We start from the raw sequence: 288358 nt of genomic DNA, 5'->3' as shown, positions 1-288358 counted from the left end.
TGTAGTTTTGTCTTCCAAATATGTGTCCTCCTGCCACAACCTTCTTTTTAAACCTTTATTTAACTAGGCAAGTCAGTTAAGAACAAATTCTTATTTTCAATGACAGCCTAGGAACAGTGGGTTAACTGCCTTGTTCAGGGGCAGAACAACAGATGTTTACCTTGTCAGCTTGGGGATTTGATCTTGCAAACTTCCAGTTACTAGTCCAACACTCTAACCACTAGGCTACCTGCAGCCCCAACATGATGGATAGCCAGAGAAAAGTGCAATGTAATGTCAATAATATTTCCCATTTAGTTTTGTTTTGGCTTTCGTATCATGTCATGTGACTTCTCAGTCAGGTTGTGACTGGTCTCCTACTATAGCTTTAATGTGTTATTATTCTAATGAATATTGTTGTTGTAGTTTCTGTTAATAGTAATCCAATTTCCACTACTACTATTATTATTGCTGTTGGTCCCACCATTTTTGTTATATATATACTTTGACAATGTAAGTAATTTAGTAAGTAGTATACTTGGGAGCGGTGGGCGATCCTGTTTTGGGTCAGCTTCTGGGATTAGATCAATTGTCCCGGGTGGTATCCAATAGTTCTTCCCGGCTGTATGTAATAAGACTTAAGATTTCCTGGGGTAACAATGTAAGAAATAATACATTAAAAATACAAAACACTGCACAGTTTCCTAAGGACTTGAAAGCGAGGTGACCATCTCTATCGGCCACTCGTGTATGTATAGTAGTGATAGATATAGATAGTGTGTATGTATAGGAGTGATAGATATAGATAGTGTGTATGTATAGGAGTGATAGATATAAATAGTGTGTATGTATAGGAGTGATAGATATAGATAGTGTGTATGTATAGGAGTGATAGATATAAATAGTGTGTATGTATAGGAGTGATATATAGTGTGTATGTATAGGAGTGAAAGATAGTGTGTATGTATAGGAGTGAAAGATAGTGTGTATGTATAGGAGTGATAGATAGTGTGTATGTATAGGAGTGATAGATAGTGTGTATGTATAGGAGTGATACATATACATAGTGTGTATGTATAGGAGTGATAGATAGTGTGTATGAATAGGAGTGATAGATATAGATAGTGTGTATGTATAGGAGTGAAAGATAGTGTGTATGTATAGGAGTGATACATATACATAGTGTGTATGTATAGGAGTGATAGATAGTGTGTATGAATAGGAGTGATAGATATAGATAGTGTCTATGTATAGGAGTGATAGATAGTGTGTATGTATAGGAGTGATTGAGAGTGTGAAGGAATAGGAGTGATAGATATAGATAGTGTGTATGTATAGGAGTGAAAGATAGTGTTATATATAGGAGTGATAGATATAGATAGTGTGTATGTATAGGAGCGATATATATCGATAGTGTGTATGTATATGAGTGATAGATATAAATAGTGTGCATGTATAGGAGTGATAGATAGTGTGTATGCATAGGAGTGATAGATAGTGTGTATGTATAGGAGTGATAGATAGTGTGTATGTATAGCGGTGATAGATAGTGTGTATGTATAGGGGTGATAGATAGTGTGTATGTATAGGAGTGATAGATAGTGTGTGTGTATAGGGGTGATAGATAGTGTGTATGCATAGGAGTGATAGATAGTGTGTATGTATAGGAGTGATAGATAGTGTGTATGCATAGGAGTGATAGATAGTGTGTATGTATAGGAGTGATAGATAGTGTGTATGTATAGCGGTGATAGATAGTGTGTATGTATAGGGGTGATAGATAGTGTGTATGTATAGGAGTGATAGATAGTGTGTATGTATAGGAGTGATAGATAGTGTGTATGTATAGGAGTGATAGATAGTGTGTATGCATAGGAGTGATAGATAGTGTGTATGTATAGGAGTGATAGATAGTGTGTATGTATAGGGGTGATAGATAGTGTGTATGTATAGGAGTGATAGATAGTGTGTATGTATAGGAGTGATAGATAGTGTGTATGTATAGGAGTGATAGATAGTGTGTATGCATAGGAGTGATAGATAGTGTGTATGCATAGGAGTGATAGATAGTGTGTATGCATAGGAGTGATAGATAGTGTGTATGCATAGGAGTGATAGATAGTGTGTATGTATAGGAGTGATAGATAGTGTGTATGTATAGGAGTGATAGATAGTGTGTATGTATAGGAGTGATAGATAGTGTGTATGTATAGGAGTGATAGATAGTGTGTATGCATAGGAGTGATAGATAGTGTGTATGCATAGGAGTGATAGATAGTGTGTATGCATAGGAGTGATAGATAGTGTGTATGCATAGGAGTGATAGATAGTGTGTATGTATAGGGGTGATAGATAGTGTGTGTGTATAGGAGTGATAGATAGTGTGTATGTATAGGAGTGATAGAGAGTGTGAAGGAATAGGAGTGATAGATATAGATAGTGTGTATGTATAGGAGTGATAGATAGTGTGTATGCATAGGAGTGATAGATAGTGTGTATGTATAGCGGTGATAGATAGTGTGTATGTATAGGGGTGATAGATAGTGTGTATGTATAGGAGTGATAGATAGTGTGTGTGTATAGGGGTGATAGATAGTGTGTATGCATAGGAGTGATAGATAGTGTGTATGTATAGGAGTGATAGATAGTGTGTATGCATAGGAGTGATAGATAGTGTGTATAGCGGTGATAGATAGTGTGTATGTATAGGAGTGATAGATAGTGTGTATGCATAGGAGTGATAGATAGTGTGTATGTATAGGAGTGAAAGATAGTGTTATATATAGGAGTGATAGATATAGATAGTGTGTATGTATAGGAGTGATATATATAGATAGTGTGTATGTATAGGAGCGATATATATCGATAGTGTGTATGTATATGAGTGATAGATATAAATAGTGTGCATGTATAGGAGTGATAGATAGTGTGTATGCATAGGAGTGATAGATAGTGTGTATGTATAGGAGTGATAGATAGTGTGTATGTATAGCGGTGATAGATAGTGTGTATGTATAGGGGTGATAGATAGTGTGTATGTATAGGAGTGATAGATAGTGTGTGTGTATAGGGGTGATAGATAGTGTGTATGCATAGGAGTGATAGATAGTGTGTATGTATAGGAGTGATAGATAGTGTGTATGCATAGGAGTGATAGATAGTGTGTATGCATAGGAGTGATAGATAGTGTGTATGCATAGGAGTGATAGATAGTGTGTATGCATAGGAGTGATAGATAGTGTGTATGTATAGGAGTGATAGATAGTGTGTATGTATAGGAGTGATAGATAGTGTGTATGCATAGGAGTGATAGATAGTGTGTATGCATAGGAGTGATAGATAGTGTGTATGCATAGGAGTGATAGATAGTGTGTGTGTATAGGAGTGATAGATAGTGTGTATGTATAGGAGTGATAGATAGTGTGTATGTATAGGAGTGATAGATAGTGTGTATGTATAGGAGTGATACATATACATAGTGTGTATGTATAGGAGTGATAGATAGTGTGTATATATAGGAGTGATAGATATAGATAGTGTCTATGTATAGGAGTGATAGATAGTGTGTATGTATAGGAGTGATTGAGCGTGTGAAGGAATAGGAGTGATAGATATAGATAGTGTGTATGTATAGGAGTGAAAGATAGTGTTATATATAGGAGTGATAGATATAGATAGTGTGTATGTATAGGAGTGATATATATAGATAGTGTGTATGTATAGGAGCGATATATATCGATAGTGTGTATGTATATGAGTGATAGATATAAATAGTGTGCATGTATAGGAGTGATAGATAGTGTGTATGCATAGGAGTGATAGATAGTGTGTATGTATAGCGGTGATAGATAGTGTGTATGTATAGGGGTGATAGATAGTGTGTATGTATAGGAGTGATAGATAGTGTGTATGCATAGGAGTGATAGATAGTGTGTATGCATAGGAGTGATAGATAGTGTGTATGTATAGGAGTGATAGATAGTGTGTATAGCGGTGATAGATAGTGTGTGTGCATAGGAGTGATAGATAGTGTGTATGTATAGGAGTGATAGATAGTGTGTATGTATAGGAGTGATAGATAGTGTGTATGCATAGGAGTGATAGATAGTGTGTATGCATAGGAGTGATAGATAGTGTGTATGCATAGGAGTGATAGATAGTGTGTATGTATAGGGGTGATAGATAGTGTGTGTGTATAGGAGTGATAGATAGTGTGTATGTATAGGAGTGATAGATAGTGTGTATGCATAGGAGTGATAGATAGTGTGTATGCATAGGAGTGATAGATAGTGTGTATGCATAGGAGTGATAGATAGTGTGTATGTATGGATAGGAGTGATAGGAGATAGTGTGTATGTATAGGAGTGAAAGATAGTGTGTATAGGAGTGATAGATAGTGTGTATGTATAGGAGTGATAGATAGTGTGTATGCATAGGAGTGATAGATAGTGTGTATGTATAGGATGATAGATAGTGTGTATGTATAGGAGTGATAGATAGTGTGTATGCATAGGAGTGATAGATAGTGTGTATGTATAGGTGTGTATGTGATAGATAGTGTGTATGTATAGGAGATGATACATAGGAGTGATAGATAGTGTGTATGCATAGGAGTGATAGATAGTGTGTATGTATAGGATAGATAGATAGTGTGATATGTATAGGAGTGATAGATAGTGTATGTATAGGAGTGATAGATAGTGTGTATGTATAGGAGTGATAGTAGTGTGTATGCATAGGAGTGATAGATAGTGTGTATGCATAGGAGTGATAGATATATGCATAGTGTGTATGTATAGGGGTGATAGATAGTGTTATATATAGGAGTGATAGATATATGCATAGGAGTAGTGTGTATGTATAGGAGTGATAGATAGTGTGTGTATGTATAGATGATAGATGTGTATGCGGTGATAGATAGATAGGATATGATAGATAGTGTGTATGTATAGGAGTGATAGATAGTGTGTATGTATAGGGTGATACATATACATAGTGTGTGTATAGGGTGATAGATAGTGTGTATATATAGGGTGATATAGATAGTGTGTATGCATAGGGAGTGATAGATAGTGTGTGTATGTATAGGAGTGATATATATAGATAGTGTGTATGTATAGGGTGATAGATAGTGTGTATGTATAGGGTGATAGATAGTGTGTATGTATAGGAGTGATAGATAGTGTGTATGCATAGGAGTGATAGTGTGTATGCATAGTGATAGATAGTGTGTATGCATAGGAGTGATAGATAGTGTGTATGTATAGGAGTGATAGATAGTGTGTATAGCGGTGATAGATAGTGTGTGTGCATAGGAGTGATAGATAGTGTGTATGTATAGGAGTGATAGATAGTGTGTATGTATAGGAGTGATAGATAGTGTGTATGCATAGGAGTGATAGATAGTGTGTATGCATAGGATAGATGATAGATAGATAGTGAGTCTGTATAGGAGTGATAGATAGTGTGTATGTATAGCGGTGATAGGTGTGTATGTATGATAGATAGTGTGTGTGTATAGGGTGATAGATAGTGTGTATGTATAGGAGTGATAGATAGTGTGTATGTATAGGAGTGATAGATATAGATTGTGTGTATGTATAGGAGTGATTGATGTGTGTATGTATAGGAGTGATTGATAGATGTGTATGCAGGAGTGATAGGATGTGATGATTGATATAGTGTGTATGCATAGGAGTGATAGATATAGATAGTGTGTATGTATAGGAGTGATAGATATGTGTGTATGTATAGGGTGATAGATAGTGTGTATGCATAGGAGTGATAGATAGTGTGTATGTATAGGAGTTGATAGATAGTGTGTATGTATAGGAGTGATAGATATAGATTGTGTGTATGTATTGGAGTGATTGATAGTGTGTATGTATAGGAGTGATTGATATAGATAGTGTGTATGTATAGGAGTGATAGATAGTGTGTATGTATAGGAGTGATTGATAGTGTGTATGTATAGGAGTGATTGATATAGATATTGTGTATGTATAGGAGTGATAGATATAGATTGTGTGTATGTATTGGAGTGATAGATATAGAGGTATAGGAATAGATATAGATTGTATGTATAGGAGTGTAATAATACTGAGCTCCACTGTAACTGGCATGTATAGGAGTGATTGAATACTGATGCTCTTTCTAGATATCCATCTAAGTTTAGACGTGTGTATGTAAAACTCTACACTGCAGCATCAGTCTGATATAGATATGTGTATGGATAGGAAAGATATAGATACTTCTGTGGAAAAGAAGGATGTATAGGAGTGATTATAAATAGTGTGTATGTAGAGTGATTGATATAGATATTGTGTATGTGGAGTGATAGATATAGATGCATGTATTGGGTGTGATAGTGTGTATGTGGTTGTGATTGATAGATGAATCTCCAGTGTATGTATATGATAGATAGATTGTGTGTATGTATTGGAGTGATTGATAGTGTGTATGTCTAGGAGTGATTGATATAGATAGTGTGTATGTATCAGTCAGATATGTTGTGTTTATGGTGATAGATATAGAAAGCCTCATGTAGGAGATAGGCTGCTGAGGAGTGATTGATATAGGTCATAGGAGTGACTAAATGGTGATAGATAGTGTGTATGCATAGGAGTGATAGATTTGTGTATGCATAGGAGTGATAGATAGTGTGTATGTATAGGAGTGACTAGTGTGTATAGCGGTGAGCCATGTGTGTGCATAGGAGTGATAGATAGTGTGTATGTATAGGAGTGATAGATAGTGTGTATGTATAGGAGTGATAGATAGTGTGTATGTATAGGAGTGATAGATAGTGTGTATGCATAGGAGTGATAGATAGTGTGTATGCATAGGAGTGATAGATAGTGTGTATGCATAGGAGTGATAGATAGTGTGTATGTATAGGAGTGATAGATAGTGTGTATAGCGGTGATAGATAGTGTGTGTGCATAGGAGTGATAGATAGTGTGTATGTATAGGAGTGATAGATAGTGTGTATGTATAGGAGTGATAGATAGTGTGTATGCATAGGAGTGATAGATAGTGTGTATGTATAGCGGTGATAGATAGTGTGTATGTATAGGGGTGATAGATAGTGAGTCTGTATAGGAGTGATAGATAGTGTGTATGTATAGCGGTGATAGATAGTGTGTATGTATGGGGTGATAGATAGTGTGTGTGTATAATAGATAGTGTGTATGTATAGGAGTGATAGATAGTGTGTTCCATGTATAGGAGTGATAGATATAGAGTGTGAATGTATAGGAGTGATTGATAGTGTGTATGTATAGGAGTGATTGATATAGATTGTATGGATAGATGATAGATATAGATGTGTATGTATTGGAGTGATTGATATAGATATTGTGTATGTATAGGGAGTGATAGATATAGATAGTGTGTATGTATAGGAGTGATTGATATAGATATTGTGTATGTATTCAGTGATAGATATGGATCCCCCATGTATTGGAGATAGATAGTGTGTATGTATAGGACTACATATATTGTTGTATAGGAATAATATGTGTATGTATATGATTTCACCTATGTATAGGAGTGATGATATAGATAGTGTGTATGTATAGGAGTGATAGATATAGATTCCGAGGAGTGATTGATAGTGTGTATGTATAGGAGTGATTGATATAGATATTGTGTATGTATAGGAGTGATAGATATAGATTCCATGTGTATGTATTGGAGTGATAGATATAGATATTGTGTATGTATAGGAAGATAACAAAACAAGATTGTGTGTATGTATAGGAGTGATTGATATAGATATTGTGTATGTATAGGAGTGATAGATATAGATTGTGTGTATGTATAGGAGTGATTGATATAGATATTGTGTATGTATAGGAGTGATAGATATAGATTGTGTGTATGTATAGGAGTGTAGATACCCACGTGTATGTATAGGAGTGATTGATAGTGTGTATGTATAGGGTGATTGATATAGACATGGATAGGAGTGATAGATATAGATTGTGTGTCTGTATTGAGAATATAGATATTGTGTATGTATAGGAGTGATAGATATAGATAGTGTGTATGTATAGGAAATTGATATAGAAATGTATAGGAGTGATAGAACAATGTATTGGGTGATAGATAGTGTGTAAGTGATTGATATACTAACTATGTATAGGAAACACAGAATGTATTGGAGTGATTGATAGTGTGTATGTATAGGAGTGATTGATATAGATACTGTGTATGTATAGGAGTGATAGATATAGATGTGTGTATGTATAGGAGTGATTGATAGTGTGTATGTATAGGAGTGATTGATATAGATATTGTGTATGTATAGGAGTGATAGATATAGATTGTGTGTATGTAGGGACGCGGTGTATGTATAGGAGTGATAGATACCCTGTATAGGAGTTTGATATAGATATTTTGTATAGCCATAGATATAGATTGTGTGTATGTATAGAGTGATTGATATAGATATTGTCACCATAGATATAGATTGTGTGTATGTATAGGAGTGATAGATATAGATTGTGTGTATGTATAGGAGTGATTGATAGTGTGTATGTATAGGACATTGATATAGATATTGTGTATGGATAGGACAGATAGATATAGATGTGTGTATGTATTGAGGATTGATAGGGGCTCTATGTATAGGAGGATAGATATAGATAGTGTGTATCTCTAGGAGTGATAGATAGTGTGTATAGCGGTGATAGATAGTGTGTGTGCATAGGGGTGTGTATGTATAGGAGTGATAGATAGGGTATAGGAGTGATAGATAGTGTGTATGCATAGGAGTGATAGATAGTGTGTATGCTAGCGAGTGATAGATAGTGTGTATGTATAGGGGTGATAGATAGTGAGTCTGGATAGGAGTGATAGATAGTGTGTATGTATAGCGGTGATAGATAGTGTGTATGTATGGGGTGATAGATAGTGTGTGTGTATAGGGGTGATAGATAGTGTGTATGTATAGGAGTGATAGATAGTGTGTATGTATAGGAGTGATAGATATAGATTGTGTGTATGTATAGGAGTGATTGATAGTGTGTATGTATAGGAGTGATTGATATAGATATTGTGTATGGATAGGAGTGATAGATATAGATTGTGTGTATGTATTGGAGTGATAGATAGTGTGTATGTATAGGAGTGATTGATATAGATATTGTGTATGTATAGGAGTGATAGATATAGATTGTGTGTATGTATTGGAGTGATTGATAGTGTGTATGTATAGGAGTGATTGATATAGATGTGTGTATGTATAGGAGCGGCGTCGATATAGACATGTATAGGGTGATTGATAGTGTGTATGTATAGGAGTGATTGATATAGATATTGTGTATGTATAGGAGGATAGATATAGATTGCTCCGTATGTATTGGCGTTTCATAGATATAGATAGTGTATGTATAGGAGTGATAGATAGATTGTGTGTATGTATAGGAGTGATTGATATAGATATTGTGTATGTATAGGACGATAGATATAGATTGTGTGTATGTATAGGAGTGATTGATATAGATATTGTGTATGTATAGGAGTGATAGATATAGGCTCCATGTATAGGAGTGATTGATAGTGCGCCGTATAGGAGTGATTGATATAGATATTGTGTATGCATAGGAGTGATAGATATAGATTGTGTGTATGTATTGGAGTGATAGATAGTGTGTATGTATAGCGGTGATAGATAGTGCTATGTATAGGAGTGATTGATATAGGTATAGGAGTGATAGATATAGATTGTGTATGTATTGGAGGACATAGTGCGTATGTATAGGAGTGATAGATATAGAGCGTGTGTATGTATTGGGGATAGATAGTGTGTATGTATAGGAGTGATAGATATAGATAGTGTGTATGTATAGGAGTGATAGATATAGACAGTGTATGTATAGGAGTGATTGATAGTGTGTATGTATAGGAGTGATTGATATAGATATTGTGTATGTATAGGAGTGATAGATATAGATAACAAAACTGTGTATGTATTGGAGTGATAGATATAGATATTGTGTATGTATAGGAGGATAGATATAGATTGTGTGTATGTATAGGAGTGATTGATATAGACAGTGTATGTATAGGAGTGATAGATATAGATTGTGTGTATGTATTGGAGTGATAGATAGTGTGTATGCATAGGAGTGATAGATAGTGTGTATGCATAGGAGTGATAGATAGTGTGTATGTATAGGAGTGATAGATAGTGTGTATAGCGGTGATAGATAGGTGTGTGCATAGGAGTGATAGATAGTGTGTATGTATAGGAGTGATAGATAGTGTGTATGTATAGGAGTGATAGATAGGTGTATGTATAGGGTGATAGATAGTGTGTATGCATAGGAGGAACTAGTGTGTATGCATAGGAGTGATAGGAGGTGTATGCATAGGAGTGATAGATTAGTGTGTATGTATAGGAGTGATAGTGTGTATAGCGGTGATAGATAGTGCAAATAGGAGCACTGTGTATGTATAGGAGTGATAGATAGTGTGTATGTATAGGAGTGATAGATAGTGTGTATGCATAGGAGTGATCCCCATGTATAGCGGTGATAGATAGTGTGTATGTATAGGGGTGATAGATAGTGAGTCTGTATAGGAGTGATAGATAGTGTGTATGTATAGCGGTGATATATAGTGTGTATGTATCCCCCGATAGTGCCCGTGTATAGGGGTGATAGATAGTGTGTATGTATAGGAGTGATAGATAGTGTGTATGTATAGGACCCTGATAGAGCCCCGGTATAGAGTGATTGACAGTGTGTATGTATAGGAGCAGGATATAGATATTGTGTATGGATAGGAGTGATAGATATAGATTGTGTGTATGTATTGGAGTGATAGATAGTGTGTATGTATAGGAGTGATTGATATAGCAGGCATGTATAGGAGTGATAGATATAGCTGTGTATGCCCACATTGATAGTGTGTATGTATAGGCACTATAGATAGTGTGTATGTATAGGAGTGATAGATATAGATTGTGTGTATGTATAGGAGTGATTGATAGTGTGTATGTATAGGAGTGATTGATATAGATATTGTGTATGTATAGGAGTGATAGATATAGATTGTGTGTATGTATTGGAGTGATAGATATAGATATTGTGTATGTATAGGAGTGATAGATATAGATTGTGTGTATGTATAGGAGTGATTGATATAGATATTGTGTATGTATAGGAGTGATAGATATAGATTGTGTGTATGTATAGGAGTGATTGATATAGATATTGTGTATGTATAGGAGTGATAGATATAGATTGTGTGTATGTATAGGAGTGATTGATAGTGTGTATGTATAGGAGTGATTGATATAGATATTGTGTATGTATAGGAGTGATAGATATAGATTGTGTGTATGTATTGGAGTGATAGATAGTGTGTATGTATAGCGGTGATAGATAGTGTGTATGTATAGGAGTGATTGATATAGATATTGTGTATGTATAGGAGTGATAGATATAGATTGTGTGTATGTATTGGAGTGATAGATAGTGTGTATGTATAGGAGTGATAGATATAGATTGTGTGTATGTATTGGAGTGATAGATAGTGTGTATGTATAGGAGTGATAGATATAGATAGTGTGTATGTATAGGAGTGATAGATATAGATTGTGTGTATGTATTGGAGTGATAGATAGTGTGTATGTATAGGAGTGATAGATATAGATAGTGTGTATGTATAGGAGTGATAGATATAGATTGTGTGTATATATAGGAGTGATAGATAGTGTGTATGTATAGGAGTGATAGATATAGATAGTGTGTATGTATAGGAGTGATAGATATAGATAGTGTGTATGTATAGGAGTGATAGATATAGATAGTGTGTATGTATAGGAGTGATAGATATAGATAGTGTGTATGTATAGGAGTGATAGATATAGATTGTGTGTATGTATTGGAGTGATAGATAGTGTGTATGCATAAGAGTGAACGCTGGGGAAATCAGTAGAGTGAAGGTAATACAGGTAATAATACTGAGCTCCACTGTAACTGGCAGCCTGTGAAATACTGATGCTCTTTCTGACATCCATCTAAGTTTAGACGAAAAACTCTCTACACTGCAGCATCACTCTGCCTGCCTGCACACACAAAACACACACATACTTCTGTGGAAAAGAAGGACGCCTTTTGGTCTTGAGAGAGTGTGTCATGTGGGAGTGAGTGTGTGTGGCCATGGTTGTGTGTGACAGTGAATCTCAGGGCAGGCAGACAGAAGGCTGTCAGTCTGTCTCCTCTCTCTCAGTCAGTGTTGTGTTTATGGTCAGCAGAAAGCCTCACAGAGGAGGCTGCTGAGGAGTGGACAGGTCATACTAAATGGTTGGAAATCATGTGTTTGATCTATTTGATACCATTCCACTCATTCCGCTCCAGCCATTACCACGAGCCTGTCCTCCCAACCTCCTGTGCTCACGGTATAGGGAAGACTGTCACAAGACATACAGTAGGCCTCACCCCACTAAGGGACCAGACAGTAGGCTACAGTACAGCATTAATTAATAAAGGTGAATTCTGCTCCAGTTCCTTGTCGCTAGATGAAATAGTAACAAAAACAAGAATGAAACCAAAAACAAACTTGTGTGGGTGTCAGGAGGCATGGACACTGAAGAGGAGAATGAAATTAATTGACACAACAGTATGACGTGAGTTAGGGATTACCCATATGCATTCTTCCAATCTTAGTGATACAGCTGGAGAGTGGGATTTACAGTACTTGATCTTCAGTTATAACATAAGCCCCCCATCAAGATGTACACTAACTACACTATTTTTTAAAAATATATTTATATTTCACCTTTATTTAACCAGGTAGGCCAGTTGAGAACAAGTTCTCATTTACAACTGCGACCTGGCCAAGATAAAGCAAAGCAGTGCGACATAAACAAAAACACAGAGTTACACATGGGATAAACAAACGTACAGTCAATAATGCAATAGAAAAATCTATATACAGTGTGTGCATTAAAATAAGGAGGTAAGGCAATAAATATGCCAATCATGGCGAAGTAATTACAATTTCGCAATTGACACGGGGATGGTATATGTGCAGATGAGGATGTGTAAGTAGGAATACTGGTGTGCAAAAAAGCAGAAAATCAAAAACAAATATGGGGACGAGGTAGGTAGTTGGTTGGTTGGTTGGATGGGCTATTTACAAATGGGCTGTGTACAGCTGCAGTGATCGGTAAGCTGCTCTGACAGCTGACACTTAAAGTTAGTAAGGGAGATATAAGTCTCCAACTTCAGTGATTTTTGCAATTCATTCCAGTCATTGGCAGCAGAGAACTGGAAGGAAAGGCGACCAAAGTAGGTGTTGGCTTTGGGGATAACCAGTGAAATATACCTGCTGGAGCGCTTGCTACGGGTGGGTGTTGCTATAGTGACCAGTGAGCTGAGATAAGGCGGAGCTTTACCTCCCATTGTAACAACCTCTGATACGAATCACACATTCAATGGCCATCTTACAGGATCATTCAGCGGTGACATTTCAGCCCAAATGTCACCCTACCCAGGGTCATCAGCGGTCTGTCTGTCTGTCCATCTGTCTGTCTTGTGCAGTGTTAAAGTCCAGATTCTTCTGCTATGTAATAATCACTGTAATTGGATGGCTGGGCACCCACATCCCAAAGGGCTCCTCTCTGTCTGTCTGTCTGTCTGTCTGTCTGTCTGTCTGTCTGTCTGTCTGTCTGTCTGTCTGTCTGTCTGTCTGTCTGTCTGTCTGTCTGTCTGTCTGCCTGCCTGCCTACCTGCCTGCCTGCGAGACTGATTCATTCACGGGGCATAGTCGAGGTCTGGCGCACAAGGGCCAATGGGGCCAAGGCAATACATCAGACCACCGGGCCCCAGCTCTGAGGGAGTGAATGTGGCAAGGGAGGCGGACGTGTGGGCGATTGACTGTCACTTGTGTGTGAATGACTGTTCTCACATTGGCCCTGCCACAGTCACACCCCTCAGTGCCTCCATCACATTACTTCTCAGATGGGCGTGGGCCCAAAATATTCCAGACCGTGCCCTATAGCCATCGCCAATTACAGCCTCATCGGTCAGACCTTTCACACAGACCACGGTCAACGTGTAAGTCACTGTCTGTGTCTCTGTATGTGTCTCTGTCTCTGTCTGTGTTTCTGTCTGTGTGTGTGTGTGTGCTCAGTAGCTCAACAACAGCTATTGAGAGAGCAGACAAGTACAGGTTCTGTCACAGAAGAGAGGAGTTTGACCAAGCTGAGGTGAATAATGGAGCCCATCACATTGGCCCTGTAAGAGCTGTAAGGGAAGCTATTTCGTCACTTGTGGGTGAGTGACTGTTCTCACATTGGCCCTGACACTGTCACGGCTCTCAGCGTCTCCATCACATGACTTCTCAGATGAGTCTCTCCCAGTCACTTCCAAGCCCTCCTGTTCCCTTTGTGAAGGAGTCCTCTGAGACCCTGGAGCACACTGACCGACTGCTCAGGGTCACTCATTAATTATTCTGCCCTGCCATTCATCTTCAGAGACAGTAGGAATAAAGAACAGAAAAGCCTTTTATACTCAGGCTGAAGGTGAAGAGAAGTGACAAGACTGGCAGTGAATGGAAACAGCTACCCATAGATAGAACAACAGGATCTGTATGACTATAGAGTACCCCAATATATTGATGTAAATGGAAAGGATTAGGTCATTATTATGTGCGTACATCCCTCTCATCTGAGAAATATCTCAGTTATCTAAGGAAAAAGCATTTTGGGTGCTCGGAACATAATAGGATTCACTGTTTGCACTCCAACTTCTAGCCATGCCAAAGCTGCTAGGCCAGTCCTCTCACTGATAAAGCCTGCCACCCTGGCAGTTAGGCCTGTCTGATAAAAAACAGACCCAGATAAGATTGGCTACAGACAGCAGACACCACTACATGTTCCTGCTGCACACCCACTGCTGGTTCTGGGAAATAATTCATCACTGTCTGACTGTGTCTGTTGTTCTCTCTGCCTGTCTGTCTGTCTGTCTGTCTGTCTGTCTGTCTGTCTGTCTGTCTGTCTGCCCACCCATCCATCAGTATGTCTCTGTCTGTCCACTCCTAATGAAGGGAACCACTTATTTGGCTTTGACTTCTGACTGACTGAAAGCTCTCCAAATGAAGTGCTGCTCTCTCTGTAGAAAATGTTTCACTGCCACCTGTTCACTTGAAAATAATCATCAAAAGTACTGATGACACTTACAACACAAAAGTCTATCACCCAGACTTAACATTATGTACTGTAGCTACAGAACATGGTTAATTCATGCTACCAGTTTACAACCAGAGAAAAGTGTCTGCAACTACTTTCATGAATGGAAATTTGTTTTACGAAAGTCTGGGTCCTATTCATTGGGAAAAACCATAGAAAAATGTTTTGCAACAGAACACAAGATTTTCTTCTTGGACAGGTTCAGATCGTGCCTCCCCGTTTCTACCCGTTTTCTTCCATTTTGTGCCTAATGAATATGACCCTGGTCAGGGATTTTTATGATCAATTAACCCAATGAGTCCCACCATTGCGCCAACATGATTTAGGACTTTTTAGGACCCTTTTAAACAGTGTGTGTTTGAGCTACAGGCTTCTGAGATGAACCATTGGATTTGTATTTTTTTCTGCATCCATTGGTCTTTGTGATTAACAGGGGCTGAGCTAGAGTGGTGTTTGTAAGACAAGGGCGGATCTAAAAGGGGCCCGGGGTGTCACGCCCTGACCTTAGAGAGACCTTTTATTTCTCTATTTGGTTAGGTCAGAGTGTGATGTGGGGTGGGCATTCTATGTTTTGTTTTCTTTATTTCTATGTTTTGGCCGGGTATGGTTCTCAAATCAGGGACAGCTGTCTATCATTGTCTCTGATTGGGAATCAAACTTAGGTAGCCCTTTTTCCCTCCTTTCAGTGTGGGTAGTTATCTTTGTTAGTGGCACTATAGCCCTGTACACTTCACGGTTGTTTTTCGTTTCTTGTTTTGTTGGCGACATTTGAATTAAAAAGATACATGTACGAAAACCACGCTGTACTTTGGTCTCCTCCCAACGACGGCCATGACACGGGGTCAGATATTTTTTACAAAAACTTTTGTAAATTCAGAATGTTTTTGTAAAAAGCTATTACAATGCCATCTATGAAAAGCTGACTCACGAACATGCACGTGTAACATGTTTTGCTCTATGACACTCAAGCTACACAAGGCTCGTTAGAAGGTAAGGTGTTCTTCATCTCAGAAAATCACAGGTTTTTGGTTTGGCAGATCTTTTTTTGTCAACAACTCCTAAATGCAACTATTTGTCAAATTGTTTTGTGTTCTACACTGGAAAAAAAATCATAAATGCAACATGTAAAGTGTTGATCCCATGTTTCATTAGCTGAAATAAAATATCCCATAAATTGTTCATACGCACAAAAAGCTTATTTCTCTCATTCTGTGCACAAATTTGTTTACATCCCTGTTAGTGAGCATTTCTCATTTGCCAAGATAATCCATCCACCTGACAGGTGTGGCAAATCAGCAAACTGATTAAACAGCATGATCATTGTGCTGGGGACAATAAAAGGCCACTATAAAATGTGCAGTTTTGTCACACAACACAATGCCACAGATCTCTCAAGTTTTGAGGGAGCGTGCAATTGGCATGCTGACTGCAGGAATGTCCACCAGAGCTGTTGCCAGATAATTTAATATTAATTTCTCTACCATAAGCCGCCTCCAACGTTGTTTTAGAGAATTTGGCTGTACTTCCAACTGACCTCACAACCGCAGGCCACATCTATGGCATTGTGTGGGCGAGCAGTTTGCTGATGTCAACGTTGTGAACAGAGTGCCCCATGGTGGCGGTGGGATAATGGGATGGGCAGGCATAAGCTACAGACAACGAACACAATTGCATTTTATCAATGGCAATTTGAATGCACAGAGATTTCGTGATGAGATCCTGAGGCCCATTGACGTGCCATTCATCTACCGTCATCTCCTTATGTTTCAGCATAGTAATGCACGGCCCCATGTCGCAAGGATCTGTGCACAATTCCTGGAAGCTAAAAATATCCAAGTTCTTCGAATGTCTGAATCCTTGTCTGCATATTCACCAGACATGTCACCCATTGAGCATGTTTGGGATGCTCTGGATGTACAACAGCCTGTTCCAGAAACTTCCCACAGCCATTGAAGAAGAGTGAGACAACATTCCACATGCCACAATCAACAGCCTGATCAACTCTCTGCGAAGGAGATGTGTCACGCTACATGAGGCAAATGGTGGTCCCACCATTTGAAAATCAGATACTGTCTGGTTTTCTGATCCATGCCCCTAAAAAAAATGTAAAACCTCTTAGGGCTCTGGACTTTTTTTTCAACATTTTGTTAAAAATCGTGCAAAATTTCAACGTCCTGCTACTCATGCCAGGAATATAGTACATGCATATGAATATGCATATAATTGACAGTTTAGGATAGAAAACACTCAAGTCTCCAAAACTGTAAAAATATTGTCTGAGTATAACAGAACTGATATCAGGAAAAAATACAATCAGGAAGGGACTCTTATTTAGAAAGCTCTGCATTCCTATGCGTCCCTATTGAGCAGTGAATGAGATATCAACCAGATTCCTTTTTCTATGACTTCCCTAATGTGTCTAGTGTCACAATGCATAGTTTCAGGCTTTTATTTTGAAAAATGAGCCTGAACGTCAACATTGCGTCAGTGTCAGGTCTCTCAGTGTCTTGTGCGTAAAAGACAAATGCGGCCATTGTTTCTCTCTTTCCTACTAAGAAGCCACCTGTCCCGATTGATATATTATCGAATAGATATTTGAAAAACACCTTGAGGATTGATCATATACAACGTTTGCCATGTTTCTGTCAATATTATGGAGCTAATTTGGAATATTTTTCGAAGTTGTCGTGACCGCAATTTCTGGTCGAATTCTCAGCCAAACGTGAAGAACTAACGGAGTGATTTCGGCTACAAAAATTATATTTTTGGAAAAAAGGAACATTTGCTATCTATCTAACTGGGAGTCTTGTGAGTGAAAACATCCGAAGCTCATCAAAGGTAAACGATTTAATTTGATTGCTTTTCTGATTTTCGTGACCAGGTTGCCTGCTGCTAGTTAGGCATAAGGCTATCGATAAACTTACACAAATGCTTGTCTTGCTTTGGCTGTAAAGCATATTTTCAAAATCTGAGATGACAGGGTGATTAACAAAAGGCTAAGCTGTGTTTCAATATATTTCACTTGTGATTTCATGAATATGAATATTTTCTAGTAATATTTATGTCCATTGCGTTATGCTAATTAGTGTCAGTTGATGGCAACGCTCCTGGATCCGGGATGTGTAGTTACAAGAGTTAAATAATGTCTAGATTTATAAATTACACCCACATTATATCTGTACCAGTTTTACCCATCTAGCCCAATCTTATTATGAATCTGTTCTTGATACAGTGCAAAACTCTCTCCATAGAGAATAGCCCAACTCACCTGAGAGTTTTTCTAGATAAAACGGTCATCTGTAAGAATGAAGGAGCAGCATGGTGCCAGGAGGGGGATTCCCATTAATCACATTGCAACACCATTGTTTACATTTGAGTCCGTAAGCAGACACTCTTATCCAGGGTAACTTACAGTAGTGAGTGCATATTTTTTATACTGGTCCACCATGAGAATCAAACCCACAACCCTGATATTGCAAGCACCATGCTCTACCAACTGAGCCACACAGGATCTGCCCTTCTTTCCACAACCATCATTTGTCCATATCTAGCCAAGACCTATCTCCAGACAAATTAACCAACCTCTCTACACTAACCTAGGCCTCCCTGGTCTCTCTCTTTCCAACTCTCTGCCTGGCTCTCCCCAGCTGTCACTCACCTTATTGATCACTGTGGTCCGACTGTGCACAGATGAGATACAACACTGTCTAATTATTCACCTCTCCCTTGGAGAGCTACCATACTCCCACTGACCTTTTCCTACTCTAAACCCCTCCATCCCTCCCGTCTCCCTCTTTTCCTCTCTCTGTTACCCCCAGGGCGTCCTTGAAACTCCAACCGCATATATTAGTTCACCCCAAAATGCCAGAAGATTGTGCAAGATCAACGCAAAGTGGGCACCGCAGGGAGCCTCTCGCTTTGGTTCTCTGGGAGTGAGGGAGAGGAGAAGTGGAGAAGTCGACATTTGGAGAAGTGCGGTATGATATGAATAAGAATGAGGAGTAACTCATTCTGATTCTGTGTATGGTACTGACTAGCATCTGCTCTACAGTGGCTAACATTTTTCATCAAAGGAAGGGTTACCTAGGACCAAGCAAATCTGATGTACAGAGTGCAAGCCAACAGTGTTTGGATAGACTAGAGAGCCATTAGAGTAATACAGTAGGGGTCTTTGAAACTCCAAGATAAAGTGTTTTTAACAGTGAGACCACCGATCCTTTGGCTTCTACCAGCAAGGTCAGTTGAGGATATGGTGTAGCTGGCTGCCCTCTAGAGAAATTACTCTCAAGGTTACTGGAACCCAACATAGACCCATTGTCTGTCTCTCTGGGTAACACAAGCACAGTGTTACACCATAATCTCACAATCCACCACTCCTCTCCTCGCCTCTGTGCCATCTACTCCTTCGGTTTCACTTGATTTGTAATTCGCCTAGTAAAAGCGGAAAGGGAAAAAATCTCTGCCCAGGCAAAAGTGATCCTTAATCTGATTAGTGGCCAACAATCTCGTTAGGCAGCGGTATTGATGTATGTCCAAGCTCCTCGTCACTTGCTGCTGTCATTTCCTCTAACCCATCATCAGCAATGGGCCACCCTCCTTCCCTCCACAACCGACTGATACTCTCCTCTCTCTCTATCTTCTCTTCCTGCTTATTTGTGTGCTGCTTCACCTTCTCCCCTGGCGTCTTATTAATGCTCCACAGAGTCCAGAAGAAAAGTCATGGATTTATAACAAAAATAAAAAAGATTGAATCAAGTATGGTGGCAACAGAAATAGAAGAAATTCCATGATGCAAGTAAATGGAGAGGGAAAATACTATTTAATCTCTAGGAAATAGAAGTCGGTAGGGTATATAACATGAAGCAAGTGTGGGAATACTAGTTAAAGGGTTAGTTTCACAGTATCGTCAGTTTCTTTGGGGTATACTGTATGTTTGAGGATGTTATTACTAAAGAATCAGACTGATATACACACAGTTGCATCAACAGCTACACATGACTCATAATACAGAAACAAATCACATCCACAGAGAGAGAGAGAGCCCTCCAGAGGCCTGCCATCTGTCGCCCCTACTCCCTAGCACCTGCTGATGAGGTGCTGCTCGCCCAACGCATCCCCATCCCTGCTGTTTGATGCCACACTACCAGAGCAAGCCGCATGCTGGCCTAGCCGACAGACCTGCTTAAGAAGTTTGTCTGCGCTCCATTGAATGTCAGCCACGTAAGAAGCACAACACACACATGGCTTCATCTCACACACACACACACACACACACACACACACACACACACACACACACACACACACACACACACACACACACACACACACACACACACACACACACACACACACACACACACACCTTCACACACACACACAAACACACACAATGTGCAGACGTGTTGCCAGGGCCTGGCTAATGCTGGATATCTGTGTAATGCTGCTACTGAGGAGCATTATTATGAGGGTACTTACCACAAACTTACCACGTGGACAACTACAAATACCTAGGTGTCTGGTTAGACTGTAAACTCTCCTTCCAGACTCACATTAAGCATCTCCCATCCAAAATGAAATCTAGAATTGGCTTCCTATATCGCAACAAAGCATCCTTCACTCATGCTGTCAAAAATACCCCCGTAAAACTGACCATCCTACCGTTCCTCGACTTCGGTGATGTCATCTATAAAATAGCCTCCAACACTCCACTCAACAAACTGGATGCAGTATATCACAGTGCCATCCGTTTTGTCACCAAAGCCCCATACACTACCCACCATTGCGACCTGTACTCTCTCGTTGGCCCTCGCTTCATACTCGTCGCCAAACCCACTGGCTACAGGTTATCTACAAGTCTCTGCGAGGTAAAGCCCCGCCTTATCTCAGCTCACTGGTTACCCTAGCAGCACCCACTCGTAGCACGCGCTCCAGCAGGTACAGTGGGGAGAACAAGTATTTGATACACTGCCGATTTTGCAGGCTTTCCTACTTAGAAAGCATGTAGAGGTCTGTAATTTTTTATCATAGGTACACTTCAACTGTGAGAGACGGAATCTAAAACCAAAATCCAGAAAATCACATTGTATGATTTTTAAGTAATTAATTAGCATTTTATTGCATGACATAAGTATTTGATCACCTACCAACCAGTAAGAATTCCGGCTCTCACAGACCGGTTAGTTTTTCTTTAAGAAGCCCTCCTGTTCTCCACTCGTTACCTGTATAAAAGACACCTGTCCACACACTCAATCAAACAGACTCCAACCTCTCCACAATGGCCAAGACCAGAGCGCTGTGTAAGTACATCAGGAATACAATTGTAGACCTGCACAAGGCTGGGATGGGCTACAGGACAATCGGCAAGCAGCTTGGTGAGAAGGCAACAATTTTTGGCGTAATTATTAGAAAATGGAAGAAGTTCAAGATGACGGTCAATCACCCTCGGTCTGGGGCTCCATGCAAGATCTCACCTCATGGGGCATCAATGATCATGAGGAAGGTGAGGGATCAGCCCAGAACTACATGGCAGAACCTGGTCAATGACCTGAAGAGAGCTGGGACCACAGTCTCAAAGAAAACCATTAGTAACACACCACGCCGTCATGGATTAAAAATCCTGCAGCGCACGCAAGGTCCCCCTGCTCAAGTTAGCGCATGTCTAGGCCTGTCTGAAGTTTGCCAATGACCATCTGGATGATCCAGAGGGGGATTGGGAGAAAGTCATGTGGTCTGATGAGCCAAAAATAGAGCTTTTGGTCTAAACTCCACTCGCCGTGTTTGGAGGAAGAAGAAGGATGAGTACAACCCCAAGAACACTATCCCAACTGTGAAGCATGGAGGTGGAAACATCATTCTTTGGGGATGCTTTTCTGCAAAGGGGACAGGACGACTGCACCGTATTGAGGGGAGGATGGATGGGGCCATGTATAGTGAAATCTTGGCCAACAACCTCCTTCCATCAGTAAGAGCATTGAAGATGAAACGTGGCTGGGTCTTCCAGCATAACAATGACCCAAAACACACAGCCAGGGCAACTAAGGAGTGGCTCCGTAAGAAGCATCTCAAGGTCCTGGAGTGGCCTAGCCAGTCTCTAGACCTGAACCCAATAGGAAATCTTTGGAGGGAGCTGAAAGTCCGTATTGCCCAGCGACAGCCCCGAAACCTGAAGGATCTGGAGAAGGTCTGTATGGAGGAATGGGCCAAAATCCCTGCTGCAGTGTGTGCAAACCTGGTCAAGAACAACAGGAAACGTATGATCTCTGTAATTGCAAACAAATGTTTCTGTACCAAATATTAAGTTATGCTTTTCTTATGTATCAAATACTTACGTCATGCAATAAAATGCATGATTTTGTTTTAGATTCTTTCTCTCACTGTTGAAGTGAACCTATGATACAAAATTACAGACCTCTAGATGCTTTGTTAGTAGGAAACCCTACCGATTTTTGCAGGTTATCAAATACTTGTTCTCCCCACTGTATATCTCATTGGTCACCCCCAAAGCCAATTCCTCCTTTGGTCGTCTTTCCTTCCAGTTCTCTGCTGCCAATGACTGGAACGAACTGCAAAAATCTCTGAAGCTGGAGACTCATATCTCCCTCACTAGCTTGAAGCACCAGCTGTCAGAGCAGCTCACAGATCACTGCACCTGTACATAGCCCATCTGTAAACAGCCCATCTATCTACCTACCTCATCCCCGTACAGTATTTATTTATTTATCTTGCTCCTTTGCACCCCAGTATCTCTACTTGCACATTCATCTTCTGCACATCTACCATTCCAGTGTTTAAATTGCTATATTGTAATTACTTCTCCACCATGGCCTATTTATTGCCTTAACTCCCTTATCTTACCTCATTTGCACTCACTGTACATAGACTTTTGTTTTCTTTTGTTCTGCTGTATTTTTTACTATGTTTTGTTTATTCCATGTGTAACTAACTCTCTGTTGTATGCGTCAAATTGCTATGCTTTATCTTGGCCAGGTCGCAGTTGCAAATGAGAACTTGTTCTCAACTAGCCTATCTGGTTAAATAAAGGTGAAATAAAAAATAAAGAAATCACAGTACATCATCAGAGCTGCACTCGGACAATGGATTTATCAATTCTGCCCTAATTGGCTAGCTCTGGTAGAACATTTGATGCACTCATGCTTAAAGCATGGGTCTTCAACCTTTTCTTGCTCAGGGACCCCCGCCCAGGCAAACTGGCACCCCGGCACCGCATCATACGTTAGCAAAAAAATATCGGTCACGTCTTGTCGGTCACGTCTTGTCAGTCCCACATAGCTCAGTTGGTAGAGCATGGTACCAAAGTTGTGGTTATGATTCCCACGGGGGACCAGTACAAAAAAAACTATGTAGTCACTGCAGTAAGTCGCTCTGGTTAAGAAATTCTGCTAAATTACTCAAAGGTAAAATGTCTTCTCAGGTGAGTATAATTTACCCAGTATTAGGAGTTAAGTTGACATATTAGAAATAAGTTACATTCCTCTTTTCTACCGTAGGCATGTAATAAAACATATATACAGTTAAAGTCGGAAGTTTACATACACTTATGTTTGAGTCAATAAAATGTTGGAGTTATTCAACCACGCCACAAATTTCTTGTTATCAAACTATAGTTTTGGCAAGTCAATTAGGACATCTACTTTGTGCATGACACAAGTCATTTTTCCAACAATTGTTTACAGACAGATTATTTCACTTAATTCACTGTATCACAATTCCAATGGGTCAGAAGTTTACATACACTAAGTTGACTGTGCCTTTAAACAGCTTGGAAAATTCCAGATATTATGTCATGGCTTTAGAAGCTTCTGAAAGGCTAATTGATGTAATTTGAGTCAATTGGAGGTGTACCTGTGGATGTATTTCAAGGCCTACTTTCAAACTCAGTGCCTCTTTGCTTGACATCATGGGAAAATCAAAAGAAATCTGCCAAGACCTCAGAAAAAAATGTAGACCTTCACAAGTCTGGTTCATCCTTGGGAGCCATTTCCAAACCCCTGAAGGTACAAACTGTACAAACAATAGTATGCAAGTATAAACACCATGACCACGCAGCCGTCATACCACTCAGGAAGGAGACATGTCTCCTAGAGAGTAACTTACATTACTCTGGTGCAAAAAATGCAAATCAATCCCAGAACAACAGCAAAGGACCTTGTGAAGATGCTAGAGGAAACAAGTACAAAAGTATCTATATCCACAGCTAAACGAGTCCTGTATCGACATAACCTGAAAGCCCGCTCTTCCAGGAAAAAGCCACTGCTCCAAAACAGCCATAAAAAAGCCAGACTACAGTTTGCAACTGCACATGGGGACAAATAGAACTGTTTGGAGGGAAAAGGGGGAGGTTTGCAAGCCGAAGAACACCATCCCAACCGTGAAGCACATGTTGTGGGGGTGATTTGCTGCAGGAGGGACTGGTGCACTATACAAAATAGATGGCATCATGAGGTTGGAAAATTATGTGGATGTATTAAAGCAACATCTCAAGACATCAGTTAAAGCTAGGTCACAAATGGGTCTTCCAAATGGACATTGACGCCAAGCATACTTCCAAAGTTGTGGCAACATGGCTTAAGGACAACACAATCAAGGTATTGGAGTGGCCATCACAAAGCCCTGACCTCAATCCTATAGAAAATTTGTGGGCAGAACTGAAAAAGTGTGTGTGTGTGAGCAAGGAGGCCTGAACCTGACTCAGTTACACCAGCTCTGCCAGGAGGAATGGGACAAAATTCACCCAACTTATTGTTGGAAGCTTGTAGAAGGCCACCAGAAACCTTTGACCCAAGTTAAGCTATTTAAAGGCAATGCTACCAAATACTAATTGAGTGTATGTAAACTTCTGACCTACTGGGAATGTGATGAAAGAAATAAAAGCTGAAATAAATCATTCTCTCTAATATTATTCTGACATTTCACATTCTTAAAATAAAGTGGTGATCCTAACTGACCTAAGACAGGGAATTTTTACTAGGATTCAGTAACTGTGAAAAACTCAGATTAAATGTAGGTGTATGTAAACTTACGACTTCAACTGTATATTCTGTTGTTTGCTAACGATATTCATGAAAACATTTAAATAAAACATATCCTATGGGGACAGCCAAATAACCCTTTTGGAACCTATTTTTCTGAGAGTGTACAATTACACAAGCACACATGCACACGCACACGCACACTGCTTGTTGGGAAAGACTACCTTTAGCTGAACATAGTTTGGGCAGAGATGGACTTTGATGCACTGTATTATAATGAGGCCATTGACTGCAACTTGTCCTATTGACTTCTCCATTTCATGTACTGCACCTAAAAGCTTTTCAATCCCAAATGTTGCATTCCATACACATTAAAATACACTGACTGCATTACACAATATCCAAGAAAGGATATTGCATCTACCTAATAATTGGCACATCAATTACAGTAAATCTGTGCGGTGATGTATTGGCTATTAGAGGACTATGGAGTATTGGCTATAAGAGGACTGCAGTGTCTTGGATATAAGAGGACTGCGGTGTCTTGGCTATTAGAGGACTGCGGTGTCTTGGCTATTAGAGGACTGCGGTATATTGGCTATAAGAGGACTGCAGTGTCTTGGATATAAGAGGACTGCAGTGTCTTGGCTATAAGAGGACTGCAGTGTCTTGGATATAAGAGGACTGCGGTGTCTTGGCTATTAGAGGACTGTGGTGTCTTGGCTATTAGAGGACTGCGGTGTCTTGGCTATTAGAGGACTGCAGTGTCTTGGATATAAGAGGACTGCGGTGTCTTGGCTATTAGAGGACTGCGGTGTCTTGGCTATTAGAGGACTGCGGTGTCTTGGCTATTAGAGGACTGCGGTGTCTTGGCTATTAGAGGACTGCGGTGTCTTGGCTATTAGAGGACTGTGTCTTGGCTATTAGAGGACTGCGGTGTCTTGGCTATTAGAGGACTGCGGTGTCTTGGCTATTAGAGGACTGCGTCTTGTGTCTGTCTTGGCTATTAGAGGACTGCGGTGTCTTGGCTATTAGAGGACTGCGGTGTCTTGGCTAGCGGTGTCTTGGCTATTAGGGACTGTCTTGGCTATTAGTGTCTTGGCTATTAGAGGACTGCGGTGTCTTGGCTATTAGAGGGACTGCGGTGTCTTGGCTATGCGGTGTCTTGGCTAGAGGACTGCGGTGTCTTGGCTGTTAGAGGACTGCAGTGTCTTGGCTATTAGAGGACTGCGGTGTCTTGGCTATTAGAGGACTGCGGTGTCTTGGCTATTAGAGGACTGCGGTGTCTTGGCTATTAGGGGACTGCGGTGTCTTGGCTATTATAGAGGACTGCGGTGTCTTGGCTATTAGAGGACTGCGGTGTCTTGGCTATTAGAGGACTGCGGTGTCTTGGCTATTAGAGGACTGCGGTGTCTTGGCTAGTAGAGGACTGCGGTGTCTTGGCTAGTAGAGGACTGCGGTGTCTTGGCTATTAGAGGACTACGGTGTCTTGGCTATTAGAGGACTACGGTGTCTTGGCTATTAGAGGACTGTGGTGTCTTGGCTATTAGAGGACTGTGGCTATTAGAGGACTGTGGTGTCTTGGCTATAAGAGGACTGTGGTGTCTTGGCTATTAGAGGACTGTGGTGTCTTGGCTATAAGAGGACTGTGGTGTCTTGGCTATTAGAGGACTGTGGTGTCTTGGCTATAAGAGGACTGTGGTGTCTTGGCTATTAGAGGACTGCGGTGTCTTGGCTGTCTTGGCTATTAGAGGACTGCTGTCTTGGCTGTCTGTCTTGGCTAGTAGAGGACTGCGGTGTCTTGGCTATTAGAGGACTGCGGTGTCTTGGCTATTAGAGGACTGCGGTGTCTTGGCTATTAGAGGACTGCGGTGTCTTGGCTATTAGAGGACTGTGGTGTCTTGGCTATTAGAGGACTGTGGTGTCTTGGCTATAAGAGGACTGTGGTGTCTTGGCTATTAGAGGACTGTGGTGTCTTGGCTATAAGAGGACTGTGGTGTCTTGGCTATTAGAGGACTGTGGTGTCTTGGCTATTAGAGGACTGTGGTGTCTTGGCTATTAGAGGACTGTGGTGTCTTGGCTATTAGAGGACTGTGGTGTCTTGGCTATTAGAGGACTGTGGTGTCTTGGCTATTAGAGGACTGTGGTGTCTTGGCTATTAGAGGACTGTGGTGTCTTGGCTATTAGAGGACTGTGGTGTCTTGGCTATTAGAGGACTGTGGTGTCTTGGCTATAAGAGGACTGTGGTGTCTTGGCTATTAGAGGACTGTGGTGTCTTGGCTATAAGAGGACTGTGGTGTCTTGGCTATTAGAGGACTGTGGTGTCTTGGCTATTAGAGGACTGTGGTGTCTTGGCTATAAGAGGACTGTGGTGTCTTGGCTATTAGAGGACTGTGGTGTCTTGGCTATTAGAGGACTGTGGTGTCTTGGCTATTAGAGGACTGTGGTGTCTTGGCTATTAGAGGACTGTGGTGTCTTGGCTATTAGAGGACTGCGGTGTCTTGGCTATTAGAGGACTGCGGTGTCTTGGCTATTAGAGGACTGCGGTGTCTTGGCTATTAGAGGACTGCGGTGTCTTGGCTATTAGAGGACTGCGGTGTCTTGGCTATTAGAGGACTGCGGTGTCTTGGCTATTAGAGGACTGCGGTGTCTTGGCTATTAGAGGACTGTGGTGTCTTGGCTATTAGAGGACTGTGGTGTCTTGGCTATAAGAGGACTGTGGTGTCTTGGCTATTAGAGGACTGTGGTGTCTTGGCTATAAGAGGACTGTGGTGTCTTGGCTGTTAGAGTATTGTTGTGTGTGGTGTGGCTCAGAGGCTGTGTCCTGTCTTTAAGATGATTGATTGAGTCCAGGATGCTTCTGCATGAATTTGACCACCAGGACATTTTCAACCAGAGAACGGGAGCCTCTACTGAGCACGTCCAGAGAGAAAGAGAGGGGGGTGGTGGGAGGGGAGAGAGAGGGAGAAAAAGAGAAACACAGAGAGAAATAGACAGCAGAGAGAGAGAAGAGAGAGCGCAAGCACTAAAGAGAGGGAACAGCATTTGTGCTCTCAGTATATAAATATTCCATCCATGATACAGAAATAAAGGTGCTATCTATAATCTTAAGGGGTTGTTCGGCTGTGCCGGTAGGAAAACCCTTTGAATAATCATTTTTGTTTCCATGTAGAACCTACTGGTTATCCTGGAACCAAAAAGGGTTCTCCTATGGGAATTGCTGAAGAACCCTTTTGGGACCCGTGTTGCCTAGTGAATCTTCCTCCATTGACATAAACGTGTGTAGTGTTCTCTCCAGCCCAAGGTAGCATGTCTCTATTGTGAGCTACCAGGACTCCATGTAAGACTGATCTTAGCACAGACTTAACATTTCTCCATGATTACAGAGGGAGCAGATGAGATGGTATGGCAACACGGTTGGGTGTGTGATTAAAATTGATGAAGTGTAGAAGAATTCATGAGGAGAAGAATAGACACAGCTCCCTGATTTATGAAAGGCTCAATCAGAAATTCCATAAAAGTCCAATAAAACGTAATGACCTGAAATCACAGAGCGGAATGATGATATCCAGCTCCGGAATCCAGACTGCCTGAGAAAATGCCAGGTGGACTAATAGGGAGAATATGGATCGAATCGGAACATAATGGGCAAATACAAGGCACCGTCTTGGAGCTAAGATCCAACAACCTCAACCCCCACACACCCTCACTGAACCTTCCTACATTCATCCTAACTCCCTTTTAACAATGGTACATTATTTCCAGGATCAGGGCAATGTTGTTAGAGTAAATCTCTCAAAGAAGATTGAGGAGGGAGGGTCACAGTAGCAGCAGCACCTCTGCCCCTGTGGCCAGCAGAAAGCCAGCTGTCAGCTTAACTCGGACCATTAGGGTGCCATCCCACATTACTGTCGACTGACTGACTGACTGACAGTGGCCTGTTTGTTGGTGCACTGTATTCTGGAGGATGACAGAGTAGAGGACAAGAAAGGGTAGAGGAGCTGCCACAGCCCACTCTGCATTGCAGTGATGATGGACAGAGCTGCGCCACTGTAGAGACAATGTGCAGTACCCTCTGGACATTACCCTCTTCATGCGTTTGGTACAGGGAGCCCTGCCACATCCTCCTGCTCAACTACACAGCAGTGCAGTGCCAGTGTCAGTGTTGACAGCAAGGTGTATATTGCCCCCCTCAGTGCCAATAGGTGTTACAGGGGGAGACCTGGTTGCCAGTGAGACAGATGTGCAGCCAGATGCTCTCAGCAGGAGTCAGAGGAAGCAGCTCTTTTAGCTCTGCTCAAACTCCCACACCACACAATCACCACTGGGCTCGGGCACTTAATACTGTTTCACAGGGAGAGCTGCGGCTGAGAGAGAGGGGGGAGGGGAGAGGGAGAGAATAGCCTGAGGAGAAAGAGGGGAAAAGAGAAGGGAGTGGAGGAGGAAGAGTAGGAGCATGCAAAGTCACTGGTGCAGCTGGCTTATTGTTTCACAAGACCACGAGGCAGCACAAGACTTTTCAGAGGTCGCCGCCCCCTGTCTGTCAGTGAGGTCAGGTGAGGTGAGGAGAGTCATGTAATTGGCTACTCTTTCTCAGCCCCTCTACCAGCTTACGACACACTACTATAGCCAAACAACAAGCTCACAGAGACACTGTCTGCCGGGTGGTTCAATTAGGGGGGAAAGGGGACCTTACGAGGGACCCTAGTCTGCTTGTTATTTTCATGACCTCTACAATGAACATGTGACTGGCACAGACATATTGGTTAAGCTACAGGAAACATATGCATAAGCATAGATTGTGTAAATATGCATACATTTTCCTTTGACAAGGACAAGTTTGACATGTATGAGCTTGTATGACATCGGTACAGGCCAGGGTACTTTTACTGTGGACACAATGGAAGGATTGCTGCTTGGGTGGAAGATGTTCAATTTAAGCATACTTCTTTGAGCTCTAAATGAGCGACATCTTAAGTATCTAGAGTAAGTGACATTTAGTCTTACCATCTGTGTCCGGGTGTGGTGGTAGGGGTGGATGATGGGCAGGCCCAGTGGCATCACTCACTCAGCAGCTTGAAAGTATGCTCAGTTTAAACGTAGATGCCATTTCTACTGTGATTATATCTATCCAGTACAAACAGATGGAGAGTTTGGTCGAAACAGGTGGAATGTTGTTGCTTGCAGATCGCAGAATACTACTTGTCTAGACATTGAAGAGCAACAGTGCTGGGCTGTGACACATATTCTCTCTCAGAATGGAAGCCCTATTAGGAAGTCCCAGAGGTCCTTATTCACAGCCTTAGTGTAGGAGACTAATATCAACCCAGCGAACAGGCAGCACCCAGGCCCAAAACTGTCCCATTCATCAGACTTTCTGCCTTCTGACCCATTTCTACCTCCCTATTCTTCCTCTCTACTCAACTCTCCTGCCTCTATCCCCTTTCTCTCTCTTCCTCTTCGCAGTCCCTCACCCAGGCATTCCCAGCCAGGAACAGAGAAGAGAGGATGGGAAAAGGAGGGGAAGTGAGAGGAATTGATTATGCACCTAACCACCGCTGCTCTCTCCTTGAGCCACTGCTGTGTAGACCCAGCAGGACCTGACCCATTAAGAGGTGAACCGGGGAGCAGGGGTGAGGCGAGACGTCGTGTCTGCCCTCACCCCCCGGGGAGCTCATAGAGACAGTGGTTGGTGGGTCCTTAAGATACCCTGATCATTCTTTTTCCTGTGGATTTAATGTATCAATTTGTATGCCCCACCCACCTGAGGATTTGTTTTATTTTCAGGCTTCTATTTCCTGTGTTTGAGGTGTGCAAAATCCACTTGTCACTTAAATCTCACGGGATTAAATGTTTTCATTTTACTCCTGCAACTCTCATACTCTTGCTTGTGCCTGTCGTTTTATTCCAGTGAACGTTACGGCCGCCGAAATGTATGTAATGATCTGTCAAACACACCCCGGTAATGGCTTAAATGGGCTCAATGAAATGCATTGTCTTTCCGCTGCATCTATAAAAATGCTACAGCTTCGTCGGGGATGAAACGTATCGTCTTGTCTCTTGCATCACAAGGAAGAGAGGATAGATAACTTTAATTTGGATGGGTGTTCATTTTTTGGGGAACTGAAAAGAGTAATCATTTAATACAGTTGGAATGTTTACAAGTTAGACAAACTGAAATGAAAGCACTTTCCAAAAATTAACACTTGGATGACAGTGATATTATGTTAAATTTAGAAACATTTTTTAAAGAATGTATAAATGTGTGTAATCTGGAGTCGCGATAACAGTAATTAATGAGGCAGTCTAGACAGCGCAGCTGAGTGCAGGTAGGCCTAGACAGAGTAGGTTTTTGATGGATGCAGCCCTGTCCCACCTCTTTATGTTAATTGTTGCATATATGCAACTTCACCCAGTGTTCTTATGCAAATAAGAACGTTCTTTATTTTAACACAACATATATAAAAATACCTGATACCATTAGAACATGTACAAACAGTGCCTTCAGAAAGTATTTATACCACTTGAATTTTTCCACATTTTGTTGTGTTGCTGCCTGAATTTAAAATGGATTAAATTGAGATTTTCTGTCACTGGTCTACGCACAATACCCCATTATGTCAAAGACATAAAACATTTTTACAAATGCATTACAAATTAAAAGCTGAAATGTCTTGTGTCAATAAGTATTCAACTTTGTTATGGCAAGCCTAAATAAATTCAGGACAGGGGCATAGGCATTGGTGGGCACAGGCCTACCCACTGGGGAGCAGGCCCTGCTAGGCCCACCCAATCAGACTGAAAAAAATGCAAAACATTTTATTTTTTTTACTTCTTAGTGATCCCTTCGCGCGCCAATCCTGTTAACGGGACAACACCCAGTGAAATAGCAGTGCGCCAAATTCAAAAACAGAAATACTCATGATAATCATATTATAAATCATACAAGTGTTATACACCGGTTTAAAGATTAACTTCTTGTTAATCCAACCACAGTGTCAGATTTCAAAAAGGCTTTATGGCGAAAGCAAACCATGCTAATATCTGAGGACAGCACACCATCAAACATACACATGAAAATCATAATTCAACCCGCCAGGAACAACACAAATGTCAGAGATAACATATAATGAATGCCTTACCTTTGAAGATCTTCTTCTGTTGGCACTCCAATATGTCCAATAAACATCACAAATAGTCCTTTTGTTCGATTAATTCTGTCGTTATATCCCCAAAATGTAAATTTATTTGACGCGTTTGATTCTGAAAATACGCCCGGTTCCAACTCGCGCAACATGACTACGAAGTATCTCATAAGTTCCCTGTAAACTTGATCCAGACATTTCAAACAACTTTCCTAATACAACTTTAGGTATTTTTTTACGTAAATAATTTAAATAATTTATAATTTGTTCAATAGCTGATAAAAACAAAGTGGAGCGAGCTTTCAGGTCATGCGCCTCTAACAAACAATACACTTCACTCGATCCTCGTTCTGAACTGCCCTACTTCTTAATTTCTCAAAGGAAAAAAAATCAACCAATTTCTAAAGACTTCCAGTGGAAGCGATAGGAACTGCAAGCGCCTTAGAAATCTAGATCCCCATAGAAAACCCATTGAAAGAGTGGCCTAAAAATCCTGAATGGTTTGTCCTCGGGGTTTTGCCTGACAAATAAGTTCTGTTATACTCACAGACATCATCCAAACAGTTTTAGAAACTTCAGAGTGTTTTCCATCCAAATATACTAATAATATGCATATCCTACCTTCTGAGTCTGAGTAGCAGGCAGTTTACTTTGGGCACACTTTTCATCCGGACATGAAAATAGTGCCCCCTAGCCTTTAGAAGTTTTAAATTCTCCTTAGTATTTAACATCCAGTTTCTACAAAGATACAGGCATCCTTCCTAACTCAATTGCCGGAGAGGAGGAAAACAGTTCAGGATTTGATGACCTTAGAACAGTTTAATGGCTGTGATAGGAGAGAAATGAGGATGGATCAACAAGATTGTAGTTACTCCACAATACTAACCTAAATGACAGAGTGAAAAGGAGGAAGCCTGTACAGAATAAAAATATTCCTAAACATGAGTACTATTTGCAATACGGCACTAAAGTAAAACTGCAAAAAATGTGGCAAAGAAATTAACTTCAGTTTATCATTATGGGGTATTGTGCACTGTAAATGGTACTGTCACGTTCTGACCTTAGTTCCTTTGTTTTGTCTTTGTTTTAGTATGGTCAGGGCGTGAGTTGGGGTGGGCAGTCTATGTTCCTTTTTCTATAATTTGGGATTTCTGTGTTTGGCCTGGTATGGTTCTCAATCGAGGCAGCTGTCAATCGTTGTCCCTGATTGAGAACCATACTTAGGTAGCCTGGTTTCACTTTTGAGTTGGTCTGATCCTTGCGACTCCTCCTCCTCTGAAGAGGAATTCCGTTACAGGTACTTTGAAGATAAAAAAAAAGGATTCTACTTAATCAGGTAAAAAACTACTGAATAAGCCCAAAAACATGCTATGATTTGTATTATATTAGTGAAATCGTGAAAATGAGTTTGTCCTGGCTAATATTAGTAATGTGTGTCAAGCTGTGCCTGGATCTCTCTGGTGCCAGTGAAGATCTCCTTCAGACAGCTGAATACCTGGTGGACCAGGTAATGAGAGGCGTCCCATACATACTCCTGCAATCAAACACACAAATCTCAATGACAGGACAATACATATATCCACATCGAGCACATTTATTTACTTATTTGCACATAATCAAAAAGAGTAAAGGCCCAAGCACATAACCCTGAGGACTTCCACAAGATAAAAAGTTTGATGTCCATAAAATAATTCCTGTGTTGGTGTTAAGGTTGGGCAGTATCCAGATGTTCATGCCTTCATATCATTCCTTTACCATACCAGGTTGTGCAATATTACCGGCAGTGCACACAAGGGCTGCTATTTCATTTAAAACATAAAAAACAATCAATTCACAAAACAAATGCAGACAGAGATCTTGATCCAGGAGGGGATGGATTGTCTCTGGTGTAACCAAGAAGTTTGATCGAGCAAGTTAGCCACGTAGCTAGAATGTTAGCAAACTAAATGCATGGCTGGAGCCCTGACCTGGAGATAACTTATTTGGCACACCTTACATTTGAGTCATTTAGCAGAAATTACGGTTATGTCACATTTGCAGATTTTTCACCGAGTCGGCTAGGGGATTATAACCGGAGACCTTTTGGTTACTGGCCCGGCGCTCTTATCCGCTAGCTAACTTATAGTTATAAGCATTGGCCTAGCACCCGCCCCCGAGCTGTGTACCCCCTGTGTACCCCCCCGCATCTCTGCGGAGAGGCTATCGGTTTGTAGGGCCACTAGCTCCCAGCTACTGCCTGTCTCTCCATACCCCTCCCCTGTCTTACTGTTGGAGGAGCACAGATGTTTTACTCCACTGTATCACAGCAGGGCCTCTTAGACAAGCTGGGAGGCCACGGCACTGCCATCAGCACTCTCATTACCCCTGATAACACTGATCCGAATGACATCCCAACCACCAGATCTACATACTCTACTGTGCTATACACACCCAGGGAGGACAATAAAGGAAGACTTTCTCTACTGTACTATACACACCCAGGGAGGACAATAGAGGAAGACTTTCTCTACTGTACTATACACACCCAGGGAGAACAATAGAGGAAGACTTTCTCTACTGTACTATACACACCCAGGGAGGACAATAGAGGAAGACTTTCTCTACTGTACTATACACACCCAGGGAGGACAATAGAGGAAGACTTTCTCTACTGTACTATACACACCCAGGGAGAACAATAGAGGAAGACTTTCTCTACTGTACTATACACACCCAGGGAGGACAATAGAGGAAGACTTTCTCTACTGTACTATACACACCCAGGGAGAACAATAGAGGAAGACTTTCTCTACTGTACTATACACACCCAGGGAGGACAATAGAGGAAGACTTTCTCTACTGTACTATACACACCCAGGGAGAACAATAAAGGAAGACTTTCTCTACTGTACTATACACACCCAGGGAGAACAATAGAGGAAGACTTTCTCTACTGTACTATACACACCCAGGGAGGACAATAGAGGAAAGCGTTTTCTACTGTACTATACACACCCAGGGAGGACAATAGAGGAAAGCGTTTTCTACTGTACTATACACACCCAGCGAGGACAATACAGGAAAGCTTTCTCGGTATAAACAGTAACATTTACAGTCTCACTGTCTGTCCATGTGTCACTGTCATCTGCATTTTTTTTCGCGATCTGTGTGCACCTACGATTTCAACTTTAATCCATAGGCGAGGTTGTAGCAACCTCATGATGGGTAAAGGGAGAATTTGAGTATAATTTATTAGCCTAAACCTATCAACGTTACATTGAACTGGGTGAATGGAATATGAATGACAGTCATCCAACATGCTGTAATAGAAATAATGCCAAGCTCATGAAAAAATAACATCATTAACATCACTGACCGCCACTGCCCTGTCTGTACTGTAGGTGTTTGTCCTCCCTAGGAATCAGAGCGGAGCTAATTTCATCAGCTGATTTCTAATCAGAGCTCCCCAGGGGTGGCTAGACAATGAGGAGGGAGGGAGCAGGAAGCAGAGAGCATGACACAGCATTATTCTGACGGGCATCCCAGCTCATTGAGAACTCCTCAATATATTCTGCGGCTCCAACTAAATGTGAGTTAATGTTTTTGGCACGGCCACTTCATGCTTTTTTCTTCACAGCATAAACACTCACTGCTCCCACCGTTGCTAAAAACAATAGACTCACTATTAGCCTTAAATAATTTCACCCACTAAAATATGCAGCTCGGTCAGATCAGAATCCTTTGGCTGTGCCTTCTGTGCTGCAGGGAGTGGGACTCAAAAAGAGCCCTAGAGAGAGAGGCAAAGCCTACTGGGACAAGTCTATCTATGGGAGCTGATGTAAGGTGGAGGAGTGCAGGTGCTGTTATTTTAGGCTGTGCTAAGTGCAAAGGAAAAAGTAGACTGTTGTTCCCTAAGAATCCAACCATCCAGGTTAATAAAGGAGCAAGCTCGATAATGGGAGAGACACTCTTCAAGAACATGATTTATTCATTGATAAAAACCAATGAATTTCAGCATACAGCTAAACCAGAGGTATTCAAGCACGGGTACTCTGCCCTAGAAGTACTGCAGGGTGATTTTTAAAAAACATTTGTATTATTTCAATGTTATTATGACTATAGCTAGAAGCAAAATAATAAGCACATTTTTTAATGACATACCTAAATAGGAAAAGAGGAGAATGTTATTTCTAATGATGCCAACTTATCAATTTCTCAAGTCCTAACATTGGATAAATTATACTCATCAGAGCTAATTACCTTCCTATCTAATAGGATATGTCAGAGTTTACACCACCTCTTGTGGGGAGGTCAGTGTAGTGATGCAAAACGTATTTCAAAATGCAAAGCGCATAGAATTAAAAAGGTATTGTCAGATATTATTCATCCTAAGCAGACATGTTTTTTTTACATGGACAAGACATTGGAGATAATATAAGACAAGTACTGCAAACAATGGAACACTATGAAAAATCTGGGAAACCAGGCCTGGTTGACTTTGAAAAGGCTTTTGATCAAGTACGACTGGAATTTATATATAAATGCCTGGAATATTTTAATTTTGGAGAATCTCTTATAAAATAGGTTAAGGCTATGTATAGTAAGTAACCTACTGTAGGTGTAAAATTGTCAAGAGGAGTAAAACATGTTGTCCACTATCGGCATATCTATTTATTATGGCCATTGAAAAGTTAGGTGTTAAAATCCGATCCAACAATATTATCAAGGGGCTAGAAATCCAGGGCTTAAAAACAACGGTGTTATTGTACGCTGATAATTCATGTTTTCTTAAAAATCCACAATTTGGATCCCTCCACAGCCTCATAGAGGATCTACATGCTTTTTGTAACATCTCGCAATAAGGCCAGAGGAGGTGTGTGATAATGCCAATATACCACAGCTTAGGGCTGACCATACAGTGGGGAGACCAAGTATTTGATACACTGCCGATTTTGCAGGTTTTGCTACTTACAAAGCATGTAGACGTCTGTAATTTTTATCATAGGTACACTTCAACTGTGAGAGACGGAATGTAAAACAAAAATCCAGAAAATCACATGTATGATTAAGCAATAATTTGCATTATTACACTTATTGCTATTATATACTGGCTACCAACATAATTCGAGCAGTAAAAATACATGTTTTGTCATACCTGTGGTATACGGTCTGACAATACCTGTCTATTGGTGGTAAAATCACCCTTATTAACTCTTTAGTCATATCCCAGTTTACCTACTTGCTTATGTACCTGCCTACACTTTTTTTTAAATAAAAGCAGAATATATTAAATTTTATTTGGAACGGCAAGCCAGACAAAATTAAACAGGACTATTTATATAATTAATATTATTTCGGAGGGCAGAAATTATTAAAGATTAAAGCATTAGACCTCTCACTAAAGGCTTCAGTCATACAAAAGTTATATTAAAATCCGAAACTGGTTCTCTATCAGATGAGTAAGAATGTCTCACCCCATGTTCAAGAATGGCCTTTTACCCTTTATTCAGATTACAACCTCTCACTTTCGGATATTTGAAAATGAAATAATCTCCAAAATATCCCTATTTTTAAAACAAGCCATATAAAATTGATTGCAATTTCAGTTTAATCCACCTGAAAAGACAGCACAAATAAATACAACAGATAGTGGTTAAACTCAAATATACTCATTTATTTAAAAAATCATTCAATTTTTTTAAAAGAAAGTGGAATTACCTTTGGAATTACCTGGATTTCCTCATAAATTGGTCATCACATTTGATCTGATCTTCATCTAAGTCACAACAATACACAAACAGTGTGCTTAAACTAATAACACACAAATTATTGTATTTATCTGGTCTATATTGAATACATCATTTAATTTAAACATTCAAAGTGTAGGTTGGAAAAAGTATGTGAACCCCTTGGCTAATGACTTCTCCAAAAGCTAATTTGAGTCAGGAGTCAGCTAACTTGGAGTCCAAACAATGACACAAGAGTGTACAAAGCTGTCATCAAGGCAAAGGGTGGCTACTTTGAAGGATCTCAAATATACAATTTATTTTGATTTGTTTAACCCTTTTTGGTTACTACTTGATTCCATATGTGTTAGTTTTAGTTTTGATATCTTTACTATTATTCTACAATGTAGAACATAATAAAAATAAAGAAAATCCCTTGAATGTGTAGGTGTGTCCAAACTTTTGACTGTGTATGGGGGATTGGAAATGCAGACAATTACAGACAATTACATTGATGGAAGCTACAATCTGCAATATAAACATTTTTTTTAAGTTAAAAAAAATTGGGGCTCACATACTGTATGATGGGGGGTCCCTGGGTGGCCGGTTTGTCTGGGCATGGATCACTGGGCAAGAAAGGGGCAAAGACCCCTAACTGTTTTGACCTGTGTTAATTTTACATTATTATTGGTAGGGGCAGGGTAATACGACCACCCTGGCATCAGCATCACTGTGCACTGGCGCCCAGGCTGACTGAACTGCTGTGCGACCCCGCTGTTGATATCCTGGGGCAAATCGCAGGCCAGTAGGCTCACACAGGTGGCACCGATCATGTCCCGACCCAGGGCTGCAAAGTGCTGGAGACCATTACAGGAACCACCCTGAAAGAGAAAGCAAGAGAAAGCAAGATTAAGGGAGGGAGGAGATTAATCTCTAGAGTGGATCACAGAACTGGTGGATGGAGACAAGTAGGCGGTGTGACATTGCTGGCATCTTTCGTTTCATTCCACAATGACATAGCCCACAGATTGTCAATTTCTGGAGGTTCTCAAGTATCACTTAATTTGCAGTTAAACATTGAGTAACAAACCATTAAGTACCACTCCAATTACTACGCTAATTCCAAACAACATCTGGACCTCGACTTGTCATCAGAAAGTGAAATAATAGTGAGTGAGTGAGTGGAAATAGAGAATGAAAAAGAGGGAGAAAGAGAACGTGACAGATTCAGTCCAGTCAATCAACCAGGCAGAGATTCCATGAAAAGCTCCTGAGAGGAGCATTGTGCAGCCTAACCACTCTGCGTGCTTTAAAATCAGTCTGCACCCCTGCTGGCCTACCCTCTACCTCCCTGAGCCAGCAAAGCAGAGCAAGGGGTGGCCAGAGACCAGCTTTGAAACCCACAGCGGACTCCACTGTCAAAGCACATCAAGTCCACCGGGTTGAGACGGCGGCAGGCGCTTCTTTTCCACCAGAAACAAGACTCGGGGGACAAAATAGAAAGTGTCTTAATTTCCTTGTCAGTTATTCCAGGGCAGCAAATCAGCCAGCCAATTAAGGGGACAGTAAAAAGCAGATTAGTTTGGAAGCCATTCGTCTTACTCAACTGCACCGCTGTCCACTCTTGCAGGAAAAGCTGTTTTATTATTCATATGCTTATGAGCCCAGATGGTGCAGGCAGAGAGGAATCAACCCTAAGCCTGGGAAATTGGGAGAAAATAACTGACATAAATCACTCCAACTGTAGTATACTATTGAGGCGGCAGGGTAGCCTAGTGGTTAGAGCGTTGGACTAGTAACCGGAAAGTTGCAAGTTCAAACACCTGAGCTGACAAAGTATAAATCTGTCTTTCTGCCCCTGAACAGGCAGTTAACCCACTGTTCCTAGGCCATCATTGAAAATAAGAATTTGTTCTTAACTGACTTGCCAACTTAAATAAAGAAAAAGTAAAGACATTTACCTGTTTGTTACTGCGGAAGGTGTGGTAGAGCATGGGGATGAACTGTTTGTCAGGGTTAAGGATGTCACTGTTCTACTTCATGTGCTTGACCATGACATCCAATGGGGACAGGCTCAGATCCCTTCTGGAACCCTTTTTCTAAGAGTGTAGAAGCTGAGTCTAATGGCCTTCAAAGTGCTGTTGGCCAGAATCATCATGCTCTTCCTCAGGGCCCCAATCAGGGTTTTGTCTCACACTAACCTCTGCTCCGACCAGTAGATCCCTCTGAAACAGTCACATACACCACCGGCAGAAAGTTCTCACTCTAAAACTGTATGGTACACTCTTAGAAAAAGATGCAATCTAGGACCTAAAACGGGTATTTGGCTGTCCCCGTCGGAGAACCCTTTGAAGATCCCTTTTCGGTTCCAGGTAAAACTATTTTGGTTCCAGGTAGAACCCTTTTGAGTTTAATGTAAGACCCTTTTGACATAGGGTTTTACATGGAACCCAATAGAGCTCTACCTGCAACCAAAAAGGGTTTTACCTGGACCCTAAGAGTGCCCTGTGTGTTTCTGGTGTATGAAAACATGATGAACTATGTTCCATAAGCAAGATATGCCTTGTAAATCTCAGGTACAGCTATGTCTCGCAGCTTGATCATCATGGTACTTTTTGGTAGTAATTTTACAGGCATGGATTATGGTAAGTATACTTGAAATTCATGGTAAGTGGTGAAATAAGTATAGCTAGATATAATTGTAATGGTTTAGCAGATAATAAGAAAATACGATCAATTATTAGCTGGCTAAAAGAGAAGGAAAATAATATCTATAACATAGTGCATTCTGAAAATATTATGACCCCTTGACTGTTTCCATATTTTGTTACATTACAACCTTATTTTAAAATGTTTTCTTTTCATCTCATTATTCTACACACAATACCCCATAATGACAAAGCAAAAACAGTTTTTAAAAAAAAGAAAAGAAAAAGACTGAAATATGACATAAGTATTCAGACCCTTTACTCAGTACTTTGTTGATATGACACTACAAGCTTGAAAATACCTGTATTTGGGGAGTTTCTCCTATGCAGATCCTCTCAAGCTCTGTTAGGTTGGATAGCTGCACAACAATTTTCAGGTCTCCCCAGAGATGTTCGATCGGGTTCAAGTCCGGGCTCTGGCTGGGCCACTCAAGACAAGTCCCAAACCCACTCCTGTGTTGTCTTGGCTGCGTGTTTAGGGTTATTGTCCTGTTGGAAGGTGAACCTTCGCCCCAGTCTGTCCTGAGTGCTCTGGAGCAGGTTTTCATCAAGGATCTCTCTGTACTTTGCTCTGTTAATCTTTCCCTCGATCCTGATTGGTCTCCCAGTCCCTGCTGCTGAGAATCATCCCCACAGCATGATGATGCCACAATCATGCTTCACTGTAAGGATGGTATTGGCCAGGGGATGAGCGATGCCTGGTTCCCTCCAGACGTGACGCTTGGCATTCAGGCCAAAGTGTTCAATTTTGGTTTCATCAGACCAGAGAATCTTGTTTCTCATGGTCTGAGAATACCATAATGGCCTGATTGGTGGAGTGCTGAAGAGATGGTTGTCCTTCTGGAAGGTATTCCCATCTCCACAGAGGGACTCTGGACCTCTGTCAGAGTGACCATCGGGTTCTTGGTCACCTCCCTGACCAAGGCCCTTCTCCTCTGAATGCTCAGTTTGGCCAGGCGGCCAGCTCTGTGAAGAGTCTTGTTTGTTCCAAACTTCTTCCATTTAAGAATGATGGGGTCCACTGTGTCCTTTGGTACCTTCAATGCTGCAGAAATGTTTTGTTACCCTTCCCCAGATCTGTTCCTCGACACAATCCTGTCTCGGGTCTCTGCGGACAATTCCTTCGACCTCATGGCTTGGTTTTTGCTCTGTCAACTGTGGGACCTTATATAGACAGGTGTGTGCCTTTCCAGATCCTACCCAATCAATTTAATTTACTACAGGTGGACTCCAATCAAGTTGTAGAAACATCTCAAGGATGATCCATTTAAACAGGATGCACCTGAGCTCAATTTTTGAGTCTCATAGCAAAGGGTCTGAATACTTAAGTAAAGTATCTGCTTTTTATTTGCAATACATTTGCAAAAAATGTCTAAACCTGGTTTTCGCTTTATCATTATGGGATATTGTCAGTTTCTCTCTAGGAGAGGTGGAGTGTGGAGTCAGGCGAAGGAGAGAGCGAATTGCAAGAAAGGGCGTTTCATTTACAAGTCCAAAGAACAGGAACAGGACCACAACAGTAGCCACAAAACAACAGGAACGTAAGTCCCCCAAAAAACACCTGTTCAACAGAACAAACCAAAACGCAACCCAAACAAATGACAACTGCACGAACAATCCCGCACAAAACCAAGAGGGTAGGGCAAGATTAAATACCCCCACTAATAATAATAATACACAGGTGCACAACAAGACAGACAAAACCAATCAAAAATAAAAGGGATCGGTGGCAGCTAGTAGACCAGCAACGACGACCGCTGAGCGTCACACGAACAGAGAGAGGAGCCACCTTCAGTGGACTTTGTGACAGATATTGTGTGTAGATTGATGAGGATTTTATTTCATCCCTTTTACAATCAGGAAACAGTAAGGACAATTTAGCAAAAAGTGGAATACTTTCCGAAATGCACTGTACAGGAAACTCACTCTACATCTATAGGTTACGTTTTGTGGAACAATCTACAGAGCTCACAAGCAACAAATTATCCTGTTATTATGGTGGGAGATTATAACATGTTTTTAATCACTTCAATGGACCGTAAACAAAATCACAAACAATCACCATAATACGCCTAAGGGGATAACAAATATCATGGCCTCCCGGGTGGCGCAGTGGTTAAGGGCTACTGCAGCGCCAGCTGTGCCATCAGAGACTCTGGGTTCGCGCCCAGGCTCTGTCGTAACCGGCCGCGACCGGGAGGTCCGTGGGGCGACGCACAATTGGCCTAGCGTTGTCCGGGTTAGGGAGGGCTTGGCCGGTAGGGATGTCCTTGTCTCATCACGCACCAGCGACTCCTGTGGCGGGCCGGGCGCAGTGCGTGCTATCCAAGGTTGCCAGGTGCTTAAGAAGCAGTGCGGTTGGGTTGTGTATTGGAGGACGCATGACTTTCAACCTTTGTTTCTCCCGAGCCCATACGGGAGTTGTAGATGAGACAAGATAGTAAGTAGCTACTAAAACAATGAACCATGAAAAAGGGGTAAAATATTTTTTTTAAACACACAAACATCTGACCTAGATTAGAGGAGGCTTAATCAAGCTAGCTGTCTTGACTATTTTCTTGTTTCATTCTCGCTGGCACCAAAAGTTTTAAAAAGTATTGATAGGAGATGATGCGATTGGACCACCATCTAATTGGCCGAGTATAGCCCACTATTTCAATGTGGGCAGGGATATTGGAAATAATTTATCACATAATTTGTCCGGCACAACATAGGTACACAGATCCCCTTATTTTATGGGACACTTTCAAATGTACCTTTACAGACCTACAATTCATTATTCAAAAACGAAAGTAGTTTCGGTCAAAAGAGATTAGACTAATAAAGAAAATAGAGGAAGTAACAGAAAAGGTACAGTAGATAGCAATTTTTACTATGAGGCACAGAATAAGGAAAAACAAAAAGAACTGGACGAACTTATTCATGAACAATCAAGTGTAATTGATTACTAAAATGAAGTGAACTGGATGAAAATGTTACAAAAATGACCGGGGTACCTGCTCCTGCTGACGTGATGGATGGTGTGGAATTCTGTCAAGGTTGTGCGCTACTGGTGGAGAAGTCAGGTGCAGGAGAGCAGAGTTGTGAACAGGCGCACACTTTATTTAGGCAGAGGCAATTAAACAGACAGACGCCACTGCGTCAAAACCTCCAGCCAAAGGTAAAAAGTGCAAGGCGCGAAACAGTCACAAAAATAAGCAAATGTATAACAATTAAACCTCCTTTGTGAAATACCACGGAATACAGGGGAAAACCAGCCTGGCATGTAACACGAAACAAAAACAATTCCACACTGTCACGGCTGATGAAGGAGGAGGACCAAGGTGCAGCGTGGTGAGCGTACATTTTCTTTATTTACGATGGCGCTGACAAAAACCATAAACATTACAAACAAACCGTGAAGCTAAAGGCTATGTGCCCTAAACAAAGTCAAGTTCCCACAATGAAAGAAGGAAAAGCGGGCTACCTAAGTATGATTCCCAATCAGAGACAACGACAGACAGCTGTCCCTGATTGAGAACCATACCCGGCCAAAACATAGAGATAGAAACATAACATAGAAATGCCCACCCCAACTCACGCGCTGACCAAACCAAAATAGAGACATAAAAAGGATCTCCAAGGTCAGGGCGTGACACACACAAGGTTATGGGGGGAACAGAGGAATAAATACATGTAGTGTGATTAGGGAACGCCGCGCCGCCCGAACAAGGAGAAGAGCCGACTTCGGCGGAAGTCGTGACAATGACGGAGTCATCAATGATTCACCAAATTATATTTTGAAAGAGGAAGCCTACACCAGACGACTCATTTCTTAAATCGTATGAGCAAAACAATTTTCACTTTATTTGGAACACTATTCCAGATACATTTAAATGTGCCTATTTTTATAATGATATGAGTTTGTGGGGCTGAAATTATTACATTTTAAAGCATTAAGGCTCTCACTAAAAGCTTCACTCATACATAAGTTATACTTAAACCCAAACTGGTTCTCCAGTATATTACTAAGAAAGGATCATCCTTTGTTCAGAAATGGCCTTTATACAGATTACAACCTCTCATTTTCGGTAAACGGAAAATGAAACCTTTTTCAAAGTATCGCCAGTTTCAGTATAATTTATGATGATATAAACTATGGTTGTATTTCAGTGCATCACAATCACTATAGTGTATTTCAGTGTGTCACTATTCCATTCTGAATGACTATATTATATTTCAGAGTCACTATTCCATGCTGATTGACTAAAGTATATTTCAGTTTGTCACTATTCCATACTGTATTAATATAGTATATTTCAGTGTGTCACTATTCAATAATGTATTATTATAGTATATTTCAGTGTGTCACTATTCCATACTGTATTAATATAGTATATTTGAGTGTCACTATTCAATGATGTATTATTATAGTATATTTCAATGTCATATTCTATACTGTATTGATATAGTATATTTCAGTGTGTCACTATTCCATACTGTATTATTATAGTATATTTCAGTGTGTCACTATTCAATAATGTATTATTATAGTATATTTCAGTGTGTCACTATTCCATACTGTATTATTATAGTATATTTCAGTGTGTCACTATTCCATTATCTATTATTATAGTATATTTCAGTGTGTCACTATTCCATACTGTATTATTATACTATATTTCAGTGTCATTATTCCATTATGTATTATTATAGTATATTTCAGTGTGTCTCTATTCCATACTGTTTACTATAATAGTATATTTTTGACCATGTGTGATGTGACAGGCTTCATCAAATCAAATCAAATCAAATTTATTTATATAGCCCTTCGTACATCAGCTGATATCTCAAAGTGCTGTACAGAAACCCAGCCTAAAACCCCAAACAGCAAACAATGCAGGTGTAAAAGCACGGTGGCTAGGAAAAACTCCCTAGAAAGGCCAAAACCTAGGAAGAAACCTAGAGAGGAACCGGGCTATGTGGGGTGGCCAGTCCTCTTCTGGCTGTGCCGGGTAGAGATTATAACAGAACATGACCAAGATGTTCAAATGTTCATAAATGACCAGCATGGTCGAATAATAATAAGGCAGAACAGTTGAAACTGGAGCAGCAGCATGGCCAGGTGGACTGGGGACAGCAAGGAGTCCTCATGTCAGGTAGTCCTGGGACATGGTCCTAGGGCCCAGGCCAGTTGAAACTGGAGCAGCAGCATGGCCAGGTGGACTGGGGACAGCAAGGAGTCATCATGTCAGGTAGTCCTGGGGCATGGTCCTAGGGCTCAGGTCCTCCGAGAGAGAGAAAGAAAGAGAGAAGGAGAGAATTAGAGAACGCACACTTAGATTCACACAGGACACCGAATAGGACAGGAGAAGTACTCCAGATATAACAAACTGACCCTAGCCCCCCGACACATAAACTACTGCAGCATAAATACTGGAGGCTGAGACAGGAGGGGTCAGGAGACACTGTGGCCCCATCCGAGGACACCCCCGGACAGGGCCAAACAGGAAGGATATAACCCCACCCACTTTGCCAAAGCACAGCCCCCACACCACTAGAGGGATATCTTCAACCACCAACTTACCATCCTGAGACAAGGCCGAGTATAGCCCACAAAGATCTCCGCCACAGCACAACCCAAGGGGAGGCGCCAACCCAGACAGGATGACCACAACAGTGAATCAACCCACCCAGGTGACGCACCCCCCCCAGGGACGGCACGAGAGAGCCCCAGCAAGCCAGTGACTCAGCCCCCGTAACAGGGTTAGAGGCAGAGAATCCCAGTGGAAAGAGGGGAACCGGCCAGGCAAAGACAGCAAGGGCGGTTCGTTGCTCCAGAGCCTTTCCGTTCACCTTCCCACTCCTGGGCCAGACTACACTCAATCATATGACCCACTGAAGAGATGAGTCTTCAGTAAAGACTTAAAGGTTGAGACCGAGTTTGCGTCTCTGACATGGGTAGGCAGACCGTTCCATAAAAATGGAGCTCTATAGGAGAAAGCCCTGCCTCCAGCTGTTTGCTTAGAAATTCTAGGGACAATTAGGAGGCCTGCGTCTTGTGACCGTAGCGTACGTGTAGGTATGTACGGCAGGACCAAATCAGAGAGGTAGGTAGGAGCAAGCCCATGTAATGCTTTGTAGGTTAGCAGTAAAACCTTGAAATCAGCCCTTGCTTTGACAGGAAGCCAGTGTAGAGAGCTAGCACTGGAGTAATATGATCAAATTTTTTGGTTCTAGTCAGGATTCTAGCAGCCGTATTTAGCACTAACTGAAGTTTATTTAGTGCTTTATCCGGGTAGCCGGAAAATAGAGCATTGCAGTAGTCTAACCTAGAAGTGACAAAAGCATGGATTAATTTTTCTGCATCATTTTTGGACAGAAAGTTTCTGATTTTTGCAATGTTACGTAGATGGAAAAAAGCTGTCCTCGAAATGGTCTTGATATGTTCTTCAAAAGAGAGATCAGGGTCCAGAGTAACGCCGAGGTCCTTCACAGTTTTATTTGAGACGACTGTACAACCATTAAGATGAATTGTCAGATTCAACAGAAGATCTCTTTGTTTCTTGGGACCTAGAACAAGCATCTCTGTTTTGTCCGAGTTTAATAGTAGAAAGTTTGCAGCCATCCACTTCCTTATGTCTGAAACACATGCTTCTAGCGAGGGCAATTTTGGGGCTTCACCATGTTTCATTGAAATGTACAGCTGTGTGTCATCCGCATAGCAGTGAAAGTTTACATTATGTTTTCGAATAACATCCCCAAGAGGTAAAATATATAGTGAAAACAATAGTGGTCCTAAAACAGAACCTTGAGGAACACCGAAATGTACAGTTGATTTGTCAGAGGACAAACCATTCACAGAGACAAACTGATATCTTTCCGACAGATAAGACCTAAACCAGGCCAGAACATGTCCGTGTAGACCAATTTGGGTTTCCAATCTCTCCAAAAGAATGTGGTGATCGATGGTATCAAAAGCAGCACTAAGGTCTAGGAGCACGAGGACAGATGCAGAGCCTCGGTCCGATGCCATTAAAATGTCATTTACCACCTTCACAAGTGCCGTCTCAGTGCTATGATGGGGTCTAAAACCAGACTGAAGCATTTCGTATACATTGTTTGTCTTCAGGAAGGCAGTGAGTTGCTGCGCAACAGCCTTCTCTAAAATCTTTGAGAGGAATGGAAGATTCGATATAGGCCGATAGTTTTTTATATTTTCTGGGTCAAGGTTTGGCTTTTTCAAGAGAGGCTTTATTACTGCCACTTTTAGTGAGTTTGGTACACATCCAGTGGATAGAGAGCCGTTTATTATGTTCAACATAGGAGGGCCAAGCACAGGAAGCAGCTCTTTCAGTAGTTTAGTTGGAATAGGGTCCAGTATACAGCTTGAAGGTTTAGAGGCCATGATTATTTTCATCATTGTGTCAAGAGATATAGTACTAAAACACTTGAGCGTCTCTCTTGATCCTAGGTCCTGGCAGAGTTGTGCAGACTCAGGACAACTGAGGTTTGGAGGAATACGCAGGTTTAAAGAGGAGTCCGTAATTTGCTTTCTAATAATCATAATCTTTTCCTCAAAGAAGTTCAATGAATTTATCACTGCTAAAGTGAAAGTCATCCTCTCTTGGGGAATGCTGCTTTTTAGTTAGCTTTGCCACAGTATCAAAAAGGAATTTCGGATTGTTCTTATTTTCCTCAATTAAGTTAGAAAAATAGGACGATCGAGCAGCAGTAAGGGCTCTTCGGTACTGTACGGTACCGTCCTTCCAAGCTAGTCGGAAGACTTCCAGTTTGGTGTGGCGCCATTTCCGTTCCAATCTTCTGGAAGCTTGCTTCAGAGCTCGGGTATTTTCTGTGTACCAGGGAGCTAGTTTCTTATGAGACATTTTTTTAGTTTTTAGGGGTGCAACTGCATCTAGGGTATTGCGCAAGGTTAAATTGAGATCCTCAGTTAGGTGGTTAACGGATTTTTGTCCTCTGGCGTCCTTGGGTAGGCAGAGGGAGTCTGGAAGGGCATCAAGGAATCTTTGTGTTGTCTGTGAATTTATAGCACGACTTTTGATGTTCCTTGGTTGGGGTCTGAGCAGATTATTTGTTGCAATTGCAAACGTAATAAAATGGTGGTCCGATAGTCCAGGATTATGAGGAAAAACATTAAGATCCACAACATTTATTCCATGGGACAAAACTAAGTCCAGCGTATGACTGTGACAGTGAGTGGGTCCAGAGACATGTTGGACAAAACCCACTGAGTCGATGATGGCTCCAAAAGCCTTTTGGAGTGAGTCTGTGGACTTTTCCATGTGAATATTAAAGTCACCAAAGATTAGAATATTATCTGCAATGACTACAAGGTCTGATAGGAATTCAGGGAACTCAGTGAGAAACGCTGTATATGGCCCAGGAGGCCTGTAAACAGTAGCTATAAAAAGTGATTGAGTAGGCTGCATAGATTTCATGACTAGAAGCTCAAAAGACGAAAACGTCATTTTTTTTTTTGTAAATTGAAATTTGCTATCGTAAATGTTAGCAACACCTCCGCCTTTGCGGGATGCACGGGGATATGGTCACTAGTGTAGCCAGGAGGTGAGGCCTCATTTAACACAGTAAATTCATCAGGCTTAAGCCATGTTTCAGTCAGGCCAATCACATCAAGATTATGATCAGTGATTAGTTCATTGACTATAATTGCCTTTGAAGTAAGGGATCTAACATTAAGTAGCCCTATTTTGAGATGTGAGGTATCATGATCTCTTTCAGTAATGACAGGAATGGAGGTGGTCTTTATCCTAGTGAGATTGCTAAGGCGAACACCGCCATGTTTAGTTTTGCCCAACCTAGGTCGAGGCACAGACACGGTCTCAATGGTGATAGCTGAGCTGACTACACTGACTATGCTAGTGGCAGACTCCACTATGCTGGCAGGCTGGCTAATAGCCTGCTGCCTGGCCTGCACCCTATTTCATTGTGGAGCTAGAGGAGTTAGAGCCCTGTCTATGTTGGCAGATAAGATGAGAGCACCCCTCCAGCTAGGATGGAGTCCGTCACTCCTCAGCAGGTCAGGCTTGGTCCTGTTTGTGGGTGAGTCCCAGAAAGAGGGCCAATTATCTACAAATTCTATCTTTTGGGAGGGGCAGAAAACAGTTTTCAACCAGCGATTGAGTTGTGAGACTCTGCTGTAGAGCTCATCACTCCCCTAACTGGGAGGGGGCCAGAGACAATTACTCGATGCCGACACATCTTTCTAGCTGATATGCACGCAGAAGCTATGTTGCGCTTGGTGATCTCTGACTGTTTCATCCTAACATCGTTGGTGCCGACGTGGATAACAATATCTCTATACTCTCTACACTCGCCAGTTTTAGCTTTAGCCAGCACCATCTTCAGATTAGTCTTAACGTCGGTAGCCCTGCCCCGGGTAAACAGTGTATGATCGCTGGATGATTCGCTTTAAGTCTAATACTGCGGGTAATGGAGTCGCCAATGACTAGAGTTTTCAATTTGTCAGAGCTAATGGTGGGAAGCTTCGGCGTCTCAGACCCCGTAACGGGAGGAGTAGAGACCAGAGAAGACTCGGCCTCTGACACCGACCCGCTGCTTAATGGGGAGAACCGGTTGAAAGTTTCTGTCTGCTGAATGAGCGACACCGGTTGAGCTTTCCTACAGCATTTCCTTCCAGAAACCGTGAGAAAGTTGTCCGGCTGCGGGGACTGTGCCAGGGGATTTATACTACTATCTGTACTTACTGGTGGCACAGACGCTGTTTCATCCTTTCCTACACTGAAATTACCCTTGCCTAACGATTGCGTCTGAAGCTGGGCTTGCAGTACAGCTATCCTCGCCGTAAGGCGAGCACAGCGGCTGCAATTAGAAGGCATCATGTTAATGTTACTACTTAGCTTCGGCTGTTGGAGGTCCTGACGAATTTTGTCCAGATAAAGCGTCCGGAGTGAAAAAGTTGAGGAAAAAATAAATAAATATATGAACGGTAATTAAAAAGTGAAACCCGTAAAGTTGTCAGGTAGCAAAATACGTTGGCAACAAAACGCACAGCAATTCGAAAACAAGCCTCATGGACTTCCAGAGTGAAAGTTGATCGTATTAGCCTGCTCCATGCTCAGCTGATGGCTGAATTTCTCTCGAAGCTCCTCCAGGCTGAAGGCCAGCTTGGGGTATTTAGCATCCGCCCTCTGAAACAAAAACACACAGATCAAAGGGTCTAGACGTGCCATTAACAGACTGGCGTCTCCAGGGACAGACTATTACCTTGCATACGGCATCACAGTAGAGACACACTGGAAAGAAGCATACACTAAACATAATGAATATTATTAGAGTCAATATTAGATACATTGTAGCTTTGATACATTTTGGGATGCGTGTGTGCAAATTCGAGCATGTGTGTCCAGGCCGTGTGTGTACAGTCCTGGTCAAAGACAGCAGGTGTTTGTGTGTGTGTTCTGAATAATATGAGTGGTGATGGGGAGGGATCTGTGAGGTCAGGGTGCTGAGCTGATCGAGGGAGAAGCAGACAGATCTTCGTCTGCTGTAAACACACAGAGCATTACCCAGCATTAATCACTCGATGCTCAACTCCACAAGACTGTAAAGCAAACAAAAAGCTCATTATGCTCGGCATAATAAGGTGTAGTTGCATCCTGTGTGCTCCATCAAATTGTATTACTGTGGGCTGGTACCTTGACCGATTGGCATTTAATTTCTGAAAATCGGATGATATGTCTTTACATAGGAGTATGGATACTCGTGTTTACATATATAATTGGATGGCAACACATTGAAGGTCAGTGTAGCACTCTCTCTCTGTGAGATTGTGTGTGTGTTTGCAGTGTTTGGAGTGAAGGCACTAAATGGATTAAGGCTGGCCCACGCCACCATTCCCCCTTTGCCTGCAGTCACCTGACTAAGAGAGAAATAAGGAGGACACGTGGGCACAAACTGAACTCACACAGTCTCAATTATCAGCCAGTAGATATGCAAATTAACTTCCCTCCCGTGGATAATTAAAAAAGAAATACGCTTACATCTTTACGTGCTGCTGCTTTAAGCTTTACCCGCACCTAAGGTCTGACTGGCACCCAATTAAAAAGCTTATAGAAAGTGGCGGCGCATAAACACTGAGTGTACAAAACATTAAGAACACCTGCTCTTTCCATGACATAGACTGACCAAGGGAACTTAGATGAAAGCTATGATGTCACTTGTTAAATCCACTTCAATCAGTGTAGATGAAGGGCAGGAGACAGGTTAAAGAAGGATATTGAGCCTTGAGACAATTGAGACAGATTGTGTATGTGTGCCATTCAGAGGGTGAATGGGCAAGACAAAATATTTAAGTGCCTTTGAATGGGGTATGGTAGTAGGTTCCAGGTGCACCGGTTTGAGTCAAGAACTGCAATGCTGCTGGGTTTTTCACGCTCAACAGTTACCCGTGTGTATCAAGAATGATCAACCATGCAAAGGACATTCAGTCAACTTGACACAACTGTGGGAAGCATTGGAGTCAACATTGAGGCTGTTCTGAGGGGAAAAGGTCAGGGGGTGCAACTCAATATTAAGTGTTTTGTACACTCAGTGTATACTTCTCAGTATATAATTACACAGCTGGCTAAGTGGTCCAGCAGGAAGGGTACTGATTAGGCCTACATACTGAGAGAGCCTGTGTGCCGTCATTTATTACTGAAAGAGGGCATCCGTGGCTTGTGCAAGGACATGTTGGTATTATCAGTAAACACATCACAGAGGGTTTGATGAACAGTGTGACACTTTATTAACCCAGGAGACACAGGAAGAGACACAGTAAATCTGTCCTGAAAGGAGAGGAGACTGCGTGGACGCTATTGGACAGCAGCCAAAACAAACCTAAAGGTTACACACTACAGCATGGCAGTGCAGGCACAATACTACCTCTGTGGAATAGATGGGCTCTTAGCAAGCTTTGCTGCTGAGGAACTACAGTGGAGCAACTACAGTATACTGATTTATTTGGAATCTGCGTGTAGGTCTCAGACATTCTCTTTCAGAGAGTCTATGACAGTTCATGCTGGTGCATGAGAGGGGACTACATAATAAGCATTTGTTCATGTGTATTGTTGTTTGCGTGTGGAGAAGTGTGTCAGATGCTTGTTGCTGCCCAGGGTGCTGTGAGATTGTCCAGAGAGGGAACGGTGCCATGCGATGGCCGGCTATCAGCATTGGCCGGAATGGGACAACGACCACACCTCTCACCCTTTCCTTCTGTTCTTCTCCTCTCCTCATCCTCACTATCTCTGTCTTATAGGGCCCCTGGCAAAGGCAGAACGGTCAGCTAAACTGTGGCCCAGGGCAGGACAGGGCACCAAAATGAATGACCACTCTAAGAGTAGTATGCTCATAAGAATATAAATTAAATATCACTCTGACAGGAGAACACAGTACATACTGTACATGGAAGTCCCATCTAATCAAATCGAAAGTAAAGCAAGAAAGAACAAATAACACAATCTCCAAATACTAGATCAAACTGCATTTCTTACAACTTCATCAAATTTACAAATAGTACATTCACAAACAATATTCTAATGAGCTTGTGCTGACAGTCAGTAATGGAGACTTCTCATGAGACAGTGTTATGAAACCCTGGCACTGCATAAACAGTTATGAAAGCAGATTGTAAATGTTGCAGATCTAGGGTATGTCTGCAATGGCACCCTAGCCTATTCTATACAGTGGGGCAAAAAAGTATTTAGTCAGCCACCAATTGTGCAAGTTCTCCCACTTAAAAAGATGAGAGAGGCCTGTAATTTTCATCATAGGTACACTTCAACTATGACAGACAAAATAAATAAAAAAATCCAGAAAATCACATTAGGATTTTTAATTCATTTATTTGCAAATTATGGTGGAAAATAAGTATTTGGTCAATAACAAAAGTTTATCTCAATACTTTGTTATATACCCTTTGTTGGCACTGACAGAGGTCAAACGTTTTCTGTAAGTCTTCACAAGGTTTTCACACACTGTTGCTGGTATTTTGGCCCATTCCTCCACGCAGATCTGCTATAGAGCACTGATGTTTTGGGGCTGTTGCTGGGCAACACGGACTTTCAACTCCCTCCAAAGATTTTCTATGGGGTTGAGATCTGGAGACTTGCTAGGCCACTCCAGGACCTTGAAATGCTTCTTACGAAGCCACTCCTTCGTTGCCTGGGCGGTGTGTTTGGGATCATTCTTCAATGCCCTTGCTGATGGAAGGAGGTTTTCACTCAAAATCTCACGATACATGGCCCCATTCATTCTTTCCTTTACAAGGATCAGTCGTCCTGGTCCCTTTGCAGAAAAACAGCCCCAAAGCATGATGTTTCCACCCCCATGCTTCACAGTAGGTATGGTGTTATTTGGATGCAACTCAGCATTCTTTGTCCTCCAAACATGCCGAGTTGAGTTTTTACCAAAAAGTTATATTTTGGTTTCATCTGACCATATGACATTCTCCCAATCTTCTTCTGGATCATCCAAATTCTCTCTAGAAAACTTCAGACGGGCCTGGACATGTACTGGCTTAAGCAGGGGGACACGTCTGGCACTGCAGGATTTGAGTCCCTGGCGGCGTTGTGTGTTACTGATGGTAGGCTTTGTTACTTTGGTCCCAGCTCTCTGCAGGTCATTCACTAGGTCCCCCCGTGTGGTTCTGGGGTTTTTGCTCACCGTTCTTGTGATCATTTTAACCCCACGGGGTGAGATCTTGCGTGGAGCCCCAGATCGAGGGAGATTATCAGTGGTCTTGTATGTCTTCCATTTCCTAATAATTGCTCCCACAGTTGATTTCTTTAAACTAAGCTGCTTACCTATTGCAGATTCAGTCTTCCCAGCCTGGTGCAGGTCTACAATTTTGTTTCTGGTGTCCTTTGACAGCTCTTTGGTCTTGGCCATAGTGGAGTTTGGAGTGTGACTGTTTGAGGTTGTGGACAGGTGTCTTTTATACTGATAACAAGTTCAAACAGGTGCCATTAATACAGGTAACGAGTGGAGGACAGAGGAGCCTCTTAAAGAAGAAGTTACAGGTCTGTGAGAGCCAGAAATCTTGCTTGTTTGTAGCTGACCAAATACTTGTTTTCCACCATAATTTGCAAATAAATTCATAAAAAATCCTACAATGTGAATTTCTGGATTTTTGTCCTCATTTTGTCTGTCATAGTTGAAGTGGTACCTATGATGAAAATTACAGGCCTCTCTCATCTTTTTAAGTGGGAGAACTTGCACAATTGGTGGCTGACTAAATACTGCCCCACTGTATATGGTGCACTACTTATAGGTTGCCATTTGGTATATATAGCATATCTCATTTGGCCTGTTTTGCATGTAGCACAGTGTTCTATTGAGCTTTCCAGGATGCTCTCCTGGGAAAGGGTATACCTAGTCCATTTACTGCATTCAACTGAAATATGCCTTCCACATTTAACCAAACTCCTCTGAATCAGAGAGGTGTGGGTCTACCTTAAGAAATATCATCAGCAGTTGTTGTTGGCGGTTAACTGCCTTGCTCAAGGGCAGAACGGCTCAAGGATTCGAACCAGCGACAATTTGGGTTACTGGCCCAACGCTCTTAACCACTAGGCTACCTTTTGCTCCTGGTACACCCACACAGCACAGTTAGTTACACGGGGAGAGAGCCAGACATATCATCAGTGACATTACACGCTGCAATATATCAGGCTGACAAAAAAGAGAATGAACGTGATGCTAGCACTGCTAAAAATACAACCCTGTGAGGCAAAAAGGCTGTAAATGAATCATGTGAGGAAGCAGAGCAGAGCAACACCTCCGGTTATAGAGCAGCGTTTTGCCATCACGTCTAAAAATGGATACCAGGATACCGGTCTGAAAGGAGGAGTGACAATATCATTCATAGTCATACTGCTAGTGCTGGTGCATTCTGGCTGGCACATTCCTCCTTCACAATGCTGCTTCTTACTTTATCACATTAACAACTCTACACAGTCAGCCAAACTAAGCATTTATTTAACACCCAGTTCATCATTAGTCCTAGAATCCAGCTTTGTCAGTTGTTGTTTTTCTAGGACAACGTCATCATTAATAAATTCATCAAGTTTTTGCTGTTCCCAAATGTTGTTTTTCTTTGCTCTGCCAACAGACTGTAGGACTCTGTATGTTAACAAAAAAACACCATGATTGAGCTTGTACTAAAAATACTTTAAAGTACTTAAGTAGTTTTGTGGGGTTTCTGTACTTTACTATTTATATTTTTGACAATTTTTACTTCACTACATTCCTAAAGAAAATCACATTTATTTTCCCTGACACCAAAGAGTACTCGTTACATTTTGAATGCTAAGCAGGACAGGAAAATGGTCAAATTCATGCACTTATCAAGAGAACACATGGTTATCCCTACTGCCGCTGATCTGTTGGACTTACTAAACACACATGCTTCATTTGTAAATTATGTCGAGTGTGCCCCTGGCTATGTGAACATTTTAAAAACAAAACAATTGTGCCTTCTGCTTTGCTCAATATAAGGAATTATAATTTGTTTTAAACTTTTGATACTTAAGTGTATTTTAGAAATGACATTTACTTTTGATACTTAAGTATATTTAGAACAAAATACTTTTAGACTTTTGCTCAAGTAATATTTTACTGGGTGACTTTCACTTTTACTTGAGTAACTTTCTATGGAATCTACTTTTACTCAAGTATGATAATTGGGGACTTTTTCCACCATGGTCTATAGGACACAGTCCAACCAATGCATTCAGAGAGACATCCAGGCCTGGCCTGAGAAGAAGCATGTTATGTGTCAGACAGCATGGCAAGTCCAAAGATACACATTTCTGTATCCAACAATGGAAGAAGAATTCTACTCTATTGTGTTTTATTCTAGTCCATTGTAGTTACTATAGATTTGAGAATGATTCTATTTTACTCTACTCAAGGGTTGAGGTTTCTACTCTACTCATTGATTGAGGTGTCTACTCTAATCTACTTTTTGAATGAGGTGTCTACTCTACTCATGTATTCAGGTGTTACTCTACTCTACTCATGGGTTGAGGTGTCTACTCTACTCATGGGTTGAGATATGTACTCTACTCATTAATTGAAATGGTTACTCTACTCATTGACTGAGGTGTTTACTCAGGGATTGATTACTTTACTCATGGGTTGAGGTGTCTACTCAACTCATTGGTTGAGGTTGTCTACTCTACTCATGGTTTGAAATGTCTACTCAACTCATCGGTTGAGGTATCTACTCTTTTCATTGGTTGAGGTGTCTACTTAACTCATGGGTTGAGGTGTCAATGCTAATCATGGGTTGAGGTCTCCACTCTACTCTACTCATGGGTGGAGGTAACTACTCTTTTCATTGGTTGAGGTGTCTACTCAACTCATGGGTTGAGGTGTCTGCTCAACTCATGGGTTGAGGTGTCTACTCTACCCATGGGTTGAGGTGTTAACGCTATTCATGGGTTGAGGTGTCTACTCTGCTCTACTCTACTCATGGGTTGAGGTAACTGCTATTTTCATTGGTTGAGGTGTCTACTCAACTCATGTGTTGAGGTGTCTGCTCTACTCATGGGTTTAGGTGTCTACTTTACTCATGGGATGAGGTGTCTACTCTACTCATTGGTTGAGGAGTCTACTCTACTCATGGGTTTAAGTGTCAATTCTACCCATGGCTTGAGGTGTCAATGCTACTTATTGGTTGAGGTCTCTACTCTACTTATTGGTTGAGGTATCTACTCCTTTCATTGGTTGAAGTGTCTACCCAACTCATGGTTTGAGGTGTCTACTCTACTCGTGGGTTGAGGTGTCTACTCTGCTCTACTCTACTCATGGGTTGAGGTAACTGCTCTTTTCATTGGTTGAGGTGTCTACCCAACTCATGGTTTGAGGTGTCTACTCTACCTATGGGTTGAGCGGTCAATGCTTCTCATGGGTTAAGGTGTCTACTCTACTCTACTCATTGGTTGAGGTGTCTACTTTACTCTACTCATTGGTTGAGGTGTCTACTCTACTCTACTCATTGGTTGAGGTGTCTACTCTACTCTACTCTACTCTACTCTACTCATTGGTTGAGGAGTCTACTCTACTCAAGGGTTGAGGTGTCTACTCTACTCAAGGGTTGAGGTGTCTACTCTGCTCTATTCTACTCATGGGTTGAGGTGTCTACACTACTTATGGGTTGAGGTATCTACTCTTTTCATTGGTTGAGGTGTTTACTCAACTCATGGGTTGAGGTGTCCACTCTGCTGTACTTTACTTGTGGGTTGAGTTATCTACTCTACTCTACCCATGGGTTGATGTCTTTTCTACTCTGAGGTGTCTACGTATGGGTTGAGGTGTCTACTCTACTAAGTGGTTGAAGTATCTACTCTACTGATGGGTTGATGTGTCCGCTCTACTTTACCCAGTGGTTGAGGTGTCTACTCTACTGGCACACACCCATACAGTCTCCATAGACAAACATTGGCAGCAGAATGTCCTTACCGTAGAGCTCAGTGAGTATCAACATAGCCCCGTCATAGGATGCCATCTTTCCAACAAGTCAGTTTGTCAAATTTCTGCCCTGCTAGAGGTGCCCTGGTCAACTGTAAGTTCTCTTACTGTGAAGTGGAAACATCTAGGAACAACAATGGCTCAGCCGCGGAGTTGTGGGGCACACCAGCTCACAGAACGGGACTGCTGAGTGTTAAAGCGCGTAGCGTGTAAAAATCATCTGTCCTCAGTTATAACACTCACTACCGAGTTCCAAACTGCCTCTCTGGATGCCACGTCAGCACAATAACTGTTCTGCGGGAGCTTCATGAAATGGGTTTCCATGGCCGAGCAGCTGCACACAGGCCTAAGATCACCATGCACAATGCCAAGCGTCGGCTGGAGTGGTGTAAAGCTTGCCGCCATTGGCCTCTGGAGCAGTGGAAACACCTTCTCTGAAGTGATGAATCACGATTCACCATCTGGCAAGCCGACGGACGAATCTGGGTTTGGCGGATGCCAGGAGAACGCTACCTGCCCCAATACATAGTGCCAACTGTAAAGTTTGGTGTAGGAGGAATAATGGTCTGGGGCTGTTTTTCATGGTTCGGGCTAGGCCCCTTAGTTCCAGTGAAGGGGAATCTTAACGCTACAACATACAACAACATTCTGCTGTGTGCTCTTTAATGGCTGTATGCCAGTAGAGTAGACACCTCAAATACTGAGTAGAGTAGAGCGGACGCCTCAACCCATCAGTAGAGAAGATACTTCAACCACTTAGATTCTGTGGCAACAGTTTGGGGAGGCTCTTTCCTGTTTCAGCATGACAATTCCCCTGTGCACAAAGCGAGGTCCATACAGAAATGGTTTGTTGAGATCAGCGTGGAAGAACTTGACTGGCCTGCACAGAGCCCTGATCTCAACCGCATCGAACACCTTTGGGATAAATTGGAATGTCGACTGCGAGCCAGGCCTAATTGCCCAACATCAGTACCCAACCTCACTAATGCTCTTGTGGCTAAATGGAAGCAAGTCCCTTTAGCAATGTTCCAACAGCTAGTGGAAAGCCTTCTCAGAAGAGTGGAGGCTGTCTGTTAATGCCCATGATTTTGGAATGAGATGTTCGACGAGCGGGTGTCCACATACTTTTGGTCAAGTAGTGTAACTACTCTACTCTACTCAGGTTGACGTGTGTCCTAACTCTGTCATATTTGACCAGTGCTGAGGTGCAGGTAAGCAGGACAGTGTTGGTGCTGGGCTGAAGGTCTGGTTCCATGGTGTGGATGGCCCTGAGCACCATGTCCTACTCATCCTGCCTGAACACACAGAGACTGAACAGCTCTTCCACAGGCAGGCCGTGCTCCTCCATCTGATACAGGACCCTAAGGAAAGAACAGGAAACACAAGGTCAGTGACAAGATAGAAAATATCTTAGTATTCCCTAAAAAGTAGAATTTTGCCAGATTTCTTTCAAATATCCATTGATATCCATTTGTAGGTAATATTATCTTATTTGCTTGAAGTAAAAACTTCGGAACTCATTTACATCAGTTTAAAAACATAGGAGTCAACCGTGAATAGGGTCAAGTGTCTGATATAGTTAATTGCGGCCCCATGTTGACTTAATTAAAGTAAAAGCACCTCCGATTTCATTATGCATGGCATTATTATGCCAATGCCAGCAGCCAATGCCAACAAACATAATATTTGCATTGATACTGTGCTTTCAGACTGATTGGAAAAATCAGGCAGTCCACAGACAGATGGTCACGGAGCACGTTGATGTTATGTTTATTCAAATGATATCATCCAGAGACTCCACACCTGACATTACTAGACTGCTCAATTCAGGAGACAGCAATGCGCACACAGCCAGTGGAATACAGATGGTAGTGTATGGAGCAACAACTGAAGCTAAAAAAGACAATTGCAAGGCACCCGACCACAAGGTTCTATAAAGGGTGGTGGGTACGACCCAGTAAATCACTGGGGCAGAGCTCCTTGCCATCCAGGAACTCTGTACCAAGCAGTGTTAAGAGGAAGGCAAAAAAAATGTCAAAGCCAAGCCATAGATGGTTCTCTCTGCTGCCGCATGGCAAGCGGTACCAGTGCACCAAGCCTGGAACCAACAAGACACTGAACAGCTTATAACCCAAGCCATAAGACTGCTAAACAAGACTGCTAAATAGCTAATACAATGGCTACCCTCTGCTGCTACTATCTGTTATCTATCCTGTTGCCTAATCAATTTAACCCTACCTATATGTACATAGCTGCCTCAATTACCTCGTACCCCTGCACAACAACTTGGTATTGGTACTCCCTGCATATAGCCATGCTATTTTTACTCATAATTGTTATTCGTTTTTCACTGTATATTTATTCCTCGTGTCACTTTTTTGTCTTTAACTCTGCATTGTTGGAAAAGGACCCGTAAGCATTTCACTGCTAGTCTACACCTGTTGTTTACGAAGCATGTGACAAATGCAATTTGATTTGGTTTGGAAGGGAGGAAACTAAGGCCTGGATATTACAAAGCAGACCCTTGGATAACCGATGGAGCCTTAGTGAACCAAACAAGAGACAAAGCTGAAGTGTACGACAAACCTTAGTCAAACTGTATGTCTGCTCTTAAACTGCTCCTATATGTAACTTTTCAGAGCACTGTATGAATGCTTCAGGGAGGTAGCGCAGGCTGTGGAATGTGATGTGTAACACTTCATCGTAACCCAGAGACCGAGAGCCCTGGTGGGATTATGTGTTAACACTCCCCTCTAGTGGAGTAAAACAGAATACTGTACCAAAGACAAAGGGATGGGAAGGGGTAAGATTTGTCATCAGTCTCAGACAATGAGGGAGCATTCCTTTACTCTCCACACCTTTCTGCATGACAGTGATTAAATACCTTCTGCTGAAAATCCTGCTTAAACACCAGGCAGTCCCTCATCAATTAGCAGCTGCCGACACTGCCACCACTCCAATTCTTTAGGCATTCACAGACCCAAACGGAATCCTCCTTTTTTACGTCACCCTGATTTCTTTGCATGTGTTGGGAATCGACGGGAACGACACATTGGATAGGATTTAAAGTCTTCTCCCTGTACTGTAATTTTCTCAGAGCAATGTGTCACTTGAACAAAGAGGGGATTAGGCCTGGGAAAGGGGAGGAAGAATAGAGTGTGAGAAAAATATGTACTGGCTGAAGAGTGAGCAAGAGAGCAACACCGCAGAACAACAATGTCATTGGTATCACCTTACACAGTGATCAACGCTCTGCAACCTGTCAGTGGCCACACTGCATAAGGTGACATCCTCAGGGGACAATATAGAGTAGGGAGGGAGAGCTGGAGACAAGAGGGTCAGGTCAGCCTGATAGTCTGGTTTTTCAGAACCTCCCCCCCCTCGTTTTGAATCAATTAGCCTGACGTTCTAGTCAGCGTAACATTCTATTCAGAATATTGACAAATTGAGTTTCACCAAGCTTCCAAACAATCTGTAAAATGTACTTGTCCAATGAGCACAATCAAATGACTAACAGCAGATTGTTAAGAAACAAAAAAACATGCAGTATCAATCACAATCCATTTGGGCTGACTGAAATACATTTGGCACGGTCTCTGTATAGTCAGTCAGCAGACTGGCCTGGCCTACATGAGAGACATTCATTATGATAGATTTAGTCCTAGGGGAGCTAGAGGTGAACAGTGTCGTGATGCTTAATGTGTGGATCCATGCTAAATGTCATGCAATTAATCTATGTCTGGAGGCAGCACGCAGTCTCTGGCTTAAATTAAATTAATATCACTCAATGGTGATTTCTCAACCAGGATGCCCTACTTATTTATTGATCACCATCCATTCTGCTGTGTGACTGTGTCCTTGAGGAGAAAATGTTGGAATGAGTCAGTAACTGTGTCCTTTATTGACACTAGTCAGTTTGCTATCCTGATACACATCAACTAGCTTCTCTATAGCTACTCTGCTACAGTGTTCACAACTTCCTAAGCTCCAGTTCGGTTGGCCGAGTCGACAATTAAAAACACAACATAGAAAGATATGTCAGGAGGATAAATGGACCATTTACAAAACAATGTGCAGATAACCAGTCCACTTGAAAACAGTTTCCTCCACTTGGTTTCTGTGGCGAGCACAATAGGTCCATAGACAGTGATGGAGGAAAGCAAGAAATGATGGGTCAGGTAGGAGGAACTATAACACTTGTCCTGCCACCTCACTTCCAGGAAAGACGCTTCACTGGCACTCATAACACCTCTCCACAGCCCTCAACAATAGCCCACATTGCCCCACTCCACAACATATATTGCTCTGAAAGTGGGCAAGGGCAAGCCATAGTATAAAATAAAGGGGGGATATTACTTATAAAGTTACTTGGAAAATAAACTGTCTTCTTTCAGAATCAGAGTATCATCAAATAGGCCTATCTACCAAAAGTGAAAACATCTGAGGAGATCTGTTTACAGTTTGGTCAAGGGTATGTAGTTGTTTACATGGGCTACATGCTTCAAGGCATCATACTATAAATAAATGCAGGCTTTTGAGAATTCCAGCAGCTTGTCTAGACCTACTCTAACACCGAATCCCAGAAGTGGCTGGAATAAATATACAGAGAAACAAGAACAGCAAAGCTACTAGGAGCCTGACATCTAGTGGCAAACTCAGGCTACACATGTAAAACTCATATACTGTTACCTAGCGTTACAGTATGATTTCCAAGCTGTAAATGGCTATGTCTGTGGGTTAGCTTACCTGCTGATGAGCTATAGAGAACAATTAGAGGTCCAGCCCATACACTCTAGAGCAGCACATTCGGAGCCAAAGTGAGGCCAATAAAGGTGACCTTTTGGCATGATGTAAAGTTGCTCTTTTCGTTTGTCAAGGTAAGACAGTGACGTGGGTCAGTGTCAGTGCTGTGCTCTCTGCCACACTCTCGCGAGAGGGGGCCCAGATGAACCAGTCATTGAGGTAAGGAAGGATCTTGATCCCCTGTAGGTGGAGGATGCTCAGGGCTGCACTCACGCATCTTGTGAAGACACGAGGAGCCAGGGAGAGGCCGAAGGGTAATACCACCAACTGGTATGCCTGGCCTTGGAAGGGGAACTGTAGAAAACGCCTGTGTTCCAGTAAGACAGGAACGTGAAGGACAATAACCACCCAAGTCACTACCTGTTCACCCCGCTACCATCCAGAAGGCGAGGTCCGTACAGGTGCATCAGAGCTGGGAAAGAGAGATTGAAAAACAGCTTCTATCTCAAGGCCATCAGATTGTTAAACAGCCACCACTAGCACAGAGAGGCAGCTGCCTACCTACAGCCTTGATATCACTGGCCACTTTAATAAATGGAACACTAGTCACTTTAATAGTGCCACTAAGAATATTTACATATCTCGCATTACTCATCTCATATGTATATTTAAACTGTATACTATATCCTTCACTATCTATTCTTTACTATCTATTGCATCTTAGCAGCTGCTTAGTGACTGCTCATCCATATATTTTATACTTACATCCCATTCTTTTACTAGATTGTCTGTATTTGGTTTTGTTGTGGAATTTGTTAGATATTAGGTTTATTAGATATTAGGTTTTGTTGTGCAATTATTAGATATTACTTGTTAGATACTGCTGCAGTGTCAGATATAGAAGCATAATAATTTCACTACACTCTCAGGGTAGCCTAGTGGTTAGAGTGTTGGACAAGTAACCAAAAGGTTGCAAGTTCAAATCACTGAGCTGACAAAGTACAAATCTGTCGTTCTGCCCCTGAACAGGCAGTTAAACCACTGTTCCTAGGGCGTCATTGAAAATAAGAATTTTTTCTTAACTGACTTGCCTAGTTAAATAAATGTACAAAAAATATTAAAAATAACACATGTTAACTGTGTGTATGTGACCAATAGCATTTTATTTTATTTTATTTGAAAGTAAGCGTCCTTTAAGTCTACCATTCCCCTGTGGTGACGATCTGGAGAACATTGAGCATCCGCAACATGTAAAAGGGGAGAACTTTTAGGAAAACATCTAACTGTTTTAAATCCTCTGTCTGTCTGTCACGCCCTGACCATTGTAAGCTGTTTTTTCTCTGTGTTGGTTGGGGCATGATAGTGACTAGGGTGGGTCATCTAGGGTTTTTGTATGTCTATGTTGGCTTGATATGGTTCCCAATCAGAGACAGCTGTTTATCGTTGTCTCTGATTGGGGATCATATTTAAGTAGCCATTACCCTTTTATGTTTGTGGGATTCAGTTTCCTGTCAACACTAGTTTGTATAGTGGCACGTTTTGGTTGTGCTTTATTGTTTTGGTGAGTTTTCAGTTTATTAAAAAAATATGTGGATCTCTACTCACGCTGCGCCTTGGTCTCACTCATATGACGAACGTGACACCGTCTTTCTTTGGGAAACAGTTTGAGTAAAAGTAATATTGCTGTTCTGATGCTTTTACTCTTGTGACTGCTCCTTTCTCCAGGAGAGATGTCATCTCCTGGCTAAGGGCGATAGCTTTCATGGGGTCTGTGACTGAGATCAATTCTGACCCTAGAGAATGGTGGGGGTTGGCGTCGGAACTGCAGCCTCCACCCTTGTGAGAGGGTCATCACCACCCAGGGGTCTGAGGAGGGAGATGCCCAATAAGTCAGGTGTTGCTAAGTAATTGGCGACCCCCACCATTCAGTTTCAGCTGAATTGTGGGGCTGACCACTCAGTGTATACACTCAGTGACATGTAAACTAAAAGACATGTAAAATGTATCAAATTGCAGGAAATTAGATTTAAAACAATTTTTGTTCCCTCTCTGCCAACAAGAGGGGTGTAACCATTTTTGGTTTGCACGGTGGGGGTTTGTTACTATGATAAATCACAATATCCATCGAGACCTTACCCCCTAGAAAGTTTGTGACCTGACCTTCTCAAATAGTATTTGAATACCCGGGACCTACTGTATTATGGTAATTGAAAACAGTAGAGAACCTTCCTGTATTGTTCTCGCTGGGTGTGTATAGTACAGTAGAGAAATCCGTCCTCTATTGTGCCATTTAAATGAGGGTAGACAATATTTTTCTTTATGAGCATGACCTTATTTCTATTGCAACATATTGGATGAATGTCATATTCCAATCACCCAGCTCAATGTAACAGCGATAGGTTCAGGTTATTACATGATACAAAAATGCTCCCTATACCCGTCATGAGGTTGCTACAACCTAGCCTATGAATTCAAGTTTACAACGTATGTGCACAGGTCGAGAGAAATTTGAGTAATTAAGGTGAAAGATATTGACGCGTTCAATACCACCTTGCACAATCTTGCCTGCATCTAGCTGGTCTAGGGTGTAATCATTAGACAAACAGTTTGTCACGAGAATTTTCAATCCCAATGATAATAACTGACAATCAATAGCTCTGACCAATCCCCGAGATCTCTAAGACCATGGGTTTAATAATAATTTGTCAAAGACTCCGTTTATGCAAAAAGATAGTACAGTTTATTCAGAGACTTTGTTCCAAAGTCCATTATAAAAAGACATCATTTTTTATAGCTGTGCACATACTTCCACACAAACAGTAGGTATCCTACGCACTCCTCTAAGAGGATCTTAGAACTACCCCTCCCGGATCCTGGAGAATTGTCATCAACTGACACTAATTAGCATAACGCAACGGACAAAAAATATTACTAGAAAATATTCATATTCATGAAATCACAAGTGAAATATATTGAAACACAGCTTAGCCTTTTGTTAATCACCCTGTCTTCTCAGATTTTGAAATTATGCTTTACAGCCAAAGCAAAACAAGCATTTGTGTAACTTTATCGATAGCCTAGCATAGCATTATGTCCAGCTAGCAGCAAGCAGCTTGGTCACGAAAATCAGGAAAGCAATCAAAATAAATCGTTTTTCTTTGATGAGCTTCGGATGTTTTCACTCACGAGACTCCCAGTTAGATTAATAATATTCTCACCCATCAGACTATTGTCAATTTAATCTGGTTGTTAGACTAACTCTATTATTATATGTGTGAAATGATCCTGAACAAAACTACGAACCTAACATGCACAACAATTTCAACATTTTTACTGAGTTACAGTTCATAGAAGGAAGTCAGTCAATTGAAATAAATTAATTAGGCCCTAATCTGTGGATTTCACATGACTGGGCAGGGGCACAGGCCCACCCACCCGTGGAGCCAGGCCCACCCACTGGGGAGCCGGGCCCAGCCAACCCCCTGTCCCCTCCTCAGACAATCCCACAGTTGAAGAAGCCAGATGTGAAGATCCTGGGCTGGCGTGATTACTCATGGTCTGCGGTTATAAGGCTAGTTAGATGTACTGCCACATTCTCTAAAACGACGTTGGAGGCGGATTATGGTTGATAAATTAACATTCAATTCTCTGGCATCAGCTCTGTTGGACATTCCTGTAGTCAGCATGCCAATTGCACGCTCCCTCAAAGGTATCTGTGGCATTGTGTTGTGTGGCAAAACTGCACATTTTAGTGGCCTTTTATTGTCCCCAGCACAATGTGCACATGTGTAATGATCATGCTGTTTAATCAGCTTCTTGATGAGCCATACTTGTCAGGTGGATGGATTATCAAGGCAAAGGATAAATGCTCACTAACAGGGATGTAAACAAATGTGTGCACAAAATTTGAGAGAAGTAAGCTTTTTGTTTGTACTGAAATATTTTTCTGGGATAATTCATTTCAGCTCATGAACACTTTACATGTTGCGTTTATCATTTTGTTCAGTATAGTTTCGATATAGTTTGGGTGAGGTTTAGATGGGCCATCATCAGCTGCGCAAGCGGCGGCATGGGGAAAAAATGACTACATTTACAAATGGCAGAGTGATTTAAAAAGTAAATTCATTTTGAGTCAATATGACTCTCTCGGCTCACCTAGTGTTATGGTTACATTTGTGGCCGCCTCGCCTACTATCTCCTGGTCGTTGAGCCAGTGATCTGAGAGGTTGACAAGCCTATTGTTTCAAATGTCAAGTTTTAATGTCACGTGCACATGTTTTTTACATTTTTTTTTTTATTTCACCTTTATTTAACCAGGTAGGCAAGTTGAGAACAAGTTCTCATTTATAATTGCGACCTGGCCAAGATAAAGCAAAGCAGTTCGACAGATACAACGACACAGAGTTACACATGGAGTAAAACAAACATACAGTCAATAATACAGTATAAACAAGTCTATATACAATGTGAGCAAATTAGGTGAGAAGGGAGGTAAAGGCAAAAAAGGCCATGGTGGCAAAGTAAATACAATATAGCAAGTAAAACACTGGAATGGTAGTTTTGCAATGGAAGAATGTGCAAAGTAGAAATAAAAATAATGGGGTGCAAAGGAGCAAAATAAATAAATACATTAAATACAGTTGGGAAAGAGGTAGTTGTTTGGGCTAAATTATAGGTGGGCTATGTACAGGTGCAGTAATCTGTAAGTTGCTCTGACAGTTGGTGCTTAAAGCTAGTGAGGGAGATAAGTGTTTCCAGTTTCAGAGATTTTTGTAGTTCGTTCCAGTCATTGGCAGCAGAGAACTGGAAGGAGAGGCGGCCAAAGAAAGAATTGGTTTTGGGGGTGACTAGAGAGATATACCTGCTGGAGCGTGTGCTACAGGTGGGAGATGCTATGGTGGCCAGCGAGCTGAGATAAGGGGGGACTTTACCTAGCAGGGTCTTGTAGATGACATGGAGCCAGTGGGTTTGGCGACAAGTATGAAGCGAGGGCCAGCCAACGAGAGCGTACAGGTCGCAATGGTGGGTAGTATATGGGGCTTTGGTGACAAAACGGATTGCACTGTGATAGACTGCATCCAATTTGTTGAGTAGGGTATTGGAGGCTATTTTGTAAATGACATCGCCAAAGTCGAGGATTGGTAGGATGGTCAGTTTTACAAGGGTATGTTTGGCAGCATGAGTGAAGGATGCTTTGTTGCGAAATAGGAAGCCAATTCTAGATTTAACTTTGGATTGGAGATGTTTGATATGGGTCTGGAAGGAGAGTTTACAGTCTAACCAGACACCTAAGTATTTGTAGTTGTCCACGTATTCTAAGTCAGAGCCGTCCAGAGTAGTGATGTTGGACAGGCGGGTAGGTGCAGGTAGCGATCGGTTGAAGAGCATGCATTTAGTTTTACTTGTATTTAAGAGCAATTGGAGGCCACGGAAGGAGAGTTGTATGGCATTGAAGCTTGCCTGGAGGGTTGTTAACACAGTGTCCAAAGAAGGGCCGGAAGTATACAGAATGGTGTCGTCTGCGTAGAGGTGGATCAGGGACTCACCAGCAGCAAGAGCGACCTCATTGATGTATACAGAGAAGAGAGTCGGTCCAAGAATTGAACCCTGTGGCACCCCCATAGAGACTGCCAGAGGTCCGGACAGCAGACCCTCCGATTTGACACACTGAACTCTATCAGAGAAGTAGTTGGTGAACCAAGGCTGTCGAGTCTGCCGATGAGGATGTGGTGGTTGACAGAGTTGAAAGCCTTGGCCAGATCAATGAATACGGCTGCACAGTAATGTTTCTTATCGATGGCGGTTAAGATATCGTTTAGGACCTTGAGCGTGGCTGAGGTGCACCCATGACCAGCTCTGAAACCAGATTGCATAGCAGAGAAGGTATGGTGAGATTCGAAATGGTCGGTAATCTGTTTGTTGACTTGGCTTTCGAAGACCTTAGAAAGGCATGGTAGGATAAATATAGGTCTGTAGCAGTTTGGGTCAAGAGTGTCCCCCCCTTTGAAGAGGGGGATGACCGAAGCTGCTTTCCAATCTTTGGGAATCTCAGACGACACGAAAGAGAGGTTGAACAGGCTAGTAAATAGGGGTGGCAACAATTTCGGCAGATAATTTTAGAAAGAAAGGGTCCAGATTGTCTAGCCCGGCTGATTTGTAGGGGTCCAGATTTTTCAGCTCTTTCAGAACATCAGCTGAATGGATTTGGGAGAAGGAGAAATGGGGAAGGCTTGGGCGAGTTGCTGTTGGGGGTGCAGTGCTGTTGACCGGGGTAGGAGTAGCCAGGTGGAAAGCATGGCCAGCCGTAGAAAAATGCTTATTGAAATTCTCAATTATGGTGGATTTGTCAGTGGTGACAGTGTTTCCTATCTTCAGTGCAGTGGGCAGCTGTGAGGAGGTGTTCTTATTCTCCATGGACTTTACAGTGTCCCAGAACTTTTTTGAGTTAGTGTTGCAGGAAGCAAATTTCTGCTTGAAAAAGCTAGCCTTGGCTTTTCTAACTGCCTGTGTATAACGGTTTCTAGCTTCCCTGAACAGCTGCATATCACGGGGGCTGTTCGATGCTAATGCAGAACGCCATAGGATGTTTTTGTGTTGGTTAAGGGCAGTCAGGTCTGGGGAGAACCAGGGGCTATATCTGTTCCTGGTTCTAAATTTCTTGAATGGGGCATGTTTATTTAAGATGGTTAGGAAGGCATTTAAAAAAAATATCCAGCATCCTCTACTGACGGGATGAGATCAATATCCTTCCAGGATACCCCGGCCAGGTCGATTAGAAAGGCCTGCTCGCTGAAGTGTTTCAGGGAGCGTTTAAAAAAATAAAAAATAAAAACAGTGATGAGTGGAGGTCGTTTGACCGCTGACCCATTACGGATGCAGGCAATGAGGCAGTGATCGCTGAGATCTTGGTTGAAGACAGCAGAGGTGTATTTAGAGGGGAAGATGGTTAGGATGATATCTATGAGGGTGCCCGTGTTTAAGGCTTTGGAGGGGTACCTGGTAGGTTGATTGATAATTTGAGTGAGATTGAGGGCATCAAGTTTAGATTGTAGGATGACTGGGGTGTTGTACAGTGAAATGCCTTTCTTCCAGCTCCAAACCCAACAATGCAGTAGTTAATATCAATGTAGCACTAAAAATAACATAAGATGGAACAAAAACACATGAAATAAAAATAAGAAATAAGAAGAACACGAGAAAGTAAGAAGCTATTGTATATACAGGGTCATTTACAATGTGCAGGGATACTGGAGTGATAGAGGTAGATATATATATAGGGGTAAGGTAAACAGGTGTCAGGACATGTGAGAAATAGAGTATCAACAGCGTAAATTATGACTGTATGTGAGTGTGTGTGCATGTGTGTAGAGTCAGTATAAATGTGTGTGCATGTTATCTGCTAATCTGAGCATACTCTGAGAACACACCCTGGAATACCGTCTGGCCCCGCGGTCTTGTGAGTGTTGATCTGAATAAAGATATTTTTCTCATCTTATGACTTCGAGTATGTGGACAACTACAAATACCTAGGTGTCTGGTTAGACTGTAAACTCTCCTTCCAGACTCACATTAAACATCTCCAATCCAAAATTAAATCTAGAATCGGCTTCCTACTTAGCATCAAAGCATCCTTCCCTCGTGCTGCCAAACATACCCTCGTAAAACTGACTATCCTACTGATCCTTGACTTCGGTGATGTAATTTACAAAATAGCCTCAAAGTCTACTCAGAAAATTGGATGTAGTCGATCACAGTGCCATCCGTTTTGTCACTAAAGCCCCATATACCACCCACCACTGTGACCTGTATGCCCTCGTTGGCTCGCCCTCGCTACATATTCGTTGCCAAACCCACTGGCTCCAGGTCATCAATAAGTCTTTGCTAGGTAAAGCCCTGCCTCATCTCAGCTCACTGGTCACCAAATCAGCACCCACCCGTAGCACGTGCTCCAGCAGGTATATTTCACTGGTCATCCCCAAAGCCAACTCCTCCTTTTTCCGCCTTTCCTTCTACTTCTCTGCTGCCAATGACTGGAATGAATTACAAAAATCACTGAAGCTGGAGTCTTATAAGCATCATCTGTCAGAGCAGCTTACCGATCATTATACCTGTACACAGCCCATCTGTAAATAGCCCACCCAACTACCTCATCCCAATATTGTTATTTATGTTTTGCTCCTTTGCACCCCAGTATCTCTGCTTGCACATTCAACTTCTGCACATCTACCACTCCGGTGGTAGACAATAACAATAACAAATTATGGCTGTAGAACAGTTTTAGCTTAAAAGTTGGACAGAGTTCCAACACTTCAGAGATGAAGGTTTCCTTCCATCTCTCCATGAAGATTACACTGATCTATTGCTAAATTGTAATTATTTCGCCACTATGGCCTATTTACTGCCTTATCTCCTGAATCTTACTACATTTGCACACACTGTATATAGATGTTTCTATTGTGTTATTGACTGTACGTTTGTTTATCCCATATATAACTCTGTGCTGTTTGTGTCGCACTGCTTTGCTTTATCTTGGCCAGGTCGCGGTTGTAAATGGGAACTTGTTCTCAACTGGCCTACCTAGTTAAACAAAGGTTAAATAAAATAAATGTTAAAAACGTCAGCTTCAGAGAGCCAGATCACCCAGTGCTCTGTGTCTGTGAGGGCCCTCACGCATGGTACGGTTATTGTCAAAGCGTTGAGTTTGTCTGGAGAGAGGCATCGTTGGGTCGATCACGGCTGGATCATCCTTTGTATTCAGTAATGGACAGTAGCCCCTGCCATATGCAGCAGGCAGTTGAGCCTGTATAAGCTATATGTAAGCGATATTGTCCTTTTGCTCATTTGATGACTGTGGAGATCGTACTCAGCTGTAGCCTGAGGGTTGTCTGCGACAGCCCTGTGTGTGGTAGTCCTTTAGCTGAGTGCCGCCGTCAACATTGTTAATCCAGGGCCTTTGATTGGAGAAGTTGCGAACCTTCACTATTGGGACAACGTTCCCGATGCATTTCCTTGTGAAGCCGGCGACAGAGGTGGTTAACTCGTTGATGTTATCGGCGGAGTCAGCGCTAGCAAAGCAGTCCGGTATTGTGATTAATACTTTCCTATCAGGGCATTATGTTCTAGTCTCATAGTATATTAATTAAGATACACTAAGTGTACAAAACATTAGGAACACCTGCTCTTTCCATGACATAGAATGACCAGGTGAATCCAGGTGAAAGCTATGATCCCTTATTGATGTCACCTGTTAAATCCACTTCAATCAGTATAGATGAAAAGGAAAAGACAGGTTAAAGAAGGATTTTTAAGCCTTGAGACAATTGAGACATAGATTGTTGATGTGTGCCATTAGGGTGAATGGGCAAGACAAAATATTTAAGTTCCTTTGAGGTGCCAGGCACACCGGTTTGAAAGTGTCAAGAACTGCAACGCTGCTGGGTTTTTCACAGTCAACAGTTTCCCCTCTCTGTCAAATGGTCCAACACTCAAAAGACATCCAGCCACAACCGTGAGAAACATGGGAGTCAACATGGGCCGTGTTTTGTACACGGTGTATATCGGCCTGTGGTTTATGTATAGGTCTATATGAGTCACATGTTAAATGCAATAGTAATGGATTAACGTAGGCTTACGACTATTTTGGTCTTTAATGCGAAATCACATGAGATGGTTTGTTGTGTTCAATCGATAACAGTATGGTTTAGGGTAGGTTATGTTCTTTTGATAATTTAATGATAATTTAAGTGTCTAAATTTTGTCCCCATAAATCTTTGCTGGCCATGCCATCAATGGATTTCTGCCTACACCACTTCTACATTAGCCAAACTAGCAGAAGAAGGCCACCTTTGGTCTGGCTGTGTTCTCCGTCTTCAGCTCCTCAATCTCTCTCACAGGCTGTGACTCTGGCTTTCAGGGCTGCATTATCTATCTCCAGCTCATCCACTTTGTTATTTTGGAACTGCAGTTCAATCTTAGTGATGCTCACCTCCTTTTTCTGCTCCATCTACTTCTCACTGGCTGTCACTTTGGTCCCCATGCCTGATAATTCAGCTCCTTTGGCTGTATTCTCGGTCTTCAACTCCTCCATCTCCTTCTTGGTCAGCCTAAGCTCAAACCGTTGCTCGTCTGCCTGGTCAAAAAGTTGCTCGTCACTGTCTTTCAGTCTGGCCTCCATGTTGGTCAGCTCTATTTTCTATTGGGATAAGTCATATCCCAATGATACCACCATGTCTCTATGTTCCTGATGCTGCAAAGAGCTGTGGGAGAACTCAACTTTTTATTTATTTGATGTTCTCTTTTTATCTCTATAAAGCCTCTACATGTTAGCCCTGGGCTTAGTGTCGTGTGAAAACAGCTTTTGTGGATCAGACAAATCAACATTTTCAAAATACTGTCTTGAGTGAGGTTTATAAATCGAACACTTTTATTCTTAGGTTTATAATCTCTCTAAACTGAAAAACTAGCTGTCATGAAAAATATATTGCTGAATGTAGAAATATACTTATACTGACAGTAGTGTCAACTGTCTCCCCAGCCTCCATACAGTGGAACCACAGCTGATTTAGTACTGCTACTAATATATTGGTCAAATCATTGTAATTCCCAACCATGCTCACTAGATGGCACCAAGAAAAATAAATCTAATCAATATCAAGTGCTTGCCATTTCAAAAGCAGGATGTGTTACCATTAAGCTGTGGGTAAAAAGTCCATAAACTTATCAATAATTCACCATACTATTAATTAACAGTAGGTACATTGTCTGTGAAATTTGGATCATGACAGACTGAGGGAATGCTTCACTCTTGAAATCATAAATCATATCCCAATGATTAAAATACAGTCAATTGTCATGGCTCCTGCAAAAGACAAATGAAGATTGTATAATGACAACAAGTCTATTATTTCAAGTGACTTATTTGACACTCAAGGAGAACTGTCACTATGAGGCTCGTACAGCATTATGTCACAGTATTTTATACGGGTGGGTCTAATCCTGAATACTGATTGGTTAAAAAGGCATTCCAGCCAGTGTCTATTCCACAAGTTACCACCGGCTAAATCTATGACATTAAAATTCATATTTACTCTGTTCCATCTTACTGTGCAATCCACTGTCTCATCAGCCCAGCCAGGCAATTTATGAACTTGATCTCCACTATAAAAAGCATCTAGACATTATCTAATTTCTTTTAGACTAAAATTTAGTTTTCAACACTGGAGATTTGTATAAATCTTGCGCTCTGTCTCTCTGACATTTGCTACATTGTTTCAATATTCAAATTCGATCTCCAGCTGTCCCGTAGTAATGAATGTGTCAGACAGCTTTTCTCAGCTAGTTGAAATCATGAATCAGCATAACTTTGAAGGATGTATACAAAACTATCGAGAGAAAACAAGTCAAACTAAACAAAGTGCAGCTAGATTGCTGTCTTTCCAGCTTCAGTTTGAAGTGATTGTGTTTGTTGTGTTGTTGGCTAGCTCCTCTGAACAACAGTGTCCTGACAAGAGAGAACATTTTCTATGCCAGGCAAAATTGTGCATCAAATCAAATTTGATTTGTCGAATACAACCGGTGTAGACCTTACAGTGAAATGCTTACAAGCCCTTAACCAACAGTGCAGTTTTAAGAAAAAACGTGTTAAGAAAGTAACTTAAGTAAAACATGTATAAAATAAAAAATTAATAAGAAAAATAGAAAATAATAAATAATTAATGAGCAACAATAAAATAACAGCAGCAAGGCAGCAAGGTAATTGAGGTAATATGTACATGTCATTAACTCATTGTTTTGGATGTATCCAAATAAATGTCACTAGAAAACAGAGTAAACAAAAGCAAATGCAGCTACTTTGCTATTATTCTGGCTGCACTTTTTGACGTAAGTTAGCCGTAGTAGGCTAGCTAGCAAGCTAGAGATAAAAACGGCAATGGAACATTTAGAACACACGACTGGGTAGCGTCCATAGATACAGAAGAAAAAAACTGAACAACTCGGTCGCGTCTCTGGCAACCAAACCGATAGAACGAATGACCAGCCAGCTTGGGTAGCAACCCTAGAATTGTGTCGGGACTATATCTTGTGGAAGGATTCAATTGTATGAATAAATTAATCAAAATAATGTTTTAATTAAAATATGTCAATCATTATTTGAGTATGTTGGTAACCCATTATATACAAGGGATAATGCCATCAAAGCCGGTGTTTGGAGGATATATTAGCACAGTTTGCCGGCCCTCGACTTTCTTCTCGGGCCTAACAACACCCGTGCCAATATATCCTCCAAACACCGGCTTCTCTGGCGGTATCACTTAAATATCCCAGAGAAACTGAGAGGAGCTTTGGGGACAGAGAACAGCCATTTTCTTCAGTTAGTTTCCAATTTGACACAAATACTGCGAGGTAGCTACCAACACTGACTATGACTGCTTAATGCTGTAGCCTCTTTGATATTAGTATTGTTAGTTGCCAACATTATAGCGAGGGGGTGAATTCCAAAGAGCATGGTTAGGCTATGTATGCATCCTCCATCTGTCTACTTGGGAGAATATCATGTTTGAATGACTTTATTTTCCTAATGGCACTTTAGGAAATTATGACTTGTGGGCAATACAAAGTAATTACATTTCTTGTGCCTCGGCCCAGATGAGATTCAGCATTAATAATGAATTGAGAGTTGGAGGCTCTCTCAGCAGATGTGGTTCCTTGGAACAGTAGCAGCAGATGTGCTTCCTTGGAACAGTAGTCATACAGGAAACAATAACTTGGTTTTATTGACAATTGCTGCCCAGGGCTAGATTGAAGAGATAAAAACGGCAATGGAACATTGCGTTGAAGATACACAACAAGAAGTAGGGGTATGTAGAATATTTGTCATCGATTCACAACAGAGCTTAGAATCTAATAATTGAGTGATATTTTTTACAACCAGGAAATTATTAAACTAAGATATAACCTAAAATGCATTTATTGCAATTGCACTAAACTAAATTGTTTGTTAATTAATAATAATTTTCCCGCAACTCAATTCAACCAAATAAGGATGCCACTATGTTGGGAAGAGCTGGATCAAGTTTTAATTTTCAATGTTTATTTGTTGTCACGTTCTGACCCCAGTTCCTTTATTTTGTCTTTGTGTTAGTATGGTCAGGGCGTGAGTTGGGGTGGGCAGTCTATGTTAGTTTTTCTAGGTTGTGTTTATGTGTTTGGCCTGGTATGGTTCTCAATCAGAGGCAGGTGTCGTTTGTTTTCTCTGATTGAGAATCATACTTAGGTAGCCTTTTCCCACCTGTGTTTTGTAGGTGAATGTTTCCTGTTTTGTTGTTTGTGTCACCATTCAGGACTGTTTCGGTTTTAATTTCCATTCTCTTTGTCATTTTTGTCTTCTGTTACCACCCTTACCTTGTCACAACACAACTGATTGGCTCAAACACATGTTGAAGGAAATAAATTCCACAAATTAATATTTAACAAGGCACACCTGTTAATTGAAATGCATTCCAGGTGACTACCTCATGAAGCTGGTTGAGAGAATGCCAAGAGTGTGCAAAGCTGTCATCAAGACAAAGGGTTGCTACTTTGAATAATCTCAAATAAAAAATCGATTTTGATTTGTTTAACACTTTTTTGGTTAAGCGGTAATGTAACAAAATGTGGAAAAATTCAAGGGGTCTGAATACTTTCTCTCTGTACTTTGCTCCATTCATTTTTGCCTCGATCCTGACTAGTCTCCCAGTCCCTACCGCTGAAAAACATCCACACAGCATGATGCTGCTATCACCCTGCTTCACCGTAGGGATGGTGCCAGGTTTCCTCCAGACGTGACACTTGGCATTCCGGCCAAACAGTTCAATCTTGATTTCATCAGACCAGAGAATCTTGCTTCTCATGGTCTGAGTTTCCTTCAGGTACCTTTTGGCAAACTCCAAGCGGGCTGTCGTGTGCCTCTTACTGAGGACTGGCTTCCATCTGGCCACTCGACCATAAAGGCCTGATTGGTGGAGTGCTGCAGAGATGGTTGTCTTTCTGGAACGTTCTGCCATCTTCACAGAGGAACTCTGGAGCTCTGTCACCTCCCTGACCAAGGCCCTTCTCTCCCAATTGCTCAGTTTGGCTGGGCGGCCAGCTCTAGGAAGATTCTTGGTGGTTCCAAACTTCTTCCATTTAAGAAGGATGGAGGCCACTGTGTTTTTGGGGATGGGAGACCACTTTGTTCTTGGGGACCTTCAATTTTGCAGACATTATATGGTACCCTTCCCCAGATCTGTTTCTTGACACAATCCTGTCTCGGAGCTCTACGGACAATTCCTTTGACCTCATGGCTTGGTTTTTGCTCTGACATGCACTGTCAACTGTGGGACCTTAAAATTACAGGTGTGCCTTCCAATCAATTGAATTTACCACAGGTGAAATCCAATCAAGTTGTTGAAATATGTCAAGGATGATCAATGGAAACATGATGCACCTGAGCTCAATTTCGAGTCTCATAGCAAAGTGTCTGAAATAATTAATTTGATGCATTTTGGAATAAAGCTGTAACGTAACAAAATGTGGAAAATGTCAAGGGGTCTGAATACTTTCCCGAATGCACTGTATGTGTGTATGTCCTCTATATATGTGTATTTACACTACTGTTCAAAAGTTTGGGGTCGCTTAGAAACGTTCTTGTTTTTGAAAGAAAAGCACATTTTTGTGTCCATTAAAACAACATCAAATTGATCAGAAATACAGTGTAGACATTGTTAATTTGGTAAATGAATATTGTAGCTGGAAACGGCTGATTTAATGGAATATCTACATAGGCATACAGAGGCCCATTATCAGCAACCATCACGCCTGTCTTCCAATGGCACATTGTGTTAGCTAATCCAAGTTTAAAAGACTAATTGAACATTAGAAAAGGCTATTCCATGTGAGAAATTGCAAAGAAACTGAAGATCTGGTAGAACACTGTGCACTACTCCCTTCACAGAACAGCGCAACCTGGCTCTAACCAGAATATAAAGAGGAGGGGGAAGCACCGGTGGCCAACTGAGCAAGAGGTCAAGTCCATTAGAGTGTCTAGTTTGAGAAACAGATGCCTCACAAGTCCTCAACTGGCAGCTTCATTAAATAGTACGCGCAAAACACCAGTCTCACCGTTAACAGTGAAGAGGCGACTCCGGGATGTTGGCCTTCTAGGCAGAGTTGCAAAGAAAAAGCCATATCTCAGACTGGTCAATAAAAAGAAGAGATGAATATCGGCAAAAGAACACAGACACTGGACAGAGGAACTACCTAGAAGGCCAGCATCCCGGAGTCGCCTCTTCCTTGTTGACAGAAGAGAAAGTTGGACCTGTAGCTAACTCTAGGGCTGGGTATGTTCCTAGCGGTTTGAACATTCTGCAAACACTAGGTGGATGATGGTGGACAAGAAAAAAAGAAGGAAAGTGGAAGAGAGTATGAGTAAATATGGAATGTGGGATTGCACAAGCCTTTTGGAAGATCTAATGAAGGAGAAGATGGCGGACAAGGTTAAAAAAATAAGTGCGTTTTGAGTGAATATGGAATGGAGGATGACACAGAATGTTTGGAAGAGCTAGAGAAGGAACTTAAACATGACGAGTATGAGGATGAATTAAATGCGGTGGCAGGTGCAGTGATGACCACCTAGAAGGAGCTAAGTATATAGGGAAGTGGTGTGGTGAGGAAGGTTTGTGTCAAGTACAAAAAGAGGGATACGTGCTCCAGTAGCTCAGAGATTGAACCTGACGAGTACCTGCGTTGAGGACGGCCGAATTCAAGCCTCATCCCAATGATAAGAAGGATTCTGGCACAGTGCGGGTGAGCTTTGGGGAGAGAATGGATCCTTGTATTCTGGCTGATTCATATGTGATGTCAGGTTGCGTGGAGAAGAGTTTGGGAACTTTTGAGTTGTTTTAAAGTAATGCGAAGTGGACTTTTGGTGATTTATTCTGTGTCTTCCATCCAGAGTGCTCCAAAACCACAGGACTAGGGACAAGAATTTACTTGCTTTGCTCACCAGAGAAGGGCACCTTTGACAGGAGTGATAACGGGAGTGGCATTAAATGTTGCGGAGGGTCAGCTGAAATGGAAGATTCCTGGTGTCTGTGATGCCCGCCGTTTGGTGGTGAAACGGAGAAGACATTGTCTGTCTTGCTTTGTTTTGATGCAAGTTTTGAGTCTTTGCCCGACAAGGTCAAGTTAGGGTTTTCCAGTTATGCCGTGAGAGCTTTTGTTCCAATCATACTACAGTATTTTAGATGCCAAGCTTATGGTCATGTTGCACCAGTGTGTAGGAGGTGGATTCGTAGATGTGAGAAGTGTACAGTAGGGAATGAAACAAAGGAATGTGTAGTATTGGTGGAGAAAGTTGTGTGTTAGATGTGGGAGTGCCCATGGGGCTGGAGATCGGAGGTGTCCTATGAGAGAAAGGCAGGTTGTGGCTACCAGGGTCAGAGTCGTACAGAAAGGGTTGTATGCTGAAGGAGTGAAGAGAGTGGTAGAGAAAGATGGGGTGAGGGATCCTGAGAGGATTCCTGTGAGTAGGCAGAGACCAATATAGAGGGATGGGAATAATATGTGCTTCAGCAAGGTGGGTGTCTTAGCATTCATAGTCATGTTTGTCAATTTAATGCAGAAATGGAACGTAAGTCACAGAAAACAGAGGTTGCAGTGGTAGCTGCAGAGAGTACTTGGGATTGCAAGGTTTTACTGCAGAACAGTTGCAGGGGGTGTTGAGGGGCAGTGTTCTGTCCTCCCAGACCATTGGCCTAGAGTAGGATTATACAGAGTTAAATAGTGGAGTGGGTGGTGGGTTTTTTAGTGAGGGCTATTAGTTGGAAGGTTAATTTTCCTTTACCATTTTTTCTATTTTCTATTACTGAAATTGAATGTAGGTAGGTCATGACTGGCCTCACACTCCAGCACAGTAGGTGACGGTGAATGCACCTAAAATTGGGATGCAATCCCCAAACCAGATCATAAAGAATGAGAAATAGATAATGTATGTGTCATTTTTTACATTTTACGAGTCAAGTCAGTTAAGAACAAATTCTTATTTTCAATGACAGCCTAGGAACAGTGAGTTAACTGCCTGTTCAGGGGCAGAACGACAGATTTTTACCTCGTCAGCTCGGGATTCAATCTTGCAACCTTTCGGTTGCTAGTCCAACATTATAACCACTAGGCTATTTGCCACCCCATGTGTGCCATTCAGAGGGTAACTGGGCAATACTACAATACTGCCTTTGAATGGGGTATGGTAGTACTGTAGGTGCCATGCACACACACTGGTTTGAGTGTGGGAACTGTGGAAAGCATTGAAGTCAACATGGGCCAGCATCCCTGTGGAAGGCTTTCATCACCTTATAGAGTCCATGCCCAACGAATTGAGGCTGTTCTGAGGGCAAAATGGGATGCAACTCCTAATGTTTTGTACACCTTTAATGCGCGTTTTGGATTAAGGCAAGTTCAAGGTATTTTCAGCAGAAGACCACAAGGGGGCTTATTGGTCCTATTTCATTGGCTATATTCGCCTTTCCTTCCCACCTTGAAAGCGGGTACCCTCGCTCTCCTCCGACGCGCTCGTGCATACTGCTGAACAGAGCGTCTCGGGGACTGGTAAAACTTGTTTTGTTACAACCTCTAGACTATTGCCTACCCACTTGTGTTACCGACGGACCGATGCCTGTGTAACAGACCTGTAACGGAGTTTGTACTGAATGGAATAATATCTCTGGCGTCCAAGTTCTGAATCTGATGCGGTTTTCACAAGTGTGGGATTTGTAACACTGCGCTGGTGTGACATCGTTCGCATGTAAACCGATTGAGCAGGATTGACTCTTGGAAGTGATCAAAAAATGGACTACTGTTAATTTTTTATTCACAATGGGATTAAAACTATTTATTTTCCTCGGTTTATTCTGCGTCACCTCAGGTAGGACACACATTTGCCATTGACCATAATGTATTGTAGATAAAAATGTAAATGACTTGAGACACCCATTTTACAACAAAGTATGGTATAGGCTTTCATAAAACGGTATTGTTATTGTCCTGTAGATTAGTGTTTATCCTATCAATTTTCACTTATTATTCCAAATTGCCGGTTTAAATATCAGCTGGAATTCTGTACACTTTGATGCGCATCTACCTAGCACCTTATAGCCGTTCAGAAACAGGTCACCGAATTGATGCTATGAATTGTGTCCATGCGTACTGTGTTTGTTTCTGTCACTTAAGTTTTAGGTTTCGGGGTTGATCCTGCTCTATGCATCAATGTTTTCGATGAATTGACGCTTGGAGAGGGGTTTGATGGAGTTACTCAAGTCCAGGGCTTCCACAGCGAGTCTCGGGCGTTCCACTTTCAAGGTAAGACGCTCCCATAAAGAAACCTAATAGGCTATGCTATGTGGTATGTTGAAGGCGAGAGGGCAAGAATGGTTAGTTGCAGTTTTTTCCTCATCAGAATGAGACAACAAAACAGCAGGCATTATGAGTTCAAAAACTCATGGCAAGGGAAAAAACGTGTTTCTTTCCATGTAATATTAGATTGACTGTCATGCATGGTGAATGGGTGTTGATGCTTTTGGAAGCTCTCACATAAAAGGAAAACATTCCATTTATACATATTGTCCACAATATAACCTGTTTGTTTGCACAACCATTTATTTTTACATACTTATCCCAGTGTTGTCATTTTCTCTCTGCCCTGGGATGCCACCTGCCCAAAGCAAAGAACAGTGTTCCCATAAGAGAGGGGAACACAGACATGCAAATAATTATGGAAAGATTGGGCATAATGAGAAGACAGCAAACAAAACCCCAGGCTCATGGCGATGTATGGAGTGTGGTTGATGTTGAATGAGCCACTCTACAGGCCCCAGCCAGACTGGACCTTTAATGACCCCCCTAGGTCTGAGGTCTATGGGTTGTCTAGCCTGAACCTGTTGTTGGCGATTCCAACAGAGGACCTGTATAAAAATGTATGCACTCACTACTGTAAATTGCTCTGGATGAGAAAGTCTAGTAAAATTTAATTCTATGCTCTAGTTGTACATCCTACTGCTCTGCCCTTGGACAAGCACCTCTCAGAATATCACTACATGATACATAGTGTTTCTCTGGAGAAGAATTTCAACCTGGACAAATTGCCAACTGAAGAAGTAAGCCTCCAGATCAATGTATACAAAATAATGAATTATGGCTTCAAAAGGAACATTTGCCATCGTATAGCACATCATCCTATATAAAAGTAAATAACATTGTTATAGGAATAACTAATTTCCAAATTCTTCTATGTGTACCTGGTATCTTCTCCTGCCTATCCTCACACATACTCCTCTGTAGCGACGCCAGCACAGTTACTGTATGTATAGTGCAGCTGGAGCCCCTCTTCCTCTTTGAAGATAGGGGGACATGATGTCCCGTCCTCTACTCCAACGCTTATGCATTCCACCTAGGTGGGGTTCCACCCGCCCTCTCTCCTTCAGTTTGCCATTAATGTCACACCATGGAAACATGAGTCAGACATCCCCATACATTCTTCAGCGTTACCCCTTATTTCATTTAGGATGTCTCTGTTAAGTAAGTCATGCTGGGTGGAGGCGAGGAGCGGAGCGGCAGTCAAACCTGCTGGCCTCTGTGTAGTGTAGTCACTGAGCAGGCTGTCTAGAGCGAGGGGAGCTGTCTGAGTCAGGAGAACATTCCCTAAATGTCAAACAGAAATTACCCAGAACGTGGTTGCCATGTTCTCAGAATATAAGATATTAATGTTCTAGACACATTTCATGGGAACATTGCAAGAACATTCCTGTGTTCAGTTTTCTGAGGGTTAGGAGAATATTCCATCAACATCCCACCAAACATACACAGACCACAGTTGCCATGTCCTCAAAACATAAGATATGAATGATCTAGACACATTTCAAGGGAATGTTGCAAAAACATTTCTGTGTATCAGTTGTCAGAACGTCACCTGATGGTTCCAAAGAAACATTCTCCCCAAAATGTTTTGTTTCATTACACATTGTTACTGTTGCCAAGCAAATCAAGGACCTGATTCATTTACCTCTGATCTATTCACAGCTCTTTGTCAGTTGGCAATGTTAGGGACAAACATGGTGCTTTTAACAGTGCGTTCTGTTGACGTACATAAGTACATTGCTCATGTTCATTTAAAGTAACTATTTTTCAGCATGTCCTCAATTGGGATTTGAACTCAGAATCTCTTGGTTCACAGCATTACAATCTTTCTGCTACGCCACCATGTCTGTCAGTTATCATTTAATCTGACTATTTTCTCATTGATTTTATTTTCTTATTTCAGCTATTTTAGTGTTGGTGGGGCATTTTACCCTGTTTTAATGTTACTCCTGATTCCCTATGAACAATGAAATAGTTGTTATTGTGTATACTTTTAAACAGAGCTGAGATTCACTTCAAAGTGTGTTTCAAGAAGATGACAGAGAGATGCTCAGCTATATATAATTAATAAATACTCGTAAATTATGAGAGGTAGTGGAAATGTAATTTGTGCTCAAGGGGTAATCTTACAGATTCACTTCTTTTAATGATAAACTGATTTTAATTATATCAGTTATGGGTGTTGTATATGTTACCAAATAATGACATTAACATACATTGCTTAGAAAGTGAGAGTAGTGTGACTCCCCATGTGGGTCTCCTACCCAGGCCACCAGCACCAATGAAGAACACCGTAGCCACTCTCCCAATAAGGGATGTCCCTAGAGTGTACAGTATGTGCTTATTGGGCCAAAATAGTTAGGTCCTGTCCTGAAGCCAACCCTAACTCCTTCTCCCTAGACACTTGTGTAGATATGAAACTGGGTAGATATAAGCAATAGGGCAAATTCATTTTGAAGTAAATCTCAGCTCTGTTAAAAGTACACAAGAAAACCGATTTTATTGATCATAGAGAGTCAGGAGTAATATTTAAACAGGGTTATGCCCCACTAACATTATACAACTCTACAAAAAGCCCTAAAATTGCTGAAATAAGTCAGTCAAATCAATGATGAGAAACTGTTCATTAACTGATACAGACATGTTGGGTTAGTAGGATGATCAAACTGCGGTGAACCTAAAGGTTGAGAGTTCAAATCCCAGGGCTGAATATTTTTAATAATTGTACTAATGAAGATGCACAATATAATAATTGATGTCAAATGTAAGTTGAAAACACTGTTACACTCAAACAATGCTTTTATCTAAACTTGCCAACAAATAAAGAGCGGTTGTTCACCAATCAGCCTTGATGGGCTTGGAAACAGTAACAGGGGGTGATGTGTAATGATGAAACAAACATCTTTGGCGACCATCAGGCAACATCCTGAACACTGATACACAGGAATGTTCTTGCAACATTCCCATGAAATGTGTCTAGAACATTAATATCTTATATTCTGGTCTCTTGGAAACGGTCCTTGCATGTCACTGGAACATTCTTATGAAAACATTAGGTAATGACCTAATGAGACTCTTAAGAGAACGTTCTCTAAAGTTGTTTAATTCTTAAAGTTGTGTGAACGTTTGTTGCTAGCTGGGTGCCTGATTGCCCATGGGGATGGATGGTATTTCTAGGAGGGGGGAGAAGAAGGATATGTTACTGTGCACTGGCTTGTATGAACTATGTGTGTGTGTGTTTGTGAGGGAGCTGGGAAAGTGGGGATTACATTTTAGAACTTCTCACCTGCTGCAGATTGCCTTTGAAATTACCTGCCAGCCGTACAGTGAGTGGCAGTACTGTAGATATACAGAGGTAGGCCTCGGACTGATATGATAAAGCTGGAGGAAGGAATGTCCCTGTGCTACATATGAAACAGACGGCCACAACCAGAGCACTGAACTAGGATCAGACTCTGTCCGAACTGATCCTGGAAGAGGAGCCTACCATGGTCACGACAGCAAGCAGCCAATGAGCAGTATCCTATCTACACAGCTGCATGCATGTGAGCCCAGAGACCCACGTGCTGATTTTATGTCATCACCAGTGTCAGAAAGGCATTCGCTCTTGTTGAGTGTTTGAGCACTGAGCAGCACTGCCGGTGAAGTGTTTCTGTGTATCTGGTGGTGGTTATGCTCCTAACTGCAACTGCCCTGGAGGGTAGAGGGATGGAAGTGACTCATTTGTTATACAGCAGCTCTCCCTGTGTGTGTGTCAACCAAATAGGAGGCAACTAATGGGCTAACCTCTGGGGCTACAGACACCAATGCCAGCTACCAAAGCTATTCTGGCAAAAACACTACATTTCTTTCTGACTGATTCTGTGGTAGGACTTGTAACAGTAACTTGAAATCCAGGTGTTAGCCCTCTTAGTCCAACCAAATCCTTTATTCCAGAATTGCTTATGGAGGTTTAGTGATATTTGTGTCATCTCCGGGCCACCATAAATAGTGTTTACACTTAACCTTTTATTTAACTAGGAAAGTCAGTTCGGAGCAAATTCTTATTTACAATGATTGCCGAGGAACAGTGGGTTAACTGCCTTGTTCAGAGGCAGAACAACAGATTTTTACCTTGTCAGCTCAGTGATTCAATCTAGCAACCTTTCGGTTACTAGCCCAACGCTCTAACCACCAGGCAACCTGCCGCCACCATAGATTTCGGACTAGTGGCTGACACCAGCTCAAAGACTGAATGTCAGACAGCCAGTGGCTGAGTCGATCAGAGAATTTGGGAGAGAGTGCTGCCCCAGCAGTCCTGGAGGTGCCCTTGGCTCGGTTTAGTATTTGTTCCAGTAGAGCGGACACACAGTGGAGGGAGAGACCATCCTCCGAATGCAGATTTCCTGAGCCAGCCGGAGCAAGAGCTGGAGCTGGTATTGGAATATTCAGGGTGTAGGCTAGCCGAAAGGGGGCTATGTGAGGGTTTCGAGTTGCTGTTGAGTTTATTATTAATGTAATCCCCCTAGAGAGAGGCTCTCAAGCCCAACCCTCCCACGCAGATGCCTCAGCCTCAGCACCGATGTTTAAAGCAGAGTGTTTTGAAAAAATGCTATGTCATTTTCTAACTGTGTTACGCAATGTTGAGTGAGTCATGAATATTTTTATTGTCTACCTGTGGTAGAGCTCTGCTAGCCGAGCCTGATGGGCCCCAACATTATACATTGGGTAGGGCCTGTTTTCTTCCATCAATAACTAGAATAAAGGTAGGGCTCGGGCATCATTAAATTGATCACTAACATTTTGAAGCTGAGCCAGTACAGTCATATCTTACTAAGATCAAAACATGCTGTCAGAAGTGCTTCAACCTCGTCAAATATAAGACAGGAGAGATTATTTCACAGAAAATAATAATGTTCCTTGAGTTTTGTCTGGGTTTAGAGTGACGAAAAGTAGTTAACAGCTCACTGCTCTGTCTCGTCATTGAGCAGAGAGGCCCAAGCGGAGCTGTTGCTATGGTTACTCACAGACTCAGAGCCGCCATGAGCAGAATGCATGCAGAGCGAGCCTCCTGTGCACAGGGAGCCAGTGACCAACAGAGAGGAGAGGCTAATAGATTTACGGTCATGGCGAGCAGAAATACAGCTTTTGTCAAATTACCTTCAGATTTGACTTTTCGTAGCAGGTTAGGAGAATTAACGTAGCAGGTTACGTTAATGTTATTGGCTAAACAAATGAACTTTTGACGATAATTTTACAAAAGCTGGATCCCTTCTAGCCACGATTTGTATTTAATAACTGAGGAAGTTATTTCTGATTTCAGGCAGGCCTGGACTTTAAATTTGGCAGAAGGAATCGGGCCTGGGTAGGGTAAGGCCTGAATGTCGCAGGCATGGGTAGGGGTCGGGCTAAAAGTTAATGCCCATGCAGAGCTCTAATCTGTGATATATTATTTGTTCTCTAATATGGCAGTTTAGGATTTTGTTTATGTTTGGACTGACTGGTCCGACTTGGTCATTCTGTGCCAAGAATATTTATGCAGCTCACAATAATAGCATTTCATAATAAACAAATACCCTTGGTTCTATTTCAATACCTCAGGTAAAATCACATTCTCCCTTCTATAGTATCAATTATCAACAGTAGAGTTCAATTCAGAAAATTATATTCAAATACAGATACAGTATTTCAGTCTTGCCACATAACATGGGGTGATCAGTTACTGTTCAATTGAATTTTAGAATGTGCTAAACGAGGAACTTAAGTGAATTTGACTGTGGTATGATCGTCGTGCCAGATCCGGTATCTCAGAAACAGCTGCCTTCCTGGGCTTTTCACACACACAACAGTGTCAAGGGTACAGAGAATTGGGCGACAAACAAAACAAAACATCCAGTCACCGGCAGTCCTGTGGGCGAAAACAGCTAGTTGATGAGAGAGGTTCGAATGAGACAAACACAGTAGAGCTGTGGAGAATAGTGTACTTCAAGAAAAGGTCCTCCTGAAAAGATTTATTCAGATGTCTTCTTTCTTTGCATGCAATGGAAGATGTCGTTCTCTCTGGGTAGGCTCGCCATACAAGAAGACTCAAACGCCATCAAAAACCTGACCTGCGTGTTGAATAAGCAGGCCAAAACTTCCACTCATGCATACTATGGATTAATAAACTATACTTGGCTCCAAAAGGGGGCTTCGCCCCATACCTCATTGGTAATAAAGCATAATTTGTTCGACCGTAACTTCTGGGGTAGATAGCTTTAGCTTGGTACCTAGCTAGCACCAATACAACCAGCCTGAAAACAATGACCAGTAGAAACTGCAGTCATTTTCATTATTCTTAGCAATGATTTAGGAATCCTTGTGAGTAAGTATTAGCTCGGTTGCCACTTGTTATTCGCCTATTGAAATTGAACTTCAGTTGATGAAAATAAATAGCTAGCCAGCTAATACCTTGACTTTGTTGTCCTTAAGCCATTTTGCCACAACTTTGGAAATATGCTTGGGTTCATTGTCCATTTGGAAGAACAATTTGTGACCAAGCTTTAACTTCCTGACTGATGTCTTGAGATGTTGCTCCAATATATCCACAATTTTCTTTCCTCATGATACCATCTATTTTGTGAAGTGCACCAGGCCCTCCTGCAGCAAAGCACCCCCACAACATGATGCTGCCACCCCCGTGCTTCACGATTGGGATGATGTTCGTTGGCTTGCAAGCCTCGCCCTTTCTCCTCCAAACATAAATGGTCAATATGGCCAAACAGTTCTACTTTTGTTTAATCAGACCAGAGGACATTTCTCCAAAAAGTACGATCTTTGTCCCCATGTGCAGTTGCAAACCGTAGTTAGTTTATTTATGGCAGTTTTGGAGCAGTGGCTTCTTCCTTGCTGAGCAGCCTTTCAGTTTTTTTTTACATTTTTTAATTTTACCTTTATTTAACCAGGAAAGTCAGTTAAGAACATATTCTTATTTTCAATGACGGCCTGGGAACAGTGGGTTAACTGCCTGTTCAGGGACAGAACGACAGATTTGTACCTTGTCAGCTAGGGGGTTTGAACTCGCAACCTTCCGGTTACTAGTCCAACGCTCTGACCACTAGGCTACGCTGCCGCCCCAATGTCGAATATAGGACTCGTTTTACTGTGGATATAGATACTTTTGTACCTGTTTCCTACAGCATCTTCATAAGGTCCTTTGCTGTTGTTCTGGGATTGATTTTCACTTTTCGCACCTAAGTACTTTCATTTCTAGGGGACAGAATGAGTCTCCTTCCTGAGCGGTATGACGGCTGCATGGTCCCATGGTGTTTATACTTGCGTACTATTGTTTGTACAGATGAACGTGGTACCTTCAGGCATTTGGAAATTGCTCCCAGGGATGACCCAGACGTGTGGAGGTCTACACCAATTTTTTTCTGAGGTCTTGGCTGATTTCTTTTGATTTTCCCATGATGTCAAGCAAAGATGTACTGAGTTTGAATGTAGGCATTTAGCCCATTCTAAAAGTCATACTTTTATTTTGAAGGCAAACCACAAATTCCACTATTGTGCCTAATCCTTATTGTGGGAAGCTTGTGGAAGGCTACCCAAAACGTTTGACCCAAGTTAAACAATTTAAAGGCAATGCTACCAAATACTAATTGAGTGTATGTAAACTTCTGAACCACTGGGAATGTGATGAAAGTAATAAAAACTGAAATAAATAATTCTCTCTACTATTATTCTGACATTTCAAATTCTTAAAATAAAGTGGTGATCCTAACTGACCTAAGGCAGGGAATGTTTACTAGGATTAAATGTCAGGAATTGTGAAAAACTGAGTTTTTATGTATTTGGCTAAGGTGTATGTAAACTTCCGACTTCAACTGTATATATGTATTCTATCCTACTGTATTTTAGTCAATGCTACTCCGACATTGTTCAACCTAATATTTATATATTTCTTAATTCCATTCTTTTACTTTTAGATTTGTGTATATTGTTTCGAATTGTTAGATACTACTGCTGGAGCTCGGGACGCAAGTATTTCGCTACACCCGCAATAACATCTGCTAAAAATGTGTATGTGAGCAATAAAATTAGATTTGATTTACTCTTCGAGTTCCTTCCCTGACTGCGATCAGAGACTGATCTACTTTGCAGCTGCTCGTATGCATTAAAGATGTTTTCTATTATCCAATTAAATAGTCTCTGCCTTAATCTTTGGATCTAGTTTTCCACAATAATAACAAAGATATCAAATAGAATAAACTGCTATTAAAATGTCTTCTCTATGGTTACACAACATGTGCGTCTCAAAAGTTACCGTGAAATGGCATCTGACTGCCTGCATTAGCTAGTGCTATGTACGTTTCAATGTGTCACTCAACTAACAAATAACTTTTAACAAAGTACCAATAAGTTGACTTTTCTACAATATATTACTGACACCAAATGCATCCGTTTGATATATTGTTCACTTGGGAATATTATTATTACTGCTACAAAGGTTTGCTTAGCAGTTAGCATAAGTTACACCATTTACATTCACTAACATATAGAAAAGTTAGCTTTGGCCCGCTAACGTGGCGCTAAATCAATAGCTTCATTAATGCAAATAAAACTCATCAAGTAAATGGTCCACAAATGCATTCAACCACTTCAAGATGTTGCAATGAATAGAGCATCAATTATCAGCATTTTTCTGAAAATATATCCACATTTTACTCATTTTACTGATTGGGTGATAATCTAATTGGGTTGTTTGTTCACATTTACATAAATATTTCACCCATTGTTTTGACCTGGGTTACACACAGTTGCATTTTGAGAGAGATTACTTGAAATGTTGAAGAGGAGTGTTATAAACCTGACCAGTGTTATTTCGATCAGAACACCGCTGTGATCTTTTACTTGCTGTTGTTGCTTTGTTATGGGTAAAGTCAGGCATCTTCATAATTTGAAACCAGGGCCAAAATGAATTTAAATGTTTCCCAGTGAATTCATATCGTCCTTGAGAGGCTGTTTACATCTCAATAAACTAAGTTCTTCCCTGTACAGTATACAGTAAAGAAGTCACTCTGAAAAGACAGGAAGATATGGGAGCAGAAAGGATTGTGATCGTTAATGTACTGTAGGGCAGCTTTTCAAAGGGAGCTTTTAAAGGCACCTGATCTAAATACTAAACATATGAACCATTGATTAGATTGGCAGTATTCATTTTGCAATGGCAGGGAAGCATTCACCGTTGTGCACGGACTTAGAGTTCAGACCGACAAAATAAGGTATTATTACTAAGTGACAGATTAGAGTCAATCCCTATGATGGAGACTAATCGCCTGGTATGAAACCATTTAAAGCTGTTTATACTGGATCCTGCAGATAAGATTAGTGTGCCGGCAAGGCTAACACAAGGCTGTGCTTCCCAGGAACACTCTCTGAGACTTTGGACTTCTCACTCTGTCAATGCATTTCTTGATTCCTGAAAATGTAAATGTTTTCTTATTTTTTCAGTAATTATCTGTGTGCATTAGTTTTAATGAAACATTGAAAGCGCTGCCGATGTGAGATAAGGTATGCCGATGTGAATTGATTTGGTGGGGTGGGGGGCCTCTTATAAGAGCAGAGTCTCATCCACTCCTTTTTCATGTGGAGGGTTTTTGGGAGGTTTACTGGTAGGGTACTACTGTCTGGTGGTAATCTTATGCCATGAGTGAGCAGCACTGATGCAGGGGTCCTATCTCTGTGCTTTAAATGCAGGCTTCTCCAAGGACAGCCGTGCTTATCAGTAAGTCCTAGAAAGGGGTCCGGTGAGACCCACCCTGCCCCTCCTCCCACTTGGGCGTCTCCCCATCCACCGTGGGGAGACAGGCTGTGTCCTGGAGAAGAGAAGCTACTAACAGATCAAAGGCTGATGACTTTCTGTGGAGCCCTGTGGTGGGGCTTAGTCCCAAGGTCCCTCGGCCCAAACTGCCCCCTAACCATTGTGTCTGGGATTGAGGTATCACTGTGGTCCTCCCCTTTCCTTGCCCAGTCACACTCGCCATGCTTAGGTCTGGCACATGACTGACCAGCGCTGCACTCTACCATCTTGCTTGAGTTTAGTTTTGTTTCAAGTCTGACAAATGGCTTATTGTATTTCTGTAGTAGAAAATTACACGGGATCTGACTGCAATTGTATAATTTTTCCAAAGGGAAAAAATGCACCAAACCCTTTATGGGTCAGTCTATTTGATCTGTAATTGTGATTTAATGAGGTGGTCTACTAAGACACTTCAAAGCATTAATCATTTCCACCAATGTCCTATATTTATTATGAAAAGTGGTCACTTATATTTAATTATTCATTCAGAGGCTTTCTGTTGCTACCATCGTAACTGCAAAAAGTGAATCTAGACAAGCCTAAATATATTTTGAGTGATAATTCACTTTTTAAAATAAATCCTCTCCAAACTAAAATTATCTAATCTCATTGGCAAAAATGGGGGTAAAATAAACACAAGTATCTACCAATGACGTTAGGTAATTTAGCATGGTAATAGACACTAAGTGAATTATCACAATATAAGATATTTAGGCTTGCTTATATTTCCCTTTTTGCAGTGCAGGTTATTGCTTTAGCAGACTACTCTGGTACATGTCATCACACCATCTGACCCACCTCAGCCAATAACACTTTAATGATAGTAGCTATGTTGAGGATGTACTCAAGCACTGTATCTGTCTAGTTGACCTAAAAACCAGACAACCTTTTTGTTCTGACAGAAATGACTCAAAACATGGCCTCCCCATGGAGTAGCCTAGCCAGGATCAGACGGATGCTAATGCTAGCAGCACACGCTACACTCCTTCTCTGAAGACTGTATAACGTGCTTCTCTCCAGTCACATGCATTGCACATGTCTCTACTCTGTGTGCTCACCCTGCACAGTGCCAGGCTTCATCATGGCCTTTTTAGCATTTTCATATCCACCAGCTGGAAGTAAAATGTTTATGCGCTGATGAAAAGAGAGGCAGCGATGCTAGCTTAGCTTCCTGTAGTTCTAAAGTGTGCCATGGCATCATGCATGCATCCCCTGGCTGGGAGTGAACCCTTTGATGTGATTTGCTTCTGAGAAACATCATCATTTATTGATGCTTCCATTAAAGTAGCATAGATGTCTGGGTGGAGTTAGGGGGAGAAGGTGGCACACTACTGGGACTGGAGGACAAAAGACTAGCTACAGAAGACTAGCTGCAGAACAGTAGCTACAGACTAGCCAGGCTACACAGAGATCTGAATTTCCACTGCACTTATTCCTTATTTTTTCTTCTTCTTCAATCTTTCTTCTTCTTATTATTTCTTCCTTCCATTTTCTTTCTTCTTCAAGCTGAGCTCAAAAGGTGCAGCTCTGAAGCTGCTTGTCGGAGATTGTTCAGCTTCATAGGAGCTGACGTCCTTTGTTTGTATTCTCTATAACAGCCAGATGTGTTCTGCTGTAATTTGGATATTTTCAAGCTGTGTTGAAATACTTATTTTAACTGTCTGTACCAACAACTGAGGCATTTGTGAATCACGCTAACGGGGGTTTGTTTCTCTGTTCTGGCTCTGTTTGGCTTCAGTTGAGACACATTTACATTTTAGTAATTTAGCAGACACTCTTATCCAGAGCCACGGTGTAACACTGATCTCCCTGTTATTAATCTAAACACATTATACTGGTTGAAATCATCCTTAATTTCTAATATGGCACTATGGTTGAACAATCATCAATATCCTTTGTATTTTGCAACAATGATAACCTGTAATGAATAAAAACACATGGAAATGAAATGCCTACGTAAATAATGCTAATGCTCAAGTGCTACTACAATATTGCCTTTTTAATGACCAAACTGCCAACCATCCTTTCCCCAGGTTCGTCCAGGGAGGTGAAGGCTCCTGAGGATGTGTCTGAGCGGATGCTCCAGAAGCTGAGGGGCCGGAGGGAGTTCACCATTGTGGTCACCCTGAAACAGGAGCACTTCAACTCTGGGGTCATCCTATCCATCCACCACTCTGAACAGAGGTATGGCCAGAGCCATTACAAATACGTACTGAATACAATGCTTTAGTCCTCACAATACCCACTGACCACAATGCCAGAGTCCACATAAAACACACTGGTCAGAGAATGAATGGCTCACCTTTGCAGTGAAGTCCGTTAAAAAAATATGGAATTGTCATCTGTGTGTAAAATGTGTTGAGGGTACATGCAGTATTTTTGTAAATATGTTAGTGCTGCAGGAATCAGATGACAAAACAGACTAAACAATGCTGTACAGAAAAAGCTAATTACACCAACACTTTATTCCTAGTACATCACCAAACTAAACATAAAACCGTGGTGATTGTGAACCGTTAGTTAGCTAGTATGCTGATCTGTTTTCCAGTCAGGATGCCACATAATGTGTTGATTGAACTGTGTATATTAAAGTCAGCGCAGAGTAAAGACCTCATAGCGACGTTAATGACTTTCCCCAGCTCTGATTAGCTGAGCCAGACTGTGTGCAGGATGTGTGTTCACGCTACAGAACCATTGTTTCATTTGGTTTAGAAATGGGTTGTTGGGGGATCTCGGCAGGCAGTGTTACTGGATTTGTGCAGCTGGTATATTGTGCATGGCTGGAGGACAATAACTCATTAGATTCGGTTTGTAGATAAATCCACTCCACCGCTACAGTTCTTCTAAATGGCTGTTTTTCTTTTGAATAATGCTTTGAAGTGAGTAGAAGTCTTTAAAGCCAGAGCTGATGAATCTGTATTGGCAACTCTGTCAGCTCTTTCCATTAGTGTCGCTACTTCACATGGGGAATCTCAACGGACTAGACAGAAGGAAGGCAGGGGTTTCCTGGAATACCAATGTACCAATGAGTTTACTCCTCTCACTCACATTACACATATGCATTAGTGTTGTCTCGCTGAAGCTGTCCTTGACAGCCGTTGTGTAGCATTAAGCTTGCACTTCAAGTGATTGGATCTTGAAAGGGTTTGCAGATCTACAGAGGAATGTGTCATGATTCTTTGAAACAGGGTGAAGCACTTATAATTTACCATGGGGTGAGTGAGGTGCACAATCCACTTTACTGGAAGGATTCTGATTCAGGGAATGAACAGGAAATGTTCAGCTATCTGTAGAGTTATGGGTGTGGTCTGTCCTCAGTTTTACTGCCTTTTTACCTTTGTTAGTGATGTTGTGGTTGAATTGGGTAGTGTGCACGTGCACTACATGGCCGAAAGTATGTGGACACCCCTTCAAATTGGTGGATTCGGCTACTTCAGCCACAGCCGTTACTGACAGTGACAGGTGTATAATATCGAGCACACAGCCATGCAATCGGTATAGACCAACATTGGCAGTAGAATGGCCTGTACTGAAGACCTCAGTGACTTTCAACTTGGCACCGTCATAGGATGCCACCTTTCCAACAAGTCAGTTCGTCAAATTTCTGTCCTGCTAGAGCTGCCCCGGTCAACTGTAAGTGCCTTTATTGTGAAGTGGAAATGTCTAGGAACAACAACTGCTCAGACACGAATAGGTAGGCCACACAAGCTCACAGAAGGGGACTGGCGAGTGCTGAAGCACGTAGTGCGTAAAAATGTTCTATCTAATGGAAAATCTTCCCAGAAGAGTGGAGGCTGTTATATCAGCAAAGGGGGGACCAACTCCATATTAAAGCCCATGATTTTGGAATGAGATGTTCGACGAACAGTTGTCCACATACTTTTGGCCATGTAGTGTATGTGTTTAGCATTTTCTCTTTCCATATTCCATCTGCTCATTATTTCAGGATCCACTTTAGACAAACTTGTGTCCATATCAATTCATCTCTCCAACCATATTCTGTCTGCTCGTCCCTTCAGGTTCCTGGAGTTGGAGAGCAGTGGGCAGCGCAATGAGGTGCGTCTCCACTACCGCACCAAGGGTCAGAAGGCCCACACCGAGGTGTTTCCCTACAGCCTGGCAGACGGACAGTGGCACAAGGTTTCTGTGGCTGTCAGTGCCTCCCACATCATACTGCACGTTGACTGCAACAGGTAGGCTAAATGTACTGAGATATAAACCTGTTTCATTTAATCCAGTATTTATCCCAGTATAGGAATAGGATGACTGAAGAGGGTGTATTTTAGTGTTAGAGGCATTATTACCAATCAATTGAATCAAATATGTGTTTTTTGTACATTGGATCAAACTAGAGACTCAGAGCTACAAAATGGTATATCATACACTGCATTCCTGAGTAACAATGGGAAAGTAATTATGCTTTGGAAGTTGATGAACTTTTAAACTCACTTTATTAGAATGTTTTGGTATCTAGTGAAGAGCTCTTCTTTGTCTACACCCATTCAGCATCGTTGACACACTCTTAAGCTTGAGCCCCACCCATCTCGTTTCGCTCTCGGAACATTCAAAGCGCACACTTGACGCTCTGGATGATTTGTTTACCTCTGGATAGAATGAAAACAGCCTAACCAGCTCTGCTGGCAACAATTTCATGACTCTTTTTTTGCCGACGTTTACTGACACCGGCCATATTCAATGGGGGTTTTACACTTTAGCTTAAGACATGTAGCTAGCTAGCTAGGTAAACAATGAACCTAGCTCGGTAAAGAACGTATAAGATCACACACGTCACGTAACGTTAGCTAACGTTCGCTAGTTAAACAACAATGAACATCGTGCCAAATCATGTCGCTAGTACCCTGCATGAATCTGCTGGGAGCTAACCAACCAGGTTCAATGTTAACTAGCTAACATTAGGCTCTAACTTGCAAAGCAAACGACTCGAATACGAATAATAACGTTATACACGTAACGTTAGCTAGGGAGCCAGCCAGCTAACGTTAGCTAGCTAGCTAACAGTACACTTTAGCTTGAAATGAAAACACTCTGACAAAATCAGGAACTTGTAATATCTGAAAATGTAGCTAGCTAGACTATCGTACCCGTATACATCATCATGCATGATGGATGGGTCTCCCTGTCACGGATGCCATGCCACGGTTGCCCTTAGTTTGAAGATGTAATCCGGTGTTTTCTCCATCTCTTCAGCTATCACACTCCAATTCCACTGATTTCAAAACTCGATCCTCCAGAAAGTGGTGAGCAACACTTACGCAGCTCCACTACACAATACATTTTTAAAAAAGCCTCGTTCAACAGGATTACCAACACAGACTGACCAACTCAAATAGACAGAAGCCCTCTATGGCAGACCAATCCGAACTCCTCTTTCGGCATGTCTAGCCCACTCATTATCTCAGCCAATCATGGCTCAATCATGGCTAGTGGAAAGGTTGCTGAATTTTTCTGTAGCTTAACCAACAAGGCTCATAACTGTAAAGTTTTATTCGTATTTACAGATGGCATATATGTTTCTTATTAAGGGACATGAAAGTTCACATGTTCCAGAAGGCATTTCTACCAAAAAACACATTTTGATAAAACATTTTTTTTTTTTTTAGGAATGGCTCTCCTGTGGAGTCATGACTTGCGACATATGCGTAGTTTCCTGAAACGGGTCACATATTATTACTGTTACAAGCTTTAGTGGTAGTAGTATTAGAAGGTGTGGTGTGGTTGGCAAATACAGTATGTTTTATGATGAGCAGTAATCATGTTTTGTGGACCCGTTCCTGTCTTTCTGTCTCTGTAGGATCTATGAGAGGGTGGTAGAGATCCCATTCATTGACATCCCTGAGGACACAACCTTCTGGTTAGGGCAGCGGAGCAGCGCCCATGGCTTTTTCAAGGTAAATATTACGTTTTGTAAAGCTGAAGACTCTTCATGGTGGCTTAGGTTTGACGGTGTGGCATAAACGGTGCCGATGCTGCTTAATAAATTATTCAAATAATTGAAGAGGAAATGAAGCGCGTTGGCTCATGGACGTTGTTTTCCCACATGCCACCCTGGTACGTACCCCGCACCCCCCTTCCCATCCTCGGTTGTTTAGCCCTGGACTTGTTTTATTTATTATGGCTGGGAATTTAATTGCTCGCATTTTCTCAAGACTGCCAATGTAATTTGTGCATTCTTTCTCGTTTCTCTCCCTCACTGCTAAGAATACATTTACAATTTTGTCCCATAAATTGTTTCCCCCCTAGTCTGCTGCTCTATGCATTGCTGCCGTAATTATCCCACTAACACTGATTTTGGAGAAATCATTAAACTCTCTGGACCATGCTCATTAAACATGGTCCATTGTTTATCAGACATGGAGACATGTATCACCCCTCAGAGGTTTAATCCACATGGGAACATCCTTCCCATATTGATGACTTAGAGTATAATGTCAGCTTTAATGTCAGATTTTACCTATTTTAACCACAATGGTACTACTTTTTGTTTGCTGTTGGGCAGAATGTGTCTGTGTGTTGAACTGCGTGTGTATAATTTTGTGTGACGCTCCTGGCTGTTGCATTTACTCTGCGTTAATTGGCAGATGAAAGAAGACTTGGAGGTCACCCACTAATCTTGACGTGTGCCCACCACACCTCCCCCTTTTGTGCCTCTGAAGCCCTGATTAGTGCTGGGAAAGGAAGCCACATCTCATCTAAAGGAAAACCCCTTCATTAACAATCAGACATTCTTTCTCTCGGGGGTTTAGAGGAAGCAAAAATTGCATCCCCAGCAGTATAGTGGCAAACACTTTTATCACAGAGATGGGATGATACCCATTCAGCAGTTCGATATTATAGCATCCTACATGTATAATATACCTTGATGTGTGTGAAGTAGAAGTCCATAAGATGATTTATTCACAATTGATTACCAATTTAGTTGCATTTAGATCTTCATCTTTCATTAAAAGACACTGTGTGTGGTTTACAGCTGTAGTCTACATCTGGAAAGTAGCTTGTTTCTAATCATACACTCAATAACCTTTCACACAAAATGCACACATTCATCAGTGATACATACATGCATTATCATCCCTAGTCCAATGGTTTTTCAGCCTTCCACTGAGTCTAAATTACCAGGAGATGGAAGCATGTTTAACAAAACATGACTCATGCCTGATTCCATCTCGCATGATGTTGCCGTGAGAAATCAGCTCATTGGTTTCTTTGGATTTGAATTCATGGCCAGTAAATTAAAGTGGCAAGACAATAAAAAATATCATAAGTTGCGTGGCTCCACTTCTGTAAGAGAAGTACATGCACTCAAGGAATGAGATGGGCCAGGTTTCCATGGTTACTGAGTGTCTGGATGTGTGCTTCGACCACACGATGATAGGCTATACAATGAAGATACCTATGAATCAAATTTAATGTGCATCTCATAGTTATGCTTATCAAAGGGAATCAGAAGAAAACAGAAATTGAGATTACATTCATTAGTGGTTCAATTTACATCCCATTTCAGTCCAATTAACTCAACGGACATCAGGCTGTACCAGTCCAGAGAACACATTAACTCAGAATAAACTTGTCAGACTCCCTCCCTTCTATCGAAACATACATTTCCAGTAACAGTTTTCACTAAATATTTAATAGTTGTTTACTTATAGCACAGTATTTATTGGGCTTTGTGTGTGTGTGTGTGTGCTAAAAATATTAGACCATCTCTCTGATCTATTTTCTACCTTTTGCACATGTAGTTGTCCTAGCTTCTCTTTATATAACGCCATCCACGGCATTGTGATGACGGCTATCCTCTCATTTAGGGGTGCTATCTGTGATCAAGTAGGACACTTTTAGTCAGACGAGACAGTACGCTCTGTGCTGGCTGTAACTAAGCCAGTGTTTTTTTTCTGTGTGTGTCTGCAGGGTGTAATGCAGGACGTTCAGATATTAGTCATGCCTCAGGGATTCATCTCCCAGTGCCCAGATCTCAACCGGAGTAAGTCCACACTGTAGGAGGATGCTGAGGAGAGAACAGCTCATAATAATTGCCAGAACGGAGCAAATGGAATGGTATCAAACACCTGGAAATCATTTGTTTGATCTATTTGATACCATTCCACTACTTATTGGTGCAGTCATATAAAAATGTTATTCATCTGTAACAAAGTTATGTGTAAACATGTTGTCTCTGTGGTCTGTTCTTTTCTAGCTTGCCCAACCTGCAATGACTTCCACGGACTGGTGCAGAAGATCATGGAACTGCAGGATACCTTAGCCAAAACATCCAGCAAGGTACTGTAATGTATCCTGATCATAAACCTTTGTTGTCAAGGCTGATACCTCAGGCTATTCATTTCTGTTTCAACAAGTTTCATTCACCATCAAAGGGCATCTATGGTCTACCTACAGTCCCTTTGGAAAGTATTCAATACTTTGATACGTTACAGCCTTATTCTAAAATGGATTTAAAAAAAATAATAATCCTCAGCAATGTGTCGTGTCTTTACTATCATTAACTGAAGACTGATAGTTTTTATCAAAGATTCTCTGTAATTAGTTACTATGCGATCAACTGATTAATCACGTAACTAATTAACTAGGAAGTCGGGGCACCAAGGAAAAATATTCAGATTACAAAGTTATTTCCTAAAATAACTTTGCAGATATTTTATCTGATAAATTAGTCTTCGAATTAATTAATTATTTACTGTACCACACGTTAGTCTCACTCCAAACGTCTCATTCAAAATTGTTGGTTATCTGCACGAACCCAGTCTTCATGCATCAATTGTCTTAAATCATTTATTTATTACTAACTAAGTAATTCACAGAAATGCATAAACAAACAAACAAACATGGTAAATGTGGTTACATGAAATGATAGGAGAATGTGCCCTCGTGGGCTGAACCGGCATGGCGGCTTGTTTGACAAGAGGGGGAGTGGGGGTCAACTAAGAAGTCACTACAGTTAATGATTTATTTAATGCTAATCCTTTACACATGAACGCTCACTCATTCGCGAACAATTGCAATCAATATATATATTTACACTCAGTGTGTCGTCTTGATCGCTGGAGAAAAGTTTGTCTTTCGTAGAATTGTCCGTCTCTCTCCCTCTGTCTTGGTTAAAGGGGATAGTTCAAAGTGACATTCGTTATAGAATGGATTTTTCGGCGGTTGTCGTTTTTCACGTTCAATGATACCCAATTCCTAGCTGCAGACTAGTAATTAATATCAAAGACTTGTTCGCATTCTGTCGGTATCGATAGTCTAAGAGTTTACCACGTGGTATGGTTAAAAGATTCTGCAACCTTTAGCCATCTCATAATTGAGGTACGCTTGGTCTGGTGATAATTTCTCAAAGTTGGGTTTTATTCGGAATGTTCCAGAATGTCTGACTTGCCTCAAGAGCGGTCCTCTGATTTAGTTCAAATCCAATTCCCTTATTGAGTTTTCCTTCATTAAACAGTCCAAAATCACATTGTAAAATTGTGTAAACAGTATCATACTCACTCATTCATCTTATACAACAATTAGATGTAAACCTTATATCTGGGGCTATTATTTAAACAGCGTTATGGTGATGTGGCCACACCGTCTCCCATGAGCTTCCCAAGTTGTGACAAACGGACCAGTTCGTAGCTGGATTCTTCACCGATCTTTTACACTTTCTCCGGAACATGAAATTTGTTCGTACCTGAAGTTCTGTGAGGTGGAAGGATTTCCTTTGTCTCCATGAAAAACTACTCTCTATAACTGTGTGTCCATGAGGTCTTCTCAGGAATTTACGACCGCTGACCACAGAAGCCTAGTTGAAGGAGGCAAGGGGGAGGCAGGGAGAGGGAGATGGGTTTGCTATACCCAAAGAGGCCAACGTCATGACAAATGTACACACAATACTCCACAATGAAACTTTAGAAACTCCACTTTAGAAACAGAAATACCTTATTTACATAAGTATTCAGACCCTTTGGTATAAGACTCAAAATTGTTTCCATTGATCATCCTTGAAATGTTTCTTCAACTTGATTGGAGTCCTCCTGTGGTAAATTCAATTTATTGGACATGATTTGGAAAGGCACACACCTGTCTATATAAGGTCCCACAGTTGACAGTGCATGTCAGAGCACAAACCAAGAATTGTCCGTAGAGCTTCGAGACAGGATTGTGTCGAGGCACAGATCTGGGGAAGGGGACCAAAACATTTCTCAAGCATTGAAGGCCCCCAAGAACACAGTGGCCTACATCATTCTTAAATGGAAGAAGTTTGGAACTCCAAGACTCTTCCTAGAGCTGGCTGCCCAGCCAAACTGAGCAATCGGGGGAGAAGGGCCTTGGTCAGGGAGGTGACCAAGAACCCGATGTTCACTCTGACAGAGCACTAGAGTTTCTCTGTGGAGATGGGAGAACCTTCCAGAAGGACAACCATCTCTGCAGCACTCCACCAATCAGGCCTTTATGGTAGAGCGACCAGACAGAAGCCACTCCTCAGTAAGAGGCACATAACAGCCCACTTGGAGTTTTCCAAAAAGGCACCTAAAGACTCAGCATGGTGGTGGCAGCATCATGCTGTAGGGATGTTTTTCAGCAGCAGGGACTGGGAGATTAGTCAGAATCGAGGCAAAGATGAACAGCGCAAAGTACAGAGATCCTTAATGAAAGAAAACCCGCTCCACTCAGGACTTCCGACTGGGGTGAATGTCCACCTTCCAATAGGTCAACAACCCTAAGCACACAGCCAAGACAACACAGGAGTGGCTTCGGGACAAGTCTTTGAATGTCCTTGAGTGGCCCAGCCAGAGCCTGGACTTCCGAGCCTGGACTTGAAACAGAAGGAACATCTCTGGAGAGACCTTGAAAATAGCTGTGCAGCAACTCTCCCATCCAACCTGACAGAGCTTGAGAGAATCTGCAGAGAAAAATGGGAGAAACTCCCCAAGTAGAGGTGTGCCAAGCTTGTAGCGTCATACCCAAGAAGACTCGAGGCTGTAATCGCTGCCAAAGGTGCTTCAACAAATTACTGAGTAAAGGGCCTGAATACTTATGTAAATGTGATATTTCAGTTTGGTATTTTAAATAAATGAGCAAAAATTCCTAATAACCTGTTTTTGCTTTGTCATTATGGGGTATTGTGTGTAGATTGATACACTTTTTTTGGGGGGGGGTTCAGTTTTAGAACAAGGCTGTAACCTAATGTGGAAAAAGTCAAGGGATCTGAATACTTTCCAAGGGCAATGTATATGAATCTACTTTGATGATGTCATACACTGTAGATCTCCTTGGAAATGCATGGTTGACTGTAGCAAAGCTTGTAGTAGAAGGCGTTTCATGTGTATATAGATCAGTGGTCACCAACCTTTTCTGTGTCAAGATTGCTTTCTGAGTTTTTTTATGACTTAGAAAAAATGTAAGCCTATGCAACATTAACCAATCAAAAACAGTTCTGTAGCAATGACATTTGTGCAGTAGGCTATAGACCCAATACATTATCATTGCATATTGGCTAATCTTGAATTGCCTTGCCATTGTTGTTCTTCTCAGATCATTTTGAAATTATATTTACAAAATGTAGGTGTATGATCACACTGGTAATAGATCATTTGTTGTATTACTTATGAGGCACAGCTGAGAGAGCATAATAATAACAAAGCATGCTTATCGGAAATAATTAGCTATACTCATTCATTGCAGGGCTGGTTGTAGCGAGAACGTGCATTTTATGCCTTGTAAAAGTGTTGAACAAAGTGTTGACAGTGCTGAATAACAATTTAAACATGAACATACTTTTAAAAACTGCAGCCGTTTGCTGTATGCGTTGTCTCTCTCTAGTCATGGTTTTAAGTTTTGCTGTGCATTCAAGATGTATTTTTACAGTCTATGGCCCAAGGAAACTGTGCAGACACAGTGGTCTGAGCTATCTGATTGGCCAGCGGTAAGCCTATAGATTCACTTGATCTTCTCTGGGCCTGCCCGGTAGGCGGAGTTCTACCTTCAGACACATGAAATGGTTAAGAATGGGAACACTTTGCCTTTCCGGGGCTAGGGCTGCTGAATCAAGTGTACCTCCAGCCAACAGCACAAAACAAATAAAAAACATAGGAACGCAAGGCTTTATCGTTGGGTTTTTACAGAAATGTTTGGTGATCGACTAGGAATGCCTTGGAGATCAACAGGTTGGTGACCACTGATATAGATGGATTATATGCACCGATCTGAGACCCTCTCCCTCCCTCCATCCCCGTCCCTCCCTTTGTATCTGGGCCTGGCTTGGCCAGCTGTCCAGAGCAGAGGAGATGATGAATAGTCTGGATGGATGCTACTGTGAGAGGACCTGCAGCGTCAAGGGGGTCGTCTACAGAGAGGACGAATCATTGACAGATGGCTGCAGGAACTGCACATGCACGGTGGGCTATATCAGTGTGTGTGTACTGTGTGTGTGTACAGTATGTGTACACTGACTGTACAAAATATTATGAACACCTGCTCTTTCCATGAAATAGACTGACCAGGGGAGTCCAGGTGAAAGCTTGGATTATTGATGTCACTTGTTAAATCCACTTCAATCAGTGTAGATGAAGGGAAGCAGACCGGTTAAAGAAGGATTTTTAAGCCTTTAGACAATAGAGACATGGATTGTGTATGTGTGCCATTCAGAGAGTAAATGGGTAAGTCAAAAGTTGTCCGTGTGTATCAAGAATGGTTCACCAACCAAAAGACATCCAGCCAAGTTGACACATCTGTGGGAAGCATTAGAGTCAACATGGATTAGTATCCCTGTGGAACGCTTTTGCCACATGATAAAGTCCCTGCCCCAATAAATTGAGGCTGTTCAGAGGGCAAAAGGGGCAGGGGTACACTCAATATTAGGAAGGTGTTCTTAATGTTTTGTACACTCATTGTATATAACTGGTGTGTGTGTGTGTGTGTATGTGTGCGCACGCGTGTCTGTGTGCATGCATTTGGTTTTACTATCCTTGTGGTCTTCAGAGGTCCTCAAGGAAAATCTGTACAAGTGCTGACATTTCACCGGTCCCCAAAAGGAAAAAGGCTATTTTAGTGATTGTGGTTATGGTTAGGGAAAATAGTATTTTGAATGAGAATCAATTTTCTGGTCCCCACAAAGATAGTAAAACAAACGTGTATGTGTGAGTGATTAAATCCCATTGTTGACCCTGCCTATGTTTTTGTCTTCTGTTAATCAATTGTTGGGGGGCAGTACTCCATTGTTGATGGCTTATGTTCTCATTACTTCATTGGTTTGAGAGGAGAGTTGCCCTAGATATTTAAAGAAAACAGGACAGAAACACTGAGGAATAATAGAAAACATACACAGTAGCTAGGATTAAACAGAGCACCAGGACTCAGCTATGCTGGACAGACCCTCTCAAGGGTCTACTTTCCTCTTCAACAAGTATGTCAAAGGAGCGTAAATACTTATGAGAGTCTCTGGGATTATTTACCACAACAAAAGAGATTTCACCTCTGTCACTCTCCCAGCTATAGGTCATGTGTTACTTTCTATGCCAGTGGACTCCTGAAATGAGCCAATGGGGTGGATCTGTGGCTTAGCACCTGCAGCTGAGATAAACTGAGGAGATCACATATTTCTCAGTACATTACATTGGTATAATGTGAGTAAATCACATCTCTCACTATATTGCACCTAATTACTCTCGACAGATGATAATTATCGTCTGCGATTCGTTCCGCCCCGTTTGTCTAATGAATCATCGGTGCTCATCGACGTGTCACTTTTCTGATGCAGACTGCAATTACGCCATTAGATAGACGTGTTCGTTACCTTATGTGTGGCAATTAGCCGCGACCTTTGAAACTCAAAGGTCACAGCATTAAGATGTTATCAATTATGGTGGATCAGTCACATACAGTGGTTCTTCCTTTAAAAGTTGCATCATACTGCAGCACAGCTTGCAGGGAGGGTGCTGCAGAATGGTATGGCACGTTGGAGTGCATAGTATTTTACTCTCAGCCATTGTCTCCATTAATGCTAGTTAATTTTAGTTTGACCACCAGAGAGCATCTTTGAGAAGTTAAGTTATTGAAATGACATGGAGCAATAGGCCTAAGTGTCCTGTTTACTGTAGCTGTTTTAGCGTAACTTACTTATTGGCATACAGGCCTTCTTCAATATAAAGTATATCAATCAATCATTAATTTGTGCGTGTCATCACACAGCATACTGTAATGGTCTGGGTGTATTTGGTGCAGAGGAGTCAGGCGCTGGACAGCAGAGATGAGTAACACAAGTAACCTTACTCAAATATTCCAATAACATGTAAATACCGAGCCCACAATAACGAGAGACACATGGAAGGAGAGGTTAATACGGTAATTGGGGGGAAGCTGTAAACTGTAGCAAACATCGTTCAGTCTCCTCAGGACTTTGAATGGCCCCACAAACCACGGGCCCAGTTTCCGGCAGGACAGGTGGAGGGGCAGGTTTCGGGTCGAGAGCCAGACCCGGTCCCCCGGTGCGAACACCGGGGCCTCACTGCGGTGGCGGTATCCCAGGTCTCCTCTGAGCACTTAAACCATTCGTCCACCACAGGAGCCTTGATCTGGCTCTGATGCCAAGTGCCAGAACCGGCAGATACCCCAGTACGCACTGGAAGGGGGAGAGGTTAGTGGAGGAGTGGCGGAGCGAGTTTTGGGCCATCTCTGCCCAGGGGATGAACGCCGCCCACCCCCCCGGCTGGTCCTGGCAATAAGACCGCAGAAACCTACCCACATCCTGGTTTACTCTCTCCACCTGCCCGTTACCCTCGGGGTGAAAACCCCAGACGTTCCATGAACGCCCTCAAAGGCGTTAGGGCCCTCAAAGATCATCACTCAACTAAGGACCCTGGGACTAAACACCTCCCTCTGCACCTGGACTTTATGATGGGCCGCCACCAGGTGGTAAGGGTAGGTAACAACACATCCGCCACGCTGATTCACAACACAGGGGGCCCTCAGGGGTGTGTGCTCAGTCCCCTCCTGTAGTCCCTGTTCACTCATGGCTGCACGGCCAGGCACGACTTCAACACCATCATTAAGTTTGCCGATGACACAACAGTGATAGGCCTGACCACCGACAACAACGAGACAGCCTATAGAGTGGAGGTCTGACAGTGTGGTGCAAGGACAGCAACCTCTCCCTCAACATGATAAAGACTAAGGAGATGATTGTGTACTACAAGAAAAAGAGGACCGATCACGCCTCCATTCTCATCGACGGTACTGTAGGGGAGCAGATTGAGAGCTTCATGTTCCTTGGTGTCCACATCACCAACAATCTAACGTGATCCAAGCACACCAAAACAGTCGTGAAGAGGGCACAACAAAACCTATTCCCCCTAAGGAGACTGAAAAGATTTGGCATGGGTCCTCAGATCCTCAAAAGGTTCTACAGCTGCACAGTTGAGAGCATCCTGGCGGGTTGCATCACTGCCTGGTTTGGCAACTGCTCAGCCTACAACCACAAGGCACTACAGAAGGTAGTGTGTACGGCCCAGTACATCACTGGGGCCAAGCTTCCTGCCATCCAGGACCTCTATACCAAGCGGTGACTGTTATCTCTGCTACCGCACTGCAAGTGATAACGGAGCCCCATGTCTTGGTCCAAGAGGCTTCTAAACAGCTTCTACCCCCAAGCCATAAGACTCTTGAACATGTAATCAAATGGCTACCCAGACTATTTCCATTGCCCCCCTCTTTTAAGCTGTTGCTACTCTCTGCTATTATCTATTGATAGTCACTTTAATAACTATCTACATGTACATATTACCTTAATTACCTCGACTAACCAGTGCCCCTGCACATTGACTCTACCGCTACCCCCTGTATATAGGCTCGCTATTGTTATTTTACTGCGGCACATTAATTATTTGTTACTTTTATATTTTTTTAAGGTATTTTTCTTAGCTACGTTATTGGTTAAGGGCTTGTAAGTAAGCATTCCACTGTAAGTGTAACGCCTTTCCTCTTCATCTGAGGAGGAGTAGCAAGGATCAGACCAATACGCAGCGTGGTAAGTGTCCATGATACTTTAATAATAACTGAACACGACTCAATACAAAAATAACAAAGTGCTCCCGGGTGGCGCAGTGGTGAAGGGCGCTGTACTGCAGTGCCAGCTGTGCCATCAGAGTCCCTGGGTTCGCGCCCAGGCTCTGTCGTAACCGGCCGCGACTGGGAGGTCCGTGGGGCGACGCACAATTGGCCTAGCGTCGTCCGGGTTAGGGAGGGCTTGGTCGGTAGGGATGTCCTTGTCTCATCGCGCACCAGCGACTCCTGTGGCGGGCCGGGCGCAGTGAGCGCTAACCAAGGTTGCCAGGTGCACGGTGTACCCTCCGACACATTGGTGCCGCTGGCTTCCGGGTTGGATGCGCGCTGTGTTAAGAAGCAGTACGGTCGGTTGTGTATCGGCGGACGCATGACTTTCAACCTTCGTCTCTCCCGAGCCCGTATGGGAGTTATAGCGATGAGACAAGATAGTAGCTACTACAACAATTGGATACCACGAAATTGGGGAGAAAAAAGGGGGTAAAATTAAATTAAATAAAAATAAAAAAAACATTTAAATAACAAAGTGAATGGAAACGAAAACTGAAACAGTCCTGAATGGTGAAACAAACAACAAAACAGGAAGCAATCACCCACGAAACACAGGTGGGAAAAGGCTACGTATGATTCTCAGAGACAACTAACGACACCTGCCTCTGATTGAGAACCATACCAGGCCAAACACAAAACGCAACATAGAAAAACAAACAGACAACCCACCCAACTCTTCTACCTTCAATATAATCATTCATTCAGAAGGTTAAACCCATAGGTCTTAGGCCTGCATAAATACAATTAGATTGCCAAATTCATTTTTCGTTAGGTTATAATAATCCATGCCTTCGGAGAATGTTATGAAGTCCGAAAGTTAAACGACGAGTTAGAAATGTGGCTGTCAGAAGTATTACAATGAGAATTCACTTTTAATCCATCTGTCTGCATATTTCAAGACATGGCATGTAAGGGTGCAGTGAGATGGGTTGGACGATACTTTTCTCATCGACCATCTTGAAAAAATGTATAATTAAACTGAAAATCAACCATTGTCAGCCTTAAAATGTTTTATTATCCAAATGTTGAACTCCGGGACCACCCGCAAGCAATTATTTTGGGGTTGCCTGTCTTTTCTCTCTCCTACAGAACGGCACGGTGCAGTGTGAGACTATCTTCTGCCCTCCCCCTCAGTGCCCAGCGGACACCACGCCTGCCTACGTGAAGGGTGCCTGCTGCATGGAGTGTCAACGTGAGTGAAGTGTTTTAACATAAACACGCACAGATGGACACACGTATGCACACACATAAACTCTCCTCTTCTCACACACTCAACACAGAAACACCAGAGACACACATAGCACGCCTCCACAACGGCTGCCTGGCAACTGACCTGTGTTGCTAAGCTGCTCCCCAACACACCTCTTGAGATGCTCCATACTTTTGCATATACATGGACCAATCAAGTATTCAACAGCCAGCTTCTCAACAGGGGTGGCCACATTGACACAAATGGGAAATAGAATTCAGGGGTCGCAGGATGTGCGATGAACTAGTTCCTGTTTACAATAGACAGGATGATGCTATGAGCCGGGAACACATCCAAGGACTTTCATTGAGTTAATATTTTTTTTTTAATTATGAAATGGAAGTTGGAAGCTGTTGGAGTATCCTTGTGTCTGGCTGAGTGGACTATGAAACATTAACATACATGTGTGTTTTGTATTTGATCAATAGCCGTTTGCTATATATGCTAAAACTTGTTGTGTATTTGAGGTTTAAAACTGCGTGTCACGCCCTGACCTTAGAGAGCCGTTTTATTTTTCTATTTGGTTCGGTCAGGGTGTGATTTGGGGTGGCATTCTATGTTGTCTATTTCTTTGTTTTTGGCCGAGTTCCCAATCAGAGGCAGCTGTCTATCTTTGTCTCTAATTGGGAGTCATACTTAGGCAGCCCTTTTTCCCACTTTCTGTTGTGGGATCTTGTTTTTGCACAGTTGCTGTTAGCCCTTTAGAACTTTACGTTAGTTTATATTTGGTTGATTTTTCTCTGTCATTTTTAATAAAAGAAAAATGTACGCCTACCACGCTTGGTCCATTCATTCAGACGAACGTAACAGAAGATCCCACCACCAACGGACCAAGCAGCGTGGTCAGGAGGACTGGACCTGGGAGGAAATCCTGGAGGGAGCAGGACCCTGGACAAGGGCCGGGGAGTATCGCCGTCCGAAGGAGGAGATGGAGGCAGCGAAAGCAGAATGGCGACATTACGAGGAGTTATACCAACAAAGCAAGTATGAGAGGCAGCCCCAAAAAACATTTTTTGGGGGGGCACAAGAGGAGATTGGCGATGTCAGGGTTTAAACCTGAGCCAACTCCCTGTGCTTACCGTGGGGAGCGTGTGACTGGTCAGGCACCGTGCTATGCGGTGATGCGCACGGTGTCTCCAGTGAGCATTCACAGGCCTGTGCGCTCTGTGCCAGCGCCCCTCATTTGCCGGACTGCAGTGGGCATCCAGCCAGGACGGGTTGTGCCAGCTCTACGCTCGAGACCTCCAGTGCGCCTCCACAGCCCAATGTATCCGGTGCCTGTTCCACGCACCAGGCTTCCAGTGTATCTCCCCAGTCCGGTGAGACCTGTTCCACGTACCAGGCCTCCAATATGTCTCTGTTACGCACGCCTCTGTAAAGAGGGAACGCAACACCCTGCTACAACTCAACTCTCCATGAAGTGAAAGAGTTATGGACTGTAGGTGCGAGTAAGGATGACAAAATGCAGAGAATTTACCATTACTAGGAATTTATTCCTTCACACGGTAATATGGGAAAAAGAGGCTGACCGGAACCAAAGCAAAGAAAGTAAATCTCAAAGCCCCCTCTCCTACCTAACCTGCCTACCCACTACCTATCTAACTTAGCACCACCTGGTGCGCTAACCAAAATACAGGGGGTGGTCCGTCCAGGTCTTACCTAGTGTGCCTAGACAGTGAATATACTAGGGGTATATGTATGCCTGCGGGCCTCTTGCCTAAGCACTCCCTAGGTGCCTTCCCCTTCCCCCTGGGTACAAATTAAACAGAATAACAAACAATCCACTTCACTACAAAACTGAGAAAAAAACTAACTCGGGCCATTAAAGAAGCTCTGAGAAAGCAACAAACACAGAACATACCAAAGCTGCTACCAACAACAACTCACATAGTACATAACAACGACCAACATGCTATAACCCTCAGCCATCAACCTCCTCTCTCAGCAATGATCTATATCACAATCAATCTCTCTCCTGAACAATAGAACACTGGCTTTTATAGCTTCAGAAGGCATTGTAAATTGGAGACAGCTGCGTCCTGACGAGGGGGCGGGGTCAGCCCTCCAATTAAACTCCAGCCACTTTAATAATGGGAATTGATGGGAATTGATGTAAAATATATCACTAGCCTCTTTAAACAATGCTACCTAATATAATGTTTACATACCCTACATTATTCATCTCATATGTATACGTATATACTGTACTCTATATCATCTACTGCATCTTTATGTAATACATGTATCACTAGCCACTTTAAACTATGCCACTTTGTTTACATAACCTACATTACTCATCTCATATGTATATACTGTACTCGATACCATCTACTGCATCTTGCCTATGCCGCTCTGTACCATCACTCATTCATATATATTTATGTACATATTCTTTATTCTTTATCCCTTTACACTTGTGTGTGTATAAGGTAGTAGTTTTGGAATTGTTAGTTAAATTACTCGTTGGTTATTACTGCATTGTCGGAACTAGAAGCACGAGCATTTTGCTACACTCGCATTAACATCTGATAACCATGTGTATGTGACAAATAAATTTGATTTGATTTGAATTAATCGTGGAGTCGACCAATCAGCTGCTGGGGGATTTCAGGAAGCCATCTCCTGAAACACACTCAAATACACAAACTACAACACAGAAACTGGGGAACGTAACAGTCTCCCCAGCCAGGCTTCCAATACGTCTCCTCAGTCCGGTGAGACCTGTTCCGGTTCCACGTACCAGGCCTCCAGTATGTCTCCCCAACCTGGTAAGCCCTGTGGCAGCTCCACACACCAGGCCTCCAGTAAGTCCCCTCAGTCCGGTGAGACCTGTTCCGGTTCCACGTACCAGGCCTCCAGTATGTCTCCCCAACCTGGTAAGCCCTGTGGCAGCTCCACACACCAGGCCTCCAGTACGTCCTCTCAGTCCTGTGAGACCTGTTCCGGTTCCACGTACCAGGCCTCCAGTATGTCTCCCCAACCTGGTAAGCCCTGTGGCAGCTCCACACACCAGGCCTCCAGTACGTCCCCTCAGTCCTGTAAGACCTGTTCCGGTTCCACGTACCAGGCCTCCAGTATGTCTCCCCAACCAGGTAAGCCCTGTGGCAGCTCCACACACCAGGCCTCCAGTACGTCCCCTCAGTCCTGTGAGACCTGTTCCGGTTCCACGTACCAGGCCTCCAGTATGTCTCCCCAACCTGGTAAGCCCTGTGGCAGCTCCACACACCAGGCCTCCAGTACGTCCCCTCAGTCCTGTGAGACCTGTTCCGGCTCCATGTTCGAAGCCTCTAGTGATGATCCATGGCACGAAGCCTCCAGTGATTATCCATGGCACGAAGCCTCCAGTGATTATCCATGGCACGAAGCCTCCAGTGATGATCCATGGCACGAAGCCTCCAGTGATGATCCATGGCACGAAGCCTCCAGTGATGATCCATGGCCCGGAGCCTGAAGAGATGATCCATGGCACGAAGCCTCCAGTGATGATCCAATGGCCCGGAGCCTGCAGTGAAAATCCAGGGCAAGGAGCCTCCGGCGACGGTCCCTGGTCCGGTTCCACAGAAGCGGAGGGATCAGCGTAGGGAGCGGGGGCTACGTCCCGAACCGGAGCCGCCACCGAGGGTAGATGCCCACCCGGACCCTCCCCTATAGGTTCAGGTTTGCGGCCGGGAGTCCGCACCTTTGGGGGGGGGTACTGTCACGTCCTGACCTTAGAGAGCCGTTTTATTTCTCTATTTGGTTAGGTCAGGGTGTGATTTGGGGTGGGCATTCTATGTTGTCTTTCTTTGTTTTTGGCCGAGTATGGTTCCCAATCAGAGGCAGCTGTCTATCGTTGTCTCTGGTTGGGAATCATACTTTGGCAGCCCTTTTTCCCACTTTCTGTTGTGGGATCTTGTTTTTGCGCTGTTAGCCCAGCAGAATTTGACATTTGTTTATATTTTGTTGTTTTTTGGTGTCATTTTTAATCAAATAAAAATGTATGCCTACCACGTTGCACCTTGGTCCATTCATTCAGACGAACGTAACACTGCTTCTGAAGTTTGTAATTTCCACTTGATTTTCCCTGACAAAATGTATCAACCCCTACAAAAATGTTCATTAATTATAATCCACATAATAATTCACATTTCCTTCTACTGCGGAATTATTTTCCTGCTGTAGCAAACTGGCTCAAATTAGGATCCTATATCTGTACATGCTGTATGTCACATATTCAAAGGTTCTCTCAACTTTGTTTGCTCTCAATAAGACATGGCTCTTGTTTATGTCTCTTTTGTGGCTACCTATACCTTATATATATATACAGTACCAGTCAAAAGTGGGTTAGTACCCACAAAATACCAGTCTCAACATCAACAGTGAAGAGGCGACTCCACTCCTTCTAGGCAAGAGTTGCAAAGAAAAAGCCATATCTCAGACTGGCCAATCAAAAGAAAAGATTGAGATGGACAAAAGAACACAGACACTGGACAGAAGAACTCTGACTAGAAGGCCAGCATCGCCTCTTCACTGTTCACTTCACTCTACACGGACGTTGAGACTGGTGTTTTGCGGGTACTATTTAAGGAAGCTGCCAGTTGAGAACTTGTGAGGCATCTGTTTCTTTCATTTCTCAGAACAAGAATAGACTGACGAGTTTCCGATGAAAGTTCTTTGTTTCTGGCCATTTTGAGCCTGTAAATCAAACCCACAAATGCTGATGCTCCAGATACTCAACTAGTCTAAAGAAGGCCAGTTTTATTGCTTCTTTAATCAGAACAACAGTTTTCAGATGTGCTAACATAATTGCAAAAGGGTTTTCTAATGATCAATTAGCCTTTTTAAAATGATAAAATTGGATTAGCTAACACAACGTGCCATTGGAACACAGGAGTGATGGTTGCTGATAATGGCCTCTGTACGCCTATGTAGATATTCCATCAAATACATTTCCAGCTACAATAGTCATTAACAATGTTTACACTGTACTTTCTGATCAATTTGATGTTATTTTAATGGACAAAAAAAGAGCTTTTCTTTAAAAAACAAGGACATTTCTAAGTGACCACAAACCTTCAAATGGTAGTGTATATGAGGCCTGGGTGGGTTAAACAGTACATACATACTCTCACATGTAAATAGAATTCACTTCAAACTCACACTCTACAAAACCTCCATTAGCTTAGCTAGCTAATCAGGCTGTGTTGATGTAAACACTCTCACTCCATACCCACTTCATACCCAACTGCACTGCGTTGGGGGAGTGGGTCATAAGGCCTGTAAACACCCTAATCTGACATCAACATACTGGTATTAATCCTCCTGCTAGTGTGTCTCTACCGTGTTTCTGTGTACAGCGCTTATCCCACTTAGGTAGACAAACAGGCTTTATTGAGCTCGCTTTGGTGTTAGACACAAAGTCACAGCTCCCGCTCCAAATGAAAACCTTATCTGTTGACATATTTTACAGTATCCTCCACGGAGCGGGAGGCAAGGAGCTAGGTTCTCGTTCTGATGACTTGTCAAACACAATGTTTAATTGCGTTGTCAAAAGTTCATCATTGATTTGACTTGTAATCCCCATTCTAACATACTGGATGTGATGTATCAGTTTATTCAGTTGTACCACTGTAGTTCTTGTGCAGATGTAGAAATTCACAGTTTGATTGAAGTGTGAAGTGGCTTAGTGCTAGTCCTATATAGTGCTTTCCTCCAATAATTCTGATAACCAGGTAGCCTATCCACTCAAACCTTCACATCAAACTGACACATTTAATATGATGTTCTGCCCAAGTAACATTGAAGTCCAATGCTCCAATTCTATTTTCTGATAATAAAGATTGCCATGCCTGATCCCAGTGTTACTCCACACCACCACAGGTTGTCACAGACTGCCATACTGAAAAGTGTGTGTGTGTGTGTGTGTGTGTGTGTGTGTGTGTGTGTGTGTGTGTGTGTGTGTGTGTGTGTGTGTGTGTGTGTGTGTGTGTGTGTGTGTGTGTGTGTGTGTGTGTGTGTGTGTGTGTGTGTGTGTGTGTGTCTATTTTCAGCTGTATGCCATTTCGGAGAGGAAGAGTTGGTGGAGGGAGATCAGAAAGCGGTGCATTATAACTCTGGCAGATGCCAGCTGTCTGAGTGCAGGGTAAGTAACACGACAGCCCTAATAAAAACATACAACTGTTTTTCTGTAGTACTGCTTGCTTAAAACTCCTTCAACTCTTCTGAAAAAATACAATAATTCAAGCAAACAAGCGCTAAAAGTGTATTTCAGTGTTTTCATTTTCATCTTGATGTGTATGACAGCCTCATTAAATAGTGATTCCTGACTGGAGCTGCGCTCCTCAGGCCAGGGGCTAAATCAGGCCTGAATGAGAGACTGTGGTGGCCGTCAACATCAGCTAAATGTATTGATCCGTTGGTTGTCAACTCCCCATTTTTATCTATTGCTCTCTAAGGGGAAAGTAAATGGGCAGAACTGAGTAATTGAGTTTCCATAAGGGTACCACACTGTCACAGCATGTCAATCACTCCAGGGTTTTGATCCATCCTCATCAAATATATCTCCTGTGGATTCATGCATGGCCCTATAGATTTGATAAAAAAATACATATATTCTGCATTGTTGGGAAGTGCACGTAAGTAAACATTTCACTGTTAGTCTACACCTGTTGTTTACGAAGCATGTGAAAATTAAGATTTGATTTGAGACTGATGGATGAACACTCTTAGAAAAAAGGTGCTAAGTACTGTACAACCATGCAGGGTTCTTCGGGTTGTCCCCATAGGGGAACCCTTTTTGGTTCTGTGTAGAACCCTTTGCATAGGGTTCTATCTAGATCCCTCTATATAGGGTTTTTCAAAGAACCACCTGTATATAGTTCTACCTAGAACCCTCTATGAAGGGTTTTTACCAAAACCAGTTTATCATCTAAAGGTTCTTCCTAATACCGTCTATGAAGGGTTCTACCGAGAACCCTTTTATCTTTGGTGGGTTCTTCCTAGAACCCTCTATGAACGGTTCCACCAACGTTATTAGCCTTTAACATGTATAATTTAAGATGATACATTACATATCTCACGAGGCCTTTTTTAAGGCCTAGTTATTGTCACGTCCTGACCTTAGTTCCTTTTTTATGTCTCTATTTTAGTTTGGTCAGGGCGTGAGTTGGGGTGAGCATTCTATGTTTTGTTCTGTGTGTTAGAATTCTATGTGTTTGGCCTGGTATGGTTCCCAATCAGAGCCACCTGTCAATCTTTGCTCTGATTGAGAACCATACTTAGGCAGCCTGTTTTCCCACTATGGGTTGTGGGTAGTTGTTTTCTGTGTCTGTGTTTCACCATACAGAACTGTTTAGATTTTCATTGTTTCACTTTGGTTATTTTGTATTCAGTGTTGAGTTATATTTCATTAAAATGGACACTTACCACGCTGCGTTTTGGTCCGATCTTTCATACTCCTCATCAGATGAAGAAGATCGTTACAGTTATACCCTAACACGACAGTGTTAGGAATCTCCTGGTTGACAGGCCACATCAGGCCTGCAAGTCACATTATGCTGGCTTGCAAATGTGACGTGTAATTCTATTGAAATCGAGCCAGAGTTAGGATATCCAAGAAGTGCAATTGTTAATCACCCTTGACCTGCATTCAGGGTGACTGCCAGGGTAGGAAAGATTAACTACTGAGACAACCTACAATCATCTAAACTGGAACAGCCATCTCAGTAACGGGTGTAATAAATCCAACAGATTGGATTAGTTAAGAAAACTGTATGTTATTAATCATTGTGTAAAATGTATCAACCAATCAATGTACTTGCACAAACAGATACTACAGTAAAACAACCAGTTCTGAAAATCTTCCTGCAATAGAGCATTCTGGGAAATATTATATATGGTCCAATGTAGAACCCTTCTTGCCTTTCAAAGAACCATTTTTTTCAGATCAAAACAATTCTTGGTAAAACCCTATCCCTCCACGAAGAACCCTTTTAGAACCTAAGAGTGTATGGTGAGGTCACTCACCTGGCCCACTGATGGCCCCTGCATTCTGACAGCACAGATACAGACATGGATAAAGATACAGCTACAGACAGACAGACTCCGAGAGGGACATAGATAAAGACACAGATGTAGACATACAATAGATAAAGATACGGACTCAGACAGACATAGACACAAGCTACAGACAGAAGCTGCAGATGAAAGGACTGGGTGATGGCAATAGTCATCCTGGTCCTCCAGTCTCAGACAGGTGGCCATCTGACTACTGGTGACAGCTGCCTGGCATGTCTTGTGTCTCTGATCTCATGTCTGACTGCTGCTGGTTGAAGGAGGTTTCTGGGGAGAGAGTGACTAAGAGAGACAACTATTAGATGTATCTCTATTTTGGCATCAGTCAGGTAGACAGAGTGGAGAAGAGCGGAGCTGTTGAAGAGATGGTGGGAGAGGGAGCCCCCTTATAACGTTACTGTCTAATCATACAATTGGGGACAAATACACTGGTTTCATATCCTATCCAATGAGCTCTGTTCAATTGGATATCACGCTCATACTCATCATGAATCTTAAAAGACAGGTTGGTTGTTTAGCATCAAAACCGACTTGTGCACAACTATGGAGTAAAACAGAAAGGTTTGGCTTATAAGCTATATTTCCTCTCCAAATGTTGATTAAAAAACATAAATACTTTTGCACAATGAGCACTTGTTGTTGCTCAAATGCATAGTTACAGTTGTTGGTTAGCTAGCTAGGGAATGTTTGCCTTATTAGAATAGACATGACATGAGTCAAAACATGACATCAATAAGAAGCTACAATGAGCTGAAACGATACACCTACAATTCTCCACATGGCAGCTTCTTGTCATAGTTTCTAGCTATCTGACCATTCAGAATCATAACGTCACACGGCCTTCTACCTCATCGACGCGAGTGCATAATTTTTGTGACGTTGTCAGTCAATCCATCTATAGGTAAGAGAATCGACGTGCAGAGTTTGCTACATCGCTAAACACTAACCTGAAATATGTAGACCTTACTGCTATTGACCCATTATGTCTCTTTAGTTGGGAAGATGTGCACAGTGAGGAAGGAGGCACACAATGGATGGCTAATTGCCTCTAATTAAATTCAAGTCTTATTAAATCTGTGGGAAACTAGCAGCTGAGCTAATCTAACCCTCCATTGGGTTGTGTCTCTCATATTGTTTCTCATTGGTTCCCTGTTACTAGGAGAGGACCATGCATCAGGTCGCCATGACTAGTCCCTGTCCTGAACTTAACTGTCCAGAGTCCGAGCAGGTCACCCTCACCAACAGGTGCTGCAAAGTCTGCAGAGGTATTGGAAAATACATTCACCTACCTATATTCTACAGATGTAAACCTTAAAATAATCTGCAAATCATGACTGGAATCATTGCAAGAAACCCACCTGGACTGTTAGACCCAGTCTAAGAGGAGTGACCTGTGTGTAACCTCCATAGAGATGGATAGAGGATTAATATTTGTATCTGTATCGTTATAGCATCTTTTACAGCATGGGCAGCGCCATTGAGGCTATCTCCATTTTAAAGTAGTCCATTTTCTTCTTCTTCATTGGCTGATTGCTCCCAAGTCATAGGAATCCCCACCCAGTTGATTGCCATTGATAGCTTCCACCATTTTAAAGCAATGTCCATGCTAAAACGGCTTACATCCATGAGTCCTCTATCTATATCTATAGTAACCTCTGTGCCCTAGGTCACGACTTCTGTGTGGAGGGCCACGGCTGTGTGGAGCACTCTGACTGTGTCAACCTGGAGGCTGGGGCCTGCTGCAGCTGCAAGGACGGCTTCCGCCCGCTCCGAGATGACAACGCATACTGTGAAGGTACATAAAGGATTCTAATAAAATAATAGAATTGATAACAAACACCTTCCATTGATCTACTGTTTTCCTACAGGTTAATTTATTTTGTAGATCCAGTTTGCTTTTCCTTTTGTGCACTTTGGTTGAACTGTGAGGTACTTGTAACAGCATAATTCTTATTTTGCAACATAACTACATCTTTCAACACTTTGAGAGAGGACATACTGTTAAACAGACTGTCTGCTGGGATTTGTGTGGAGGTATTAGACATACGTACAGTGTCCGATCCAAGGACTTACTGACATTCTCACACCACTCTTGTCCCTTTGTCTGCTTGTGGTCAGTCTCTACTGTCCATTGGTATGAAAATACAGAATGCTCCCTAGCTTTGTTTATTGTATCACTGTCAAGAATGCATCAGTGATATTTTATGAGCAGAGATGCTCATAAGTAGTGCTGTCATGTAAGTCGTGTTACTCTATATATACAAAAGTATATGGACACCCATTCAAATGAGTGTATTCGGCTATTTCAGCCACAACTGTTGCATAAAATCGAGCACACAGCCATGCAATCTCCATAGACAAACATTGATAGTAGAATAGCCTGTACTGAAGACCTCAGTGACTTTCAACATGGCACCGTCATAGGATGCCACCTTTCCAACAAGTCAGTTCTGTCAGGACCCGGTTACGAACCCGGGTCTCCGAAGTGAGAAACAGTCACTTAACCAACTGAGCCACGAATAGTCGGCAGAACCCAGAAGATGAGGCAGACACAGCAGTACTTGAGACGGTGTATTTAATGAAGTAAACAGTGAAGTTCTTCAGGAAAACATGTAACTCCACAACCTCAAAAGGAATCCTACAAGAACAAAGGTAATCCTCCAAGACAAAAAAGGTATATCCACAAGGTGGAAGGTAAAGCACAAAAAGCCTCAAAAGATACTCAAAAAACAAACAAACAAGAACAAAAAAACTGAATTCCACAAGAGAGTCCACCGGGATCAACAAGAGTTCTCAGAGTACTAGGGCTGGGTGCTAACATAAACACAGAGCAAAGAACAGAGAAAAACAAAGGGTTTAAATACAATCAGGGGAAACGAGGCACAGGTGCAAATAATAATGGGGATCAAGGGAAAACAAAAGGTCAAACAAAAGGCACAATGGGGGCATCTAGTGACCAAAAACTGGAACAACCCTGGACAAATCCTGACAGAATCCCCCCCCTAGGAACGGCTCCTGACGTTCCTACCAGCTCTCTCAGGGTGGAGGGCCCTGAACTGACGAATGAGGTCAGGGTCCAGTATGTCTTTGGCAGGAACCCAGGAGCGCTCCTCGGGACCGTAGCCTTCCCAGTCCACCAGATACTGCCAGGACCGCTGCACCCGGCGGGAATCCAGTATCCGATGGACGGTATAAGCCGGCTGGCCTCCAATGACACGAGGCGGAGGGGGAGGTCTGTCTGCCGGGACAAGGGGAGAAAAAACAACAGGTTTTAATAAGGAAATGTGAAATGTGGGATTAATCTTAAGGGATCTGGGTAAGTGTAGGCGATAAGAAACTGGGTTAACTCTCCTGGCAACCTTAAAGGGACCGATGTATTTTTGGGACAGCTTGCGAGACTCCACCCGTAGTGGTAAGTCTCTTGTGGAGAGCCAGACTCTCTGGCCGGGGCGCAGGGTAGGCCCGGGACGGCGACGTCTGTTGGCTTGTTGTTGGTACCTCTGTGAGGAACGCATAAGATTAAGACGGGTCTTCCTCCACATAAGCCGACAGAGTCTGACGAACTTCAAGGCTGAAGGCACTCTGACTTCTGCCTCCTGGTCCGGGAACAATGGAGGGGCATAGCCAAACTGACACTCGTGCGGGGACATACCAGTGGAGGAGGAGCGCAAGGTGTTGTGCGCGTATTCGGCCCAAACAATGAAGGACGACCATGTGGACGGGTTGTTACGAGTCATACATCGGAGGGTGGTTTCCAGCTCTTGATTCATCCTCTCAGTTTGGCCGTTGGACTCCGGATGGTACCCTGAAGATAGACTGGCAGAAGCCCCCATGAGTTGGCAGAAGGCCTTCCAAAACCTAGAGGCGAACTGGGGACCTCTGTCAGAAACCATATCTTGAGGAATGCCGAAGACTCGGAACACATGATTAATTACCAACTCAGCCGTTTCCTTGGCAGAAGGTAACTTAGTCAGAGGGACGAACCTGGCCGCCTTTGAAAACCTGTCGATAATGACTAGGATAGTATTATTGCCATGGGATGGAGGAAGGCCAGTAATGAAGTCCAACGAGATATGGGACCAGGGTCTGTGGGGAACAGGTAAAGGGTGAAGGAGTCCTTGCGGGCGGAGGTGAGAAGATTTGCCCTGGCAGCACACGGGGCAGGCATTGACGAAAGTGGCAACGTCTTCTCTTATGGTAGGCCACCAGAACTTACGCTGGATGAACTCCAAGGTGCGACCTACGCCCGGGTGACAGGTGAGGCGAGAGGAGTGCCCCCACAGAAGGACCTGAGTCCTCACTGCCTTGGGGACAAACAACCGATTGGCAGGACCTCCTTTCGGGTCCGGTTCAATAGCTTGAGCTCGTCTCACGGTATCCTCAACTTGCCATGAGATCGGAGCCACGATCTTAGCAGCAGGAAGGACAGGCATGTCCGTGTCATCTCGAATGGCAGGAGCGTAGACTCGGGACAGGGCATCCGGTTTGAGATTCTTCGACCCGGGCCGATAGGTGAGGATAAACTGGAATCGATTGAAGAAAAGAGACCATCTAGCTTGTCTAGAGTTCAACCGCTTCGCCTGCTGGATATACACCAGATTTTTGTGGTCCGTAAGCACTTGAAACGGGTGAGAAGCCCCCTCGAGCCAGTGTCTCCATTCCTTCAATGCCATCTTAACCGCTAGGAGTTCACGATCCCCCACATCGTAGTTCCTCTCAGCCGGGGTAAGCCGGTGTGAGAAGAAAGCGCACGGATGAAGCTTCTTGTCTTCACCCCTCTGAGACAGGACAGCTCCAACCTCTGAGGTGTCTACCTCCACCACAAACGGTTCATCCGTAGTCGGTAGTATCAGGATGGGAGCAGAGAGGACGCGCTGCTTGAGTCCTTGGAAGGCCGTCTCAGCTTCTCTTCCCCACAAAAACCTTGCATTGCCACCCTTGGTTAAAGCTGAGAGAGGGGCTGCCACCAAGCTGAAGTTCTTGATGAACTTGCGGTAAAAGTTAGTGAAGCCCAGGAAACGCTGAACTTCCTTAACGGATTTGGGGGTGGGCCAATCCGCTACCGCCCCTACCTTCCTGGGGTCCATTTGGACTCGACCGGGTTCCACTACAAATCCCAGGAATTGTACTCGGGATGAATGGAATTGACATTTTTCCGGCTTAACGTACAGATGGCTGTCTAGGAGGCGTTTGAGTACTTGTCTGACATGCTTAGTGTGTTCTTGAAGAGAGCTCGAAAAGATGAGGATGTCATCCAAGTAAACAAACACAAATATGTTAAGCATATCCCTAAGCACATCGTTTATGAGCGCTTGGAACACCGCTGGGGCGTTGGTCAGGCCGAAGGGCATCACCAAGTATTCATAGTGACCAGTAGGCGTGTTGAAAGCGGTCTTCCACTCGTCACCAGGTCTGATCCGCACAAGATGGTATGCGTTCCGCAGGTCAAGCTTAGTGAAAACAACTGCTTCCTGGAGCAGCTCGAAGGCTGTGGCCATAAGGGGTAGCGGGTAACGGTTACGGACGGTTATGGCATTGAGTCCCCGGTAGTCGATGCAAGGACGTAATCCACCGTCTTTCTTGGCCACAAAGAAAAACCCTGCTCCCGCCGGGGAGGTGGATGGACGCATGAGGCCTGCTTCCAGAGCGTCCTTGATGTAGGTATCCATAGCAGCTCGTTCGGGTGGAGATAGTGAAAAGATCCGACCCCTGGGAGGGCAAGTGCCCGGAAACAGTTCGATGGGGCAATCATAAGGTCTATGGGGTGGTAGCATGGTGGCCCTCTGTTTGCTAAATACCAGTTTGAGGTCATGGTAACACTCGGGTCAGGTCGATGGATTCTAAAGACTCGGGAGTAGAACTCGGGGAATTCGGGAAAATACAAGTAGCTTGGCACGTATGACCCCACTGCTTGATAGTGCCCACAGACCAGTCGATGTGAGGGTTATGGCTGTGAAGCCAGGGGTATCCAAGGACGAGAGGGAACTCTGAACAGGAGATCAAATGAAAGTTCATCAATTCCTGGTGTTGTGAAACTGAAAGTCGCAAGGAGGTAGTGACAAGTCCAGATCCCAAAGGGCTTCCATCCAATGTAGTAACCCTCATGGGGTCACTTAGAGGTTCAGAGGGAACGCCATTCTCCTTCGCCCAGACACCATCCATGAAGTTACCTGCGGCTCCAGAGTCTACCAAGGCTTGAAGGTGAAGCTTGTGGTTGTCCCAGGAAAGGGTGACTGGAATGAGCAGACGGGAGTTGGACGGATGGGAGGAGGTTATGTTTCCCGTTACAGTTCCCCCCGGTCTGTACGGGACAGAGCATTTCCCTGGAGCCCGGGACACGTGGAACGGAAATGGCCCGGTTTGCCACAATATAGACAGCGTCGCTCCCTCATCCGGCGGTCTCTCTCAGCCTGGGAGATGCGTCCAATCTGCATGGGTTCTGGTGGAGCCAGCGAGGATAAAGATGGGGACTCGGAGCTGGGACTGATAGGGACTAGAGGTCTACGGTTGAGTTCTCTCTCTCTCAGACACTGGTCAATGCGTGAGGCCAACTTGATCAGGGACTCGAGATTGTCCGGTGGTTCCCGAGTGGCCAGTTCATCTTGGATAGTGTCGGAAAGGCCTTTCAGAAAGCACACCGTGAGCGCCTCGTTGTTCCAGCCACTCGCTGCTGCCACCGTGCGGAACTGGATGGCATAGTCCGTCACGCTGCGCCGACCTTGGTGGAGAGTCAGGAGCTGTTTGGTTGAGTCAGGACCACTGCTTGGGCCTTGAAACACTCGTTTGAATTCCTCAGCAAAGGCAGAGTAGCTGGCACAGCAGGAACTATGGGCATCCCACACAGCAGTAGCCCAGGCCAGGGCTTTTCCGACAGCAGGGTGATGATATATGCGATCTTAGACCGGTCGGTGGGGAACGACGAGGGTTGCAGCTCGAAGGAGAGAGAACATTGGGTGAGAAACCCTTTACAAGCACTTGGATCACCTGAGAACCGTTGGGGAGGTGGAAGACGAGGTTCAGCCAGAGGGTTAACTGCCATGGGTACGTGAATCTGAGGTACTGGGACGGGAACTGTTGCCGGGGTAAGTCGATCAGATATCTGCTTTATGGAAGTCAGCATCTCCAACAGAAGATGAGAATGTCTAGCCATTAAGGCCTCTTGCTGAACCAGGGCGGCTTCGTGGCGTTGGACAGTCTCCTGGTGGTGGGACAGCATGGCAACAAGGTCCTGGGAACTGGCTGCCTCTGGGTTCATTTTTGGCTCTGTGTTTCTGTCAGGACCCGGCAACTGAGCCACGAATAGTCGGCAGAACCCAGAAGATGAGGCAGACACAGCAGTACTTGAGACGGTGTATTTAATGAAGTAAAAAGTGAAGTTCTTCACGAAAACATGTAACTCCACAACCTCAAAAGGAATCCTACAAGACCAAAGACAAAAAAGGTATATCCACAAGGTGGAAGGTAAAGCACAAAAAGCCTCAAAAGATACTCAAGACAAAAAAGGTAAATCCACAAGGTGGAAGGTAAAGCACAAAAAGCCTCAAAAGATGCTCAAAAAACAAACAAACAAGAACAAAAAAAACAGAATTCCACAAGAGAGTCCACCGGGATCAACAAGAGTTCTCAGAGTACTAGGGCTGGGTGCTAACATACAAACACAGAGCAAAGAACAGAGAAAAACAAAGGGTTTAAATACAATCAGGGGAAACGAGGCACAGGTGCAAATAATAATGGGGATCAAGGGAAAACAAAAGGTCAAACAAAAGGCACAATGGGGGCATCTAGTGACCAAAAACCGGAACAACCCTGGCCAAATCCTGACAAGTTCGTCAAATATCAGCCCTGTTAGAGCTGCCCCGGTCAGCTGTAAGTGCTGTTATTGTGAAGTGGAAACGTCTAGGAACAACAACTTCTCAGCCGCGAAGTGGTAGGCCACACCAGCTCACAGATTGGGACCACTGAGTGCTGTAGCGAGTATAAATTGTCTGTCCTCTGTTGCAAAACTGACTACCGAGTTCCAAACTGCCTCTTGAAGCAACGTCAGCTCAAGAACTGTTAGTTGGAAGCTCCATGAAATGGGTTTCCATGGCTGAGCAGCCGCACACAAGCTTAAGATCATAATGCCAAGCGTCGGCTGGCCATTGGATTCTAGAGCAGTGGAAGCGTGTTCTCTGGAGTAATGAATCACGCTTCACCATCTGGCAGTACAACGGACAGATCTGGGTTTGGCAGGTGCCTGGAGAACGCTACCTGCCCCAATGCATAGTGCAAACTGTAAGGTTTGGTGGATGAGGAATAATGGTCTGGTTATTCATGGTCCAGGCTAGGCGCCTTAGTTCTAGTGAAGGGAAATTCTAGACAATTCTGTACTTCCAACATTTGGCAACAGTTTTGGGAATTCCCTTTCCTGTTTCAGCATGACAATGCCCCTGTGCACAAGGCGAGGTGATTTGGCCCTCCACTTTTGAAGATTGGAAAATGTGTTAATACATCAAGGGCATTATAATTTCATATGGGTTGCCTGCTAAAATACATGCTCGTAAATGCTATATAACATACACTGTGAATATAGATGTCTTCGCCCCTCCTCCTCCCTCTGTGGAACTTCCCACATACAGTACATGTATGCTTCTTACTATACAGAATCTTCCTGGGATGATCAAAGACGAGATGACTGCTTCATCTGCAGTGATGTCATGCTATAACATCTACAGTGTTTACCCCAACTCATATGAATACATGTGGGATTCCGGGAGCTAAATCGAAACATGACGTTGATGACTAGTGCAAATAAGCCATTAAATCTTGGCTCCATATCACTTTCTTCCTCACTGCTTCACTCCGTGCCTGTGTGCATACATGCCCTACTTTTAGCAAGCTGAAAAATTCCCTCCAACTTCTCTCTTCTGTCACCTTCACCAAGATCAGTGGGATGTCTTTGGCTACAGGTTCGTTGGCGCTGACAGAGATAACCAAGGAGGGAAAGGCATGTGTGTGAGAAAGAGAACAGTTATTCCTGACTTCATGTCAGTCTGTTTTAATATGCTGAATATGACCAGTTGGTCATATTCTCTGCATCTCTGGGAATCTGCATAATTGAAGATGACTTCAGCCCCCGGTCTCAAATTAATGGAGTGTATGGTCTCTGGGCTTCAGGTTAAGCTCTTGCCACACGGCACCACCTCCACGCACTGAAATAGACTGTGACCTCCCTCCTCTGTGTACATGCAGCACTACAGGCAGCTTAACCCACTATATGTTGGAGGGAAGAGTTTTGCTAAAGGCTTTGCAAAATCTGTGAGGAAGACGTGTCCAATGTTTTTGCACACCTATTGTGTTATGAACGTGAAGGTTCAAATTAGATGTGTATATTTCAATTTAGAATTGAGCCATATTAGTTTTTTTTGTGTTTTTATTTTGCTTTATCTTGGTGTTGTAGTATGTTTGGAAATTGACCATATTCATGACTGTATTCAGTTGTTCACTGAATGACTCAGAACAGCCATTCCATCAAAGGGGCAATCAGCAGTTAAAACGAAAACAAAGCGTTTTCCCCGCCACTGTTTCGGTAAAAAGCTGAGGGATGCGGCTGGAAGAATGTAATCACTCTTACATTCATAGACTTAGCTATTAATGCATGGACTGGCCCACTCACCTCGAGAGTGACCCAGGTCTCTGTATGAAGTTGGATAGGGGTGTGATCTGAAAACTGCATTTGCATCTGAAATTGCATAGGAACCAAATTTTGTAACTCTCACAAAATACATGTATTTTTGGGGGTGCTTCTGGAAGTCACTTACATTTTGAGTAATGTGCCCTGCTAAAATAAGTGGACCCGTCAACTTACACTGTAGTTGTTTTGAGTGAGTGTAAGAGAGAGTGTTGTTCAGATAATAGTCTGGACACAGGTAGTTATGCCATTTTGCTGTTGAGGGTTGGTATATGTCAGTAGACAGATGCACACAGACATTGAAATTGGCAGTTTCCAAATGTTTGTCAGCTTCATTATCAGATCGCAGAAGAGATGAGATGGACTCTGATAGACAGTCTTGCTGCACACAATGTACATACAGTACACAATACATAAAGTACATACAAAATACCCCAATACAGTTCCCTGCACCCATCAGGCAGGAGTCAGATAGGACTAGGTATATCTCTGTCTGGAGGATAAGACAGACACTAACGTTAGCTCTTTAAAACAGTCCTAGGTCACTGATGTGCTGAAAATAGCATATGAGATCACTCCTGTGTAAATGTTTCATAGAAGCAATGGTAGCAGAGACAAAGGGAGAGATACACTCCTTTCCCAGCCTCTCTCTGCTCTGTGAGATAAAGTGCTGTTCTCTGACAGAAAAGCACCAGAACCCATCTCTAAGGTTGCGTCCCAAATGGCACCGTGTTCCCTATATATTGCACTACTTTTTGACCAGAGCCCTATGGTACCTGTTCAAAAGTAGTGCACTACATAGGGAATATAGGGTACCATTTGGGATGCAAGATCAGTCCCTCAGAAGGCGAAGGCAGCCATTAAGAAGGCTCCTGAACAGCTTTTACCCCCAAGCCATAAGACTGCTGAACAGTTAATCAAATTGCCACCCAGACTATTGACATTGACCCCTTTTATTATTATTATTATTTTTATTTTGTTTGCACTGGCTGTATGAACACTGTAGACTCTACCCACACACTCACACATACTACACTGAACCTCCAACACACACATACACACTACATATGCTCACAAACACATACACACACACATGCATATTGCCGCCACACACACCCACACTCACTCGCACATAGACACACTTTCACACTCCTTCACACTCTTCACATATGTTGCTGCTACTCTGTTTATCTATCCTGTTTGTCTAGCCACTTTTACCCTTACTTACATGTACATATTACCTCAACTACCTCGTACCCCTGCACATTGACTCGTTACCAGTACTCCTTGTATTGCATTGTTACTTATCCTTTTATGACATTTTTCAACTCTGCATTGTTGGGAATGGGCTCGTAAGTAAGCATTTCAAGGTAAAGTGAAATTTGGCGCATATGACCTATTTTGATTTGTATTTTCCAACACAGCTTCATGTGTTGGGGTGTATTAAACATCAATGTTAGAGTAAGAGCCAAGCTGCTGTGGCTATGTGATGGACTGTGTGATTGGCTCTACATTGAGGCATCAGTAAAGTGCTCTAAAGGTTGAAGCTAGTCTCATTATTAGTATTCTTACCACAGGAGAAAGGACAAGGGGCAGATCGTGTAGGTTTTCTCATACGGAAATCATTATTTTCTGGGTCTCTGAAAATTACAGTAATATCACTTTTCTTTTTATACCTCAAAAGGACAATTTGAAATGTGTCTCTATTTTGAAGTACACAGTAATTTAGTCAACTATCGGCATTTGCACATTGCAAATCTCACAAGATTTATCTAGTGTATTATTACCATTCAGAGGGACTGTGTGTGTACAGAAGGACAGCGGCTGTGTACCATCCAGTGCATTGTGACCTGGCCGGTGTATTTTGCAGCGTGTTTTAATGTCACAAGGTGGAGGGAGGCTAATTGGTGTTGACTGAGGGGCACAGCTCACTCCCCAACGCAATCACTGCTGGGATGAGCCTGACCCACACAGCGTGCAAACGCCAAGACTGCTGACAAACACCCTGTGGTGCTGAAAACCAGGCCAGTCTGTAAATAGCAACAGCATATGACAGCAACCACACTCCTACTGTATCCTTCATCACCAGAGACACTTCCCCTGTGTCAGGCAGCATTAGAGACAGCTACAACTACTAGCACCTGTTATTCAGAGAGAAGGATGATAGATGATGGTGATTCATTCAAAGAGGCAAGATTCCTCAAGATTAATGAGTGTCGTGAAGGAGCGTAAGCCCACTCACTCCCTCAGACAAATCCCCCATCATTTCCTTACATGCTTGATAGCATAGCAAGGAGTTTATTCCGTAAAATACATTAGCATTCATATACAGTAGCTTGGCATGACACACAAACACACACACACACACACACACACACACACACACACACACACACACACACACACACACACACACACACACACACACACACACACACACACACACACACTGCATTCCTCAGTGTCTGCGGAGTTCATTCATACCAGTCCATTATTCTAAACTCAGGTACTGTAGTGGTATGATTCCTCTCACTTCATTCTCGCTATGATTTATCACTTCTGGTTATTGCCTTGAAAAGAGACAATGACTGTACTGCTTTTTAAACAGAATTGAGACAGAATTGTTGTTGCTTCTTTTCACTCCATTGTGTTAATTGTTTCGCTTTCCAAAACAGTTTGAGATGCTTTTCCATGTTTGTTTTGGTCTTTTTAAAGATTATTCATTGACTGGTTTTTGAAAGAGATGAAAAGATGTTGAGCATTGTCTCTCGCCCATTAAAACACAATCAACAAAGCATATAATTTCCCCACCAATGTTTAGGCAATTGTTCTGAAGAGATACTAATGGCTTCCTAGTTGTTTTACTGAGAGGCCTGCTTGCGTAGAGTGATTATAACATGTAGCTTGAAAATAATCGGAGACTCTTGGGATTTTAACATAAAGGAGCCAGCTATTTTTCCTCTATCAATTACAGCTGCAGACTCTGCTGAATGAAGGAGATGGAGTTGTATTTATTCTCCCTCCTAATATACCATGCTCTGCCTCCTTCGACCTAAGCAATATATTGTGGAAATTCTTACACAGAGACACTCAAAGTCAATCTTAAATTAATCATTGTTTATTGTCAGCATGCTTGAGAGGTTCCAACAAAGTTAATTCCCTATAGTGAACGTCTGTCAGAAACTCGAACGGGGCAGTCCCGTTAGTTCCCTTTTATACTGACAAGTCATATTTGCATGATTTAGCTTATTCACTGTTCCCCGAGCGCCGAAGACGTGGATGTCGATTAAGGCAGCCCCCCACACCTCTCTGATTCAGAGGGGTTGGGTTAAATGCTGAAGACACATTTCAGTTAAAGGCATTCAGTTGCACAACTGACTAGGTATCCCCTTTTCCCTTTCATAATTCATTAATAATTGTTTGCTTCATTCATGTGACCGACCAATACTGGGTCATGCATGTGACAGACCAATACCTCACAAGGCTTCTTCTCTCTGAGCGGAGACCTTAAAACGGAGATATCTCTAAACAAGGCTCTGTGTGTGAGGACTCGTTAAATCAGTCATTTGCATGAACACAGAAATTGGTTTATAGAAAAGCACAAACATAGAACATAGAAATTGGTAAATAGAAAAGCACCAACATAGCATTTTCCATCACAAATACATAGACAATTAACATGTAGCATCACAGTAAGTGGAGTGCTGCCTAGAGAGAAACCTATTGAGGAACTGGTGTTGGTTGAGCTCTGTTTGCATTGCACTGCGTTGAATCACAATATGAGCATTTTATTTACCCCAACAGTTTTTTGAGATTCTGCATGTTGTGTATAATGCTTTTGACAGTTTTTTTTGTTTGTGTACTTCACAAAGAGTTGCTGTGACCACAGGGGGATGCAAACCCATTTCACACCTCACACCTGTACATACAGTGAAACAGGACTATACAAGCACCCCCTAATTATTATTTATTATATTAGCTAATGGGGTTAGGAATACATTTATAAAATATTGAATCTACTGCCTTGTGGTGAGTTGTTACGCATAAAGAAAATATATAGACAGTTCTGTGAAGTTGACTACATGACTACTTGGCTTTTCCAGTACAACAGCAGGGATGGGCAACTGGCCCTCCTTTTGAAGGCCCTGAATCAAAAATATATCTCACTCAGATATCATTTAAAATCTGCAAAAATGTCTCTCCACCCTATTGGAAAATATGTAGAATTGCAGGAAATTAGCTGTTTAAACAGCAACATTGTCTCTTCGCCCCATGGCATGAAATTAACTCTAAAATGTAAAAAATGTATCTTCTGTCAAAAGTGGGCTGCTAAAATGTTTTGCCTGTAATGTGGTGGTGGGGGAGAGGTACGCACATGTGGGTATGCAGTCCTGCGAGCAACTGTCGCTCTTCAAAATTGTTGATGGCCCCCACCCCCATCAAAGTTGCCCATCCCTAACCTAAAGTATGAGTAAAGGATGTTGTTCTTTGAGTACGTGGAAGACCTAGACGCACAGCCTCCAGTGTCCCCCTCCATCTCCTCAGGGTCTCCACTGATGAAGAAAAACTACACTTGAGCTCTCCCTCCTTCCCTAGCTTTGTATGAGGACTTAAAGCTAATCTGGGGCCCTTGTCTTTAGTAGAGGATCCTAGGGTTGGCCATGCATGACCAGCTGCCCTGTCTTTACACCTCTCCCCAGATATCGATGAGTGTGCAGAGGGGAAACACTACTGCAGGGAGAACACCATGTGTGTCAACACCCCCGGCTCCTTCATGTGTGTCTGCCACACGGGTTACATCAGGATCGATGACTACTGCTGCACAGGTGAGTCCTTTCTTCTGGCAGACTCTTATAGCTGCTAACAGGAGAGACTCATACTGCCCTACCAAGCAAAAAGGCAGTAACTGCTCATTTGAAAAAGAGTTGATGTCATTTTTGCCACATTAAATACATGCTTAATAATGTGGACAAGTGTCCTTCCACTATTTTGTCTTGGAGAAAATGGGGGTCATGTCAGTAGTAACTGCATAAAGTTATTGTGAAACCAAGTTAATAAAAGCCATTTTTCTTAGTTCCACGATATGAGCAGTTACTGCCTTTCTGCTTGGTAGGGCAGCATACTGTACTTGTTTCATGTTTATGACTTCGGACTAAACCGTTGAAAGCTGCAGACTTGCCTTTTCAACAGAAGTTATTGGAAGGGATATTAATTAATAAGGTAACTTAGCTGTGCTCAGTGTGTGTGTCAGCGTTTGTGTGTGTGTGTCAGTGTGTGCCCGCAATTGTGACTCATGCTTGTGAGTCTTTTTAAAACATTTCCAGAACTATCATCATGTGATGAAAACACTTCAAACACTGCATAGCCATGTACAGTTTTATTTCTTTCATCACATTCCCAGTGGGTCAGAAGTTTACATACACTCAATTTAGTATTTGGTAGCATTGCCTTTCAATCGTTTAACTTGGGTCAAACATTTTGGGTAGCCAGTTCTTCCATCATCTTGAATATGCGCCTCAGAATTCAATTAGGATAATGTGTTTTGTCTTCACTTCTAGCTTGTGAGAGGGCCCGAGATGGCTATGATAAGGACCCGATCACGTGACGGGCATTGGCTAATAAGAATTGAGATATCTGAGAGAGTCATGTGATTGAGAGGTGCTTCGGAGCACGCAGCCGGGAGAAGGGAATTCTAATTGTTAAATTCAGCCCAAGGGTACAACGGACACTGGCTGCAAAAGGCATGCATTTTTTTAGAGGGCATTACGGCCACACAAAGGGGATGCCACCTCAAATTCAAGGGATTATCAAGTGCTTGTCAAATTTTGAATGAGAGACAGAGGAAATGTGTGCAGCCTCCACAAAAACAAAGCAGAGCTCATGCCTTCCATGCAACTTAAAACAAATCATCATTAGTTCACATGATGCAGCCTTAGAATGTATAAAAAAATCTAAACATATAGCCCAATTATACCAGGCTTTAACTTCTTGACTGATGTCTTGAGTTGTTGCTTCAATATATCCATATAATTTTGATGCCTCATGATGATGATGATGATGATCCTCATGATGCCATCTATTTTGTGAAGTGCACCAGTCGCTCCTGCAGCAAAGCACCCCCACAACATGATGCTGCCACCTCCGTGCTTCACTGTTGGGATGGTGTTCTTCGGCTTGCAAGCCTCCTCCTGTTTGGAAATTGCTCCCTAGGATGAACCAGACTTGTGGAGGTCAAAACATTTTTTATGAGGTCTTGGCTGATTTCTTTTGATTTTCCCATGATGTCAAGCAAAGTAGATGTCCTAACCGACTTGCCAAAACTATAGTTTGTTAACCTGTTGCGACGAGCAATCCCGTATCCGGGAGCGTAATTATAGCCTCAAGCTCATTACCATAACGCAACGTTAGCTATTCATGAAAATCGCAAATGAAATGAAATTAATATATTGGCTCACAAGGTTAGCCTTTTGTTAACAACACTGGCATCTCAGATTTTCAAAAAATGCTTTTCAACCATAGCTACACAAGCATTTGTGTAAGAGTATTGATAGCTAGCATAGTATTAAGCCTACCATTCAACAGGCAACATTTTCACAAAATCAAGAAAAGCATTCAAATAAAATAATTTACCTTTGAAGAACTTCGGATGTTTTCAATGAGGAGACTCTCAGTTAGATAGCAAATGTTCAGTTTTTCCAAAAATATTATTTGTGTAGGAGAAATCGCTCCGTTTTGTTAATCACGTTTGGATAAGAAAAAAAAATGAAAATTCAGTCATTACAACGACAAACTTTTTTCCAAATTAACTCCATAATATCGACGGAAACATGGCAAACGCTGTTTAGAATCAATCCGCATGGTGTTTTTCACATATCTATTCGATGATAAATCACTCGTGGCAGTTTGGTTTCTCCTCTGAACAAAATGGAAAAATGCACGCACCTGGAGATTACCCAATAGTTTCGACGGAGGACACCGAGCGGACATCTGGTAAATGTAGTCTCTTATGGTCAATTTTCCAATGATATGCCTACAAATACGTCACAATGCTGCAGACACCTTGGGGAAACGACAGAAAGTGTAGGCTCATTCCTTGCGCATTCACATCCATATAAGGAGACATTGGAACACAGCGCATTCAAAATCTGGCTCACTTCCTGGATGAAATTTCATCTTGGTTTCGCCTGTAGCATTAGTTCTGTGGCACTCACAGACAATATCTTTGCAGTTCTGGAAACGTCAGAGTGTTTTCTTTCCAAAGCTGTCAATTATATGCATAGTCGAGCATCTTTTCGTGACAAAATATCTTGTTTAAAACGGGAACGTTTTTCATCCAAAAATGAAATACTGCCACCAGTGGTTCAAGAGGTTAACAAGAAAAACTAGTTTTAATGACTCCAACCTAAGTGTTTGTAAACTTCCAACTTGTACATTCAACCTCAAATAACCAGTGCACCCGCACATTGACTCTGTATCAGTACCCCCCTGTATATAGTCATGCTATTGTTATTTCACTGCTGCTATTTAATTACTTGTTACTGTTATCTCTTATTCTTATCTGCATTTTTTAAAACTGCATTGGTGGTTAGGGGCTCGTAAGTAAGCATTTCATTGTAAGGTTTCATTCATTCAAGCCCAATACCTGTTGTATTCGGAGCATGTTACTTGGCGCATGTGACTTGAATCGCTTTGAGATTCTTTGAAAGCGCTATATCAGTTGAACAAATTAGGGCAGGCAGGGCGTGCATGTGACAGAGTGGGGAGGGAGAAGAGGCAGCCAAGTCATTCTATACTGAACAACAATATAAATGCAACATGCAATAATTTCCACGATTTTACTGAGTTACAGTTCATGTAAGGAAATCAGTCAATTCAAATAAATAAATTAGGCCGTAATCTATGGATGTCACAGGATTGGGCAGGGGCACAGCCATGGGTTGGCTTGGGAAGGTATAGGCTCACCCACTTGGGAGCCAGGCCCACCCATTGGAGAGCCAGGCCCAGCCAATCAGAATGAGTTTTTCCCCACAAAAGGGCTTTATTACAGACAGAAATATTCCTCATTTCCATCAGCGATCCAGGTGGCTGGTCTTAGATGATCCCGCAGGTGAAGAAGCCGGATGTGGAGGTCCTGGGCTGGCGTGGTTGCAAGTGGTCTGCAGTTGTGAGACCAAATTCTGTAAAACGACATTGGAGATGGCTTATGGTAGAGAAATTAACATTAAATACTCTGGCAACATCTCTGGTGGACATTCCTGCAGACAGCATGCCAATTGCACGCTCCCTCAACTTGTGCCATCTGTGGCATTGTGTTGTGTGACAAAACTGCACATTTTTGAGTGACCTATGCCTTACCTGTCAAGTGGATGGATTATCTTAGCAAAGGGGAAATGCTCACCAACATGGATGTAAACTAATTCGTGCACAAGATTTGAGATAAATAAGCTTTTTGTGCGTATGGAACATTTTTGGGATCTTTTACTTCAGCTCATGACAGATGGAACCAACACTTTTAATATATTTATAGCCTCCAATAGCCTCCAATGCCCTACTCAATAAATTGGGATGCAGTCTATCACAGTGCCATCCGTTTTGTCACCAAAGCCCCATATACTACCCACCACTGCGACCTGTACGCTCTCGTTGGCTGGCCCTCGCTTCATACTCGTCGCCAAACCCACTGGCTCCAGGTCATCTACAAGACCCTGCTAGGTAAAGTCCCCCCTTATCTCAACTCGCTGGTCACCATAGCAGCACCCACCTGTAGCACGCGCTCCAGCAGGTATATCTCTCTGGTCACCCCCAAAACCAATTCTTCCTTTGGCCGCCTCTCCTTCCAGTTCTCTGCTGCCAATGACTGGAACGAACTACAAACATCTCTGAAACTGGAAACACTTATCTCCCTCACTAGCTTTAAGCACCAGCTGTCAGAGCAGCTCACAGATTACTGCACCTGTACATAGCCTATCTATAATTTAGCCCAAACAACTACCTCTTTCCCTACTATATTTATTTATTTTGCTCCTTTGCACCCATTATTTCTATCTCTACTCTGCACATTCTTCCACTGCAAATCAACCATTCCAGTGTTTTACTTGCTAAATTGTATTTACTTCTCCACCATGGCCTTTTTTTGCCTTTACCTCCCTTCTCTCACCTCACTTGCTCACATTGTATGTAGACTTATTTTTCTACTGTATTATTGACTGTGTGTTTGTTTTACTCCATGTGTAACTCTGTTGTGTGTGTCGAACTGCTTTGCTTTACCTTGGCCAGGTAGCAATTGTAAATGAGAACTTGTTCTCAACTTGCCTACCTGGTTAAATAAAGATTAAATAAATCAAATAAAAAAATAAAAAATGTATATATATTTTTGTTCAATATAAAAAGACTGCAAGCAAGATTCCTCGTCTTTCTTCTTCTCTGTTCTCCCCTGTTCTGTTTCTCTGCCAGCAGTACTGTAGCCCTCCATGTTCAGGTCAGTCAGTTCTCCTCACACCAGATTGAAATGCCACATGGTGACACCGTTACTACTGACACAAGCACTCTTTTTCTGTAGAGCTTCCCTTAGAGTTGTGTTCCCTTACAAGGTATAGGCTCACCCACTTCGGTAGGCAGAGTTGTGTTCCCTTAGAAGGTATAGGCTCACCCACTTGGGAGGCAGAGTTGTGTTCCCTTAGAAGGTATAGGCTCACCCACTTGGGAGGCAGAGTTGTGTTCCCTTAGAAGGTATAGGCTCACCCACTTGGGAGGCAGAGTTGTGTTCCCTTAGAAGGTATAGGCTCACCCACTTGGGAGGCAGAGTTGTGTTCCCTTAGAAGGTATAGGCTCACCCACTTGGGAGGCAGAGTTGTGTTCCCTTAGATTGTTTCATGTAGTGAGTTGAAGAAACAGACTTCGGGAAAGATTTACTAAGTTTGCATACCGTGGATGTAGGTGCAGACCTTGAATAGATAAATAGCAAATACACTACTTGAACTTGAGTAGACCTTTGTGACTACACTCAGGCTTTAATGAAGATCATTTGATTATGGCCCTGACTTCTTGATGACCCACAAACTGTTGACGAACAACCATTGTTCCATTAGTCATTTTAATCAGTCTTACGCTTCACAATAAACAATATCACAAAGATAAAGAAAGAAATCAAATATTTTAATTAACATCATGACTAATATTGTTACTGAACAGCAAGCCCATGTCTCCTTCCAGTTGTAAAGATGACTCAATGGTATACCCATAGATACAGTATGTAGCATGGTCGTCATGTTCGCTGTGAGTGCATTACAGTGCGAGTTATGAGGCTAAGTAGATCCCTGTGTGAGTCGTCTCTGATGGGGACACAAAACATTTCCTCTTCTTCTGTAATTAAAAAAGCAATTACCACTAATTCAACCTAACTCAGCACGGAGGAGAGGAGACAGAGAGGAGATGAGGTAGAATGCAGAGTAAAGGAGCAGCCTGCCTGGCTGAGACGTGCCAGAAAGAGGGTTGCATCCCAAATGGCACACTATTCTCTTTATAGTGCACTACTGTTGACCAGGGCCCGTAGGGAGGGCCCATAGGGCTCTGGCCAAAAGTAGTGCACTATATAGGGAATATGGTGCATTTAGGACATAGCCAGAGAAAGGAGTCGGGCCTGCTGCAACGCTGCTTTCCCCCCCCCTCCCTCCCCTCTGAGCTTCTGGGTTTGAATTAAAGCAGTAAGAGTCTGTAAGACCCACCAAGACAATGCAACAACACAGCAGATTTTGTACATTTCCTGACTGCCACAACTATGCCCATGGTGTGTTTCCCCTTGTTGATGGGAACAGGAAACAAAAGAGGATATGGGAATGGAGGTGGTGAGGCTGTCAGTAGGTATTTTAGGAATGTTTCAGAAGGAATAATCATGAGAATTATTATTTATTCAGTGAAGAAAAGACACACCTTGCGTACTCAGTCTTTTTCTCTAGTGTTAGTTCTCCTTAGACACACCCTGAATTACATTCCACTCAGTTATATTTCTATGCATCTTAGAGCCGGATGCAGTCTCCTATTCATTTGTCTCCTATCCTGCAACCCATTAGTTTCACCGATTTACAAAGAAGATTAATACTGCAGCCCAGTGGATTAAGTTGTGTCTCTGTATTTTACATAGAATCTTATTAAAATGCCTTCAAGTCAGAGCCATGCACACCTCTGTTATGCATCCTGATTAAACCGAGGCGTATTCAGGGGGCCTGATATAATGACTTTCTGCCTGCTACAGTACAGTCAAATTACTGTCGTAATCTCTCTCTGAGTTATTGGACTATCAGTGTATATTCACAATCATTGCCTCAGCGCACGATATAGAATCGCTCATATAGAGCCACACTCCACCTCTTATCTGATATTAAAAAGATAAATTATGGTTAAATTGTACTTAATTCAAAACTTGTCCGATGGACCCATATGTGGCTAAATCAAATCAAACCGACACAATCTTATTAGAGCACATACACAAGGCACTGCCTCCGACAAGATTCAATGTTTATTTCCAGAGTATGCCATCTCGCCCATTCCTGTTGCACTGTGATATGTTAGCGATAGGGGCCCTGTGCGAAGCTCAACATGGGGTTCTATTCATTATTAATAGCAATCAAACATCTGTTTCTGTTTGAACAGGGTCCAGAGGGAATGCGCTATTCCCCAAGTGGCTTAGAAAGGAAATATAGCACCAGCTCAACAAAACACAAAATATAATATCTCCCATGTCCATTAGAATAACTCATTCAATATGAGGATCTTTATTATTCTCCGTGGATTCGAGCAATTACTAGATTGCAAACCTCAGCAAAAATAATGCACAGGTAGCCTAATTATATTGGTTTTTCACAAGTGCAAATATCTGTACTAGTCCGCATAGTGATTTAAGATAGAATACACTTATTTCATTGAGTAACTCTAACAGTAATTCTGGATTAAAAGGCTAAACCCAGAGAGATTTTCTATAGTAACATCATGAGGTTCTGGGTTCAAGTGAACATGGTATTTACGTAAAACACCCCACAGTGAAAGGGGTCACTTTTTAACATCCCAGCTGGTCAATGTCGAATAGAGTCAGGACAGAAAGAAGCAACCCAACTTTCCCCTGCTCTCTGACTATCATTTTAGCCTTGATCTTGAAGGAAAGTGCCTGGGGTGTGCTCCTCACTCCTAGAGATGGGTTGCCTTTGAATGTTATTAGAGGGCTGCTGTCCTGAGGTGTGTGTGGTGAGATGTGAGGTGTGTGACCCCGCTCTTATCCGATGATAACCAATCCGGCCTTGGTCTCAGAGGCAGTAGGAAAGGAGGGAGGGAGGGAAGGTGAAAGGGAAGGCAGAGGTGGTGATGAAGGGAGGGCGGAGGTGGTGATGAAGGGAGGGCGGAGGTGGTGATGAAGGGAGGGCGGAGGTGGTGATGAAGGGAGGGCGGAGGTGGTGATGAAGGGAGGGCGGAGGTGGTGATGAAGGGAGGGCGGAGGTAGTGATGAAGGGAGGGCGGAGGTGGATTTGAAGGGAGGGCGGGCGGAGGTGGATTTGAAGGGAGGGCGGAGGTGGTGATGAAGGGAGGGCGGAGGTGGATTTGAAGGGAGGGCGGCGGTGGGGCAGTGGGGATAAGAAAGGATAACTTCCACTGTGTGAAGTCAAAGGGCCTGGCAGATATAGAGGATTATGGGAAAACAGTGGGCCTTGACCCCCGTCTCCTCCCCATCCTTTCATGCTTTGTTCCCACTCTATTATATCTCCCTTTATCTCAGATATTGCATCTTATGATGACGTTGATACTCTCCCAAAGATGGAAAACAGACACTGCTATTTCAACACAGCCTTCACATTTATAACTGTTATTATGATATTCCTGTGAAGACCCAGAATGTCTCCATTTTGCATTAAGATCAGTGCGTTCTCCATGAGTTTATAAGTAGTTCTAGATGCAGTGACTGTATTAACTGATACAGTGACAGTATTACCACGGCCTAACGCAGTTTTAGTTACAGTGTGTCGGTCAAATTGTTGGACAAAGGCGGAGTTGGCTCCAGGCTGGGCTGAGGCTCCAGTCAGTCAGTCTGCTGTAGCACGCTACAGAGGGCTCCCTAGTGACAGCCTGTACATAATTGATTGTTTATCTGTCTGCAGCATGAGCAGCACTAGTCAATAAGAAAAACCCCTACACAGGACGCAAAGGCACACACATACACAGATGGACGCACGCAGACACATGTACTGTACGCGCACGCACACACACACACACACACACACACACACACACACACACACACACACACACACACACACACACAAAGGATAACCTCTTTGAAGACACACACACACACACGCACCTAGTCTGCCAATTTCTCCATCCTGTCGATTCAGAGTGATGGCATACAACTCCCCTGCCCGGCAGGCATAGACAGATGTGACCTTGGGCAAATCTCCTCTCTGTTTTTACTTTCCCCTTCCGTTAGTTTTATATGCTATCTGCATCTCATACGACACCCTGTTCCCTATAAAGTGCACTACTTTTGACCAGGTCTCATAGGGTTCTGGTCAAAAGTAGTGCGCTTTGTAGGGAAAAGGGTGCCATTTGGGACACATCCTATATGCTGCCTCAGTGGGGACTCAGAGCAGGTTTTAATGCAGGACATCAGCAGGTGTGATAGAGCAGCAGGACCGGTGTTCCTCCATGTTCTTGACTCTGTCATATAGACATCATACCCTCAAAGGAGAAGCTCAACACCACATCACTTTCAATTTGTTTGAGCCTGATACTGTTCAGGAAATGTAATGGATGGGATGATTACAATGAAATGGATGTAGCTTAGGTCTCTCCCGTGGCATGCATTCTCATTCAGATACATCCTTGTTCTCAGATAGTAAGATGTTCAGTTTGAGAGACGTTTGATTTTTGCTGTATTAAACAATAGAAGTCCAACAACTACAGAAAAAATACTTCCACTAATTAGGAGAAAAGCACAATATATTAATACTATACTTTATTGTTATTGTGTAGTAAGACTCCTGAGAGCTAGTCGGTTGGTGTATGAACATGTGTGAGCACAGCAAAGAGGACTTGATGCCAGGCTTAGGATGGCCCAGAAATCCACTAACACAAATGGTAGAAGTGTTACCCAGAGATAAGCAATACAATGTTATGCATCATAGGACTAGAATTATTCTCTCTGCCAAAAAGAGTTGGATAGTTTGACAACCAATGGCAGGTTTGGGTCCTTTGGGACCTGACTTTTTGTGTCATTCTAGATACTGAGTCATAACTGAAGTTTTGTTTTGCTTCTATAAAAGGTACACAGGAAGTTTCCAGTCATTTTTGGAAGGTCACAACGCAACACCAAAAGTTTAGTAAAAAGCGTCCTTAAGTTGTACACAGTAAGCAAATACTTATCACAAAGTAGTAGTTTGCTACACCCACAATAACATTGCTAAATATGTGTATGCGACCAATAAAATTGAACCCTCTGGAACGGTCCACACAGAATAGATTTATTCCTGCGTGTCTGGGATAAAGATCTCCCTGTGTTCTGCTTGGTACTGATGATAGTGTGTGTCTGCCTCTCTCTGCTTCCTGCGGCTAAGGTGTGATTGACCTGTGTAAGGTGAAGTTTAGTTCAGGTCTTAAAGGTGCTGTTATGGAATGATTGACCTGTGTAAGGTGAATTTTAGTTCAGGTCTTAAATGTGCTGTTATGGTATGATTGACCTGTGTAAGGTGAAGTTTAGTTCAGGTCTTAAAGGTGCTGTTATGGTATGATTGACCTGTGTGAGGTGATGTTTAGTTCAGGTCTTAAAGGTGCTGTTATGGAATGATTGACCTGTGTGAGGTGATGTTTAGTTCAGGTCTTAAAGGTGCTGTTATGGAATGATTGACCTGTGTGAGGTGATGTTTAGTTCAGGTCTTAAAGGTGCTGTTATGGAATGATTGACCTGTGTGAGGTGATGTTTAGTTCAGGTCTTAAAGGTGCTGTTATGGAATTTGAGTTCAGGTCTTAAAGGTGCTGTTATGGAATGATTGATCTGTGTGAGGTGATGTTTAGTTCAGGTCTTAAAGGTGCTGTTATGGAATGATTGACCTGTGTGAGGTGATGTTTAGTTCAGGTCTTAAAGGTGCTGTTATGGAATGATTGATCTGTGTGAGGTGATGTTTAGTTCAGGTCTTAAAGGTGCTGTTATGGAATGATTGACATTTACTGTACATTTAGGTGATGTTTAGTTCAGGTCTTAAAGGTGCTGTTATGGAATGATTGAACAGCCACTTTACAATTATCTAAATTTTTAATATACAGCTTTAGAAACCTATGACCTATTATGATGTTTAGTTCAGGTCTTACTGTTATGGAATGATTGATCTGTGTTTGTTTTGCTGTTCACCTTATGACACTCCAGTGCTCCCAACATGCCACTTTACAATAGTGCATCTAAATCTTTTAATATACAGCTTTGAAACCTGAGACCTATGTACATTGATGTTTAGTTCAGGTCTTAAAGGTGCGGTTATGGTATGATTGATCTGTGTTTGTTTTGCTGTTCCAGAGCATGATGAGTGTGTGAGCGGACTACACAGCTGCTCCCAGAATGCCCTCTGTTTCAATACGGTGGGGGGACACAGCTGCTCTTGTAAGCCGGGATACACTGGCAACGGTACCATCTGCAAAGGTGAGATCCTACTGACCAGACCCACACAGACACAGTACAGATAGGGTCATTTTTCATTCTAGTACCTTAAAGGTTTCTTCAGCTGCCCCCATAGGAGAACCCTTTTTGGTTCCAGGTAGAATTCTTTCTACAGAGGGTTCTACATGGAACCCAAAATGGTTTTACCTGGAACCAAAAATGGTTCTCCTATGGGGACAGCTGAAGAAACCTTTTGTAACCCTTTTTTTTCTAGGCCGAAATAAAATGTTAATCGAGCTAAATTAATATTGAATACTGACTTTGTGGTACCTGTGTTCTTCCTCTAGCGATGTGTGATGGCCTGTGCCAGAATGGAGGAACCTGCATCTCCCCTAATAACTGCATCTGCCAGCTAGGCTTCACAGGGAAGAGGTGTGAGACAGGTAAGACTTCCTTTGTCCAGTCAGCAGTCCTCTGATTTAAACACTGCATCAAGACTACAGAATAGAAAGTATGAGGGAAGAGGTGAAGTGTGGAGTTGTTTACTTTGATTTGCATTTCAAAAGGATCAAATATGATTGTTAAAATCAAATCAAATCAAATGTTAGTCACATACGCCGAATACAACAGCTGTAGACCTTGCAGTGGAATGCTTACTTTACAAGCCCTTAACCAACAATGCTTTAAGAAGTTAAGAAAAATAAGTGTTAAAGTAGTCACTCAAGACTACTTTAAAGTAGTCACTCTTGCTGAAAATAAAATCTTAAGAGGATACTTTCAGTGTTATCATCGCTTTGGTGCCAGAGTTTATTTCATTCTCTAGACATACCAGAAAGAGCCCATTAAGTCATCTGCATCCTTGTTAATAAAACCAATGTCTTGTGTTCAATTGGAATACATTTGACTGAGACAATCAAATGAGACTGTTGTCCATTTTAAGTGTTGACCTGGCCCTGACTGTACTTAGTGACTGTCTTTATTTACTCTGACAGTAAAAATGGCATGTGGTATATTCACTATACCCCAGCTGAGGTATTTGGAGCTTGCAAGAAAGGCATTTCACTGTACTTGTGACATTAAAACTTGAAACTATTCACAAAAAGCACCCGTCTTCAGTTTCCCCAGAACCGTTATCCATAAATACATGGCTCTTAGTTTCCCCATTTCCCCTGTTCATCCTCCTTCATTACCTATGTATTCTGTTCTGTGGTGACTAATAAGATAGTAATCTGTTATTAATATCACCAGATATTATTCAGTATGGTATTTTCTTTTACAGGGCTTTAAACTTTCTCACTTTCAAATGACAATAGCACACAAACACTGATTCGCTGTGCATTATAGTGCATCAAGCATTATACTGTAGATTTACCACTATGTATCAAACTCATCCTATATTGATGTCTATCTTTTGTAATCTGTTTTTTGTATATATTTCCATCTGCGGTGGTGTATATGTTAGTATCATGGGGAGAGGTTGAAACAGCGTTGACATGCTCATGTAGCAGCTTAACACTCCTTATCCCTGATCTATACAACATATGCTTTGCTCTCAGCCTATTGTACATAGAGAATAGCTGTCAGGACAAGGCAACATGGAAAGCTAATAAAAAAAAACAGGGCCCTTACAGTTTGAGACTGTGTTTAGGCTCCCAGACAGGGCAGACAGAACAGAAACCGAGATCTGCTGAGCTGAGCCGCTGCCTACTCATTGGTGCAGGTATTGATTGCACATAAAGGACCTTTATGAGGCGTACCCTTTTACTGCCTGTCTTAAAGCAAATTACTTTTCTCAAGGTGCTGTTCTGTCCTGTTTTGTGATGCTGAGGACAGCTGAAGGGAAGGCTAGAAAGCTGGCTGGTGTTATGAGCATAATAACCACGATCTTTTATCACTCCACCTGCTCTCTGCAGTAGACCAGCTCTGATGACCATGTACCCTAGTAAAGATATGGCCAGAGCCCTCAACCATTTCATTACCTTCACTAGTCTGGGCTTTGCCTTCACTAGGTTCTCAGTAGAATCTGCAATTTTCTGTTCTGTAGATCTAGCAATAGTGAGTAGCAGGGGACATGGAATTGTGAGAATGTATTTTCTGTTTAATAGAACAGTTTAGAACAGAATGCTTAAAGCCTAATTAGTGACAAACAAATAGTTGTGGTGCAGAGTGACTTTGTCAATTTAATCACAGAATGAGGGAAAACAGTAATGCTGATGATGTGGAGCTCAGGCCTCTGTTAATTTTGGGCTCCTTCCTTCCCAACAGTTAATCATCAACGTTGATGTTAATTCACACACACACACTCAAACAGATTCCCAGAGAGGGTGCCTCAGGTGACAAGGCCTTTGTCACCACCTTTGCATCTGTTTCCCTCCTCCTTTCCCCTCTGAGAGTCTTCTCCTCCTTTCCCCTCTGAGAGTCTTCTCCTCCTTTCCACTCTGTCTCCAGCCCCGTCAGGCTTGTGACAGCTCCTGTCCTCACGTGCCCATTGTGCCCTCAACAAATAGCTGGAGCCACCTCTGGAGTTGCCTGACGACTCAAACTGAATTCTTCCGCTGCTCTAAGTACACTACATACTTCAGTCTGAGACGCCATAGTTGAAGTAATTTGTGGTGACGTCAAAATTAGGGATGTTGCACAAAACATCAGCGATTGGATCATCTCTAACCAATCAGAGTATCAAAGCCAATGGCACATTCGTTTTTACACTCTTTTTTTGTGGTATCCAATTGGTGGTTACAGTCTTGTCCCATCGCTGCAACTCCCATACGGACTCGGTGTAGGCAAAGGTCGAGAGCCATGCGTTCTCCAAAACGACACTGCCAAGCCGCAGCAATGTGTCGGAGGAAACACCGTACAACTGGCGACCGAAGTTGGCGTGCATGCGCCCGGCCCACCACAAGGAGTGGCTAGAGTGCGATGTGACAAGGACATCCCGGCCGGCCAAACCCTCCCCTAACCCGGATGTTGCTGGGCCAATTGTGCGCCGCCTCATGGGGTTCCCAGTCACGGCCGGCTGCGACACAGCCTGGGATTAAACCCGGGTCTATAGTTACGCGCCACTCGGGAGGCCCCACCAATGACACATTTTCTAAATGCTGCTTTACCCACGTATGAAACCCATCGGGTTCTGGAAATAGTCTGGTGGTACTCAGATCCAGACTCATTGAGGAGAAGAAACTAACGTCCATGGGGGTGACGCAGCGTTTGGCTAGAGCAAGGAGTTTGGGCAACCTCTGTAGGCCTCTGCAGAGACCTCACCAGGCAGTCAGTGGATGGACTGGAGGAGTCAGTGCTCATGTGCTTATGAGCAGAGAGAAAGAGAGAGAGACAGAGCTCCATCCATCCAACATGGAAAAGCTTTCACAGCGGCCCACTCCCCCAGCCAACCCACCATGCTGCTTTTAGAACCCCCCCTCTCCCCCGGACACACACTGCCTCCAGAACAGTGGCAAACTACCTGCCTGTGACAGCTGAGAGTGAGGTCCTAAAACACAGAGCGAAGATACACACACACACTACATATTTATTTTGTTTTTAGCTCATTATCGTCTCCCTTTACATTCCAAGCCATTCCAAGCTTGTTATGCTTTAGTGTTTTTTTTTCCTCCACTCTGATAGCCCACTGTGCCTTCAGTCGCTAATGGCAACCCGTTGTTGCCCTTGGCGGCAGTTATCTGTGGTTACAATATGACAATGAAAGCAGCCAAAACAAGAGTGATCTTGGTGTTGTCTCACTCCCTATGTTTGACTCATCTTTACACTAAAATTGTTCTTCGAGGACCAAGATAAAGAAAGGAGCTTGTGTTAGATGTTATTGATGTGCTTTAGAAACAACTCTGCTTGAAATATGGAGAACAACCTGGTGGAAAGCTTTGAAAAGCTTGTAACTATTCAAGGCTCGTTATTTTTGTACTATTACAGTAGTTACATACTCCGATTTACATACTCGCCTTTCTACATTTAAGAAATGTCCGGAAGGTCTTAAACATGCTTGATGAACCTTTCAACATCCTCAGGTAACTTCATATTTTAGGCTTTTTTTTAGGCTCTATTAAATGAGAGTGGTAGCCTGACTAGAGAAAGAGGATACAGCACAGTTCTGTTACAAATCAGACAGCAGAAGAGCCGGAGCCCAGGGGTCACTCTGACACATCGACCAGGAGGGTGGATGGGTGGACGGATGCAGACAAACAGTTTGTTACTACAGACCTCATTAACATGGAGGACAGACAGACAGACAGACGGACGGACGGACGGACGGACGGACGGACGGACGGACGGACGGACGGTAGCTGGAGGAGACATATTGTCAAATCAAATTTTATTTGTCACACATACACATGGTTAGCAAATTGTAATGCGAGTGTAGCGAAATGCTCTCTCTTCTATTCACTTAACTGTTTCCTTACATAGTCTGAAGTAGGGAGTGAGTGTTTGAATAGTATTGCAGTGATTGCTTTTCCTCCCTCAACAGCCCCCATGAAGTCTCTCTCTCTCTCTCTCTCTCTCTCTCTCTCTCTCTCTCTCTCTCTCTCTCTCTCTCTCTCTCTCTCATATATATGCGGCCCAGTTGATCTAGTGGTGTTTTAATCACAATGATTATTACTTCACTTCGCCATACTTCTCCTGCTTCCAGGTGACTCACTGTTCGTTCTCTACCATGTTTTATTGTTACTGTACATGCTAATGTTCATTTAATGTGTACAGAGTATTTTAACACACTCCTCTATTCCCCAGACACACCCCCAGGATCAGTATTCTGTCATAAATCCACTTAACGCCAAAGCATGTATACAGGAGAGGACACCAGAATCATATTTGAAATAGGATTAGGAAGTGTTATAAATAAGAGGAGCAGATCAGGATTATAGTTAATTTTCCTGTGAAAATGGAAAATGGAAATACTGTATTCATATTGTACTGTATGTAAGATCTGACTGTCCAGGCCATGATGTTCTGCGATCGAGAGAAAGAGAGGGAGAGACTCTCTCTGGGGTCCAAACAGGAATAAAACAATAGTCTACATCATAAATAAAACAGTACATCAAACTACAAATTGGGCATTATACATATTGGCATTGCTCCATTACTACAAATTTACAGTATAAAATGTGTGTAGAGTGTATGTGTTAGAGTGCGTGTGTGTCTATTCACTGTCCACTTCCCAGAGTCTGTTCTGGACTTGGGGACTGTGAAGAGACTCCTGGTGGCAAGTCTTGTGGGGAATGTATGTCTCAGCTGTGTTTTAGCTGTTTGAACAGACAGTTCGGCGCTTTCAACAGGTTGATACCTCTCACAAAGACAACAAGTGATGAAATCCTCTACTTTGAGCCAGGAGAGATTGACATGCATGTTATTGAAATTAGCCCTCTGTGTACACTGCTCTGTTCTGGGCCAAATGTTATTTGCCTATGTCCTTCTTTTTGGCACTTGGCCATTTAACTGGGCAGTAGTCCAGGTGTGTTTAAACTAAGGCCTGTAGGACATGTTTTGTTGATTGTGATGTCAAGAAAGCAGAGCAACTCTTTATCACGGACAGACCACTTCCCATCTTAGTTACTGTTACATCAAAAATGTTTTGACTCTGTCAGTTTACAATCTTGTGTTACACTAAGCAGTTTAGTCTCCTCAACAGGTGAGACTAACGACTGACTAATGAGGTGAAAGGTGCAACACATCCTGACCAATGAGAATGATTCCAATCAGTGTGTGTCCACACCTGAATAGAACCAACCTTGAAAACCAAAGCCGGTAACAATGAGGATTAGGGTTTTGCGAATAATTTCTCCCAAATACTATGCTTTTAGTTTTTGATATATTTAGGACTACCGTAAAACTAGCCACCCATTCTGAAACTGACTACAGCTCTTTGTTTAAGTGTTGCAGTGATTTTACTTGCTGTGGTGGCTGATGTGTATAATGTCGATTCATCAGTGTACATAGACACACAGGCTTTACTCAACGCTATTGGTAGGTCATTAGTAAAACATTTAAAAAGTAAGGGGCCAAGACTCTACCTGGTTTACATTAGGAAATCCTTATTCTACCTGGATTATGTTGGAGAGGCTTCTATTAAAGAACACTCTCTGTGTTCTGTTAGATAGGTAACTCTCGATCCACAATATGGCAGAGGATGTGAAGCCATAACAAGGTATTTTCTAAGATCAAAAATGTCAAAAGCTGCACTGAAGTCTAACATAACTGCTTCCACAATCTTCTTATTTTAGCCAATTCTTTCAGCCAATCCATCAGTCATTTGCGTCAGTGGCGTACATGTTGAGTTAGCTGACAATGTCATGAAAACGATGTGCACGCTTCAAAGCGTCCAGATAGTTAACAACAATGACAAGAAACTTCCATGTGGGGAATCGTAAGTGGCTCATTTCAGCTCATTTGATCTTGTTCTTGAAACCATGTCTCGTTTTGAGGTGTTTTGACTGATGTCGCGTCTATGCAAATATGACTAACATCTGCTAGCTAGCTAGTTAACCAACAGATGTAAATATGTATTTGAGTGCTCATTGTGGAACTTTAGTTCTGTTTTTTTAAACATTGTAGACTAAATATAGTTTACATGGTAAAAACTATCTGAGCCATCCCTATGTGTTTTTCCCCGTAGTTGCGCACGCATCAGTTTTGTTGCTAATCAACCAACCCATTTATATTTTGTATTTATTTAACCTTTATTTAACCTTTATTTAACTAGGCATGTCAGTTAAGAACAAATTCTTATTTACAATGATGGCCTAGGAACAGTGCCTTGTTCATGGGCATAATGACAGATTTTTACCTTGTCAGTTAACACATTTACTGTAAAATAGCATTGTATCTGGTTAAAAGGTTTAGTGAAGATCGGTAGCAGGCTGCTTTGGTTGGCTGTTTGAACGAGTAAAGGGCTCTTTGGTATTTTTTGGTTGTATAATTACTTTTCACTGGGCTCAAACGGTCTTATCAGGGGATATATTTAATAACATGTTAGATATCCAGAAATATATAGATAGACATGCTCCAGATACTCATGTCCTTTCATATACAGAGCTAGGATATTCTTCTTAATGGGACAGTTTCTACATGCGTCCACTCTGGACTTCAGAAATCTCCCTGCTACCGTATGAGTCCAGAGAGATATGAGGTGAGATATGTGTCGTGGAAATTTCCTCTATTTACCAAATCATGGGAGCAAACCACACACACGTCAGAGTTAGTTATAAAAGTCCATCTTTAATTATATGAGCTCTATCAAAATCCTGTGACTCTCAGATAAATTCAGTGTCTCTCAGTGAATTCACTGAGAGCCCCCTTACAATGCAACTGAGTTCCTTTTAATAGCAAAGACACACATAGTCAGACAGCATAGACATAACTCATCGTTCAGCTTTGTCTCCTTTCCCAAACCCCAGAACCATAAACCAAATCCTCCATATCAACAGGCATATATCAAATGGTCATTTAGATACAACCCACTCTAAATACAAACTCCTGGACAAACTCACGGAGAGGAGAATGAGGCTATAGGTTAAGATAGAAACAACAATAAGAGGGAGCATAGAATGATTCCAGACACTGCAACCCTTCTTTCCCCACTAGAAAAGGTAGGGAGTAAAAGATATGTTTACATATGATGACACTTTGACCTCTCCCCTCTCTGTGGCCCATGCAACTTAGTCCTGACATAGAACAGATAACTGCCAATGGCTACCACTATAGTACAACAAAATACATTCTTATGAGACGTAACTTACACACATTTGATGAATATTAAACATCTTACAAATGTTACCAACAAATTCTGATCCTTCCACGACATATGTTCAAGACACACACCTGATGCGCGTGCATCATATCTTTGGTTACCTATTCATTTATGTATATGTTTTTTTAATACTGAATTTCTTCAATAGATATCCTTAAATGATATGTAATATTCATCATCACATGTCTGATTGAAAAGGGCTAAATCCAACTCATTAAATGCCTAGTGACCAAATGATTTTACCTGTTCAGGTGCCGAAAATCATCATGCTTCTTCACATATGATGGTGACATATCTGAGCATACATTTGCACCATATTCAGTAGTAGGTTTTACAAAGCACAGAAAGGTGAACATCATATTTAATCCAAGTTGCTATTTCCAAAGCAGATCTTTGCTATTTCTGTTTAAAATATGCAGCACAGCAAATCCAGAGCTCCCATCACAAAATTGCAAATGTAGGCAAATCTTTGCTAAAAATAAATGTTTATGTAGTCCTCTCCTGCAGTCGAATGACCAAAGAGCCCTCTAGTGGCCTCATGGGTGGAATGTTAATAATTAATGAACATACAAAAAATAATTACTAGGGTGTTTCTATGTCTAACATTTTTTTTTAAATTGAAGTCTTCTGTGATGTATATGAAGTGTAATATTGAATACATTCAAACTCTATATTTGATATGGTACAGGTGTCTTTTTTAAGCCCATAACCATATGTGTGAGGTGTATACTTTTGTTTCAAAGTTGATTTGTTTAAGACTACAAAGAAACACTGTGTGACCTTGATTTAGCCCACTGCAGTTAAAGGTTTGACATGTCCAACCAGCCTCACAACCTGCAGACCACGTGTTTGGCATCGTGTGGGCGAGTGGTTTGCTGATGTCAACGTTGTGAACAGACTGCCCTGTGGTGGTGGGTTTATAGTATGGGAATGCATAAGCTACGGACAACAAACACAACTGTATTTTTATCAATGGCAATTTGAATGCACAGAGATACTGTGATGAGATCCTTTCCATATTTTGTTATGTTACAGCCTTATTATAAATTGATTAAATAAAATGTTTTCCTCATCAATCTACACACAATACTCCATAATGACAAAGGTAAAACAGTTTCTTTGAAATGTTTGCAAATTCGTAAAAAATAAAAACAGAAATACCTTATTTACATAAGTATTTAGACCCTTTGCTATGAGACACAAAATTGAGCTCAGGTGCATCCTGTTTCCATTGATCATCCTTGACATGATTCTACAACTTGGAGTCCACCTGTGGTAAATTCAATTGATTGGACATGATTTGGATAGGCTCACACCTGTCTATATAAGGTCCCACAGTTGACAGTGCATGTCAGAGCAAAAACCAAGCCATGAGGTCGAAGAAATTGTCCGTAGAGTTCAGAGACGGGATTGTGTCGAGGCACAGATCTGGGGAAGAGTAGCAAAACATTTCTGCATCATTGAAGGTCCAAGAACACAGTGGCCTCTATCATTCTTAAATGGAATAAGTTTGGAACCACCAAGACTCCCAGCCAAACTGAGCAGTCGGGGGAAGAGGGGCCTTGGTCAGGGAGGTGACCAAGAACCCGATGGTCGCTCTGACAGAGCTCCAGAGTTCCTCTGTGGAGATGGGAGAACCTTACAGAAGTACAACCATCTTTGCAGCACACCATCAATCAGGTTTTTATAGTAGAGTGGCCAGATGGAAGCCACCCCTCAGTAAACGGCACATGACAACACTCTTGGAGTTTGCCAAAAGGCACCTAAAAGACTCTCAAATCAAATGTTATTGGTCACATACACATAGTTAGCAGATGTTATTGCAAGTGTAGAGAAATGCTTGTGCTTCTAGTTCCGACAGTGCAGCCATATCTAACAAGTAATATCTAACAATTCCACAACAAATACCTAATACACACATCTAAGTAAGGAATGGAATAAGAATTTATACATATAAATATATGGATGAGCAATGTCAGAGCGGCATAGGCTAAGATGCAATCGATGGTTTAGATTACAGTGTACACTACCGTTCAAAAGTTTGGGGTTACTTAGAAATGTATTTTTTTTAAAGAAAAGCACATTTTTGCCCATTAAAATAACATCAACTTGATCAGAAATACAGTGTAAACATTGTTAATGTTGTGAATGACTATTGCAGCTGGAAACGGCAGATTTTTTTAATGGAATATCTACATAGGCGTACGGAGGCCCATTATCAGCAACCCTCACTCCTGTTTTCCAATGGCACGTTGTGTTAGCTAATCCAAGTGTATCATTTAAAAGGCTAATTGATCATTAGAAAACCCTTTTGCAATTATGTTAGCACAGCTGAAAACTGTTGTTCTGATTTAAAGAATCAACAAAACTGGCCTTCTTTAGACTAGTTGAGTATCTGGAGCATCAGCCTTTGTGGGTTCGATTACAGGCTCAAATGGCCAGAAACAAAGAACTTTCTTCGGAAACTCGTCAGTCTATTCTTGTTCTGAGAAATGAATGATATTCCATGCGAGAAATTGACAAGAAACTAAAGATCTGGTACAATGCTGTGTACTACTGCCTTCACAGAAAGTGCAAACTGGCTCTAATCAGAATAGAAAGACTAGTGGGAGGCCCTGGCGCACAACTGAGCAAGAGGACAAGTACATTAGAGTGTCTAGTTTGAGAAACAGACGCCTCACAAGTCCTCAACTGGCAGCTTCATTAAATAGTACCCGCAAAACACCAGTCTCATAGTCAACAGTGAAGAGGCGACTCCAGGTTGTTGGCCTACTCGTCAGAGTTAGGCTGTCCAGTGTCTGTGTTCTTTTGCCCATCTCAATCTTTTATTTTCATTGGCCAGTCTGAGATATGGCCTTTTCCATTAAAAATCAGACATTTCCAGCTACAATAGTAATTTACAACATTAACAATGTCTACATTGTATTTCTGATCAATTTTATGTTTTTTTTAATGGACAAAGAATGTGCTTCTTTAAAAAACAAGGAAATTTGTAAGTGACCCCAAACTTTTGAACAGTAGTGTACATATGAGATGAGAAATGCAAGCAATGTAAACATTATTAAAGTGACTAGTGTTCCATTTATTAAAGTGTGCAGAGATTTCAAGTCTGTATGTCGACAGCAGCCTCACTGTGCTAGTGATGGCTGTTTAACAGTTTGATGGCCTTGAGATAGAAGCTGTTTTTCAGTCTCTTGGTCCCAGCTTTGATGCACCCGTATCACCTTCTGGATGATAGCGGGGTGAACAGGAAGTGGCTCAGCTGGTTGTTGTCCCTGATGATCTTTTTGGCCTTTCCGGTGACATCGGGTGTTGTAGGTGTCCTGGAGGGCAGGTAGTTTGTCCCCGGTGACGCATTGTACAGACCGGAAACCCTCTAGAGAACCATGCGGTTGCGGGTGGTGCAGTTGCCATACCAGGCCGTGATACAGCCCGACAGGATGCTCTCAATTGTGCATCTGTAAAAGTTTGTGAGGGGTTTAGTTGACAAGCCAAATTTCTTCATCCTCTTTAAGGTTGAAGAGGCGCTACTGCGCCTTCTTCACCACACTGTCTGTGTGAGGTGGACCATTGAAGTGTCAGTGATATGTGCTCCGAGGAACTTTCCACCTTCTCCAATGCTGTCCCGTCAATGTGCATAGGGGGCTGCTCCTTCTGCTGTTTCCTGAAGTCCACGATCATCTCCGTTGTTTTGTTAACGTCGAGTGAGAGGTTATATTCCTGACACCACACTCTGAGAGCCCTCACCACCTCCTTGAAGGCTGTCTCGTCATTGTTGGTAATCAAGCCTACTACTGTTGTGTCGTCTGCAAACTTGAGGATTGAGTTGTTGGCGTGCATGGCCACGCAATCATGCGTGAACATGGAGTACAGGAGGGACGCACCCTTGTGGGGCCTCAGGGTTGAGGATCAGCAAAGTGGAGATGTTGTTTACTACCTTCACCATCTGGTGGCGGCCCGTCAGGAAGTCTAGGACCCAATTGCACAGGGCATGGTTGAGACCCAGGGCCTCAAACTTAATGATGAGCTTGGAGGGTACTATGGTGTTGAATGCTGAGCTATAGTCAATGAACAGCATTCTTACATAGGTATTCCTCTTGTCCAGATATGCAGTGCGATGCAATTGGGGCGGTAAGAAAATTGAAGTGGATCTAGGGTGACAGGTAAGGTGGAGGTGATATTATCCTTGACTAGTTTCTCAAAGCACTTCATGATGACAGAAGTGAGTGCTACGGGAAATGGTCATTTAGTTCAATTACCATGTACCATGTGGTTCAACAGACTGGGATAGGGAGAGATTGAATATGTCCGTAAACACACCAGCCAAATCAAATCAAATTGTATTTGTCACATACACATGGTTAGCAGATGTTAATGCGAGTGTAGCAAAATGCTTGTGCTTCTAGTTCCGACAATGCAGTGATAACCAACAAGTAATCTAACTAACAATTCCAAAACTACTGTCTTATACACAGTGTAAGGGGATAAAGAATATGTACATAAGGATATATGAATGAGTGATGGTACAGGGCAGCCAGCATACAGTAGATGGTATCGAGTACAGTATATACATATGAGATGAGTATGTAGACAAAGTAAACAAAGTGGCATAGTTAAAGTGGCTAGTGATACATGTATTACATAAGGATGTAGTCGATGATATAGAGTACAGTATATACGTATGCATATGAGATGAATAATGTAGGGTAAGTAACATTATATAAGGTAGCATTGTTTAAAGTGGCTAGTGATATATTTACATAATTTCCCATCAATTCCCATTAGTGGCTGGAGTTGGGTCAGTGTCAATGACAGTGTGTTGGCAGCAGCCACTCAATGTTAGTGGTGGCTGTTTAACAGTCTGATGGCCTTGAGATAGAAGCTGTTTTTCAGTCTCTCGGTCCCAGCTTTGATGCACCTGTACTGACCTCGCCTTCTGGATGATAGCGGGGTGAACAGGCAGTGGCTCGGGTGGTTGATGTCCTTGATGATCTTTATGGCCTTCCTGTAACATCGGGTGGTGTAGGTGTCCTGGAGGGCAGGTAGTTTGCCCCCAGTGATGCGTTGTGCAGACTTCACTACCCTCTGGAGAGCCTTACGGTTGAGGGCGGAGCAGTTGCCGTACCAGGCGGTGATACAGCCCGCCAGGATGCTCTCGATTGTGCATCTGTAGAAGTTTGTGAGTGCTTTTGGTGACAAGCCAAATTTCTTCAGCCTCCTGAGGTTGAAGAGGCGCTGCTGCGCCTTCTTCACGACGCTGTCAGTGTCGAGTGGACCAATTCAGTTTGTCTGTGATGTGTATGCCGAGGAACTTAAAACTTGCTACCCTCTCCACTACTGTTCCATCGATGTGGATAGGGGGTGTTCCCTCTGCTGTTTCCTGAAGTCCACAATCATCTCCTTAGTTTTGTTGACGTTGAGTGTGAGGTTATTTTCCTGACACCACACTCCGAGGGCCCTCACCTCCTCTCTGTAGGCCGTCTCGTCGTTGTTGGTAATCAAGCCTACCACTGTTGTGTCGTCCGCAAACTTGATGATTGAGTTGGAGCGTGCGTGGCCACGCAGTCGTGGGTGAACAGGGAGTACAGGAGAGGGCTCAGAACGCACCCTTGTGGGGCCCCCGTGTTGAGGATCAGCGGGGAGGAGATGTTGTTGCCTACCCTCACCACCTGGGGGCGGCCCGTCAGGAAGTCCAGTACCCAGTTGCACAGGGCGGGGTCGAGACCCAGGGTCTCGAGCTTGATGACGAGCTTGGAGGGTACTATGGTGTTGAATGCCGAGCTGTAGTCGATGAACAGCATTCTCACATAGGTATTCCTCTTGTCCAGGTGGGTTAGGGTAGTGTGCAGTGTGGTTGAGATTGCATCGTCTGTGGACCTATTTGGGCGGTAAGCAAATTGGAGTGGGTCTAGGGTGTCAGGTAGGGTGGAGGTGATATGGTCCTTGACTAGTCTCTCAAAGCACTTCATGATGACGGAAGTGAGTGCTACGGGGCGGTAGTCGTTTAGCTCAGTTACCTTAGCTTTCTTGGGAACAGGAACAATGGTGGCCCTCTTGAAGCATGTGGGAACAGCAGACTGGTATAGGGATTGATTGAATATGTCCGTAAACACACCAGCCAGCTGGTCTGCGCATGCTCTGAGGGCGCGGCTGGGGATGCCGTCTGGGCCTGCAGCCTTGCGAGGGTTAACACGTTTAAATGTCTTACTCACCTCGGCTGCAGTGAAGGAGAGACCGCATGTTTTCGTTGCAGGCCGTGTCAGTGGCACTGTATTGTCCTCAAAGCGGGCAAAAAAGTTATTTAGTCTGCCTGGGAGCAAGACATCCTGGTCCGTGACTGGGCTGGGTTTCTTCTTGTAGTCCGTGATTGACTGTAGACCCTGCCACATGCCTCTTGTGTCTGAGCCGTTGAATTGAGATTCTACTTCGTCTCTGTACTGACGCTTAGCTTGTTTAATAGCCTTGCGGAGGGAATAGCTGTATTGTTTATATTCGGTCATGTTACCAGACACCTTGCCCTGGTTAAAAGCAGTGGTTCGCGCTTTCAGTTTCACGCGAATGCTGCCATCAATCCACGGTTTCTGGTTAGGGAATGTTTTTATCGTTGCTATGGGAACGACATCTTCAACGCACGTTCTAATGAACTCGCACACCGAATCAGCGTATTCGTCAATAGCTGGTCTGCGCATGCGGCTTGGGGTGCCGTCTGGGTCGGCAGCCTTGTGGGAGTTAACACGTTTAAATGTCTTACTCATGTCAGCCACGGAGAAGGAGAGCCCACAGTCCGTAGTTGCGGGCCGCGTCGGTGGCACTGTATTATCCTCAAATCGGCCAAAGAAGGTGTTTAGTTTGTCTGGAAGCAAGACGGTGTCTGCGACGTGGCTTGTTTTCCTGTTGTAGTCCGTGGTTGTCTGTAGACCCTACCACATACGTCTCGTGTCTGAGTCTTTGACTTGCGACTACTTTGTCTGTATACTGTCACGCCTTGGTCTTAGTATTTTGTGTTTTCTTTAATTATTTGTTCAGGCCAGGGTGTGACATGGGGTTATTGTATTGTCTTATTGGGGTTTTTGTAGGCATTGGGATTGTGGTTGATTAGGGGTGTGTCTAGTATAGGCTTGGCTGCCTGAGGCGGTTCTCAATCAGAGTCAGGTGATTCTTGTTGTCTCTGATGGGGAACCGTATTTAGGTAGCCTGGGTTTCACTGTGTATTTCGTGGGTGATTGTTCCTGTCTCTGTGTAGTTTCACCAGATAGGCTGTAATTAGGTTTCACGTTCCGTTTGTTATTTTTGTATTTGTATAGTTATTTTCATGTGTCACTTTTTTCATTAAAGTCATGAGTAACCACCACGCTGCATTTCGGTCCAACTCTCTTTCGACAAACGAAGAACGACGTTACATATACTGACATTTTGCGGAGGGATTTTTTTTTTTTTACCTTTATTTAACTAGGCAAGTCAGTTAAGAACAAGTTCTTATTTTCAATGACGGCCTAGTAACAGTGGGTTATCTGCCTGTTCAGGGGCAGAACGACAGATTTGTACCTTGTTGCAAGTTCAAATCCCAGAGCTGACCTTTCGGTTACTAGTCCAACGCTCTAACCACTAGGCTACCCTGCCGCCCCATGACTCCTCTGTTTGTATTCTGCCATATTCCCAGTCACCTTGCCATGGTTAAATGAGGTGGTACGCGCTTTCAGTTTTGCGCGAATGCTGCCATCTATTCACAGTTTCTGGTTAGGGTAGGTTTTAATAGTCGCAGTGTGTACAACCTCTTCTATACACTTCCTTATAAACTCACTCACCAAATCAGCATATATGTCAATATTATTCTGAGGCTACCCAGAACATGTGATCAAAACAATCTTGAAGCATGGATTATGATTGGTCAGACCAGTGTTGAATAGTCTTTAGCACGGGTACATCCTGTTTGAGTTTCTGCCTATAGGAAGGGAGGAGCAAAATGGAGTCGGTCAGATTTGCTGAAAGGAGGGTAGGGGAGAGCCTTGCATGCACCGCGAAAGTTAGAGTAACAATGGTCCAGTGTTTTTCCAGCGCGAGTGCTACAGTCGATCTGCTGATATAATTTAGCTAGTCTTTTCCTCAAATTAGCTTTGCTAAAATCTCCAGCTACAATAAATGCAGCCTCAGGACATATGGTTTCCAGTTTGCATAAAATCCAGTGAAGTTCCTTGAGGGCAGTTGTGGTATAGGCTTGAGGGGGGATATACATGGCTGTGACAATAACCGAAGATAATTCCCTTGGGAGATAATACACCATGAGTCGTTAATCATGAAACATACATCCCCGCCCTTCTTCTTCCTGGAGAGATGTTTACTCCTGTCTGCGCGATGCACTGAGAATCCCGATGGCTGTACTGACTCAACAACATATCCCGAGAGAGACATGCTTCCGTGAGAGTATGTTACAATCTCCAATGTCTCTCTGGAAAGCAACCCTTACTCTGATTTTGTCAACTTTGTTATCTAGGGACTGGACATTAGCGAGTAATGTACTCGGAAGCAGTGGGTGGTGTGCGCCTCCGAAGTTTGACTAGAAGACTCCCTCTCCTCCGGCGGCGTTGTTTTGGGTCAGCCTCAGGAATCAGTTCTTCCCGGCTGTATGTAATAACACTTAAGATTTTCTGGGATGACAATGTAAGAAATAATACATAATAAAAACAAATACTTTCCTAAGGATTAGACCATGAGTAACAATATACTCTGGTCTGATGAAACCAAGATTGAACTCTTTGGCCTGAATACCAAGCTTCATGTCTGGAGGGAACCTAGCACCATCCCTACAGTGAAGCATGGTGGTTGCAGCATCATGCTGTGGGGATTTTTATCAGCGGCAAGGACTGGTAAACTAGTTATGACTGAGGGAAAGATTAACAGAGCAAAGTACAGAGAGATCCTTGATGAAACCCTACTCCAGAGCGCTCTGGATATCAGACTGGGGTGAAGGTTCACTTTCCAACAGGACAACGACCCTAAGCACTCAGCCAAGACAACGCAGAAGTGGATTCAGGACAAGTCTCTGAATATCATTGAGTGGCCCAGCCAGAGCCCGGACTTGAACCTGATCGAACATCTCTGGAGAGACCTGATAATAGCTGTGCAGCAACACTCCCCATCCAAACTGACAGAGCTTGAGAAGATCTGCAGAGAAGAATGGGGAAAACTACCCAATTACAGGTGTGCAAAGCTTATTGTGTCATACCCAAGAAGACTCAAGGCTGTAATCGTTGCCAAAGGTGCTTCAATAAAGTAGAGTAAAGTATCTGAATACATTTGCAAAAATGTCTAAACCTGTTTTTGCTTTGGCGGCAGGGTAGCCTAGAGGTTAGAGCATTGGACTAGTAACCGAAAGGTTGCAAGTTCAAATCCCCGAGATGACAAGGTACAAAATCTGTCGTTCTGCCCTTGAACAGGCAGTTAACCCACTGTTCCTAAGCTGTCATTGAAAATAAGAATTTGTTCTTAACTGACTTGCCTAGTAAAATTTAAAAATTTAAAAAAATTATAGGGTATTGTGTTTCGATTGATGAGGGGGAAAAATAATGTAATCCATTTTAGAATAAGGCTGTAACATAACAATGTGAAAAAATTCAAGGGGTCTGAATACTTCCGAATGCACTGTATCTGTATTCCCAGTCATGTAAAATCCATACATTAGGGCCTAATGAATTTATTTCAATTGACAGATTCCCTCATATTAACTATAAAACTCAGTAAAATCTTTGAAATAGTTGCATGTTGCGTTTTATATTTTTTATCAGTATAAATGGAGTGTCTTGTACAGAATAATACAAAATGCTCTGAGACCAGGTTGGATGTATACAGTCAGTATTTGTTAACATGAAGAGAGAAAATAGGATGTCATGTCTCACGATATTGAATGAGTCCATATCCAGCCATAGGAAATGTCAATATGTGATATTCGGAGTAAAAGATACATCTGGATTCAGAATTTGTCAGGATAAGGTGCATATCTACAAAACTCAAAATATGCATTGGAAATGGTCTGTATTCTCTAGAATATCAAAAACTTGTCCTGTAAAGATATATGGACCCTTTACGCCCAGTGTTTGCTTTCCTCCCGGCCTGAGGGCACACACTTTCCCGTAGGCTTAGAATGAATGGGAAATAGGAGTGACAATAGTCTGCTACCATCCTCAGTAATTGTCCATCCGGTTGAGAAGGAGGAAGTGCCAGTGTAACAAATAGGAGGAAAGGTAAGAGAAAACATCAACCAAGTAGTTGAGTGCCTTTGGAGTGCTGTTTAAAGAGACTTTGTTTCAAGCATGTCGCTCACCATAACGAGAGAAATAACCATGTCTGTTCCATCAGCTCTCTCCCTCCACCTCCCTCCCTCCCTCCATCGTTGTTCCATTGTTTGTTCTTTCTTTCCATCTTTGTTTATCCCTTTCTCTCCCCCTGTTTCTGTCTCCATCGCTATCGCTCTCTCTTTCGGTAGCCATTGTTTTTCACTGAAAATAAAATATTATACCATTTATGGCCAAGATGTAATAAAATATGATTCACAGACTTGAGTCAGGCACTGCCACTGCTTATAGTGATTCACAGTCATTCTACCTCATGCATTCATATTCATTTAATTTCCTTCCTCTCACCAGGAATAGGTAATTTTCACATGAAATGCCCATATTGTTATTGCTCTTGATGGTAACTTAAGAATTGTAGAATGTAAGGGGGAATTTACGCATGTGCCGTGCATTCGTGATAAGTCTAATTCAGACGTGACAGGAAGCAGTCGTGTGAGAAGGTATATTTAGACCCACCATCAATTTTACAAAGGCCTCGGAAGTGCTTTGTTGTAATTGTGATCGACAGCTGTGTCACATAAAGGAAGTAGAGGGTGAAACGTTTAATTGAAAACGTGACCTCCTGTCACCATTGCAGGGCATTTAGGCATAGCAACAGAACAGTTTGAATGAATATACGCTGAAAATAGTTCAATTTGTGTATATTTAGAACTGCATTCCCTCTAGGTTGGTTATAAATAGTAACTCCATATTTCTTTGAACAATTTCATACAGTTAGATTGGAGAAAATATCATTTCAATAGATTCTTTCTTCCCCCTTCCCCATCCTGGCTTGAGACCACATGCCGCTTCTTTATTTCAAAGCATGCCAAGCTCTGTCAACGGAAATTCACTGGCAGCAAAGATCATGAGAGATTTCACTTTATGACTGAGAGACGAGAGAATATGATTAATTTCAAGGCTGGTTATTATTTTTGGTGTTAACATATGATTTTAGTTGACAAGGTGGCTGTAAGGGTCTGCATTTATTTTCTTAGTCAACCGTGTGTTCTGTTTTGTTGTGTTCTTGAACGTAGACCTGTCTTTCATTTTTGTTCATTGATGTCACCTGTGTTTAGTTACTCATCTGGTCTCATCAGCTCCTTATTTAGTTCAGTTCATTCTGTTTGTGCCTTTGAGGTATTGTTCATTTTAACTCTACTAAGCCTTTTCCTAGCTCGTTTGTGAGAACCAGTTATAGCCTTCAGTCCTAGTTCTGATTCACCTGCCTGTTTACCTGTGTATGACCATTGCCTGCCTGTGACCAAGAGTCTTGCCTGTAAAGGTGAAATAACCACCTGCCGCGCTCTGCATGTGAATCTCCACTTTTTTCTCGCTGAGTATTCATTATAGTGGCAAGGTGCTGTAGTTAGCTTTTTTTGTGTTATTTCTTAAAATGATTTGCTCAGAATGTTAAGTATTATGTCCTACAACCAAAAATAATGTTTGGACATTAGTTTGGAGGTCACTCGAGAAATTAGACCGGAAATTTTACTTCCCTGACCTGGATCCTTTGTTGGGACTTACCGAGGCAGCCCCATTCATCCTGGGTGCTACACCCAAATGTTGACGCCAGAGAAAAGGGAGGAGAAGTGTGGTTCTAGTCAGGCAGCGAGCAAACAACCCACCGCTTCCAAGTATAGTACTCGCAAACGTTCAGTCCCTGGACAATAATGTAGACAAGCTCAGGGCAAGGATCTCCTTTCATTGAGACATAGGGGACTGTAGCATACTCTGTTTTACAGAATCATTACACTGGACTTCAACGTCAGCAAGACAAAGGAGCTGATTATGGACTACAGGAAACGGAGGGCCGGGCCCACCCCCATCCACATTGATGGGGCCCGTATTGGAGCGTGTCAAGAGATCCAAGTTCCACGGTGTCCACATCACTAAGGAATTAACATGGTGCACACAAACCCACATCGCTGTGAAGAGGGTACAACAGTGCCTCTTCCCACTCAGGAGGCTGAAAAGATTTGGCATGGGCCCTCAGATCCTCAAAGTTCTACAGCTGCACCATTGAGAGCATCTTGACTGCCTGCATCACCGCTTGGTACGGCAACTGCAAGGCAAGGCGCTACGGTGGTGAGTACCACCAAGTACATCACAGGGGCCGAGCTTACTACCATCCAGGAGCTCCATACCAAGTGCTATCAGAGGAAGGCACTGACTCTATGCACACTCTACCCACAAACTCACACATACTTACACTGACAGCGAAACACACACACACTACATACTCGTAACACATGCATACTAATGCCACACACACACTTTCACACTCACCACATACGCTGCTACTACTGTCTATCTATCATGTTGCCGAGTCACTTTACTCCTACCTATATGTACAAAGCAACCTCAATTACCTCGTACCCCTTCGCATCGATTCGGTTCTGGTACTCCCTGTATATAACCATTTTAATTTAGTGATCGTTATTCGTTTTTCACTGTATATTTATTCATTTTATATACAGAACCAGTCAAACGGTTGGACAAATCTACTGATTCAATGGTTTAAAAACAAAAGTATTTTCTACATTGTAGAATAATAGTGAAGACATCAAAACTATTAAATAACACACATGAAATCATGTAGTAACCAAAAAAAAGTGACAAACAAATCAAAATATATATTTTATATTTGAGATTCTTCGAAGTAGTCACCCTTTGCCTTGACAGCTTTGCACACTCTTGGCATTCTCTCAACCAGCTTCATCAGTCTTGAAGGAGTTCCACATATCCTGAGCACTTGTTGGATGCTTTTCCTTCACTCTGCAGTCCAACTCATCCCAAACCATCTCAATTGGGTTTAGGTCAGGTGATTGTGGAGGCCAGGTCATCTGACGCAGCACTCCATCGCTCTCCTTCTTGGTCAAATAGCACTTACACAGCCTGGAGGTGTTTTGGGTTATTGTCCTGTTGAAAAACAAATGATAGTCCCACTAAGCACAAACCAGATGGAATGGCGTATCGCTGCAGAATGCTGTGGTAGCCATGCTGATTAAGTGTGCCTTGAATTCTAAATAAATCACTGACAGTGTCACCAGCAAAGAACCCCCCCTAGACATGGTGCTCAGGTACCGCTTGTCGTGCGGTAGCTGAGAGAACAGGGTGGTTGGAGTCTTTGCCAATTTTTGGGCCTTCCTCTGACACCGCCTGGTGTAGAGGTCCTGGACGGCAGGAAGCTTGGCCCCAGTGATGTACTGGGCCGTACGAACTACATTCTGTAGTGCCTTGCGGTCGGGGGATGAGCAGTTGCCATACCAGGCACTAACCAAGATGGCGCTGACAGAGAGTGCCGCCTCACTATGAGTTCATAGCGAATTTTGCAGGTTTTCGCACACCACCCAAAGCTTCCGAGTATATTACTCGCTAATGTCCAGTCTCTAGATAACAAGATAGACAACATTAGGGCTAGGATTGCTTTCCAGAGAGACATCAGGGATCGTAACATACTATGTTTCACAGAAACATGGCTCTATCGTGATATGTTGTCGGAGTCAGTACAGCCACCGGGATTCTCAGTGCATCGTGCCGACAGGAGTAAACATCTCTCCAGGAAGAAGAAGGGCGGGATGTATGTTTCATGATTAACGACTTATGGTGTAATTGTAACAACATACAGGAAATCAAGTCCTTTTGTTCACCTGACCTAGAATCCCTGAAAACCAAATGCTGACCGTATTATCTCACAAGAGAATTCTCTTCGGTTATTGTCACATCCGTGTATATACCCCCCTCAAGCCGATACCACAACGGCCCTCAAGTAACTTCAATGGACTTTATGCAAACTGGAAACCCACTGTTCCTAGGCCGTCATTGACAATAAGAATTTGTTCTTAACTGAATTGCCTAGTTAAATAAAGATAAAATAAAATTGTGCGCTTTGGTTTATTATGGGTGCTAGCTACAGAACTCAACACGGAATCCACACTTCAAGATTGTTTTGATCACACGGACTGGGACATGCCCAATTGTGGGTTGGACTTCGCTGTCCATGAGATGAGAACAACATGCTCTCCTTTTTGTCTATAAAGCACTTCTGAATAAACTACCTTCTTATTTATTTATCACTCATCAACATTATAATTATAATTTATAAAACCAGGTCTCAAGCATGGATTACACTTGAGGCCCCTGCGATCTCCACAGAGTTGCCTGCCTTTTCCTGTTACACTCCTTGCTTATGGAATAGCTTGCAGACCAAATTTAAACTTGAGACTCTTGTCCCCCATGCCCATTTTAAACATTTATTGGAGGAGTTTTATTTTTGTATTGCTTGTAAGTTCTTGTGCTATTAGGAGAATAACCTATGTATACATGTAACAATCTACTGCTGTATTTTTTCGTGTTATCTGTTTTGTTTGTCTTGTGTAATTTCTTAATCATTGTACTTAAACTGTATATGTATACGCAGGGCCCAGCGGTAAAGGAAACCTTGGTCTCAGGCTGTGTTCCTTGTTGAAATAAAGGTGAAATAACACTGGGGCCCCACAAGGGTGCGTGCTCAGCGCTCTCCTGTACTCCCTGTTCACCCATGACTGCTTGGCCATGCACTCCTCCAACTCAATCATCAAGTTTGCAGGTGACACAGCGATAGTAGGCTTGATTACCAACAATGACGAGACAGCCTATAGGGAGGAGGTGAGGGCACTCGGAGTGTGGTGTCAGGAAAACAACCTCTCACTCAACATCAACAAAACAGATGATCGTGGACTTCAGGAAACAGCAGAGGGAGCACCCCCCTATCCACATCGACGGTACAGCAGTGGAGAGGGTAGAAAGGTTTAAGTTCCTCGGCACATCACGGACAAACTGAAATGGTCCTCCTCACACAGACAGTGTGGTGAAGAAGGCGCAACAGCACCTCTTCAACCTCAAAACGCTGAAGAAATGTGGCTTGTCACCTAAAACGTTTACAGATGCACAATAGAGAGCATCCTGTCGGACTGTATCACCGCCTGATACGGCAACTGCACCACCCACAACCACAGGGTTGTGTTCAAAGCTGTCTTTAAGGCAAAGGGTGGCTTCTTTGAAGAATCTCAACTATAAAATATATTTTGATTTAACACTTTTTTTCGGTACTACATTATTCCATATTATTTCATAGTTTTGATGTCTTCAGTATTATTCTACAATGTAGAAAATAGTCCAAATAAAAAAAACGCTAGAATGAGTAGGTGTATCCGAACATTTGAATGGTACTGTATATTATCTCTAACTCTGCATTGTTGGAAAAGGACCTGTAAGTAAGCATTTCACTATTCGTCTACACCTGTTATTTACGAAAAATGTGACAAATACAATTTGATTGATTTGACTTTGTGCAAACTGGAAACCGCAATTCCTGAGGCCACATTTATTGTACCTGGGGTCTTTGATAAAGGAAATCTGAGGAAAACACTCCCAAAATTCTACCAACACGCTTGACCATTGTTACTCTCACTTCCGGGACAACTGCAAGGCCCTCCCATGAGGCAAATCAAATTACACCTCTATCCTGCTCTGCCCCGCCTATAAGCAGAAGCTTAAACAGGAAGCACCCGTGGTAAGGTCTTGTTCTACTTTGGTCTGAACAATCAGAATCTATGCTTCAGGATAGTTTTGATCATGGGTTGCCTCTGGGAATAGTTTCAATGTATACACAGACTCAGTGACTGGGTTCATCAAGAAGTGCATAGAAGATGTTATTCTTACTGTGACGTTTAGAACTTATCGAAACCAAACAACGTGGATAGATGGCAGCATTTGGCAAAACTGAAATCGCAAACCACCACATGTATCCACCAGAAGGTGACTGGCAACATGGACATGTACAAACAGACCAGCGAGGACCTCCGTAAGGAAATCAAAGATGCAAAACGACAGTACAGCTGGCTGGAGTGTTTACATACATATTCAATCTCTTCCTATCCCAGTATGTTGTCCCCACTTGCTTCAAGATGTCCACCATTGTTCCTGTTCCCCATAGAGCAAAGGTAACTTAACTAAATGACTATCGCCCGGAAGCACTCACTTCTGTCATCATGAAGTGCTTTGAGAGGCTAGTTAAGGACCATATAACCTCCAACTTATCTGACACCCTAGACCCACTACAATTTCCATACCGCCCCAACAGATCTATGGACGACGCAATCGCCATTGGACTGCACACTGCCCTCACACTGCCCTCCAAGCGCATCACTAAGCTCAGGGCCCTGGGACTGAACCCCTCTTTTTGCAACTGGGTCCTAGACTTCGTGACTAGATGACCCCAGGTGGTGAAGTTTGGCAGCAACACCGCCACACTGATCCTCAACACGGGGGCCCCACATAGGTGCGTGTTCAGCTTCCTCCTGTACTCACTGTTCGGTCATGACCGCATGGATACGCACGTCACCAGCTCAATCATCAAGTTTGCTGACAACACAACAGCCTGTTTACCAACAAAGATGAGAAAGCCTCCAGGGAGGAGGTGAGAGCCTTGGCAGACTTATGCTAGGGACGGGGCCACAGTGGAGAGGGTCAAAAGCTTCAAATTCCTCGGTGTGCACATCACTGGGAAACTAAAATAGTCCCTCCCTCCTGACACTGTGGTGAAGGCGGCGCCATAGAGCCTCTTCAAACTCAAGAGGCTGAAGAAATTTGGCTAAGACTTCTACAGATGCATCATCGAGAGCATTCTGTCAGGCTGTATCATGGCCTGGTACGGCAACTGCACTGTCCGCAACCGCAGGGCTCTCCTGATGGTAGTGTGGTCCACCCAACACATCACCAGGGGCACACTCCCTGCCCTACAGGACATCTACAGCACCCGGTGTCAAATAAAGCCCAAGAAGATCATCAAGGACTTCAGCTACCTGAGCCATGGCCTGTTCACCCTGCTACCATGTAGCAGGCGGAGACAGTACAGGTGCATTAAAGCTGGGACAGAGAGAAGGAAAACAGCTTCTATCTCCAGGCCATAAGACTGTTAAACAGTCATCACTATCCGGCCTCCGCCCCGTACCTCGCCCTGCACCTTAGAGACTCCTACCCTATGTACAGAGTCATTGAACACTGGTCACATTAATAATGTTTAAGTAATGTTTATTTTTCTGAAATCGTTTCTGTAGTTAGGAACAGATGAGATTTGCATTCCTGCATCATTATTCTGTTAAAATGTAATTGATCTCTGAAAAATAACTAATTGATTATTTACTTTATACACTGCTCAAAAAAATAAAGGGAACACTTAAACAACACAATGTAAGTCCAAGTCAATCACACTTCTGTGAAATCAAACTGTCCACTTAGGAGGCAACACTGATTGACAATAAATTTCACATGCTGTTGTGCAAATGGAATAGACAACAGGTGGAAATTATAGGCATTTAGCAAGACACCAATAAAGGAGTGGTTCTGCAGGTGGTGACCAGACCATTTCTCAGTTCCTATGCTTCCTGGCTGATGTTTTGGTCACTTTTGAATGCTGGCGGTGCTTTCACTCTAGTGGTAGCATGAGACGGAGACTACAACCCACACAAGTAGCCCAGGTAGTGCAGCTCATCCAGGATGGCAGATCAATGCGAGCTGTGGCAAGAAGGTTTGCTGTGTCTGTCAGCGTAGTGTCCAGAGCATGGAGGCGCTACCAGGAGACAGGCCAGTACATAAGGAGATATGGAGGAGGCCGTAGGAGGGCAACAACCCAGCAGCAGGACCGCTACCTCCGCCTTTGTGCAAGGAGGAGCAGGAGGAGCACTGCCAGAGCCCTGCAAAATGACCTTCAGCAGGCCACAAATGTGCATGTGTTGTCTGCTCAAACGGTTAGAAACAGACTCCATGAGGGGGGTATGAGGGCCCCACGTCCACAGGTGGGGATTGTGCTTACAGCCCAACACCGTGCAGGACGTTTGGCATTTACCAGAGAACAACGAGATTGGCAAATTCGACACTGGCGCCCTGTGCTCTTCACAGATGAAAGCAGGTTCACACTAAGCACATGTGACAGACGTGACAGAGTCTGGAGATGCCGTGGAGAATGTTCTGCTGCCTGCAACATCCTCCAGCATGACCGGTTTGGCGGTGGGTCAGTCATGGTGTGGGGTGGCATTTCTTTGGGGGGCCGCACAGCCCTCCATGTGCTTGCCAGAGGTAGCCTGACTGCCATTAGGTACCGAGATGAGATCCTCAGACCCCTTGTGAGACCATATGCTGGTGCGGTTGGCCCTGGGTTCCTCCTAATGCAAGACAATGCTAGACCTCATGTGGCTGGAGTGTGTCAGCAGTTCCTTCAAGAGGAAGGCATTGATGCTATGGACTGGCCCGCCCGTTCCCCAGACCTGAATCCAATTGACCACATCTGGGACATCATGTCTCGCTCCATCCACCAACGCCACGTTGCACCACAGACTGTCCAGGAGTTGGCGGATGCTTTAGTCCAGGTCTGGGAGGAGACCATCCGCCACCTCATCAGGAGCATACCCAGGCGTTGTAGGGAGGTCATACAGGCACGTGGAGGCCACACACACTGCTGAGCCTCATTTTGACTTGTTTTAAGGACATTACATCAAAGTTGCATCAGCCTGTAGTGTCTGACTACAGGCTCCAAATCCAGACCTGTAGTGTCTGACTCCAAATCCAGACCTCCATGGGTCGATAAATTTGATTTCCATTTATAATTTGTGTGATTTTGTTGTCAGCACATTCAACTATGTAAAGAAAAATAATAAGAATATTTAATTAATTCAGATCTAGTTTCCTTTATTTTTTTGAGCAGTGTATATACATACTGTATTCTCAACATAGTTCATCTTACTGTACATACCTTTTTCCTACAGTGTGCCACAAATCCAATTCATGGTACCGATATTAGCATTTTTCGCACACACAGATCAAATCATCTATACAGTGCAATCGGAAAGTATTCAGACCCCTTGACTTTTTCCACCTTTTTGTTACGTTACACTTTTTTCAAAAATGGATCAAATATTGTTTGCAAATATGTTTTCAAATGTATAAAAAAAACATACCTTATTTACATAAGTATTCAGACCCTTTGCTATGAGACTCAGGTGCATCCTGTTTCCATTATCCTTGAGATGTTTCTACAACTTGATTGGAGTCATCCTGTGGTAAATTCAATTGATTGGACATGATTTGGAAAGGCACGCACCTGTCTATATAACCAAGCCATGAGGTCGAAGGAATTGTCTGTAGAGCATCCGAGACACCATTGTGTCGAGGCACAGATCTGGGGAAGGGTACCAAAGCATTTCTGCAGCATTGAAGGTCCCCAAGAACACAGTGGCCTCCATCATTCTTAAAATGGAAGAAGTTTGGAACAACCAATACTCTTCCTAGAGCTGGCCGCCCGGCCAAAGTGAGTAATCGGGGGAGAGGGGTCATTCTGACAGAGCTCCAGACCTCCTCTGTGGGGATGGGAGAACCTTCCAGAAGCACCACCATCTCTGCAGCACTACACCAATCAGGCCTTTATTGTAGAGTGGCCAGACGAAAGCCACTCCTCAGTAAAAGGCACATGACAGTCCGCTTGGAGTTTTCCAAAAGGCACCTAAAGGACTCTCAGACCATGAGAAACAAGATTATCTGGTCTGGTGAAACCAAGATTGAATTCTTTGGCCTGAATGCCAAGTGTCACGTCTGGAGGAAACCTGCCACCATCCCTATGGTGAAGCATGGTGGTGGCAGAATCATCATGCTGTGGGGATGTTTTTCAGCCACAGGGTCTGTGAGACTAGTCATGATCGATGGAAAGATGAACAGAGCAAAGTACAGAGAGATCCTTGATTAAAACCTGCTCCAGAGCCCTTTGGACCTCAGACTGGGGTGAAGGTTCACCTTCCAACAGGACAACGGCCCTAAGCACACAGCCAAGACAATGCGGGAGTGGCTTCGGGACAGGTCTCTGTCCTTGAGTGGCCCATCCAGAGCCTAGACATGAACCCACCCAAACATCTCTGGAGAGACCTGATAATAGCTGTGCCGCGACGCTCTTCAACCAACCTGACAGAACTGGAGAGGATCTGCAGAGAAGAATGGAAGAAACTCCCCAAATACAGGTGTATCAAGCTTGAAGTGTCATAACCAAGACAACCCGAGGCTATAATAGCTGCCAAAGGTGCTTCAAAAAAGTACTGAGTAAATAGTCTGAATACTTATGTAAATATAATATTAAAGCTTTCTATTTGTTATACATTTGCTTAAATGTCTAAACCTGTCTTTGCTTTGTTATTATGGGGTATTGTCTGTAGTACATTTTAGAATAAATCTGTAATGTAACAAAATACCTTTTGAAGATTTGAACACGATAACATGTACCAAGACTTGGATGAGATGTTTGCCACAAATCCTAAAACATTAGCATTAGGAAACAAAGTAAACCAAAATCCTGGATTGCTGTCAAACCTTGTCCATAGACTGCTTACAGTGTAAGGAAACCAATATGTAATTTGGGTGAATTATCACTGATAAGTGCCTAATATCCACAACATTTCTGCTGGTTAAATTATTTTAAAGGGGTGAATGCTCATTAGCCAATAGATCTTAATCCTATTACTGCTGTGGCAGAGGGAGAGGACAAGAGGAGAGGAAGGGAGAGGAGACGAAAGGGGAGGGGAGTAAGGGGAAGAGCAGAGAGGAAAGGAAAGGAGAATGGAGGGAAGGAGTAGAGGAGTGGATGAGGGGACGAGGAGGCCTGACCTGGGCCCTCCAGGGGATACTGATGGGTTCTATTCTGTCTGGACTCTGGGGGAATTGAATGGGAAGGTCACTGATAGTACAGGGCAATTATCATAATGAGGGACTCTGATAATGAATCACACACGCACACAATCATAAAAAATCCATCCGTGCCTACACAGACACATTTAATCACTCTGCAACCTGGGCCCTTACATTTAGCCCCAATCCTGTAATCACTAGCTAAGCTTCTCTCATCCAGTCTAATTAAATATTCGTTGAAATATTAGGGCATCTTCTTTTTCAGTACTCACATAAATCCAGTTGATTTGAGATGTTTAATTTATTTGCACCTCATTCCTTTGTAATAAATGGATGGACAAGTAGTTGTTTGTCTATATAAATTGTCACGGTCAATGTTGAAAATGCCTGTCAGGCAAGAATGAAGCTAAATTCGATACGCTGTTCCAAATTTAGGGAGATGAGTTCTAGTCCTCACTGCTCCCCCCTCTGACAGACATCGATGAGTGTTTTCATGGTTTCGTGGAGTGTGATGACAAAGCCATCTGTGTCAACTTGCCCGGGTGGTACCACTGCGAGTGTCTGGATGGCTACCACGACAACGGCTTGTTCTCTACTAATGGGGAGTCGTGCATAGGTGAGTTGATTCACTCCTTTCATCACAAGACCAAAGGAAACATTGCGGTTGTAGGCAATCTTTATTCACCTAGTCACATATGATAATTTATATTGATATCACATAGAGTATACCTACAAACTATTTTGTTTTTCCATGATTCTAGTCTAGTGTATTCTAACATTGATCATAGCAGCACATCTAACCATTGCAGAACTAGAAATGTCCTTGGTCTTCTTTTGACCAGTTGTTTTTGCTGTCGGGTGTGGGTAACAATATGTTTGGGCTGGACATACCATTACTGGTGCATTTACCTCAAAATCCCTGTCTGCTTTTTACTGCTCATTCAATCTTTCTGGAACATTCTCTGAAGCTGCCTGCCAAGAGCTTGTCACATGTCAAAATAGAGGGAAACCCTTATGCAGTTACGCCTCAGTAGTGACAGTAATACAGCTCTGTGTCTGTCTGTCTGCGCTATAGACAAATGTTACCTGTCAAGTCTAGCCGATCCACACAGAGCACATCAGAGACTGTCAGAGAGGTGAACATACTGTGAAGAACAAAGCCAACTGCAGTTATAATTTGATGAAAAAATGGTCTCTGGGGGGGACGAAATTACGAAGTGTTTTGACAAGAAAGCCCACTTTAGTTTACTGAGGCTGAGAGCTGTTAGAATATAATACATGTGCTTCCTTTGTATTTTTTAAAGCAGTAAGATGCATGTAAATTTAAGCATGACCTACAGCATTTGACCTCTGTTGAGCATATGCCTGAAGTCATCTCTCTGGCTCCCTACAGATATCAATGAATGCAAGACGGGGAGGAACACCTGTGCCAATGACACGGTGTGCTTCAACTTAGAGGGGGGCTATGACTGCAGGTGCCCTCACGGGAGGAACTGCACCGGAGACTGTATTCATGACAACAAAGTCAAACACAATGGACAGATCTGGGTGCTGGACAATGATAGGTGCTCAGTCTGCTCTTGTCAGGTGAGACAGAGAGGATGATGGGTGAAAAAAACTATGATCAGGTCAGGGGCGTTCTATTGGTTGATGTAAAGCATTATGATGACTTTATTAATTCAGTTAGTTATATGATTAATACAGGTCTGAATAATTTAGATGTGTCTAGAACCAGTTATTTGGAAAACTTAGTTTTTAATTAAGCAAAAAACCTAACATTTATCTAATCATTATTAGGCTACAGTCTTGTTTAGTCATTTAGCGTTTACTTCTGGATAATGTCTGGTGTATGGGAATGCTTGCAGGTGATTATAGAGGATTAGTACGGGTATTTAACAATCAAGCATCATATTATTCATTTGATTAAAGAGGAGGGCAGAAATTAAGCTTTAATGAAATTAGTCATTTTAATTGATTGGAGAAATTGAGAACCTGCCTGTCAGAATTAGTAGTATTGAACAGCTGAGCAAACAGTTAAATGAGTAAACATGTTATTGTTTTGTAATGTTCACGGTCAGCTAGTAGAGAGCAATGGTAATATTGAGTGTGTGTAATCAACCAATAACCAAGGTCAACAACTAGCAAATATTGAGTTTGGGTTATGGAGACTGTACTTTACAATAGCTGTTCAAATTGTATTTGTCACATGCGCTGAATACAGGTGTAGACCTTAACAAGAAATGCTTACTTACGAGCCTTTAACCAACAATGCAGAGTTTTTAAAAAGTAAGTTACTGACAGTTGATTGACAGACATTGTATCGCCCCCCTCCCCTCTGTGCAGACTGGCCGGGTGATGTGCAGGAGGATGGTGTGTGACTGTGAGAACCCGACAGCTGACCTGTTCTGCTGTCCAGAGTGTGACCCTCGCCTCAGCAGCCAGTGTCTGCACCAGAACGGCCTGCTGACCTATGGCAGTGGAGACACCTGGGTGGAGAACTGCCAGCAGTGCCAGTGTCTGGTGAGTACCAATAATCCACACCCTATAAATAGATAGAACACACTATACTGGACTCTGCTTTAAATCAAATCAAATTGTATTTATCACATGCGCTGAATACCACTGGTGTAGACTTTACAGTGAAATTCTTGCTTACGAACTTTTCCAAACAATGCAGAGTTGAAAAAAATGAATAATAAACAGTATCTAACACAAGAGGAATAAAATAAAATACGCAAGAATGGAGCTACAGTATATACAGGGAATACCAGTACCAGTACTTTTGTGATTCATGTATGGGAGATACTGTGTGTGTGTGTGTGTGTGTGTGTGTGTGTGTGTGTGTGTGTGTGTGTGTGTGTGTGTGTGTGTGTGTGTGTGTGTGTGTGTGTGTGTGTGTGTGTGTGTGTGTGTGTGTGTGTGTGTGTGTGTGTGTGTGTGTGTACTGTATACAGGTTTCTATGTCCACAGGTCTCTATACCCTGGAATATACAGTGCCTTGCGAAAGTATTCGGCCCCCTTGAAATTTGCGACCTTTTGCCACATTTCAGGCTTCAAACATAAAGATATAAAACTGTATTTTTTTGTGAAAAATCAACAACAAGTGGGACACAATCATGAAGTGGAACAACATTTATTGGATATTTCAAACGTTTTTTAACAAATCAAAAACTGAAAAATTGGGCGTGCAAAATTATTCAGCCCCTTTACTTTCTGTGCAGCAAACTCTCTCCAGAAGTTCAGTGAGGATCTCTGAATGATCCAATGTTGACCTAAATGACTAATGATGATAAATACAATCCACCTGTGTGTAATCAAGTCTCCGTATAAATGCACCTGCACTGTGATAGTCTCAGAGGTCCGTTAAAAGCGCAGAGAGCATCATGAAGAACAAGGAACACACCAGGCAGGTCCGAGATACTGTTGTGAAGAAGTTTAAAGCCGGATTTGGATGCAAAAAGATTTCCCAAGCTTTAAACATCCCAAGGAGCACTGTGCAAGCGATAATATTGAAATGGAAGGAGTATCAGACCACTGCAAATCCTGGCCGTCCCTCTAAACTTTCAGCTCATACAAGGAGAAGACTGATCAGAGATGCAGCCAAGAGGCCCATGATCACTCTGGATGAACTGCAGAGATCTACAGCTGAGGTGGGAGACTCTGTCCATAGGACAACAATCAGTCATATATTGCAAAAATCTGGCCTTTATGGAAGAGTGGCAAGAAGAAAGCCATTTCTTAAAGATATCCATAAAAAGTGCCGTTTAAAGTTTGCCACAAGCCACCTGGGAGACACACCAAACATGTGGAAGAAGGTGCTCTGGTCAGATGAAACCACAATTGAACTTTTTGGCAACAATGCAAAACGTTATGTTTGGCGTAAAAGCAACACAGCTCATCACCCTGAACACACCATCCCCACTGTCAAACATGGTGGTGGCAGCATCATGGTTTGGGCCTGCTTTTCTTCAGCAGGGACAGGGAAGATGGTTAAAATTGATGGGAAGATGGATGGAGCCAAATACAGGACCATTCTGGAAGAAAACCTGATGGAGTCTGCAAAAGACCTGAGACTGGGATGGAGATTTGTCTTCCAACAAGACAATGATCCAAAACATAAAGCAAAATCTACAATGGAATGGTTCAAAAATAAACATATCCAGGTGTTAGAATGGCCAAGTCAAAGTCCAGACCTGAATCCAATCGAGAATCTGTGGAAAGAACTGAAAACTGCTGTTCACAAATGCTCTCCATCCAACCTCACTGAGCTCGAGCTGTTTTGCAAGGAGGAATGGGAAAAAATGTCTGTCTCTCGATGTGCAAAACTGATAGAGACATACCCCAAGCGACTTACAGCTGTAATCGCAGCAAAAGGTGGCGCTACAAAGTATTAACTTAAGGGGGCTGAATAATTTTGCACACCCAATTTTTCAGTTTTTGATTTGTTAAAAAACGTTTGAAATATCCAATAAATGTCGTTCCACTTCATGATTGTGTCCCACTTGTTGTTGATTCTTCACAAAAAAATACAGTTTTATATCTTTGTTTGAAGCCTGAAATGTGGCAAAAGGTCGCAAAGTTCAAGGGGGCCGAATACTTTTGCAAGGCACTGTATATAACTGAATTACGATGTGTCAAGAGCGTTCTCTATTGAATCTACTCAGAGAAATGCGCACTGTTTGCATTGACTCTCTCCACTGTTGACCTTTTCCTAGATTCCCGCATCCCTGCTGTTCAAACAACAGGAAGGCTTTTTTACGAGGATTTCATACTAAATCTGACAGAACATCACATCCTACCGCCTTCAATAAGCCTTTCAGACGCTCTTCACCACCAGCCATATGTTTATTAAATGCAAATGTCACACTTGGCATTCACCCTGGCCATTCCACTCCCAGATAAAAGTAACACTTAGCTGCATTTGTGTCAATCTGCCTTTGCGTCGACCCATAAATCATCTTTAGCTTTGTTGTTCTGCCAGCTCTCTCCCGCCCGCCCGTTCCCTCGGAGGAGTGGCATTACCGTTGGTTCTTTTTTCCCTCAGATCAAACAGAATGTTGTAGCCACACATACAGCCTTCCCACCTTACTCTCCTTCTGTGATTAACATATGCATGCACACACATACATCATGTTGCACACACACACACAAAGACAGCTACCAGCCAAAATGGTATAAACAGCAGCACACGAAAGAGAGGAGTGGAGGAGAATGGTGAGAGATACGCGTGGGATCTAGAAGCGTGACCGCGACGTGAAATGAACCTTGAATGCCTACACAGTTAGCAGAGCCAGAACCATACTGGCCCTGCTCTGCTCAGCAGGGAAACGGAAAAGCAATTCTGTAAGCCAAAGATACAAATTCCCTTTTAAATTACATACATTTACATTTACATTTAAGACATTTAGCAGACGCTCTTATCCAGAGCGACTTACAAATTGGTGCATTCACCTTATGAGATCCAGTGGAACAGTCACTTTACAATAGTGCATCTAAATCTTAAAAGGGGGGTGAGAAGGATTACTTATCCTATCCTAGGTATTCCTTAAAGAGGTGGGGTTTCAGGTGTCTCCGGAAGGTGGTGATTGACTCCGCTGTCCTGGCGTCGTGAGGGAGTTTGTTCCACCATTGGGGGGCCAGAGCAGCGAACAGTTTTGACTGGGCTGAGCGGGAACTGTACTTCCTCAGTGGTAGGGAGGCGAGCAGGCCAGAGGTGGATGAACGCAGTGCCCTTGTTTGGGTGTAGGGCCTGATCAGAGCCTGGAGGTACTGAGGTGCCGTTCCCCTCACAGCTCCGTAGGCAAGCACCATGGTCTTGTAGCGGATGCGAGCTTCAACTGGAAGCCAGTGGAGAGAGCGGAGGAGCGGGGTGACGTGAGAGAACTTGGGAAGGTTGAACACCAGACGGGCTGCGGCGTTCTGGATGAGTTGTAGGGGTTTAATGGCACAGGCAGGGAGCCCAGCCAACAGCGAGTTGCAGTAATCCAGACGGGAGATGACAAGTGCCTGGATTAGGACCTGCGCCGCTTCCTGTGTGAGGCAGGGTCGTACTCTGCGGATGTTGTAGAGCATGAACCTACAGGAACGGGCCACCGCCTTGATGTTAGTTGAGAACGACAGGGTGTTGTCCAGGATCACGCCAAGGTTCTTAGCGCTCTGGGAGGAGGACACAATGGAGTTGTCAACCGTGATGGCAAGATCATGGAACGGGCAGTCCTTCCCGGGAGGAAGAGCAGCTCCGTCTTGCCGAGGTTCAGCTTGAGGTGGTGATCCGTCATCCACACTGATATGTCTGCCAGACATGCAGAGATGCGATTCGCCACCTGGTCATCAGAAGGGGGAAAGGAGAAGATTAATTGTGTGTCGTCTGCATAGCAATGATAGGAGAGACCATGTGAGGTTATGACAGAGCCAAGTGACTTGGTGTATAGCGAGAATAGGAGAGGGCCTAGAACAGAGCCCTGGGGACACCAGTGGTGAGAGCGCGTGGTGAGGAGACAGATTCTCGCCACGCCACCTGGTAGGAGCGACCTGTCAGGTAGGACGCAATCCAAGCGTGGGCCTCGCCGGAGATGCCCAACTCGGAGAGGGTGGAGAGGAGGATCTGATGGTTCACAGTATCGAAGGCAGCCGATAGGTCTAGAAGGATGAGAGCAGAGGAGAGAGAGTTAGCTTTAGCGGTGCGGAGCGCCTCCGTGATACAGAGAAGAGCAGTCTCAGTTGAATGACTAGTCTTGAAACCTGACTGATTTGGATCAAGAAGGTCATTCTGAGAGAGATAGCGGGAGAGCTGGCCAAGGACGGCACGTTCAAGAGTTTTGGAGAGAAAAGAAAGAAGGGATACTGGTCTGTAGTTGTTGACATCGGAAGGTTCGAGTGTAGGTTTTTTCAGAAGGGGTGCAACTCTCGCTCTCTTGAAGACGAGAGTTTGTATTTTTGTGAATATTTGAATGACAGAATATGGCTCTTTGACGTATGTATCTCTGAGTTGCTACTATAGGTATTAGACGTAATGGGTATAGGATACTATTTTCGCCTTAGATTTGGAGGGTTGAAACATGGTTGTTGTTCGCCACGTTGTTGTCTAACCAAGGAACATTTCTGGCAAAGCTCCCTAAACCAAATGTAATTCACCGGTAAATGTAATTCTCCTAAAACATGCTGCAACATTTATGCATTTTTATAGGACCATCTTCTGTAAAGCATACTGAGATCTAAAAACATGATTATTTTTAAGAGAAAGAGTGGCCTATTTAGAAACTTATCAGTGACTAACCCAACTGCCAGGGCTCATGTGAAGGTGATTGAAGGATATCACATACTCTATCACAGGGTTCTTCAACCCTGTTCCTGGAGAGCTACCCTCCTGTGGGTTTTTGCTCCAACCCCAGTTTTGACTGATGTCATTCAGCTTATCAACCAGCTAATTATTAGAATCAGGTGTGCTAGATTAGTGTTAGAGTGAAAATCTACAGGATGGGAGCTCCTGCTCTATCATGTTACACAGACTGCAGTTCGGCGTCGGAGCCGACTTCAGTGGGAAAATTCTCACCTTTGATCGTCACTGGTACGCTGATTCGCGGATTAATCCGGGTTTCAACTGTACCAGGGAGATGGCAGACCGTGTGTAAGGCATAGTGTGGGCGAGCGGTTCGCTGATTTCCTACATTGTGAACAGAGTACCCTCTGGTGGCGGTGGGGTTATGGTATGGGCAGGCATAAGCTATGGACAATGAACACAATTGCATTTTATCGATGGCAATTTTAATGCACAGAGATACCGTGACGCGATCCTGAGGCCCATTGTTATGCCATTTATCCGCCGCCATCACCTCATGTTTCAGCATGATTATCTGTACACAATTCCTGGAAGCTGAAAATGTCCCAGTTCTTCCATGGCCTGCATACTCATGGCACATTTTACTCGTCGAGCATGTTTGGGATGTTATGGATCAACGTGAACAACAGCGTGTTCCAGTTCCTGCCAATATCCAGCAACTTCGCACGCCGTCAAAGAGAAGTGGGACAACATTCAACAGGCCACCATCAACAGCCTGATCAACTGATCAAGATATGCTGTGCTGCATGAAGCAAATGGTGCTCACACCAGATACGGACTGGTTTTATGATCCACGTCTCTACCTCTTTAAGGTGTTTGTGACCAACAGATGCATATCTCTATTCCCAGTCATGTGAAATCCATAGATTATGGCTTATATGAATTTATTTCAGTTGACTGATTTCCTTATATGAACTGTAACTCAGTAAAATCATTGAAATGGTTGAATGTTGAGTTTATATTTTTGTTCAGTGTAAATTGAAGGTCTTTATGTAAAAAAGAAGAGCGATTTTGGTTTGTAACCCTGGAAAAATGGTCTTTCAACTCGCCAAATTGACCCCCTTTTCAATTGATCCCTCTGAGAATAACTGCTCCAAAAGCGAGATGCGCATCTGGAAAAATATTCTGTCATATTTTATTCTGTTATATTACTTGACTGTGAACTGGGCTCGGGAAATAAGTATCTTGTCTGCTAAATTAACAAAACAAGGCTGTGCCATTGCGCAGCCATTGGCTTCCACAAGCAAGGGCCATTGCTGAGTTTACTGCCTTTTTGAAGATTGTGTCCCACGATAATATAACCAGTTGATATTATGGTTTCATCAAATCAAATCGTCGGCATGGGCTCTACAAGGTGTCAAAAGCGTTCCACAGAGATGCTGGCCCTGTTGACTCCAATGCTTCCAACAGTTGTGAAGTTGGCTGGATGTCCTTTTGGGGGTGGACCATTCTTGATACACATGGGAAACTGTTGAGTGTGAAAAACCCAGCAGCGTTGCAGTTCTGGACACAAACTGGTGCGCCTGTCACCTAATACGATAACCCATTCAAAGGCACTTCAGTATTTTGTCTTGCCCATTCACCCTCTGAATGGCACACATACACAATCTATGTCTCAATTGTCTCAAGGTTTAAAAATCCTTCTTTAACCTGTCTCCTCCCTTTCATCTACACTAATTGAAGTGGATTTAACAAGTGACATCAATAAGGAATCATAGCTTTCACCTGGATTCACCTGGTCAGTCTATGTCATGGAAAGAGCATAATGTTGTTCCTAATAAAAATTGTTGTTCTGTTCATCACATTTAATTTTTTCAAACATTTTTGGGGAACCCCGAATTTCAGTCTGCCACCCATGGAGGGACCTGCCTGCATTTGTCCAATAGAAGCTCTTGTTTTCATTGCACAACGTTTTCCGGTTTGAGTGAATGCTTTCCTTTGCAAAACGGTTTGCAACAGATGAAATGTTTTGCAATGGAATCCGACTAATGAATTGTGTGTGTGTGTGTGTGTGTGTGTGTGTGTGTGTGTGTGTGTGTGTGTGTGTGTGTGTGTGTGTGTGTGTGTGTGTGTGTGTGTGTGTGTGTGTGTGTGTGTGTGTGTGTGTGTGTGTGTGTGTGTGTGTGTGTGTGTGTGTGTGTGTGTGTGTGCTCTTTTTCCAAGGAGGTGTAAACCACAAAAGCTCAGGGATGAAAATGTTAACAGAACTAGGTCATGCAGAATCATAGCTTAATAACCAGGATCTATAAAGTTGGCCAGAATATATGTCATGTATTCACTGGCTTATTGAAACGGCTGCTGGAGAAATCCAATAAGGCGTTCTCTACTGCAACTGTGTAGTGATTCATATAAGAGGGAGAATGAACGGGTGACCAAAACAACTCCATTAGGAAACACAGAACATTTAGACCAGTGTCTGAAAATGTCTTTCTTCTGATACTGCTACTCCTACACAACAACATATTCTTAGCCCCATTTACTGTACATCTATGATGTATCACGACAAAATGTCTATGTTTACATGATAATGACTGCATCAGGGTGGTATAGAAGTATGCCTAAACATTTGGCAAGGGACAGGATCTATTCAATACAATTGTAGGGGTGATGGGCTGCACATACCAGTGGAGGCTACGAAGGTGAAGACAGCTCTTAATAATGTCTGGAATGGAGTCAATGGAATGGTATCAAACACGTGGTTAATACCATTCCATTGGCTCCATTCCAGCCATTATTATGATCCGTCCTCCCCTCAGCAGCCTCCATGGTTATGTATCATTGTATTGTCCCAGTGATATGACTACAGTCTGTCTTTCTGTCTCACCCATCCACAGCAGGGACAGGTGGACTGCTGGCCCCTGTTGTGCCCCCATGTGGACTGTGAATTCACAGTGGTGCCCGAGGGCGAATGCTGTGCCCGCTGCGTCACTGATCCCTGCCAGGCCGACACCATACGCAACAACATCACCAAGACGTGCATGGACGAGCACGGCATCCAGCGCTTCAGCGGGTCCTCATGGGTCAAACACAGCACCGAGTGCACCCTCTGCCAGTGCAAGGTAACAGCCATGGATTTTCATTATATCTATGCAGACTTAAGCCAACCATACCCCATGTTGGCGCTAAACACTCCATGACTATCGAAATTCTAAATGTCAAACCAAGTTAGCCTTTCAGTGAGAAATAACAGAACATAATAACAGAAGCTCATTCTGGTTTGTCTAACAGTGACCCACTCTAAAGTCTCTCTCTCCTCCTCCTCTCTTTCAGAATGGACATATTTGTTGCTCAGTGGACCCCATGTGCCTTTAGTTCCTGAAGCTCTGAAGGCACCTCCCTGTACAGTGTTATCCATGTAAAAACAACCAGCGTTTTCCACCCTCCAGCCCAACTTCTTTATACCAAATACAAAAAATTTATCATAGAACACAGATGGACTACAGTACCCACAAGCCCCCTCTGTGTTCAGCCTCACCAATCAGGGTGACCTGTGTGCATTGAGGAACACCCCCAAATCATCTGCAACATGACGCTGTAAAATACTATTATACTGGCATGAATGTGCTCGATGTAGAAACATTTTGCTAATTTCTAAACTCTTTAAATGTCAATTATATCCTAGATAGTGGGTGTTTTAGTGTAAGTTTCATTTGCTACACTATTAAAGTTGTCAATATTTTGTGGTCCTCTAGCATTATTTTCTATTCATCTTTTACATTTATTTCCAGGCTTGTTAATGTGTAATGGTGAATAAAGTATTTCAATTTACATTAATTGTTTGAGCTTGTCTTTATTAAGATGTTGTGTATTAGTCATTGGAAACCATCGATCTCTGTAATAATTTGAAGTCAAAAACTCATCCTCTCAGGTCTCGTGTACCCGAAAATTCAATCAACACAGATGACAAATCACTTGAGCTGTGCCTTCCCAGACCTCCCCACTTCATGTGAAGAGGATAGCGAGGTGAGAGTTAGTTCATGTCAGAACACATGTTTATGTGACAGTGTGTTAGAGCAGAAAAGAGGAGAGGAAACTCAGCCTGACACCAGCAATCACAGCCTATCAGTGGTACCTACACATCATCACGCCTGACCTTTCACATCAAATATTCATTGAGCAGGTGGACTTCCTCTGTCTGCACTGCTGCCGGTGTACATGGTGCTGGTGATGATTACATAGTACAGTGCAGGATCAAGAACCATCCAGATCAGTCTGATTTTGAATGGATAATTGGAAGGTGTTTGAAGTTTAGGATTTTAAGCATTTTGAGGGTTTGTCAATACACACAAAGTACTTGATTGACTACTGGATTTATAATAATATAATAATAATAATAATAATAATATAATAATAATAATATAATAATAATATATATAATATATAATAATAATAATAATATATGCCATTTAGCAGACGCTTTTATCCAAAGCGACTTACAGTCATGTGTGCATACATTCTACGTATGGGTGGTCCCGGGAATCGAACCCACTACCCTGGCGTTACAAGCGCCATGCTCTACCAACTGTGCTACAGAAGGACCAGAAGGATTTGATTGAGAACTTTCATTTGTTCAATACATTGAGCATCTCATGTGTGTATACTGTGATACAGTATACACAATGTCCCAATTGGTTTGCTTTGCTTCCTTCCACTGGTTCCAGAGGTAATGGTAATACTTGTATGATTCAGAGTACAGTGCTTAAAACTCCTAAAATAATTAGCATATCAATATACAGGCTGGCTGTGAGGAATGAGTTGTGCCTGAAGAAGACTAACCAACTAATTCCCTGGGTCTCCCTAGCAGCAGCTTCTTACAACAAAAACAAAGCGGAACCGAATCATGGAGCACATTGGTATTCTACCATTTCCTCCTCCCTCAGTGGAACATTTGCCATCTCTCTCTCCTTCGAAACGTGTTATACCTGTCAAATGATGAATATAGACTACTGTGAACGTGTGTCTGACTGCACTGAAAGTGTGCGCGTGTGCGTGTGTGTGCGCATACGAGCGTGTCTGGTTTGTGTGTGTGTATATGTGCGTCCGCAGTGGCTGGACGTACACTGGCAAGGGCACCATCTGGCAGGCTTTGGTCCAGTGACTGCAAGCCGGTGGTGACTCCTAGCTGGTGGTGACTCCTAGCTGGTGGTGGCTCCTTGCCAGGGGCACAGGGGTAGTGGCACAGCGGGGCAGAGTGGTTGTCCAGCTGGCTCCTAAATGTCCAATTTTCCATGGTGGGGTAAGTTGAACTCACCGCAACAGATGTCTCCACCCACATTACTGCCTGTCCTGTGTTCATTATTAATGGACACTCATATTATTGGGTTTGGCATTGGCAGGAGGACTAAGGCAGTGGAGCAGCGCAATAGTTTTACGTGGAGATCTGTAAACACTGTAGCCTTCATAAACCATTAGTTTACAACATGCGTGTTAGTTGACATTGACAACTCTCAAGGCATCAGAAGAGTAATGTATTGGAGGTCAGTCATCAGACATTATTGAACCCTTTCATAGATCTTGGACGTACAGTGTAGAATGCTACAGTAGCTTGATTCCTCTGTAGGGGACCTGGTTCATATTCTGTGTGTCAGAGGGAGCAGCAGAGACTCAACCTCAAATCTTTATTAATTGGCAAATTTGTTCATATGTAAATCCAAGACAGTGCTGACTATGTATAGCAAAGCCTCCAATTATCACTATATGTCCGGATTTAGCCTACATTTAACTAGATATGACATGCAGTATGTGCTTATTTGGCAAAATAGTTGGTTGGTTGAATGCACTAAAGCTGCAGTCATTTATTTTTGATTCTCCCAACAAGTGTTGTGTATTGCATCAGTAAGTAAATTAAGGTAGGTGTCAACACTCAAGGCTATACTAGCTGAGAAACCACCTCCGCTGCATAGCCATACAGTATATGTGCAGGTATTAGTTCCACAGTGTGCAACCACCATTGCTTAACTCAAAGCACTTCATCCTCGCTGATAAAAATGAACTCTCGCCACCTCTCTATTCCAAAGAAAAGGAAGCAGAAGAAAATCAATCGGAGTAATACTTTTTCTTTGTCCGTCAATCTCTCTTCCAAGCGAGTGACTGGATATAGGCTACCCAGGGACTAATCTGAGCCCCCTGTCTCACTGTTAGGCATCAGAGGCACAGTAGGAATCAGGCAGGGATAACATCATCATCCACAGCGCCAGACACAGCTGACAGACAGACTTCAGACAGTCTTCAGACCAGTCAGTCTCATGGGGAAACCACCCTGCCTCTGTCCTGACTGATGGATTCACAGGAGACTCACAGTTCACAGACATGAAGTTGAACTAAAATTTGTTTGAAGCCAATTCTTGCAAAGTTGCATGACTATTCCTCACTTACAGAAGGGCCTACTTTACCCATTGCAGTAACCATCTCATTTTGGGAGTACACAACTTGAGCACAGACGTCCCACCTTTCTCATCCCGAACATTATTGAAACTCTTGGTTTGATGATTTCCCTCACTTACTGCATACACCCATAAATCAATATCTAATTCCTCACTGCAGTGGCACACTGGGAATGACTTTTTAGCACTCCAGACTAAGCACTCCAGCTGTAAGAAATGTTTCCCTTATCCAACAAACTACACTGTAGAGTGACTAGTTTGTTTGACTGCCCAGTTTGACTTTTACAAGCATTCTTGTACAGTTCTGTGCCCCCAATGTTTGACATGGTCTGTATCTTTGTAAACTAGCTACAGTATACTGTATTCTGTATCAACAAACGAGTAAACTACAGAACGTCATTAGTGAGAAGAGGGCTAATCTTGGCCTAATGGCATGAGCAGGGCTATGTTTAAGTGTAGATAATATCTTTCATATCTTACCTTGTGTAAATACAGTACAACTATAATTATACTCTCTCATTTTCCAAGTTTTATTAGTTGTATGTACAGGATACACCTGGTATACACCATCCAATGAAATGTTTCCTTGCAGGTTCCCTCTTGACAATGCAACAGTAATCTTACATATTCCATGTAATTGGGTCAGCAGCTGTATGAAGTTGACCTGAGGAGTTGCTTGGCAACAGTGTCAATGCGTGCTATATCTACTGTATATAAAATATGAACTTGTTTCAGCATTGAGGTTATGTAACAGATAGGCACCTCATTCTATCTCACACTGATATTCTTCAATCCCACAAAGTATATCAGTTCATAAGGGCACCGGCAACCTAGTATGTAGCAAAATGTATTCATTTTATTGATACCATTACTCGGTAGACATTTATTGCGTCAACATGTTAAAAAGAGATATCCTTTGTTTAAAAACCACACACACAAGAATGCAAAATAGCTGTCAGTTATGCAACACAATACCATGTATAACAGCAGGGGAACATTCAGTTCCAACCAAAGTACAATATTTTACAAACATATCACTCGATCACTTCTAGTGAGATAAACACACTCATTTAGCCATTGCCCCATACATTTAGCAATTTGTTGCCTTGTTGCGAAGCCGTATCTCAAAAATGAAATAAGTTGAGCTGTAATGAGGACTCTGACCTGTAAAGTGTAGAAGGGGGATCACTGAACCAAGGACCATACGCCACTTACATGAACTACATTGACCTCTTCACAGAATTGTCAGCTCTCGCTGTCTCTGACACATACACACGCGCACAAACTCAGACGCACAACACTTTGTTAGAAAACACTTAAATAACAGAGCATTGGTATACAGTAGTTGCACACTTAACGTATGTGATATAATAACGCTCATAACTCTCATAAATATTAAAAACTCCCACTCTCTTTTTCTTGTCAGCTGTAATTCTCTATGTGTTCTCTCAAACCAATCCGTACCCCAATACTGGCTACGAACCAAGGTCTTACTTGTGGTACATATACTGCTGGGGGATATGATATGGGTAAGGTGCATCAGTTAGATTTGGTGTTCTTCTCTCTCCTTCTATAACAAAAGCACATTTACCCCACCAAGGGCAAATTACCTTTCTGACCTAATTGGCATTACATCTGAGTATTTTGACCAGATAAGCGATCATGAGGTGACTTTTTAATGTTATTTGAAAATAGCTTATGCCTTTTATCTTGCATTTGATAATACAACCAGAAAATGAAGAGGTGGTCATAGTATTATCATCATCATAACGATGTTTAGCAATCTAGTCATTTCTATGACTACAAGAGAAGAGGCACGTGAAAATGGGATATGTAAGAATTATCAAGATAGCAAATTAATTCAAAAACCTGTGATAAAGTCTGAAAGGTTAAACATTGTCCAACATTGTGAAGTGGAACATTGAAATAAACAAGACAGACACATTATCAGACATGTTCTGTTTTGCTGCCTATGGTATAGACTATGTTGCTGTCCTTTATTGGGCGTGGGTTTATCAAGGCACCTCTTCAACTGTAATACTCAAGTTGTACAATATAAACTAGCCATGACCATTGTGTCATACATCGATTGTAGAAATAGTTCCCCACATAGGCACCAAAATATGTCACGATAAAAGAGAAACCATCTTGATATTGTAAAAACATCAAATCTAGCGAGAGCACCATGTTGACAATATAACTTTACAGTGAGGGAGGTTAAAATAAGCTGTTTGTCATTGTGTTGGTGTCAGCTTAGAGGTTTTACAATTCAAATAAATACTAATAATAAAATGCCATCAAGGATATCACAGTAGCAAAACAAAGTGGCCATTGTAGCTACATCCTCCTGCTCCAGGAATAATCAGTGTTGGGTTCAAAATCTACCCAGACTGAAAAAGATCTAGACTGAAATTGAGTTTCAGTTTGGTCTCTCTCCTGTGTCTCCTCTCCTCCCTCCAGGCTATGTGTCTGTCAGTAGAAGCATAGCAGTACTTCCCCTCAGGGCAGTAAGGTCAGGGCGGTGACAGTTTGCCGACATCAAAGGAAACCGCTGGCTCTCTTGGCTCCATGCCTTCGATGACAATGCTGGGATGCGTCTCTTGGGTCTCCATGGAAACAGGCGAAGTAGAGTTGGTGGAGGTGGCAGAGTGCAGAGCAAAATTATGCCCGTCCACCGATAGCAGCATGGGGGTTCCGGAACGTTTGAGCGCCTCGCTCATAGAGATGTGCACCTCCTCTGGCGTGAGTCCCATATCCTTACTGTACTCAGACGGAGACTTCCTCTTGATCCTCTCATACGTCTTGTCCACCTGGCCCTCCGGGAAGGTCTCGCTGTCCTGAAAACGTCCCAGTAACCAGATGAAGAAGCCGAAGAGGACAAAGGCAGCCAGGCTGGGGATGAAGGCCAGGCACTTGACTTCCAGGCTGGCACCCACGTAGCGGCTATGCAGGAACATGTCCCGATGGACATACGAGCGGTTGGTCAGCGGGTTCACGTGGCTGGAGCGCCACTTGTAGGTGAGCGTGCTGCGGTTGAAGTCGCCCAGTGTGTTGGGCTCCTCCACAGTGAAGATCTTCTCCCCTGGACCAACATACTGGCCGTACTCGTAGGGCTTGTAAAAGATCTGGTTCTTCCACATGTTCAGGTCCAGGATCAACACCAGGAAGATGATGCCGTAGTTGAACCACTTACCTGCAGGGACAAACAATATGGAGGGCAGTTAGGGTCATTTCTAGATGTCAAAATCCAGTTTTAAAGTATTTATTGTGCCCAAGCTGACGTTGACATGCTCTTTAATTCACTGATTTCTGTACTAAAGCTTTTATGAATCAAATTCATTTAAGGTAATCAATTGACAAAAGACAGACAGACTGACTGACAGACAGACAGACAGACAGACAGACAGAGACAGACAGACACACAGACAGGCAGGCAGGCAGGCAGACAGACAGACAGACAGGCAGACAGACAGACAGGCAGACAGTGTGTTAAGGCATATGATAATATATTTGCAGGTATCAGGTCCAACATTGACACTTAATGAAATTAGGTCATAATATTAATGGTAGCAATCTCTCCAGGTGTACTGATCTAAAGGCAGATAGCTTCATCTGTACATGTGACACAATTCCTTCCCTTTCCTGAGACGCACCACCGTTAACAAGCTTTTAGTCAAAGCAATCACATATCAATCAAGAATATTAACATAATGCTAAATGGATGTGCGATGCATTAGGGTTAACAACCAAGTGCAAATCAGGGAGCGTTTGAACATTTTAACATCTAGCATGGGAACATTAGTTTCTCTCCCCCTTAATGGTTGTCACATTTACACTTTAGCAGATGCTCTAATCCAGAGCGATTTACAGGAACAATTAGGGTTAAGTGCCTTGCTCAAGGGCACATCCACAGATATTTCACCTCGTCAGCTTAGAGACTTGAACCATAGACCTTTCAGTTACCGGTCCAACGCTCTTAACCTCTAGGCTATCTGTCGCCCCACATGAGTTTACCAAATTACATAAAATGAAAGAAAACAAGTGCAACACATTTAATAATATCAATACTTGGGGAATGCTGTGGAACAGAATGAAACCTGGGTGATTGTTTAAATGGAAGAGTTAACTCTCATATGCTTATACACATTGCACCTTTCTGTCTGACGCAGCAGGGATGCTAGGTGAGGGGGGAGGGCAGAAACAAGCAACACTGGTAGGATGAAGAAGACATGTCAGAACAGGTATATCTGATCTGTATTCATCTTAGGCCAGTGTCATGGTGCAACCATCAAAACACAGCTAGTCAGATGGAATGTGAAAATATTGAAGTAATAGTGGTAACCCTCTATACCACCTAAATCAATTGGGATAGTAGGTTTACTTATATAGTATGCTTGCTAATATATGTACCTGTGATATGGATGTGATATTCCTCTTTGAAGATGCTCTTGCAGACAGGAAGTTTGAACTTGAGCTGAGTGGTGGACATGCCAGGCAGGTTCATATCCAGGTCGCCCATGAACTGAGGAAAATCCCAATCCTAATGACATCAAACAATGCAAATACAAAATACATCAGGCCAAAAAAATCATTTAGTGAAAGCTTTTACTGAAGTAAACACACATCATGTAACACCTAGAATAAAAGCAAAGACAAAAGAAGAATCTGAACAATACACCGGCTCCAAAGTCTAATGGTGCGTGTGTAGCAGGGATTTATATTAATATATCAAATGATACTAACTAGGGATTCATTGTTGTCCATTGATGGGTACGTTTCACAGGGGTCAAAAGCCTAACTGTGAGCTGCAGTGCACAGTGTGCGTTTACATGGCCTTGTATTCTGCCTGTGTGCATTGAGGTTCTCATGTCAAAACACCTCAGGAATCAAATCTAATTTTATTTGTCACATACACATGGTTAGCAGATGTTAATGCGAGTGTAGCGAAATGTTTGTGCTTCTAGTTCCGACAATGCAGTAATAACCAACAAGCTAACAATTCCAACTACTACCTTATAGACACAAGTGTAAGGGGATAAGAATATGTACATAAAGATATATGAGTGAGTGATGGTACAGAGCGGCATAGGCAAGATACAGTAGATGGTATTGAGTGCAGTATATACATATGAGATGAGTATGTAAACAAAGTGGCATAGTTAAAGTGGCTAGTGATACATGTATTACATAAAGATGCAGTAGATGATATAGAGTACAGTATATACATATGAGATGAATAATGTAGGGTATGTAAACATTAAATTAGGTAGCATTGTTTAAAGTGGCTAGTGATATATTTTACATTTCCCATCAATTCCCATTATTAAAGTGGCTGGAGTTGAGTCAGTGTGTTGGCAGCAGCCACTCAATGTTAGTGGTGGTTGTTTAACAGTCTGATGGCCTTGAGAAGCTGTTTTTCAGTCTCTCTGTCCCAGCTGTGATGCACCTGTACTGACCTCGCCTTCTGGATGATAGCGGGGTGAACAGGCAGTGGCTCGGGTGGTTGTTGTCCTTGATGATCTTTATGGCCTTCCTGTGACATCGGGTGGTGTAGGTGTCCTGGAGGGCAGGTAGTTTGCCCCCGGTGATGCGTTGTGCAGACCTCACTACCCTCTGGAGAGCCTTACGGTTGTGGGCGGAGCAGTTGCCGTACCAGGCGGTGATACAGCCCTACAGGATGCTCTCGATTGTGCATCTGTAGAAGTTTGTGAGTGCTTTTGGTGACAAGACTAATTTCTTCAGCCTCCTGAGGTTGAAGAGGTGCTGCTGCGCCTTCTTCACAATGTTGTCTGTGTGGGTGGACCAATTCAGTTTGTCTGTGATGTGTACGCCGAGGAACTTAAAACTTAGCACTCACAGACATCTATAAATTGCCCTCTGTGTCTCAGTCTTTGCTTTGGAATAATCAATACAGACTCAATATCGTATAGATATGAGATCCCGGAACATCGTCTGAAATAAACAGGTGATAATGTCTTGGAAGAATGTGATGTGTGTTGAACAGATAGAGGGACATACTGTACATTTTAGACAACAAAAGCACACTGAGATCTTTCTATCTTTTTATGAAAAGCTGCATTTTCCTCAGATTCTAACAGTCTAGTTACGTACCTAACCAGCAGCCATTTCTAATGCTATTCAATTCTATACATTTTAAGATGTTAGGGTGAATGAAGAATCCATATGTATGAATGTTCATATGAAAAAATATGAGAAGGAATTTCCCCCTTGATATTAATTAGACCTTCCACCTACTCAACTGTACTTCGTTTCCTGATACTAATAAGCTTGACATTTAAGTCATGTGCCCCCCTCACAACAAATAATGAGTCTCTAGGACATACTGTAGTAAACAGTGCACACACGCACACATGCATGCACACGCACAAAAGCACACAAAACAATTACAAGCTTGCTAGGTCACAATTGATTCTTTGGAAGAGACACTCACACATTGGCTGTGTTCAGTGTTCTGTCACTCATGAGGACACCACGTCACCCGCCTTTAGTAAAGGTAGACATCAAGAATGTGAGCCCTTTTGGTGTTGCATTAGAAGTGCCCTTCCAAGAAGGCCCAATGTCATTGGCCACAGATAAAATTATGTCTAATCACGTGATATCTACAGTAGCTTTGATTGGACAACATCTTACTTTCAAAATCTTAGTTAGCAGTCATCATCATAAATCAAGTAGACAATATTTGTAATCCTTGTCTTATGAAGATAAATAATGAAGAGAAATTATAGATAAAAACGTATTGGTGCTCATCGTCCATTGGACATAAACATTACACAACAAGTTGGAGTTGTTTGGAAGGAATCGGTGACAGTGACTATCCGCAAGCATTGCAACTGGGAAGTCAGACTGAAAAAATACGTTTTGAACGGTCATTCAACGTGGAATTGGAAATATTTTTCTTTGATGACAAAATTTGCCATTGAAGGACCGCCGCGCACAACAAGGTGAGTCCAAAAATGTCTTATATGATGTAATATGCCAGGGAGATATGGTCAGCCATATCAGCTTTGTTTAAAAAAAAAGAGGCAGTAAGGCAGTAAACAAGGCTGAATGAATTGTTTCACTGCCAGACAAGGCTCTGCTGATAGCCAGGTGTAGCGGTGGTAAGAATTCACAACATTGTGCTGTTGGGACATCTTTATGTAAGCCCTAACAGTTTCTGGGCATCGCTTGTCGCCGTTATAGTGCAATTAAGTGTTGGGATAACCCAAACATGGGTTAATTTAACCATCAGTTGGGTTTTATTCCTTTTCATGCTGGGTTGACCCAGCAGCTGGGTCTTTTTTAATGTAATCCTCAGATTCTTTTCAGGAGCTGTGGCTTATTAGGGGTGTGACTTCCGACAGTTATTTTTGGCCATCCGTGAGAGTAAATGTCATTCCTGTTCATCATGTTTTTTTACTTTTCTTGTTGAAAGGCTTTATCTCAAGTATAAATACAGTACACACACTAAAAGGTTAAAAAATATATGTTTTGAGAAAAATAGTGGTTAGACAACTGCAAACTTCAAGGAGTAGGGCATTCAATGAGTTGGTTTGATGGGAAGTCATGATGTCATCGGCCTTGCCTCTCACTTGAGGAACAATAGAGGAACAATAGAGGAACAACAGAACAAAAGAGGAAAGGCCCACCCCCCTCACTTGTGCTAGTTCATGACTTGGACCACCTATTGAGATGTGCCTTTTGTAAATCAGATGACATGAGGTGAAAAGGATACTGGAGTGCCACTTTAAGTTTGTACACTGCAAATAAAAATGTTCCTTAAGTATTTTTACACATGACATATTCTACTATAATATTAATAACAGGATTTTTTTACACATTGCAGCAAAGTGATGCAATGTGAGATTTGTATAGGCTTTTAAGGAACTCCGTTATCTTCAGTAAAGCTTCAAAAGTGTCTGTGTTCAACCTTACCATGTGAAAACAATGGCCAAATATAACGATCTAAAAGCCACAACTCTACTAAGCCACACCTCCAATCTTCTGATCTAACCCACTGGGTCACATCTCAATAACCCAGCATCAATAACCCAGCACTAACAACTCAACCTTGCTCTTTTTAGAAAACAACCCAACTAAGTGGCCCAATGCCTGCACCCTGCAGTTGGGTCATCCAAACAACCCAACATTTTTGAGACTATACCAGACAGAACACATACATATGAAGGTGAATGAAGCCATTTCAAAGGCTGTGACAGAGGCTGAGTAGAGGAGTGTTTGTTGACTACCAGAGTAAAGTGCATGAACAGCCAGCCTCAGATCCATGTGAGCACTACCGGCGGGGACTGATTGAAATCATAAATAACCGTAGTAAACGTGCTTGCTGTACACAGAGCAGAAAACGAGAGGAGGCTTGCAATCATAAACAACAAAGTCTGAAAGATGCAGGGGTGATGTGATTGGTGGGTAGTTGGGTACTGGCTGGGGCCATGGAGTCAAAATAGGGATGTCATACTATGGAGACTATGGATGCTGTAGCCATGAGGCAGGAGATGAGAGCTGAAACTGACAGCATGCTGAATGTAAGGTACCTGTTGTATTCTGCGCACGTGACAAATAAACTTGGATTTGATTTGAAGAATAATAATATATGCCATTTAACAGACACTTTAATCCAAAGTCACATACAGTCATGCATGCACACATTTACAAATGGATGGCCACAGAAATCAAACCTACAACTCTGGCATTGCAGACAACATGCTCTTTCAACTGAGCCATACAGGACCAAGATGGTGCCTGTTTCTGAGATGGAAAGGGACCCTGGTGAAAAGCAAGGAGGCCTATTCAAACAAAAGCAGGCATGGTAAAAAGTTGTGAGAAGTTGTAATCTTGTAATAAAATCCTTTAAAACTATTGAATGGCTGAGCTGAGGCAAATGAAATAGCATTGAAAATACATTATATCGGATTCATTCTTTTTTTGTCAGTTATTGTGCTACAGATAAATCATTTGTGTTAGTTAATAATAAAAGTGTGGTAACAACAGGTGCCAAGTGTGCAGAATAAAGTAGGCTGAGGTATTATTGACACAATAAGGTTGTGCACTTATCCATGAGCAGCTACTAGGTAGTTTCAATAATGAATAATGTAGAAACAGATATTTAAGGGATACTACAGAGGATACTCCATATCCTTTAAAAAACAACAAAGCTGTGGAAATACACTACATGACCAAAAGTATGTGGACACATACTCATCGAACATCTCATTCCAAAATCATAGGCAATAATATGGAGTTGGTCCCCCCTTTGCTGCTATAACAGCCTCCACTCTTCTGGGAAGGCTTCCCACTAGATGCTGGAACATTGCTGTGGGGACTTCCATTCAGCCACAAGAGCATTAGTGAGGTTGGGCAATTAGGTCTGGTTCGTCCCAAAGGTGTTCATCCTAAAGATGTTCGATGGGGTTGAAGTCAGTGCTCTGTGCAGGCCAGTCAAGTTCTTCCACACCGATCTCGACAAACAATTTCTGTATGGACCTCGCTTTGTGTATGGGGGAACAAACTTTACATTTGACACTTCGCATTCGGGCAGGTTGTGTTCACTGCCAGATGGTGAAGCGTGATTCATCACTCCAGTGAACGTGTTTCCACTGCTCCAGAGTCCAATGCCGGCGAGCTTTACACCACTCCAGCCGACGCTTGGCATTGTGCCTGGTGATCTTAGGCTTGTGCGGCTGCTCGACCATAAAAACCCATTTCTTGATGCTCCCGACGAACAGTTATTGGGCTGACGTGGCTTCCAGAGGCAGTTTGGAACTCGGTAGTGTGTGTTGCAAGCAAGGACAGATGAGTTTTACGCACTAGGCACTTCAACACTCGGTAGTCCCATTCTGTGAGCTTATGTGGCATACCAATTCACGGCTGAGCCGTTGTTGCTCCTAGATGGTTCCACTTCACAATAACAGCACTTACAGTGGACTGGGGCAGCTCTAGCAGGGTAAGAATTTGATGAACTGACTTGTTGGAAAGGTGGCATCCAGTATAAGTACAGTATAATGGTGCCACGTTGAAAGTCACTGAGCTCTTCAGTACAGGCCATTCTACTGACACTGTCTATGGACATTGCATGGTTGTGTGCTCGGTTTTATACACCTGTCAGCAACGGGTGTGGCTGAAATAGTGAAATCCATTCATTTGAAGGGGTATCCATATATAGTGTATGTTAATTAAACATTAGCAGAAGCCAAACTAAATCCGGCTAGCGTTCCAAACCAACCAGTCTGCATTTAGCTTGGAGCTACTGGGTTGAACGCCTTCTCTCTTTGAAACACTGTTATGCATTTTCTACCCAGACAAAACATTTGCATATTCATGAGTATGCCACTGACAAATCCTTCATTGATGTATAGTCTCCTGTGGGATGTAGAACATTGGGTGGAAAAAAGGAAAGAAAACATAACATTTTAAGAGTCATCATTAAGGAAGGCCTGGGTTCACGGAGGAGGAAAGGGTGTAGTTCCTTGCCTGATTGCTGGATAGCTGGGTGGATGGTGGATTTAAGGGTAAAGAAGAGGGGTTTGTAGACATGCAGATTCAGACTGATTAAATGTCTCCCTCTCTCATCCAAGTACCACAGTGTCCCTTTTTTTATTTAACCTTTATTTAACTAGGCAAGTCAGTTAAGAACAAATTCTTATTTACAGCCTATGAACAGTGGGTTACTGCCTTGTCCAGGGGCAGAAACCTTGTCTGGCCCAACGCTCTAACCACTAGGCTACCTGCCGCCCCTGTGGCTGAGGGAGGGGTGAGGAAGGGGAGAGATAGAGGAAAAAGTGGAGGAGTGTATAGGAGTCCACCTAGTTTTTAATTGGCCATGGGGGAGCCCCTACCTGCATGACAATGAGCAGGTCAAAGACCAGGATGAAGGATACCAGGAAGGCCCTGGAGACCTCGTCGCTGGGCAGAAATCCCCGGTTCAGGTTGTCCCAGCTGATCCAGTCAGTGCTGATGACCAACAAAACCACCGATGTCAGAGTGATCAGGACCGTCCTGGAGGAGACAGGAAGTAAAACCGCATTACTTTCCTGGTAATAACCTGGGACACTCCACAGATTTACTAATTACCACTTTAGTAGTCCATTTGTTACGGCAGACGACAATCATTTGCCTTTTGCTCATTTCTCTAAAGTACCGTAATTGCTGGACTATTAAGCGCACCTGAATATAAACCGCACCCACTGAATTATTAAAAAATATGTATTTTGTACATAAATACGCCGCACATGTCTAGAAGCCGCAGGTGCCTACCGGTACATTGAAACAAATTAACTTGGTCACTATCTTCCTCCTCTTGTGCACTGAAACCACTGAAGTTATCTCCTTCGGTGTCGGAGTTGAATAGCCTCAGAATTGCTTCATCAGATGTTGGATCGTTTTCATTGTCGCTCTCGTCACTTTCATCCGGAGGCAAATACCCCGCTGAGCTCATGCTGCCCCTTCAACACGCAGCAGTCCAGCCTTTCGAAACCCGTTGATGATAGTGGATTTTTTGACAATGCTCCACGCTGTCAGGACCTACTGGCAGACTTGACCATAAGTTGCTCTTCGTATGCAGCCCGTTTTAGTGAAGGATTTCTCCCCACTTGTCATCCAAGACTCCCACTGAACAAGGAGCGCCACCTTAAATCCACGATTTACACTGATGTCGAGTGGCTGCAAATACTTTGGGCCATCTGCTTTTCTTCCCTCTAAAAGCCTTTGTTGTCTTTTTGTACTGAGTCAGTTCCTCACGCTGCTGTTTCCAACGTCTTATCATCGACTCATTAAGGCCAAGCTCCCGTGCAGCAGCTCTCTTTCCTTTTCCAACAGCCAGATCGATCGCCTTCAACTTGAAAGCTGCATCATATGCATTTCTCTGTGTCTTTGCCATGATGAGGGTGACAAAATTACTACCGTAATCAGAATGATGGGAAGTTTGAGCACGCTCGCTCAGTTTTTTGGCGGCATGAATCTTGTGAAAGCGGGAAAAATCCATAAATTAGCCGCGTCGTTGTATAAACCGCGAGGTTCAAAGCGTGGAAATAAAGTAGCGGCTTATAGTCCGGAAATTACGGTACACAACAACAATATAATCATAACAGGAAGTTATTATAGGTTTATGTAAATATTAATGATGATTAATAATTATGTTAGGTATCATTTGATGTTTATCTGTGTGTTATGGACTTTGGATTTAGCAAACTATATTTGGCTCCTCTTTGTACTTGTTTCAATGTCATTCAGTAATTATTACACTGAACTGGTGTTGTGTGGGTTGCTGCATCCCCATGGTGACTAGCTGCGTTGCCGGTAGCTTGCACCAAGTTCATCATATCATATTTCAAATGTTGTGAGACACAGTTTGCATTTAAAAAATCTAAAGTGGATTCTTTGCCCTCCAGTCCAGATTACTGATTTTTGGCACTGTCATTTGTGATTTACCCAGATTCTTTGCCGCATAATGTCAAGATACATTCCTCAACATATTTATTATTCATACTTTCTCAACCAGTATTTGAGATTTACAAATCATACTTTCTCCCGAGAGCACACATTGATTGTGACAGTCAGACTGGGGGCATTCATTAATAAGACAAAGGCTTCCAAAGGAGCCACAGAGACTAAAGCTCGACATTCTGCATCCTAAAATAGAAGAACAATCAATTCTATGGGAAACATAATGCATTGGAGAGTGTGACTTTGAACTTCCATTTATTGGTAATTTACAAACTAAAAAATGCTCAGATAATACCAAACTACTCCAACACATGTTGATGTTTGTACATAAGCTCAAATATCCCCATCCCAGTAGTGACCCTAGTGTCTTGTCCAATAACCACCATTAGGGACATAAATATACTACTGTACATTAGATTTCTGTTACACTGTTTATACACACTGCATATTTATATACTGGATTGTTGACACAACTCACTGTAATTGTCACACCCTGACCATAGTTTGCTTTGTATGTTTCTATGTTTTGGTTGGTCAGGGTGTGATCTGAGTGGGCATTCTATGTTGGATGTCTTGTTTGTCTATTTCTATGTCTGGCCTGATATGGTTCTCAATCAGAGGCAGGTGTAAGTTATTGTCTCTGATTGGGAACCATATTTAGGTAGCCTGGGTTTCACTGTGTGTTTGTGGGTGATTGATCCGGTCTCTGTGTTTTGCACCAGATAAGGCTGTTTTTGGTTTTCAGCGTTTATTGTTTTGTAGTGTTCGTGTTTATCTTTTTTGTTATTAAACATGAATCAAAGAAACCATGCTGCGTTTTGGTCCGCCTCTACTTCACCTAAAGCAAACCGTTACAGAATCACCCACCACAACAGGACCAAGCGGCCTGGTAACGGGCAACAGCAGGAGAGGCAGCAATGTCTGGACTATACTACTTGGGAGGAATTAGACAGGTGGGCGGTCGACCCAGGAGGAGTGCCGGAGCCCGCCTGGGATTCGCTGGAGCAGTGCGAGGAGGGGTATAGAAGAATGGAGTTGGAGAAGCAAGCACAGCGGCGCGGTAGGAAGCCCGAGAGTCAGTCCCAAAAATGTCTTGGGGGGGGACAGGAAGTGTGGCGAAGCCAGGTAGGAGACCTGCGCCAACTTCCTGTGCTTACCGGGGGGCTAGAGAGTCCGGACAGGCACCGTTTTATGCTGTGAAGTGCACGGTGTCCCCAGTGCGGGTGCATAGCCCGATGCGGTACATTCCAGCTCTGTGTATCGGCCGGGCTAGAGTGGGCATCAAGCCAAGTGCCATGAAGCCAGCTCTACGCAGCTGGTCTCCAGTGCGTCTCCTTGGGCCGGCTTACATGGCACCAGCCTTGCGCACGGTGTCCCCGGTTCGCCTGCATAGCCCAGTGCGGGCTATTCCACCTCGCCGCACTGGCAGGGCGACCGGGACCATTCAACCGGGTAAGGTTGGGCAGGCTCGGTGCTCAAGAGCTCCAGTGCGCCTGCACGGTCCGGTCTATCCGTCACCACCTCCACGCACCAGCCTTCCGGTGGCAGCCCCCCGCACCAGGCTGTCTCTCCGGCTCATCCTTACTGGTGCTCCCGCCTGTCCAGCGCCGCCAGAGCCTCCCGCCTCTCCGGCGCCGCCGGAGCCTCCCGCCTCTCCGGCCCTGCCCAGAGCTGCCTCCTCTGCCGAGCTGCCGGAGGGAGCCCTCTGCCTGCAGAGCTGCCGGAGGAGGGAGCCCTCTGCCCAGAGCTGCCGGAGGGAGCCCTCTCCCAGAGCTGTCCGGAGCCCCTCTGCCCAGAGCTGCCGGAGGGAGCCCCTCTGCCCAGAGCTGCCGGAGGGAGCCCCTCTGCCCAGAGCTGCCGGAGGGAGCCCCTCTGCCCAGAGCCGCCGGAGGGAGCCCCTCTGCCCAGAGCCGCCGGAGGGAGCCCCTCTGCCCAGAGGCGCCGGAGGGAGCCCCTCTGCCCAGAGGCGCCGGAGGGAGCCCCTCTGCCCAGAGGCGCCGGAGCCCCTCTGTCCCAGAGCAGCTGCCCCTCTGTCCCGAGCAGCTGCCCAGAGGCGCCTGTCCCGAGCAGCTGCCCCTCTGTCCCGAGCAGCTGCCCCTCTGTCCCAGAGGGGCTGCCCCTCTGTCCCGAGCAGCTGCCCAGAGGCGCAGCCCCTCCCCAGAGCAGCTGCCCCTCTGTCCCGAGCAGCTGCCCCTCTGTCCCGAGCAGCTGCCCCTCAGTCCAGTGTCATTAAGTAGGGTCGCCGTGGCTAGGAGGCCACGGAAGCGGACAAGGTGGGGGACTAAGACTACGGTGAAGTGGGGGCCACGTCCAGCACCAGAGCCGCCACCGCGGACAGATGCCCACCCAGACCCTCCCCAATAGGTTCAGGTTATGCACTATTGTAAAGTGGCTGTTCCACTGGATGTCATAAGGTGAATGCACCAATTTGTAAGTCGCTCTGGATAAGAGCGTCTGCTAAATGACTTAAATGTAAATGTAATGTAATGTTTTGCGGCCGGAGTCCGCACCTGGGGGGGGGGGGGTACTGTCACACCCTGACCATAGTTTGCTTTGTATGTTTCTATGTTTTGGTTGGTCAGGGTGTGATCAGAGTGGGCATTCTATGTTGGATGTCTTGTTTGTCTATTTCTATGTCTGGCCTGATATGGTTCTCAATCAGAGGCAGGTGTTAGTCATTGTCTCTGATTAGGAACCATATTTAGGTAGCCTGGGTTTCACTGTGTTTGTGGGTGATTGTTCCTGTCTCTGTGTTTTGCACTGTTTTTGGTTTTCCACGTTTATTGTTTTGTAGTGTTCGTGTTTATCTTTTTTTGTTATTAAACATGAATCAAAGAAACCATGCTGCATTTTGGTCCGCCTCTACTTCACTTAAAGAAAACCGTTACAGTAATATATCTAATGCTGTACATTTTTGAGTTTATCCGCATAGATTGCATTTGGATTACTGATACAGTATTTTTGGGGTTGTTAATTAGATTCGTTTGGACATTCTTGATTTCTTGTTTTTGATTATTTGTGTACATTTCTACTGCACTGTTCGGAGCCAATAACACAAGAATTTCGCTGCACCCGCTATAACATCTGCTAAAATGTGTACGCAACCAATAAACTTTGATTTGAGATAAGGGCATCAACCTGTCATGTTTGACTGGCAGTAGCGAACCATTTTCATGCTGACCTGGTGGAGAGACGCCCTCTGGGACCACAGGTGATCGTGAGATAGATTTAGACCAGGACGGTCTAAAACGACCATTGACTGCTCTTTTGTAATAAGCCATTATTGGGCACAGTGTAACAGTTTGAGTGGGTCATAGACCTTGTCTGGCTCAGTGAGGTAAAGGCAGCAGTGTGTGTGTGTGTGTAAAGGCAGAGGTATAGCTGGCCTCGTGACCTTGCTGTGTCTATTGATTTCCTCTTCCTGTTCTTCTAATTAAAGGTGAAAGATTAACAGGGCTATTGACTGTGTGTTACTGTGTGTAACCCCACGAGGAGCACAGGGCTTTGTCTGAATACCAATACATGAGAGAATACATGCATACTAATGCACACACACATACTCATGAACCCTAGCACCCACACACACATACTCATAATCCGCAGCATACACACATGTTCACACACATGTACACATACACTGATTGTGCTCAGACGCAGCATACTGTAAATGCATTAGACTGGAGAATAGAACATACCAGAAGAGGACGATCCTGTGGTTGCCTTGTTTCCAGAACCTTCTGGCAGCTTTGCCCCAGTCTGGGTAGTGCTGGTCCTGGAGCATCATGTCAGTGACCTGGGAATAAAACAGGGTAACTTAACACGTGACATGTGTGAGGGAGAAATAAACTAACATCAAACTGAGATGGTGTTTCCAGTAATCATTCATTTCTGAGCGATCTCTGAATGAGGCTAAAATTAATTCATAGAATCACATTCGTACAGGATTGAGCTTGTGTTATTTCATTGTGAATACAGTGTTAAAATGGATGTTTAGAATTTGCCATTCTGCCGATGGAACGCCGCAATGGAATGGCATAATCAATTCAAATGGCATTGCTTTGTTTATATTCCTATGCTATGCAGTCAATCATTAAAAGTAACCTAGGTTTATTTATTTTCGATCAACATTAATTTAGATTTTAAACGGTTGTTATACCCAACTATGCAAATCCAGACTTTCGGAGATGGGATTTCATTGAGGCGAGGGTTATTTGTCAGCAGGCCACATCTTCAGGCAGAGAGAGTGGAGAAAGAATATGTTGAGAATAGGGGTGTTATGGTGACCGTATTACCGCCACACCGGAGGTCACGAGTCATGACCGGAGTCAAATTCCAAACGGTAACTCGGCTTCTCCGAGCTCTGATGCTGCTGATGGTCATGAGTAGTCTACCAAACCTGCTCACTGCCTGGTACTCAGCACTCTATTGTCCCTCTAATTACTCTGACATCAATGCAAATGTAATCGAAAATATAATCAAACACTTAATGAAAACCCATGAGATCATGTTGCGCAACATTTCTATAGGCTTAAATCAAATAACATTTTATTGGTCACATACACATGGTAAGCAGATGTTATTTGCAGGTGTAGCGAAATTCTTGTGATTCTAGCTCTGACAGTGCAGTAATATCTAACAAGTAATATGTAACAATAACACAACATATACACACAGATCTAGTTAAAGGAATGGAATTAGAATATAAATATATGGACGAGCAATGTCAGAGAGGCATAGAATAAGATACAGTAGAATAGTATAGGATAAAGTATATACATACGACATGGGTAATGCAAGATATGTAGAAGTGACTAGTGTTTCATTTATTCAAGTGGTCAGTCATTTCAAGTCTATGTATATAGGCAGCAGCCTCTATGTGCTAGTGAAGGCTATTTAGCAGTCTGATGGCCTTGAGATAGAAGCTGTTTTTCAGCCTCTCAGCCCCAGCTTTGATACACCTGTACTGACCTCGCCTTCTGGATGATAACGGGGTGAAAAGGCAGTGACATCGGGTGCTGTAGGTGTCCTGGAGGGCAGGTAGTTTGCCCCCGGTGATGCGTTGGGCAGACCGCACCACAATCTGGAAAGCCCTGCAGTTGCAGGTAGTACAGTTGCCTTAGCAAGTGGTGGTACAGTTGCCTTAGCAAGCAGTGATACAGAATGACAGGATGCTCTCGATTGTGCATCTGTAAAAGTTTGTGAGGGTTTAGGTGATAAGACACATTTCTTCAGCCTCCTGAGGTTGAAGAGGTGCTGTTGCACCTTCTTCACCACACTGTCTGTGTGAGTGGACCATTGAAGTTTGTCAGTGATGTGTACGCCGAGGAACTTAAAACTTTCCACCTACTCCACTGCTGTCCCATCGATGTGGATAGGGGGGTGCTCCCTCTGCAGTTTCCTGAAGTCCACGATCATCTCCTTTGTTTTATTGACATTGAGTGAGAGGTTGTTTTCCTGACAGCACTGGCATGATGTAGGCCTGGGGGATAGGTTTATGAATACCTCTTCCCCCCCTTTTTCCTCTCTCTACCCTACTGAGGTTACATTTGCAAAACCCTTGGTTAACATAGAGATCATGCTCAATCAGTGGCCTGCCCCTGTGAAGGGACAAGGGCTATAAAACTTTTCAAACACGGCCTCCTCTCCCTTCCTATATAAGCCCTCGACGACAATATAACCTCCTGTTCCGAGGACGTGAGGACGACGGTCCGATGTCAGAATGGGTCAGACAATAACTACAGAACGAAGCCAACATCCTCGTGAGCTTTGGTTGCGATGGGTTTGAACGTTGAAATCTTATTCACTACAGAAGTGATACCTCCTAGCCGTTGAGTTAGCAACAGCCGCTGCAAACAAGGGTTAGGAAGGAACAGACAGGGTATCCCGTCTACCACACAAAGTCGCTACTACAACGTATTCAATTTACCAGCAGAGACATTCTTCAAAGGACAAAGGACTCGGTTGGGCAACACGGCCTTCCATCTACCACCAACCTACCAAAGCGTAGCTCATTTTCCTTTTCCAAATGGGCGGTAATTTAGAATGCATAAGATACTGTATTTACGATAGCACAGCTTCGCCCTTTGTTCCTCAGTCTTCCCGCTCTTTGACTCAAACCCAGACCCTTTTCTTTTGTGTAACAAGTTGTCATATCTGTTCATGACGTAATTTGTAATCAAGTTATGATTTAATTATGTGCATGTGTAATTCTGTGTGATTAGTTAGGTATTTAGTAAATAAATCATTAAACATAATTTTGTATTGCTGGTTCAACTTGTTAGCTAGGGTTTGTGCAGATAAGCAAGAATTTACAACTTTCAGATGAGACTGAATTAAGATGACAGTTAAAATTGACTGCTATTGATGTAAAATATTACTAGGTCTTTAAGAGTTTATTCGGAAGATAACAGCTCTATAAATATTATTTAGTGGTGCCCGACTCTCTAGTTAATTACATTTACATGATTAGCTCAATCAAGGTAATATTAATTACGGATCAATTATTTTATAGAATAGCATGTCATATCACTTAATCCGGAATAGCCAAAGACACTCCCAGAGCCCTCACCTCATCCTTGTAGTCTGTCTCGTCATGGTTGGTATCAAATCAAATCAAAGTTCCAGCCTATTACTGTTGTCGTCTGCAAATTTGATGACTGAGTTAGAGGCGTGCATGACCATGACCATTGTGGGGCACGCACCATTGTGGGGCCCCAGTGTTAACCTTTTTGGGATAGGGGGCAGCATTTTCACTTTTGGATGAATAGCGTGCCCAGACTGAACTGCCTCCTACTCTTTCCTAGATGCTAATATATGCATAATATTATTAGTATTGGATGGAAAACACTCTGAAGTTTCTAAAACTGTTTGAATGATGTCTGTGAGTATAACACAACTCATATGGCAGGCAAAAACCTGAGAAGAAATCCAAACAGGAAGTGAGAAATCGATTTTCAAAACAGTGCCTATTGAAATCCCAGTGAGATATGAATGAGGATACACTTCCTAGGGCTTCCACTAGATGTCACCATCTTTAGAAACTGGTTTGATGATTCAACTATAAAGGAGGGCCTCATAATAGCTCTTTGAGGGGGGGTCTGGCAGAGAGACTCGGTCTCATGACGCGCGCTCCCGACAGAGTTTGCTCTCGTTCCAATGCTTTTCTTCAGACAATGAAATTCGGAATCAAAACATTACTGCACGTAACGTGCCAATGTAAACTGTGATTTTGGGATATAAATATGCACATTGTCGAACAAAACATACAGGTATTGTGCAACATGATGTCCTATGAGTGTCATCTGATGAAGATCATCAAAGGTTAGTGATTCATTTTATCTATATTTCTGCTTTTTGGGACTCCTATCTTTGGCTGGAAAATGGCTGTGTGTTTTTGTGAGTTGACACTGACCTAACATGTTGTGCTTTCGCTGTAAAGCATTTTTGAAATCGGACACGATGGGTAGATTAACAAGATGTTTATCTTTCATTTGCTGTATTGGACTTGGTAATGTGTGAAAATTACATATTTAAAAAAAAAAGCGGAATGTTGTCCTAGAAAAGGTTAAAGATCAGAGAAGTGGAGATATTGATTCCTACATTCACCACTTGGGGGCGGCCTGTCAGGAAGTCCAGGACCCAGTTGCACAGGGCGGGGTTCAGACCCAGGGCCTCAAGTTTAATTGTTTACATTTTAATCTTTTTATTTAACCAGGAAAGCCAGTTAAGAACAAATTCTTATTTACAATGACGGCCTACCCCAGCCAAACCCGGACGACGCTAGGCCAATTGTGCGCCGCACTATGGGACTCCCAATCACAGCCGGATGTGATGCAGCCTGGATACAAACCAGGTACTGCAGTGACGCTCTTGCACTGAGACGCAGTGCCTTAGACACCTGCGCCACTCGGGAGCCAAATGATGAGTTTGGACGGTCCTATGGTGTTGAACTCTGAGCGATAGTCAATGAACAGCATTCTTACATAGGTATTCATTTACATTACATTTAAGTCATTTAGCAGACCTCTTGTCCAGGTGGGATAGGGCAGTGTGCAGTGCGATGCAATTGCATCGTCTGGGGATCTATTGGGGCGGCAAGCAAATTTAAGTGGGTCTAGTGGGTCTAGGGTGTCAGGTAAGGTAGAGATGATATGACCCTTGAATCGTCTCTCAAAGCACTTCATGATGACAGAAGTGAGTGCTACGAGGCAAAAGTAATTTAGTTCAGTTACCTTTGCATTCTTGGGTACAGGAACAATGGTGGCAATTTTGAAGCATGTTTGGACAGCAGACTGGGATAGGGAGAGATAGAATATGTCCGTAAACACAACAGCCAGCTGGTCTGCCATGCTCTGAGGACGCGGCAAGGGATGCCGTCTGGGCCGGCAGTTTTGCAAGGGTTAACACGCCTAATTGTCTTACTCACGTCGGCCATGGAGGAGGAGATCCCACAGTTCTTGGTAGTGGACCGCGTCGGTGGCACTGTGTTATCCTCAAATCGTGCAAAGGAGGTGTTTAGCTTGTCCGGAAGCAAGACGTAGGTGTCCGCGACAAGGCTGGTTTTCCTTTTGTAGTCCGTGATCGTCTGTAGACCCTGCAACATACATCTCATGTCTGAGCCGTTGAATTGCGACTCCACTTTGTCTCTATATTGAGGTTTTCGACGTTGATTGCCTTACGGAGGGAATAACTACACTGTTTGTATTGTCTGCCATATTCCCAGTCACCTTGCCATGGTTAAATGCTGTGCTTTGCACTTTCAGTTTTGCGTGAATGCTGCCATCTATCCACGGTTTCTGGTTAGGGTAGGTTTTAATAGTCACAGTGGGTACAACATCTCCTACACACTTCCTGATAAACTCAGTCACCGTATCAGTGTATTTGTCAATGTTATTCTCGGAGGCTACCCGGAACATATCCCAGTCCGCGTAATCAAAACAATCTTGAAGCGTGGATTCTAATTGGTCAGACCAGCGTTGAATAGTCCTTAGCACGGGTACTTCCTTTTTGAGTTTCTGCCTACAGGAAGAGAGGAGCAAAATGGAGTCATGATCAGATTTGCACGAATGGAGGGTAAGGGAGGGCCTTGTAGGCATCACGGAAGTTGTGGTAGGGGTCGAGAGTTTTAGCAGAGCGAGTATTACAGTTGATGTGTTGATAGAACTTCGATAGCACTTTCCTCAAATTTGCTTTGTTAAAATCCCCAGCTACAATAAATGTTGCCTCAGGATATGTGGTTTCCAGTTGGGTTAAAGTCCAGTGAAGTTCTTTGAGGGCCGTTGTGGTATCGGCTTGAGGGAGAATATACATGGCTGTGACAATAACCAAAGGGAATTCTCTTTCAAGGTAATAGGGTCGGCATTTGATTGTGAGGTATTCTAGGTCGGGTAAACAAAAGGACTTGAGTTCCTGTATGTTATCACAATCACACCATGAGTAGCTAATCATGAAACATACACCCCCGCCCTTCTTCCTGGAGAGATATTTATTCCTGTCGGCACAATGAACTGAGAACCCAACTGGCTGTACGTACTCAGACAGTAAATCCAGAGAGAGCCATGTTTCTGTGAAACAGAGTATGTTACAATCTCTGATGTCTCCTCTGGAAGGAAATCCTCACCCCCAGCTCGTCAACGTAATTATCCAGAGACTGAACATCAGCGAGTAATATACTCGGAAGCGGTGGGTGGTGTGTGCGCCTCCCGAGTCGGACTAAAACTCCACGTACCTCTTCTCCGCCAGCGATGTTTTGGGTCAGCCTCTGGAATCAGATCAATTGCCCTAGGCCCTAGGGGTAGAACAAAGCATCCAATTCTGGACAGTTGTATTCCTGGTTGTAATGCTGGTAATGCTGGTGAGTACCGCCGCTCTGATATCCAAAAGTTCATCTCAGCTGTATGTAATAACACAAAAACATTTCTGGCCTAATAATGTAAGAAATAACACAAAAAAAAATACTGCAAAGTTGCCTAGGGGCTAGAAGCACAGCTGCCCTCTCTATCAACGCCATTTTACACCACTTGTGAATGATGCCCAGTGTTTGCAGTAAGGCAAGAAACAGCACATGGATTTTTTGCAACTTTACTTCCTTGTGAGCATCGCTGTGCTTATTATGTGAAGAGATAGCTTAATAGTTTATCAACATTTTAAGCTAAACGTTCTGATCTGTTGCATTTTTGATGAGTGGTTTGATTAATTTGGGATCTATCGCATCCCACAACTGTTTGGAATATTTATTTCTCGCACAGAAGGACAAGTTGACCAATACAATAGGTTAACTTTTGTACTATGGGGATTTGAGAATGACACAAATATGAATTTTCACAAAGTCTGCTTCCTCAGTTTGTATGATGACAATTTGCATATACTCCAGAATGTTATGAAGAGTGATCAGATGAATTGCAATTAATTGCAAAGTCCCTCTTTGCCATGCAAATGAAATGAATCCCCCAAAAATATTTCCACTGCATTTCAGCCCTGCCACAAAAGAATCAGCTGACATCATGTCAGTGATTCTCTCGTTAACACAGGTGTGAGTGTTGACGAGGACAAGGCTGGAGATCACTCTGTCATGCTGATTGAGTTTGAATAACAGACTGGAAGCTTCAAAAGGAGGGTGGTGCTTGGAATCGTTGTTCTTCCTCTGTCAAACATGGTTACCTGCAAGGAAACACGTGTCGTCATCATTGCTTTGCACAAAAAGGGCTTCACAGGCAAGGATATTGCTGCCAGTAAGATTGCACCTAAATCAACCATTTATCGGATCGTCAAAAACTTCAAGGAGAGCGGTTCAATTGTTGTGAAGGCGGCTTCAGGGCGCCCAAGAAAGTCCAGCAAGCGCCAGGACCATCTCCTAAAGCTGATTCAGCTGCAGGATCGGGGGACCACCAGTACAGAGCTTGCACGCACAGTGAGGCGAATAATTTTGGAGGATGGCCTGGTGTCAAGAAGGGCAGCAAAGAAGCCACTTCTCTCCAGGAAAAACATCAGGGACAGACTGATATTCTGCAAAAGGTACAGGGATTGGACTGTTGAGGACTGGGGTAAAGTCATTTTCTCTGATGAATCCCCTTTCCGATTGTTTGGGGCATACGGAAAAAAGCTTGTCTGGAGAAGACAAGGTGAGCGCTACCATCAGTCCTGTGTCATGCCAACAGCAAAGCATCCTGAGACCATTCATGTGTGGGGTTGCTTCTCAGCCAAGTGAGTGGGCTCACTCACAATTTTTCCTAAGAACACAGCCATGAATAAAGAATGGTACCAACACATCCTCCGAAAGCAACTTCTCCCAACCATCCAGGAACAGTTTGGTGATGAACAATGCCTTTTCCAGCATGATGGAGCACCTTGCCAAAAGGCAAAAGTGATAACTAAGTGGCTCGGGGAACAAAACATCGATATTTTGGGTCCATGGTCATTCTCAGAACTTTTGGCCATGACTGTAGATTGACATAGGAAATGCTTTTGCTCTTCATTAGGCCTACTCATCTTGTTGGTTGACGAAAAAGTCAACGTGGACAGTATGCGCCTCAGAATTTGTTTAGAAAGACGCGTGCAGTTGCGTCCCAGATGTGTCTGTCTTCACTTGTAGCCTACTTCGGAACTGAGATGCCTGTGAGAAGGACCCGATCACGTGACGGGCATTAGCTAATAAGAATTGAGATATCTGAGAGAGCCATGTGAGCGAGAGGTGCCTCGGAGCACGGAGATTGGCAGCCATGAGAAGGGAATTAGGCTGTAATTATTATATTCAGCCCAAGGGCATTACGGCCACACAATGGGTATGGTGCCATGACATTCGGGGCCTGGTGAGAATATTATCAAGTGCTTGTCCAATTGTGACTGAGAGTGTGTGCAGCCTGCACAAGAAACAAAGCAGAGTTCATGCCTTTCATGCGACTTTTTTCAAATCAGCCATGCAGCCAACATTTGTATCACAACTAATGTTGCATAAATAACACTAAATTTAGCACATAGGAGGACCTGTGTCTTTGTTAACTGCTCAACACAGAATAGCCGCATGTGCTCACTCCCTCGGAAATCGTTTGGAGAAAATATCCTTTCTATTTTATTTAGCTATGTTCAATTGTGTTCTTCATACTATAAAATAATATTAAATAACGCAATAGAATTAAAAGCGAATCTTGTCTGCTAAATGAACTACTGTAGCCAAAGCCATATGGCAGGGCCTAACATAAGGAAAACTCAGAGTATGCTATTCTGTTCTTCGGAAATAACTACATTCTCTTCATATCATGTTTCTTTAGACCTGTCTAAAATAAATAATGGATTTATTATGATGGTCGAAGATATATTTAATGAATTTATTATACTTTTTAAAATGTAGATGTTCCAAAGGTCTGCATCAGTGGCTTGTAGGCGATGCGTGGAAGCCAGGAGATGATAAATGCGTTTATGTTAATTACCGGTAAATTGATGTGAGAGTGGCAGTTATTTGCTTGACAATCACCGGCTGATAATATTTCATGACCACCACAGCCCTGGTAGAGAAAATCATTTAATCATTTTTGTTATGAGCAGTGTCGCAAAAACACCAATTTCCTGCTCACTCATCTACCGCTGACACATTCAAAATATCTGCTCTGTCGAGGAGACACACAAAGGTCGTCTTGAAAGTGCCTTGTTGAATTAATCAACTGTAAAAAAAAAAAAAAAAAAAAAAAAAAAAAAAAAAGCCAGAGTAATCTCTCTCTCTCTCCCTCTCTCTCCCCCCCTCTCTCCTCTCTCTCTCTCCCCCTCCTCTCTCCCCTCTCTCTCTCTCCCCCCTCCCTCCCTCCCTCCCTCCCTCCCTCCCAGTAGAATAATAATGGCGGCTGAGGAAGCGTGACAAGTTGTATCTCCTCTACTCCAGGGGTTCCCAAACTGTGGGGCGCGAGGGTGTCGGCAGGGGTAGTGCGGGGTTCTCCCCCACTCTATCCCTCGCTGTCTATACTTTCCTCTACTCCACCCCTCACTGTCTCTCTTCTACTCCACCCCTCGCTGTGCCGCTATGTTTCTATGTGTTTCCTGTGACATTGTACTGTTGCTCTGTTCCTGTTATTTCTGTTTGATCTGGCCTGGGACCAGGTGCTAAGGGTATAAACCCTAATCCCACTGTCTTTGTGCTGATATTCTAGTTGATTCTAATCCGTGTTGGGCTACTACTGGGTAGTACCATCTTACCATCTTACCATCCATGCAGTCACAAAGTCCCCCATCCACGTCCCTACTGCTGCAATCTTCATGAAGCTCTCGTTCCTGATACCCATGTACTCTGTCACCATGTGAGGCCTAGAAAGAGAAATAGAAAAAGAGATAGAAAGAAAGAGGGAGGGAGGGAGGGAGGGAGGGAGGGAGGGAAGGAGGGAGGGAGGGAAAAACAGTCACTGCGGCTGCTAAGTGTCTTGATGCTAACTGTCAGATCCCATCCAAATCAAACTAGCCCCGTGAAAACAGTGTGCGGCAAGCGGCTCTACCTTCGTGGGGCCCTCAGGGTTGTAAACAATATACACTGAGCTTCGATGAAATTGTTTACCCTCCTACTGTTTGGGAATTATCTTTCCATTTCGCAAATTTGTACCAGTGTCTAGGTGAATTTAAATCAGTATTATCCAAAAGCATAAGATGTCTCCGTTGGTTGTTGGAACTAACAGAACATCCCTGATACAAAGGGCATGGGAGAAGAAACCATTTGTGGTATGCAGTTTGTCTTTGGTGCAGGGAAAAAGATGACATGCATTCGCTGAAGTCCTAGTTATTCCTCCTCTATTTCCTGTTGTAGGTGGAGATGGGAGCAGGAGCCTTTTGTTCAGGGTATTCATTAATCTTCCAACTTATCCTGGTAATAACACTGGGAGAAACTGGGTCACAAGCCAGGTCTATATGACAACCGCAGCTACTCCACTCATCTTCTGTTGGCTCCGTGGCTGTTTTCCAACCTGCCACACATTAACCATGAAATATTTAGTTGGCTATGTGGACAGAGGCATCTAGAAAATGACAACCATGCCTGTTTTACTTTCCCATGCATTTATTTGATATGTTATTAGTGTTTACAATGACTGTACATAACATTGCTTTTGTGAATGAAAATACAACTCTTTCAAAGCGGTACAGGATTATCCATTAAATCCTATTAAAGAGCTTAGGCATGTTTAAATTAAACTTGAGTAGGTATTCATCTCCAATTAATGATAATTGCTCTCCCTTTTCTCACCCATTAACTCATAATTCCCCTTAGTAACAAAATATAATAATATAATATAATATAATAATTGCTATCAGTTATGACGAACCACTGAACCCAAATGGCACTTGTCTTCTTCTACTGTTTTCATGTTCTTTGAAGTCATAAAAATGAGCTGCTTTTGAAAATGAATGTGTTAAATATGATAGGGTCTGGTATAATTTACTCCTACCCATCATTTTGTCTGACTTGTCATTCATGCTCAGTGTCGAGTAAAAGTGCTACCATATAACTGTCCTGTTTCAAGTGTCTCCTAGAACCTATGACAAACCATTGACCCCAAATGGCACCTGTTTTCTTGTGCCTACATAGCCAGTCTCTGTAGTCATGAAAACAGATAGACTGCTAATTAAAAATACAATTAAGATGCTGCATTAAAGGTAGGCTACAATATAAATCATATGACATCAATACTCTATTCATTAGGTTGCTGTGAAAGGGCTTGATTAACAGAAACGTGAGGGGCATGGCATAGGTGACTTAACACCTTGCAAGTAAATAAAACTAAACTTGATTAGAATGGGGATTTATAGGCCTACCTGCATTAAGTCAGTTAGATGCTCAGCAGCTTGGCCCCAGTCCAGTTGCCTAGGAGATCCCACAGGGAGTCGTGTACCCACTGCAAAATTATAATCGATAGTCCTGAAAACGCTGTCTAGCCCAGCACAACTCAGACTTAAATCTAGCCGATAGCTGGCTGTATCAGAGAAAACACTTGCCCTCTCTCCACCTCTTCCATGGTTATATAATTGGGCAAACATTGCACCTCTTCTACCAGGCAGCAATGTTTGCCCTTTTTTTATTTCACCTTTATTTAACCAGGTAGGCTAGTTGAGAACAAGTTCTCATTTACAACTGCGACCTGGCCAAGATAAAGCATAGCAGTGTGAACAGACAACACAGAGTTACACATGGAGTAAACAATTAACAAGTCAATAACACAGTAGAAAAAAAGGGGAGTCTATATACATTGTGTGCAAAAGGCATGAGGAGGTAGGCGAATAATTACAATTTTGCAGATTAACACTGGATAAATAAATGATCAGATGGTCATGTACAGGTAGAGATATTGGTGTGCAAAAGAGCAGAAAAGTAAATAAATAAAACAGTATGGGGATGAGGTAGGTAAAAATGGGTGGGCTATTTACCGATAGACTATGTACAGCTGCAGCGATTGGTTAGCTGCTCAGATAGCAGATGTTTGAAGTTGGTGAGGGAGATAAAATCTCCAACTTCAGCTATTTTTGCAATTCGTTCCAGTCACAGGCAGCAGAGAACTGGAACGAAAGGCAACCAAATGAGGTGTTGGCTTTAGGGATGATCAGTGAGATACACCTGCTGGAGCGCGTGCTACGGATGGGTGTTGCCATCGTGGCCAGTGAACTGAGATAAGGCGGAGCTTTACCTAGCATGGACTTGTAGATGACCTGGAGCCAGTGGGTCTGGCGACGAATATGTAGCGAGGGCCAGCCGACTAGAGCATACAGGTCGCAGTGGTGGGTGGTATAAGGTGCTTTAGTGACAAAACGGATGGCATTGTGATAAACTGCATCCAGTTTGCTGAGTAGAGTGTTGGAAGCAATTTTGTAGATGACATCGCCGAAGTCGAGTAGAATAGTCAGTTTTACTAGGGTAAGTTTGGCGGCGTGAGTGAAGGAGGCTTTGTTGCGGAATAGAAAGCCGACTCTAGATTTGATTTTCGATTGATGTTTGATATGAGTCTGGAAGGAGAGTTTACAGTCTAGCCAGACAGTAAGGGAATTATAGATGTCCACATATTCAAGGTCGGAACCATCCAGGGTGGTGATGCTGGTCAGGCGTGCGGGTGCAGGCAACGAACCGTTGAAAAGCATGCATTTGGTTTTACTAGCGTTTAAGAGCAGTTGGAGGCCACGGAAGGAGTGTTGTATGGCATTGAAGCTCGTTTGGAGGTTAGATAGCACAGAGTCCAAGGACGGGCCGGAAGTATATAGAATGGTGTCGTCTGCGTAGAGGTGGATCAGGGAATCGCCCGCAGCAAGAGCAACATCATTGATATATACAGAGAAAAGAGTCGGCCCAAGGATGAACCCTGTGGCACCCCCACAGAGACTGCCAGAGGACCGGACAGCATGCCCTCCGATTTGACACACTGAACTCTGTCTGCAAAGTAGTTGGTGAACCAGGCAAGGCAGTCATCCGAAAAACCAAGGCTCCTGAGTCTACCGATAAGAATATGGTGATTGACAGAGTCGAAAGCCTTGGTGAGGTCGATGAAGACGGCTACACAGTATTGTCTTTTATCGATGGCGGTTATGATATCGTTTACTACCTTGAGCGTGTCTGAGGTGCACCCATGACCGGCTCGGAAACCAGATTTCAAAGCGGAGAAGGTACGGTGGGATTCGAGATTGGTCAGTGACCTGTTTATTGACTTGGCTTTCGAAGACCTTAGATAGGCAGGGCAGGATGGATATAGGTCTGTAACAGTTTGGGTCCAGGGTGTCTCCCCCTTTGAAGAGGGGGATGACTGCGGCAGCTTTCCAATCCTTGGGGATCTCAGACGATATGAAAGAGAGGTTGAACAGGCTGGTAATAGGGGTTGCGACAATGGCGGCGGATAGTTTCAGAAATAGAGAGTCCAGATTGTCAAGCCCAGCTGATTTGTACGGGTCCAGGTTTTGCAGCTCTTTCAGAACATCTGCTATCTGGATTTGGGTAAAGGAGAACCTGGAGAGGCTTGGGCGAGTAGCTGCGGGGGGCAGAGCTGTTGGCCGAGGTTGGAGTAGCCAGGCGGAAGGCATGGCCAGCTGTTGAGAAATGCTTGTTGAAGTTTTCGATAATCATGGATTTATCGGTGGTGACCGTGTTACCTAGCCTCAGTGCAGTGGGCAGCTGGGAGGAGGTGCTCGGTGCTCTTGTTCTCCATGGACTTCACAGTGTCCCAGAACTTTTTGGAGTTGGAGCTACAGGATGCAAATTTCTGCCTGAAGAAGCTGGCCTTAGCTTTCCTGACTGACTGCGTGTATTGGTTCATGACTTCCCTGAACAGTTGCATATCGGGGGACTATTCGATGCTATTGCAGTCCGCCACAGGATGTTTTTGTGCTGGTCGAGGGCAGTCAGGTCTGGAGTGAACCAAGGGCTATATCTGTTCTTAGTTCTGCATTTTTTGAACGGAGCATGCTTATCTAAAATGGTGAGGAAGTTACTTTTAAAGAATGACCTGGCATCCTCAACTGATGGGATGAGGTCAATGTCCTTCCAGGATACCCGGGCCTGGTCGATTAGAAATGCCTGCTCACAGAAGTGTTTTAGGGAGCGTTTGACAGTGATGAGGGGTGGTCGTTTGACTGCGGCTCCGTAGTGGATACAGGCAATGAGGCAGTGATCGCTGAGATCCTGGTTGAAGACAGAGGAGGTGTATTTGGAGGGCCAGTTGGTCAGGATGACGTCTATGAGGGTGCCCTTGTTTACAGATTTAGGGTTGTACCTGGTGGGTTCCTTGATGATTTGTGTGAGATTGAGGGCATCTGGCTTAGATTGTAGGACTGCCGGGGTGTTAAGCATATCCCAGTTTAGGTCACCTAACAGAACAAACTCTGAAGCTAGATGGGGGGCGATCAATTCACAAATGGTGTCCAGGGCACAGCTGGGAGCTGAGGGGGGTCGGTAGCAGGCGGCAACAGTGAGAGACTTATTTCTGGAGAGAGTGATTTTCTTTGGAAAGCAGAAGAGCACAGAGGAAGAGTTTGGGGACTCTTCTCTCAGTGTGATTAAAGGCAACGATTCCACGGCTGCCGTGAACCCTCTGACCTAATGAGAGGGTTCATGTCAGCCGTGGAACATCAGTAAAGTAGCTGTCATGAATAATCAGATCCAAAATGGCTCCCTCCTGGTGGAACATCAGTACACTAACTACCATGAATAATCGGTTCCAAAATGGCTCCTGTGTCGCAAAGTAGTGAACCAGTTACGCCAAAATCTGCACTCTCTATGGAACAAAATTGTATTTTTAAGAAACCTTAAGAGTCACCCGTGTGTCAATCTAATTAACATATATACATCCAAATCCGTCAGTTTAAGAGAGAGATATAGAGATATCCGTTTGTTTTTTTGCATTGGCTGCGTCTCAATCCACCACATCCGCCTAAGTCAGCCTTCCACATCTGCGTTGGAAAGTGACAGAGCTACAGTCCTCTTTGTCAGACCAGGAAACATCCAGAAAACCGGTCTTCTTACAAAAATGTCTGTAGCAAACGGTTACTCTAAATTTCACAATCCATGATTGTGGAAGAACCTGGCAGGTGTGTAACCTCTGAAGCCTCGGAGGTGTCTAGCCTACTTCAGTACACGAACATGGCATTGGATCGTCCGTCATCTACATTGAGATTTTTTCTGTCTCCTCCGTGTGTATGTAACAGTTTAACTTTAGACCGTCCCCTCGCCTATACCCAGGCGCAAACCAGGGACCCTCTGCACACATCAACAACAGTCACCCACGAAGCATCGTTACCCATCACTCCACAAAAGCCGCGGCCCTTGCCGAGCAAGGGGAACTACTACTTCAAGGTCTCAGAGCAAGTGACGTCACCGATTGAAACGCTATTTAGCGCGAACACCGCTAACTAAGCTATCCGTTTCACATCCGTTACATGTACAGTACATAAGAGCACACATTTGACAGTGTACACAGCTTTGGACTGGAGAATGGTTGACTGAAGAACATCAAGCTGTCATGGAAGGGCCTCTCTCCTATCACCAAATCATCTCCCAAGGCGACTTAAAATCTCTATCTCCATCCATCCCCCTCTTTTTTAGCAGCTTTTTCAGAGCGACATCAGCCCACATATTGTATTAAACTTCCTCCAGATAGAGTTCTCTAGTCTCTTATCACTCTACTGGCTCATACAGGGGGGGAGTGAGAGTGAATAACCAGCAGGCACATTCCAGGCCAGCATCCGTCCACTGTATCAGTCTTCCATTAAACTAGTCGTAAATGTAGTCTGCAAGTCCAAGAAGCTTATAAATCCACTTGACTTGGGCTTTACAATTTCACAAGTGATAAAAGGCACACGATCACACACACACAAATCAATCGTGATAAGCTTTTCTAAAAAGTATTGCTTGTAGATGCTGGCATATGCCTGCTAATTAAGGCTACAAACAGGTGGGTGAGACAGGCTTTGTAGCTTTGCCTTACTTGATAAATACAGCCAGACCATGACTTTATACTTGATAGTCAAGACAAGCTCTGAGTTTACCTTTCCACCTCCTCTCGAGATGGGAAAGTGCTCAAGTACTTACATAAAGTCACACATCAACACACAGGCACGCACACACACATGCACGCGCACACACACACAAAATCAACTGTGGTAAGCTTTTATAAAAATTATTGCTTGTAGATGCATTACAAATTTGAAAATATTGATTAAAAGACACGTTTCAAGTTGTTTGATGTCCCTCAAGGGAAGATTGGTTCTGCACTGTGTGGCATTTAGAAATGTCAGGACACATTTTATAAATCATATTTTATCGCAAATTGTCTGCAGAGCAGCACAGACAATTTATAGTACAGGGCTTGCAAAACTGTAGCCTTAAAGGCAAGATTTTGAAATGCTATCAATTACATGACTGGCTGGTGTGAAACATAATGAAAAGGTAGAGAGAGTCACACATGCAGACCACAGGAGGTTGGAGGCACCTTCATTGGGGAGAACGGGCTTGTGGTAATGACTGGAGCAGTATAAGTGGAATGGTATCAAATACATCAAACAGATGGTTTTCACGTGTTTGATGGCATTCCATATGCTCCGTTCCGGATGTTATTATGAGCCGTTCTCCGCTCAGCAGCATACAGTGATGCAGATGTATGCACACACACACTGTGTTAGGCTTTTTCCTATTTGCAGTTCCCAGTGGACTTCCCCATAGAGTTGTCAAGGTTAATGTGCTATGCTGTTGATAGTAGCTGTCTGTATGTCTCTGCATGAGGATGACCTGTAAGAGGCCAACACCCAATGAGGCCTCTCCCCCTTGTCCCAGACAACAGCAGGGGAAGGTGGGCTTATGATACTGAGGTAATGACAGACCCGTCTCTCCTCTCTCTATCGACCCTCAGCTACAAAAAATAGTATGGTCACTCCACCCCTGGTCATGTTTATGTTTGGTACTCCGACAGGGAAAACCTAAATACCACAACATGCCATTTATTCTGCCTTTTAAATCTGCTAGTCTATGGCATTATGCCCACTCAGCTAGACAGGGACTCTCACACAAGGAACACAGAGGCATGGTGGTAAACAGAGACAATGTTCTTATGTGCTGCTATAACCCAGCTCAGTCAAGGGGGCTGTGGTCATCTTCCTCCCTCCCTCCCGCCCGCCACTGGGTGAGGACATGGGGCACGCAGGCAGCCGCCCCCAGCCTTCACCCATCCCATGCAGCAGTGTAGCCTGGTAATAGCAGTCCCCCCTCATCTAAATTAGTCATGATTAACATGTGCGGTGCCACGCATTGGGCTCTCTTAATTAAATAACACTGCCTAATTAGGGGCTTCTTTCTGCAGGTAATGGTGCTGTAAAATGCCAGAATGGGATTAGGCAGCGTGACGGAGCACCAGTGAAGGGCGTCAAACTCCCTGGGCGGTCACACTCCTCTGCTTTCACACAAACAAAAGCCCCCTAATCTGACACTTACATTAAAATGCAAATGGCCCAGATGTGAAAGCCGCCCCGTAACAAGTGTGGCTCTGGATAACACTGCGTGCTGTGCGAGCCACAATGGAGGGATGCTTTCCTGGTGTTACATATGAATGAAGGCAACTGGTTGATAGCTGATGACCCTGGGTTATGTTTAAACATAGGCTCTCATGGTTACATGTTTCATCAATGTCCTTTGTCTGGACAGCTTTAAATTCTGATGGACACATCTAACATAGAGGTAATGACATGTCACTCTCATCATTTATCATATTTGAATGAATTTAATTTGAATAAGTAAGTATCAGGCAATTCCTAGAGAAAATATACATTCCTGTCATTGAATCAAGCTCAGTGGAGTCTGAAAGGTCAAAGAAAATGAAAGCATATCAATGAGCACTGGGTCAGGGACAGCATACGGTGACAGGTCAGAGAGCACGGAGACAGACACACCTCCCCCTCAGCCACACTCACACAGGTCAGACACACACAGTCAGACACACACAAGACACAGCCAGACATCTAGAAAGGGGTGTGAGATGGAAACAATATGTGCTGTGTGTGTGGGGGGGAGCAGCAGTAGGACCTCTCCTGCACCGCTCCATCACAGTTGGATGCCGAGCGCAAGGCATCATGGTGTGTTTTTTCAAAGACATCATTATTCCGAGGGAAACCAATGCCAGCAGATGGTCTTTACAGAGCCTTGGCAATAACTGTGCCTTATCCTCTCTGAACAAAAAATGAAAAGGAAAACATAATTAATTCCCACACAGAGGCTTCCTATCCTATTTGCCACAAAGGGATATTATTGTACTTCTCTTTTATGCTTTGCCTCAGTAAAATTACAACGGCCTCATATTGAGTAAAGGAACGTGGGATATGGATGCAGAAAAGCTTTGGACACGGATCAAAAGACTTAAGTTTCACTGCATCATCAGAGCTGGAACACTTCCATTCTCTTCTCCATCCATCCTCCTCCCGCTCTACCTCCCTCCCCTCTCTGCTAACTGCTGCATCGGCTGCCATCAGAGACCCGAACACATCTCTTCTGAGGCGTGTCCTGGTCCTCTCTGGTAGAATGTGAACACTGCTCTTATAGGTCCACCTTAAACATAGATGCAAACACTAGTCATCTCTGGCAGACCGCCAGCCTTAAGAGGACACCGAGAAAGAGGAAGACACGAGGTGCTGGGAGGAAGCAGGAGTAGAGCAGAGAAAAGTAGAGGAGTAGAGCAGAGAAAAGGATGGTTGCTGGCTCGATGCATCCACTTGCTTTACAACAGCACCATCTATCGATCTGAAAAGACACAACCTGAAATGACTATTTTTTAAATTGTATTTTTATTTAACTAGGCAAGTCAGTTAAGAACAAATTCTTATTTTCAATGATGGCCTAGGAACAGTGGGTTAACTGCCTGTTCAGGGGCAGAACAACAGTTTTGTACCTTGTCAGCTCGGGGGTATGAACTTGCAACCTTCCGGTTACTAGTCCAACGCTCTAACCACTAAGCTACCCTGCCGCTCACTATGTTATGTCATTGGAACTGTCACATCAGAGGCAGTTTGTTACATAAGGGAGACTATTATTCTTTTATGTCTGGGACACATAGTTGGCCAATTGAAAGTACCTGGCTCGTTGTGTCTGCACTGTATCTCTGTTCATTTAGTGTTTACCGCTCACGGTGAGGAGTAAATTAGGATTTTCCACCCAGCTAGCACATAACATTCTGAGAACCATTTCTTAGAGCTTGGTGAGAGTATGGTTGTCCTATTGTTATTTTGCATACAAACTTCCCACAACTTTCTGGGAATGATAGTTGCTTGGCTTGGGAACATTCTCAGCACTTTTAAGGAACCTGAAAAACTAGCTAGCTAGCTAGCAACCTGATAACTTAACCACTAACTAGGCTATGCACAGATATGGATGGCACAGAAATAACTGAAAATGAATAGGCTACTCAAAGAGATGTATCAAAGGTAGGCTGCATATGCAAGAGTGATGTGTATATTGTTGTGTTTGTGAGAGAGGATGCGTGTGATAGCAGGAGTAAGTGTGTGGGAGGAAGGGAGAGCGCGTAGGCCTACAGTATGTGTGTTTTACATTTATCTGAACAGTACAGAAGGTTACAGTGTTTAAAAGATCTTTGTTCTTTGTATACATAGAGACAGTTATTTTTTCCTATTGTCACACTCATGTAGAATTCCTGAGAAAGGGGGTGCTGTGGGATTATTTAAGATATTCTAGGGTTTCAGATCATTTCAAAAGATGGGCAGGAACTCTGCTGTCCTAGCTTCAGGGGAAAGCCGTACCATGGTCTTGTAGTTGATGCGAGCTTCGACTGGAAGCTAGTGGATTTTACAGAGGAGTGGGATGACATGGGAAGGTTGAATACCAGGTGGGGTCCAGCATTATGGATAAGTTGGAGGGGTTTGATTGCCCAAGTGGGGAACCCAGCCAACAGCGATCCGCAGAAGTCCAGACAGGAGATGACAAGTGCCTGGATTATGTGAGTTAGGTTTGTACTCTACGGATGTTGTAGAACCTTCAAACTCAACTCTGGGCCTCGAAGCCAGTTTCACTAGATGTTTTCATTGTTCCCCTCTAGTGATTTATACCTGGGACACCAGGTACTTGCAATTCATTATCAGGTAGAACAGAAAACCAGCAGGCTCCAGACCTTGTAGGGTAAGAGTTGAATACACCTGTTGTAGAGCATGAACCTGCAGGAGCAAGTCACTGCTTTGATGTTTGTAGAGAACAACAGGGTGTTGTCCAGGGTCAAGCCAAGGTCCTTTGCACTCTGGGAGGGGGACACCGTGGAGTTGTCAACCATGATGTAGATGTCTTGGAATGAGAAAGGCTTTCTCCAGGAGGAAGAGCAGCTCTGGCTTGTCAAGGTTGAAATTTAGGTGGAGATGTCTGTCAGGCACGCAGGTGTCGCCACCTGGGTGTCAGAAGGGGGAGAAGTAAAAAAAGTAGCTGAGTGTCATCCGCATAGCAATGATAGGAGAGACCATGTGAGAATATGACGGAGCCAAGTGACTTGGTGTAGAGAGAGAAGAGGAGAGGGCCGAGATCCGAGCCCTGGGGGACACCAGTAGTGAGTATGTGGAGCAGACAGATCCTACTACACGTTACCTGGTAGGAGAAGCCTGCCAGGTAAGATGCAATCCATGAGTGTGCAGAGCTTGAGATGCCCAGCCCTGAGCGGGTTGAGAGAAGAATCTAATGGCTCACAGTGTCGAATGCAGCGGATAGATCTAGGAGGATGAGAATAGAGGAGAGAGTGTCATCTGCGGCAGTGTAGAAATCATCCGTGACACAGAAGAGCAGTCTCAGTTGAGTGACCTGTCTTGAAGCCTGACTGGTTAGGGTCAAGAAGATAATTGAGCGAGAGATAGCGAGAGAGCTGTTCAGAGACAGCACACTCAAGTGTATTGGAAAGAAAGTTGTGTGAGTAGGACCAGTAGACTCAATAGGCTGAGTGAACAAGTAGCGGATGTCGTCAACCTTCTTTCAAAGAGGTTGACAAAGTCGTCCTCAGAGAGTGTCTTTAGCAGTGGATACAGAGGAAGAGAAGGATACAGAGGAAGAGAAGGTCGAGAGGAGGGAGTGATAGGTTCTCCGGAAGTTTCATTTTCCTCCATTTTCTCTCAGCTGCCCACAGCCCTGTTCTGTAAGCTCACAATGAGTCACTCAGGCACGGAGCAGGAGAGGAGGAAAGGGGACAGTACGAGTCATAGGATGGGGAAAGGGAGGAGAGTAGGGTCAAAGAAGCAGAATCAGGACACAGGATGGAGAAGGATTTAGCAGAAGAGAGAGATGATAAGATAGAAGAGGAAGGAGTAGTGGGAGAGAGAGAACAAAGATTGCGACAGCGCATGACCATCTGGGTAAGGGCTGAGTGGCTAGGGTTGGAGGAGAGGGAGACAGAAAAATAAACAAAGTAGTGATCAGGGACCTGTTGCAGTGAGATTAGTATGTGAAAAGCCTCTAGTAAAAATAAGGCATGCCTTGTGAGTGGGTCAAAAGAGGGAGTGGGAGGAGAAATAAAAAATGTTTAAAAACTATTTGACGGCAGACATCGGGAGGTTGAAGTTGCCCAGTAAGAACAATGGAAATGAGCTTATCAAGGTGGCAAACTCATTGAGGAACTCTCTAAGGGCAACTGGTTGGCAATAGATGACAACAATGAGTGTATGTTACAGTGACTTTTGTGGGACTCTGGTCGGGGTGGCTTGTAAGGATCCGACAGCGAATGGGTAATCTGCCTCTACCATCAGTCCAATTAGACAACGTACAATCATTGGATAACAAAATAGACTAACTACCATCATGAATATTCTACCAAGGGGACATTAAAAACTATAATATCTTATGTTTCACCGAGTCGTGGCTGAACGACGACATGAATAACATACAGCTGGCAGGGTTTATGCTGCATTGGCAAGATAGAACAACCGACTCCGGTAAGACAAGGGGTGGCAGTCTATGTATATTTGTAAACAACAGCTGGTGCACATAATCTAAGTATCTCGTGATAAGCTGTACACCACCCTATTTAACAAGAGCGTTTTCATCTACAGTTGAAGTCGGAAGTTTATATACACTTAGGTTGGAGTCAATAAAACTCGTTTTTCAACCACTCCACAAATTTCTTGTTAACAAACTATAGTTTTGGCAAGTCAGTTAGGACATCTGCTTTGTGCACGACACAAGTAATTTTTCCAACAATTTATTTCACTTATAGTCACTGTATCAGAATTCTAGTGGGTCAGAAGTTTACATACACTAAGTTGACAGTGCCTTTAAACAGCTTGGAAAATTCAAGAAAATGATGTCATGGCTTTAGAAGAAATCAGCTAATTGACATCCTTTGAGTCAATTGGAGGTGTACCTGTGGATATATTTCAAGGCCTACCTTCAAACTCAGTGCCTCTTTGCTTGACATCATGGGAAAATCAAAAGAAATCAGACAAGACCTCAGAAGAAAAATTGTAGACCTTCACAAGTCTGGTTCCTTGGGAGCAATTTCCAAATGCCTGAATAAACCATGTTCAGCTGTACAAACAATAGTACGCAAGTATAAACACCATGGGACCACTCAGCCGTCATACCACTCAGGAAAGAGACGCGTTCTGTCTCCTAGAGATGAACGTACTTTGGTGTGAAAAGTGCAAATCATTTCCAGGCCTACAAACCTGACTCCCGCTCTGTCAGGAGGAATGGGCCAATATTCACCCAACTTATTGTGGGATGCTTGTGGAAGGCTACCTGAAAGGTTTGACCCAAGTTAAACAATTTAAAGGCAATGCTACCAAATACTAATTGAGGGTATGTAAACTTCTGACCCACTGGGAATGTGATGAAAGAAATAAAAGCTGAAATAAATCACTCTACTATTATTCTGACATTTCACATTCTTAAAATAAAGTGGTGATCCTAACTGACCTAAAACAGGGATTTGTTATGAGGATTAAATGTCAGGAATTGTGAAAAACTGAGTTTAAATGGCTAAGGTGTATGTAAACTTCTGACTTCAACTGTATATTCTCTGTAGATGTCTATTTATCACCATAAACCGATGCTGGCACTTAGCCCGCACTCAATGAGCTGTATACGGCCATAAGCAAACAGAAAAACGCTCATCCAGAGGCGGCGCTCCTAGTGGCCGGGGACTTGAATGCAGGGAAACTTAAATCTGTTTTACCTAATTTCTAACTCTAGACCACCTTTACTCCACACACAGAGATGTGTATAAAGCTCTCCCTCGTCCTCCATTTGGCAAATCTGACCATAATTCTATTCACCTGATTCCTGCTTACAAGCAAAAACCAAAGCAGGAAGCACCAGTAACTCGGTCAATAAATAGCGGTCAGATGCCGCAGATGCTAAACTACAGGACTGTTTTGCTAGCAGCGACAGGAAATGTTCCGGGATTCTTCTGATGGCATTGAGGAGTACACCATATCAATCACTGGCTTCATCAATAAGTGCATCGATGACGTCGTCCCCACAGTGACTGTACGTACATACTCCAACCAGAAGCCATGGATCACTGGCAACATATGCACTGAGCTAAAGGGTAGAGTGCCACTTTCAAGGAGCGGGACTCTAACCTGGATGCTTATAAGAAATTCCGCTATGCCCCCCGACAAACCAACAAACAGGCGAAGCGTCAATATAGGACTGAGATTGAATAGTACTACACCGGTTCCGATGCTCGTCGGATGTGGCAGGGCGTTTCAAGGAGGCGCTGACAGAGAGGGCTGCCTCGCTTCTATTTCTTAGGAAATGTTGCAGTATTTCGCTTTTTTATGTATTATTTATTACATTGTTAGCCCAGAAAATGTCATGTGTTATTGCATAAAGCCGGGAAGAACTATTGGATATCAAAGCAGTGGTAACTCATCAGCACTACCAGTATTACGACCAGGAATATGACTTTCCCAAAGCGGTTCCTTTGTTCTCACAACCCAGGGCAATTTAACTGATTCCGGTGGCCTAACCAAAACAGCGCCGGAGGAGAAGAGGAATTCGGAGCGGTCTTCTAGTCCGACTTAGGAGGCGCGCACACCACCCACCACTTCCGAGTATATTACTCGCTAATGTTCAGTCCCTGGAAAACAAAGTTGACAAGGTCAGGGCAAGGGTATCTTTCCAGTGAGACACTAGGGATTGTAACATACTCTGTTTCACGGAAACATGGCTCTCTCGGGATATAAAGTCGGAGTCGGTCCAGCCATCTGGATTCTCAGTTCATCACGCCGACAGGAAAAAACATCTTTCCAGGAAGAAGGGCGGAGGTGTATGTTTCATGATTAACGACTCATGGTGTAATTGTGATACATACAGGAGGTCAAGTCCTTTTGTTCACCCGACCTAGAATACCTCACAATCAAATGCCGACCATATTATCTCCCAAGAGAATGTTCTTTCATTATAGTCACGGCCGTGTACACCCCCCTAAAACCGATACCACGATGGCCCTCAAGGAACTTCACTGGACGTTATGCAAACTGGAATATCCAGAGGCTGTATTTACTGTAGCTGGGGATTTAAACTAAACAAATTTGAGGAAAAGGCTGCCTAAATTCTATCAGTATATCGACTGTAGCACTCGAGCTGCTAAAGCACTAGACTGTTACTCCAACTTCCGGGATACATACAAGGTCCTCCCCCACCTTCCTTTCGGAAAATCTGACTCCATTTTGCTCCTACCTTACTTTACTATAGGCAGAAACTCAAAAAGGAAGTACCCGTGCTAACACAGGTCTGACCATTCGGAATCCACGCTTCAAGATTGTTTTGATCACGCAGACTGGGATATGTTCCGGGTAGCCTCCGAGAATAACATTTACGAAAACACTGAAATTGTAACTGAGTTTATCAGGAAGTGTATAGGAGATGTTGTACCCACGGTGACTATTAAAACCTACCCTAACCAGAAACAATGGATATATGGCAGCATTCGCACAAAACTGAAAGCACAAACCCCTGTATTTAACCATGGCAAGGTGACTGGTAATATGGCAGAATACAAACAGAGTAGTCATTCCCGCCGCGAGGAAATCAAACAGGCAAAACGTCAGTATAGAGACAAAGTGGAGTCGCAATTCAACGGCTCAAACATGAGACGTATGTGGGAATCCAGACAATCACGGACTACAAAAGGAAAACCAGCCACGTCGCAGACACCAATGTCTTGCTTCCAGACAAGCTAAACACGTTCTTTGCCCGCTATGAGGATAACACAGTGCCACCGCCACGGCCCGCCACTAAGGACTGTGGGCTCTCCTTCTCCGTGGCCAATGTGAGTAAGACATTTAAACACGTTAAACCTTGAAAGGCTACCGGGCCCAGAAAACATCCCTAGCCGCGTCCTCAGAGCATGTGCAGACCAGCTGGCTGGTGTTTTTTAGGATATATTCAATCTTTCCCTATACAAGTCGGTCCCCAAATGCTTCAAGATGGCCACCATTGTTCCTGTACCCAAGAATGCAAAGGTAACTTAACTAAATGACTATCACCCCGTAGCACTCACTTCTGTCATCATGAAGTGCATTGAAAGACTAGTCAAGGATCATAATCACCTCCACCTGTCACCCTAGACCCACTTCAAATTTTCTTACCGCCCCAATAGGTCCACAGATGATGCAATCGCCATCACACTGCACACTGCCCTATCCCATTTGGACAAGAGGAATAACTATGTAAGAATGCTGTTCATTGACTATGGCTCAGGATTCAACACCATAGTACCCTCCAAGCTCATCATTAAGAGCGATTCCCTGGGTTTGAACCCTGCACTGTGCAATTGGGTCCTGGACTTCCTGAAGGGCCGCCCCCAGGTGGTGAAGGTAGGAAACAACATCTCCACTTTGCTGGGAATGTGGAATGTGGTGCCAGGAAAATAACCTCTCACTCAACGTCAACCAAAACAAAGGAGATGATCGTGGACTTCAGTAAACAAAAGGAACATCCCCCTATCCACATCGACGGGACAGCAGTGGAGAATGTGGAAAGTTTTAAGTTCCTCAGCGTCCACCCACACAGACAGTGTGGTGAAGAAATATCATCAAGGATAACAACCACCCGAGCCACTGCCTGTTCACCCCGCTATCATCCAGAAGGCGAGGTCAGTACAGGTGCAGCAAAGCTGGGAACGAGAGACTGAAAACAGCTTCTGTCTTAAGGCCATCAGACTGTTAAACAGCCATCACTAACATAGAGAGGCTGCTGCCTATATACATAGACTTGAAATCATTGGCCACTCTATTAAATGGAACATTAGTCACTTTAATAATGTCACTTATAATGTTTACATATCTTGCATTACTCATCTCATTGGTATATATAGTATATATAGTATTCTATACTATTCTACTGTATCTTAGTCTATGCCGCTCTGACATTGCTCGTCCATATATTTATATATTGTTAATTTATATATGACTTAGATTTGTGTGTACTGGGTATATGTTGTGAAATTGTTAGATATTACTTGTTAGATATTGCTGCTCTGTCGGAACAAGAAGCACATGCATTTCGCTACACCTGCAAAAACCTCTGCTAAACATGTGTATGTGACCAATATATTTGGATATGATTCGATTTGCAAACTATTACAGACTATAAAGGGAAGCACAGCTGCGAACTGCCCAGTGACACCAGCCTACCAGAAAAGCTAAATGACTTCTATGCTCGCTTCGAGGCAAGCAGCACTGAAGCATGCATGAAGGCATCAGCTGTTCCAGACGACTGTGTGATCACACTCTCGGTAGCCGATGTGAATAAGACCTTTAAAGAGGTCAACATTCACAAGGCCGCAGGGCCAGACAGATTACCAGGACGTGTACTCTGAGCATGCTCTGAACAACTGGCAAGTGTCTTCACTGACACTTTCAACCTGTCCCTGACTGAGTCTGTAATACCTACATGTTTCAAGCAGATCACCATAGTCCCCGTGCCAAAGAACACTAAGGTAACTTGCCTAAATGATACCGCCCCGTAGCACTCACGTCTGTAGCCATGAAGTGCTTTGAAAAGCTGGTCATGGCTCACATCAACACCGTGGCAACTGCTCGGGCTCCGACTGCAAGGCACTGGGGCCAAGCTTCCTGCCATCCAGGACCCCTATACCAGGCAGTATCAGAGGAAGGCACCAAAAATTGACAAAGACCCCAACCACCCTAGTCAGACTGTTCTCCTACTGCTACCGCACGAGAAGCACTAAGTCTACGTTCAAAAGGCTTATAAACAACTGCTACCCTCAAGCTATAAGACTTCTGAACAGCTAATGAAATGTTTTAATGCAACTGCTACTCTCTGTTTATCTATGCATAGTCACTTTAACTCTACCTACATGCACATATTACCTCAATTACCTCGACTAACCTGTGCCCCCGCACATTGACTCTGTACTGGTACTCACTGTATATAGCCTCACCACTTACTTTACTGCTGCTCTTTAATTTAAAAAAAAAAACGTTTTTTTTACCTATCTATTTTTTACTTAACACTTATTTTTCTTAAAACTGCATTGTAGGTTAAGGGCTTGTAAATAAGCATTTCACTGTAATACCTGTTGTATTTGGTGCATGTGACAAATACAATTGGATTTGTTTTGCTGAAGGCAGTACAGGCACTATTTTGGTAAAGCATGAAATGGGAGAGTGGTAGCGGGTAACATTTATGGTCTCAGCGGACCGGCTGCTCCGTTCAGCATCTCTGCGTTTCCCTTCCTCCTGCCAAACAGAAAGAGTGGGCATGATGGATGTCACTGTCACAGCTCTGGCCAGTTTGACAGATTATACAAGCATATTCCCCTCCCCTGTATAGAACAACAACACCTTACCGCTAGCTATTAGCCTGCCCAGTCTACTTCCACTGACAGCATGTTTGCAATACGTCATTTAATTTGAATGTTTTACAACCAAAACAAACAAATGGTAAATCACAAGCCCTTGACCTTGCAGCTGGATGGATACTCAATACCCAATAAGGGATATCTCTAGTGCATGTCATTATCGGGCCAGTGTAGTTTTGCCCTTTCTAGAAGCAACCCTAACCCTAGGCATTTGTGTAGATCTGGAACAACTTGATACGAGTAAGAAATAGGGTGAATGCAATTTGAAGTAAATCTCAGCTATGGTAAAAGTACACTAGATTTTCAGGACTATCATTATAAACAGGTTAATATGCCCCACCGGCATTAGACAACTATACAAAAAGCACTAACATATCTACAATTAGTAAATAAAACAAATTATAAAAGAACAGTCTGATTACCTGGAAGATTGGAACTTCATGAACTAAGAGGTTGTGAGTTCAAATCCCAGGCGACAAAATGTTGAATAATAATTACGGTATAAATTGCCATGCACAATGTAATCACATACAGTGCATTCGGAAAGTATTCTGACCCCTTGACTTTTTCCACATTTGATTAAGTACAGCCTTATACAGCCTTATTCTAAAATGTATTAAATTAATGCTTTTTCTCATCGATCTACACACAGGACCCCATAATGAACAGGTAATAACAGTTCATTGTTTTTTATTTTGCAAATGTATACAAAAAAACAAAAAAAGAAATACCTTATTTACATAAGTATTCAGACCCTTTTCTATGATAATCAAAATTGAGCTCAGGTGCAACCTGTTTCCATTGATCATCCTTGAGATGTTTTTACAACTTGATTGGAGTCCAACTGTGGTAAATTCAAGTGATTGGACATGATTTGAAAAGGCATACACCTTTCTATATAAGGTTCCACAGTTGACAGTGCATGTCAGAGCAAAAACAAAGCCATGAGGTCGAAGGAATTGTCCGTAAAGGTCAGAGACAGGATTGTGTCGAGGCACTTCTGGTGAAGGGTACGAAAACATGTCTGGAGCACTGAAGGTCCCCAAGAACACAGTGGCCTTCATTATTCTTAAATAGAAAAAGTTTACAACTACCAAGATTCTTCCTATAGTTGGCCGCCAAACTGAGCAATCAGGGGAGAAGGGCCTTGGTTAGGCAGGTGATCAAGAACCCGATGTTCGCTCTGACAGAGCTCCAGAGTTCCTCTGTGGAGATGGGAGAACCTTCCAGAAGGACAACTATCTCTGAAGCATTCCACCAATCAGGCCGTTATGGTAGAGTGGCCAGACGGAAGCCACTCCTCAGTAAAAGGCACATGACAGCAAATTGCCAAAAAGGCACCTAAAGAGTCCCAGACCAAGAGAAACAAGATTCTCTGGCCTGAATGCCAAGCGTCATATCTGGAGGAAACCTGGGACCATCCCTACGTTGAAGCATGGTGGTGGCAGAGTCATGCTGTGTGGATGTTTTTCAGCGGCAGGGACTGGGAGACTAGTCAGAATCCAGGGAATGATGAACGGAGCAAAATACAGAGAGATCCTTGATGAAAACCTGCTCCAAAGCGCTCAGGACCTCAGACTGGGGCAAAGGTTCACCTTCCAACAGGACAATGACCCGAAGCACACAGCCAAGACAATGCAGCAGTGGCTTCTCTGAATGTCCTTGAGTGGCCCAGCCAGAGCTCAGACTTGAACCCGATCGAACATCTCTGGAGAAACCTTAAAATAGCTGTGCAGTGACCTGACAGAGCTTGAGATGACCTTTTTTTTAATTATTTGTTTTACCTTTATTTAACCAGGTAGGCAAGTTGAGAACAAGTTCTCATTTACAATTGCGACCTGGCCAAGATAAAGCAAAGCAGTTCGACAGATACAACGACAGAGTTACACATGGAGTAAAACAAACATGCAGTCAATAATACAGTATAAACAAGTCTATATACAATGTGAGCAAATTAGGTGAGAAGGGAGGTAAAGGCAAAAAGGGCCATGGTGGCAAAGTAAATACAATATAGCAAGTAAAACACTGGAATGGTAGTTTTGCAATGGAAGAAAGTGCAAAGTAGAAATAAAAAAAATGGGGTGCAAAGGAGCTAAATAAATAAATTAAATACAGTTGGGAAAGAGGTAGTTGTTTGGGCTAAATTATAGGTGGGCTATGTACAGGTGCCGTAATCTGTAAGATGCTCTGACAGTTGGTGCTTAAAGCTAGTGAGGGAGATAAGTGTTTCCAGTTTCAGAGATTTTTGTAGTTCGTTCCAGTCATTGGCAGCAGAGAACTGGAAGGAGAGGCGGCCAAAGAAAGAATTGGTTTTGGGGGTGACTAGAGAGATATACCTGCTGGAGCGTGTGCTACAGGTGGGAGATGCTATGGTGACCAGTGAGCTGAGATAAGGGGGGACTTTACCTAGCAGGGTCTTGTAGATGACATGGAGCCAGTGGGTTTGGCGATGAGTATGAAGCGAGGGCCAGCCAACGAGAGCGTACAGGTCGCAATGGTGGGTAGTATATGGGGCTTTGGTGACAAAACGGATTGCACTGTGATAGACTGCATCCAATTTGTTGAGTAGGGAATTGGAGGCTATTTTGTAAATGACATCGCCAAAGTCGAGGATTGGTAGGATGGTCAGTTTTACAAGGGTATGTTTGGCAGCATGAGTGAAGGATGCTTTGTTGCGAAATAGGAAGCCAATTCTAGATTTAACTTTGGATTGGAGATGTTTGATATGGGTCTGGAAGGAGAGTTTACAGTCTAACCAGACACCTAAGTATTTGTAGTTGTCCATGTATTCTAAGTCAGAGCCGTCCAGAGTAGTGATGTTGGACAGGCGGGTAGGTGCAGGTAGCGATCACCAGCAGCAAGAGCGACCTCATTGATGTAAACAGAGAAGAGAGTCGGTCCAAGAATTGAACCCTATGGCAACCCCATAGAGACTGCCAGAAGTCCGGACAGCAGACCCTCCGATTTGACACACTGAACTCTATCAGAGAAGTAGTTGGTGAACCAGGCGAGGCAATCATTTGAGAAACCAAGGCTGTCGAGTCTGCCGATGAGGATGTGGTGGTTGACAGAGTCGAAAGCCTTGGCCAGATCAATGAATACGGCTGCACAGTAATGTTTCTTATCGATGGCGGTTAAGATATCGTTTAGGACCTTGAGCGTGGCTGAGGTGCACCCATGACCAGCTCTGAAACCAGATTGCATAGCAGAAAGGTATGGTGAGATTCGAAATGGTCGGTAATCTGTTTGTTGACTTGGCTTTCGAAGACCTTAGAAAGTCATGGTAGGATAGATATAGGTCTGTAGCAGTTTGGGTCAAGAGTGTCCCCCCTTTGAAGAGGGGGATGACCGCAGCTGCTTTCCAATCTTTGGGAATCTCAGACGACACGAAAGAGAGGTTGAACAGGCTAGTAATAGGGGTGGCAAAAATTTCGGCAGATCATTTTAGAAAGAAAGGGTCCAGATTGTCTAGCCCGGCTGATTTGTAGGGGTCCAGATTTTTCAGCTCTTTCAGAACATCAGCTGAATGGATTTGGGAGAAGGAGAAATGGGGAAGGCTTGGGCAAGTTGCTGTTGCGGGTGCAGTGCTGTTGACCGGGGTAGGAGTAGCCAGGTGGAAAGCATGGCCAGCCGTAGAAAAATGCTTATTGAAATTCTCAATTATGGTGGATTTATCGGTGGTGACAGTGTTTCCTATCTTCAGTGCAGTGGGCAGCTGGGAGGAGGTGTTCTTATTCTCCATGGACTTTACAGTGTCCCAGAACTTTTTTGAGTTAGTGTTGCAGGAAGCAAATTTCTGCTTGAAAAAGCTAGCCTTGGCTTTTCTAACTGCCTGTGTATAACGGTTTCTAGCTTCCCTGAACAGCTGCATATCACGGGGGCTGTTCGATGCTAATGCAGAACGCCATAGGATGTTTTTGTGTTGGTTAAGGGCAGTCAGGTCTGGGGAGAACCAAGGGCTATATCTGTTCCTGGTTCTAAACTTCTTGAATGGGGCATGTTTATTTAAGATGGTTAGGAAGGCATTTAAAAAAAATATCCAGGCATCCTCTACTGACGGGATGAGATCAATATCCTTCCAGGATACCCCGGCCAGGTCGATTAGAAAGGCCTGCTCACTGAAGTGTTTCAGGGAGCGTTTTACAGTGATGAGTGGAGGTCGTTTGACCGCTGACCCATTACGGATGCAGGCAATGAGGCAGTGATCGCTGAGATCTTGGTTGAAGACAGCAGAGATGTATTTAGAGGGGAAGTTGGTTAGGATGATATCTATGAGGGTGCCCGTGTTTAAGGCTTTGGGAGGGTACCTGGTAGGTTCATTGATAATTTGAGTGAGATTGAGGGCATCAAGTTTAGATTGTAGGATGGCTGGGGTGTTAAGCATGTTAAGCATGTTAAGCATGTTGTAAATCTCTCTAGGACAGGGTGACTTTTATCAATATATTCACATGTATTTATCCCCCCAAAATGAAATGCTAATTTGCTGCTAATGTGACTATCATAAAGAACTACAAATTCCATGATGATCCAGACGAGACTGACGAATTGAGGCAAAGGTAAGAATCTCTGTATTAACTGTCTAATGTTAGCCAAAGGTAGTAATGAATAAAGAGGCAACATTTCTTAAAAAAGGACAATTCTGTAAACTGTCTTGTGCTAGTTTTAACTGTTAGCATAGGTGTCAGCTAGAGATGACATGTAAGGGCTTGCAGGGATTTGTAGTTTTGCATGATGTCTTCTTTGATGCTAATTAGCATTTTCGAATCTGAGATTAAATAGAGCCGAATATATTGATAAAAGTCACCTTGTCTGAGAGGGATTTACATGATCAAAACGGCCCGCCAGGTTAAGTCCACTCGAAACAGACCTTATTTAAAGTGTTTCTAAAATCCCCTAAGGGGGGAAATTAACGGTAGAAAAATGATTGGAACCATTTCACTGTTTGACGGCTAGGTTTTATGCATATTATGACACCTCCACTGTGAGGCGATGTAGGTAGAAGGGTAAAAAAAGTTATTAATTAACCTTTGGATGGTGTGTCAATATACCCAGTCACTACAAAGGTACAGACATCCTTCCTAACAGTTGCCGGAGAGGATGGAAAACGCTCAGGGTTTTCACCATGAGGCCAATAGTGAACGTAACAGTTCGAGTTTAATGGCTGTGATAGGAGAAAACTGAGGATGGATCAACAACATTGTAGTTACTCCACAAAACTAACCTACACTTAACAAAATATAAATGCAACATGCAACAATTTCAAAGATTTTACTGAGTTACAGTTCATATAAGGAACTCAAGTCAATTCAAATAAATTAATTATGCCCTAATCTATGGATTTCACATGACTAGGAATACAGATTAGCATCTGTTGGTCACAGATACCTTAAAAAAGTAGGGGCATGAATCAGAAAACCAGTCAGTATCTGGTGTGACCACCATTTGCCTCATGCAGCGTTGATCAGTCTGTTGATTGTGGTATGTGGAATGTTGTCCCACTCCTCTTCAATGGCTGTGCGAAGTTGCTGGATATTGGTGGGAACTGGAACACACTGTCATCCACGTCGATCCAGGGCGTCCCAAACAGGATCAATGGGTGACACGTCTGGTCAGTATGCAGGCCATGGAAGAAAAGGGGACATTTTTAGCTTCCAGGAATTGTAAGAAAGCCATCTTCTCCCGGGAGACTGCTGGCAGTGGCACCCGTCATTACCCCTTCGTCAGGTTCAGGGTGCTGACGTATCTTGCCTTCCCCAAGCGGTTGATCAGTTCGTCCACCCGGGGCATGGGGTTGGCGTCAAATTTACTGACCTCGTTCCCAGAAGTCGTTGCAGAAGCGGACGGTTCTGTCCGGTTTCGGTAACAGCATGACGGGGCTAGACCACTCAGTGTGGCAGTCCTCCAGTACCCCCATCGTTAGCATTATCGTCACTTCCCGCTGGACCGCCGTCCTTCAGGATTCTGGTATCCGGTATGGCCGTTTACACACTTTTGTGTAGATGTGATGTTCCACAGATCCGTGCTCCCTGGCACCTCGGAGATCAAGGCCGTATTCCGCTGGACCAACTCTCAGAGCGCTTGTCGTTAGGTCGGGCTGAGGTCTTACCCCATGGAGACTTCGACAGAGGGCGGATTCTGCTATGCCCGTGTCCACATTGAGCACAGCGCCTCTAGTGTGTGCCACTTCTTCAGAAGGTTCACATGGTAAAGTTGAAGGGGTTTTCTCCACCCTGGTTGGCAGACCTTATAATTGACGTTGCCTATCCCGCTCGACAATATCATAGGGCCCATGCCACGTAGCCAGGAATTTGCTCTCCATTGGCTAGATCCAGAAGTCCGTGGAGCTCAAATGAGGAGAACCCAGTGGACGCTTGGGGTACCTCGCGCACCAATAACATCAGGCAGGGCAGCAGCTGGTCCCAGTTTCTTCCCGTCTCTCTCGATGACATTTTTCAGCATCTGTTTTAGGGTCTTATTGAAGTGTTCGACTAGCCCATCCGTTTGTGGATGGTACACACTGGTCCTCATTTGGTTGATTCGTAAAAGATTGCAGAACACTTTCATTACACGAGACATGGTCCTACAGAATTTCCCGCGGAATACCCACCGGGTTGAATAAATGGAAGACCTCTCGCGCGATAACGGTTGCTGCCGCCGTGCGTAATGGAATCGCCTCCGGATATCGGGTAGCGTAATCTACGATTACTAAGATGTATTTGGTGTCCCCTCGCGGTCTTCACATACGGACCCACCAGATCCATCTCCACTCGCTCAAACGGCACCCCTATAATGGGCAAGGGAACCAAAGGGTTTCTATAATATATCTGTGATCTGGCACTCAGGGCAGGTACGGCTGTAGTCCTCAACGGCACTCTTGACTCCGGGACAATGGAACCGATTCCCGATCCACTCCCTGGTTTTCTACATCCCCAGGTGTGCCCCGAGCAGGTGGGTGTGGGGGCGAGCTGCAAGACAGTCCTAAGATACTGGGTGGGTATGAGTAACAAGTCTTTTGACTCCCCATTGTGCTTTACTACCTGATACAATAAATTATGCTTGATGGCAAAGTGGGGGTAGCGCCACTCACTTACCCCGGGTAATAGTGCACCATCCACCGCAATCACCTGGCCCCTCATGTTCTGGAGGTGGGGTCTTCTAACTGGGCCGTCCCAAACTTGCCCGTGAGGATTCTCGTGTTGAGCGGCCCGTCTGGTGCCTCCACCTCCATAGTGGGAGGTGGAAACTCTTTGTCCTGAATACAAAGTGTTATGTTTGGGGCAAATCCAATACAGCACATTACTGAGTACCACTCTCCATATTTTCAAGTATACTGGTGGCTGCATCATGTAATGCATATGCTTGTAATTGTTAAGGACTGGGGAGTTTTTTCAGCATAAAAAATAACCAGAATGCCGCCGACACACAGGCAAAATCGTAGAGGAAAACCTGGTTCAGTCTGCTTTCCACCAGACACTGGGAGATTAATTCACCTTTCATCAGGACAATAACCTAAAACACAAGGCCAAGTCTAAACTAGAGTTGCTTACCAAGGAGACAGTGAATGTTCCTGAGTGGCTGTTATAGTTTTGACTTAAATCTATTGCAAGACCTGAAAATGGTTGTCTAGCAATGATCAACAACCAACTTGACAGAGCTTGAAGAATTTTGAAAATAATAATGGGCAAATGTTGCACAATCCAGGTGTAGAAAGCTCTTAACCAGAAGAGACTTAACCAGAAAGACTCATAGCTGTAATCCCTGCCAAAGGTGCTTCTACAAAGTATTGACTCAAGGGTGTGACTACTTACAGTTGAAGTCAGAAGTTTACATACACATTAGCCAAATACATTTAAAACTCAGTATTTCACAATTCCTGACATTTAATCAGAGTAAAAATTCTCTGTCTTAGGTCAGTTAGGATCACCACTTTATTTTAAGAATGTGAAATGTCAGAAAAAAAGTAGAGAGAATTATTTATTTAATCTTTTATTCATTTCATCACATTCCCAGTGGGTCAGAAGTTTACATACACTCAATTAGTATTTGGTAGTATTGCCTTTAAATGGTTTAACTTGGGTCAAACGTTTTGGGTAGCCTTCCACAAACATCCCAGAATAAGTTGGGTGAATATTGGCCCATTCCTCCTGACAGAGCTGGTGTAACTGAGTCAGGTTTGTAGGCCTCCTTGCTCGCACATGCTTTTTCAGTTCTGCCCACAAATTTTCTATGGGATTGAGGTCAGGGATTTGTGATGGTCACTCCAATACCTTGACTTTGTTGTCCTTAACTTCTTCAATATAGGGGGCGCTCTTTTAATTTTTGGATAAAAAAAACGTTCCCGTTTTAAACAAGATATTTTGTCACGAAAAGGTGCTCGACTATGCATATAATTGACAGCTTTGGAAAGAAAACACTCTGATGCTTCCAAATCTGCAATTTAGATATTATCTGTGAGTGCCACAGAACTGATGCTACGGGTGAAACCAAGATGAAATTTAAAACAGGAAATGCCCCAGATTTTGAATGCGCTTTGTTCCAATGTCTCCTTATATGGCTGTGAATGCGCAAGGAATGAGCCTACACTTTCTGTCGTTTCCCCAAGGTGTCTGCAGCATTGTGACGTATTTGTAGGCATATCATTGGAAGATTGACCATAAGAGACTACATTTACCAGGTGCCCCGCTGCAATTATTGCGCAATCTCCAGCTGCGTGCATTTGACCATTTGCTTCAGAGGAGAAACCAAACTGCCACGAATGACTTATCATCGAATAGATATGTGAAAAACACCTTGAGGATTGATTCTAAACAACGTTTTCCATGTTTCTGTCAATATTATGGAGTTCATTTTGGGAAAAAGTTCGGAGTTATAATGACTGAATTTTCGGGGGGTTTTCTTAGCCAAATGTGATGAACAAAACGGAGCGATTTCTCCTACACAAATAATCTTGTTGGAAAAACTGAACATTTGCTATCTAACAGAGTCTCCTCATTGAAAACATCCGAAGTTCTTCAAAGGTAAATTATTTTATTTGAATGCTTTTCTTGTTTTTGTGAAAATGTTGCCTGCTGAATGCTAGGCTTACTGCTATGCTAGCTATCAATACTCTTACAAAAATGCTTGTGTAGCTATGGTTGAAAAGCATATTTTGAATATCTGAGATGACAGTGTTGTTAACAAAAGGCTAAGCTTGTGAGCCAATATATTTATTTCATTTCATTTGCGATTTTCATGAATAGTTAACGTTGCGTTATGGTAATGAGCTTGAGGCTATAATTACGCTCCCGGATACGGGATTGCTCGACGCAACAGGTTAAGCCATTTTGCCACAACTTTGGAAGTATGTTTGGGGTCATTGTCCATTTGGAAGACCCATTTACGACCAAGCTTTAAATTCATGACTGGTGTCTTAAGATGTTGCTTCAATATATCCACATAATTTTCCTACCTCATGATTCCATCTATTTTGTGAAGTGCACCAGTCCCTCCTGAAGCAAAGCACTTCCACAACATGATGCGGCCACACCCATGCTTCACAGTTGGGATGGTGTTCTTAGGCTTGCAAACATCCCCCTTTTTCCTCCAAACATAACGATGGTCATTATGGCCAAACAGTTCTATTTATGTTTAATCAGACCAGAGGACATTTTTCCAAAAAGTACGATCTTTCCCCCCATGTGCATTCGCAAACTGTCGTATGACTTTTTATGGCGGTTTTGGAGCAGTGGCTTCATCCTTGATGAGCGGCCTTTCAGGTTATGTCAACATAGGACTTGTTTTACTGTGGATGTAGATACTTTTGTATATGTTTCCTCCAGCATCTTCACAAGGTCCTTTGCTGTTGTTCTGGGACTGATTTGCACTTCCGCACCAAAGTACGTTAATTTGTAGGAGACAGAATGCATCTCCTTTCTGAGCAGTATGACGGCTGCGTGGTCCCGTGGTGTTTACTTGTGCATTATTGTTTGTACAGATGCGGTACCTTCAGGCGTTTGGAAATTGCTCCCAAGGATGAACCAAACTTGCGGAGGTCTACAATTTGCTTTTCTGGGGTCTTGGGTGATTTTCCCATGATGTCAAGCAACATGGCACTGAATTTGAAGGCTGGCCTTGAAATACATCCACAGGTACACCTCCAATTGACTCAAATGATGTCAATTAGCCTATCAGAAGCTTCTAAAGCAGGGGTGTCAAACATACGGCCCGCGGGCCGGAACCGGCCCCCAAGGAGGTTCGATCAGGCCCGCAGGATAATTTGAAAGTGGAAAAAAATGCATAAAAGACATGGAATTAATTTTTTTAATTCGCTGCAATTCATGGATTATCCGCTAAGGGGCGCACTCTTTCCATCAGAGTAGAAGACAAGCCGCATCACTGAGACAGACTGAAAACAGCAGACGGTATCAATGCGCCATCTGCTGCTTGTTACGACGTTGTTAATACCTTGGTCTCTACCTCTCCGCTACACCCTCATTAGCCAAAATGTCGTTATCCAAACGGAGAAAAGTAGATAAGGAGTGTAGAATTTGCAAAGAAAAATGGACCACGTCCTATTTATTTACAGAGATGCACGGAAAACCTTTGTGCTTGGTGTGTTTGCAACAAGTTTCGGTATTGAAGGAATATAATATTCGACGCCACTACGAGACTCATCACAGCGAAAAATATGACGGCTTGCAAGGACAACTGAGAAGAGATAAGATTAACGAATTGCTGGCGGGTCTGAGGAAACAGCAGTCAACTTTCATCCAGAGCCGAGTCAGTGAAGCAGCGGTAAAAGCCAGCTACCTAATTGCTAGCGAAATAGCATTAGCATCGAAACCGTATTCCGACGGTGACTTTGTTAAACGATGCATGATGAAGGCGGCTGAACTTGTATGTCCCGAGAAGCGACAAGCTTTTGCCAATATTAGCCTGACGAGGAATACTATAGCAGAGAGGATTTGTTAACTATCGGCAGATTTAGACAGCCAATTGAAACAGAGAGTCAAGTCATTTATTGCATTTTCCGTGGCAATTGACGAGCACTGACATCACAGACGTGGCCCAACTGGCCATATTTATTCGAGGAGTTGATGAGACATTGACTGTTACTGAAGAGTTTCTTGAGTTGGTGCCAATGATGGACACCACAACAGCCGAGGACATTTTCGGCTCTGTCGTTGCTGCATTGGACAGAGTTGGAGTGGACTGGTCCCGCTGTCAGCCTGGCTACAGACGGCGCGCCATCCATGGTCGGAAAGAAAGCAGGTGTCGCGACAAAGTTCAAAGACAAAGTACAAGCCCTTAATGGAGGAGATCGTTTCTGGACATTTCACTGTATTTTTGCACCAGGAGGCATTGTGTTGCAAGTCGCTGAAAATGGACCACGTCATGGAGGTGGTTGTTCGCACTGTAAATTTCATCCGGTCAGAGGTCTGAACCATCGTCAGTTTGACAAACTTCTCAGCGACAGCAACATTACCCACAGCCTGCCATACCACACTGAAGTGAGATGGTTAAGCCGAGGCGCTGTGCTGAGGCATTTCTTTGATCTACGAGAGGAAATCGGACAGTTCATGGAGAAAAAAGGAAAACCGGTGTTGGAATTACAATCTCAGGAATGGCTACGGGACCTTGCATTCTTGAACACTTGAACAATCTGAACAAAATGTTGCAAGGCCGCAAAAAGTTGTCACACAGTTTTCTGACAACATACATGCATTTAAGTTGAAGCTGACTTTGTGGGAGATGCAACTGGCAAATGGCAACCCTGCTCATTTCCCCTGTCTGAGAGATGTGTGTGTGACCAGACCTGATGCGGACATGAAACGGTACAAAGACAAAATTGCAGGACTACTGCGGGAGTTTTAGAAACGTTTTCAGGTATTTGGTGAACTTGAGACAGAATTTTCAGTTTTTCGCTCACCTTTCACAGTTAAAGCTTCTGATCTGCCGGTCTATAAATTCAGCTAGAGATAATTGATTTGCAGTGTGATGCAGATTTGAAGGGCAAATTTGCCTCTGTAGGTCTGGACAGATTTTATCAGTATCTACTACCAGGGTACCCCAAATTAACAGCCCTGGCTGCTAAAATTTTGTGCATGTTTGGGACAACCTACCTTTGTGAACAAATTTTCTCAGTGATGAATATCAATAAAACAAAAATGCGTTCAAGGCTCACAAACAAGCACTTAAATGACATTCTGAAAGTGACAGCTAGTCAGGACATGACACCTGGTGTTGATGCACTTGTACAGGCCAAAAGATGCCAAGTTTCAGGTACAAATACAAGTCCAGACTAGACTAACACCTTTAAAATGCTGCCTTAGATACTGTTTGCATTGAAAGAATACAGCTCTGTGAAGATGAATCCTTACTGTGGTGATTTAAAAAATGTGCACTTTAATGTTAGTCAGCAGCTTCAAAACAAAAGTTGTGTGATGGAATTCTACTGTTCATACAACTCCATAAATTTTCAGTATGTATAGTATGTGTATGTATGTTTCATGTATGAAGTTTACAGATTTACAGGACAGGCGAACACTTTCTTCATTACACATTTAAAATCACTCTCCTTAGTTTGTAAGGTGTACGCAGGGATTACATTTAGATGTTATATGCGTATGTGTAAGTGGTTTAAAAATTCCTTTCTTTAAAAGTCTCATTTAATCTTAAAGTGCATTACTATATTTTTCAGTACCAATTAAAGTTTTGTGCCTTTGTACAATCAGTGGGATCAGTTGCAATGCATATTTGTGAATGATAAAAGTAAATTGCACATTTGTCTAAGGAAATATGAGGTGTTTCATGAAATGTTTTGTAAAAGGATAGTTCATTAAATTTCAATATTTTCCTAATGTTCTTGTGCTTCTTTACACCAAAACAAAGGAAAGACATGATATTTTGGTTATTTATAGCAGAGTATGGTATAATTTTAATGGTCCGATCACTTGACATCTCCCTAGGCCGTATGTGGCCCACGATGCGAAATGAGTTTGACACCCCTGTTCTAAAGCCATGACATCTCTGGAAAATCAGAAATTTTCAAAGCTGTTTAAGGCACAGTCAACTTAGTGTACTTCTGACCCACTGGAATTGTGATACAGTGAATTATAAGTGAAACTGTCTGTAAAAAATTGTTGGAAAAATGACTTGTGTCATGCACAAAATAGATGTCCTAACCAACTTGCTAAAACTATAGTTTGTTAATAAGAAATTTGTGGAGTAGTTGAAAAACAAGTTTTAATGACTCCAACCGAAGTGTATGTAAACTTCCGACTTCAACTGTATGTAATTGAGGTATTTCTGTATTTCATTTTCACAAAAATTGTAAAACATAAAACCATTTTTTACAACTTTGTCATTATGGGTACTGTGTGTTGATGGGTGAGGAAAAACATACATTTAATCTATTTAAATTTTCAGGCTGTAACACAACAAAATGTGGAATAAGTCAAGGGGTATGAATATGTTCTGAAGGCACTAAGTTGAAAACACTATGTTAAAAGCACTGTGTGCTTGACTTATTCCACATTTCATTGTTACAGCCTGAATTCAAAATGGATTATAATATTTTAACAAACCCAACCTTGCCAACAGACAAATATCTATGACTGGATCAGTGGTCCACCAAACAGAGCCTTGGATTGGCTCAGCAACAGTAACAAGAGATGTAATGACAGTAACAAGAGGTGTAATGTGTAATGACATTTTTTTTACACAAATGTTCTTGCACAGTTCCCATGAAACATGTCTATAACATTAATATCTTATATTCTGAGAACATAGCAACCATGTTCTGTGTATGTTTGATGTGAAGTTGATGGAATATTCTCCTAATACGTGATATATGTCTAGAAATTTTATATCTTATATTCTGAGAACATGGCAACCACGTTCTGTGTATGTTTGGTGGGACATTGATGAAATATTCTCCTAACCCACAAAAAACTGGACACATGAATGTTCTTGCAATGTTCTCGTTTAATCTAGAACATCTAGAACATTAATTTCTTGTGACATTAAGGGAAAAGTCTCTTGGAAACATTGCTTGCACATCACGGGAACATTCCTTTAAAAACATTAGTTAATGACCTAATGGGACTCTTACGGGTACGTTCTCTAAAGTTGTGGGAACGTTTGTTGTTAACTGGGAGCTTCTCTCTGACTGAAACATCAAATGCTAAAATGGATTCCTGTCACTGGCTTGATGTGTGTGACTGACACGGCTCTGCAGCTGGTTACCCATTGAGTGTAGGTAAACCAATAGGACAGCAGGTAAAGGGGAAGCTATCTTGACTCTTGACTTTATGTAGTCAATAAACCAAGATGGCCACCCTGATCATCATTGAAGAGTTATGGTGGTGCTGAAGGTGATCTTTCAGGTGCCCTCCCTCCCACCCACCCCAACTTCATCTCCTCCACCCCTGAATTAAAGTCTTGAGGTGATTGATGGGACTGAGAGAGACAGAGGCTCTAACAAATGAAAGCAGCAGTGAGAGAATGAGAGAGAGAAGGATGAGACATTGAGTGGTGGCTTACCCCATCCTTCCTGCCATTAGAAGCATCACATTGTAGATGTGTGAGAAGATGAAGAGGAAGAGGATGGTGCTGAAGAACATGGTCATCCAGGAGCCGTGATCCTCACGGAACATTTTCAGACGCAGATATCGACCTATAGGAGGAGGGCATGAGGACGACAAAACCTTTCAGTGGCAGGGTCCATTCACTGGGCATTATATTCTCTCAGTCAGTGTAATACTTTTGACCAGGACCACTAGTCAAAGGTTGTGCACTACATAGGGAATAGGCTACCATTTTAGATGCAACCTGTGTCTGCTGTACCAGCAAATATGGGCTCAACAAACAAGGATGAAATGATAGGCTGTGTTCATACACATAAATAAACATGTGTCAGAAACTCGGCCTTTAAAGCATTGAAATTATCATTAAAATACCATTCTGGAGCACTATATCCTCCCTTCCAATTTCAGTGCAATTTATTTTGGTGAAATAAACCTTGCCAACTGAACTGACTGTTCTAAAATGGCAGCTCCTCAGTACAGGGATCTTCATCCTTTTCTTTCACATACAAAAACCCATGTCACACCCTGGCCTGACCAAATACATGAAGAAAAACACAAAATACTTCGACCAGGGCGTGACACACACGGTCTCCTCTGAACAGTTGATGTTAGCGTCCCACCTCGTCAACAGCCAGTGAAACTGCAGGGCTCCAAATTCAAAAAAGAAATCCCATAATTAAAATTCCTCAAACAAATCAAGTATTTTACACAATTGTAAAGATACACTTATTGTAATTCCAGCCACAGTGTCCGATTTCAAAAAGGCTTTACGACGAAAGCACACCTAAAGATTATGTTTAGGTCAGAGCCAAGTCACAGAAAAACACAGCCATTTTTCCAGCCATAAATCTTCAATAATGTTCCAACCGGAGAATTCCTTTGTCTTCAGAATTGCAATGGAACGCAAGCTAACTCTTATGTGAACGAGCGTGGCCAGCTCGTGCCTCTCTGGCAGACCTCTGACTCATTCCCTTCTCATTCGTCCCCACTTCAAAGTAGAAGCATCAAACAAGGTTCTAAAGACTGTTGACATCTAGTGGAAGCCTTGGGAAGTGCAATATGACCCCATAGACACTGTATTCGATAGGCCAAGAGTTGAAAAACTACAAACCTCAGATTTCCCACTTCCTGGTTGAATTTTTTCTCAGGTTTTTGCCTGCCATATGAGTTCTGTTATACTCACAGACATCATTCAAACAGTTTTAGAAACTTCTGTGTGTTTTTCTATCCACATCTACTAATCTACAAATCTACTATATGCATATTCTAGCTTTTATGGCTGAGTAGCAGGCAGTTTAATTTAGGCACGCTTTTCATCCGAAATTCCCAATGCTGCCCCCTACCCTAGAGAAGTTAAGAAACTTTTAATGTTATTGACATTTTCCGGATTGACTGCCCTTTATGTCTTAAAGTAACGATGGGCAGTCATTTCTGCTTATTTGAGCTGTTCTTGCCATAATATGGACTTGGACTTTTACCAAATAGAGCTATCTTCTGTATACCACCCCTACCTTGTCACAAGACAACTGATTGGCTCAAACGCATTAAGAAGGAAAGATATTCCACAAATGAACAGGGCACACCTGTTAATTGAAATGCATTCCAGGTGACTACTTCATGAAGCTGGTTGAGAGAATTCCAAGAATGTGCAAAGCTGCCATCAAGGCAAAGGGTGGCTACTTTGAAGAATCTAAAATCTAAAATATTTATATTTGTTTAACACTTGTGTGTTATTTCATAGTTTCGACGTCTTCACTATTATTCTACAATGTAGAAAATAGTAAAATAAAGAAAAACCCTTGAATGAGTATGTGTGTCCAAACTTTTGACTGGTACTGTATATAATTATACATTTTATTTTAGTATTTTATTTTTTGCAGTGGTGGCCGCGATTTAGCAGTGGCAAAGGCGCCACTGCTGAATGCATATAGGGGAAACAATGCCTTGTCTGTGCTCTTTGGTATATCACTGGCTTTTTGGTCTAAACAGGTGACATGATTTTTAACAACCTGACTGAGACCCTGTTGTGTTCCAAGCCTCTGATGCTGCCTTGATTGTGTTCCATGAGGACAGTTCAGCATGATTAGATAGATTATGCTGATATTTGTGACCTGTGGTGTTTTCCATTCTTCTGGCTGGGAATTCAATTACTGGGAAATATCTCTCTGCTAGAGCATGAGATTGATTCAGGCAGTCCACCTTCTGCCAGGAATACATCATCACAGCTGGCCTCTGGTGCCAGAGATCCTCTACACAGTTTATGAAGACACTGAGTTTCATTACAACATTGTTATTTTGGAATTTGAATGAATCCATCTGTTTAGCTAATCCATGGATTGCGTTGCCCAGAAAATACTAAAGTAAGTGCATTGTATCATTTTGACAGCCATCTATTTCAGATTAAATGTTGCATGGCAATAATATGAATAAATTCAAACCAGGCAATATAATCCATATGACAACTCTGAACATAAACCTGTTGCATGAGTAGTGGCTTAAGCTAATGAAACTGCAAAACAGAAAATTTTATTTTGGGGGGATGTACAATCAGACTATGGCTAGTGTATACCACAATTTTGATCTCACTCCTGCTGCTCAGTGCTCATGCAGTACAGTACAATGCCATGTCAGTGGCCCTGACCCCAAGTCCTCTCTCCCCACCGGGAGGCCCCTATCAAATATAGGTGTTACTAACACACACAGCAGGCTTCTGGTTCCTCCTCAGAAACCTCAGCCAGTGCCAACCCAGTACCAGCATCCTGCTTCTCTCAGAGACAACTCTTTATTTTGGTCTGCCCCAGTCTCCCTAAGAGGTGCAGCCCCTGGGAGGGGTGTTGTCTTGTGTAGTGTAGTGTAGTATAGCTGCAGTGTAGTGTTGTGTCCAGACGCAGTAGCAGCCACAAAGACAGGACCCCAATGCTCCGTTTATTTTCCCATTACCACAAGGCCAAAGGCTCCCTCTCTCCGAGTGCCTAACATGCTGTTCAATTTCAGCTCGCTCACCTCATTCTCTCTAATAAAACCAAAGCCGCTGAGACTGCATCAGAGAGATGGAGTCCTTCAATGCTGTTTTACATCCATAATAAAGATATCCATTATCTCCCTTCAGGTGTAGACACTGAGTGTGTGTTTGGGTTTTCATACTGAAATGCATTCTTAAACAGCCTTTATACAGAAGACAAATTGAGGTCTCCACTACTCAATGCACCATGTACTGTGTAAGATACAAAAAAGCAGTGGGGACATACTGTACCATTATACTGAAGGAAGAGATTACATTTGCTACATTCCCTGAAACCAAATTGTGTTCAACCCCATTCAAACAGTTGTAAAGTTGTGGACGAATCGATGTGCAGGTGCCTAGCTAGTGTGGATTGTGGTTTTTCGAGATTCTTCACAGCTCCATAATGGAATTGGTCTGTGTGGATTAATTTAATGACAGTGCCAGTGAGCCCTAGCTCTGATCTAGGTGCAGCCTGCATAGTATAGGCCGATCTGACTCTTAAAGTGGCCAGCCCAGGCAGCGAACATGGTGGCAAGCCTTTCGGAGCCAATCAGTGTAGGCCTGATAACGAGTGATTCATGAACCCCTTCTACACCATTCAGCGACACGCACACACACAGGCACATACACTTAAACCTACACACTCAAGCAAACAATTTTCAGTAGCTGGTTATTTATCACCATAAACCAATGCTGACATTAAGACCGCACTCAGCGAGCTATATAGGGCCATAAGCCAACAAGAAAATGCTCATCCAGAGGCAGTTCTTCTAGTGGCCGGTGATTTTACTGCAGGAAAACTCAGTTTTACTTCATTTCTACCAGCATGTCATCTGTGCAACTAGAGGGGAAAAAAACTCTCCCTCGCCCTCCATTTGGCAAATCTGACCATAAGTCTATCCTCCTGATTCCTGCTTACAAGCAAAAACTATAACAGGAAGTACCCGTGACATGCTCAATTCGGAAGTGGTCCGATGAAGCGGAGGCTAAGCTTACAGGACTGTTTTGCTAGCACAGACTGGAATATGTTCCTGGATTCATCCGATGGCATTGAGGAGTATACCACATCAGTCACTGGCTGATGAGTGCATTGATAAGTGCATTGACGACGTCATCCCCACAGTGACTGTACATACATATCCCAACCAGATGCCATGGATTACAGGCAATATCTGCATTGAGCTAAACGCCTAAAGCTACTGCTTTCAAGGAGCGGAAAACTAAGCCGGACGCTTATAAGAAATCCCGCTACGCTCTCCGACAAATTAACAAACAGGCGAAGTGTCAATACAGGACAGGGTTTCAATTAGCCGGTAAAAGCCAGCTTTTGGCCTATAAAAAAAATGGAGAAGCCGATTAATAAAATTGGCACCGGCCAATTGTCCGGGAGAAGAAAACAAAATCCAATTGAGAAATAACGATTTTTATCCTATTCATCGATGGAAATACCAGTCGATGGAAATACATTTTACTGGTGATGCTTATCCGTCTATAGGTTAATTTCCATAATTTAGCGGCATTAAATTGGCATGTGTGTAGGGTAAAGCATATCCGTTATGTATCTTATTTATCACACGCGTACAGCATACAGATACAGCGACGTTGAGCGGAAAATCTGTCAGACTATGCAAAAGCAGCTGCTGCAGCATCTCAAACTTCATCAGCACTTTGCAATAAGCTGGAGGCAGTAGGCAATGCCTTTTCAAAAAATAAACTTAATTGTTCAAAGTAGCCAATTAGATATCCTCGCTTTCTAAATTTCGGACACATTTTTTTATCTGTCACATGAAATCACTCGCATGTGCATTGTCCCGCTAATTGCATTATGGAATGAATATTTGCAAGTAGCCTACTGCCTTGTGCGCATTTCTGCGCTTATAATGTGAAGAAATAGTAGTTTATCAACATTGTAAGCTAAACATTCTGATCTGTTGCATCAGACTCATTGCTTTTTAAAGTGTTTCTTATGTAGCCTTACTGGATTTGTGAATTTGGGATCTACACTACATGACCAAAAGTATGTCGGCATCTGCCTGTCGAACATCTCATTCCAAAATCATGGGCATTAATATGGAGTTGTCCCCCCTTTGCTGCTATAACAGCCTCCACTCTTCTGGGAAGGCTTTCCACTAAGATGTTGGAACATTTCTGCTTGCTTGATGTTGGGCGATTAGGCCTGGCTCGCAGTCGGTGTTCCAATTCATCCCAAAGGTGTTCGATGGGGTTGAGGTCAGGAAACTGTGCAGATCAGACAAGTTATTCCACTCTGATCTCGACAAACTATTTCTGTATGGACCTCGCTTTGTGCACAGGGGCATTGTCATGCTGAAACAGGAAAGGGCTCCCCCTAAACTGGTGCCACAAAGTTGGAAGCACAGAATCATCTAGAATGTCATTGTGTGCTGTAGTGTTAAGATTTCCCTTCACTGGAACTAAGCGGCCTAGCCCAAACCATGAAAAACAGCCCCAGACCATTATTCCTCCTCCACTCCTCCTCTACAGTTGCCACTATGCATTTGGGCAGGTAGCGTTCCCCTGGCATTTGCCAAACCCAGATTCGTCAGTTGGACTGCCAGATGGGGAAGTGTGATTCATCACTCCAGAGAACGAGTATCCACTGCTCCAGAGTCCAATTGTGGTGAGCTTTACACCACTCCAGCCGACGCTTGGTATTGTACATGGTGATCTTAGGCTTGTGTATGGCTGCTCGGATATGGAAATCCCTGGGCCAAATTTGACACGCGGGTGATTTTATTTTGCCCCCCAAGTTTTTAATTTTAATTTTTATTGTTGGACATAATAGACTAAAAACACCAGGAAATCAGCTCCAAGTTATTCTAATTTAAGAAATCTGTTCCCAAGTATTTCCATACATACTGTAATAGAGAGAACATGTGATCATATACAAATGTAAGCAAGGTTTAAAATGATTATGTTTTAGACATTTAACATTTACATTTAAGTCATTTAGCAGACGCTCTAATCCAGAGCGACTTACAAATTGGTGCATTCACCTTATGACATCCAGTGGAACAGCCACTTTACAATAGTGCATCTAAATCTTTTAAGGGGGGTGAGAAGGATTACTTTATCCTATTCCTGAGGTGGGGTTTCAGGTGTCTCCGGAAGGTGGTGATTGACTCCGCTGTCCTGGCGTCGTGAGGGAGTTTGTTCCACCATTGGGGGGCCAGAGCAGCGAACAGTTTTGACTGGGCTGAGCGGGAACTGTACTTCCTCAGTGGTAGGGAGGCGAGCAGGCCAGAGGTGGATGAACGCAGTGCCCTTGTTTGGGTGTAGGGCCTGATCAGAGCCTGGAGGTACTGAGGTGCCGTTCCCCTCACAGCTCCGTAGGCAAGCACTATGGTCTTGTAGCGGATGCGAGCTTCAACTGGAAGCCAGTGGAGAGAGCGGAGGAGCGGGGTGACGTGAGAGAACTTGGGAAGGTTGAACACCAGACGGGTTTAGCCAAACATTATATCTGTTTGGGCTTCTTGCGGTCAATAGTCCGTCTACAAATTATTTGTAATTATGTTCCGGCCCCCCGACCATCCAATCAAGAAATATTCGTCCCACGGCTGAATCTGGTGGATGATCCCTAACTTACATGTTTCAAGTAGACCACCATAGTCCCTGTGCCCAAGAACGCCAAGGTAACCTGTCTAAAACTGACTAGGTATCCCCCTTTCCCTTATCGCCCCGTAGCACTCACATCTGTAGCCATGGAATGCTTTGGAAGGCTGGTCATGGCTCACATTAACATCATCATCCCAGACACCCTGGACCCACTCCAAATCGCATACCGCGCCCAATAGATTCACAGATGATGCAATCTCTATTGCACTCCACACTGCCCTTTCCCACTGGGAAAAAGGAACATCTACAGGAGAATGCTGTTCATTGACTACAGCTCAAGATTCAAAACCGTAGTGCCCTCGAAGCTCATCACTAAGCTAAGGTCCCTGGGACTGAACACCTCCCCTGCAACTGTATCCTGGACTTCCTGTTGGGCCACTCCCAAGTGGTAAGGGTAGGCGACAACACATCCGCCATGCTTGCCCTCAACACTGGGGCCCCTCAGAGGTACAGTGTACTCCCTATTCAACTACGACTGCGTGGACGCGTGGACATCATCATTAAGTTAGCCACAAACACAACGGTGGTCACTGACGACGATGAGACAGCCTATAGAGAGGAGGTCAGAGACCTGGCAGGGTGGTGCCAGGACAACAAGCTCTCCCTCAATATTAGTCAGACAAAAGCACCGATCGTGGACTACAGGAAACGGAGGGCCGAGCACACCCCCATTCACACCGACGGGGCTGTTGTGGAGCAGATCAAGAGCTTCAAGTTCCTCGGTGTGCACATCACTAAAGACCTATCATGGTCCAAACACACCAATACAGTTGTGAAGCGGGAACGACAACGCCTCTTCCCCTTCAAAAGCCTGAAAAGAATTGGCATGGGCCCTGTTGTGACGTGACTAAACATTCATCTGATGACAGTTATGTATCAAATCAATTAACTAGGTTTAATTGTTACTCGATTAAATTAATCATGTAACAGTTAACTCATTAGGATTTAGGGCACCACTGAAGAAGTTGTTTAATGAATTTCAATTTCCCAAATTAAACTTTAGATGATATATAAGATATATATTGGTAAAAGTCTCATAACTCTGAACGTCGCATACTCCTTGCATATGCACAAACCCCAGGTTTACTGATCATTCCGTACCACAAAAATCTATTTAATTATTGATTTACTACCTAACTACATGATAACACAGGATATACACACACACGGTATAGGTTATTGATTAGAAACGTAATACGATGGAAACAGGTCCTTAGCGGACTAACAACAACATGACTGCTTGTTTATCAAAAGAGGGAGGGGTAGAGAGGAACAAAGGTAGAATCAAAGAGAGACAAACTTATATACTTGGAACTACGCTCACAGTAATCATGATTCTTTGCTCCGAACCACCACCCATTTGGGGTAAGAAGTTGTCATGACGTTGGCCTGGGGGTAGGTTTATGACAGTCATAAATACCTCTTCCCCCCTTTTTCCTCTCTCTACCCTACTGATGTGAAATTTGAAAACTCCTTGGTTAACATAGAGATTCTGGGAAAATCAGAAGGTGGGGGTAAATTAACCTGTTACTCCTACCCCCTACTTTTTCGAACATTCTGTTAAAAATCGCGCAACATTTCAGCGCCCTGCTGCTCATGCCAGGAATATAGTATATGCATATGATTAGTATGTGTGGATAGAAAACACTCAGACGTTTATAAAACTGGTTAAATCACGGCTGTGACTATAACAGAACGTGCGTTTCATCGAAAAGCGCAGGAAAATCTGATCACTGAAAATGGAAATATATATCCATCCGCCACTTCAACCCATTGATAAAGGCGAACCACAATAAATGGGGCTGAGGTTGCAATACCTACAGCTTCCACACGATGTCAACAGTCTTGTCATTTGCCTAGGCTTTGTTTCTTGGTCAAACGAAGAAGAGACAAGCCATTTCTTCAGGTCTCCGACCGGATATTTTGGTTGAGATTTACCCGGACATTATTTCCAGACGGACAGCTAAAGAATATACATCGCCTCGTGATCAATTTGGTCGCTTATTAACGTGTACTAATACCTAAAGTTGCATAACAAAAGTATTTCGAAGTGTTTTGTGAAAGTTTATCGTCGACTTTTTTAATTAAAAAAAATGACGTTACAAGACGCTATTTTTTTTCGTTTATCACACAGTCTTCATAGATCGATATCTAGGCTATATATGGACCGATTTAATCGGAAAAAAGACCCAATAGTGATTATGGAACATCTAGGAGTGCCAACAAAGAAGATGGTCAATGGTAATGAATGTTTTATATTTTATTTGTGCGGTTTTGTGTAGCGACGACTATGCTAATTATTTTGTTTAAGTCTCCTGTGGGTCTTTTGGGGTGTTACATGCTATCAGATAATAGCTTCTAATGCTTTTGCCGAAAAGCATTTTAAAAATCTGACTTGTTGCCTGGATTCACAACGAGTGTCGCTTTAATTCAATACCCTGCATGTGTATTTTAATGAACGTTTGAGTTTTAACTAGTACTATTAGCATTTAGCGTAGTGCATTTGCATTTCCAGATGTCTAGATGGGACGCCTGCGTGTCAGGTAGGAGCAAGAGGTTAACTATTTTCTGGTAATCCGACCAATTGAACATATGCGGTGGTACTTAATGAATATGATGTCAGTTCGTTTGTCATCTGAGACATTCTCATCAATGATAAGATGACATAAACTCTACAGTGGAAAGTCTGCACATTGTAGTTATCGGATTCACATGGAATTGTTGTTCAATTTAAATGTTTGAATATAAAATTATTGGTGAAGAGATTAAATGTAATTTTAGCTTCCAAATGAGAGATTTGAGCTTTCATAAGGTTAGGGCTCTGCTCAATCCGTGGCCCGCCCCTGTGAAGGGACATGGTTTATAAAACTTTTCAAACACCTCACCTCTCCTCTCCCTTCCTATATAGAGCCTTGACGACAATATAACCTCCGGTTCTAAGTATGTGAGTTCTGCAGCCTCTGCGTTAAAAGGACTAACATGTCAACTACAGAACTAAGCCAACCTCAGCGTGAGCTTTGTTTGCGAATGGTATGAACTTTGAACTCTTATTCACTACAGAAGTGATACCTCCTAGCCGTTGAGTTAGAAACAGCAGCTGGAAACGCAGGCTAGGAAAGAACAGACAGAGTATCCCCTCTACCACACAACGACGTTACTACAACGTATACAATTGACCACCAGAGACATTCTTCAATGGACAAAGGACTCGGTTTGGCAACACGGCCTTCCATCTACCACCAACCTACCGAAGCTCAGCCCAGAGTAAATATTTATTGCATTTTCCTTTTCCAAATGGGCGGTAATTTAGAATGCATACGATAGCACAGCTTCTCCCTTTGTCCCTCAGTCTTCCTGCTCTTTCACTCAAACCCATCCCCTATTCTTTTGTGTAACCAGCTGTCATATCTGTTCCGCCCGCTAGGGACGTTTTCCTTTATGACGTCATTTGTAATCAAGGTATGATTCATTCTTTGTACATGTAATTCTGTGTGATTAGTTAGGCAAATAAATAATTAAACCCAATTTTGTATTGCTGATTCAACTTGTTAGCCAGGGTTCAACTTTCAGATGAGACTGAATTAAGGTGACGATTAATATTGACTGCTATTGATGTAAAATATTACTAGGTCTTTAAGAGTTTATTCGGGAAGATAACAGCTCTATAAATATTATTTATTGGTGCCCCGACTCTCTAGTTAATTACATTTACATGATTAGCTCAATCGGGTAATATTAATTACGGAGAAAGGATTTCATAGAATAGCATGTCATATCACTTCATCCGGCATAGCCAAAGACACGACAAAGTAATGAATGTATTTACGTGTTTGGATGTCTCCTTCGTCGTTTATCTCTTTTGGACCCATGCCTTCGTGAAACGGGTTCCGTTGGCCTTCTCCCGAGCTCTTAAGTGTAAGGCTCTGATTGTACACAAGAGGTCACAATGTTCTTGTCCTGTAGTCTGAAGCAGACTAACAGGGTATTGTTTACTTTCATTCCCAGGAAGAGGGGTCCTCTGAACGCAGCTAATCAGCTGGGTCGATGATCCCCAGTGGGGTGATGAGAGCAGTGTAGTTGATGAGGATTTGAAGAGAGTAATAGGGTGGTCCTCCTTAAATTCACTTTCTTAGATACAGTACTTAGAACAGCTACTCAGCCGTAACATTGATTGCTAGAGAGGCTACTTTGCCGTCTTCACCTCGTCTTAACCAATGGAGATCTAGGCTGCAGCTAGAGTCCTTCTGGTCTGATATGTTAATTCTCAACTCATCCTTTATACACTGGCAAAAAGGGGGCGTTTCCATCATGCTGACACACTCTTTGAGCTCCCTCGAGCATGGCTATTTACTGGGCAATGTATCATCAAAACTATGATCTTGTTTAAAAACTCAAATCAAATTCATATTCATATTCATCAAATTCATATCTCAAAATCAAATTCATAAATATGATCATCATCTTGATATTTCCTACGCGTAAGGACAAAAACCTGACATATATAGTGTGTATACTGTTCAAGTTAGAATATTTTTGTCAAAATGTTTATACCATTTTTAATGACATCACAAAATCAACATTAGTTTTCCATAGACCATCTCTCATCATTCCCCACATTCAGATGTTTGAAATATTGTCCCAGTGTTCACTTGTGAACATTAGAGTTTTTGGGCGGCAAAATGCCTCTTTAACAAAGGAACATTCCAATCACCACTACTAAAGACCAAAAAGAGTCCGATTTATTTACAATTTACAACTGGACGCGAGGTGTCACAAAACCCCTACATCAATCCCTCCTCCCCTCTGCAGGTGAGAGGGATCTGGTAGATGTTGATCCATTGTAACCTGATCTTTGGAGTCACACGGGAGAGTTATGACAGCCCTCAGATCCTCAAAAAGTTCTACAGCTGTACCATCTGGGGCATCTTGAAGAGTCAGACTGGTTCACTGCTTGGTACTGTATGGCAACTGCTTGGCATGCGACTTCTAAACAAGACTGCTAAATAGCTAATCAAATGGCTACCAGGACCTACTTCATTTACTCTACACACACTGGACACACACTACCCACACATACTTACACTGACACCCCAACACACACATACTACTAACGCCCACACACACACACACACACTTGCATACTGACGCCACACACACACACACACACACATACACACACACACTACTGCTACTGTTTATTATCAATCCTGTTGCCTAGTCACTTTACCCCTACCTATATGTACAGCAGTGGAGGCTGCTGAGGGGAGGACAGCTCATAAAAATGTCTGGAATGGATTTTAATGGCTGGAATAGAGTGAATAGAATGGTAATAAACCATACACTTCCATTTACTCCATACCAGCCATTATTATGAGCCGTCCATAGCTACTTCAATGACCTCGTACCCCTGCATATCGACTCGATACTTGTACTCCCTTTACATAGCCATCATATTTTTACTCTTATTTTTGTTCGTTATTCACTGTATTTATTCCTCGTCACAATTTCTATGTTTTATCTTATCTTTAACTCGGCATTGTTGGAAGATAAGCATTTCACTGTTGGTCTACACCTGTTGTCTACGAAGCATGTAACAAATAAAATTTGATTCAATTTTGAGACTGACTCTTGGCCACTACAGCTTCCATCAAAATTCAAAAATGTGTGGTTGTTTCCATCTAGTGGTGATATAGTGATAGTACAACAGAACTGAAAAGGGGCCCCTTTTTTAATTATACAGCATTAATATTGACCATCATGTAAATGTGGAAATCGTTAAACGTGATATGTGCATGACCACGCTGGTTACCCCTGTTTAATTCTAGCAAATCAGTGGAATAATAAATGATAATGAACATTAAACAAAGGTCATGGCACAAAAACAGAATTTGAAAAAGACAAAAAACCCTCCAATCTTTTTCTGACAACAAGCATGCAAGCAGGAACGTTGGTGCCAGACAGCTAAAATACAAACACATGGGCAAATTGGAGCAGGCAATCAATCAAAAACACACACACGCACAATGGGCGGCACACACAGACAGGCAACCTGCCACCAGCCTCAGCCCCAGACTGATGAGAAGTACACAGCTGGTGGAGGTGTTCAACTAAGTGAGTGACAGAATGATTGAGTGAGTGACAGAATGAGTGAGTGAGTGAGACCTGAGACCCGAACACTGTCTCTCCTGTCATCATGATACAACAGCTCCTCATTCATTCTTTCACACCCACATTATGATTCACTGACACACCTGTACAGATACATTCATACATATATTTTTGAGCAATGACGGTAGTTTGTGGCCATCAAAACATTATTTATTGTGTTATTGATGTTGACGTTTTTTGGACACGTACACAGATTTACAGATGTTATCGCAGGTGCAGCAAAATGCTTGTGTTTCTAGCTCAAACAGTGCAGTAATACCTATCAATAAAAAACAATACACACATAATCCAATTGATTATGATTTTTTTAAATAAGATATTAAGAAATATCAGAACGATCAATGTCAGAGTCCGGAATATAAATATATATACATACTGTATAATGTATAGAAATATATATACAAATAATGGTGTGTATAGACGGTATGGACAGTATATGAACAGAAAAGCTGTATACTGAAGTAGCTATATATGATGAGGCATGAATACAGTATATACATATAAAGTGGGTAAATTAAAGTGACCAGTGTTCAATGACTATGTACATAGTCGCTAAGGTGCAGCGTAGAGTACCGGGTGGTAGCCGGCTAGTAACAGTGACTAAGGTTCACTGTAGGGCACTAGACGGAGGCCGGCTAGTAACAGTGACTAAGGTTCACTGTAGGGCACTAGACGGAGGCCGGCTAGTAACAGTGACTAAGGTTCGCTGTAGGGCACTAGACGGAGGCCGGCTAGTAACAGTGACTAAGGTTCGCTGTAGGGCACTAGACGGAGGCCGGCTAGTAACAGTGACTAAGGTTCGCTGTAGGGCACTAGACGGAGGCCGGCTAGTAACAGTGACTAAGGTTCGCTGTAGGGCACTAGACGGAGGCCGGCTAGTAACAGTGACTAAGGTTCGCTGTAGGGCACTAGACGGAGGCCGGCTAGTAACAGTGACTAAGGTTCGTTGTAGGGCACTAGACGGAGGCCGGCTAGTAACAGTGACTAAGGTTCGCTGTAGGGCACTAGACGGAGGCCGGCTAGTAACAGTGACTAAGGTTCGCTGTTGGGCACTAGACGGAGGCCGGCTAGTAACAGTGACTAAGGTTCGCTGTAGGGCACTAGACGGAGGCCGGCTAGTAACAGTGACTAAGGTTCGCTGTAGGGCACTAGACGGAGGCCGGCTAGTAACAGTGACTAAGGTTCTCTGTAGGGCACTAGACGGAGGCCGGCTAGTAACAGTGACTAAGGTTCGCTGTTCAGGCCGGCTAGTAACAGTGACTAAGGTTCTCTGTAGGGCACTAGACGGAGGCCGGCTAGTAACAGTGACTAAGGTTCGCTGTAGGGCACTAGACGGAGGCCGGCTAGTAACAGTGACTAAGGTTCGCTGTAGGGCACTAGACGGAGGCCAGCTAGTAACAGTGACTAAGGTTCACTGTAGGGCACTAGACGGAGGCCGGCTAGTGGTGACTGTTTAACAGTCTGATGGCCTGGAGATAAAAGCTGTTTATCAATCTCTCAGTCCCAGCTTTGATGCACCTAATGTGGTCTTTTGAATGGGTATAGTATTAATTTGCTAAATGCTTATCAGTATGTTTGTAAAGTTTTGTGATGAGAAGGATGACAGAAAATGCTAAATGTCCACAAAAAAATACTTAATAACAAATTTAGGACATTCCATGTGTATAAAGTTCAGAATTAGTCTTTATATCTCTAAAAATCGAGTGAAAAATCTATCCTGTCACTCTCAGCGTCACAGACACTATGTTGAAATGTGATAAAAGTTAATGTAACCTTTGCATGCATGGCCAGTCTTGATTGAAAGCAAACAGCACGTTTCCATATTGAAGGTAATAGATCAACAGTGAAATCCAGGGCTCATTATTCTCAGCACATACAGTACAATAGCCAGGCTGTCACTTCCTGGTGACTGGTCACAGCAGGACTGAGGGGGTTGATGGGGTTGAGAAGGTTTGGAGACAGGCAGGCAGGGGACTCTACCTGATTTAATGATAATGATATATCCTGGCTGAACCGTGGCTAGAATAACCTTGATGTGGATCAACTGAAATGCATGTAATTATATATGGTATGAAAGGCTACCCTTGATTATGTTTTTATACTGTATTAAGTGATCTTGTAAATGTCCCCATCCCACAACAACAGAGGTAATGTTTTGGGGTAAATGCAAGCTGTTTGAAATCATTATGTTTTTAAGTGGCTGTCTATTGTCTTTTCCCACCCCCACAGTACCGTTCCTGCCCCTAAACCAGTCGGAAAGCATTCTGCAGCCAGTTTAAGAAAGGCCATTGGTAGGTCCGACCAAGCTGACTCCACACTCCAAGACTGCTTCCATCACGTGGACTGGGACATGTTTCGTATTGCGTCAGATAAAAATATTGACGAATACGCTGATTCTGTGTGCGAGTTCATTAAACGTGCGTTGAAGATGTCGTTCCCATAGCAACGATAAAAACATTCCCTAACCAGAAACCGTGGATTGATGGCAGCATTTGCATGAAACTGAAAGCGCGAACCACTGCTTTTAATCAGGGCAAGATGTCTGGTAACATGACCGAATACAAACAGTGCAGCTATTCCCTCCGCAAGGATATTAAACAAGCTAAGCGTCAGTACAGAGACAAAGTAGAATCTCAATTCAACGGCAGGGTCTACAGTCAATCACGGACTACAAGAAGAAACCCAACCCAGTCACGGACCAGGATGTCTTGCTCCCAGGCAGACTAAATAACTTTTTTGCCCGCTTTGAGGACAATACAGTGCCACTGACACGGCCTGCAACGAAAACATGCGGTCTCTCCTTCACTGTAGCCGAGGTGAGTAAGACATTTAAACGTGTTAACCCTCGCAAGGCTGCAGGCCCAGACGGCATCCCCAGCCGCGCCCTCAGAGCATGCGCAGACCAGCTGGCCGGTGTGTTTACGGACATATTCAATCAATCCCTATACCAGTCTGCTGTTCCCACATGCTTCAAGAGGGCCACCATTGTTCCTGTTCCCAAGAAAGCTAAGGTAACTGAGCTAAACGACTACCGCCCGTAGCACTCACTTCCGTCATCATGAAGTGCTTTGAGAGACTAGTCAAGGACCATATCACCTCCACCCTACTTGACACCCTAGACCCACTCCAATTTGCTTACCGCCCAAATAGGTCCACAGACGATGCAATCTCAACCACACTGCACACTGCCCTAACCCACCTGGACAAGAGGAATACCTATGTGAGAATGCTGTTCATCGACTACAGCTCGGCATTCAACACCATAGTACCCTCCAAGCTCGTCATCAAGCTCGAGACCCTGGGTCTCCACCCCGCCCTGTGCAACTGGGTACTGGGCTTCCTGACGGGCCGCCCCCAGGTGGTGAGGGTAGGCAACAACATCTCCTCCCCGCTGATCCTCAACACGGGGACCCCACAAGGGTGCGTTCTGAGCCCTCTCCTGTACTCCCTGTTCACCCACGACTGCGTGGCCACGCACGCCTCCAACTCAATCATCAAGTTTGCGGACGACACGACAGTGGTAGGCTTGATTACCAACAACGACGAGACGGCCTACAGGGAGGAGGTGAGGGCCCTCGGAGTGTGGTGTCAGGAAAATAACCTCACACTCAACGTCAACAAAACTAAGGAGATGATTGTGGACTTCAGGAAACAGCAGAGGGAACACCCCCCTATCCACATCGATGGAACAGTAGTGGAGAGGGTGCAGCAGCGCCTCTTCAACCTCAGGAGGCTGAAGAAATTCGTCTTGTCACCAAAAGCACTCACAAACTTCTACAGATGCACAATCGAGAGCATCCTGGCGGGCTGTATCACCGCCTGGTACGGCAACTGCTCCGCCCTCAACCAGTGCAGTGTGAGTAGCTGCCTGGACCCCATGCTGTACATCCAGTGACAGGTTCCAGAGGAGACTACAGGCCCTCAGGAGTGGCCACCACAGGGCGCTATGCTGCAGGAGTAGCAGGAGGGTAGAGGTGGAGGGCTGACAGCGGAAAGGGCCTTCTATTATAGTCAGCTTTATTCAATTCAATTCATTTAGTAAACTACAAAATAGTTTGATAGTTTTATTTGATGATCTAATAAGACACATATTAAGGGCCGGTGTTATGTGCAGGCGTTAGTGGGCCTGGCACACCTAACGTACCTCCTTGCCCAACCAAATCAAATATTTAAATATTGATAATTTATTTTAATGATGTCCTTTTGCTATCTCATCCTGGAATATACAAGGTCTTAGATCATCTACCTTTGGCCGAAAGAGCAGGAACCCAGACTTCATCAAATAAATTGGAAATACAGACATTGTCATCCTACAATAAACATGGTATAGAGGAGACGGCAACCGGTTGCCATCTAGGTTACAGAGAGCTGGTAGTCCCATCCACCAAACTAATGTACCAGGTGTGAAACAGGGAAGAGACTCTGGGGGTATGCTCACTTGGTATAAATCAGACCTAACCCACTCTATTAAATTAGCCAAAACAGAAGCATTTTACATCTGTCTAGAAATAAATAAGGAAATTAACTCAACGGAGCAAAATGTCCTCAAGTGTGCTACCAATATTCCCCCTATAGAATCCCCATATTTTAATGATGACAGCTTCTCCTTCCTAGATGGGAAGATCAACCTTTGGCAGCTATTACAGCTGTGAGTCTATCTGGATAAGTCTCTAAGAGCTTTGCACACAAGCTTTGTCAAGTTGGTTGTTAGACAGCCATTTTCAAATCTTGCCATATATTTTCAAGGCGATTTAAGTGTAACTTGGCCACTCAGGAATTATCTTGGTTAGAAACTCCAGTGTATATTTGGCCTAGTGATTTGGGTTATTATCCTGCATCATGTTATAGTGAACCCACAACATGATGCAGCCACTATCATGCTTGAAAATATGAAGAGTGGTACTCAGTGATGTGTGGTGTTGGATTTGACCCAAACGCTTTGTATTCTGGACAAAAAGTTAATTTCTTTGCCACATTTTTTGCAGTATTACTTTAGTGCCTTGTTGCAAACCGGATGCATCAGTACAGGCTTCACTCTTTTCACTCTGTCATTTAGGTTAGTATTGTTGAGTAACTACAATGTTGCTGATCTATCCTCAATTTTCTCATATCACAACCATTAAGCTCTGTAAATGTTTTAAAATCACCAAAATCACCGGTTTCCATCCTCTCCGGCAACCGAGTTAGGAAAGACGCCTGCATCTTTGTAGTGACTGGGTGTATTGATACACCATCCAAAGTGTAATTAATAACTTCACTGTGCTCAAAGGGATATTCAATGTCTGCTATTTTTATTATTACCCATCTACCAATAGGTGCCCTTCTTTGTGAAGCTTTGGAAACCCCCAAACCCCCATGTTTTATTAATTTGTAAAACAACATAATTCTGCTTTGACATTATGGGGTGTGTAGGCCATTGACAGAAAATCCATTTTAAATTCAGCCTGTAACACAACAAAATAGGGGGGAAATCAAGGGGTGTGAATACTTTCTGAATTAACTGCAATTGTATGTGTGGGGTACAGAGATGGGGTAATCATAAAAAAATTATGTTAACCACTATTACTCAACACAGAATGAGTCCATGCAACGTATGTGATTTGTTAAGCACATTTTTACTACTGAACTTATTTAGGGTTGCCATAAAAAAGGGATTGAATACTTTTTGACTGAAGACATTTCAGCTTTTCATTTTTAATTCATTTGAGAGGGGGGAAAAACACAAACAAATATTCCACTTTGACATTGTGGGGTATTGTAGATCAGTGACACAAAATCTGAATTTGTATCCATTTTAAATTCAAGCTGTAACACCAAAATGTGAATTGTTTCAGGAAAGGCGCGTCACGACATCACAGGAGCACCATTTGAACGTATGAATGTTTTTGGGGCAGAAATGCCTTCTGGAACATGTGAACTTTCATTTGCCTTAATAACAAACTTGTATGTCATCTGTAAATACGAATACAATTGTTAAATTACGAGCCTAGTTGGTTTAGCCATGGAAAAAGACAGAAACCTTCCTGCTAGTCATGATTAGCTGAGATAATGAGTAGGCTGGACATGCCGAGAGATGAGCTCGGATTGGTCTGCCATGTAGCACGCTTCTGTCTATAATATGAGCTTTCCAGTATGTGTAGGTAATCCTTTCTAAAGCAGCTTTTTTTAAAGATATCACATAGTGGAACTGCATAAGTATTGCTCTCCACTTTTTGGAGGACCGAGTTTTGAAATCAGTGAAATTAGAGTATGATAGCTAAGGAGATGGAGAAAATTGTGGCGTTTGATTGCAAATAAAAGAGATCACACAGAAGGCTGTGTTGTATAAAACTCCTGTCTCCAGATTACATCTTCAAACTAAGGACAACCATGGCATTCGTGACAGAGGGAGAAGCATCCATCCATGTATACGGGTAAGAGAGTCTAGCTATCTACATTTTCAGATATTACACGTTTCTAATTTAGTCAGAAAGTCAGAAATTCTACTGTTAGCTAGCCAGCTAACGTTACGTGTATGATCTGTGTTGTAATATTATTCGTATCTCAGAGCCATTTTAATTGATAGTTATAGCCTAATGTTAGCTAGCTAACATTGAACCTGGTTGGTTAGCTATGTACAGATTCATGCAGGTTAGTAACGTTATGAGTTGGGATTATGATTGATTGTTTAGCTAATGTCGTGGTAATTTCCTGTATTACTAAGTGAAAGGAGAGTTTACAAACCACACACAAGTCAGAGTTATACTTTAAACTTCATATTTTAATAATATTAGCTTCACCATAGCCCTTTGACTCAGTGTCTATAAATATATTCTGAGAGTGTCAACATAATGGCAACTGAGATCTTTTATAGCAAAGATCCAGCCCTCTCAACTCACAATGACGAGCCACAGGTCTTAGGAAAACTGCACAAAGGAAGACTTTTACTTGAGAGAGGAGTATCCCATAGCCAGACAGCATGAGCTATAAATTATCATTTAGTTTGCTCTCTAAGACAAGGTTCTGATCTGGTTCTTGGTACTTCATATTACCTCATGCAATTTTTTATTATTTTACCTTTATTTAACTAGGCAAGTCAGTTAAGAACAAATTCTTATTTTCAATGACAGCCTGTGGGCAGGGGCAGGGGCAGAACGACAGATTTGTACCTCGTCAGCTCAGGGGTTTGAACTTGCAACCTTCTGGTTACTAGTCCAACGCTCTAACCACTAGGCTACCCTGCCGCCCCAATGGCATATATCAATTGTCAATTCTAGATACTCCCATCTCAAATACACCCCCTCCTGGACAAGCTCAAGGAGGAGAGTGAGCCTCTAGGTCTTATACTAGGTCAAGAGAAGGGTAACATCAGAGTGGACATACAATAGTTCCAGACACTGCCATACTCTTCCCCCAAATGGGAAAAGTAGGGAGTGACTGGTGTACAGACATTGTGGAGCCAACTAACTGGTTCCCCATTAATCACGCCAGCCCTTCACACGGTTTAGGAATAGTTACAGAAACATTCACAGATAAGACAAGCCTGACCTCCCCCCTCTCTGGGCCCCAAGTAACTGAGCCCTAGCTGAGAAGGGATAACTGCAAACTGCCAACCCAATAGTCCAAAGAGATACATTCTAATGACAAGTATCTCACAAGCATATTATGAAAATAAAATATGTTACCCAACTAATTCTGATTAATCCCCAACACTAACTAGCTACATGTCTAAACAAAAGACTCCACTATGCAAGTAACCATTTCAATAGAATGTTTATGATGTCACTGCGACAACTGTTAACCTCTTGAACCTCTGGGGGCAGTATTTCATTTTTGGATGAAAAACTTTCCCGTTTTAACCCTTTCATGCGTGAGTTCCAAATATCTCTAACGGTCGCCCCAGCGTGAGTTTTTTTATGCACGTGATGTTAGAATGTTCTCTCCATTCCAGAATGTGATTGATACATAACAGTACATTTTATCCGTGCTGCCCTCAAACTAAAGCACGCAGCCTGTTTATATTTATAGGTTGTTTTAACTTCAATTTCAAATGATTTTCAAACAAGTTTTTATTTTCTAAAAACAGTTTGAATTTAGGTGTGTTCCGCCTCCTCATTCATTCACATAAAAATAGTCATTTTTACTTTTGCGGATAATTACATTTTTGGGACATTTCTGACACGGACAAAATTCCCCAAGCACTTCCCAATTGTTTGTGCAGTTCACGTCTGCAGACATTTGCTCATCTCCCGTCAGAACAGGATCTGCACACGTGTTCACATTTTCTATTCCACATTTCTATTGTAGCGTACTGTATGTATGGAGCATAATATATTTGAGTATATTCTTTGTCACCGCGGACACTTAAGGTAACGTTACTCATTTTATAACCTTTATGGTGTTATAGTCAATCGTGCTTATGTAGCCACATTCTTCTATTAGCTCTGTAAAACAATGCTAAATGCGTCAGAGAAGTATTATCTTGTATTGCATTTTGAAGCTACCATGGCCTTATGACTCTCAAGTGGTGCAGCGGTCAAAGGCACAGCACATCAGTGCTAGAGGCGTCACTACAGACTCCCTGGTTCAAATCCAGGCTGCGTTTCCATCAAAGTACTGATTATGATGAGCTAAGCTAATTCCAGCTGTGTAGCCATGTTTGTTGACATACAATGCATTCTGGGATTCACGTCTGTTTGTCCAAAGATGTTATAACAAAATGAGGTGAGTAAGAGTTCACTAATTTTTTGAGGACTTCCGGAAATTAAAATGGTGGGATGTGAACGACGGTAGATGACACACCCCTTCAACATGCATACTACAAACAGACCAAACTCATCTCGTCTTCTCTTATTATCTTCGGTTTCTGTGAGGAAAAAATGCATGGCTGCGCGCTGAAAATAATCGTCGGATTACTTTCGATTTCTATAAAGTGTTTTACCTAGTTATTTCGATCAATGGTGAGCTCACCCGTGATGTGATTAATTATATATAGTAATTGCTATTAGCTAATTCATATTGTAGTTTACGTCAGCCGAGAGTTAGAAAAAATTACTGCTTGTGTTGGGTCAATCTTTCCTCAGCGCTAGGACAAATGTAGCCTACATTTTTCCGGTTAGGATGATTGTGTTATGCTATATTTACTTCTGTGAATATCTGAACAATGCATCCAAAAATAAACTGCTGACATTCTGGACATAACTTTGTAAGGACTGTGTTTGTGTAAATAGTTTCTGTCAAAAGTGTGGCCAGCTCAAACGCTGATTGTTGCGTCATTCGAAACTGCCGTTCTAAACTAGCATTCTAAATGAGTGTTCTAATCACACGGGGTGTGATCGTACGCTTCAGGGACCACTGTAGAACGATCACACCCAGTGTGATGGTACGTGTGAAAGGGTTAAACAAGATATTTTGTCACGAAAAGATGCTCGACTATGCATATAATTGACAGCTTTGGAAAGAAAACACTCTGACATTTCCAAAACTGCAAAGATATTGTCTGTGAGTGCCACAGAACTAATGCTACAGGCGAAACCAAGATGAAATTTCATACAGGAAGTGAGCCAGATTTTGGAGGCGCTGTGTTCCAATGTCTCCTTATATGGCTGTGAATGCGCAAGGAATGAGCCTACACTTTCTGTCGTTTCCCCAAGGTGTTTGCAGCATTGTGACGTATTTGTAGGCATATCATTGGAAAATTGACCATAAGAGACAACATTTACCAGGTGTCCGCTCGGTGTCCTCCGTCGAAACTATTGCGTAATCTCCAGGTGCGTGCATTTTTCCATTTTGAACAGAGGAGAAACCAAACTGCAACGAGTAATTTATCATCGAATAGATATGTGAAAAACACCTTGAGGATTGATTATAAACAATGTTTGCCATGTTTCTGTCGATATTATGGAGTTAATTTGGAAAAAAGTTTGCGTTGTAATGACTGAATTTTCAGGGGGTTTTCTTAGCCAAACGTGATGAACAAAACGGAGCGATTTCTTCTACACAAATAATATTTTTGGAAAAACTGAACATTTGCTATCTAACTGAGAGTCTCCTCATTGAAAACATCCGAAGTTCTTCAAAGGTAAATTATTTTATTTGAATGCTTTTCTTGTTTTTGTGAAAATGTTGCCTGCTGAATGCTAGGCTTAATGCTATGCTAGCTATCAATACTCTTACACAAATGCTTGTGTAGCTATGGCTGAAAAGCATATTTTGAAAATCTGAGATGACAGTGTTGTTAACAAAAGGCTAAGCTTGTGAGCCAATATATTTATTTCATTTAATTTGCAATTTTCATGAATAGTTAACGTTGCGTTATGGTAATGAGCTTGAGGCTATAATTACGCTCCCGGATACGGGATTGCTCGTCGCAATAGGTTAATAGCCAGAGCGAATTTACCAGCTACGTCGATCTACTCCGATTTCAGAGAACTCTTTTTTGCCAATGTTTACTGACACCGGCCATATTCAACGGGTGTTGAGCGTTTGTAAATTCGACAGTTATTCTGCGCTCTGGCACACTCAGACAGTGTGCCAGAGCGCAGAATAACTGTCGAATTTACAAACGCTCAACACCGGTTGAATATGGCTGGTGTCAGTAAACATTGGCAAAAAAGTGTAATTACATTTTTGCCAGCAGCACAGCTGCAGTCACCATAGCTCTGGATAACATAAACCAGCTCTGCTAGGGCGAGTAAAATGGTCAGAGTGAGCTGTTCTCTCATTTGTGTCTGGAAGTAGCTAGCCAACATTAGCCAGTTAGCTTGGGTGCTTGACTGCTGTTATTAGGTCAGGATGCTCAGATCAGCCCTACTTTTTCGAGTGTCCAGTGTGCGCTCCGAGAGCAAAAAACTCTGAATTTACAAACGGCCAATCTGACAACGCTCTGAGTTTAGAAAAGCCCAGAACCAACCCGTAGTATAAGCCAGCCTTTAGACTTGAAATATTTGATTGTTTAATACATAGCCTCACATGTGAATTCTTAAAGAGATGGGTGGGGCTAAAGCTTAAAAGGTCGTGAACGATGCTGAATGGGTGTAGACAAAGAAGAGTTCTCCAGTAGGTACCAAAATATTCAAGGGCCATTTTCTTAAAAGTGAGGTTACCAGTTTATCAACTTTCAAAGCAGAATTACTTTCCCATTATTCCTCAAATCTAGTATATGATAAACCATTTTATAGCTCTGAGTCTTTACTTTTATCCAATGTAAAAAACACTACTTCAAATCGAGCCGGTTGGCCACAAATGTGGAAAAAGTAAAGGGGTGTGAATGCTTTCTGAAGGCACTGTACCTGGAGGTGACAGCATTCCCACCCCAATATGCCAATATGCCCCCCTAGACACAACAAACAGGGGTCACAACTCCTACAGCTCTGTCACACGCTGGGTCTGTACAGTGTCAATGGTAGGCTTTAAGGGGACTCCTAGGGTAGGTACACCTACAGCTCATCCCTTGGCAGCAATACTGTAGATTACTTTGTCACTGACCTCAACCCAGTGCATTCACAGTAAGCCCACTGACACCCCTATCAGATCCCAGCAAATTCCCAGTTTATTTGAACAGAGCAATACTCAATCAGGAGGTATCAAAACCAAAATTAATGCATAATATTAAGAAATGCTATTGATGGAAGGAAAGTAGTGTAGAAAACTATTGAAACCATCAGGCAACAAATTAAATCCCTTTTAGACAACTTCCCGGACAAAACGTTTCAGTGAAATATAGGGCTTTCCCCGACAAAAAAAAATCTTGTTTCTGAAAAGTTCTGTTACCGAAAAACCCCAAATTTGTTTAGGAAAAACATTTCCTATTCCCTCAACCCTTGTTCTCTTTACGTGAAACATGTAAGCATCGCATGTATGTCACTAGTGCTCATTAAATTTTGTAGCCGTCGATTGTCAAGCAAATAACTGCCGGTCTCACGGTAATTGACCGTTAATTAACATAAACACATTTATCATCTCCTGGCTTCCACGCATAGCCTACAAGCCACTGATGCAGACCTCTGGAACATCTAAGTTTAAAGAAGTCTAATAAATCCATTTCAATAAAGCCTACACCATCACAATAAATCCATAATTTATTTTAGACAGGTCTAGAAACATGATTTGAAGAAAATGTAGTCTATTACCAAAGAACAGAATAGCATACTCTGAGTTGTCCATAGGTTAGGCCCTGATCTGGCTATGCCATATAGTTTGGCTGTGTGCTACACTGGTTCATTTAGCAGACAAGATTTGCATAGAATTCAGTGGCATTACTTTATATTATTTTTCAGTATGAAAAAAACTATTGAACATACAGTTGAAGTCGGAAGTATACACACACTTCGGTTGGAGTCATTAAAACTATTTTTCAACCACTCCACAAATTTCTTTTGAATTTCGAGGTGGCATCCCCTTTGTGTGGCCGTAATGACCTCTAAAAAAATGCATGCGCATATTCAAGGTAATGGAAGAACTGTCCACATTTACTTTTCCTCGGCCAACAAGATGAGTAAGCCTAAGGAACAGCAAAACGCACAAGCCTCTGTCAAATTACTATCCCCCACAGTACAAAAGTTAACCTATTCTAATGGTCAACTTGTCCTTCAGTGCGAGAAATAAATATCCCAAACGTAGTCTGAGAAAGTTGTGGGATGCGATAAATCCCAAATTAATCCAACCTCTAGCATAATATATTTTGTTAAGCAATGAAGCAGATGCAACAGATCAGAATGTTTAGATTTTAAAATGTATTTATTATTATTTTTTAATTATAATCATATTTTTTGTGGTGTCCAATTGGTAGGTACAGTCCTGTCCCATCGCTGCAACTCCCGTATGGAATAGAGAGAGACGAAAATCGATAGCTGTGCATCCTCCGAAACACAACCCAGCCAAGCCGCACTGCTTCTTGACACAACGCCGCTTAACCTGGAAGCCAGCCGCACCAAAGCGTTGGAGGAATCCCCGTACACCTGGCGACCGTATCAGCCTGCTTTGCGACAGTAGTCGCTAGTGCGCGATAGGACATCCCTGCCGGCCAAACCCTCCCCTAACCCAGACGACGCTGGGCCAATTGTGCACTGCCCCATGGGTTTCCCAGTCGCGGCCGGCTGTGACAGAGCCTGGACTCTAACCAGGTCCTCTAGTGACACAGCTAGAACTGCGATGCGGTGCCTTAGACCACTGTGCCAGTTAGCACGCCCAATTTTTCAGTTTTTGATTTGTTAAAAAAGTTTCAAATATCCAATAAATGTCGTTCCACTTCATGATTGTGTCCCACTTGTTGTTGATTCTTCACAAAAAAATACAGTTTTATATCTTTATGTTTGAAGCCTGAAATGTGGCAAAAGGTCGCAAAGTTCAAGGGGGCCGAATACTTTCGCAAGGCACTGTATATAGCCTTTATTACTGCAGACTAAAAACAGTTGATGCATTCGTAAATTGCGGTTTATTTATTGTTTAGGCAAATTATCCAAAGCTTTTTTTGTAATTTAATCTTAAAACTAAAATGCTTGATTGCATTCCAAAGCATGAATGTCTCGTATGCTGTGTGATGGCATGAAAGATGAATTATTGATTGATTGATACAGTAGCCTATATATTGAAATATAGGCCTAAGTAAGTTGTTGAATTAAGAATAAACAGGACACCTACAGCTCGATGGCGGTTATACAAGGTCCTACAGAAAGCCTGCTAATGATAACATTACTTATTATTCTAATGATGATCATAATAATAATTATAATAAGAAGAAGGAGATTAAGAAAAAATTGGGTATAGGAGCGAGAGCTGCAAGCATATTATGTGTGACAAACAGGTGCTGTTAGATTACAATGTTATTTTTCTGGCTGTTTGGAACAGGGTAAACAACAGTAAATCAATTATTGTAACGGCGTTCATCTGTTGGAAGAGAAGCGGACCAAAATGTGGTGTGGTGGTTACTCATGTTCTTTAATGAAAAATGAACGATACATGAAATAACTAAATATACAAAACAACAAACGAAACGCGAAAACCTATACAGCCTATCTTGTGACAACAAACACCAAACACAGAGACAGGAACAATCACCCACAAAACACACAGTGAAACCTAGGCTACCTAAATATGGTTCCCAATCAGAGACAACGAGAATCACCTGACTCTGATTGAGAACCGCCTCAGGCAGCCAACCTATGCTAGACACCCCTACTCAGCCTCAATCCCAATGCCTACTAAAACCCCAATACGAAAACACAACAAAAATAAACCCATGTCACACCCTGGCCTGACCAAATAAATAACGAAAACACAAAATACTAAGACCAAGGCGTGACAATTATAAGTAACAATAGTCTGTGCTAACCCTTTATTACAGCTTAGCGAAGATTAAAAACAGCAGAATCTGTGAAATGTCTTTATTCAATATTTTTCCGTAGGCATGATGCTTGGTTCTTTGCAAAATCAGTGCTTTATTAAACATACACTCAAACAGGCAACAGAAGCAAGTTCTGTCTTATTTCGGTAGAAATATATGGACGATTTATAAAGCTAAGCACATTTAACAGTTAGGCTATTGATTAAGTTGGAGTTTCCTATCTCCTCAATTTCCTGAGACAATTAAGCTAAGGCAAGGGCTGTTTCCTCATCTCTGCTGCTGCTCAATCCCAATATGCTGGTTGACTTTGCTATTATGCACATAGCAACATAGAGAAAGGTGCCAATTCTACAGCACTATAGTTATATTTCAGAACTGCGGACAGCGACCGTATCCAACGTGGGAGAAAGCGCATTTGTTATAAAATATTATTAGATGTATTATTACATAATATAACCATATACAATTTCAGTATCACATGTCTTAGAGTGTTGGACTGTGCCATCCCTGTGGCCTCCGCAATGGATTAGTCCGCTGAGACAGGCGCGAATCAGACAGGTGTCTTGTGCACCATGAAAAGTTTACAAAAATTGAGACTGCGCGACTAAATCTCGGGTCGACTAACAGCCTATCGACCAAACAATCGACCAGTCGACTAAATGGGTTCAGCCCTACTGCAATTGAAAAGCTGTAAACCTGGCCGTAGAAAGCCTGAACTGTATACTTGACCTTTCAGCTTCCCTATCAAAAGTAAAATGTCAAGCTGACATCCTAATTAACAACAATGACAAATGGTGTGATGAAGAATGCAAAAACTTAGGAGAGAAACTGAGAAAACGATCAAACCGAAGACATAGAGACCCAGAAAACCTGAGCCTACGCCTTCAATATGGTGAAACCCCAAAACAGTACAGAAATACACTATGAAACTATCTGAGAGACAAGACAAGAAGGGCTTTATATGACATCAAAAGGAACATAAAATTTGACATCCCAATTAGGAGCTGGCTAAAAAATACTTGCATCAGCTATAGAACCCATTGCCTTTTATGGTTGTGATGTCTGGGGTCCACTCACCAACCAATAATTCACAAAACACCAAATTGAGACTGCATGCAGAATTCTGCAAAAGAATCCTCTGTGTACAACGTAAAACACCAAATAACGCATGCAGAAAATAATTAGGACGAAACCTGCTCATGAACAAAATCCTTAAAAGAGCTGTTAAATTCTACAACCACCTAAAACGAAGCGATTCCCAAACCTTCCATAACAAATACATCACCTACAGAGAGATGATCCTAGAGAAGAGTCCCCTCAACAAGCTGGTCCTGGGGCTCTGTTCACAAAGACAAACAGAACCCACAGAGCATGAGGATAGCAACACAGTTAGACCCAATCAGATCATGAGAAAACAACAAAATAATTACTTGACACATTGGAAATAATTAACAAAAAACAACAGCGCAAACTGAAATGCTATTTGGGCCTCAACAGGATACCTGACCACTGTGACTGACCAAAAATTAAGGAAAGCTTTGATTATGTACAGACTCAGGAAGAATGCTATAGGCATAGGTAGGCAGACCTGGGAGAGAGAAGAGAGGCTATGTGCACACTACAGTATGTGCTATGTGCAAAATGTGGAAACTAAGCTGAACTTCCTAACCTCCTGCCAAATGTATGTATCAAGGCACAAGGCGAGATCCAAATGCAGACACAGGAGGCAGATGGTTGGAGAGCTCTTTGGTCTTGGCCATGGTGGAGAGTTTGGAATCTGATTGCTTCTGTGGACAGGTGTCTTTTTTACAGGTAACGAACTGAGATTATGAGCATGGAGTGCCCCTAATCTCAGTTTGTTACCTGTATAAAAGACACCCGGGAGCCAGAAATCTTTCTGATTGAGAGGGGGTCAAATACTTATTTCCCTCATTAAAATGCAAATCAATTTATAACATTTTTGACATGCTTTTTTCTGGATTTTTGTTGTTGTTATTCTGTCTCTCACTGTTCAAATAAACCTACCATTAAAATTATAGACGGATCATTTCTATGTCAGTGGGCAAACGTTCAAAATTAGCAGGGGATCAAATACTTTTCCCCCTCACTGTATATGTTACAGTGTCAAAACACTTTTGAAAATATTATATTCCAGAAAACAGACGTTCAAACAGGGGCCCTTGCTAGAATTTAACATCTTCAAGATGAAACAGTAAATAGAAATAGTAATTCTGTAGTTGGGGGACAACAATATCCTTTAATATGGGGCGGCAGGTAGCCTAGTTAGGGCGTTGGGCCAGTAACCGAAAGGTTGCTAGAGTGAATCCCCGAGCTGACAAGAATCTGTCGTTCTGCCCCTGAACACGGAAGTTAACCCACTGTTCCTATGCTGTCATTATAAATAAGAATTTGTTCTTAACTGACTTGCCTAGTTAAACAAAGGTTATATTAAACAAATTTAAACTAAAAATATCAGAGCTGCACGAATACAGAATAACCTGCTGCATTCACAGACACAGTCTTCCGGGGGGATAAAAACACCAACTGATCAAATATTTTACTGGCAGTGACAGGGTGCCGAGCTGGACATGGAAAAAGTGGTCAAATCAATCTAGGCACAATGAGATCAAATAGAGCTTTTAAAAAACAACATTTGATCACTTTACTTGAGGATATCTGTATTGATACATACAGCCTTCAGATAGCCAACCCTCCATGTGTTACACCTTCTCCTTTTCTATACCACACATGATATATTGCCAGCAGCATACCACCCTGTATCTCACTGCTGGCTTGTTTCTGAAGCTAAGACAGGGTTGGTCCTAGTCAGTCCCTGGATGGGAGACCAGATGCTGCTGAAGTGGTATTGGAGGGCCAGTAGGAGGCCCCCTACCTATGGTCTCAAAAATATATATCCCAATGCCCCAGGGAAGTGATTGGTCACGTTGCCGTGTGCCGTCTTTTAGATGGGACGTTAAACGGGTGTCCTGACACTCTGTGGTCACTAAAGATCCTATTGCACTTATTGTAAGAGTAGGGGTGTTAACCCTGGTGTCCTGGCTAAATTCCCAATCTGGCCTTCATACCATCATGGTCACCTAATCATCCCCAGTTTACAATTGGCTCATTCATCCCCTGGAACTATTCCCCAGGTCATTGCTGTAAATAAGAATGTGTTCTCAGTTAACTTACTGGGCAAAAAAAATAACCCAATTAATTTACATGCTGTTGGGTCTATAACTGGGTGTCCTGTTTTGGGGTATTGCACCATCAAAGTGGTTGTTAGTCCACTCACACACATAACAAAGTTTTACGTGTTACTGTGCGTTTTGTTGCCAACCTTACTTTGCTACCTGACAACTTTACATTTTTCTTTTTAGTTACCATTTATATTTTAGTTTTTCCCTCACTCAACTTTTTTTCTTTCAACTTTTCCCCTCCGGACGCTTTATCTGGACATGGTTCGTCAGGACCTCCAACAGCCGAAGCTAAGTAGTAACATTAACATGATGCCATCTAAATTGCAGTCGCTGTACTCATAATATACAGGAGAACAGTCGCCTTACGGCGAGGATAGTTGTGCTGCAAGCCCAGCTTCAGACGCAATCGTTAGGCAAGGGTAATTTCAGTGTAGGAAAGGATGAAACAGCGTCTGTGCCACCAGTAAGTACATATAGTAGTATAAATCCCCTCGCAGGGTCCCCGCAGCCGGACAACTTTCTCATGGCTTCTGGAGGGAAATGCTGTAGGAATGCTCAACCGGTGTCGCTCATTCAGCCGACAGAACCTTTCAACCGGTTTTCCCCATTAAGCATCGAGTCTGAGGCCGAGCCTTCTCTTGGGGGTCTGAGACGCCGAAGCCTCCCACCATTAGCTCTGACAAATTGAAAACGCTAGGTCATTGGCGACTCCATTACCCGCAGTATTAGACTTAAAAAGAATCATCCAGCGATCATACACTGTTTACCAGGGGGCAGGGCTGCCGACGTTAAGGCTAATCTGAAGATGGTGCTGGCTAAAGCTAAAACTGGCGAGTGTAGAGAGTATAGAGATATTGTTATCCACGTCAGCACCAACGATGTTAGGATGAAACAGTCAGAGGTCACCAAAGCGCAACATAGCTTCAGCATGTAAATCAGCTAGAAAGATGTGTCGGCATCGATTAATTGTCTCTGGCCCCCTCCCAGTTAGGGGGAGTGATGAGCTCTACAACAGAGTCTCACAACTGCAGAGGAGTGACGGACTCCATCCTAGCTGGAGGGGTGCTCTCATCTTATCTACCAACATAGAGCCCTGTCTAACTCCTCTAGCTCCACAATGAAATAGGGTGCAGGCCAGGCAGCAGGCTGTTAGCCAGCCTGCCAGCTTAGTGGAGTCTGCCACTAGCACAGTCAGTGTAGTCAGCTCAGCTTTCCCCATTGAGACCGTGTCTGTGCCTCGACCTAGGTTGGGCAAAACTAAACATGGCGGTGTTCGCCTTAGCAATCTCACTAGGATAAAGACCTCCTCCATTCCTGCCATTATTGAAAGAGATCATCTCCAAATAGGGCTACTTAATGTTAGATCCCTCACTTCAAAGGCAGTTATAGTCAATGAACTAATCACTGATCATAATCTTGATGTGATTGGCCTGACTGACACATGGCTTAAGCCTGATGAATTTACTGTGTTAAATGAGGCCTCACCTCCTGGTTACACTAGTGATCATATCTCCAGTGCATCCCGCAAAGGCAGAGGTGTTGCTAACATTTACGATAGCAAATTTCAATTTACAAAAAATAAATGACGTTTTTGTCTTTTGAGCTTCTAGTCATGAAATCTATGCAGCCTACTCAATCACTTTTTATAGCTACTGTTTACAGGCCTCCTGGGCCATATACAGCGTTCCTCACTGAGTTCCCTGAATTCCTATCGGACCTTGTAGTCATAGCAGATAATATTCTAATTTTTGGTGATTTTAATATTCACATGGAAAAGTCCACAGACCCACTCCAAAAGGCTTTCGGAGCCATCATCGACTCAGTGGGTTTTGTCCAACATGTCTCTGGACCTACTCACTGTCACAGTCATACTCTGGACCTAGTTTTGTCCCATGGAATAAATGTTGTGGATCTTAATGTTTTTCCTCATAATCCTGGACTATCGGACCCCCATTTTATTACGTTTGCAATCGCAACAAATAATCTGCTGAGACCCCAACCAAGGAGCATCAAAAGTTGTGCTATAAATTCTCAGACAACACAAAGATTCCTAGATGCCCTTCCAGACTCCCTCTGCCTACTCAAGGACATCAGAGGACAAAAATCAGTTAACCACCTAACCAAGGAACTCAATTGAACCTTGCGCAATACCCTAGATGCAGTTGCACCCCTAAAAACAAAAAACATTTGTCATAAGAAACTAGCTCCCTGGTATACAGAAGATACCCAAGCTCTGAAGCAAGCTTCCAGAAAATTGGAACGGAAATGGCACCACACCAAACTTGAAGTCTTCCGACCAGCTTGAAAAGACAGTACCATGCAGTATCAAAGAGCCCTCACTGCTGCCTGATCATCCTATTATCCAACTTAATTGAGAAAAATAAGAACAATCCGAAATGTATTTTTGATACTTTCGCAAAGCTAACTAAAAAGCAGCATTCCTGCTTTCACTTCAGCAGTAGTAAATTCATGAACTTCTTTGAGGAAAAGATCATGATCATTAGAAAGCAAATTATGGACTCCTCTTTAAATCTGCGTATTCCTCCAAATCTCAGTTGTCCTGCACAACTCTGCCAGGACCTAGGATCAAGAGAGACATTCAAGTGTTTTAGTACTATATCTCTTGACACAATAATGAAAATAATCATGGCCTCTAAACCTTAAAGCTGCATACTGGACCCTATTCCAACTAAACTACTGAAAGAGCTGCTTCCTGTGCTTGGCCCTCCCATGTTGAACATAATAAACGGCTCTCTATCCACCAGATGTGAACCAAACTCACTAAAAGTGGCAGTAATAAAGCCTCTCTTGAAAAAGCCAAACCTTGAAAATATAAAAATCTATCGGCATATATCGAATCTTCCATTCCTCTCAAAAAATGTAGAAAAAGCTGTTGCACAGCAACTCACTGCCTTCCTGAAGACAAACAATGTATACAAAATGCTTCAGTCTGGTCTTAGACCCCATCATAGACCTGAGACTGCACTTGTGAAGGTGGTAAATTACCTTTTAATGGCATCAGACCAAGGCTCTGCATCTGTCTTCGTGCTCCTAGACCTTAGTGCTGCTTTTGATACCATCGATCACCACATTCGTTTGGAGAGATTGGAACGCCAAATTGGTCTACACGGACAAGTTCTGGTTTAGATCTAATCTGTTGGAAAGATATCAGTTTGTCGGTGTTCCACAAGGTTCAGTTTTAGGACCACTATTGTTTTCACTATATATTTTACCTCTTGGGGGTGTCATTGGAAAACATAATTTTAACTTTCACTGCTATGCGGATGACACACAGCTGTACATTTCAATTAAACATGGTGAAGCCCCAAAATTGCCCTCGCTCGAAGCCTGCATTTCAGACATAAGGAAGTGGATGGCTGCAAACGTTCTACTTTTAAACTCGGACAAAACAGAGATACTTGTTTTAGGTCCCAAGAAACAAAGAGATCTTCTGTTGAATTTGACAATTAATCTTCAAATCAAATCAAATCAAATGTATTTATATAGCCGTACAACCATATAGATGGTTGTACAGTCATCTCAAATAAAACTGTGAAGGACCTCGGCGTTACTCTGGACCCTAATCTCTCTTTTGACGAACATATCAAGACTGTTTCAAGGACAGCTTTTTTCCATCTACGTAACATTCCAAAAATGATGCAGAAAAATTAATCCATGCTTTTGTTACTTCTAGGTTAGACTACTGCAATGCTTTAATTTCCGGCTAAAGCACTAAATAAACTTCAGTTAGTGCTAAATACGGCTGCTAGAATCCTGACTAGAACCAAATAATTTGATCATATTACTCCAGTGCTAGCTGCCCTATACTGGCTTCCTGTTAAGGCAAGGGATTTCAAGGTTTTACTGCTATTCTATAAAGCATTAAATGGACTTGCTCCTACCTATCTTTCTGATTTGGTCCTGCCGTACATACCTACACGTACGCTACGGTCACAAGACGCAGACTCGGTCTCAACCTTTAAGTCTTTACTGAAGACTGATCTCTTCAGTGGGTCATATGATTGAGTTAGGTCTGGCCCAGGAGTGTGAAGGTGAACGGAAAGGCTCTGGAGCAACGAACCGCCCTTGCTGCCTCTGCCTGGCCGGTTCCCCTCTCTCCACTGGGATTCTCTGCCTCTAACCCTATTACAGGGGCTGAGTCACTGGCTTACTGGTGCTCTTTCATGCCGTCCCTAGGAGGGGTGCATCACTTGAGTGGGTTGAGTCACTGACGTGATCTTCCTGTCTGGGTTGGCGCCCCCCCTGGGGTTGTACTGTGGCGGGGGTCTTTGTGGGCTATACTCGGCCTTGTCTCAGGATGGTAAGTTGGTGGTTGAACATATCCCTCTAGTGGTGTGGGGGCTAATGCTTTGGCAAAGTGGGTGGGGTTATATCCTTCCTGTTTGGCCCTGTCCAGGGGTATCATCGGATGGGGCCACAGTGTCTCCTGACCCCTCCTGTCTCAGCCTCCAGTATTTATGCTGCAGTAGTTTATGTGTCGGGGGGCTAGGGTCAGTTTGTTATATCTGGAGTACTTCTCCGATCTTATCCGGTGTCCTGTGTGAATTGAAGTATGCTCTCTCTAATTCTCCCCAGTCCACCTGGACGTGCTGCTGCTTCAGTTTCAACTGTTCTGCCTGCGGCTATGGAACCCTGACCTGTTCACTGGACGTGCTACCTGTCCCAGACCTGCTGTTTTCAACTCTCTAGAGACAGCAGGAGCGGTAGAGATACTCTTAATGATCGGCTATGAAAAGCGAACTGACATTTACTCCTGAGGTGCTGACTTGCTGCACCCTCGACAACTACTGTGATTATTATTATTTGACCATGTTGGTCATTTATGAACATTTGAACATCTTGGCCATGTTCTGTTATAATCTCCACCCGGCACAGAAGAGGACTGGCCACCCCTCAGAGCCTGGTTCCTCTCTAGGTTTCTTCCTAGGTTTTGTCCTTTCTAGTTTTCACTAGCCACCGTGCTTCTACACCTGCATTGCTTGCTGTTTGGGGTTTTTCGGCTGGGTTTCCATACAGCACTTTGAGATATCAGCTGATGTAAGAAGGGCTATATAAATACATTTGATTTGATGATTTGAACAACAGTTCCTGCCCTCCTTAGGGACCCTAGAACAGACGACTTGCTTCCCTCTGACAAACCTGGGGCTGGATAGGAGAGGAGAGAGCCCTGCCCCATGTCATTATATCACCAGCTGTATTACCGTGGCCAAGGCGTCACACTCAACATTGGAATTACCCTGACAACATTGCCGGGGTCCCCAGAATTGCACCCATGGTAACTACAAGTCTCCCAAATAAAACAGACAGGCAGACGTACTTGTAAGAGTGAGAATCCCTCCCTCCCTCCTTGCCTCCCTCCCTCCAATGGGAGATGGAAAGCAGCTGTTCCAGTGTCTAGCTGGGGCTGTTTCAACAGCCACATTTGATTACTGTCAGAGAGGTTTGCAAAATCATTTCCCCAGTCGTAAGAGCTACAGTATGTACCAAAGACTTCACTTGATGCAAAATGCATCAAACAGCAAAACATTAAAAAAACATTCACTCTAAAACAACAACTTGCCAATGTAAGAAAGAGCTACTGTCTAAGATAGTGGCCGATTCCCCTCTGCTCAAATCTCTGCTACAAACATCAATATTACATTTACAACCCATCCTTCTCAAAACAGCAGCCGGCCTGCTGGTCCATGTCTTAAATATTTGAATCCTGGCACTAGTACAATTGTTACGGCTGTCGTCGGAATGAGACCAAGGTGCAGCGTGAATTTTGAATTTATTAAATGAACAAACCAAAAAAAACAAGAAAGATAAACAACACGTAAAGTAATGGAGCGCTAAACCTGCAACTAATAAAAACAAGATCCCACCACAGAAAGTGGGAAAAAGGGCTGCCTAAGTATGATCCCCAATCAGAGACAACGACAGACAGCTGCCTCTGATTGGGAACCATACTCGGCCAAAAACAAAGAAATAGACAACATAGAATGCCCACCCCAAATCACACCCTGACCTACCCAAATAGAGAAATAAAACGTCTCTCTAAAGGTCAGGGCGTGACAACAATACAATATATTATTTACTGTGAAAGGCCAGCCTCCGAGTGACAACTAACATAGGGAGGTCTAAACTGAATTGTTGCTGTGTATTAAAACAGAAGAAACAACAAAGGAGGTTCCAGATGTACACACACACACACACACACAGGCACGCACACACACACACACACGTATGCAAAGTAAACACACACACACTTAAACCCACACGCTCAAGCAAACTCTGACCTTTGGCCACCACAGCACAGAGCCATCGTACCCATAATGCACTACTGTAACAACATGTGACAGAGTCCAGATGGCATGTCTGAGGATACAGCTACAGTCAAGGATCAGGCAGGAGGAGCATTCATAATTGGGGAGCGCTTTAACAATGGAACAACCATAGGCAATAGTAACACATTCACAGCAGGGCATTGATGTTAACTTCAAAATATCTTTAACCATCAAAGTCTCCCAAAAAAACTGGGTCTCCCATTTCAGTCTTTTCTCAAACGGGTTTATACTATTCTGAGCGGCTGTGTGAGCTGGAAAATCCACCGTGATGACTAAAAGCAAAGAAGCCCTGTGTTCATAGTACTGAATCAAAGATGGTCAATGTGATACCTACTCCTGTTAGGAGGCTAAACATTCACTGAGAATACAAGTCTTGGAAAATGCACAGGAAACAAAGGTGCATACATTATGTTAATCTGAAACTGGTGCAGCACAACATGGAATGAGAAGCAGATTCCATTGCATTACCTTGATGAATAGTCATTTTGCTTTACAATGAAGACTGTAAGCATGAAATACTGAGTGCTGTGCTGGATCAGGGAGGAAAGGAAAAAGGTATGCTGTATGTACTGTATGCCTACTGGTTTACAACACAGAAAACGCAGTATACAAAATGGAATACAATACAATCTCACATGGGCATACAAATCAAATTCCCCATGTCCTTGTTGTAATAACAAAGGCACAGAGACAGACAGGCTCTCACTGAATGACCAGAAGACATGCCACTCAATGGGAGAGCATATAGCCTTTAGTGGCTGGGTAGTCTTAACCCACATAGTCTGTCATGAACCATCCATCACCTTTGAGAGAAACTGATAAGTGGCTGGCTGTGCTACCGGAGAATAAAAACCAAACCCACTGTGATCTCCATCCACCTCCACTCATTCCACTAGATAGCAGCCAACTTTATTGCTAACAAAAACACGGTAAATGGTGTATTGCGTATAGTTCTCTGAAAAAGCAACATCGCCAGTGGGATGAGTTGGTGTAATTCAACGTAAAATGAGTGGTTGTGGTATTCAGAATTTCTTTTCTAGGCCATGATAAATTATAAATGATGCAGCGGAATGCGTCAGCAAGCAACACATTGTCTGGTTTACATTAGTTACAAATTGATACATAGTTGAACACAAATGGAAATAGCAGCATGAATAACTGAATCTATTACGCAGGAAAGACAAGTGCCTTCATTTGGAAAAATAAAACAAATAAACAAAGAATTAGTTGAAATATCAGTGACCAGATAAAAGGATTGGCATTTATTGGACAAATGACTCTCATTACAATTATAAATACACTGTGATTTTCTCATAAGAATTCTTGATAAATGAGACATTACTGTACTTGTAATTAACTAAGTGCGCATGCCTACCATGTTGTAGTGTAGGTAGTAAAGGAGAGAAGAGGAGCTACAGAGTACTCTATAGAGTGCTCTACATTCTGCTCATCTCTCATTTTTGGGATTACATAATGCCATTGCAAAAATGTTGTCTATCGCTCACCATCTCACCCCACTTCTCCCAATCTCACACTCACTCAAGCCCACACACACACACACACAGATGCACACACACACACACACACACCATCTGTTCCTCCTGCACTCTGTGCCCTGTGGCCTGTGAAGTGCATTGGCCCTACCTGGCTCCAGCTCCAGAGAGAGAGAGATGGGAGGTCTACTCTGCTCTCTTTTCCCGCTATGTGCCCTGAAGCTCTGGGCTTTAAGTGTAAAACTCTGATCTGAATAGACTGCCCTCATTTTTATTTTTTTTACCTTTATTTAACTAGGCAAGTGAGTTAACAACAAATTCTTATTTACAATGAAAGCCTACCCCGGCCAAACCCAGACGACACTGAGACAATTGTGCGCTGCTCTATGGGACTCCCAATCACAACCGGATGTGAAACAGCCTGGATTTGAACCAGGGACTGTAGTGATGCCTCTTGCAATGAGATGCAGTGCCTTAGACTGCTGCGCCATAATGGTGCTGAATCTGAGGGTGGGAACCAGACAAGCAGCTAGGCTTGACATGACTTTCAAAGGAAAGACAAGCTGAGTGCCGATTGAAGAATTGAATTGAATCCTAGCAATTATGAAAGATCAACGCAACTATAGTGCTGTAAATGCATTTAAGATGCTTGCTTTTGTGTAGGAGGGAAACGGCTAAGTGGCTTCAAACTCTGACATTTAGTTTTAGTCTAAAAGTAAATGGTGGAATCCTCCAGGTAATTCATAGGGTAATTCAATAGATTAAGGCTTGAAAGATGTGCAAGGACAGAGTAGCCACATTATCAGATACCTATTCTTCCGCATAGAGGAAACATAATAGCACTCAAGACATGTTCTCTTTCCTGGCCTAAGTGAAGACTGCAACATTCAATATTTATAGAGAGCAGCACATGGAATAGAGTCATGATCCCTTCATATCCTGTATATGCTCTGTGTGTGTGTGTGTGTGTGTGTGTGTGTGTGTGTGTGTGTGTGTGTGTGTGTGTGTGTGTGTGTGTGTGTGTGTGTGTGTGTGTGTGTGTGTGTGTGTGTGTGTGTGTGTGTGTGTGTGTGTGTGTGTGTGTGTGTGTGTGTGTGTGTGTGTGTGTTTAGCATATCACGTGGTTTTCTTTGCCACTCTAACCATTACCCTAACATGACAAAATACTTTTCAGTTGTCTTTGTAGGGCTGTATTCCTCCTTAAAGCTCACCAGGGGACCACCCTTCAGAGCATGGTTCCTCTCTCGGTTTCTTCCTAGGTTCCTGGCTTTCATGGGAGATTTTCCTAGCCATCGTGGCTCTACATCTGCATTGCTTGCTCTCTGGGTTCTGTATAAGCACGTTGTGACATCTGCTGATGTAAAAAGGGTTTTATAAATACATTAAATTGACTGACTTACCAAAGAGCCTGCGGTGGAATATGAACTTCCCGGCAAACATTCCGGTGACAATGGCCATCAGCCACGAGATGACTTTGAGGACGCTCCATCCTCCACCAGGGTACTTGTTCACTATGAAGGAGAAGCAGTTTCCCACCACGATCATGTGAGCCTCTGTCTGGCTGTGGGAGACAGGGTCCTCAGCAAAGATAAGGAAGTTGCAGAAAGTGACGAGGTAGGCCACAAACAGACGAGACCAGGGGTGCTGGAAATAGTACCGCAAACAGGGATCTATATCCATTTTGAAGGACCCCAAGGCACAGTCCACCTGAAGAGGGAGAGAATATTGTTGCCTGAGTGAAATCTGCAACAGATTACAGTGGAAATATTACATAGTTCATGAGATTACAGAGGAAAAACTAGAGACGTCCGTCCAGACTGAGATTATTCTAAATTCAGACGACTCAGATTATTCTGTAGCGTGATCACCACGCTAAAAGCAGCAGGACAGACAAGTGGTCTATCATCCAGACTGAGATTATCTGAAAACCGTCTATCAGTCAGGTCAACAGTGTAGTTTCAGAGCATCATTATGGTCATCTACTCCTCAAATGTTGTCAGATTTGTATTTATTTTACATTTCTCTTCCTTTTAATCTAGTATTTCGCCAGGGATGACCTTTGACTTCAGAGGTTTTCCAGAGACCATTCACTCAATCAATAAAATTATCTAAAGATACACTGTCACACACAAGGCAGTCTCTTGGAGCTGCCTCACATTCACTGCCAGGCTGTTTGTCTGGTTTACACCCTCAGATTTATCACCATCATGCTGATATTTTGGTTCCACTGCCAGGCAGTGCTTGGGTCGGTTCTCAACAGGACAGTGAGCCCACTGTATTTTCAAATCTGTGGACAATTATTCGCTCCAGGACTCCACCTCGTCACTCACTCACTGCCGTGCACATTCTTGGCGGTCTCAAATATTTTCCCTCCGACCCTGTTTCCTAAAATATCCATACTGGGAATTTGTATGATGATGTAAAGCCCCATATATAGAGCAGTGTCAAATTGGGCTATGTGGATATTACATTTCACCAGCATCATGTTTGTCTTGGTATAATGTGCCACCCTAGGTGTTGTTGATGTTATGACTCAGGGGAGGTTTATGACAAATAAGTTAACTTATGGATTTTGTTAAGATGGTCATACCAAGGAAGTTTTAATTACTTGATTTAGAATTTTAGGACCCCTTTAGTTAGAAAATATATATAAAAACATTTTATGATGAAACATTGAATTTGGCCTTACTGCTATCAGACCATGGCCCATTGAATAACACATTCAGACATGGAAAAACAGATAGTAAAAAAATGTATCAAAAGGAAGTTTGTTTTAAAGTGTCTGTTCTACACTACATGGCCAAAAGTAGGTAGACACCCATTCAAATGAGTGGATTTTGCTATTTCAGCCACACCCATTGCTGACAGCTGTATAAAATTGAGCATGCAGCCATGCAATGTCCATAGACAAACAATGGCAGTAGAATGGCCGTACTGAAGAGCTCAGTGACTTTTAACGTGGCACCGTCATAGGATGCCACCTTTCCAACAAGTCAGTTTGTAAAATGTCTGGAGCAACAACGGCTCAGCCGCGAAGTGGTAAGCCACACAAGCTCACAGAATGGGACTGCCGAGTGCTGATACACGTAGTGCATAAAAATCGTCTGTCCTCAGTTGCAACACTCACTACCGAGTTCCAAATACTGTAGCCTCTGGAAGCAGCGTCAGCACAAGAACTGTTCGTCGGGAGCTTCATTAAATTAGTTTCTATGGCCGAGCAGCTGCACACAAGCCTAAGATCACCATGTGCAATGCCAAGCATCGGCTGGAGTGGTGTAAAGCTCGCTGTCATTGGACTGGAGCAGTGGAAACACGTTCTCTGGAGTGATGAATCATGCTTCACCATCTGGCGGTCCAACTGACAAATCTGGGTTTGGAGGATGCCAGGAGAACCCAACCTGTCTGAATGCATAGTGTTAACTGTCAAGTTTGGTGGAGGAGGAATAATGGTCTGGGGCTGTTTTTCATGGTTTGGGTTAGGCCCCTTTGTTCCAGTGAAGGGAAATCTTAATACTACAGAATACAATGACATTCTAGAACACCTTTGGGTTGAATTGAAAAGCTGACTGTTAGCCAGGCCTAATCACCCAACATCAATGCCCGAACTCACTAATGCTCTTGTGGCTGAATGGAAGTAAGTCCTCACAACAATGTTCCAACAGCTAGTGGAATGCCTTCCCGGAAGAGTGGAGGCTATTATAGCGGCAAAGGGCGGACCAACTCCATATTAATGCACATGATATTGGAATGAGATGTTTGACAAGCATTTGTCCACATTTATATATTTTTTTCACCTTTATTTAACCAGGTAGGCCAGTTGAGAACAAGTTCTCATTTTCAACTGCAACCTGGCCAAGATAAAGCAAAGCAGTGCGACATAAACAAAAACACAGAGTTACACATGGGATAAACAAGTGTACAATAGATAAATCTGTATACAGTGTGTACAAATGACGTAAGGAGGTAAGGCAATAAATATGCCAATAGTGGAGAAGTAATTACAATTTAGCAATTTACACTGGAGTGATATATGTGCAGATGAGGATGTGCAAATAGAAATACTGGTGTGCAAAATAGCAGAAAAACATACTTTTGGTCATGTAGTGTATATCTGAGCGATATAAGAAAGATCAGGAGATTATAATAATATTTTTTACCGGTATTTAACCCCTTTTTTGGCACAAAACTACTTCCATATACACTGAGCATACAAAACATTAAGAACACCGGCTCTTTCCATGATATAGGTAGATTGACCAGGTGAAAGCTATGATCCCTTATTGATGTCACTTGTTAAATCCACTCCAGTCAGTAGGGATTGAGTATTATCTGAGATGGGCTAAATGGGCCCTGTCATTAGACACAGCACCGCTGTTGTGCCGATGGGGAGATGCATCTGTGTATCCAGTTCATCAAATTAATAGAGTCGATGTCTGCGCCCACGCGTAAACCTAATTAGCATATATAATACCCTATCCATATGCTTTATCAATCTCGAATGGAATTATCTGATTACAAAATTGAAACCCACCTCAGTGCACAATGGTGTGTGCACGGCATCTACATATTGATTTAATAAGAAAGCGTCCCCTGTATTTTGATATGGATAGGCCTACATACACAGACACACACTCCACGCACTTACCTGTTCCACGCTTCTTTGCGTTTCCCTCTCAAAAAGTACTGTCAAAACGAGAAGCCCCGCTCCCGCACTGCTCTCTCTCCTGCCTATCATGCCCGGCGAGCCGACAGCGGCGCTCTAATCATCGTAACGACGAGAGCTGAATCGGTTGAGGCGGGATTATCCATGCTATCTGTTGTTGCTATAAACAGATGCACCCTCAAATCTTCTGCCATTGTGTTGGCTGTCCATGCAGCGGCGTGGCAGGGCAGCGAGGCGCTGCTTTGCACCGCCGGAGCGGCTCGCAGTTTTCTATGTGTGATGATGATGATGGTGATGATGATGATGATGATGATGATGATGATGATGATGATGATGATGATGATGATGATGATGATGATGATAGAGAGTCGCGCGATGGCTGGATGATTCTATCCCCACGACTGGCGCATACCATCAGTGCATTGCAATGTAACTGCAATATAACAAACACATTGAGTTTCCCACTGATGGCAGGGTGATGTTCATAGAGCATACAAATATTTATTTTTATATCCAGAGGGGAATGCATATACCCCTTTCTGTGTTTGCAAACATTGTCGCACGAGGGCGAAGGAAGCACGCTGGTGGCAGAACACCGAGGAGTTCTTATAGAACGCCAGCAAATTTAGGGTGATTTACATGCTAAAATCGTCACTGCATAGAGTTAAATAATCTTCTGGTTATAAAAAACTAAGGAATTAAATTCCTCGTCTCATTAAAACATACACTACATTACCAAAATGTGGACACCTGGTCCTCAAACATCTCATATTCCAAAATCATGGGGATTAATATGGAGTTGGTCCCCCTTTGCTACTATAACAGCCTCCACAGTGCTGCGGGGACTTATTTCCATTCAGCCACAAGAGCATTAGTGAGGTCTGGCACTAATGTTGGGCGATTAGGGCTGGCTTGCAGTCATTCTTCCAATTCTTCCCAAAGGTGTTGGGGATGAGGGCCTTCCCCAAAATGTTGCAACAAAGTTGGAAGCACAGAATCATCTAGAATGCTGTATTCTGTATCCTTAAGATTTCCCATCTCTGGAACTAAGCGGCCTGGACCATGAAAAACAGCCACAGACCATTATTCCTGGTCCACCAAACTATAAAGTTGGCACTATGCATTCCGGCAGGTAGCGTTCTCCTGGGGTCTGCCAAACCCATATTTGTCTGTCGGACTGCCAGATGGTGAAGCATGATTCATCACTCCAGAGAACACGTTTCCACTGTTCCAGAGTCCAATGGCAGTGAGCTTTACACCATTCCAGCTGACGCTGGCTGCTCGGCCATGGAAAGCCATTTCATGAAGCTCGCAACAAACAGCTCTTGTGCTGACATTGCATCCAGAGGCAATTTGGAACTCGGTAGTAAGTGTCACAACCGAAGACAGACGATTTTACGAGACACGTGCTTCAGCACTTGGGGGTCCCTTTCTGTGAGCTTGTGTGGCCTACCACTTCACGGCTGAGCCATTGTTGCTCCTAGATGTTTCCACTTCACAAAAACAGCACTTACAGTGGACTGGGGCAGCTCTAGCAGGGGCAGAAATTTGATGAACTGACTTGTTGGAAAGGTGGCACCCTATGATGGTGACATGTTGAAAGTCACTGAGCTCTTCAGTAAGGCCATTCTACTGCCAATGTTGGTCTATGGAGATTGCATGGATTTTATAGCCAAATCCACTCATTTGTCCACATACTTTTGTATATATAGGGTATTTTGTAATGGGATGTAATTGTAAATCAAAATGACTGTAAATGGTTTTCTTACTACTCTCACCTTTTTAGAATATTGACATTTTGACAGTGTCCCAGTACTACTGTCAAACTGGGACAACCTATTACTGTCAAACAGGGACACTCCTCTAGGACATTTTAATGCAGAAAAAATATTTCGGGGGATTATGAAATACATTTTCTAAATCATTTTCTAGGATCAAATGCTAAATGTAATTTTCCTCTAATCTGCTATCAGCAAGCTTGCTAGCAAAAGCTACAGTAGCATAGCTGCATTTTACTTAGAAAGATATTACCTCACTAACAATAAAAATACTAGCTGACAATATTCATAACCATACATACCATACGTATATGATGACTATTTTTTATTTATTTTGCTGTATTTGACCGTCGTGAAAATATGAATTGTCATTTTGAGGGATGAGGTCTTTCTGGTTTCATTCAACAACAAAAAATGTCCTCTTACAGTGTAGTGTTGAGAATGTTGAGCTGATAGGCCTTTATTTTATTTATAGGATATATAATTACATATAGGCTACATCATAATTATAATCAAGTATAATACTAATAATAACAATGATAATAATATTAGTACATTATAATTCTTAATGTTCCACAAACAATTTACACAAAAAAATGCAGCAGACAGATAAGGCAGCCGTGCTTCTAGCTCCTAAGCAACTTTGCAGTATTTCGTTTTTTTTAATGTATTATTTCTTACATTATTAGCCCAGAATTTTTGTTGTTATTACATACACCCGGGAAGAACTTTTGGATATCAGAGCGACGGTAACTCACCAGCATTACAACCAGGAATACGACTTTCCCGAATCGGATCCTTTGTTCGTAACCCTGAGGGCAATTGAACTGATTCCAGAAGCTGATCTAAAACACAGCCGGAGAAGAAGTATTCAGAATGGACTTGTAGTCCGACTCAGAAGGCGTGCACATCACCCCACATCCGCTTCCGAGTATATTACTCGCTAATGTTCAGTCTCTGGATAATAAA

The 288358-nt window shown here is 42.9% G+C and overlaps 2 protein-coding genes across 4 annotated transcripts; one reads left to right on the top strand and one right to left on the bottom strand.

Annotated features, from left to right (window-relative positions):
• The first annotated feature begins 80542 nt into the window (after positions 1-80542).
• On the top strand, positions 80543-181843 carry LOC118401378 (protein kinase C-binding protein NELL2-like). Its single transcript, XM_035798838.2, has 20 exons — positions 80543-80911; positions 81217-81345; positions 93253-93403; positions 95239-95412; positions 97032-97128; positions 99146-99218; positions 99432-99514; positions 103498-103626; positions 108428-108530; positions 114617-114708; positions 117799-117904; positions 118306-118434; positions 131010-131135; positions 141860-141982; positions 142288-142383; positions 171210-171350; positions 172128-172321; positions 173078-173254; positions 180908-181132; positions 181344-181843. The coding sequence occupies exons 1-20, from the start codon at positions 80863-80865 to the stop codon at positions 181383-181385; spliced, it is 2439 nt and encodes an 812-aa protein (XP_035654731.1). The 5' UTR covers positions 80543-80862; the 3' UTR covers positions 181386-181843.
• A 3447-nt stretch (positions 181844-185290) lies between these two features.
• Positions 185291-285961, bottom strand: LOC118401376 (transmembrane protein 117-like). 3 transcript variants are annotated; one of them, XM_052475056.1, is made up of 9 exons: positions 285594-285961; positions 282349-282655; positions 242737-242869; positions 210106-210205; positions 205341-205508; positions 200611-200708; positions 195310-195469; positions 188867-188996; positions 185291-187649 (listed from the first exon to the last, which is right to left on the bottom strand). In XM_052475056.1, the coding sequence occupies exons 1-9, from the start codon at positions 285681-285683 to the stop codon at positions 186970-186972; spliced, it is 1866 nt and encodes a 621-aa protein (XP_052331016.1). In that variant the 5' UTR covers positions 285684-285961; the 3' UTR covers positions 185291-186969. The 3 variants fall into 3 exon arrangements, with proteins under 3 accessions (XP_052331016.1, XP_035654730.1, XP_052331017.1); XM_035798837.2 differs by lacking the exon at positions 205341-205508 and having other exon boundaries at positions 285594-285958; XM_052475057.1 differs by lacking the exons at positions 282349-282655; positions 285594-285961 and adding an exon at positions 243401-243777.
• Between the last annotated feature and the right edge of the window lie 2397 nt (positions 285962-288358).

Source organism: Oncorhynchus keta, chromosome 22, assembly GCF_023373465.1.
Source record: "Oncorhynchus keta strain PuntledgeMale-10-30-2019 chromosome 22, Oket_V2, whole genome shotgun sequence".
Classification (NCBI taxonomy): domain Eukaryota; kingdom Metazoa; phylum Chordata; class Actinopteri; order Salmoniformes; family Salmonidae; genus Oncorhynchus; species Oncorhynchus keta.
This window is presented reverse-complemented; position numbering and strand designations above follow the sequence as displayed.

Coding starts and splice junctions, on each gene's coding strand:
- LOC118401376 (XM_052475056.1), bottom strand. CDS start 285,683: ATGATAGGCAGGAGAGAGAGCAGTGCGGGAGCGGGGCTTCTCGTTTTG. Junction 188,997..195,309: donor ACCTGCTCATTGTCATGCAG/GTAGGGGCTCCC, acceptor TGATGTCATTAG/GATTGGGATTTTCCTCAGTT. Junction 187,650..188,866: donor ATATCACATCCATATCACAG/GTACATATATTA, acceptor TTGTCCCTGCAG/GTAAGTGGTTCAACTACGGC.
- LOC118401378 (XM_035798838.2), top strand. CDS start 80,863: ATGGGATTAAAACTATTTATTTTCCTCGGTTTATTCTGCGTCACCTCA. Junction 95,413..97,031: donor CTGCACGTTGACTGCAACAG/GTAGGCTAAATG, acceptor CTGTCTCTGTAG/GATCTATGAGAGGGTGGTAG. Junction 99,219..99,431: donor GTGCCCAGATCTCAACCGGA/GTAAGTCCACAC, acceptor GTTCTTTTCTAG/CTTGCCCAACCTGCAATGAC.